Source organism: Embiotoca jacksoni, unplaced genomic scaffold (assembly GCF_022577435.1).
Source record: "Embiotoca jacksoni isolate LCO1_2020_lvr unplaced genomic scaffold, fEmbJac1.0.p SCAF_16, whole genome shotgun sequence".
NCBI lineage: Eukaryota > Metazoa > Chordata > Actinopteri > Embiotocidae > Embiotoca > Embiotoca jacksoni.
The window spans coordinates 9529498-9775000 of record NW_027185296.1 but is presented as its reverse complement, the minus strand read 5'-3'; the positions used below and the strand labels follow the sequence as shown (position 1 = coordinate 9775000).

Sequence of the window (245503 nt, the reverse complement as noted above, 5' to 3'; positions counted from 1 at the left end):
TTTGCCAACATCTTCCACGTGAGTGACTAAGTGATAAAGTCACAGCATTGATCGGCTGAATGCTTAAACTTTTTGTAGCAATTTCAAATTTAAAGCCCTCCTTTCAAATGAAAAGTCATGTAGCGTTTCATACGCAGTCCAGTCAATACTAGGTTTTGACCTAATCTTGTGTCCTGAGCGTTAAATAAGAAGACCAATAACATTCAGTCTGCACAGGAAATATGGAGCTAGAGTCGGCAACCAGTTAGCTTAGCTTAGCATAAAGACTGGAGACGAGGGGAGACAGCTCGCCAGGCTTACAAAATCCACTCACCATCACCTCTAAAGTTCACTAAGTAACCAATTACATCTGGTTGTCGTCTACTTGTCAGCATGAGGTTACCAGGCAACAAGCAGAGACCGCAAATAAGTTCATTTCCAGAGAACATTAAATACGGATAATAACAATTAGATGTATCAACAAAAATCTGGATTATTGCTCAACACTCTCTCTCTAGTTGACGACATTGAGAGTGTACGAATGAGTGTCTTCCCTATTACTCTGCCTATTTCAGATGTCTCCTAAGATCTACATTCCACATGCTGAACAAATAATCCAAAACATTACATGGCAAGAACAACAACCAAGAAAAAGGCTGAAATCATTACAACTACTCAAATCAGACGTTTTGTCTGGACTCCAAATTTCAGGTCTTACACAACTGAGATCCCTGGCTTTAATGATAAAAGATCACACTTGATTAATTAATATCAACCCTCAAGGTAGCACCCTTCTTGCGCTCAAAAAGGAGAGTGGACCAAAGGTATGTGTAGACGGAGGCTTCAAAAAGTCATCTGAAATTGGATTTATATATTTTATATTTATATAAAATATTATATAATATAATATAATATAATATATATATTTATATATATATTATATTATATTTCCAGCAAATATTCCACAATGACAAACTCAAATCTTTCGAACATGAGTTTGCAATTCCAAGGACTGTATTTTTTTTTTACATAACTACAACTGAGACACGTTGGTTATGTTCAAACTGCTAGCAAAAATCACATTTTTGTCAGATCCACGTCTTATCCAGATTCATTTTTGAAAGTCTGAACAGAATAAAAACACATCAAATGCGATTTTTGCAATCCAGATCCTCAGTTCGGATTTCTTGCGAACTATGTTACCGCTAGCAGACCGCTGTCAGAAAGTGTCGTTTTTCACGCCGTAGAAGACAACAACTACAACAGTTCACAGACAGAAGCCAAAATAAAAGAAAATATCCGACTTGCTGCAGTCTGAACATAGACTTTCTTACAACACTTAAGTAACTGGAAAATGTTAAAAAATTCCCAACGCAGCAAAACAGTTTTCTGTCTAATTTTCTGGTTCATGAACTTAAATGACATTTCACAACTAAGAGAGCTGAAATGAAGAGAAACATATATTTCGATATCCGGGGAGAGGTATCTAGGGAGGCACATTTGGGGACCAATTCTAGGGACTTTAAATGAAAGTCAGCAACAAGATACTTCCAGACGCCACAGGATGTAATGTCACCTTAGGTAAGTGTTAGAGAACATGCCGACCACAAACTGGCATCCATACCCATTGTTTTTTGTCATATCCACAGATAGTAAATTATAACTGTGGATATAACAATGATGTCTACGATGTTCCCCACTATCTAAAAAAAAAAAGTAGCCTCTCTAGTTGGACTTCCAGGAGACTTTTCAGGGAAATCGATTTGAAACAAATCCTATTAGGAGCTGCCATAAAGTGTTTTCCAATGAAGTGGTTGAAACCTGAGACCCCCCCCCCCACACAACACTGCATGCAAAAACTACGGCAGCTGTCCAAGATCAAATACAACATGCATTATGGCTCTAAATGGCTGCTGCACTGTATGAATTATTTCATTAAATGTAATGCAATTAACAGCAAAGTGACAGTTTTACATAACGTCCAACAATTATAACAAAACAAACACGCTGCTCTAAACAAATATCAGAATTTCCACTGAATAACTGGAGGTGTGTTTGTGGTGACTCATGCTAAGGGACGTTTAAGTGGACGCCCCGGAAAATGTGTCAAGATCAAAGCAGCAAAAGCTGACATGTCCTGATTTCTTATGTGTCGTGTGGGTAAAACACTGAAGACCATTAAATCTCCACTACATTTCCCATAAATGCAACTCAACAGCATATTTCATTAGACCCTCCCTGGCAAGTAAAAGCCCCACCAGCATAGCACTACGTGTCATTAGTATCACACACAGTCTACTTTGTCCAACAAGCTCCAATGTTATTAATGAAGGAGTCATTGTTTGAAATCCTGTCACACTGCTTACTTCCTTGCTTTCTCATGTCTTTCAATACATCCATTTAACCCAATAATTATCTATGTACATCTTGGGTGAACACCCTTAAACATTTCCTTCGCAGACAGAACGAGTGAGAGAGTACACACAAGCAAACAAGCACTCAGGTCCAGGAACTACAGCTTCAGTAGTTGAGTAGCAACGAGCGGCGGTTCGGCTCATTCTGGTCCTGAGGAAAGAACACACATCTTGAAATGCGCACGGTCAAAACCCTGCAACCACATCCCAAGAAGGCAAATCTTAATCTGGACTTGGAGAAACTGTTCAAGTCATAATTATAAGTTAGAAACTCCTGGCTTGTCAACAAACCGCAGTTTCACATTATTTCCAGGCTGCAGCTCATCATTACTCAAACTGCCGCTGCATTAATTTACAGTGAAAATGAAAATGAAACCTAAAACCTTTGATGTTAGTTAATAAGTTAGAAACGTGAGCATCCTCGGTTCAACGCAGTTGTTTCCGAGGTTACGACCACATGGTGGGCAGCTGTCACGTGTGGTAAACAGTACTCACATGTAGCCTCTGAATCTGTTCAGGTCGTTGTTGGGCTTTTCACATTCAATGATGCTGTTGTACTTTAAGGGGTCAAAGTCGCAGTCCTGCAAACAGAAAACAGAAAACAGAAACGACGATTAAACATTGACTTCACACGTAGAGGCTTTAGTGCGTTATACTGGCAGGTGTGTGAAATATTTAGCCGACCATCAATTATATAGATGAGAAGGACAAAATATTAGAAACATTGAACGATACAGTGTCGTGCAATTATACACCATTATAGAAAACAGTCTCAATCTCAAGTTAATCTCTACACAGTTCAACAGAAACACAGGATTTATTGCGGGACAGTTCGACCGTTGTGTAGTTTATATGAAGTTACGTCTACACAAGTTTCTTCATTTTCCCCTTAATCGACCTCAGGTGCAGTTAGTGGAAAGCATTTGTTTTTAATGAGACTTTCAGTATATGAACAGTCCTGTAGAGTCTTCAAAAATGGTACTTTGTTTGACCAACTAGATTTATGCTAATCTCAAACGCAACTCAAAGAAATAAATTTATATATTCCAGTAATTGCCGTGACTCGTTCAGGCTTCAGTGCACTTGATGTTGATTGGTCAAACACATGCAGCAATGCGAAACCCGCAAGTGCAATTAAAAAAAAAAAATGGTGTAAAATCTTAGCTGCGCATACACAACAGCTTTTTATGTTAGCCTAAAAAAAGTGGAACAAAACACAGACAAATGAGGTTGTTGTTGCAACATTGCTGCACATCACTGACTGGTCAAGTTCACACTGTTGTCACTGCATGTTTTCAGGTTTTTTTTAAAACCTGCAACTCCATGCAAGTATATTTCCCTTTTGTTCCTTGTGCTTTGACACAAAAACATGGAGCTCCAGAAGAAATCCTCTGGTAGATGGATAAATGACAAAATCCAGGCCCACAATGAGAAGGAAGGTCTACCTTAAAGTTTCACAAAAACTAGTATTATGTTGAGATGTGTGCAAAAAAAAGTATGTAGTATACCAGACGTTGCTTTTGAAACCTCGGCAGATTACATTGCCCAATTTTCATTTGGCTTTTTGCCACAGCGGAAACGCAGATAACAAAGGACTGAAAGAACCGTTAGTTCCTTGGAAAGTTCCTGACATTCGCTAAAACTAAAAAGTTCTGGAGACTTTTGGTGTAAAAGCGACTACGTTTCTGCCCGACCTGTGAAACCACCGTGACACAATGAAACAGTCGTTTGAACGGTAAACAATCAAAGTTTCACCCAAAACAGTGTGCCGTAGACAAGGAGTGAGGAGCGTCCGTCTCACCAGGTCAAAGAAGCTGCGTATGACCTGCCTCTGCTTGAGGTTGGTCTCTCCGTCCAGCGTGGCGGTCTCGATGTGGCACAGGCGGTCGGGGTCGCTGGAGCTCAGCAGCAGGACGTCGGCGGGGAGGATCTCGTTGCATCGCAGCCTGATGAAGTCTCCGACCCCCACCTCTTTCCAGTACTTCTCCACATAGCGTCTCTCCGCTCTGCCAGAACAATGAGAGGACAAACGGCTGCTGTAAAGCTGTGGCATGAAATATGTGGAGCTATTGTTTTCAACAATTGGTGCTTCTAAAAACAGAAAGTGCAACCCAACTTCTATAAATCTGTACGGGATTGCGAATATATTATGCACAGAAGAGGACGGCCTGTTTGTTGATGCTAAAGCTGGTGGAACCAACTCCCAAATTCCTCTCAGCGGAACACATTCAACTCCACTTCTTCCTCAATATGTCCATCAAAGCACAAAAATGTGGTACAAGATGTCAATATTCTGCAGAATTGCTGAGTTCCCAACCATTAACGTACAAAAACACTTAGGTATGGATAATAGCGCTGTACTAATGGTAACCATGTGTCATTTCTGACCAGTGCTACAATCCTGGTAGCAAATATGCTAAATAATGCATATCTCCACGCTTTAAAAACCAGACCGGAAGTGAAAGGAGAAACACTCAATTATTTATCAATAACAAGGCCACAAACGTCAATGAAAAACATTTGCTTCTGTGAATTTTGACAGAGAAATGTGTGTGGTGTCAGCAAGACATTGAAAGCCATTTTACCCAACACTTTGTAGTTGAGAGTTGACAAACAAATGGTAGATGGAACAATGGATCAATATCCTGAGAACACTGAATCAACTCTCCAAAGTTAGAGACCAAAGATGTTAAACAAGATCTGTTAAGTACAAGATGTGACATTTTTACACCCAAGCAATCTGCAACGGGCATCTTTATGATCAATCATGAAAATAATGATTAGATTAATCGATAACAAAAAGTAATTGTTTGCTGCAGCCTAAAAGCAGTTTAGTAGCAGCTTAAATTGAAAAAAAAAAAGGCACATTTTCCTGGATAATCTTCACAGTTTAGAGCTGAACTGATCCGCTAATCAGGTTTGACAATGTAATGATCAAAAAAGTAATTTTTCAGGCAAAAATGACAAACATTTGATGGTTTCAGATTCTCAAATAAGTGAATATGAAGATTTTCTTTCAATACTACCAGATTTCAGACTGTCGGGACAAAAAAAAAACAAGCAAACAATTGAGGACATCTATTTTGGCTGTGGGACATTTTGAAGATTATTTTTCAGTATTTTCTGATGAAACAAAATGAAGGATCAATTGATGGAGAAATCAAAAAGCAGATTACTTACAGCTATATTTAGGACAGGGCGTACAGGGTGTGGCTTTTATTTTGAAGAGCGGAAAATCAGCAGGCAGATTAGCTGTCCATTCACAAAACAAATGCAAAAAAAATAAGGTCTCTTAAAGATTTCTTCAGGATCAAAGTATTTCGGTGACAGTTATCAGAAGGCCTGTGATAATTGTTATATAAAACCACTGATGACAATTATTTTTCGTAATCGAACCATTTAGTTATGGTTAGAACCATTTGCTGTCGTCTCATTGCACCCCCTTCTTCTGCTATTATTTAATGGAATTAAATAAGCGTCACCATCGCACATTGCTTTGTTTGGATTATTGGCACCTGTCAGAGACAGTCGTTTTACAGTATATTTCATTAATAGTGGCCCTCGGTGGTATTACACTTCATGGCATTTCAGCATCCGCCTCACTTTGGAGACCTGGGAGCGATATCCATTTTTATATCCAGTCTATGTTTCCAGTGTTCAATGACAAGAATGTCTCTTCTTCTTCATAAAGTATTTGTGTATCAATAACCTGTAAATAGGCTTACACAATAATAGTGGCAAGAAAGAACAGAAAAGGGCAAATTGTTCATCGTAATCATATGGATGATAATTAAGTCAATTAAATAATTGTGACGGCCCCATGTGTCAGTTATTCCAACGGTACCGACTGGACTAAAGACGGGGCTCGTGTCCCAGCCCACGCTGTGACGCACTGTATCCATCACAACTTTATACTTCCGCTTTCCTGTAAAGGTTTACAACAACTTAACACTTTTCACATTCCAAGACAACAAATTTCCATGAAATTAAGTGTCTCCATCCCTGCTGTCCTCTCAAGTAAAGAGATGATTGATAAACCACTTCAGCCTAGCCTTCTCTCACAATTACGAGATCTTTCCCTGAGATATAATGTCATCATGTCAAGAGAAAGTCTCCAACTTTCTTTTATGTGTGAATGCAATGTGGTTCCTTAACCAGGACAAAATCCTCATGATCAGCGGAATCTTCATTTTATATGTGAAAATCTAATAAGCACACGTCGCACCTTATTAATTGATGTTATCTTACTATAACTAGAACATAAAAAGATAGCGTTTCCTATGAATACTATGTCTGTTAAACATACTCATGAGCTCCCTTATGCTGGTGATGTTTGCTAAACACTGTTAAAACAGCAGGACTGTTCCCTTTGAGTTAGGTATTTCTACATATGTGATTATTGTAATGTTGTTTCATTTGAAAGGTTTCCTTCAAAATCTACTTTAAGATGTTCCATGAAACAAAAAGAAAAATAGTTTAACAAGATCAGTGTGATGTAAATTAATTATTTCTGCATTGGCAGAAATCCTGCCAGTCACAAGTCTATCCTTTGATTCTGCTTGATTGCGAAATTTATCTCCCATTCTTTGAGCATGACAGCAAAATAACAAGGTCTGCACACACTTCAGCCATCACGGATTAATTATCCAGTTATGGAAGAACAGAGCCAGTGTTGGAAAGGTTATGAAATGCAGTAGGTTACACATTAATAGTCAACCTTTTAATGATGTAATAAGTAGTGTAAGTATTTTAATTACTTCATCAATGTAATGTAATTACTTTTCTAACTGTTTTGAACTGGACAATAAAGCTGAAAAGTATTGAAAAATAAATACTGATTAATGTCAAACTTTTGATGTTTTCATTTTTAAAAAAACAACCACCAAAACAAATCACAAGTATGTAGATAACAACTGACTGCAGTAAACATGTTCCCATGACCTCAAACCCAGTCCACATTCAGGTCGACTCCAACTTGAGTGATAACACAACTATCAACAGGGCTGATGTTAACACTGCACCCTGAATGACTCCTTTTAATGACCTCTTCATCTCATCTGATGACATGGCTGAGAAGTGGCTGTGAAACTCCTGTCTGCTGACATCTCTGTTATTGCCAGAACAAAAGGAGACTCCACACGTTTGCCTGTAATCACATTAATTCTCATTGAATCTAGGCATTGATCTACAGTGTTACATTAAACTAGACTTTTTTTTTCCCCAAACATGTGAGCAACATACGTTGATTTGATTGGTAAACAAGAAGCAGGTGCGAGTTCAAACAAAAGAACCAATCAATAACAAGGCTCAAAATTTTATACTGCCAAATATACAGAGCATGTCCAGATGTACTTTAGTAATTACCAACATTTGGAGCAGTAACTGTAATCTAATTACATTTTTTTTTCAGTAACTTTGGCTGCTTACATAATAACATGTTAGTAATTTAATTACGTAACTCCATTACATGTAACTATTACTTGCCAACACTGAATGTAACAGCCAACACAGTCAACACAGCCAACAACAAGATAAATTAACGTGGTTAAAGTGGATGTTCAGTGACCTGGACTGCAGATTATTTCCAGCGGATGTTGTTAGCAGCCTGTAAAACAGATACAATGCAAACTATTTAAATTGCAGAAAACTACATTTATCAGCAGGAATGAGTTCAATGGGTATGTTTACGTAAGTCTGAGGAGACGATCCAAAATCTGCACTTAGGAGAAATCCACAAAAGTAAATAGTAGCTGTTTCAGAATTTGGGAAATATCACAATGTTTGATTTGGAGTTTCTTGTAGTTCCTTCTGCACTGTGCGAAGATGAAATGCCTTCAGACAGACGTTCTCCACAAACAGAAAGCAACAGGTAGTTTGAGTGCTTAACCCAGAGAAGAATGAAATGTAGATTTAGTCGAGTCAGATACTTGCCAGGTTGAGAAAAGGCAAAGTTTGCACAATATTGCCACAGAAAAAGAAAATTCAATTATGTCCAACCTTGACAGAAGAACTTGGGTCAAGACTTGGCGAAAACTGTGGAGCCACTAAAACACTGAGCCTTTTGATAGCTGTGAATTATGCTCTGTACATGAACGACAGTGCTGCTTTTCATTAGCAAAATACAGTCTGCTCACACAGATGCAGGAAAACAGTCGGAAACAGGTCATCAGGTTGGGAGCTGACTCATAATTGATAGTGACAGTGCTGAAGCAGAAGCTCTATCAGAGGAAAAAAAACAAAACTGTTTCACATTTCTGTGACAGACAGGTGGGCAAGAATCTGGACTCCTGGAGGCCACATATTCCTCATGTGTTGGCTAAGTTGAACTGTGAGGCCTGAAATGTCGTGTTTCCTGCTCGTGGATCAAATCAGGACTGAGAGGGGGACAGCTGGGTTCTTGCATGAAGGCCGGTCTGCAGTCTGGCAGGAATAAAGAAATGTGTCCTGATTGTTTTTTTTGTTTTTTTTTAGTCTGCCTTCATCAGCTGATGTGAGAGTGTGTGAGAGGCATTTAGAGAAGGACAAGCTTGTACGATCACCACTGAGGGAGAAACGAAGCAGCACAGCGAGCAACAGCTGGGCACCGCTGGCCGAGAGCTGCCCCGAGGCCCTGCTTACCTGCTGTAGACCAGACAGTCCATGTGATTGATTTCTTTATCCGACCTGTGTCTTCTGTAGTCCTCCCACAGGTCTTTGATGGCAGTGACAGACAGGATGAACACTACAGGAGCCAGAGCAAGTTCTGGCTGAAAAGCGTTGACAACCGGCACAAAGTTCAGCAGAGCGATGAAAACGAAGTAAACATTTGCAAACCTATGAAACTGCTCGAAAAGGTTCTTTGGCAGGAATGACAGCACAGTGTATTTGGTCGTCTTAATTTTGTTGTTTGCATAGTGTCGGTTGGGGTTTTCCTCCCCCTTGGCGCCGTCGTATAGTATGTTTGCGTGGACAGTTCTGGTTTTGTTCTCCTTGGTTTTCTTTTTTCTTTGCCTTTTGGTTTTTGAAGCTTTGGCCACCCCGGCGTCTTCGCTCTCTCGCGCCATAGCCAGCCCAGCCTCAAACTTTCCCAGTTTAGGTTTTCTCATACAAAAAAAAAAAAACGCCACCCAAAGTGCTCAGCTAAGTTATCATTCTTTTACCGTGTGAGCAAAGTTTTTGTCCGTGTTTTAGGTTTCGTCACACGCGCAGCTCCTTTTCATCCATGTCGACTCCTCTTTTTCGCGAGTCTGAGGAAAACTTTTGCTTGTTTAGCTTCTCCTTTTTTTTCCCCCCGCTGCTGGGAAGGATGCTGAGATAGTAGGGAGGAATAACTTGGACTTCCCGCAGCCCGACAGTAGATCTGTAAATCATGAGGATGGGCCTGTGCCGGTGGTCGGCTGCTCCGGTGACGCGTGTAAAGCAGCGGATGCGCGCAGGCTGCGCACCAACAGGACGTTCGTCAGCGGCTCAAGGGTCGCACTCCTCTGGAAATCTGACCCGCAGGCCCCTCCTCGATCCAACCTGGGGTTTTTTTTGTCTCTAAGTGCCACGCGGTATTATTGAGTTGACACTGGCCCACAGGAAGCAGCCAAATATCCAACGTTTATTCAGTTTTTATGAATAAAACTGTTTGGTGGCAGAAAATAATGAGACAGCCAACTAAAAAAAAAGTTCATTCACACTTTCTTAAAATTTTCTGTGATGTAGAATCTCATGTAGAATTTTGAGTATTGCTATACTGTATACAAATGCATAATATATATAATTTTTTTTTATAATAATACATTTATTATGTGGACTAATTAACAACACAAATAGGTAGGAAATAAACAATTACAAAAGCACTGTACATTGAACTCAAACTAAATATTAGTAAAATGTATTAGCTGCCATCAGGTTAAAATTGTATAACTTTTTTTGATGACTTTATGGACACTAAATTTACATTAAAATGAATGACACAAATGTTTGCCAGCCATGGTGGTTAAAAAGTATGTTCTATATCTTAACCCTTTAACCCTTTGTGTTGTTTTCTTCAAATGCATTCTGCCCTGCATCTGAAACACTGCAGTTTAAAACTGTGATGTACTTTTGAAAATTTCATACAGCTTTTAACACTCTTTTCAAATTTATGGTGCCATACTTAAGCGTATTCATTCAATGGTATGCAAATTCATTGCAATAAAGTAAAATAATTTTACAACAGTAAAAACATTTTTTAATTAACTATTATAACCAAAAGTTTCAGGACTTTATAATCTGCTCTTTGTCTAAAGTGCTCATATTTTGACCATATGATAATCAAGTAAAGTAAATACTTTAAAATGAAAAAACTTTTTAGATTATAGTGGAGTCACCAAAGTTCCAACCCAAAAATGAAACACATACTGTAGGGGCTTTAAGTTTGATGCCAGGAGTTAAAAAAAAAACTCAGTAAAACTCAGTTTACACTGCTATACTTTAGGAAGACATTTCAAAAGGAAACATCGGCTCATGGCCCCAGTAATACTCTGAATGGACATGAGACTCAAAGCTCTGAAATATTAGTACCTGCAGAGGCTGACTGGCCTCTTGGCCAGCAGATTCCCCAGAGGTGATAAATCAAAGGCCTATTCCAGGGCAGTCCACTGCAATTTCCAACAGGAGCATCCAGCTGTTGGGCTAAAAACTAATGGCTGATTGTACGCTGCGGCATCTTGGCATGGAGAACAATTCAATTTCCACATGATGAATGAGCGGAGTGAGGCGGATCCAAGACAACAGGCAGGCTGCGGCCTCAAAAAGCCACCGGGAAACAATAAGGAAAAAACTAAAGCGGGTTTGGCTTCTAAATGACAATAAAATTGTCCCGTATTTTTGTTCCTCTGTGGAAAATAAGGTTTTGTGGGCCTCGTGTTTTTCACATTCAGGATGATCATGAGAATATTGACCCTGACCTTATCTGCTCTTATAATTGGGGCAGTGGTCGGAAAAGTACAAAAATGTTCAACTTTGGAGCATTTTATTGACGTTTTTTATACTCTTCACATTGTAGTGGAGCACCGTTCAATTATTTAATGTATTAAATCTACTTTTGGAGTGTTGATCCTTTTCATTTTGCTGAGTGTTTCTCCTCCCTCTGACAGGGTTAAAAGGTCAAAAATTTGCCAAAAACCCTAAGATACAAGATAATTTCCTCAACATTCAACAAATGTATGCAGTTTAATATTTTTCCCTGAAGAAATATTTTCTGTGCAGCATTGGCACACATAAGGTACACACAGCTTTATCACATTAAGTATCCAATCCACTTTTGATGTGTCCTGCTTAATACAAGTTCAACAGTTCACTCTCCATCTGTGATCACTTGGATGTCATCATGGTGTCCTTCAGTGTAACATAAAAAAATGATACAGCCTCTCAGAGTGGATTAACAAGCTGCTGCCCTTGAACATAAACTCAAAGGACAATCATATGGATCAGTGTATATTCTAGATTGAGACTATAGGATCTGTTTAGATCATAATTAGGACATAAAATAATTTTTATATCCTGGGTATCTTGTAAGCAGATTCTTATAAGATGATCTTTTTGACTCAAACATACATGAACATCTATTAAAGGATTTATGACACACTGTGACGCACTATGGCATATTTGTATAAAGATTTATAACTGATGTATAAACACTTAATGAAAGTTTGATATCAAGGCATATTATATTTGTAATCATACATCTTACAAAAATACATTCAAAATCATACATGTAAATAAATATATTGTAATCACAGCAATCAGGATACCGATTTTTATATAGTATACATATTAATATAAAGAAAAATAAACAGCTTGTATTGTGTCAATTATCCAATCACACTCCTCAAGGCCACCTTCAAAAGGTTACAAGAGAAATCTGGAGGGTTGTGAGACGATTAATGGGGCAAGAAAAGAGTGAAAAAAATAAAGTTATGATACATGAAGTACAGAGCTCTGATGTTTTCAAAATGATTCATTTTAAATGTTCACAAGATTTTAATCAGGGAAGTAAAAAGAAAGTACAGCTGTCAGATTAAGAGGTACTGAGTAGCATAAAATGGTTAATATAAAAGTAAGGAAACTTTGGTATGGAATGATAAAGTAGAAGGTTAAATCCAGGAAAGGAAAACATGAAAGAAAAATCTCACAATAAGAGGGAAAAGCAAAGTGATGACTGTGAGAGAGAAGTGCATGAAACATAGAGAGCAGGCTGGAGGTGAACACATCCAGCTGCAGTTCATCTTCAGTCACTGACAGAAAACAACCTGCCAGAAGAGGGCATGATACTCCAATCAGTCCAGTGCTGCCCTCTGCTCTCAGTGCAGTGTCTCAACGACAGTGTGTGATGTAGCTCTGTCATATTTCTTTTTTTTTTAAACTGTTTTCCCTCCCAGATTGCATCAAACCCCAAAAAACTCAGTAAGAAGTCTCTCTTATAACCACACTGAATATGAACACATCACATTAAGTCACGGAAACAGGCCCAGTTCACATTTCTGCACTCACTGGAATATTTGACCTTGACAAAGAAAAAAGGCTCCGGACGTAATGAGTGAACGCTCTGTGTAATCTGTACTGAGTATACTCCTGTTGCCTAGAGACAGCGAGATGTTTAGCACCCCTGAAGTGATCTGTAGGTGTGTAGACAGCACGAGGCAGCCATCAGTGTAAACGCAGACACATGAAGGATTAGCTCCAACTTAAAAGAATATGCTACTTTTCTGGGCAGTAAACTTGATTTTACCATATTTATAGCTGCTTCCCTTTTTGAATCTGTGTGCGACACAGTGGAGAGCTTACAACACATACCGGAGTTTAAATCAACTCACTTTTTTTCTGTAAATCAAAGCAAATGTGCAAACAAAACCTCCGCAGATCCTTCATATTGAGTGGTTACATGTCTTTTACATGTCAGCGTCTAAAAATATGAAGTCCAATGATCCCAGAGGAACAAAGTGGGTTTCTTTAGACTGATGGGGACCCACAGGTGAAAGTGTGAAAGAAAGTGTGAATAAACATCCATAATTCACATTATTCACCCTCTTCTCATTATGAATCCAGGAGATGGATATTACGTGTGTCACACAGATAAGCAATAGCTGCAGAGCGCAGTGATTTCCAGGTGAACCGGGAGTAAACCTGCTGATTCTGTTGAAGCTGCAGATCAATCTGTTGGGATGATGTACAGCGGCTCCGGGTCCACTGTAACAAAGGTAATCAGTTACTGTAGATGGTATCAATATAGCCCAGGAAGAAAAAAAACAACAGCACAGCAGTAAAATCAGCAAATAAATGATTAAACTCCCTCATGTGTTCAACAGTAAGTTCATAACATTTGCCACCACACGTGCAAATAAATACTGGCTGATACATGATATTGATTTTGTTCAAATATTCTTATCCCATATTTGCACTACGTGTCTCCAAAGAGGTTTCAGTCAAAAGTGAGTTTAATATGAAATGTTTCCTCTTCCGTTATTCAGGAATTTTTGATTTCATCCAACACCAAGATAATATATATCAAAGCTCGGGGTTTACACAGTACCCCTGAGGGCTCAACACACTGCAACTTAAGAAAACACAGACTCTGGACAATATGGTTTTCTGTATTTGCAACATGTTTCAATAGTTGGTTGTGTTTTCTGCACCTGCACAACAAAGTGGAGTTCGAGCTAAACATGTTGTACTATAACCTCAGTCTGCCGCTTCACACCTGTCCAGCTGGTGTCGGAAATGCCCTGCTACTTCGTATTACGGCAAAGCTTGTAATATACCCGCAGTCCACCACAGGATACCCGTGTCAGGGTCACGCTTTGGCGCACCTATGCGTGAAAAGTCAGGTGACTTAGTTTCAGCCACCCAAAACCACGTGGTTAGGTTTAAAAAAAGATAGTGGTATGGGTTAGAATAATTAAATTAGGTTCAAAACTGTACGTATGTCACAGAAGTTACTTAACCCTCCCGTTGTCCTTGGGTCAAAATGACCCGCAGCTGTGTTCAACCAAGTTCTATTTAATTTAATTTAATTTAATTTTTATATTTTTTTATTTTTATTTTTATAGGAGGCTGTGAAGGTTTCTTTAAAGAAACCCTCACAGCCTCCTTGTCACCAGTGATAAAAAAAATAAAATAAATAAAAATAAAACAGAACTTGGTTGAACACAGCTGCAGGTCATTTTGACCCAAGGACAACGGGAGGGTTAACTTACATTACAACACAAGACTCAGTGTTGTCTTGTGATTTTTCACTCTTCATACTTCATCACATTACATCATATGACCTTTGTCACATGACTTTCTTCGACCCTGGTCATACATGCGTGTACTTTTCATTTCAGGTGAGGAAAAACTAGACACCGACACAGTATCCTCTGGTACTCACTGGTGTGATACCAGGCTGTGGACCTGTAAACTGGACTGACAATAATCAACAGACTATTTTCTCCCATGTTAGATTCAGAATGATTATTAATATTTATGTTTAGATATGACTCAACCACAGCAGAACCTCAACTGATATTTCATACCAACAATCTGTTCTTGTTCATGAGAATGATCCAAGACTGTTAACAGAAACCTTCAACATGCAGACGTTTAATCAGGTTCACTAGTAGTTTGGCATGTAAAAATACTGACAATAAAGAATAATTCAACACAAAGGAGGGCAGATGGTCTGATGGGAATTCATTAGTTTTGCAGGTGAACTATTGGAGAAATAATGTAACCTGACGATGGCGCTAGATGAGAAGTCCGAGTAAATTCATGCAGCGGGGAACATGAATGTCTGCACTAAATATCACGGCAGTCCATCCAACAGCTGTTGAGGTAATTCACACTGAACCAAACCACAAAAGTCAACATCCTGCCAGCACTGGAGGTAAATTTAACTAGAAGGACTTTCATCAAAGTCTATCTATAACTTATCAGGACATTGTACTGACAGGGAACATCTCTACGAAGTTGCATGACAATCAATCTAATTGTTGTTGAAATATTTCAGTCTGGGTCATCCTCAAATTGCTCTTTCTGTGTTACACAGTGTGAATAAAAGTTTGTAGTATATGTGTCTAAAAGATATGACTGGTCCACTTATAATCAGTTTGGAATCTGTTTGCAGTGTGTTTTCCAAAGATTTGTGTACTTTGACGTGTTTGCGACATCTGGAGAAAATCTCATTTGGAAATCTGGGACAAGAGGACGATGTCACCTTTTTGTCAGGGCTTAATTTAGACACGTGATTCTAATTTTAGTCATAAAGATAACTGGTCCGGGACTGTTCAGTGTGGGCAACAGACAAACAGTCTGTCAGACAGAAGGATGTTACATCAACCAGCAGGACTCTGTTCCCAACCTACCTTACCATACAGGAGGCTGTTGGTAGATATTTAGAATTAACAACGAGCATGTGATAGGTAAATGAGAAGCTGTAAGGACTTGACAACTTTGGTCTGATTGGTTGAGCATCCCACCTTTATCATTCAGTCAGTTATTGGAGAAAGGTCAGGGTGGGAGTGTCAGGAAAATACCCCGACTGCTCCAAGATTTATCAGACAGACAATAATCAAAGGTTTCATTTGGTGTTTTTATTGAAGCCGCTGCACTAAAATATACTGCCAACAAAAGCCAAAACGTGTGGAACGCCCCTGTGTATTATTGCTTCTCAACCAATCAGAAGACTGTCTGCCATAAAATATGTGTTTGGTTGTCACATTGAAGTTTTAAGCTCTGATTTTTGGCACAAGCACAGACAAACCTTCAGCACATTTTTGCAAAAATCATCCTTCCAGCAACAAACTCTGCCTATAATATCATGCACATTGAAGGTCAAACATCTATAGAGGTCCAAAAAAAAAAGTTCTGAGAGGGGGGGAGGCTGTAACCGAACACCAACTATGTGAGAACAGCTCTTATTGGGGGTATCTAAGGACAAGAAGGGCTCGTAGAAGCAGCACTGGCACCTCATGCTCCCAGACCTCCTACAGGAAACCTTAATACTGGCCTTTTCCACATCCTCAAAACAGGAACAAAGGACAATCAAGCTTCTGTGGCCTATAAAGTATCTGTGGTAACACAAAGGTCAAATTCATGCCATGCTCATATTAACTCTGTCTCAAATTACTCTGGGAAACAGGAGAAGCTTGTTTGGAGATTAGTGTTGAAATCATCACAACAGAGGTGTCCAGCAGGCAGTACCAGGACACCCTCGGGCCCTGGTGGGGAACGTCTGATTAACAGCTATAGACATTAAGTTTAATAAAGTCAGAGATGTCTTTTGGGTTCTTCTGGGTGTTGTATCTGCAGTAGCACACTTTTATTAGCAGATTGTAAGCACAACAGCAGCGAGAGTAGGCCTGTGTACCGAGCCTGCGGAGCCTGATTGGTGTTTAATGAGAAAGCTCATTGAATGAACATTCCTCCCGAGAGTTCATGAAGTGGATACTGGCCTGCTTAATTAAAAAACATGTTGCCATTTTGATGAAGATGAGTTTAAAATTAGTATCTCCCTTAGCGGCGCCTCAGCATGCAAGTTATGAATTCTGCACCTCGGAGACCGAGGACTGATGTGACACAAACAGCCGAGTGGAGGAGGGAGCAGCAGCAACAATATGTTTGATAGAATACAGTAAGATGACTTTGACACATGATGGAGGAGAGACAGGCTGAGTTTTGGATGAACATGTTGGAGAAAGTTTAATGACTGATGCTAACAGTTAAACATTTAATGTTTAGTTTCTTCTTAGCCACGCTAACGGAAATGCTAAGTCAGTTGGCCCCATAGATCGTATATAACAGTGGACTTAGCGTTCAGGTCGGAAAAATGAGCTCAGTGCAGAAGTGCCATGTACAATACTACCAACGGCTGCTAGGGGTTGGCTCCAAAAAGGCTCTGGCTCTATAGACTCCCATTCAACTTTTCTCATTAAATACAAAGTCAATAAATTCTTTCCGCAAGTCATAATGGTGTTATTAGCTAAAGTCATTCCATCTCAACAGTGACGCCACCAGTTTGTGAACTGTCATTATGAGGCCTAGAGTTGAGATTTTGGCTGTCACCATTTTGATAGTTCGAAGTAGGTTGGTGCCAGAGGTGAACATATTTGGGCAAACTGAGGAGGAGCGAGCGCTGGATCTGACTCAATATGATTGGAAACCCGAGGAAGCTACGCCCCGTCCACCGACAGCAGAGATCTGACTGCACCACAAGCCTGTCATTCAAACAGACATGTCCTCAAAAACACAGCTTTTGAAGCCAAATTTCTAATTCTATAACAGGATTATTTTCAGATGGACCACCAGAAAACTAATAAAAAGGAGAAACTTTAGCTAGTAACTCCCAAATAACTTGCGGAAAACATTTATTGACTGTATTAGAGAAGTTGAATTGGAGTCTGTGGATCCAAAACCTTTTTGGAGCCATCTCCTTGCGGGACTCAATGATATTGCATCTTAAGGCACTTCCACATTGGCCTCATTTTACAGACCCGGAAGCTCTGTCCACTTTTATATACAGTCTGTGCCTGTAGTGCAGTCAGGTTTACATTATAGGTGGCTTAGTATCCTCAGGTTCCCAATCCGATCGAGTCAAATCCACCGCTCACTCCCCGCTTGTCCAAATGTGGTCACCTTTTGGCTCTAAAATAGAAAAAAGGGTGATGGCCAAAATACCGACCTCGAGGCCTCAGAACGGAGGTTCACAAACGAACGGGTGACGTCGCTGTTGGTTGCCGCTCGGTTGGCCCACCACTTTGATTCTTTCTTTCCTCCAACATAACTAACAGTTTGGTTGATGACCAAATACCAGCAAAACTAATTGCCATCAGCCCCAGCTGCACCTGCTGTTTACCGTTAATGAGCAAATGTTAGCAAGCTAACACAGTACATTGTAAACGTGGGCATATTAGCATTTGAATTAATTCACAACATCGCTGTTCTTAACCAGAGTTAATCCCAATGATGTGATCATCTCCTAACCGTTCCTTCTATCACCGCCATGAGCAGCGCCGCCGTGTGTCTTGTTCATGACCAGGACAATATGATCTCTACCCAGAGACAGAAAATGTGCAGTAGGACGCACAGGCCTCCATAAATGCTCCGTAGTTCCATACTGTATGTGGCATTTAGTAGCCCGAGGTCAGAGGCCATTTCCAAAATTTGCTCTGTTGCCTATATTTTATTTAGGTGGGGAAATTGTTCTTCCAGGTGATTTACACTTTTCCCACATAATCCCACACAAATCTCAAATTTGGGATTTGTGTTCTTCTCAGGAAGAATTGTAATCACTTTGGCGTTCCCTTGTTTCATCTGGCTCTGTCATCGGGGAAAGAATTTACATTTGTCTTGGGTTTCATGACCAAATATCTGCAATATTTCAGCTGTACCTGGTGCTGCAGAATCTTTTCACAAAGACCTGTACTGGTTAATTATTCACAATGCTTCTGTTTTGTTATCACTGTTGATCTATCGCACTGGAAAAACACAACTGCCTCTCTGCATGATCCAGTTATCAAAGGATTTAGCTGACTGCCTCTTGAATGTGTAATGGGTTTCGAAGTTCACTGTGCAGAGGCCCAAATAAATCAAAGTAATTAAATCAATAATTGATTTGATGAATTTCCTTGCAAAATGAAGACAGTTTTGCTAAATGTGCAGAAATGTGCAGCTGCTGGGGCTTTGGGGAAATCACACAGAGAGAGATCTCGCATAAACAATGGGCACATTGTGCCAGAGGGTAAGGCACTTTTAATTACAAGACAATAGAAACTGCAGCCGCGTTATGACCCTTTAATCAGCCACTGAGTGGTGGATACACACCAGTCAGATGGAAGAATTAAGGCAGAAAACGGACGACAACCTCCTGTCAGGCGGATGATGATCATTCTCATGTAGGATTCTCCAGAAATGAGCGTGATCTTCTCAGTGCTGCTCTAAGATATACACAGCTAAGAGAGAAAGTCAGAATTTGTTTTTTACTGCTGATTACTTGTTGTGTTAAATTAATAACTCTATGATGCCCTTCGTGTTAAAAAATTAGGATATTTTACATTAAGTTAACAACTTAATAACTTCTTGTGTGTCTCAGAGATTGACACATTTCACCCCAAAGTCTCCAGATCGTATACTTCCAGGGAATAATGACCATGAAATTATCAAAAAACTAAACCTTCCTTCAGCTCTTTGTTAAGTGAATTTCCACTGCAGTCTGGTTTCCTCTAAAGTCTAATTATGTAATGAATCAGGTGGAAGACTCACAAGCACGACTCAGAGACACTGAAATGAGTTACTTAAAGCATTTTGTAAAGTTTGAATACTTTGTCGCACTGAAATGTGGAGTTAGACCGTTGAACAGTTTCTCATCCGTCTTCAGTTCAGGTTTGTTTATGCGGGGCTAAAAGGTATCCTATCTACGTCACAAGGCTACCGCACAGCCGGTTTATAAAACCTTCTGCGTGGCTCCTCCTCTCACACGGTGAAACGCTATAAAAGCCTGCAGCTCATTTGCATAAGAGGTCGTCCCGCTGGACTTGAGTTCTACTCCTGCCGTAGTCAGATTGTTATCGTACATCAGCTAGCTGCTACAGGACGTCTCCCTCCACCCGCAAGTGCATCTTTCCTGGAAGCAAGAACCTCCAAAGCAGCGCTGCATCACTATTTAAATTTCCTACTTTCCTACTGATGAAGAAAGGAAAAAGAGGTGGATTGATTTCGTGAAGAGCCTCGCTAAAAGAGACTTTAGGATTAACACCGACAGCCGAGTCTGCAGTGACAATTTCACGACGGATAGTTTCAACTTGGACCGGAGACGGACGGAGTTTACGGACGCACCGCTTCTCCTGCAGCGTGGAGCCGATCTGAGCTTCACCTTCCCGGCCGTTCATCTTCCGGTCGCACCGGCACCGTCCACCGCCCACCGCCGCCAGCAGTCCACCACTCAGCGGAAGTTCTGTGTGCTTGTTATAATTATACTAGATAACTTTTCCACAGTAACTCTGCTACATTTAGTCCTCGGTGCAAACCGCTAACGTGATTTTACTCGGTGTAGAATAACTTTATTTTGGTCAAATGGGAGCTAATGTGCTAATTAGCCTCTATTGAGCTGCTCCGATAACCGCGGATTTTTTTTTATGCGTGTCCATCTGGCTCCGATAAGGAACTATAATATATGTAACTCTGTATTTTACATGTCGGGGTGATGGTGAACATGGACCAGAGGATATCTAGTCCTCCCGATTAATGAAGGTTGTTGTTTTTGTACTCCGGTGTAACGTTACAGCCACCGACCCTCTCGGTTACATGTACCGGTACCGGTCCGGATAAACGAGCCCGACTACATGTGCAGGAGGCTGCAGAGAGCAGGTGGAGGTGGAGGACATCAGTGAAAGAGAAAGACTTTCGGCTCGACCTCAGCAGGTTAAAAGTTTGAATTGACGTGATATAATGAATTAACATGTGATGTAATGCAGCGTTGTTCATGTTGCAGTCGTTACAGAACTAAATCAACTCCTCCGCTCTTATTATCTCCACTATTGTAATGAAGGTGGTTAGAAGTAGTTGGAGACTCACTGTCTGCTGTCTCTGGTGTCCAGTTTTACTCCTGCGTTACAGATCAGGGGGACAAGCTGGATTTGATTGCATCTGTATGTTTCACTCATTGGACAAATAAATTCTGATTCTATTCTGTTTTCACAAAGCAGGCTGCTCCGTCCACCGGAGAGACAGAGAGACAGAGTACCAGTGGGACATCATGTATAAAGTCACCGAGAGGTTGGATGTCAGACGTACTGCTTAGTGGGGAAAAGAACTGCAGCCACAGGACTGTCATGCAGAACACTGAACACCTTCCAGCGAGTGGGCGGAGCTTCAGCTCCTTCGGGACACGCCCCCCCAGTCTCAGAGCAGAGAAGACTGCTAATTATCTCACGATTTCAAAGCCTAATTTAACAAACTTGTCTGTGTTTTTTTTCATTCAAATTTGGATGGGTAGTTAACAACCCATACTTCTGTGGTGTGTTGAACTTAAAACTCATTTTCATTTCTACTTTACAGCATCTTTAAAAGTGACAACTCAGCTTTCACTTTGGTTATATTTTACATTATCAATGCCGGCGGCATGCCGATCCCATCTTTGAAAGCCAAGGTTTTAATTCTGTGACCAAAAATAACAAAACTGTAAGAGCAAATTTGCTTGCAATGCAATATATTTTTACTTACAAACTTGATTTTAGACGGCAGTGTGAGAAATTTGCTTTCAAAACTCTTGTTTTCGCTTGCATAATAAAGACACAAAAATACCTTCATATAAAACAAGGCAAGACCACAAGATGATCCAGAGGAAAAAAAACAGCAAAATAGTCCAATGTCCAGAAAACCAGGTGCCAGTACAGGACGGCGGGGCAAAGAACTCGTACAAGAACAGTCCACGAGAGAACACACAGATCTCAATGAAGGACCGCTGGTACGAAGAGCCCACAGACTACAACAAGCTGGCACAATAAGGTAGGGAGAACGCAGACCTTTGCTCTGTTCGAATGGGGTCGTGTTTACCTTGTACGAGAAGAGTCCTTAGTAACGCTCGCGCTTGTGGCAGTCACAACGTTGGAATTTTTGGTACACCCCGAGTTCACGAGTTGTGACATTTTTGCTGATATTTACAGAAATGGTGGAGGCTATAAAAGTAAAATTTTTTGTTGAATGTATTCATATTTTGCAATTTTAGTGATGTGGAGTTTTGCCTCCTAACTTAAATAATGCATCTGTGGAAAATGTTCCAACAGCCTCACCCTTTCCTTCTGTTATGGTGTCTTTGCATTTACTGCATTACGTTACCTGTCTGCCAGTTTGCTGAATTGCTAGCCTCTGTGGCTTCTAGACGCCAACCACGTTACCGTTGCTAAGCAGCGGTGTTCTCCCGACTTGACCACTTGAATGACAAGCATACAATGAGCCTGACTTCCTATGTTGTAACAACGAGCTCACAAGTTCCATTTGAACGCAACATTTATACATGAGGGCGGAACGATAATCGAACACAGGGGCAGACAGTCAGGGCGGGGAAGGCAATCACAACAAGGACAGGAAGTGATGACACCTGAAACGAGACACAAAACGTGAGTTACAAAGTAAAACAGGAAATGAACATGAAACGATGAAAAGAACAAAACCTGTAACCTAAAGACAAGGATGAGTTGTGACAAATTAGTGAGGTGACATTTGGCATGAAGATACAAAACAAAGACGGTATAAGGTGACAATATAAATGTGCCTGGCCATTGGTTCTCCAATTACTCTATATGGTTTTATGGAGGCAACGATGAACAAAAAAAAACATTTGTAAGGGTTGTTGGTTTTTAAAATTGGCTGAGAACTGCTGAGAAAAACACCACTGAACAGACCAACAGACCGATCGACAACTCTCAGTGCCGCAAACCCCACCCTGAAATTGATACGTTACTCTGATGAGAATTGCTGCTTTTAAATGAAAAATAACAGGAGCGCAGCTGATTCCCAAGACTTTGTTGAATGACTGGAATCAATATTTAATTCCAAATTAACAGCAATTTGTTCTTGGGCAGGTATTGATCCCATAGACCTGAGGAAGAGTTACTGCACACAAATCACTGGAAATTATTTCACCATTTCTGCTCTGCTGACCCACTGGGTCAGTGCAATAGAGACGTATTTGACAGTGTAGTGACTTTCTGTTTCCAGGCTGCAGTTGATTTCACATACAGTCAAAACAACTCCGTTTGACCCTGAGGGTTAAAAAGTTACAATTCACCACCAACATCAAAGTGACGAATCAGTCAACTGTTGATCTCATAATGAGGTGTTTCACCTGCTGGCTGCATGTTGGGATTAATCATTTAGAAATCATTGAAGTCCTGTTGAGTTACAAAACTGTAAAATATTCAGTAATGAGCGTTTAATAATAAAATAAAGTGCGGACTACATAAAGGCTGGGTGATTACGTTCTCTTTCTCGTTATCACTCTTATTGCCTTTAATACCAGTCTTACATGGTGACAATCCTTATGTCATTATGGTTAATCTAACATAAAATTGCCAAATCTCCATATACCTGGAAGAGATGATGGAAGCTTTTCATTTTGAATGTCACCGTAATGAGTGGGAAATCCATGGCTGTGGTCGGGGCTACCAATGACGAGAGGCCATAAATCACTGCTGTCACACACAGCATTGTAATGTAGCACCTCTGTACTCTCCCAAAACCACAGTAAACCCTCTGGTTCCAGGGGATACTTAGACAGAACCAGTTCTTCCAGCAACTCATTGGTGTATTAACTAATAACCTGAGATATAAAAGATAAACTATGAAAGATACGAGATAGAGGGGCGCCATATAGCTTTAATATGGGCATAATATTGCTCATTTTGGGACAGTTTCTTCTGGAAAACAGTAAAAATAGTGACAAGAAGTGTTGTTCACTTCCATCTGGGTGTCCACAGTCAGCACAGCTTCAACACCAGAGCCTCCCATCTGCTGTTCTTGTACTGTAACAGCTAACATACAGCTGAAGGCTTCAGAAAACAGGATCTCTCTACCTCATTGTGAATATAGAGTACAAAGCAGCCTGAAACTCAGTGATCCACCCTTTATTACAAATACAAATGTAGGCTAGGATATAGCATTAGTAGGAACAGGCAAAGATGATTACCCTACTGTTGAAACTAGTGTGGTAGAGGCTCAAGGCTACAGGCAACAGTCAAGAAAACCAGTATGAAATATTTTGTAAGGAGTGAAAATCATCACCAGCTATTGCTGACTGTTGACCGCTACAGATAACCTGTGGCTCAGCAACTTTCATCAATATTGAACTATTCTGCATAAAGAAGAGAAAAATATGCAGATTTAAAAAATTTACAAACATACACGGACAAAAGTTTCACCCACCTGTGAACATATGAAGAGGATAGATGTCTGCAGGTACAAGTGGAGTGCGAGGCTACATGCCCCCAGTAGAAGGCACCGTTTAACAAAGTCAAAGGCTGTCTTAGAGAAGGAGACTGTCACACTGCGAACCTTAAAAAGGAAATTCATATATTTTATCAATTCATTTGAGGATGTCTGATGACCATCAATTACCGCTTGCAAACTGATAAAAAAAAAAAAAAAGATTTACTTCACTCCACTCCACTCTACTCTACTCTACTCTACTCTACTCTACTCTACTCTACTCTACTCTACTCTACTCTACTCTACTCTACTCCACTCCACTCTACTCTACTCTACTCTACTCTACGCTACGCTACCCTACTTTACATGTGAGCACTGCTTTTCTACTTTGGAACAGTCTCTGAATAGCAAGCAGTGAAAGTAGAAAATACTACTGAAGCCTAAATAAAGCCAAAAAATTGTAATACAACTCATCTTACAGGACATTTATTGGCATAAAATCATTAATTAATGTCTCATTTATGAGCCAAAGGGCATATCCTGCATTAATTCTCCTCCTCTGTCCTTCCTCCTTGTGCCCTCTCTCCTTTACTCCTCACCTCACTTCTATCAAAATGATTAGGAGTGGTGGTGAGGGAGTAAATGAAAAGGCGATATGTTACGTTTTTGACATGCTAATCAGAAAACTGAACTCTGGGTTACTTCGTGGTATAAATTCTGTGCTGTGTTGTGTCTCGTAATGCAGAAATGCTGCACTTTGTTGAGTGAGCCCTTCATGTGCCACGGAGCAGGTGATGCAGCACAGAAAAAAAGGTGGACAAACAGAAACCGGTCTGTTTCCCCCCCGGAGAGCTATGTGAGAGCTCCCTCACTCCTCTTCCTCCAAGCATCCTGCCCTGCTGTTTGGGCTGCGTCAGAGGGAGCAATGTGCTACTGATGCAGTAACCTCTGTAAAAGGCTGGCTTTGACTTGGGCACATCTCAGAGGAGAGGGCAGGAGGAGTGAAGCTCTGCTGCTTGCAGACCTCTCGCCTTCACAGTAAGTTAAGTACAACAAGATTATGGTGCTGGCATTTTGCCTTTATTAGATAAGAGTGGCAGAGACAGACAGAAAATGTGGGTAAGGAGAGCAGACAAACAACATGCAGTAAAGGAGCTGGAGACTCACTGCTGATGACTTTTGTGCCCAAGTGGTATGCACTCTATCAACACTGGCTTTGCAAGTTGTACTTTAATGAAAGGGTTTTGTGTTTTTGAAATTCAGTCTGGCTCGCTTTGAGTGCGGTAGCATTCACGTCTTTGCCAAATATTCCCAGGTCCTATGTAGGTACAGTTTAGGGGTGACTTTAAAGCAGTAAATCTCAAACCTGTTGGCATGTGACCTTTTAATATGAAGCTGCGTGCGGTAAAACCGAAAAGAGATTCTTCATTGATTACTTTAAAGAAATATTTTAGAGGGATACTGCTCTCCTGTCCTGTTGATCATCATTGACTTTTTAAAGAGATCTTTTGTGGTATAAATCTGAAAAGATCCTGTGTCAGCAGTGTTCTGCAGGGATTTGACCAACTTCTGAGATATTGAAGTAAAACAATATAATTTCCTCTCTATATAAATAGCAGTGCAAGAATACAACATGGACATACTACGCTGACCCAAATATCAGACAACACTAGTTGTAAGACGCCGCCTTTTTCCAACATCTGTTTTGAAAAGAATACTTTTTGATGAGAAACACTTTGGCAATCACTCTTTCCTCTTCATTAAAGGCTTAGTAAAATGAGACATAGAGTATGGAAAATGTAGAGTAGTGTATTTTGTTTATCAATCACAGACTCTCTCTCCTTTCAGAGTCTTTCAGTGCTCTGATTTCTTTCTGAGGGTTTTGAACTCCTCATGTGTAACAGCTCTAATTGTTGACTGTTTAATAGATTTAGTCTCTGGCTCTTCTTTTAGGTAAAAGTGCCAGGAGATGATTTGAGCTCACGCATTTTCACAAGCCTTCATAAAATTCTGCAGGTTAAACTGGGCCAACAAAACACATTCAGGGCCAGCCAGCTCTGAAATACATATTTTAAACATTGGCTTCAAAACATTGTCTAGCCTGTTGTGAACATGTAATGTAAGCAAACCTATGTTTAATAAAGCTTAATCGAACTCTCAGATACGTCAGAGCAGTTGTTTGTCACTTTGCCGGGAATCTTGCTTTTAAAAGACCTCAGAAAAGAACCTCATCCCAAAAGATACACTGAATATCAATAAATTGAATACTAAATTGAATAAACACAATATTATCCAAAGCCTTACTTTCCGTACATGCAAGTCTCAGCCTGATGTCTGTTGTGTAAACCGAATCTGATTGAAACCGGCGGTGCAGGAGGAGAGGTGTGTGTTTGCAGGGTGGGTGCAGACCCGGGGAAATAGGTTGAACACAGCATATGTACAGTTATCTCATTAATTTAAAGGCTTTCTGGGCATCCTGCCAGAGCTATTGGAGTATGCCAAGGTAGTGGAGCATCATAGAGCTAATATTATTTAGAGATATTACAATGATCTACTGTATGCTTCATTACGTGCAGGGGTAAGGGTGAGTGTTATACAGGGACGACTTTGCTTGGTTGGCTGACTTCTGCGCTGCTGATACGTGCAGGGGTGTAAAACCATCCTGTTGTCTAGATACACTTGACTTACACATTAAATACACCTGTACCAGGTCTTTCTTTTAGTGTGTTTGTAACAAGTCCTGTGCTACGTATGGTGGGTTCCACGGACAGAATGTACTCCAGCCACGGGTCTCGCTGCTGTTTGCTGTTCATTTTGGAGGTCACTTGACGTCATCCTACGGTTGTTGAGTGACATTTGAATGAGTTGTCGGTCATCCCGGTGAGTGGAGAGTCGTTTTCATCCTCTGCCGGTCTGTAGCTTTGTTGTCCCTAATGTCTGCTGCTTGACCTTGTTCTTATGAACCGCCGTCTTTGAAATTTTAAGGGTGGAAGCAACCTGACGCTCACTGTACCCCTCTGCCAGTAAAACCAGAATTGAACCCTTCTTTTCCTCACTCAAAACTTTTCTTTTTAACTCTTTTGGCATGGTCAATAGTCACTTTTTTAATTTTTTTTTTTATTCCAATTACGTTTGAGGTACTACTAGCACTGTTTCTGCCATTCAGCTGGTCCTATTGCAAGAGGATAGAGATGAGAGATTAAATGTGATTTGGTTCAGGTGATCACCTAATCAGTACCTCATTAAGTAGAATCAGGTGTGCCTGTATTGGAATTCAACAGACACTGGAATGGAAAGGCTGCCATGCATGTAGAGATGCTGATTAAGACAAATTTGGAGTGGTCTCTTAATTTGTTTTAAGAGCTGTATATATATATATATATGGTTATATCCATTAGTGACAGTGTACAAAATACAACCCAATAATAACATAATTGAACAGAATCTGAACAGTAAAGTCAAGATTGACAAACAATCATTTGTTTTTACAAAACTTGAACAGGTGATGAAACTTTTTGAGCTGGTTGAGTTGACAGGGAACCTTGATTCTTAGTGATCTTTCAAAATCTTGGTTTACATTTTAAAAATAGAGATAATTTGTTTTATCTGTGTAGGGTAACATAGTTTAAAATTCAGGGAAACATCATAAATCTGGAATTGAGAGATTATTATTTATTTAAGTGGATGTTGAAGTACTTGAATATATTTTTGATAATTTTTATTTAATTTAGTTAGCTATAATTTATATTTTACACTTTATATTTCTCATTTTTCATATTTTGTTTAAATTACAGCCTCAAAAATCTACATGGTGATAGGCAGTAATTGCAGCTGCGTTTTTAGACTTCTCCTCCCAGAGATCCAAACAGTGTCGCCTGTGACGTCAGTCAGTTAACAGTTAAGTTGCTTCACAAACAAGTGAGTTGAGTGTCACTAGAAACACATCATGACATCACTTGAATTGTGGCCTGCCGTTTTGAATTCTTATCTTCAGAAGAATCACCAGAACTATGATCACAAAGAGTCAATTTAGCGAATGACACCATCATGACTTGTTGAAAACATTTTTATGACTTTGTATTTCATGAGAGAAGTTGACACTTTTTTGCAGCCAGCTCCTAGTGGCCCTCAGTGGTACTTCACGCTATGGCTCTTCCACGTAGACTTCGCCTTTCAGACCTGAAGACTATGTCCATTTTTACATACAGTCTATGTCATGGTTGGACAGGAGGAAGGACCCAAACCATAGTCTGGATATAAAAGTGGACGTAGCTTCCGGGAGTGAAAATTGAGGCAAATGCAGAAGTGCCTTAAGTTGCAGTACACAACCTCCAGGCAAAAGGGAAACACAGAAGGGAAATACAAATTCTGAAACAAGAGGAACCACGAACAGATTGGCATGGAGGTTCTTGACTTAGTTCTGATTTCATAATCTGGCAAGAGCCTGAAGGGGGGGTATGTATATCTGCAAAGTGATTGTTAAGTGACAACCAGTTGGGTCTGATTGGAGAAGTGGAAGCAGGTGAGGTGGGTGTGGCTGACCTGGAGAGAGAGAGACAGGAGGGGACACACAAGTGACCTATGGTGGGTGGAGTGAGAGACACAGGGGACAAACTAAACTTAAAACAGACCCACAGACCAAAACCATGACAGTCTATGGTTGAACAAGCCCAACTTTCTCTGGTGGAACACACGTCACTGAACTGTGCACCACTTTGTGATTTGTGAATAATACTGCAGGATCTTTCATCCGTGGACTGCAGGCTCAATCACCTCATTCAACTATAGTGACTTAACAGACATTTATTTAAATGAAAATCATTGCAATCATTACTTTAATGTGTTCCATCATGCATTTACTTCATTTTCTTTTTTTATTGATGTAATTAAAACCTTTCTTGTCTTCGATATTAATGTGGATAATTCATGCACAAGGAGTCGCCCTTAGGTGCTCTTCCTGGAAGCACTATGAACGAGACACTGACTTAGCAGTTCACAGTCTATTAGTCTCTTTTAGTTTAAGTTTGAACATACGTCACTCCAGAACACACACCACAGGACAAACAGGTAAAGTTATAATACTGTATTTTTATTCCGATTTTCATGATGTTATCAGGTTTTGAAATGTCTTGTGTCAACACCCAAAGCTGATCACTGTACTGGGATGAAGAGAGGCAGCCACTGCTGACGATTGAGAAGCTGAAGCCTGAGAATATGCAGCTCGTGCAGGGTGAAAGGAGTCAGGACCACCTGGAGATGCCTCATCTGTCCATCTACGTTCAATCACAAAACATCGGAGAGATGCATATTTTGTGCAATAAAGGGAAGTTACAGTGTACTGTGTGCAAGATAAGTCACAAAATAACAGAGTCATTTTCAGATAAAAGAAAACCAAACACTTTTCTCATTTACAAGAAAACATTTTTGTGTGTTTGTTAATAATACACTTCCACAGTTGTTACAAGCAATATGATTTTAACATATGGCTTAATCTGCCTTAAATAAGTGGAATGTAATCTGTGCATTTAAATGTGTTAAGCATCATTAAAAGTGCAATCTCTGACAGTAAAACAATCGCTTATGCACTTTAATCAATGTCCTCCAATACACATAACTATACCTTTATATTAACATTACATTGTCCAATGGAGCAGACGTGACAGTGTCTGCTAAGATTACAAATAACAACATTGAAAGGCTAGAGCCATGCACCTTGTTCATCTGGGCAAGAGGTGGTCTTAGCCTCATGTACACAGAGCTGTGTATACAATAATGTATTGGATGTTTGAATCCAGCTATACCTGGCTGCATGTTTAGCTTTGTTATCCACTATTATTTATTAACATTGCAAGAGATGGTTGAAACCCTGAACACATCAAAGACAAATGTGTTACAACAGATGCATATTCTATTCAGTCAAGGGACTGTACATTTACATTTATACATTTGTACATTTAATACAACCAAGTGGCATTCAACCATGATGTCACCCCTTAATGTGTGAACTGCTGTTCTGAAGACTCGTGTTCAGATTTTGGCCGTCGCCATCTTATTGTTTTAGAGCCAGAAGTGACCATATTTGGACGAGCTGGGGAGCGAGCGGTGAATCAGAATTGATTTGATTGGAGACCCGAGGACACTAAGCCCCACCCATCTGTAGCAGAAACCTGACTGCACCACAGGTGATCAATCAAACAGACACAACCCCAAACACACACTTTTTTAAAAGGCCTAATATCTATTAATGATAGGATTATTTCCAGATGGACCATCAGAAAATAAATATGAAGCAGTGACTTTAGTAAGTAACACCATATTGACTTGTGAAACAAATGTATTGACTTTGTGAAGTTTGTGGAGCTGGAGACTTTTTAAAGCCAACCCCTAGTGGCCCCCAGTGGTATTGCAGTTTGAGGCACTTTCGCATTGGCGTGTTAACGGTGTGTAACCACAGGCCTGATGTTTTTGAGACAATACCTTAATATTCATGAAGCAGCTCTTACTGTACACATTACAGAGAATAACTGAACTCATTGTGCATTCTGGCTGCATGACTGGTTCTGTTTTTTAACACTTGACTAATCACATTTATTTTACCTCTATCCAGCATCAGGTCAAACGCACACACCTAAATGTTGAAGATAAACAGTTCCTGGTTGTTACTGCTGATTGTAACAATGGCAGTATCATTACAAGTGGGAGAGACAAAGATGGAGAGGAGGCAGTGAGAAGTGCTGACGGAGCACAGTCAAGTCCAAAAAGGTTCCACTCACAGATGTCTAATCAATTGGAAAGACGAAAGGGAAAAGACACAACTGGAGATGTGTTGGATTTTCCACAAAGTTTATCTCCACAGAGTTCCACATGAAACACAACAATGGCATCACTTTGTAAAAAAAAATAAGATGATAAATACACAAGAAAACACCCACTTTCCTCCAACTTATTAAAATCACATTTAAATTCTACAATAAACGAGTGTGCTTCATGTTTCCTCATCTCTGGACTTTGGATGAATTCCATTAAAAAGCATTTTGTCTCGTTCCTGTTGGTTACTGACCTTGAACTAATACTGGTGGATTTTCTGGAGCGCACCAACTGCTTACAAAGCCTTATTTTCATCTGCATTCTTATAATTGATGGCATCTTGAAAGCCACTGATATTTTGTTTCATGCTCTGACTGCTCATAAACGCGAACCCTGGAAATAAAATCTGCTGCATCGCACACTTTCATTTTAATTCCACACCGTTTCACATTAACTTAAGTTTTTCAGCTGATATCAGGATAACAAAAAATTGCGGTAATGGTGTAAGTTCACCTTTGCTACACTGTGTGATGGTTTGAATCTTAATTCAGTTCAACACTGCAGTGGGAAAATACTGTAATGAATATGGTAATAGATAAAATCAGGAGAATATATTCTGGTAATAAATGATTCTTTTCTGCCTTAATATGGATGGTGTGTGAAATAAAGAATTTTATCATGACCCACTTAATACAATCATTCAGTTTAAAGGCTGTTATCTGTCAAAAATGTAAAGGAACACTTCAGATTGGTTGAAGTGTGGTTGTATGAATTACTTCCCCATATTCAGTGTATTTCCTGCAGTAGTTGGGGGTCAGTTGGTCCCTAGTTTGGAGAATCAGGCATCTGTGCTGGCACTGAAGCTAAGCAACGTACTGCTTTGCTCAGCAACCAAATATATTACAAAAAATATAGCTGCAAGTGGCAATGATCGAGGTCCAAGCAAATTGCAAGCAGTAGAAGAAAACCATAACAGTAAATCACATGTATACACTGCATCATTGTTGAACTTGTCCAGATGGAGGAATTGAACCATAGAGCTTTGAATCTCCAGAGAAGGTGAAATTCACACTGCACCACAGGGGAGGCTGACTTTTAAAGAAATGTCTGGTAACTTAGACAAAGACATTACATGTGTGAAAAAAAAAATCACATCATTCTTATAATGTCAGGTATGATTTCCTGAAGTTGACAGTATGGTGGTGTAGTGGTTAGCACTGCTGCTGTATAGGAAGAAGGTTGGGGGATCAACTCCTATCTCTGGTGAAATTTAATCAATTGTTTGGGGAAATAGAAATACATTTTCACATTGCAGAGGATGTCCTTAAAATACAATTGATAATAATTATTTTAATAATAAATAATAAATCAGCTCCAAGGGCCATAGTGGTGATTTATTGTGAGTTTACATAGATAATGGGTGTATAGATTTTGGGGTAATAGGAAAATGTTTTGCTTACAGTACAAATTACAGGAAGATATTAAATATCACTACGGACTCACTCTTTTACCAAACATAACCCCTTTGAAAACATGTGATATCAAGTATCCAAAGAACGTCTGCATCGATGTTTGAAGCATTTGAATGAATATTTGAAGTGTATATAGGTTGCAGTTTGCCAAATGTAGAGGATGTCTTGAAAAATATTGTAATTTTATGAAGTGTGGAAAGTGAAAGTGACAATATACTGTCGCCTCACTGCAGGAAGGTTCAGAGTTCGCCCCCCCCCCCCCCCCCCCGCCTGGGACTTGGTTGCAACTTGGAGGATGTCATTGATTCTAACTTGCCCATAAATAGATAACGGGTGGATGAAGTTTGGGGAAATTTCAACGATGGAGTAGTTTTCGTTGTCAACACTTAAAACGCTTCTAAAAGTCAAAATGTTGACTTGGCTGATGTCCGGTGTTTCTAAAAATGTTTGTGAATTATGAGCAAACGTTTGGCAGAATAGAAAATGTTGTGCATACAGCACACATTACAAGAAGATAGTTAATATCTCTGTGGACTCACTGTTTTACCAAACCTAATCCCTTTAAAACCATGTGACACCTAGTACCAAAGAATATCTGTCATTCTTTTTAGCATTTGAATGAATATTTGTGGACATTTAGATGTCAATTGATTTAGCATGTTTAGCGTGATGGACTTCTGAATTGACCAAAGGTTGCAGTGAGACACAATTTCATCACAATGGAGAGGATGTCCTGAAAAAATGTCAGTCAATGGAATGTTAAATGGCTGAAAATTTTGATTTGTTATTATAGGCGACTGTTAATTTCTCTCTTGATATGTTTTGCAGCGTAAAAATAACACCACATGGACACAAAATGAAAACACGATTTTCACTTTGAATAGATTCTATCAGTGCAGTACATGTCTAATTAGCTGAAAGGTTAATTTTACAGCGTAAGTGACCACAGTGGATTTGTAACCACGAGATTCAACCTTCATTCAACTCTGTCTACATTCATATTTTAACATCCCTATAGCTCAAAGTGACAAGTGAGAAATTCACACCTATTAGCATATTATTTATCAGAAACAATGACTATTAAAAACTATGTTTGGTTTATCCAGCTGCTAAAAAGCAGCTGATTGATAGAAAATAAAATATTTTCCAATGTATGAATTCGCTGATAATAATGACAATGATATATTCATTAGAATAACATTTAACTGAAACCGCTCCAGCGCTCTGTGCTGCTGTAATGATCCTATACGATATATCTTTTAGCAGAACCATCTGGACACGCTGCAGCCCAGCTGGTGAGCAGCGCTGCACTCAAACAGCCAGCTGAGGTGTGCTCATAAAAGTGATGAGTTCAGGTGGTTAGTTGTAACCAGCATGACTTGATTTGCTACTGCAAATCTGTTCCGTATGCGCAATTTACTTTCTTCTCAGCTGGGTGGTACATTATGGTACTCGGGCAGGACTACACACCTGTATCGGTAATTTGTATAATTCATTATAGATTATAAAGCTATATAAAATGTCCTTATAGCATTAATGTATAGCCACTTTGTTGTAAAATGATACTGACTTTTAAATATAAATATTTTTAAAATGTATGATAACTGTTGATCTTAGGCAACACAACACGTCATATACAAAGGCTACTGTCTTAAATGACGATGTAATAAAATATAATCATATCAAATAATGAAGTAACACTTCAGAACTATACTTTAAATTTCAGTCTGAACTGAGCTTACCTGTGTAGCTGAAACTGTCCATGATAAATAAATAGTTAAGTGAAGTTAGGCAGTGACAGAATCAGATAGATTGCAGTTTGCAGTACAGCAGTTTGGGCGTTTTTGCAAAAGATAATATTTAATGTTGTGAGTAATAACGCTGCACTGTTTTGTTTTTTTCTTTTGGTGGTACTACTAAATACTTGTGATCTTGTTCACCCCGGCTGGTGTTGGCCATTAGATAAAGACTCTGCAGTCTGTAAGTGTGGGAATGTCAATGAATTTAACACCTATTCTTTTCATTTTTGGTCAGGTCTGACATTTCAGTTTTACTCTAAGCCCTCTAAACTCATAGAACGTGTAAAGTTGAACTTAAAGAAAATCAGTGACGAGGCTTTTTCTGCTCTCAACCTTGTTTCTGCTAGCAGCTTATTTCAACCCATAGTTATGAAGTTACATCCTTTCAGCTCCAAGCTTCTGCTTAGTGTCATCTTTCTGTTTCGAGAGATCTTCCAAATCAGGAGTGCTTTCACTTCCTTGAAGCAGCCTCCTGCATCGTAATGAAGAAAGCACTAGCTAAGAGGTAGATGGATGGGTCAACAAAATACTGGACATTTAACACAAGAGTCCACTGTCTCTTTTTACCATAATGGTTCCACAACTGTAACTGTGTTGGGTTAACTTATGTAACCATGACGATTGTTCCCTCGCTCTTAAAAGGGATTCGTCATTATTTTTCAACAATAGCCTTTCACAGTTCATATGTTGCATGTTTCTTGATAAGATAAGCGAAGCTCGGCTAACCAGGCCCTATTCTACTTTAAAATAGAATACGAGCATGAAAATAAATTCAATAATTAATTGGAAAAGAGTTTATTTTTGTCTTTACAATTTCATAAGTTTAAAAAAATGTGTGTGGTGACATGGTGTGTCACAAGTCTCCTAGCAACAACAGCAGCTGGTGTGATGGACATCTCTTTGGAAAGTTGGCTTTGTGCAAAAAGTGCCTAAAAATATACAGACAAGCACAAGAGCTGTCAGAGCTGTATAAAGTCTTCTTTTCAATCATTCTGAGTTAACGGGTGGGGGACTTTAGGCTGGAAAATTCTTGTTTCAAATTCAAGTTTTTTTCACAAGCTTTTTATCTGAAGATGCTCGACTGAACATGCAGAGAGAGGCTGCTGGTAATATCAATCTCATACATGGTCTTTGTTGAGAGCTCACACTCGGCTGGTTGATGAAGAGCCTCTTTGACGAACCCGGAGAACCAATTTGTGTCTGCAACCTTGGCTCCTGGTTTTCAGTCCACTTGCTCTTTTTGGGGGTGGGAGGGTTACTCACACGGCAGCTGCTGGTTTCGCTCCCACCCCCAGTTGTAATATCACTCATTTAGATTCATTAGCCTGTGTGAATGCAAAGATATTCTGAGTGCCTGTCTCATTACACCCAGAAATGTATTATTGCCTCGATGTAATTATCCTCCTCACAACTTCCCAAAGAAGCCCAAATTTGGGCTCGTCTCTGATTTGTTTCCTTTATTGTTTTTATTGCACAAACATGCCTTGAGGTTCATTGTCTGAAAATCTAAAGACATGTAGGTGAGAAAAAAAATAAAAATAAAAATATATATATGTATAATTTTCAATCCAACAATAATTTCCATATTCCTTCATCTTAAGTCTTGTGTTCTGATGTCATGGTTAAAAATACCTCACTGTATACGTTCGTTTCAGTCATTACACTCCAGCGTACTCCTTTTAAGATTCCCCGTGGAGCACTCACACTTCTGCTGGCCTTGTACCATCTGATCCCTCATTTACATGCCAATTACTGAACAAATCTGTAATTCGTTTTTTTTATGAGTGACACTCTTTCACCCACCCATCTGACAGCATCCCTGTAAAACCCTAATTATACAGTCAAATCCTCAAAGCAGCATTTTTCGAGGAGGCTTTACGGTTCGACATCCTCTGGGATTTTCTTTTTCATAGGAAGCTTTTTGTTCCTCTAAAGGTTGTCATCACTGAATATACTGCCCGCACGCTTTGATGGGGAAACTTTATTGCAGTTTCATTGTCATTGTGCAGTGATGGACTTTTTCATGGCCTGTGTTTTGTGATTTAAATTGTTTTCTGAACTAAAAGCTTGAGAGGTTTATTTAAAAATAAATAAATAAAAAAAAAAAAAAAAAAAAAAAAAAAGAGCGTGCTACTCTCTCTTTTTATAAACACTACAGATGTCTCCTAAAGGGAAACAGGGCACTTGTGCATTCAAGTTTGTTTGTATATTACAGTGTCTAATTATATCACCTTCTCAAACTGATATTTGTGTCAGCTTTGATCTGATGTCTGAGATATTTACATATGATGCATCAAAAGTCAAGTAAATATACTTTAAACAGGATCTGGAAATAAAACACATCACATGGTCTCTACAAATATGTGCACACCAAAATATCAAAGCCCGAGATGAAATGTAAGTCTCAGCATGTCACGTTTGCCTGCAAAGCTACGTGAAAAATAAAAAACTAATTAAATAAGCAGCATCTTCATGCTCCCTTTCATGTCATAAACAACCGTATTTGAGACTTATTTGATGTATTTGATGTACTGATTGTACTAATTCATTGTAGAGTACTTGAAGTTTTGATGTATCGTTTTTATGCCCCATACCAGCTGGCATGAATTATTAGTGCAGCTTCCTGTCATTCCTTTCCTTGAACCAGTGTCTGCGAAAGTTAGCCGTTTGCTCCAGGTTCATTTTTCGTCGAGATTTTTGGGGAAAAAAATATAAGTGGAAACACAATTCGTCTCATTTGATATGAAGCCAAGGCCGAGCTGAGAAGCGGCAGTAGTGGCAGCACGAACGAACATCGTAAAGTCAGCTAAAAGTTCAGGAGTTCAGGGACATGTTTCGTTGTTCACAGATGAAGACGACAAACGAGGTGGTAGTCCTGCTTATAACTAACCTCATTACAGTGGTGGGAAGTAACTAAGTACTGTACTTAAGTACAATTTTGAGGTACTGTACTTGAGTATTTCCATTTGATGCGACATTATACTTCCACTCAACTACATTTCAGAGGGAAATATTGTAAACTTTACACGACTGCATGTATTTGACGGCTTTAGTTACTAAGATGAAAATGTACATCACATAATAAAAAGCTTCTGAAATACAACACATATCTCACCAAAAATCAAAGTTCAGAGAAAAAGTCAAAAAACTTAAAAAAAAAATGTGTGGATCAAAGCTCATTTTTTTCTCCTTTTGTCTCCCAGTAATTATCTGATGACCCCCTCAGATTTATGGCTGTCCATGAATATAAAACTGTATAAAGTAGTTCAAATTAGCTGCACCTGCAATGGAGTACTTGTACTTTGCTTTTTTGGTACTTTTACTGAAGTAAAGAATCAGAGTTTGTCCTCCACTGCAGCCATACTACTGCTGAGCCGCAGAGTTTTTCAGACTGCTCATTGTTTCATTGTTGAAAGCAACATTATCAATAATGTACCAAATGTGCTATTGTACATTAGTTGAGGCTACTTTTCATGTCATCCTCTCGTCCTTCAGGAATAGAGATTATTAATCACATCAATCCCACATGATTTATTCCCTGAACTCTAATCATTGAGAGAAGACACCCGGAGGACACCACTAACTCTCGTGGACACCGGTTTAGTGAAACGAAATCCAACAAGTCACAGCAGTAGTTCACACAAAGTATCATGGATCTATAGGAGCTCAGACATCCCGAGGAAGTTTGGAAGTCGTTTTAGAGAGAGGAAACGTCCGGATGCTGCTGCTTCACATCAAAATGAGCCAGTTGAGGTGGTTCAACCATCTGATCAAGCTTCACCTTTCTCCTGGTCGTTTTCCAGGCACATCCGGGTGGTAGGAGACCGGGAACCGGTCGAAGTGATGTGACATTTGGTCTCGTAATGTTTTGGGGATCCTCCCGGAGATGCTGGAAAATGAGACGCCTGGACTGCCCTGCTCAAGGTGCTGCCACTGCGACCCGACTCTGGGTAGTTACAGTGATTTGTTCCCATTCGGCCGAAATAGCATCAGCGAGGAGCAGCACCGATATTGGATGATAAGACCTGGGGCCAGTTTCACAAAGGCGATTTACGAGCGCTACTTCCACAGAGATCACAAATAATTCCAGCATCTTGTTTGTTACTTGGCAAGATTTACAGTCCAGTTCTACACTTAAGAGTGGAGATAAACCACTGAACAATATGTTTGTTGGGATGCTACTGCCGAAAAATGACTTTCTGTACTTAAAAGCACTGCTTTACTACTACTACTACTACGACTACTCTACTCAAATCATCTGTTACACCGACCATAAACACCACAATGTCACAGAACCAAACTGTCATTAAAGGACAGGGCACCTTTACAGTACTTCAACCAGGCTTAATGCACCAAATCAATGAGCTACAATAGACAGCAATAGCATATGTCAACACAAACAGCGAAAAAACAACATTCCTGTGACGTCATCGCTTAGCTTGATCTAAGATGGCTGCACCTTACTGGCAATAACGCTGAAATACTGCCTGCGCTCTGAATCGCATACTATTTATTTTTACTTTTCGTACGGACTGCAGCTACCTTTGAAACGTATGCACTGTTGCATGTAGTGTGCAAACAATTGGGACATACTACTTCATCATTAAAATGCGCCTTGACCTTTGACCCTCTTGGTCATATTGGTCATATCTGTTGCGGTCCGTAGCACAAAATTTGAAGTTAAAAGAAAAAGTAAGTGATTTGAAACGAGTACGCTTCCTTATAATTCTTCTCCTCGTTCTCTTTTTGCGGGTGGAGCATTAAGCACCACCAACTGTCTCTGCGGCTCAGTAGATGTGACTTATCTTCCACCATGCAAAGGATTGTGGGTCAGAACAGCCAGAGTAGAATGCTGGTCTGCAGACTGCAAAATACGACCAGATGTAGAAGCACATCCTGGTACTTTCAGCATCCTACGTTTAACACACAAAGTATCGGGACATACGAAATCTGTTTCTGGCATTCTAAGTAATATGGTAGTATGGATATTGAAAAGCAAGGACTATCTGGCTTTCTAGCAGATTTAGGTGACTGTAAAGTTTGATTGCATACCTTTCCCTCAGTATATTGTTCAGTGGTGCATCCTCACTTTAAGCTTGGGTCTTATGCTGCAAGTTGCAGTTTGCATGTCGTAAATTTCATTAATCTGATTGCAGGTGATGTTCTAATTCATCCCAAAGGTGTTGAATGGAGTCGAGTTCAGAGATACGTGCAGACCAGTCAAAGTCTTTCACACCAAACAGGGAGTTTAACCTGGAAAGGTCAAACACAAGCTGCTGCCACATTATTGTCTAAAATCCCGTTGAATGCAACAGGGTTAGGAGAGACAGGGGACTGCTAAATGTACAATATCCCTCTTTCATTCAATCATTATTAGTCATTAGAGCTGAGAACAGTTCCAGTGGTTTGATTAATCTCATCTGTCACCAGAACAGAGTCGTTTAATCAGAGTGCAGGGGAGCACAGGCTGCACAATCCTCACTTCCTGGGAATGTAAGGGAGAAAATGTTGAGCCCAAAAATCTTCTGTTGGCGTGTCACATCATCATAATGTACAGCGCACAGCCAAACACACGCCTGCTCTTCATTGATCTCAAGCGCTCCACGATCAGTCAGCTGTAATTTGTGGATTGAGTTATCGCCGTGTCCCACAGCAGAATTCATCCTGCAGTACACCAATCACAACACCGATACGAGCGAGGGAAAAAGGGAACAAACAGGCGCAGTGACAGAAAAGAGATTAGTATGACTAATGTTGGTGGAAATATAATAAAGCAGAGAAAGGACGGGGAGGGTACGTGAAGAATGCAGATGACTAATGAATGATTAGGGGCATGCTTACAGTACTGCGGGTTATGAAAATGATACCGGCGATGCTCATTCGAGAGGTGCAGTGCTATGACCTCACTGGTGTTGATACTCATGCAGTACAATAGAAATCATATCTGTGTTGTGGTTATTTTTATGTCTGTTTCAGTCCTGTTTCGAGCTGACGAGGTCCTGCGAGAAAATTTGCCTCGCAAAGCTTATAACATCGGGAGCTGCAGAACATCATTTACGCTTTGGCCTTAATTCACTGGAACAGGAACTAAAACATACACGCAGTGTTGGGAAGGTTATGTTTAAAATATATTCGGTTGCAGACGGCTAGTTACCCTGTCGAAAATGTTATAAGTATTGAAACGATTTCAATTACTTCGTTAAAGTAATACAGCTTATCATTACTATGAATGCTTATTTGCCAACCTGCAAAACTTCCAAGAACACCGTCCACCGATAAAGACCGTGAGAATCAGCTGAAATCCTGCAGGAGAAATCCAGTAAGTTGGCTTTGAGTTAGGACTTTTGCTTATGCAGGCTAAATAGATTGGGTTGAATGACGGACTCACCCTTTAAGCGTCGGTCATCCGTGGTCAAGACATACGCTCGCGTATCGAAACCACGACAGTGAAGTCACATTAAAGTCATTTTGAAGAAAAAAATGTAAAGTACAGAGCTGAGACCTTCGTTATGTGTCGTTTTGGCGTGGTCGTTGACACCGTCGGGCTCCGTCGGGCGGCTGCACGGGTGTTGCTGAGCTGCGTGGACTTCTGACAGGTGGTGTCACTCCTACGCGCTGCAAGTCGCTCAACCAAGCAGTGCAGATGGTGCGTTGCGAGCTGTGTCTGTCAGCAGTTGTTGTTTTGGAGACATATTACACTGCTCTGCCCCCCCCCCCTCCCCCCCCCACCCCACCCCACCCGTCACACACTCACACACACACACACACACACACACACACACACACACACACACACACACACACACACGCCAGTTTCTTCTTCTCTCGGGCAACTTTCACATGTTCTGCCTTTAGGGAAAAGAATTGAAATCATCCCGGGTTGTGATATCGTTGTTTTATATTTACAATCACAAATAGGAAATTAGAATGTGTAAAGACTAACAAAAAGAAAACAGCGAGGCCAGAAATCACTGAGCAAAACACTGTTGACAACGTAGCCGTGTAATTAACGTGAGCTGAGAGAGAGTGTGCAGCGGCTGTATGTACATCACATCCCGGGGAGGGCCGAGAAATCTGAGCACGAAGAGCTGCGACAACTCGGTCCCCCGTACAACATGCAGTCTGACGGAAAACAGGAAGTCGCCGTATGGATTTTGTCGTAATGAATAGGTGTTTAACAAAATGAATGAAATATCGGGACGGCTGCACTTAAGTCGTAATGACTAAAACAGTGTCAGATATTGTTTAAGTTTACTATCCACCTCTTTCAAGGCAAACTTTTTGATTTGTCATTGCAGTGAAAGCACAGGTGCATTACTGACGGTTCACTTCATTTCCAGCTAACATAAAAAAAAAAAAAAATACCTGTTTTCCTACGGTGACAAAGTCAAAATGTCTGCTGTGAAAAATGTGTGTAAACACCGGTGAATCTGTGTCCTACTGTCATGTCAAACATAAGCTGCTGATTTGTTGTTGGGTAAATGATACTGACAAGCAATTAGCAAATGGGTAAATGTAAATGTTACAGAGATAGTCTCATAGTTTGGAAAATACTTGCTTCCTTCTACCTTGTTGTCTCGAGTGAAATGACAAGATTGATACCACTTTCATATTTAGTTCGAGCTGGCGGATGGTTAGTCTAGCTCAGCATAAAGACAGGGAATAGCGAGCCCGGCTCTGTCCAAATCATACACCGTATAGAAAAATGGATGGAGTCTCCCCGTTAGTCCCTTACAGTGCAGTACCACTGAGGGCCACTAGTGACGAGTCCATCATGAAATACTAAATCAATACATTTTTCCCACAAGTCATTATGGTGTCAGTCGTTAAATTCCCTCCTTCTGATCCGTTTTCTGGTGGTTCTTCTGAAAATACTTCTGTACCTAATTATATAACAGGACTCAAAGAGAGATGTGTTCGGGGGCGTGTCTGATTTGATTGACAGGCCTCGGGTGCTGTTGAATTGCCGGTATATGTGGACGGGCGGAGTGTTCGCAGACTGATCCACCCCTCACTCCTCACCAGCGCCGCCCTTTTGTCCAAATATGGTCATTTCTGCCTCCCAAAAATTCCAAGGTGCCGATGGCCAAAATGCCAGACTTAAGGTTTCAAAATGTCAGTTCATAAACTCGGGGATTAATAAAGTAACTACCTAACCTAACCTAACCTAACCTAAACCGACGGGTGACGTCACGGTGGGTCGCTACTTGGTCCAATTGAAAAGATAATCCACCTACAAGCTCCTCTGAAGCTCACCTACACGTAGCATCGTGTTTGTTTAATTTGATCAAATGTATGATCAAATGGGGGGGGGGGGGGGCTTTCCATATCATCGAGCTGCTGCGGAAACTATTTGCATATTCATAGATCTGCACTTATTGAATGAAGGCAAAGTTGCAGAGTTACATCTAAGCCATGTTAAGGCATCGGGGGAAAAAACTGCTCGATAAATTTTGATGAACAGAGATGAGATTTTAGGGGTTTAATGAATGAGGAAGTTTAAACTAAGATAAAATATGCGAAACGGCTGCCGGCTTCAGACGGATATTTAGCATACAGAATGAAAAGTGGTATCAATCTTTGCGCAAAGAAAAGGAATGAGAAACTTTTCCTTCAGTAACAGCAATGAATGAGAGAATGGTGATTTTAAAGAATGCTGGTATGGACTCCATCATCGGTTAAAAAAGAAAACTGGGCTTTGAAATCAGAGTAACTTTTTGACATCTTTCCACAGTGTTTTAGCCCGGCTTCATCACAGGAACAAGGTCACAGCACTTCAGGAGGTGAACAGCCGGTGGCATCAACTTCAAGGCAAATTAAAGGTGCAGTTTGAGATTTGGGGAAATGTGCTCAACTGTTTCTCCGTGTTCCTAGTTACGTTACGTTACGTTACGTTACGTTACGTTACGTTACGTTACGTTACGTTACGCTACGCTAACCAGCTGCTGGCTGTAGCAGACATGAGCCGCATTGGTCCTTTTACTCCTGGCAAGAAAGAGAAGAAGCACATCTATCCAAAGTATCAGAACTACTCCTTTCATTTCCAGATCATAAAGTCGGACTATGTGTATGCGAGCGTATTTGTTCATGTGCAGAAATAGCTATGAATGTTTGTCATTTGCAGTAAGCTGTGATAGTGTGACAACATTAGAAACTGAATTAACGGGGACAGTTTTAATAACGGATATAAAGCAGTGCAAATAATCTTTTGGCGATACGACACTGCAACACGTGTGTGCTTCAGCCCATGAGATCCAGTGTTCAGAGGGGTCGGAGAAGTGAGGAAGTGACTGCACATGCCAGTCTCTGTGAAATATACCTCCTGTAGATAAATCCTGTGCACCGTCTGAGCGACAGTTCTCTCCAAGTCTGCACTTGCAATGATAAAAAAAAATGTTCAGGATTTCACCGTGTCAGGTCTGTCACATAAAAAAAAGAGACAGAGAAGGGTTTAAAAAAACGAAACACAGTGCATTAATTGACGTAATAAAGCCAGTAGATGAGGTTGAAGAGGGAGAAGACGAAGGGGAATATAATCCGTGACCATCTGTCGATGGTGTTCACGTCAGTGAGGTCGGGGATTTTGATTTTGAGCTGCGACGACCGTCTCTGCAGACGGGTTTTCTTCACATGCGCGGCCCTGTCCAGACTCTGGCGGCTCAACTCGCGCGTCCCGCTGAGCTTCCTGCACTGGACCCCCGAGTTGTCGAACACCATGGAGGAGGAGTTGTGGGTCTCGCTCACGGTGGTTGCGATCTCGTTCCCTCCCACCTCGTTGTGGATCTCCAAGGTTGTCAGCAAAATGTTCCCCTGGGAGTCGACCTGGGAACAACAGACAGCAGCGGTGTTAAAAATGGGCTGCGAGCTGAGGCTCCGGTGACTAATGACACATGTGCAGCACGCGTCAGGGCCCCGGGAGCCGGGCCCTTCCAGCAGGCTGACAGATTACAGCCCGGGAAACAGAGAGCGGCTTTCAGAAGCAGGTTTTTCTGTCCCAAAGTTAAATCACTCCTCACAAATCAGATCAAGGTTGGACGGGATGGCTCTAATACGAATGTCATAACAACTATTGCTTCCCACACAAAAACATATAAATCTTTCCAACCTGTGCGGCAAAAATAGAGGCACAAGATGAACACGGGGATACAGGAGGGTGGTTACACGGCATGAGAGGAAGTGACAAGGTGAGTATTTATTTTCTTACTCTGTCAGTTTTGGTGCAAACTCATGACACACACCGGTGTCACTCTACGGTGGAACAATGAAATATGGACACCGTGCGATCCACCTCAGACCTGACATAAATACAAAAACGTCCTGAAGCTTGTGTCCTTCGACCGATAATTTGTAGGGTCGACACAACATTGGAAACAAAACCGATAAAGTATATTTCATCCCGAAAAATTCCTGGAGGAAGTTATACACGTATATTTAAAAAAAATAATCAACATTAAGCTGTAAAGAGACGTAAATTAAAATTTTGGAAACTTATGAATTGTTATTTTTGTATCACTGACAGCTACTAAGTTGCTCAATTGTACATTTTGTACATACATATGGAACGGAGAACAAAGTAGTGGGGGTGGATCAATAAATGAAATTCATGCTTCAGTATGTACTGTACCGTTTGATATGTTTTCAATAGAGCAGAGAAAACAAAGAAAATACATAATTCTAAAAGTACATATTCAACAGTATATTATTGGCCAAAAGTTTCACTCTCACAGGTCCTAATAATTCTGGCATATTGTAAAAAAATACAAATAAATCATGTTTAATTATCAATTAGAAAAGTCTAACATATTCATAATTCAATTAAACCAACCAATTTCCCAAACTATTCTTGTGTGCGCTCCACCTGGTGGTCGGTCAGTTCATCCGGACGGAGCGAGTCAACGCAGAGCACAAGAGAATTAAAGCTGCACAGCGTGAGCCCGGCTTTCAAGGCTAACCCTGCTAGCACGCTACAGCTCGTAGACAACAACTGGTGCTCTGCTGAGTTGTTCTGGGTGGAACTCGTGATTGAGAGTTTTTAGTACGTTGACGTAAACAGACCTGTGACACTGATTGTTTGGATTACAGGGAGTACTGAGATTATTCTTTCACCGAAACGAACCAGAAGAATCCACCTACACTGTTACCCTAGAAACTCGTGGACATGCAACATTTTGTTGCCCAGTTAAACAGCCTCGTATCTTGTGACGGCGATCTGAAACAGTTTGAAAGCGTAAGAAAGCACAAGCCTGGCTTTGCCCGACCGTCGCTCACAACTTAAGGTTTTACTGTGATTATAGTCTGGAGACTATTAAGGTTTGCTCAGCCGCTCTGAAGGGTGGACCAATCAGCTGCCAGAGCTGGTGGCGAAGTGCAATGACGTTGAAGTAGTTTGAACAACGGCGGGGGAGGTGGAGTGTCGTCACACAACATATATATGAATTTCAAAATATATGCTGATTGGTTAAAGGCTGCTCGAATAGTTTTAAAATGAACCTGATGTCTACAATCATTGAGATGCTTTGACTTAAAACAATCCTCAATAGTCACACCCATATATTCCCTGCATGAATATATGGGTGTGGTAATACCACCCCCCAACCAAAACTAAAAATCTCCTTAATCCTACATGAATCACACTTCCCACTGACCATACAAATTATGTATAATTTCCAAGGGAAGATTCATCAGAAAACGCAGACAATGTAACTGCCAAATACTTCTGTATCAAAATTAATATATATTCATGTAATTATGATTTAAATTTGTATTCCTTTGTTTAAAAACATTTTTGTGGATCGCCTAATAAGTTCCATGTTGGGTAGAGGTTTTTTTTGCATTAGCTGTATAAGACAAACACATACGGATAATAAAAAGGCAAAACACAACAGAGGGAAAGGCTTTGAGTGTTAAGAGGAAGATACTCATACACAATGAGAGAAATGGCTGATGGAGATGCTGAGACAAAGCAGAGGTTCCTTTGTTAAATGAGGAGGTAAAACTTTGCACTGCAGCGGCAAAGTTTCAGCGGTGGTTTCAGACGTGACAGACACTCACCCGTCGTGAGGGACGACGCCCTTGTACCTGATTGGACTGTTTAAGAGACGAAGAGTTGCAATTGCCTCCTTCCAGAAAGGACTAGCCAGGAGAAAGACAAACACAAAGCCTTTTGATGGTAGAGTCAGAAACTCCTTCTCTGTGGACCAATTAACTTCGTGAACCAGTCTGCCTTTTGTTTGCATGTTTGAAAATACACCATTATTGTGTGATATACTGAACAAGTCACAATGTACTCCAACCATGATCCTACTTGTTGCAGTTTCCACTGTCACTCAGCAGTAAGATAACATAGTGAAGTGACACTGGAGCTCCAAACTTTCAGATAGTGACCCTAGTTGTTGATTTTCTTAATATGGAAACGATTGACACATTTTAGGACTGAGGTAGTTCTGCTGCTCAGTGGTTAATCGAGAACCTGGTTTACAACACCGATGAGCCAAAACATCACGACCTCTCACAGATGAAAGAAAATGAGCTTGTAACAGATTCAAATCCATTATTATTTGTTGTAAATTTCATATGACTTTGCTTTAAATTTAGGAATGCTATTATCACTGCAATGATATTTTAAACAGGGAAATTAAAATTGACTCCATTGACTAATTTACGACACGAACCAAGAGTGAAAAACGGAAATAAATCATTTCAGGTTCATATTTGTCTTCCAAGAACACATTTGCTACAAGTACTGATATCATTGCATATATATGTACTATGGTCATGGAGACTTTCTTCTCAATGATGAAACGCCCACTGGGGTCACCAAAGTTGAACATTTTCAGATAATATCCCAAATATTTAGTCCTAGAAAACAGATTTGCTGAACGGCAGTTAGTTCAAAACTTATGGCACCTCTTGGGTGTTTGGAAGTGATTCTCACCTTGGGCCTCTCAATTTTGTTGCGATCATTATTTGCCTTCTGTGCCTTCTCAGCCAGTTTCTTCTGCATCTGAGGACCTCGTCCAAAGAAGATGTAGTTGACAAAGGCGTATTCCAGCAGAGCCAGGAAGACAAACACAAAGCAGCCCATCAGGTACATGTCTATAGCTTTGACGTAGGGGATCTTGGGTAGAGTCTCTCTCAGATGGGTGTTGATGGTTGTCATGGTCAGCACAGTGGTGATCCCTGGAAGAAAAAGCACAATTTCCTCAGCATAATGGGACAATGTCTAAGTAGGAGCATTTTCATCAGCTGCGGGTCAATTTTCATCTTACTTGAATGATGAATCCTGGTGAGCTTTAGGTTTCATTGCTTGGATAAGCAGAAAATACCCCACCACATGGTTTACAGCTAATGTTGCACACAGGTGAACAGACACAGCAAATACACAATAAACAGCTGTGTACTCATTCTCTCAATATTATGCCCCATTGACAATAATGTGCCCGTGTTGTTTTCGTGTCTCCTGGATGTCTCACCAACCTGGACGCTGTGTCTATTTCTGTCGATTCAGACTTACATAATTAAAACAAAAATCTTGCACTGTACAGCGTTTGTGGGGGAGTTGAGCGCGCCGTGGGTACATGGCATTGATTTCTGCATAACAAAGGGACAAGCAAGAATCTAAACTCTCTTCGAAGCTCAGAGGAGATGGTTACTTAACAAACTCCTCAACATCCTGTGCAGTAGTGTTTACAGAGTTTACAGTCCCTGTGATGACAATACTGACAAGTAGACGGTCAGATTAAGTTGTTAAAACATTAAGTGCTAAAAACACTAATGGCGACTTTCCTGTACATGAACGAACTACACAACGTTGGTTTAAAAATCCTGTCCTTGTTCAACACGGCACTAACTTTGGTGTTTAATTAAAATGCACTCTGGTTGACATGAGACATCCATGTTTGTTTGCTTTTGCCACCACGTACTGTTGAGCACCAAAACGGAGATCATAATTCCAATTTGCAAGTCGACGTTTGTGCAATTCATGAAGGTTAAAAAGGCGGAACAACTCTGGTATTACATGAATGTAGCATAAACCCTTCCTCTGAACAGTGAGTGTGCAGTTATGTCTTTGAAAGCAAAGACGTGTGCGCCTGTCGAGCTTTGGATTTTTCCAAATGTTGTAAAAGATGTGCATCGGGCTGCAGCAAGAGCGATACTCCACCTGAAAAGAGTTTGATTGGCGGTATCTTTTTTGATCTAGTCCAAATCAATCACATAAGAACAAAAGTATACAAAATTGTGTATTCATCTGCCATTGTTAGTTTGTGCGGCCAACTAACTTACTACTTAAAGTTAGTACTGACCATTATTTCAAATCTCAAGGAACAAATCATAACTCAGTTTGTGGTGTTATGTAAAAAAAAGTTGCAAACATAGGATGCTAATAAAAGCTGACGTTAACTGCTTTGCCTTGCTCTTAATTTTAATTACCCATGACAATGTTACATTTAACACAGTGGTTGGTCCTCATCTTAAAAGCTGGCTGTGGTTATGTTATAAACTGTCTGTGGTTGTTTTTTTTCTTGTCATGTTTTGTGTTATTATAGTAATACTTGGACTAAGTGGCCAGACCACAATACGATAATATAACTGGTCCTTTATTACCATGTCTTTTATATTGACTACTATTTGCTGACCTACGACACACAGCTTTTATTTCAGTCGTTTAGTACAATACCCTGTTCTGCATGTAGCCATCAAGTGCATAGAGGTAGGCTGGAAACATAAAAAGGTAAACAAACTCAGTAAGAAATAATTAGCTTCATTAGCTCGCTAGCTGCAGCTGATCAAATTTACCAGTGACAGGTTGTCATCCAAAGTCATCAATTGAAAATGAGTAGCTTGCTTTTGTTCACTTCTTCGATAGCTTTAAAAAAATGATTAGCAATTTTAATGGTAAATTTGACTCCATGGCTTATTGAACAGTTACCATAGCGACTCAATCTGTAGGCCATGCACCTGAAGAGAGATTATATGGAATAACAGGAGGATTTCTTAACGCCCATCTTCAGACGTCATTTTCACTGCTCACTCAAGAAGCCTGATAGTTAAATTTAGTTTTGCTCAGGATGTTCACACCACCGTAATGGCAGAGAGAATGGAAAGCTGTAGTGAATCATCACACAGACAGTGATTGAATTTGGACAGCGCAGTAAGTGTAAATGCTTTCTAACTTGCATTGATCTCACGGTGTCTCAGACAGCAGTCTTCTCAACAAGGAGGCGTCCGAGCAGATGAACCAGAGGAGTGTGTTTCCTGAAGAGGTATGACCCTGCAAAGAAGCTTCCAAATCTGGCTGCCCACGAGGCTACACCCAGCTTCTCACACAACGGAGATTTAATGATTGCTGGAATAATGTGCTCTTTCTAAGCACAGGGAGTACTTTAGAGTGCACCGAGGCTGAATGAATACTTCCATTAAGGCAAATATTCTTGCAGAGATCGATGCAGTTAGGGGAGGTCTGATGTTTTCCGGTGGTGAACAGAGTCTTGTTTTAGTTTTAGTCCCAGAGACCAGTGGAGAGTCTCGGATCCAGTTGAGCCTCAAACAGGCTGAAGGAAACATACAACTTAGATTATATGTTGGTTTTGAATCTGAATGTTACTAAAATATGGGAGAAACCCACCAGAACTTTGCATGCTCAATGTCTCACCAGGGCTAATTCACTATGCTAGTGTAAGATGAGATTTATTTTTCACAACTTTTGAAATGAGGACATTTCATTTGAAGAGAGGGAAGAATGTAAAGTGAGATTTATTTTTGTTGGGATTTATTTTGTGATTGTTCTGTGTTTTTGATTTGGAAACTATTTAATGCACCTTGACAATCATATTTTGATTTGCATTGGGCGGAGTGATATGTGGTAAGGTGATGAGGCCATGGTTTGGGAAGTAGTTCAGTTTTTTGTGGTTGTTAAAGAGGAAGTTATATAAAGGTCATGGTCTGATTTAATACTGAAAAGTCCGTAATGACTAACATTTAGCGAATGAGCTTTCCCTAACCAAAGTGTTTTTGTTGCCTAAATCTAACCACAGACAGGAGTCTGGATGCAAACCCGAGTCCAGACGGTTCTTTGTAACTGCAATACAGTTTGTAAATTGGGTGCGTCTTTAAAAAACAACAACCTTTGCCTGTGAACATAATCTAGTCAGTGATGATGTTGCCACCGAAACAAAAAGGGGAAAACAATTTAGTTGTCCAGAAATCCATGTTTCAAGGAGACAGGGTTTTCTAAATTACAAATCCAGTAGAAAGTGAGAAACATTAGGGCCCTCTGATGAATGCAAGTCCAATATTTACTATCCTTTCATCTTTGTTTTGGTCTCCAACTTCTGAGGGAAGTATGCAGCTCTTTTAATGCGAAATGTTTATTAAATGCTTTCTAAACGCTGGACTATATTTATCAGGTAGCCGCTCAGTTTGTCTTCCCTTTAATACTGAACAGGTAAAATACAGTTGTTAATGAGAAAAAACAACTTCCTGCTGCAACTAGAAAAGATGCTTATGAGGGCCACGAGAGTGCATCAGACCAGTTAGGTTAAAGATGTGGTTTAAAGATGCTCAAATTTATGTTAGAGCCGAGGGCAACTGAAGAGTTGAACGAAAACGACATGGTTTCATCACTATGAGTGACCCCTTTAACATTAGCCCTACTTATCTGAATCATTGTTAATACAAGAGCATTGACTGGTGCAGCTTTAACCATGTACAGTTCTAAAGCTTAAAGTAAATCTGTGCTGAACTTGAGTCAAATAATTTAAAGATGAAAAGATAAACTTCATCTTTATACTGTTATTAATTCATTGATGTTCAGATGTCCATGAATGACTTTGAGCTTATGTCCTTTTCTGTCCAGCAACATACAACCTGTCACCCTCTCAGGTCAGCACGGTAAATTTCATGAGCTAGAAACGATTTCACAGCAAACGTTCCATCAACTGTACAGCAGCTCGGGGTGGGGTGTGTGTGTGTGTGTGTGTGTGTGTGTGTGGGGGGGGGGGGGGGGGGGGGGGGGGGGGGACAAAACAGTCACAGTTTCACAGTCATCCACTCAGAACATCCTCATTACATCCTACATGCATGCCACCACTTCTTCCCTGTTTTTTAATCTGTCCACTGCGTCAGTAAGATGGCGTACAACCTCCTTCAAATTGCTCGTTTAAGTGTTTACAAAGGAGACCAAATTTGCAAATTGCATTCTGAGGAGAAAAAGTGTGAAGGAAAACAAATGAGCCTCCTCTGGAGAAACAAAACAACTCACATAAAACATATTTGTCGATGCTGATATGAAGGTAATCTTTTAGTAGGTGGTGTATGTTTCCTTGTAATAACTTTCTCTTGACACGTCGTGTATTACTTTTCCTGTGAAATCTGCACTGTGTCCTAAAACGTCCTCCAGCAGCATTTGACTTGTTTTAATTCCATGTACCTGATCTGATGACAAGAAAAACACAATGCTAATGAGAGCAGATTTAGGCCATCCCGACTTACACGTGTTTGAATGACACATTAGTCAACATGTAGTTCCAACCAAGAAATCTGATTGGTCAACTGTAAATTTGGAAATCATCATGACATCACACCCTGCTCATCACTCGAAATATCACTCCGCCTTCTCAGTAGGAATATACGGTATAATTGGAATTGAATTTCATATAATATGCAATATAATGTAATTAGTACTTGTTATAGGTCCATTAAATGTGATCCATTTGGAAAAATCGGGTCTTTTTTGGTTAATTTTTGTCGCTCCGAGGACCCGTACCGTAACACCACGGACAGTCGCGCGCTTCAAATCGTAGCGGTGGCTAGCTTGACCGGGTTTTAACACCTGACACGGTGCTAATATCTTAACGATAAAGGAGTCCATTCATCTTTATTAGCAAACATCTGAGCTACAACAAGACTGAGCTAGCTAAGCAGTTTTGTGTTTCTGTGTGTGGTATTAATTCAGTTTGAGAAACCATCTCTAGAAAGCAGTAAAACAGACGTGAAACCGTCTCTGTTGCTAGGTCGTTACTAAGGGTCGGCCTACTTCCTGGAGTAGTAAACAAGTATCGCCATGGAAACGAAGATTGCAAAAAGTTTTATATTTTGAGTGAATTTCCCCACAATGTGAACATATTTAGATTGCATATTTCATGTAGTTGGTTACTTGTTATAGAATCGCAATATTACGCAGGAGGATGTGCTTTAACTCATTAACTGGTACGGACCGCATCACTGTCGTGCCAATTAACGACATTAAAGCACACCCTCTTGTATAATTTTGCTTAATTATGATCAAATGTGAGGCATTATTGTAGAGAATGATGTAAAGAACAGTATAAGAGTATCCGTGATGACATTACATACTGTACACAGCTTGAAATGAACCCCATCTGACCTTATAAAAGCATGTAAAAATGAACTGTAGCAGGGTCAAGCCACATTTACCACCAATCCAAAATTCATTCTCCATTTAAGTGCAGAGTCTGCACTTGGATGACACTATGGTTTAAAGGCTTCCTGTCAGGCTTCGGGACAGAGATGGCCGCTGTTCACAAGCATGCAGGCCCAATCTATAAAACCCAAAAGACATCTGCCTGCAGATTAAACTACAGACCTGAGGTCAACTCACTCCACGGGACACACCATACCTAATGCAACTCTGGCAGCTGAGGCATCATAATTTATCCAGAATGACACCCAGGATAGGATGGTGATGAGGATGGAGGGCATGTACGTCTGCAGGATGAAGTAGCCGATGTTTCGCTTCAGCTTGAAGCTCAGCGACAGCCGAGGGTAGGCACCTGAAGGACGAGACAGTGAACACGAATCAGACCTCTTTTATTCAGAGGTACCGTGGCGATGTCGACCACTTTGTTTTGGTTCCTATGGTGATGGCCTCATGAACTGATTTCATCACCATGGAAACAAGCAAGCAACGTTGAAGTTGCAAACCATCTGATGGAACTTTGTTTTTAGAATATGAACACCGTTCAGAGCAAAATATAAAGCGGCCATTTAAAATTAGGGGATAAGGAATAATTTGACATTTGGCTTTCTTGCCAAAAGCTCGACGAGGAAATTGATGTCTGTACAGTGAATATGAGGCTGCAGCTAGAAGCTAGTTATCTTAGCACAAAGACTGAAAGCAGGGGGAAACAGCTAGCATTGCACTGCCAGTTCTACACTTTGGTTTTGAACCTATTTAAAAAATGAAAAATAATGACTTAATTAGTGAGTATTAGAAATACTGGTATAGCCAGGCTAACTGCTCACAGTCTCATCGAATAATGAACCTAAAGTTAAACTATCCATGCTGCAAGCTGTAGCTTCATATTTATCATACGAATATGAACGTGGTCGCAGTCCTCTCAGCTAACTCCCAGCAAGGCAACATTAAACAAAAAGCATTTTTAGCATTTGCTAAATGAATGATGACAGAAAATGTCACTTATCCTTCCTTGCTATTGCCAAAGTGACGCTCAGATGCCGGCCTTGAGATTTATGGGAGTTTTATTGTATTGAGATTATTAGGTGTGCATTGAGAGGAGTGGCTCCATCCATTTCTATGTGTGTAATCTATCACTAAGTGTCTCTATATGTCTATCTCTAAGTGTCTCTATATGTCTATCTCTAAGTGTCTCTATATGTCTATCTCTAAGTGTCTCTATATGTCTATCTCTAAGTGTGCACTGACAATTGCGAATGTGTAAAAGTGTCAGAAAATGTGTTCACAAATATGTAAATCTGCACTGAGATTAAAGTCAAAAGTATCTTTAAATGTGCAAAAGTTCTTGTACAAGTGCACACAGATATTCATATGTATACTGATATTTGCATATGTGTATGTGCATTTCAAATGTGTACACCACGATGTAAATGTACACATTCACTATGTAAATGTGTACTGAGGAATATAAGTGTGGGCACAAATCATTAAATGTATGCTAAGAATAGTAAATATGTACGTAGATCTGTAAATGTATACTGAGATTTGTAAATGCATTAAGTGCCTGTAAATGAGTACACAACATTCTGATTGTGTACTGACATTTGTAAATGTGTACAAGAATCCATAAATGTGTACTACGAATCATGAATGTGTGAAAATAAAAACTACTGAGAAGATGTTAAATGCATTTATAGATTCTCTGCAGAGTTTCTTGTATTAGGATTTCATACTGACCATAATGAGCACTAATAGTGTGTGTTAATCCCTCAGAGATGTCTGGACAGTATCCATCCTTTCAATCAATAAATTTAACTGTGGGAATAATCACTGTTTTGGTGCCTCTGAATTATTGTATTATAAGTGAACAACTCATGCTGCCTGCCACTCTGTGGCATCGCAGCTGAAGGCCCTTCTGCATCATCCTCATTTTTCAGACCCGGAAGCCACGTCCACTTTGATATACAGTCCATGTGTACCAAACATTTGAATAAAAATCTCCTGACCTTCTGCATGTTATTTCTGGTCACTGTTGACTCATTCTGACCCAACCATGTAAACACAGTCCTGTATTGACACAGTACATTGAACAGCTCTTATTTCATTTACGCTACAGTAAAAAAAAAAAAAAAAAAAAAAAAAAAAAAAAAAAAAAAAAAGTTTTTTCAAGTCTATTTTTTTGTTTCTTCAATCTATAATGATTGTCTGTGGGGCTCTGGGTGCTTGGAGATAAGTGGAAGAACTAAACAGTGCGGTTCCTGAACACATCCTTCAAATCAATGATAAATAATAAGATGTTTTTAACTCTGATATATGCTTATTTAGCCATGACTATATAGATGGATAAATGGAGTTATGTGCTCCATAAATTGTTATTCCATAGATTTAACGAGAAACATAACACCATCACTGTAACGTCCTATACACACCTGTGGAAAAGACCACATTCCTGGAGACCAGTTTGTAGTCCACTATGGAGAACTGAGGGAGCTCAATGCGTGTCACCCCAGTCACAGCAGTGTCGCCTCCTTTCCAGTAAAACTCTATGTCATCTGTTGTGTAACCATCTGCAAGAAAACAAGCCACAAAATGCAATTCTTATGAGCGGAAAAGCCCTGAGAGGTGCTGCTGGCTCATTTTGTTGGGTGGCTAAAATTAATCTTGTATTTTTATTTGCTTAAGTGAAATCTGGAGGCTTATAGCTACAACTGATTTACAGTAAGTCCTATGAATCACACAGAGCCGGCTGTCTTTAAGTGCTGATTGCGTGAGATGTAAATCTTCACCGGGTTATGTGTCACTGCAGGCAGACATACTTACATGCATGGGATCCATAGCTGTTAATAGTTTTATGGCAGCGCAGATAGCCAAACACGTCATCAAGACTGATGAAGCTGGACTAATCATTACCGTGCTCTACCATGGAAATCACTGTCTGCTTAAAGCCCTTCTGTGCGGACCGAGTCATTTGAACTGGAGAGGGTGCAGCGAGCAATCTTGCTGAGATACGACAGGTTAATAAATCCTGAGCAATTCAGCAGTCTGTGCAGTTTCTGTCTCCACCAGAGGAGAGAACTTTTTTTTTTTATTTTTTATGAGAATCATGGTGCTGTTCATATTTCTAAGTGATGAAAAACTAGAGCTGTCTGCTGTATTTCTTTACTAAGCACAAGATGTGCGGCTTAAACTTACAACTCTCAATTTCCAGAGTGCAGTTCTGTTCGTCCAGCGGGTATCGCCTCAGATCCATCATGCAGGCTGCTGTCGTCGTGATTCTGAGTCACAAGAGAGCCAAAACAGAGGTGACCTCATTTTAAATTCAGCCCAGGTGTTCCAGTAAGAAGTGGTTAGGACAGATGTGGTTCATTTATGAAAGATGCAAATGTAAATGACATCCATTATTATTTGTTTGAAAGTAAAACTCCATTCCAATTATCCTCAGACATCCTCCACACTCCTCAGAGCTGCAAATTTATATCCAGAATCCAATTTCGAGGTGCAGTCCAAACAAACATATAATGCAAGTTTTGAGATATGAGTTGCTGTAGTAGCATTAAAATATGTTGAACTGCTGCTTAAATGGCTTCAACAAAGCAAATAAAGCTTTTTGCCACTTCATGTATCTTGGAGAGCTACGTGACAGCATAAAAGCCAAGACTTTAATGAAACCAATAAGCAACGGAGATGGATTGCTTGCTAATTACTGAAAGCATTACTGGAGCTGCTGAGATTGGAGCTGGTGAGAGATGCTGAAAATCTCTAAATACATTTGTTTCCCCAGAATGCATACGTCATCCCAAATGGATCAGGCAGAGGAAAAGCAAAACTGATTTCCTATCTGGCTAATGGATGTGAATTATACAGAACTGAATGTGTAGAAAGTTTAATAAAAGTGTATCATATCTGAATTTTTGTGGGATAAATGACTGAAAAGGCAAGTCAAAACAGGCCTTTATCTTCGGCCATTATTTTTTGTGCACAACGTCCTAATGGAATGTGAATTAATAGTGATTATGTCAGTCACATACAATCAATTTGTATATATATAAAAAAAAAAAATTCAGAATGGTAGAATCCAGCACATACAAAACAAGTCCAGTTGCTAATAAAGACTGGGTAAAACACACAATGAGAGGGGTGAAGTTACTTTTTTTTTCCTGCACTCTTGATTGATGTTAATCAACAAAACTCAACACTTCCTGGTGTTTTTTCACATTAAAAGTCCTTTCCGTTCCTTCAGAGAAGCCTACATGATCTTGAATGCGGAAACTGTCGGGGCAGTATTAGCTTAACAAGTTTCACAGGCTTATTTCAAGACGGGAGTTAAACATTATAAAGTTTATATTACCTGTGGGAGAAAGACTGTAAGCCTTCCACTAAAGAGAAGTCTTGTTAAATGTTCAGTTGATGGTCACAGACTTTCTAACCTGAGGCCGTAGAGGACGGTTCCATCCGGGTGGAGTCGAATCATCCGGTTCTTCACGGTGACCCCATGCACAAAGGACTTCTTGTCATTGAGGAAGTAGGTGTCTGGGACCCAGAGCTGGTCGGCTACTCTGTTGTCCAGTGTCAGGTTGAGAGGGATTCCTGCATAGGCCAACCTCTTATCTCTCCAGTACTGCTGGAAGTACATCGTCAAAGTGTAGTCCTGTGGGAAGTAAAAGAACACAGTCGTGTTATACTTCAGAGAGGTGCAGGGTTATGGTGTAAATATTGTCATTCTTTTATCAGATATTTGCAATTTCTACAGGCCAGTGTATCCAACGCCATCCAGACTGAAGCCAGACTTTATTACATCAAGTTCAGCACTTAATGTCTGCAGCCCCCGAGATCCAGATGGATCTTTTTTGTTACAAAGGTGATATTTATAGAAATGTCAGTCTGCACTGGGTCACCATTTTTCAAGCCTAAACAAGAAACCCTCCACAAGACTGGTATTACTGCAGGCACAGCATCAACGCTGTTTCAGCTTAGTTTTGACCTTCTTTTTTTTTTTTTTTTTAAATAGAAAGATATCACTACATATTACCAGCCATACATCCGATGGCATCAATAATTTATCATGCGTTCACTCGCAGCTACCTCCACAAGTTGATCCATCAAACACAAAAGCTTTCCCAGGCCTTTAATGGAGCTCTTTACCAGCTCACTTGGCTTTATTCTGCTGACTAATGTTCTCTTAAATAAATAAGCAGGAAATAAACAAAAACCTGGCCGTGCTGAAAATGCCAATCCTCTGGTGCGATGGCATATGCATAATAAAGTGTTCAGAAATGCCTAGATTTGAAAATCAATACTGGTATTTCCTTTGTCAACACTAAACTAATTATTGCCTGGAGTTGGTCTGTGTGGTTTCCACATTAGAAACTGCTGACTTGATTTTGACAAAGTAAAGAATTGCATTATTTTTTTGTTGATTCTCTGATTTGCTGTGTACACATCACACTGGAGCGAAGGTGCTTCTGCACCACACCCGATTGACAAACTGTAAGCTTGTTTTCTGTTTGGAATGAATTACACTATGAGATTTGACAGTATAATATGATATTGATCCCTATGAATAATTCAGTGTGTGTATATAATCAGAATACATATATATATATTTTCTTACCCTTTCTGAAAAGGTTGCGTCTGGTTACTGAGACTGTGTGGGCTTTTATTTGTTCGTTTGGACGTACAGGAGACATTTTTAACTTGTTGGACGAGAAAGAGGCTCTATAGTGAATTTACTGTGTTTTCTAGAAAATCGAGAGCTTGAGACTTGGCTGTTAAATATTTGTGCCTCTTTAGAGATGCCCTCACACTCCCAATTCTCTTTCACCCCCTGCAAACTGAAGATACCCTCATTACTTTCCCTCCCACCAGCAGCAGAGGTGTGCGGTGGGTGAATCAGCTTTACACAACAACTCTCATACTACAGTGATGGAGCCCATCTATCAACACACTCCCTCCATGTCTGGACAGCTATTTTAGTCTGTTTGAGATCTTCAGATCCCACTTCAGCTGCTGTCCTTGACAACCAAACTACACCACATCACCCTCACTGTACACACCGTACTGCACACCCTCCTGCTCCCAGTACCATGTGTAACCTGCAGCGTCCCTCAGGGATCTAAATTGGGGACTCTGTTTATTCTCCAGAGGCCTTTCAGTGTGTGTACAGGGCAATGGTCACACTGGAGGGCAGAATTGCACATTCTTGTCCAATAAAAGCTATTGGCTGTTCAGAAAGTATCTCAAGTCTCGGTTTAATTTCACCATTATTGTACAAGCTTGTAGGCATTCTGTGGTGCAGAAATTTGAAAGATTATTACAATTTCACGTGTTTATGCATTAAAAAAAAAAAAAATCAAAATCAAAGTCTACAGATGTACCACCGGCTCTGTAAGGCACAGCACTGCTTTGCACTGAATACAACTTTACACCTTAGTTTAGGATAATAGTGTGTTAATTAGCACAAAACACAAAGTGCAGAGGAGGCTGATGGGAATTACTGTTGCAAAGTGAGTGTGTACTTGATGGTGTAGCTTGATAAAATGTCAGAGCAATTAATCCCACTGTGAACCTGAATGCTTGAATAAAATTCCATGGCAGTCTATCCAACAGTTGCTGAGACATTTCATTTCTAACCGTGAAAAACGTCAGGAGATCCAAAAAGTCACTCGGATTGTCGTCTGGGGAACATGAGTGTCAAAATTTCCAGGTATTCCCTCTAATACTTGTTGAGATATTTTAGCCTGGACCCAAGTGGTGGGTCGACCAATCAACTGACAGTCGAAAGCCTTGTTTCCAACACAGAAACTTTTGTTTGGGGACCAAGAACCTTTTGGGGAAGTCAGTCCCTCGTCCTGTATTTCTGCCACAGGATCGAGGATACTTTGTTTTTCTTCGTTGTATTTTGACGCAACAACATGAGCTACGGAAGAAATCTTGTAACAGATGGACAGATGAAACATATTTTCTCCAGGTTGAAATTCATAAGCGGGGCGCAAATCGGACTTGCCGTTCTACCTGCCCCCTGAATTTGGGGCAGAGATCCATAATGTAAGTCCTAACAGAAACAGGCAGCATTTTAGTGAAGTGTCGGGGCACCATGGAGCTACAGAGCAGCCTTGCTGCTCCTTGGTGTATATCCGGGGAACAGCAGCCTTAAGAAGATTTTTTCCTCATTTGAAACTTTGATTTTCACTTTACAAATTCCAAAGAAATTTTACACAAACCTTCCACGGTATTTAAAGATCATGTTTGTCAGAGAACCACTTGAGCTTACTTTGGAAATCATGTGATATGGAAATATCTTTTGCCATCTTTTCCTGCTAACATCTTAGTGAGTGTAAAATTAGATTTGAACTTTCAGACTATCCCTAATGCACTGATATCATTATAATTCATATTTGAATCTCAAAACTCGTTTGAATATGATAGCTGAGTGAAATGGTTGAAATCAATATAGTAAAATGGAAAAATCCCATTAAATAATCAAATTGCTGTAAAAAGAAATGGACTGTGTTGCACCATTAAGCATGGCATCAGACAAAAATGATGAGATAAAGAACTTCAATATTTCATTTTTTTAAGTTCAATTTATGTCAAGAAATTGACCACTCATGGAAAATGGTTATACAACTATATTTAGGGGTTAAAAAGTTCCGCAACATGGCTTCTGTTGAGAGAATAGCCCACAATAATAAATGAACATGAATATTAATCTAAGGTAAATCAGCAATACTAAATTATAGCATTTGAGGAGGATGGAGTTACAGCAGTAAATGGTTTGTAAATGTATCATGGATTAAATGTCTGGTCAGGATGGCCAAGCTGTACAGCAGCATGAATATGATTGGTTGTGACTCGCCAGCCGATAAGAGCTCAGCTGGTGAATGAGCGAGCGATTGTGCAGCATGAATGAAAAAGCTAATGCTATTCAGCTAATGCAAGTGCATAATATATATATATATATATATATATGTATATAAAACAAAAAAAACTAACATGCATCTGCTAACAAAAGTTTTCAATGATTCTTCTATGGAGGATTTCTAAATGTTGGTAAGCATCACACTGGGAAGCAGCTGAGGATAAAACCCACGTATTAAATGCCTGTAGATGCTTCTTACTCTGCTTTGGGTTTAGGCACACTAAAGGACGCTGTTGTTTGTTGTCAGATGTGTAGACCACAAGAGACAGAAAGAGTTTTGTCTCCAGCACCAGTGAGTAAATGAGGCCTGGTGGGAGGACGAGACTGTCGTGTCATCTTCGGCTCGAAGAGTTCACCGTCTCATACTCAGACATGCTTACTGTGTGCCAGTCAAACATCGTCTACGTCAACTTAACACCGAGATATCTGCTGGGGATACAGGAATAGCTCTGCGAGATGCCTGCCCCATGTGAGAGGGGGGCTTTTCATCACTCTGTAAGACAGTTAAGTATTCCCAGTAGGATTCAAAAGTGCACTAGATGTGTTTTACAAACCATGCGTTTAAGAAATTTCGGTCTCTGCATCCTCCCACACAGCATTTAAAGCATTTCAATCCTTACACTGTCCTAAAAACTGGCTCCTCACAAGTACTATTACTACTGTTATGAGAGTGAAGTTGCTGAATAGCTACTTTTGTGGACTTGAGATATAATCATATAAATACAACACATTAAGTACTTTGAAGTATTTATAGTGAATAAACACAAAAAAGTGCTTTGTAGAGCTGAGGGTCTAGATGATAGTTCTCTGTGAGCTCATCACTGAGTGTCACCTTTCACATTACACATGGCAATTGGATCCATTGGTAATATAAAAATATTTCTAAGTGAAGTTTTAAAGGTGAAATATACAAGTTCAAATCATTCAAAAATTAACTGAAATTATTCAGACGACTAACCGCAGCTTTCTACCAAACTGAAGCAACTTTTATAGAGCAAACAAACCAGAAGTACCGAGCATGTTTGAACAATCAAAACAGATCTTTAGTGCAGCTAAAAACAATACAAACTCTATTGAAAAACATTTCAAATGGAGTTGATGAATAGTTTTGCTGTGGCTGTTTTCTTGCTACAATGGTCATTTAGGATTAGCAAGTTGTAATGTAAACTATATGCTTTAACCTATCATAATTTTTCAATAAGCTACTGGGTCCGTAAAAACTGTTTCATCAGTTATATATATAAAAAAAAAGAAGCAAACTTCTTACTAATATCAGGGCAAGAATAGGCAAAATTAGACCAAAGTGAGCCAGACTGAGGGCGGACTGCCTGGAAACCGTCATTGCAGTCAGTTTAACCTGGAGTCACGTGGTTCCACCTAATAAAAGCACTTGAAGTTCCATTTTAGTTTTAAGCACCTTGTTAGAGTGACGAGCAGAATGATTCTGCCGCACATAGGGATTATATTGCTGTAGGGTCACCTACTGTGTACCACTAAATGCAGCATTGTTCAGCACAGTGTGAAACTCAGCATGTTGTATATAGAGGACGAGACTAGTATTTCTAGCTGAGTTCTCTTTACCTAGCTGGAGCCTGAGGCTTTTGGTGCATTGCGTGGCTGACTTATTAACTGAGCCCTTCAATATACAGTAAATCTGGGAGAACATCTATTGTAGGAGTTTTTTAACGGTAACACTTCCTTCAGGCAGAAGGTGGATAATGTTAAAGTGTCAAAATGGATGGGAGTTTTGGCACATGATGGATTTGTCTTCTCGCTGACTCATACTGAGGCTACAGAATAAATGTGTTACAACACCGCTGGGAGGATCTGCTTTGCAGCTCTAGGTGCTTTATGTGCATGGACAGGTGCTTCTCTGTAAAGTGTAGCAACTCTGGTGGGTAACATCTGAAGGAGTGATTTCTCTAAAGATGTACAAACACTGCTTTCTTTGTTCCTAGAGTGCACTTGGGTAACATGACCATCTAGGGACAAAAGAATATTAAAAATAACAACAGAATAGAAATGGGCACAAAGCAATCTTAATTTCTAAGCTAAAAATAAATGAATGAAGCGAGTAAAGTCAGAAATATATTAATAATCTCATCTCCTAGACAACAAGCTCTGCAGCTCACCCACACAGGCTATAATGGGCCGATACCTTGTGTGTAGCTCTGGCTGTTTGAAAGCACGCCGCCAACACCTTTATGCCCTCCATTTCTCTGAGGGAGAGACAGCAAGTTCTCCTTTTGTCTGTAAGTTATCAAAGTCCTTCATATTCATTTACCACTGAACACAGATGAATTCAGAATTTTACATATTTAAAATGAATAATAAACAACCATCTAGGTGATGGCAAAACAGTGGATTAATTTGCCATTAGGTTTGGAATTAACTACTCTATAATTAATATGACTTTTCTGTTTGCTGTTGCCTTTCGCTGAACCAGATTTGAGGATGTCTTAAACTGCACTGTAATTTGTATCCTATTTTTTAGCTTGCTTGATGTTTTAATGACTGTTTTTAATATTTCAATCACTGTTCTTAATTGTTTTTAAATGTCCTTTTCTTTTGCCTTATGTTTTGATGCTTTTAATGGTTTTATGTGAAGCACTCTGAATTGCCTTGTTATTGAAATGTGCTATACAAATAAACTTGCCTTGCCTTGCCTTAATCTAAACTTCCTGACCCGTGAATTAACCAGGCGGATATACAGGCTGATATAAGCTTACTGCAGATATATCCACATGTTGAACAATGAGTAATAATCAAATTGTAATAAATAAATAAAGGTTTAAAATGCTTCTAAAAATTACTGATGGCCAACATACTGTCACCATAATTTTAGTGTCAACAATCCAGGATCAGTTGGGCTTTTTTTTTGACAACTATTAGTTTTTTTTGTCTTGTTTTTTTTGACCAGGTATACAGATTAGAAAAATTATACCACTATCACATGGGTCTGCTAAATATAAAGCTTTAGCCAGAAGCAGTTTATCTTATTTTAGCTTAGTTTAACTAAACGTAGCACACACTAAAGTCTGGAAAAGGGGGAACATGTTTTATCTTGTTTTATCTGTTGATCTTCCAATCTAAATTGGAAAGCTTACATGCGTATTTCTTAAAATGTCAATATATTTTGCCCACATAGATATGAAATATTGATCGTGGCATTTCGATATTTAAAAGTAGTCCATTATGTGTACACTTCAAAATAAAAGCTGCAGTAACAAACCTCATCCTCAACATGCTGGTTTGCTCTAAAATTACTTTTGGTAAAGTTAAACAATGACCAGTGAGGATAAACTTCTACAAAGTAAAGGCTGCAGAGCAACTAAAACAGAGTAGGGATGAGTCAGGATTTCTGAAAAGTCTAAATGAAAAGCAATCAAATAGGCTATATGACACCAACTGCTACTGTCAACCTCAACAAAAGCAGAAAAAAAGCAGGTTACTACCAAGCACCTGAGGATATCTGCCGCTGCGAGATTAGATGCTACTATACAAACAAAAGAAACATGCAAAGACTGTTACAGCCGTCCAAAAGTTCTCTGTGGAACTCCTTTGGAAAATAAATAAGTGTTCAAATAATAGTTGAATACCTCCCAGTGAAACTGTATTTAGCCTAAACTGTCGGTCCCTAGAACAGAGTTGTGTATGCAGTCCAGCATTCCAGCAATTTCTAAAAGTCAAGAGAAATGACTTGAGCTTGAACCAAGACTTCTCACAAACAGACCGCATAAGACACTGCAGCATGAGAACACAATCGCTGGTCATCCTTTCGAGGCCCCTGAGCATTGGTTATACTTGTTGGTCTATCTTTAAATTGTCACAATCTATTTTTTTTAATTCTTGTAGAGATTTTTGCTCGTCTTGTAAAGTAGTTCCTAATGATTACCCATACTGTATATGAAGATGGACAACATGAGAGCTCCCAGGAGGTGAAGCCAAAATATAATGGAAAAGGATGCTGCTAACAGAGTCTTCAGTAGTGACGATGTGCGATGTGGTACTGAGGTCCCTTCTCCTGTCTGGCCCTCAATATTAAGCTAAGAGCACAACAAATTCACGAGGTAACAGTTGCTGATATGTAGCTGGTTACTGATGATTTTCCTCAAGAAAATAATAAAAGTACAGCAAGCGCCTACAACAGTCCAAGACTGAGGCAGCTGAACTACGTCATCTTTCATTAAATACCGTCTATATCATCACCTCTTCCATGATTAATCGTTGGTACATTAGTCCTCTAATGCAAAAAAAAAAAAAGGCCTGAGATAATGTTGCATTTCAAAATAAAAGCAGGTCCACTGTATTGGCTATGATCCAGAATCAATGGTCACACTGATTATCACAGCAGGACGTGAAGAGTGCAACTAGATTGCAGATAATTCAGAGAGACATGATTTTTCTGCTCCTCTCAATGACAAAGGAAGAAAGAGAGCCCCGCCACTAACAGCCGCTTGTTGAAGCACATGAAAAAGACAGACATGCACTGCAATGCAGATCTAATCTGTTTTCCCTGTCTTCTTCTCTTACAGCACAACTCAGTCTCTGATCCAAGTAACAGATTAAAAGTTACTGCAAAGAGAGCAGATGCACATACAAACACACCTTTATAGCAACCAATTAGCAACTCCATCAATTCAAAGGACCACAAGCCCAATACAGCTGACATCTAAAGCTTCTTTGGGCTCCAGTAAGGCTCAATAGGGGTTTCCACAGGACAGATGTCTCTCAAGCTAAGATGTACAATAGATGACTGACAGTTCTCATCCTCACTCAGACATCAACATGAAGCCTTCCATGATCTGACTGGACACTGGGCATGCCACTCACCTGGCTGCCATTAGCGTTTTGCTTCTCATTTCAAGCTGGAATGACACAGCAGCTGTGATCAAAATGTCAAATTTCCACGACCAATCATTTACGACAGGTTTTTGAATGCATTTCAGTCAGAAAAGAGGCAAGAGAGACATTCAGCTGCAGCATTTGCTTAAAGCCTTCAATAATTTGAAATGGTTTTGAGTCGTTTCATTATCTTAACAGTTTCCCCAACGTTACTGATTGGTAGGAAATTATTGTCTAGACTGATTCAGAGAAGATATTGTCCAAACTTGAATCACTTGTAAAACAAAGTCTGGCTTGGTGTGGCTATATTTAACACTTAGAGAACATCTCAAAGGGCTTTAGAAACAATGTTGGAGCTGTTTAGAGCCATGACAAAGGAGGCAAAAGAGACACAGGAAGACCAGAAGTAATGTTTGAAAAGTGCCAGGTATTGAGGTCATCATCTCCAGAGATTTAAAAATAATTTCTGCTCATCTTTACTTACCAAACTTAGTTCTTCATACAATTACTTTAAAACTGCTGGTAGTTTGTCAAAAGGATAACAAGCCTATTTCCAGTGTTAAACATCAAATCTTTGCGTTTTATAAGCTCTAATAAGCCTTTCTTTTAATGTGCCACCCAAAGTCTCTCATAAACTATAAATATGATCTTCTTCTTCAGGGACCAGGACTATATAAAAATGAAGAAAGATATATTTTAGTAATTGCATTCAATATTTATGATAGATTATATATATTGGCTGCAGACTTAAGGTTTGCCAAGAAAGGTTGGGGGATGGTTTTAACAGCCTGAGAACCAAAAAGAGTGCACGGAGCAGGATGGAGCTCTAACATGGGTGAGTAAGTATCATCTCTTTATGTATGACCATTGGTACGTGCCCATCTGTGATTTCTCCATGTACCTGAAACTGCAGCAAAAAGCGCACATCAAAGTTTGTGTTGAACTTTTGGGGAACAGAAAGAAGTTGCAGAGAGCCAAATCCAGTGAATAGGGGTGGTGGGGAGCAACGGTTGTGTTGTTGTGGCTGAGAAACTTTCCCTCAAGCTCCTCAGAACATTACAGTGGAACTCAATGTTGACAGTCTGACCCTGGAGGATGAATTCATCATGCAAAACCCTGCGTATATCAAAGGAAACCCACTTGGGTGCACTCCTGACTTGATGCGCCTTTTTCGGTCTTCAACTGAGTTACACACATTGAAAATGTGAAGGTCAGTCAAAACTTGTCTCCAGGCTCACTGCTTCATTGCTGTAGATTTTCTAAAGCTTTTCAAGGGTCTCTTTTGTCAATTTTCCCAGTTTGTCAGAAAATTTAACGTGTGCATTCTGCTCATGTCTATGGTGAAATCGCTGATGTATCCAGACCAGACCAAAAACCAGTGTAATACAGGTGCTGATGTTTGTTATGAAACTTAGAATACTTACTCATGAAGGTTACAGTTTCCCCCTTCTGCACATCACGGTGCTGCACACCGAACGATAGGAGCAGAGTCTGAACTTTTGGATTCACCATTGTATATTAGGAAAATTAGTGAGCTGACGTTTAAAAGTTTTTCAAAAAGTTATTTCATTACATAATTTTTGAGCATAACAATACAAAATGATGACAGCCTTAAAGATCTTGATGCCTTCCTCTCCATAAATGCCTAACCAGGTCAATCCTTTGATCTTAGAATTTCTTCTGAGCACCGTGTTGTCCTGTCAAGGCAAAATGAACAAAACTGAAATGTTTGCAGTAGCGTTTTTTCAGGAAAAGCAGCTATGAGCAAGGTTTACAAAGTTCCCGAACCCTCTGAAAGGAACAATTCCAGTGAGGGTGTGATAGGATCGTGGTTTGGGTGCATCCCACATGGGCACAAATGGCATTAGCAGTGAGTTCCAAGTTTGACTTCCAGCTGGATGGACCTTTATTGCATTACCATTGCCATTATCATGCTCTATGTTGCACCCTGCACTATTTCAATTAATGCAAAAATGCAGAATTAAAAAAAATTATGATAATAATTATAGATAATTTTCTATATTTACAGCAATTGTCAGGCTGTATATTTGCATCGAACACTTAGGCAGGGTTCCAGGTAAATGTGAGGTATTGCAGAATTTTGTATATACAGTGTTTCACTCTGCAATCTCAGTGCGTAAGGAGGATTTTCCTCGAACACACAGCTTCATCTGCAGCCTTGAGATGCTCTACCGAACAAAATGTGAGAAGAAGCTACAAATGTCAGACCACTCTGCAGGGGAATTAGACAAAGAAAGGGACAAAATCATGTTTTTCAGGACCACAGAAGAACTCCAACTGTGGCTTGGTGGCACTGGCTGCTCACAATCTCACAATTAAAAACAATTTATACCTCCAGCCGTTTAAAAGCTATGATGTGAGGTCACTTTGCTCCCGAAGTCAGAGTGGAGTTCTTGTCACTGATCCCACTCCATCAGGATGGTGCTGATATTTTCAGTTCACTAAAAAAAAAAAAATCCCAAAAGTGACAGCTCCTATAATGCCTCGTGGAGACAGACTCCCATCATTTATATCATGAGCAGATCATTTTGAACACACGCTCAAGTGCCACTGGGAGAGTCTATTTTCTGGATGTGTCTGATTTGGTGTGGCCCAAGGAGGAGACATATATCCTCTGTCCCCACCTGCATGCCTACAAGCATTTACACAGACAGTCAGATGTGATAGCCAGTGAGGATGCTTTTTCAAACAGCATGGCCGACAGCAACTCTCAAGTTAAAAGCGGGCGTGGTCTCTAATGCGGACATTATGTTTAGCCCATTAGGTGCTGAAATTTAGTTAACAGATTATTGATTTTTTTTTTAGAGCTAATGAGCAAGAAAATCATGTGTATGTCTCTATTTATGTGCAACCCAAGGCTTACATTTAAAGTAGTCCAATTTTGTACTTGTGTCCACAATAACTATTGCACATATTATTAGGCTGGTGCATTATTCATGTGCGGCATGAATAACAGTGAACAATCCTCCCGTGCATAAAGCTGATTGCTATATTTCAGGGGTTTTCAAAGCTGAGACAAAATTGAGACAACCCCTTTTTCTAGCCTATATTTGTTTGCATTTTGGCCAACTGACATCATTAAAAACATGCAGAATTACTTATGAGCAGTTCCTGCTTGTAATGTATCCATTGATGTAAAGACAAGTATCAATGGATTGCTTTGATACTCAAAATAATTAAAAACCTAATGATTCTCAAGCAAATTCTGCAGTTAGATAAAGAATCATTTTTCAATACCTTCTAAGCACATTTATCAAATTATGTTTGCAGTGGACTTTGGAGACAGTGATGACCTCAGGAAGTGTAGGTAACACTGGATTTAAAACTGTGTATCATGTCTCTGTGTGAAAACCCATATACAATATTAATAGAAAATTATAACGTTTTATCCACTCTAACAACACACAAAAATGGATACCATTATAGACAACTTTGTCGTCACTGGAAACTAGTGTGCAGCTTCTCTGTGGTTCTTGTTGAACCACTCTATGCTGCTGTGTAGAGATGCATTAAAATGCACCACGGGTATATTTCATCACACATACTTGTCAGGACAGTATGTCAGGGGCTATTTCCTCTTTGGAGCATGTGATTGATCATCAAGCTCTGTCAGCAGTTCAGACCACTGATTGATGGCATAAAGGCATTAAACTGTTCAGAGCACATGGTGTGCCAACCTCAACACACATACACACTCGCACACACTTCTGATGGTCCAGCTAGTTGGGTTTTTATATTTAAATGGAGAAGACATGGCAACAGAACTAAATGACGTTATCTTGTAACATGACCATTAGGTCATCATTGCTAGAGTCACACAGCCAGTGAACCAGGATGCAACCAAACAACTCACTATAATCTGTTACAGAAGATAAACAAACCCTTCTAGACAACACAGAAGAGCCACTATAAACTGCTTCTTCTTTTTGTCTGCTTACATACAAACCGGAACAAATCAGGAGTTTATAAGGCTTGTTGTATTCTGCAGTATAAAGTGCTCTAGATTTGGTAATATCACTTGCTAATAAGTCTTACTTTATAATGGGCTTGCAACTAGGTGTTTTAATAATCCACCATTTACTGATGCTTTATTGATCAGCCTGTTCACAAGGTTTTGAGTTGTAAAAAAAGAAATTTGCCAATTCAATAAGACTTTTTAACAACACACCATTTATAACTGATTAGGCTACAAGAAGCAGCTAATGACTTTCTTAATGGTTAATTACTTGTCTACCAAAGCTTTATGCAACAGATATAACTAATTTTAAGAACAAGTTTAGGGTTGCCAAGTTATAGCTTGCTCTAAAGGACCTTGCAGGAAGGGTCTGCAGAGCACTGGAGTCAATAAGGTATAATGTTAACTTTACGGTTACATACAGGATGGATGATTGTAAAAATGTCTTGGTACCAGATATAAGTGCTGACATGAAAGCTTGTGAGGAAGTCAGAAATCCATTAGTTGTTCATGAGTAACAAACAGTTACAAATGCATTTTTACCAAATAGGATAACGCCAGGCAAAGGGACTTTTCACAACCTGGCAACCTCCTTATCAATAATGACTTATAACTGATCAATAAAGCATCGGTAAATGATTTACAAAGGCTGCCTTATAAGAAAGTGATACCCGAAAATTCCCAGAACCTAACCCCTCTGTATAAGATATAAATACATTTTCCATCATTAAAAAACAGTCAACAAAAGAACATCAAAACTAGAAATGACTCAAATCAGATGCAGGATTTGTACGCTACTTACCATATTGACTTCTGACACCATGTCTATACTTGCCACGTCTATACTCATGCCAACAGCAACCGGTGCACCTTGAAATAAAAACAAAATAAAGTCAAATACGGGCCACTAATTCTGTCAAATAAAACACGAAACAGTAAATAAACATTCGGGGAGCCATTAGGGTGAAACACACTGAAACAAATGACCTGCGTCGTACCTCCAAAGTCTGGTCGAAGACGAATATCATATCCTTTCAACAGTTTATCCACAGTCTCTTTGACGAAAGACATGTTCCCCGGCTCGTTGACGCTGAAAGGAAGAAGACAACAAGGGTGGTAAGTCTTCTCGAAAGCGGATCCCCAGACTTGCGTCCGGTTCCCACTCACCTCTGGGCACAGCACATCACTGCCACGACCAGCGGGAATGAAACAATGTCAAAGAGCCCCGTTTTCTGGCTTCTCCACATCCCTTGTGTGCTGTCTGGATGTGCGGGTGCTGTCCAGCGTTCAACAAATGACTGTGTGAAGAAGGAGCCACGGTGCTCACACACCCGCTAAATCAGGTGAGACTTCTTCCACATTGTTTCTACCTCCGACTCGGCCTGTGTTGACATGCTTCATGAGGCAGAGGCGCGGTGTCTTGGATGTTAGGTGTGTTCGTCGCCGGCTGTCATACGGCAGCGGAGCCGTAAAGCCTCGCGCGGGCTGCCCCGTGTCCCCATCCTCCGGTGAACGGCTGCTTCGAGCTTCTTCTTCTTCTTCTTCTTTCTTTTTTTTTAGCTCACACTACTAAGTGTTTGTCAAAAACTCATTGTAACAATACAAACCCACAGGTCCGCTGTCCAAGGTAGTCGCATTGGTAAAATACAGTATAGTAAAAAAGAAAAAAAAAGAAAAGAAGCCTAATTCCAAGTTTGAAAAATGTCTCTTTAAGTCAATGTGCGCGAGGATGTCCTCCTAATGTTTACAGGGCACGTGGCAGCCTGCATTTACAGCTGATTTAAGCAGATGTCCTGATATAAAAGCCCAAGACAGAGCACCAGTTCAATTATGTTGAGATGCAGGGGCGTGCTGAGGGATGGGTACAGGGAGGGGGGCTCCTGCCCGCATCTGACACCTTTACAAGAACAGTGTCCATGTTCAGACATTTCTGTTTCGTTTTTGCTCTAAAGCCACACCAGAGGGACAAGTGTGCAGTATCAGCCCAGCGTGTCCCAAACTGGCCCAAATGTACTCCTAAATTGCCGCTAGGGTTTCCTTATGCAAGGTGCCTTGTTTAGCTTGCTAAGGAGAATTTTTCCCATTTAAATTTGCTGACAAATTTCAACACCAATTATACCGCTGAAAACCAATACCCAAACACTTGGGAGTATTTATTTTCCAAATCGGAGACATACAGCTTGTCATAACATTTTGCATGCTAGGGCGGCACTTGCTAACCTACAGTAGAGAGCCTTGACCAATGCACCACTTGGTGTTTACCATGTTGGTTTGCATATCAGAAAGTGTTTACATGCACCTGTTCAATTTTCAATTTGTGAATAAAAGCCCTGCGTAGAAATGCTGAAAGTTCTAAAAGTTCTATATGTATGGATAAAAGTAAAATGCGATAAAGTTCAACTGAAACTGGATTAGCGAACCCTCATCTTTGCAGTAGTTTACTTGAAGATGGTTAAGAGGCCAGTTAGCCTATTTTCTGAATTTATTTGTGAAGATGAAATACCATAATCTTCCTCCAAATGAAAAATTCATTTCAATAAAACGGGTCTTTAGTTTCTGCAGTTATTGGGTCTCTTTTGACCAGAAGCTCCAGGTAGCTGATGTTAGCTGACTCTGGCCTGCGTTAGGTTATGCATACTCTGAGATAACCAAGGCATTTCATTGACTTTATAGACCTGTTTCACAGCTGATATTTTGACTTGATTTGCAGGAAAAGCAGGGGAGGCAGATGTTGTTGATAATGGCTTTATTAATTTATGGAACATGACATGTATGTTATTTTTAATGTAATCAATTAAACTTGTAGTTTTCCAAATAATACCTTGAAAAGGACTGTTATCTACTTGTTACAGCTACATTCAAATGTTACAATATATATTAGCATAATTTTTGAACAATTTGCATAGGCATCCCTTAAAGTGTTGAAGAAATATTACTACATTTTATAAAATATAAGGGTTTTCTCTGTTCTAGAGGGGCCTACGTTGGATGTGCATGGTCAAGTCTGCCTATAAATACATTATTAATGTTTTAGGTTTAGGAAACACAGTGAAAGGGGTTTGAAAGGGGATACATTTTAAGAATTCAGGATTATTTGTGTATAAAGACATGATTTTCCTTCTCAGAGTGCCATCAACTTGACTTGTTTCTGTCGAGATTTCATGAGGATGCTCTTGGAGCTGTTTTTTTTTTCTGTTTGCTACAGTGTTTGCTGTAGAGGCAGAAGTTCAACACTGCTGCAGCAAATAACAGTGTGCTGGAGTTGGACTATTCCCAACAAATTTCTTCTTCTATTTATTCAAGAGATCCATACTGGTTTTCTGCCACGTCTCAGAATTATTACTCTGCAGCTTTCTACATGAGGACGGCAGTGTTTAAGGAGTGATTCTTACCTTGTATCATAGATGGCGTAAAGCTTTTTGTTCCCATCAACAGCATTCCTGCAAACAAAAAAGCAAGGCATTAATTTGTGTCTGTACAGTTCTGACTTCAACGGACTTGTTCCATGTCCCTGTTGGAGATTTGTTTCCGAGCCCAGTTTTATTGCACACTGTCAGAACAGATGCACCAGAAGGTTTTCACCTTGAGCCGAAACTCATAAAGGTCCTGCAGTTTCACAAGCAATTATTTCCACTTGCACTTTTGTTGTGAAATTTGAAACAAATACAGCTGCTAAAGAGACCCTAGTTCTTGTCAGTAAATGCAGAGTGATGAAGGAGAGAGTTGTGTTTGTGCTGCTACAGGACGTGTGTGACATATCATCTCCTCCTGTAATCTGGACCACTCACCACAAAATCAGGACTCTGTTTTTCAGGTTTGTCCCACTTAAGTCAAGACCACAATAGGAAGAAAACGGAGGAAGTGTATATAAAAGTATAGCTTGTCACAAATCGAAATCCAACTGTGGTGAGAAGGGATGCAGCGATCACTGTTTTTTAGTCCATATAACCTCAGTGCATGGAGCATGGCATCATTGCTATATATGTTAACATAAAGCTAAAAGAAACACAATCCTTTTCAGGTTTCCATATGACTTAATTGTGTTGATTTCAATCTGATCTTTATTGTTATCCCTGTCCAGGGCGCGTTTACTTATATAGAAAAATATATCAGTGGGAATTGATGTTATAATGGCTGCAGTTTATGATTATTTTCATTAGCGACTGATCATTCAACATTGCAAAACATTAGAAAAATACTCATCACAACTTGTGAAAAAAGTGAAGTAGCTTAATTTTATGCACCACCAAACCACATAGTTACATTTAGGAAAATATCATTGTTTGAGTTTAATGTGGGTTAGACACCAAAACTACTTAATTAGGGTTACTAGAAGATCATTGTTTGGGTTAAAAAAAAACAACAACGTAATTTTACGTAAGAAATATTAGTCACGCTACTTAACGTACATTTTACAAGTTAAACACGTTGCATAAGTAACTTACATTACTTAAATGAAAACCGCGTTGACTTCTGCTCTCTCCCAGACACAAACACTGGTCTCCCAGGGGACACCGCTGTGTTTGTACTGTCCGACCACCCTTACCGCCTCCCTATGCTGCTTTATCACGTTTTCTACTTCACTTTGTGTCACATGACCTCCTTGTTGGACCTTGGTCATGCGTGTACTTTTCACGCCTAGGCAAGGCAAAATGTGACCCTGACACGGTATCCTCTAGTGGAGTGACAGGTGTATTACACACTTACATACACACGTTATCCTGGGAAAAATGTAATGTCAGTGAACAGATGTCAATAAGTTCATGCAGCCTGTAAATATCCCTGGTTGCTGGTTTTCATATCGTTCCTACTTTAGATGGTTTGATCACAAAACATTCACATCCTGCGGAACCTTTTAGGAAATTTCATCGATATAATGCAGTTACATTTGTAATGGGGATCGGTCACTGCACCGCTATAGGCCGAGCAGGTTCACCTTACTTGACTTTTTTCAATGTCATTGCATACCATTCATAACACTAGAAGATTTTTGGATTGAGCAGAAACCAATTTAAACATTCTTGCGGTGATTGTTGACTTCAGTTTTGTGTTATAATTTACTGATAAAGAATTATTGAATTATGGGAGCTTTTAAGAGGCTTAATGCTGTTAAGATCCCTCTCATGGCCCTCAGTGTTACTACTGATTCTTCATCCCTTATCCCCCCCGCCCACCTTCTCTACAGCATCTCTCTCCTCCACTCTCTGTGGCCACACATCCTCCTCCTGCTTTTTCCCTCCACGCTCGCCTGCTCGAGTCCACATTCTGCTGTTGTACTTTGCCTTTGGATACAGTATTGGATTTTGTGCTAAGCTCGCTTGTGTGCTGCTTGTGTGCTGCTCGCGGCTCCTCGGAGACCAAAACCAAAGGATGGTCAGTCAGCAGAAGTGTTGGGAAGCCTTTCTTTTTTCGCTGCCAACCTTTTAATCGCTCTGGGGAGGAAACAAAGCTCGCTGACAGTCCACATCTTCTTTACCTCTTCTTCTTCTGCCCAGCTCTCTCTCTCTCTCTCTTTCCAATATGCAATCGTTGCGCGCAGATCGAGGTGGCGTTTGTAGGAATTGATGCCAAATAGTGAACAGCGCGATCTGCGTGTGATATATCTACGGAGAAGTTTTGACTGCGCATCGTCTTGTGTGGTAAGCTTTGGCAACTGCGGCTCGGCGCCTGTACAGCAGAGCGTTGTTAGAGGCCAGTACAGTATGAGATGTAGTGGGGACGGGTGGGCATTGGAGGCTACAGTAGAGTATAGCCGAGGTCTGCTGCTGCTGCTGCCGCTGATAGGAAGGACCTGCAGCGGGTAGACTCGGTGATGAGAGCCGGAGCAGGAGAGGAGGTATTCTCACAGCGCATCCTCTTCGCGGGGGTTTTAGTTGGCTTGTGGGGGATCTGTGCACGACTGAGTCGTGAATGATGGGGATGCGGTGCAGGGTGCGCACAGCCACAGCACCACAGAGGGGGCTTTAAAAGAGTCCAGCTGCGGTGCTGAAAGCAGTGTGGGATTACAGATGTGCTGGTGGGGAACCTTGGACGGAGGGTTGTAGACATATACTGTATGTACATGTGGAGGCGTTTCACATGTTCATCATCAGAGCAGATCTCAGCCTCTGTCCTGTACAGAACTTCATTAGTGAAATTGAGGAGAGGCTCAGTTGCAGTGAGATGAATGGGCTGTGGGAGGGGGTCCAACAAAGAAGAGACACAATGGGTCCCCTGAGAAAAAGGAAGGAAGCACTTTGTATTATCATCTTTTTTTTTTTTTTACATCTGCAGGTTTTATTGTTGCCTTGTAGGAAGGCAGATGACAACTGTATATGGGCACATGGAGATGGATGATAACATGATACTGTCAGCACATTCCTGTGCGTTTGCTTTCTTGAATTAGTCCTGATAAAGATTTATTGAGCACACTCCCACATGCATGCTGAGTTTCTGCAGGGCTACATTGCGGCTGAAGATGCCAAATCCTGAAGCCTCTGATTTATTTGTTATTGTTCAGTATCCACAGTAAAGCTGGTTGGACACGGGCACCTGTACATTTAAATAATTGTGAAACCTAATTTCTTTTCATGTTTCTGCTTTAATCTGAGCTAAAAGTGCTGATGAAAAGAAAAAGACAGATACTGTAGTTTTAAATAAGTGAGTGTGTGTGCTTTCAGGAATGGGCGATGGAATGTGCAACGGCTTTGCAATGAGACGTCTGTGGTTCTGTGTCCTGCTTGTGAGCATCACCTGCCGTCTGAGGTAAGGAACTGACTCCTGTAAGTGTAAAGGCACACTTTGAACAATTAACCGTTTAATACATTTAAACTGTTTCTGTAATATTTGCTTAATTGATTTCAGTCAGATTGTTTTTTAGAGCCAGTTAGTGTTCTTTTAAGTTTGCTTTACGTTGTCTTTTTCTGATCCATTTGACTCTAAAGTCTGTGTTTAAAAATCCTCTTTCATGCAGCCTCTCCCAGGATGTGACTGGAACTCCAAAAGAGGCCGAATTAAATGACAACATTACCATTTTCACACGCATTCTGGACGGACTGCTGGACGGTTATGACAACAGACTCCGCCCCGGACTGGGAGGTAAGCCCGCTAAATAAAAAACCTCCACACCTCTGACATCTTACTAATTAATACAGTCCCACCTATACGAGGTGAGAACTGATTACGCCGTTATGGAAATGTCTTGGAGGGTTTCTCGTCTAATGCACAACTAATACAGAGAGCTGTGATGACAGAAAAAGCCCTTTAGTCCTCAGAGAACAACATCTGCCCGCTGCTCATCCCAGACCAGGCAAATGTTTGGGTAATCAGGAGACAAAGACACATGATCACCTGTTCAGGCCTCCTCTAAGTATGATTTACTGGCTCTGTGAACACACTGACGCTCGCGGCATGCTGCTGTGACCTTGAGGAAGCCGGTGGTTACAGTAGGTTCTTTGTTCTTTGTCCTTTTGTTTTACACCATTAAATGATTATATTCCAAACTCTATGTAAAGAATTATACTCCACTGAGCTGCTCTAACAACATACATCTGATGATCAAGTTGAGTTTAAGACCCTTAAAGTCCCTGTAAGCACTTCACATATCAATTGTTATGAAACAGAATCTCTCTTTTTTTTTTTTATTCTGGACACTCAAAACCTTTATTTTAAGAACATTTTCTTTAACTGTTGTTTTTCGTGCGACCACTAGGAGTCACTAAAGTCTGCTTAAAGTTTTAATTTGAGGATTGAGACTATGCTGATGTTTTGGTTTTTGAAGTGCAAGCTCACCTCAGTCTGGACATTTGTAGCTCATACTGACTTTTTTATAAAAGTTTTACTAGAAGAGATAGTTTATTTTAAAGTGAAGGATGTTTTTTTTCTCCGGCAGGCTGTAATCTTTACATTCATGTGTGTGTCTTCCTCTGGGTGTTTTTCACTCTTTCAGCGAGAGCTTGTTTTCTTCCTGACACAGATTCAAGTGTTTGTCATACAACAGTTCCTGAACAACATTAAAGTGTTCAAATCTGATCATGCACTGTGTTCAAAATAGCAGGGCTTCATCTGAACTTAGTTTTTGAAGGATGGATTGTCAAACAACTTATAGTTTGTCATTTTCTTTCAACAACTTAACTTTAGCAAATCACACCCATATCTAGAGAAAGTGTAATTATATATCTATCTAGATAGAATAAATTCCAGGTTTGGGAATTTGATTTACATTTGATTTGTATTATCCGCATTCCATTTTTGATAAAAAATTACAAAATAAAGCTTTTTTTTTTTTTTTTTTTTTTTACAATGAACATGTGAAATGACAAAGGCATCTGTAAATGACAAGGTAATAGAAAAAAAAATGTAAACCACACTTGGGTATTTCATGAAGATTTTCAGAACAATCTAATATCCTTCAGAGCACAGAAAGTCCAGCACAAAATATATGAACTGTAATATACAGAAAGGTTTGATGTTACAGTTTGTTAAAGGGTATTTGTAAAAAAAACTAATTTAAAAAAATCCATCAGGTCTTTATATTTAGAACAGATGTTCTTGATAATAATTTATGCACCTAACCAAAAATAACATTGCTGTAAAGGCTCATCATGTTCTATCTGTTCTCACAGAGAAGGTGACGGAGATCAAAACCAACATCTTTGTCACAAGCTTTGGACCAGTCTCTGACACGGAGATGGTGAGAAAATCCTTTGATTAACTTATTGATTCAAAATCTTTTTTTTTTTTTTTTTTTTTTTTTTTTTTTACACATAATGTAACCCACTGTATCAATTGACTTTTAAAGGCTCCAAAAATTGCATTGCAATACACAAAATACATTTAAATTTTCTTTTATGGGTCATTACATAAGATCAAAAATCGGACTTTTGCATTAATCACAGTACAAACGTGTAAAAAAAAAAATTGTATAATATGGCTGTATGATTAAAATTTACATTACATAATTACAGCTAAATGTATTCCACCTCACCAGCACCCTGATCTTAAAAAAAGCACTTTGTGTTTGGATTAACTTCTTTTTAGGCAACATAATGTGTTATCCTACCTCCTTTATCCTCTAAACAAACAGCTGAACTCTTTTATCATGCGTCACATCATCTCTCTCATATTTATGGGACTGAACAACGTGCCGTTTCTCTGCAGGAATACACCATCGACGTATTCTTTCGTCAGAGCTGGAAAGACGAGCGTCTTTGCTTTAAAGGCCCGATGGAGATGCTTCCCTTGAACAATCTCCTTGCCAGCAACATCTGGACCCCCGACACCTTCTTCCTCAACGGGAAGAAGTCCATCGCACACAACATGACTACACCCAACAAGCTGCTGCGGCTCAAAGACGACGGGACTCTCCTCTACACCATGAGGTATCGAGAAAAACATTTATTTTCCAATCGGTCTTATATTTAATACACCGACTCATAAGAGCTGAGTAGTGCCGTTTGGAGATATTGTGTAACCCAGTTTGAACTGGAGAGATGACTAAAGCCTCCATCAGCCTGCAATACTTCATTGGTAATGGTTTTGAAGACCCCTGCTGCACTAATACAGCCCACACACTCATACTACATGTCTCAGTGGTGCAATGATGCGTCATCATGTTGTCCTCACGACGTATACTGGAGGTCAGGGGAACTTGAAATGTTTGCTTTGACCCGTTGCTTTGTCGTCCTCACTCTGTGATCCTCTACTATTAACTGTCACCAGAGAACCAGCAAAGCAGCATTGCCTGATCTGTTTATTAATGCTTTTAACACTCAGTCCCAGTCCATCAAAGGATGGATAAGCATATGAGCTGCAACAGACAGGTGCTGAGTACATCCTGTTTGCAGTTTCTGTTGTCTTAAGAGTTGAAAGCTTAATTTTTCTCTCATTATTCGTGCCCAGAATGGCTTATGGATGCATAATAGATTAGAGTCTGAGATATATCCCAGATAGAACCATCTCATTTACTTCCACTTTCATTTCAGTGCTGTGTCATCATCTTATCAGGACAATAAATCCTCCAAATCAAATATTAACAAAGGAAGTTTGAGGAAATGGACATGGCTGCATGTCAAAAATTATTATTGATCCACTCACTTTTGAAATTGCCACAAATCTGCAGTACATTTGCCAACGCTGGGAGCCATTAGAAACGGCTCCTTCACGACGGCCCGTTAATGCGTTTGTGTTCTGGGAACGGGGTTATTAGAGAAACATTTCATGCATGCATTACTCTCCTCTCCTGCGTCAGTCGAGTGCTGTGGTGTGCGGCGCCCTGGCTACTCTTCCACGAGAATGTCTCTCAGAGGAAACATAGCGTTTCCATCCGGGCAGTGCAGAACAATATATTTCAGAATAGATCACAATAATTTACTGTTGATCTGGAAACCTGTGTGAAATAACACGAATGGCAGCAGTTGTCCTTTTTTGTACGAGCTGGTAATGTACCTTCTAGACTGCACTGTCGTTATTGGTCATTATGATTTATTAAGGGCCAGCACTGAATATATTTGACTAATTAAAGCCAGTCAGAGCTGCCCATTTACTCCAAAGTCCCACTGTGGATATTAGTCATGGTCAGAAAAATGTCAGAGTGATGAAAAGCAAGACTAACGCCCTGATGGCCTGGATATCACAGTCTAGTCTTACACAGTTATAATAATACGCCTCTTGTGAGTAATTCATCTCAATTAAAGACAACATTAAACAACAGCTACTGAAACTACTGACACTGAATCAGCAGGAACTATGACACAATCATTTCAGTGGTGTTGTTGCTATTTTAAGAAACAGTCCAGGGCTGCAGCTAATACTTATTTTTAGTGATTTTATTGATCAATCAGTTCACTGTTTTGTCTATAGAATGTCATGATGTCGTGAGATATGGTTGTTATAATTTCACACAGCCAAAGGTGCCATATTCATATTATGTGACTGACAGATAGTGATCCTCACTTTTGAAAACTGGAATCAATCAATGTTTGATATTTTACTTCAAAATATAAATCAATGCCAAGTGCCAAGTACTTGTCACAGAGAGAGACACAAAAACAGTGCAAACTAAATCCCTCAGTTAAGCTTTAGGTAGTCGTCCACTAGGGGGAGATGTACTGTCGGACATAACTCAGACCTCCAGAACAGCACAGCAAGCAGTGATGGATTATTATACAGCATAATATTGCACCTTCAGTAGAATACAGAGAATTCCATTAGTATTTATCTTCTCTTTCTCACATATCGATGCTCGTGTGTGTTTATGTGCAGAATTATTTCACTAAAACAGCTGAGACAGCAGATGTCCTCCAATATAATGAAATCCCTTGTTTTTTATTGTGTCGGTGTTATACAGTATGAGGTGTTTGTGGTGGACGACGTACTCAGACTCTTTACTTAAATACAAGTAGCAAGAACAAAGTATCTCATTACAAGTTAAAGTCCTGCAAAGTATCATTGGTGAAAGAAAAATAGCCCTTATTTAATTTTATATTACTATTTAATATGATATTATATTCTAGTTATAGATACTTTTACATGTAAGCAGGACTTTAAAGTCTTATTCTAAAAAGTCAAGCAGTTGCAAATAAAGGTTTGTTTCAAGTCTTTATTGAAGCTATATGTTGTTTACACAGATTAGATCAAATCCCAGGATTCAATGCTTTTACTGCACATATTTTATTAAACAGACCTATTATGGATGTCTTGTGCAACACTTCATACAAAGTTTCACAACATTTTGTCTGACATGTTTGGTATGTTTGGAAAGTTTTGTGGGTTTGGTTTCACAGTTTAAGTTTCATGCATGAGCGGGTTGTTGCATATTAAGGACTTATTAATCTACTGCGATCCATCATATTTTACATGTTGATCATATGATTTGTATGTTTAATTAGATATGTGATAGACGAACAAAAAGGACTAAAAAGTCAAATGTTTCCCTTTGAATTAAAGTGGAGTAAAAACAGAGTAGAAGAAAAATTTAAATACTGAAGTGCATCCTAGTTTCAAAATGAAAGACCAGGCTGGCATTTACTTTTCCTGTTTTTAAATCCCATCTTAAAACACATCATTATTTTTTAGTTTTGGAATGAGAAGGTTTTTGTTGTTTTGTATTATTAGTTTTTGCTTTTATTAGTTGCAGAGCACTTGTTTGTTTTTAAATGTGTTTTACAAAAATGTTGACTTGACAGGACTTGGCCAGTTTAACCTTTGTATTATACTGTGATATCATAGCGTGACTGTTTGAATTATAGTCAGCTCTGACTGTTCCCAATGTGTCCAGCAGAGGGCAGCATTACCTAAGGCTGTGAGGTACACTAACCGTCTGGGTGTCTGGGTGGAGTTCTCACATTAAATCCACTACAGGAGCTCATATGTTGTCCTCTTTCTGTTTAAGCTTCATCTTTTTTATTTTTATTTATCTGTGCTTAATTGATATTCCCGATTCTCAAGCTGACTTTCACACACATGGTTGCATCATTGTTCTCAGACAGGCGTCCCCACGAGTCCCTCTTGTGGTCCACTTGCTTACTGCTCTGTGCTTTTTACTCTTGTTAATTATCTCGCACACACTAATAAAAGACAAACTATAAATTTTGACTGTTACTTACTGTTTACAAAATGAAACACAACCACAATGAAATAACCACTGATGATAAGGCAATATGTTTATGACTGAATATAATCATGACGAGGATGTTTTATTTTACATTGTCAGCTCATTTTCTGACTTTGGATGTTTGACTTCTTCTTTCAGGCTGACTATCTCAGCAGAATGTCCCATGCAGCTGGAGGATTTCCCAATGGACGCCCACGCTTGTCCCCTAAAATTTGGAAGCTGTGAGTAAACACACCGCTCAGCAAATGCATCCACTGCGTAACAACATTTAATAATGCAGGAAAAGGTAAAGTGTGAATGATGCATGTCAGCAGTCGAGACACCAGCGTCACTGCAAGTGTTATCAAACCTTTCCCAAAAGACATGTGAGAGAAGCAGCATGTAGTTTGAGTTTCAGTGCCTTTATCTGTGCAGAGGACAAAGGGGTGGATGTACCTCGGTGTGTTTGACAGCCCGTGTCCCTCAGGTGCAGAGCTACTGTTGTGGTGGTGCAGGAGATAGCTATGTAGACATTGACACACTACTCCTGATTAAGCCATTAATCAACATGTCAGGGCTGCTCTCCTGCATCCTTCAGCGCCTCAACGACATTTAATGGGAAATATTTGAAACAGATACACACACACAATGGAAACGAGTAGAGGCACACACACACACACACACACACACACACACACACACACACACACACACACACACACACCAAACCTACATTTACCACCAAGGTAACCTTTAAAAATACCCTGAACATAAACAGCTGAACAGTTTGTGCCCAGCCTTCCTCATGGCTCCTAAGCCGGTCAGGTTGGCTCACACAGATGCACTGGCACAAAAATGGGGATCTCTTGTCACGTAAGCTTAAAATTAGCATTTGAGGTCTTCCCTGCCGCTGACGTATGGAGGGTTATCTCGGGCCGCAATACTCTTTTGGCTCAGGATGCCGAGCTGCACTTGCCGCCCGCTGACACTTAGCCACTCCCACGCCTACTTTGCTCACCTCAACCCCCAGCTGAGACCGTGGACAGCGATAATCAGAGCAGGTGTCTCAGACTACATTGGTTCCCGTTTTTGATGCCAAGCTACGTGTTGTCCATTAACTCATCAGGGAGCCCAGAAAGTAAAAACCGCCTTGAATTAATTACGTGAAGTGTAAATACAGAAACGTATTCCTGGTACCCTGAACTTTCATTGGAACTGGAGTGATAGATGACTTTAATTTACTTTAATTGAATTCTACTTTATTTAACCCTATAAGGGCAAACGTATGAAGCCATTCACCGCTAACAAGTAAAAGAGGCCAAAATGGATATGTTTTTATGTTAATTTTCAGGTTGGACATTAAAAAAAGCTCAGTAAAAGAAAGAAAATGTAAAAATATATATTGCAAAAAAGTATTTCAAACCAATACACATAAAAAAATAAATTAATATGTTATTATAAATACCCAAAAGTATCTGAAGAATGCAGAAATAACAAGGCTGTACAAACGCATCAATATGGTTGAATGGGTATATGTTGTCATGTAATTCTAGAGGCATGCACTTTATTTATATTTAAACAGCGTTAACGAACTGTGCGGTTACAGTGGAGGTGAAAAAGTTGCATACGTGGCTAACTTCAGAATAAGAGGCACCAAATAATGACTTTTTAAATGTGATAGGAAAAATGTAGAACATGTGAGGTTCTCCGTTGGAAAAGTTCCTGTGCTTGTATATCCTGTTTTCTCCGACTCCATTAACCCCAGCTAATCCTTTGACCTGATGGACAGCAGCTCTCGCCCATGAGCTCAACACTCCCACAGCAACAGCAGACCTCTTCTTTGTGTTAATCACCTCTCATGGACTGAACTTTAGTATCACCAGTCTCTGCCTACTGTACCTACATAGTTGTAGCTCAGGCACAATTGGAATTAAGTGCGTGATTGATAGAAAGTGTTTGAATTAGGTTTACACATGGCTATATACTCCAAAGTTGTGTCTATTGCATTTTCAGTTATCTGTTTCCTCCTCTTTTTTTTTTACTATGCTAATCTTATCACTTCCCCCATTTAAATCTCATAACCTTTCCACATTTTATTACGGATTGCAATATCCACCGTCACATTTATCTTATTTTATTCTCCAGAGTCAGACAAAAGAGAAAAAGTACTGAATACTACTGTCTGTGTGAAGCTACAACCAGGAGACATCAGCTAAGCCCAGCAACAAACTAGAGTCAGGGGGAAACAAGAAAGCTTCCCACCAGCAACTCCAAAGCTCACCAACACGTCCTACATTTCTTTAATCCGCACAAAAATAGTTCAAAAAGGATATGTTGTGGTTTTATGTTGTACATTTTTTTTGTTTCGATAACTATGTCCCTCTGCTTCTAACCTTCATGCTAACGCAAGCAAACAGTCTCAGGTTAGTGTAAAGTTCAGCAGACAGACACAGAGAGGTTTCTTACCTCTTAGTGAACACACATTCTGATATTTAGGTGGATTTACAGAAATGATTCATTAATTACAATGCATTAACCTTCAAATATGGTTTGTTACATTGAAAAACATACAGGTACTAATTTAAAAACCTCGTGCAAACATCTCGATACAATATTCCTCCCGTGTAGCCAAGTATCTATACCGGCGACTCTGTGTCTGTCCTGGCCTTATTATATTTAGATGATATCATGGTACAATGCTAATTTTGATATTGTGTTCTCACAGGTTTCTTCATAGCTGAAATAATGGCTTTCATCTCACAAATGAATAGAGGAAGCCCACCTCACGCACCTGTAAATGACGTGAAATGCAAATAGAAAACAAAATGAGACATAATTGTCTCATTTCCAGACAGATTGCATAACGGGTGCAAAAAAAAAATTGGAAACTTTTGGAAGGAGCACGCATTTTAGCACCCGTTATTTGAGATCTTAGTCAATCAGGCCTTAAGTGTGTGTAAATGGGTGAACAGTAGGGAAACGCTTGGTAAGTTCAGACCATTTAGCAAACGTTTTTGTCTGGTATCGCAAACAACTTTTAATGTAATGGAAAAGGCTTATAGAGTGATAACGACACTCGGAACCATTGCATTTGCTTGTACTTGCTTATACTTTTATCTACGTTTTGTCCATGGAGCTACTGTATTAATAGAAAAGTTGAATAGTGCGGGAAGTAGAGTTAGATGAGAAAATCAATACTACACTCATGCCACAATATAATGCAGTCAGCATGAAGACAGGAAACAGCAGGGCTGGCTCTCCTGATGGCAACAAAATCCACCTACCAGCACCTCTAAAGTTCAATAATTAAAATGTTACATGATTTAATTAAGTGTTTAAAAAAAAAAAGCACATTTATTGCATTACAGGGGAATTTTATGCTTGACTATTTATTAGCTAGAAGCAATGACTTCCTGGATTTTTGTCATCACTGAGGTTGCCTCTCAACCAGCTGCAACCTATAAAATATATGCTGGGTATCTTCTTCAACTTGATTATAAATCTGAGGTTATTTTGGTTTACAAGATTATACTTGAATCTGCAGTGTTACAGATGATGATTACATTCAATATAGAAGAAATTCATTGTCATTGTGCACAATGAAATCAATATCAACTGGTTGATTTTATAGTTTTATCGCTATGATTTAGATTTAGATTTGATTTTATAGTTAAAACTTTATACATGTTTACAAATAATACATAAGACAGGAATAAGATAAGAAATATAAAATATCAGTAATATAAAAGTAAACAATCTTAGCCGTATAAATCCAAATAAAGAGAATGCATTTTGTACTAACTCTATTATACATTCTGTAATTTATTGCTTTGCCCTGTACTTTCTGTTGTACATTTCTATCTATCTATCTATCTATCTATCTATCTATCTATCTATCTATCTATCTATCTATCTATCTATCTATCTATAGGCAATAAATACAAATATAAAATACAACTGATATCAGAGTGTAAAATGCATCAGCAGTAAAGGTGTGGTCTGACAGATGTGAAGTGATGGTGTATTGGGGTGTTGAATGATGTATGTGTGTGTGTGGTGCAGCAATACTGCACGTAATCAGTGGCTTGAATCGACATGTGAGTAAATATTGCACATACTTCAGTGATAGCAGCACATCACGTCTGCCAGACGGATGTGATGTCTGAGTTCAGTAGAGCCACAGCTTTTGGGAAGAAGCTGCCTTTCAATCTGTTTGTGCATGTGCAGATTGACCTGGAGCACCTGTCGGAGGGGAGGAGCTTAAAACAGATGGTGTCCACGGTGTGTCATGTCTTTTGTAAAGTTATTAGCTCTCGTCACACAGGTGTGATGGCAGTTCTGTTTTCACAAAATGCTGAAGTTTAGTTTTTTTTGATAGCTTTGGTGCAGCTGCTGTCATATAGTTTGTTGGGATGCTGTCTGTAAAAGTTGACGAGCAGCTTTTCAGGGGTATTCTCAAGAAAATAAAGGCATTGTTGTGCCCTAACCACCACTGCTGAGGTGTTATATGCCCAGGAGAGGTCCTCTGTGATGCTGACTCTAAGAAACTTTAAGATAGAGACTCTCTTCACAGCCTATGCGTTGATGGAGACGGGACTGTTTGGTCTTCTTGGCAGTCCCAAAATAGTTTTTTTTATTGTTTAAAACCAGGTTTTTGCTGTGCATCAATTTCGAAATGTCCTCCCTCCACTATCATTGTAGTCTGAAACAAGCCTAATGACTGTTGAATTATCTGCAAACCTATCAATATGGTTTGAGTTGTGAAGGGATTGGCAGTAAAGCTTGAGGAGGGCATAAAGCAGGGGGCTCAGCACAGAGCCCTGGAGGACGCCAGCGTTTAGGATGAAGGTGGAGAAAGTGTGTTTGCACAGTCTGCGGGCAATTAATGAGGGAGTCCAGTGTCCAGGTGCATGTTGAGGGAGTTAGTCCTTGGTTGTGTAGTCTGTGGACCAGTTCCCTCAGTATGATGGTGTTAAACACTGAGTTGTAGTCCACAAAGAGCATGCTGATGCAGGTGTTGTATCTCTCCAGGTGGAGTAACCAACTGTTGCTGGTATAGATCAGGTTGGACAGTATCTTTGATGAGGGTGAGTACCAGTCATTCAAAATATTTTGAGATGATACGGGTGAGAGCAACTGATGGAAAGTCACTGGCACAGAAATAAAAAGAGGAGCACAAAGCTGCTCCTTCATTTCGGTCACTATATCAAACTGACTGCCAGAAGTTTGGCTGCTGTTTTTGATGCTGAATTAAATTTAAAGAAAAACTTTAATCTCTAATATATACTGCTATGATGAATAAAGTACTTGACCGTTTAAGTGACAAGCATAAAACTCTCTTTTCCATCTTGTCCAGAACGCAGTAGCAACACATTCAACCGAACGATGTGACCCTCAGTCTTTGATTACACTGGATTAAAGTTAATTTTGTATGTTACTTTTAAAGCAGTGAATGGCTTAGTCATTGCATAATGCGTCGTTTATCGTTCAGTGTTGCAAGTGTTGCCTTGACCTCCAGACGAAGCTCTCTGGACAGTTTAAGTGTGGACCGAATCACGAGGAGTGCGAGGAAATGAATTGTCAGTGATGTTTTCCAGGCTCCGCTCATACAGACAGTAAATGCGTGACATGGTCTGTTTCTACAAAGACTTGTTTGAGACAATGTGGGGAGTCTTTCAGACCATAATCCACCGACTGGCTGACTGAGGTCAATCTAAATCAATCTAAATTCTGACACCACAGTTGCTGGATTAGTGCAATTCTGTCAGATTGGATGCTGCACTGTGCTACGATTGAGACACACACACACACACACACACACACACACACACACACACACACACACACACACACACAGATTTAGTGCATCTACTGTACAGTATGTGTGGAGTTTGAACTACAGTACTTTTGCATTTTGCAGAGGTTTCTTGTTTCCAGAATGAACCAATGAATGAAAGGCTGAGTTTTTAAAAACATCCGCTTGAAGCAGCGGCAGCAAACAGAATCTCTGCTGTGCTTCAACACTGAGTCCGACCGCGTCAATCTGTCACTCTGTGCCAACATTCACACATAACATCATACTATTAGTAACATCTGTGTATTGTGATACACTCAAACTGATTACATCAGATCCAAACACGAGCTCTTAACAATGATACCAAGTTAATCTCTGTGTAATGAAGCAAAGTGGGTGAAATGTCAAATGTTGTATCGCAGCCACGCCATGTAAATGTCTTCAAAGCCGAGGAGTAGAGACTCCTGGAGAAATCTGGCTTTTACTGAACAATATTTAAAAACAACATTACACTGAAGATGTGTACGACTCAAGTTTTTGTAACAGTTCTCTCATGATACCGCTCTCCTTATTTTACTTCACAAACACGCAGCTAATATGATCCTACTAACAAGTATTTCCTGTGTTGCCAAATCCTGGTGCACACTGTAGCTTATTCCCTCATGCCATAAAACCCCAAAGAAGTCCTTCACTGTGATCATAGTAGTTTATTTAGGCTGCTGTTTAGGCTTGTGGATGCTCAGGAAGTCGATTTAAGGGACTATCTAGGGAATAAAGTAGCTTGTTAGTGTATTTTTCTGCTCTAAAATATGACTTTATCTGCTTAACGGTGAGGCCTGCGAGAGCACCTGTACCTGAAAACAAACATGACTAAAAACTTGTACACAATTGCATTCACGTAACATGTCATTCATTAAACTAATCTGTGCTTGAGAGGAGGTAACAATAAAAGCCCACAGGGAACATGAAAATAATACACGGGACAGACATGCAGTGCGTGTGGAGGGCTGATGGGGCATTAGCTTTTTTTGTTGTAGGTTCAGACAGTGTGTCTGTGTATGTACATGCTGCTCAGTGTTTAGTTTGAGCCATGACATTACATTCATTTAGAAGACCCCTATTCTCTGAAATGAGTCAGTGGGGGGTGACCTTCATAGCTGAGTGTATCGGGCCCGTACTCAGTAGGTGCATATATTCTCAGATGTTCACTTCCTGTAGCTGGACACACTGTTACTGCCTTCCTATCTCACGCTCACTGTCAAATAAAAGTAAATATATCTAAAAATATATCTTTTAATAAACTGCTTTTTTCTCTCCAAAACAGAGGCAGTTAGCGAGTTCAGTGTTTTCCTCAATGACACTTTGACAGGCAGGAAAGAAGGGAGTCAGACTCTACAGTTAATAAGTGAACCACTCCAAAACACTCCCACATTTATACTCCTTAAATCTTGAGCATTTTCCCTTGAGGAGGAACTCTTTTTGCTAAAGGAGAAAGCTTTTTTTTTTTTTTTTTTTTTTTCAGTATTAATGGCATTTTTCAAAAGGTGACAAGTTTTAGTGATCTGATATTCAGCATTTGCAGGACTTTTACACATAAATAAATGTCCATTACATTCGAGTCCTTGTCAAATGAGTTCACACAACGCTGAGTAAACCGACCAGTGTCAAAGAAATCTCTATTCCACAGCAGTTTTTAAACCTGTTGTCTGGTGAGACATTTCCACAATGAATACATACTCAGTATGCTCAATAGGCAGAGAATGCGCACCGGAGACATCTGATAGTGAAAGGAGTGATGAAGGAAGTTTTGAACAATGTATTTGTGGGTTTACAGCCATAATAGTAGAGGTTGAGTATGTTACACGGAGCCTGTTAAACATAAATCGACAGTGTTTTTGTAATTACTGTCACTGCAGGGGGGAGACAGAAGTTCCACACTGAAACAGATCAGGTACGAGCAAGACATGCAATGTTTAAAAACATTTAGAATTATGTAATTCATAATATTATTTGGTATAAATACTCAACCTGCTGAGCTATTCCCACAGCTTTCTACCACATCCTGCAGTAGTGGACGTTTCATTTAGAATACTCATCACAGATAAACAGAATGTCTCATTCAAACATATTGCACTAGTATTATTAATCTGCTCAAGACAGAGAATGTTAAGGTATGAACATCTCTACTTGTTATTAATGTATGATGTGTATGTATTGCTTCATTCTACCTTAAATACACGATGATCATTTACACGTTATAAACATAGATAAATTAAAAATACAGCTGTCAAATTAATGCCACTGATAGTCATTATTCTTAAAAGTTGATTTATCTTAATAACTACTTTATTCCTCCAGTGATTAAATGTTTTCTCTGTTGCATCCTCAAAATATTCCGTTTATTATCAGAGAAACCATCAAATCCTCACATTCAACATGCTGGAACCAGTGAACATTTGGCATTTTTGCTGATTCATTTTTAATTGACTGAGAGTTTCTGCATGATTAGAGTCCAAGTTTAAGAGTCTGAATCAGTTTAAGGAGAGGAAAAAAATTGAAGTGGGACATCCCTCATCTAATTTTTCATCTTTGTTTTACTGAAAGAAAACAAAAATGGAGACCTCTCCTTATAATAATGACACTATTTGAAGCAGAGAAAACTGATCTGGTGAGAGAGATGAGATCGTTTTCTCAAAATTATGAGACTGTTTCTCATAAATGCAAGTTCTCATAATTATGAAGCTACTAATCTAGTGATTTTAGGGGAAAAATGACGGGGAAAAAGATCTTTTCTCTAAATTGTGAGATCCCTGCACGGTCATTCATATTTATGAGATAAAGGCCTCTACATTTTTCTTTTATGAATGTAATTTTTCTCCCTACTTTTTAACAATTGACTACTTCAACATGACTGAAACATCTTTCTTATATTTTCTGTCTTCTTGTCGATTTCTACACTTCCTGCTTGTCCCTTTTTCAGCTGTGTCCATTAAGGTTAATGAAGCTTGATTAATCTACTTCCTCGTACCACAAACCAAACTAAACTATCAAATAAAGATTGCACAACAGTTGCATTTTGTATGCTTATTGAGTGCTTATTAGAAATATTCACTATTCAATGGGTGCAAAACTGTAAAACATCTGTACATATTTGTGTCTTGTTTGTTTAGATGCGTATCCGGTCTCAGAAGTGGTCTACACGTGGACTCAGGGAGCAGCCAAGTCAGTGGTAGTGGCGGAGGAGGGCTCCCGGCTCAACCAGTACCACCTGATTGGTCAGACGGCGGGTACGGAGGACATCTACACCAGCCGAGGTACGGATCACAGATCACAGATGACACACCCTCCAGCATCATGACCCTTTACGTACATCTCAGCCAGCTTTCCCTCATTTTCTTATGTCCCGCCATTACGTCCCCTCCTACAGCAGCTCTGGTACAGTAGCTTCAGGCCAGAACAGGGATGATGAGCCCCCCACCTCCACCCTATTATTCCACTCTGTGTTAGTACAGTGTGTGCCATCCAAAGAGGTTGTGCGAAGAAAACGTTTTCAAATCAAGCTGGATAGAGACAATGAATGAATCAGAAGGATTTGAGGATGCCTCCCACACACAGCCAGCTGTCTCTGGGGCTGCCAAGAGAAGAGAGATGGACGGAGTGTGTGTGTGTGTGTGTGTGTGTGTGTGGGGAGGGGGAGGGGGGGGGGCACACATACAAAAAAAACACTTATCCGTGGTCTGAGCCACTGAGTCTGTAGGGTTAATCCGTATGCAGGCCCATCAGTTGTGCTTTTACCGAGTGACGTCACAGTCACAGCTCTGGGATTGGCTGCTGCCGCGGAGACGTGTGGGGCGGGGGGTAAGCGGCATCTGCTTAATTCTGTTATGTAAAGAAGCACGATAATAGATTTCTGCTGCCAGTTGATAGTGAGTTTGTTCCAGCGGAGGCGTTCCTATAGCTGTAATGTATACAGGGATCGTGAGATCACTTTATCCTGGATCTGCTGGGGGGGAAGGAGGTGTTTGCACTGGATATGCATGAGAGCTAAACATTTGCCGATAAGTGTGCCACGGTGCTTTTCTCGCAGCAGGAGGAAATCCAAACCATGCTCACGCTGCTGGGAGACCCGGACTCAGATGAACACACGGGAATGTAACTCTTTCATCACCCCACACACTGCTTAGACAAGTTAACGGGGGATGGCACACAAAACCAGCATGACCTTAATTAGCATTGCTAATCTGAGGTGCAAACCCTCTTTAACGAGCCAAGAATAGCTCAGAAAAAGTAATTACACTGGGGTGGGGGACGACCTTTGACCTCACAGTTTAAGCCAAAGAGGATGAAAATATAGACACAGGAGTTGAAGTGGCGATCGGTAAACCTGTAATTTCATTATATTACACACATGAGTGCCTCCAGATCCAGAATAGAAAGTGGCAAGCTCAACAGATGGTTTCAATCTGTACTCACCAGTTGACCAACATAGCCGCATTGTTGTCCGCTATGAATGGCAGTTCCCCGCAGACGCTCCAAAAGCCAAACAGTAAAATCCACCACAACCGCATTTTTTCACACCTTGGAGATTTCCATCCACTTCCGAGCCCAGCAGGCAGTCAGATAAGAGCGGGGATCACCAGGCCTTGCCACCACAGAGCGGGGCTGTTGGCTGGTAGTCGTCTTGGCAAAGGCAGCACAGGTGCCCTTTTCATTAAGGACATGATGCTCGTCGTTGCATCGCACAGACAATCCAAACTTTCCTCTGGTCCCTCTCAGCCCGCCTCTGCTCCAGTCACCTGTGCACCTGCTTGTAATCACCGCTGATCCAGGTCTGTTTTAGTGTTATCGCTCAGGCAAGGCAAGGATGTACGTCCCCAATCAAGGCTGGCCTGGCCTGACAGAATGGGATGGACTGTCTGTTACACCCCCCCCTCCACACACACACACACACACACACACACACACACACACACACACACACACACACACACACATTCATGCACATAGAACAAGAGAGAGAGAGAGAGAGAGACAGAGGGAGAGTGAGGGAGAGCAAGAGAGATATACAGGATGCAGATTGTGACAAGGGATTAGTGAGACAGAAAAATCTGATTTTGCCAGGAGAAAGCAGCAGTCATCTGTGGATTTTCTATAGTTTATCAGACTCCATGGCTCAACAGGATTTTTGAGAAAAAAAATAAAAAAAATCCTTCAAATGCAATCTTCAGTTGGCTAACAGGATATGATGATTTCCCCACCAACCTGTTTTTCAATAATGTAGCTCACATATTTGGAGAAGTCAGGCCGTGTTCAAGTAAAGTTTATTTGTAGAGCACTTAATCACAGTTCCCGCATGAGGGGAAGACACAACACCTGCTCACTGAAGTAAATTAAAATGACAAATATACAAGTAAACAACTTCAGCATGCACAGAAAACATTCATTTGTAAAAAAAAAAAAAAGAAAAAAAAAAGGATAGATTTTAAAAGAGGGTCCCTGAGATGAATTTTTCTGTCAAACAGTAATACAAAAAAGGCTGAGAAACGTTGTTTCCAGGAAGATGTGTTACTCTTAGTGTAGCTAAAAGACATTTATTTTGATAAACCCCAGAAATAGAACCACAGAAGGTTATTTTTGTCTTGTGATTACATATTAAACTGATTTACATCTGCAATAGTTGATGTAAAATAAAATATTTGTATCAATCAATATTTTCATGTTAAATTTCCCAAATCAGCAAATGACTGTGCATTCGTAAAGCGTTTTAGCATCTTTTAGCTAATTGTTTTGGTTGTATGACAAATAAGTAGTTAAGAATTGGTGGAGACCAAATGAAATCAATACTAATATCCCTCTCTGTGCTTGCTGAATGTGCAAATAAGCAGCTGTTTAGTTAGATGTTTGCCTTAACAAATGTATCATTTGATCCTACAGTATGTCAGTGTTGTGTTTACGACCTGTTGAACCACCTACAAGTGGCCAAACAATGTATTACTGCAGGTTTCATTGGGGGCATGTAATTCAAGGTATTAACACTGTGAGGTTTATATGATGGTTGTATAGTAACATTTTTCCAAACAAAACTGCATTTCAAATATTGAGCTTTCCTATACATTTCAATTTTATGTACAAGGCAAACTGATATACTGTTAAAGCAGTTGAGCTGCTTTAACTTTTTTGGGGGGAAATCTTGCATCAAATCATACAGTATTCTACATCACATCCAGTTTTACTTCACATTTATTTCTTTAAACGCAGAATGAGCTTTGGAATTGATGATTTCAACCCTTTAAGTAACACCATGTCTTCTGTTCTGCTGTTTCCTTCAGGTCAATACACCGTGATGATGGCTCACTTTTACCTGAAGAGAAAGATCGGCTACTTTGTCATCCAGACCTACATGCCTTGCTTCATGACTGTAATCCTGTCGCAGGTTTCCTTTTGGCTCAACCGGGAGTCTGTGCCGGCTCGGACTGTCTTTGGTGAGTTTGGAAAATGCAGACTCACTATGCAGTGAAACAACTTCAGTATTTTACACAGTAAAGCAACATCACACGTACCTTTACCTGTTAAAAGACTGCAGTGTTCAAGCTGAGGTGTTAATTCTCTGTTAAGACTTGAATACTTCTAATTCTTATCTCTATGAAGCCGCGCTGCTGCCTGACCCGTCTATAATGCTCTGATATGTGCCCTGCTTTTTCTTTGACTTAATCTGCTGGAATAAAAACAGAATAGCAAGTCTAGTGAGTGAAACTGACCCAGTTTTCTCCATCGCCAGGTGTGACCACAGTGCTCACCATGACCACTCTCAGCATCAGTGCTCGAAACTCGCTGCCTAAAGTGGCCTACGCGACGGCCATGGACTGGTTCATCGCAGTGTGCTATGCCTTTGTCTTCTCCGCCCTCATTGAATTCGCCACCGTTAATTATTTCACCAAAAGGAGCTGGGCCTGGGATGGAAAAAAGGCAATGGAGGCCCAGCAGCCCAAGGTATGTACACTAGGTTTGTGTTTCCTTGTTGATATCACGTAGAGAGGACCCAACCTGGCACCTTAGACTTGCTTTACCGATGAAGGTCAGTATTGAAGGCTAGAAAGTAGAGATTTCACATGACAAGCTCGTCTTTTTGTGTAAATGTTGGGCTTTATTTTCATGTTGTTTCTAAGTAATGTCTTAGTAATGCCTGTGGGTTGGCAGAGGCGGGTTTAGACAGATTTATCCACGAATGTCTAAGGAAAAGTACAGACCCATAGTATGTCTATTTATGTTGGGAGTCATGTTTGAAAGAGATAACTTGTAGTTTCAATGTGGTTAAATGATGGTAACATGATTTATAACAAATGCGAAAAAGCAATTAAAGCAGCAATTATTTGTTTTCGGTTTATTTTGTTTTTTCCTCCCTTTGGTGAGAACTCAATATGTCTGACATGATACAAACATTTGACATATTATGTTCTTATGTGGCTAACATGCCAACCAAACAAGTACTTTATTTATATATCTAGCATATATGGAGTAACATTAGCATTTATTTGGAGTAGCATTTCAAGCCTTATTACACATGTATAGTACGACGAGTATTAAATATGCTTTACTATGTGTAACTGTAGCTAGTGAGATTTATGTTTGAAACAAAAGTCTGCTGTGCCCGGAAACATTTTGATTAGAGTAATGTCACAGAACCAAAACAGTGAAGTTAAAGCTGCAGACTGTAAAACCAAAACAAATAGCTGAAAGAAGATAAAAGCCTAAAGGGAAAAAAAATCCTTTGAATCTATCACAGAATAGTTAATGCCACAGCCACTTTAAATCCTAGCGTGGGCACAGGGTATGCCAGTAATCCCAAACTGACTCTGCTTACCTTTCCTTTTCTTCTTTCCGCTGTTCTTTCTCTCTTCTTATTGTGGCGAGAGATGGAAGACAGATAGGGCGGTGCAAAAGTCTATGCCACACATGATAATAAAGTAAGAGATAAATTAAGCAAGATGTAAAAGTTAAAGAAGGTAAATTCACTGTCCAGTCTGCCAGTGTTGGGGCACAGTGCCAGTTCATTGCTGTCCAAGGACATTGATCCCTACCTTTAACAGCCATCTTTTATTTTTCTCCTTATTATGTTGAATGATAGAGCTTTTTTGTTGTACACAGTGAACCAGTGCCTTTTTCTCCCCCCTATCCACAGAAAAAAGACCCTTTAGCCCTGTCGAAGAAGCCAAACAACACCTGTTCAACTGGTGTAAATTACACAGCCAACCTTACAAAGGACGCATCCATCTCGACCATTTCAAACAGCACGGCTGTTCAACTCAAACCATCTGAAACCAAGGCCCCGGATCCCAAAAAGACTTACAACAGCGTGAGCAAGATTGACAAGATGTCCAGGATAGTGTTCCCTGTGCTGTTTGGGACCTTCAACCTGGTGTACTGGGCTACGTATCTCAATAGGGAACCAGTGATCAAAGGAGCTGTGTAAGCTCCTGACAACCACTTCAGGATTTGATAACTGGATTGCAATCAAAAACATTGCCAAGCACTTAGTCCTTGTATCATAAATGTGTTTTCTTTTTTTGGGGTAATCTGAAAACAATGCATGTGTGTGGCTTCAGAAACATTTTGCCATGTTTGCCTTGAGTTTGTATGGTTAGCAAGCAAAACGTTTCATTTATCACATTTTAGATCTCAGTTACTGATTAGCTTCTGAAATATTTTTTTTTTTTTTTTTTTTTTTTTTTTTTTTTAAGATTTAGCATTTGGCACTTATATTTTCTCCTCCAGTCTACAGTAGAAGATGGTACAGCAAGGCCAAATGCTATGCAAAACAAAATTTTTACTGTGTTATTACTCTAAACTGGCTTTTACCTTTGGAACTCTTACATTGTACAAATGAGCTGGAGGTCCAGGGATGTGAAGCTGGGCCCCGGCACGTGGAACTTTGCTTCCTTGTTATAAGCAGATGAATAGCCATGCTAAATGTGTTGCCTTCAGAGTGTGAGAACTCATTATGAATGCACTGAAATATCCTGCAATTACTTTTTTAGAAGCCAGTTTTACACCTTTAATAGCTGACGCCGTGTTCATTTTTGCTTCTTTTCTCGATTTAGGATGGCCAGTTTTCATGAAGGATCGTGTTTCTTTTTGTGTTTCTGTTGATGTAGATCAAAAAGGGACAGATTTCAAGCGAAAGTGATAGTGGCAGCTTCTGTTTCCAAGTCACCATGTTGAGAATCCTGTATGTATGTAAGTATGGTAGTAGTTTAAGAAACATGTATATACGCCCTGCTTTTAGAAAAGCACCACCAAGCCAGTAAGGTTAGCTTCTATGTAACGCATATACAGCAACAGTGTTCATCTAGTCTAGTGCTTCATTGACTGGATATTGAGAAATGAGCCGAGTAGCTTGAGCTTGAGCAGTTTTGACAGAATATACAATGCTTTTTCAAAACATGTTGTTGTTTTTTTTAGATACGTTTCTTGTTTCTATTCGCTTTGATGATAACTCGCAAATATTATTGATAAATATTTTAATGCTTTGAGCAGATTCACTTTTTTGTCACGTAGTTAGAGACTAACATGAGCTTATCAAAGAGACAACAAGTCACAATGACAAGATTAATATCATTTTAAATTGACATGTTTGTTTATCATTTTTAGGGATTCAGGCAAAACATTTGAAAGGATTTGTCATTAGATTGGAAAGTGATAGATTAAAGGAATAGTTTAACTTTAAGGGAAATACGTGTTTATCTGCTTTCTTGCTGAGTTAAATGAGAAGATGAATGCGTCTCTCTCTGTACAGTAAATGTGCAGCCAGATAACTTTAGCTGAGCTTGGCATAAATACTAGAAACAGGGGGAAACAGTGAGCCTGGCTCTGTTGTCTTGGCAGTTACTGTAACTGTAAATGTGATTTTGCACTAAATTAACCTTTGATGGAAACTCTAGTTGGTTGCTCAAAAGTCTAATTTTTACGGTCTTGATGATGTGAGATGAGAAAAAAAAACAAAAAAAAACAGTATAAGACAGATCAATTAACATAAAATCAGACTTTCCTGTCTCTTTTTTAAGGGAAGCAACTAACTCGTTACAACGTAGCAGTTGGTATTGACTTTAAATGTAATAAATCCGTACACTGTGAGGCAAACAAAGGTTAGGGTTTGTAATAGTTGTTAGTTTATGAGCTTTAGAGGTGTGCAAACATATATTCTTAAATGTTTGGACGGAGCTTTGTTCGCTGTTTTCCTCTGCATTCTTATGCTAAGCTAAAATAAGCTAAGCTAAGCTAATCAGCTTCTGGCTCCAGATTTCTCGGACAGACAAGAGAAAGATGGTTTCAATCGTCTCATCAAATCGTGCCAACAAAGCAACTAAATGTATTTCCCCCCCAAACAGTGCTATTCATTGAATGAAATAATCTCAAATGAAAACGCTTTTCTGCTCATTTTTTAGCTTCAGTCTTTTTACATGATGCCCACACCAACAGCTGCATGCACTACACTCACTTCAGCAGAGTTAGTTTGCAGTCTGATTGTGATCATGTAACTTTATGCCTGCGTGGCCTGCCACTATTTAATAAGTTGTATTGTGTTATTACAAATTAAGTGAATTTTAGATACAGGCTGTTCTTTAAATGCAAATATCTGAAGCAATAAATAATGCTCATATAAATAATGACTTCTCTTCATGGTATTATGTTACCATTTGACCCTCATTTTGTTGATATATTTTTATCCCCATTTCATCCTTTTGGCAATTGTGTTTTTTTTTTATATATGGCTACACTCTCATTCATTTAAGCTCCACGCTTCCCTCTTTGGAAACACAGCATCTCAGACCATATTTAATGTATCTATTTCATTTCATTTTTCATTAAAAGGCCTTTGGAAATCACAGCTGTTAAAGCCTGTGTCACTATAACCTTACTTTTTTACTTATTTGTTATGTACCTGACTCCAATAAAGCTTCACTGACTCCACCCGCCTGCTTTTGATGGTCAAAAAGCTCAGTGACAATGAAACTTGAAAAGCCTTTATTGTGTCAGTTGTACCATGACATGTATGTCACGGAGTATTGTATGAATGTAAGATCATAGCTGACACAGATTGCCACGTTTCATCAGTTTTCTCTCCAGATAGATTCACATAGAGAGCTATGATCCAGTAGATACTCTATGAGCCTACAGTACATATTTAGATGCATTTATATTGTCAACGTGACAAAACGCCAACTTAATCTCGCTTGATGGAACAACGGTCTGCACGTGCTGTTTCTCCTTTGATTATACCCCTGCACATCCAGATCAGGCGGCCTACAGTTGGCGGACTGATAAATCCATCTTGGGGTCTCTGTGGCACTAACATCTGGCCCACATCTGTTTGTCAAGGATTTAGCTGCATTTAAGTTGCTTTTTCAATTCAGCGGGCCCATTCTCTCCGCCAAATTAAGCTGTCACTGATGGCACCAAATGACATCAATCATAGTATATAGCTTGACAAGCAGAGATGGGTTACAGTATAGGCTGGTGGAGAGGACCATCCTCTCTCTTATCCAGGTCCACAGCTCTATCAAAACACACTGCTATCAGAATGTGCAATTGCTCGCTGACCTTTATACACACATTTTACACATGACGCACATGAGTAGCAGTTTTGAGTAACGTTAGCAGCAGATTGATGCTGGAAAATGCCTAATCGAAACATACGCACACATACGTATACTATAGTAGGGTTATATTGGTTTTATTAAAAAAATATTTTGTGTTTCTCTTGAGAGCCAGGATGTGTCTATATTTTTCATCTTGCTCAGTATCCTTTTAACGAGCAGGTGTGTCATTGCAACAAGAAAAATATCATGTTTTAGCAAACAATAATAAAATGATCTGGTTCAGTGTTGCATGTCATTATTATAGCAACATTTTCTCTTGTTTTTTTTAAAACGGAAGAGTATCACGCTTTAACAAGAAAGTGTACAATGAGAAAAGTATCTCATTTTAATTAAAAATATTTCTTTTTTTAATGAGGGAGTATGTAATTACAGAAGATATAATTTATCTCATTTTAATGTAAAAGTACTTTGTTTAAATGAGAAACAAGAAAAGTAAGTTGTTTTGATGAGAAATTTGAAAAATATCTTGTTCAGTAGCGGATGTCGTTATGAGAAAAAGAAGTATCTCCTTATAGCAACAATTTCTCATTTTAACAATAGAGTACATTATGAATAGAAAAAAAAAATCTTGTTTTAATGAGAAATCAGAAATGTGTATTGTTTTAATGAAAGAGTATGTTGTTTCAAAATCATAAAATTTTCAAGTAAAATTACAGTGTTTGAACAAGGAGCAGTATCCTGTTTAGTGTCTTTTTTTTAAGGAGAGAGAGTATCATTATAACAAGAAAAGTCCGTCAGTCTAGTTTAGCTATGATCTCTTAACTTGTTATTTTGAAAAAGATAGTTTTCTTGTTACATCTATGCAGCACATTGCTGCTCTTTAGCAGAAAAAACATGTAAATATTACAAATGCTGAGAGGTAGTCTAAAACGTTGATATATCTATTCAACTATAAAACATAAACATGCACAATATGTTATGCAGGTCTGAGGTTAGACCTTTGGTGAAGGACTAAACATTTATTTACCACAGTCTACTGACCTGCATGATCTGGAGAGCTGGTGTGGTAAACACAAGTTATTTAGGCAACCTTTTTCTTATCTGTCAATCAGCTTTGGGTTTCAGTGGGAATACATCCGCAGATTGCCACATCTCTTTTTGAGCCAAACATTACTTGTGAGACTCATAAGTACGGTGTTGCCTCACAAAGTTTTCTTCCCCCGTGGGTATTTGAGACATAACTGTCAAAAAAGACAAAAGAAAACTCTGAGACTTGCCTTTCACCAGCTTCACCAAGTTATAAGTAGTTTCCAGTCTTTGCTGTTGCTGCATTTCCTTTTCATTGTCATAGTTTTCCATTATATTCTGCAGAAATCTGCATAGCTTGTGACTTTGTGGTGACTTGCAATTTTTCCCATTGGTTGTGGTGCTGACAGCGAAGATGATGACAGACTAACCTGCACTTAACCTACACAGCCCCTTCATAACCTCCTGCCCTGCTTTCCTTAAAGCCTTTGGATCAAAGCCACATTTTAGAAGTTCATCTGTCCTGCAGGGTCAAAATCTAGGACGTCGTCTCACTATGCCCAACGCAGGACAAGGGATTTAAATGGTGTGCCGTCCCACATATCAGGGACACCTGGTTAGGCCATGTGAGAGGAGAAGTAAAGATGGGAGGGTTTCCTTTGTTTAAGACATTGGACAACTCAAGATGGCCGACTCAATCGATAAACACTGATAACACAAAACAGAAAGACACAAAAATTTGCTGCGTTTCCCTGAAGAACATTATACTAACAAGCAAGTACTGTATATTGTTACTAAAAACGTGATACGCTTGCATTTCCATACTTTTTAGCGCCGAGTCAGTTATATCAGTACTTTCAGAAAAATGTTACTTTCCCTGTCATAATTACCACTTTGATATCAGTGTTAAAGCTATTTCCAAGTGGGAAACTGCTATCCAGCTATTGTCTGTAGCGTCATATCAATTATTCTTCAGAAATGTATTAAGGCTGAGATCATGCAGGACCAATGGATGAACTGAGAAAAAAAAAAAACTTACTGTAGTGAGTATAAAAAAGAAAATCTAATAATGTTTTTCATTAAAGGTACTATTGAAGATATGTCTCCCAAACTGCTTAGTCAGTCAGGATATAAGGGCCCTCACTGTACCTTATGTTCAGACACGCACCGCAGCTACCTTATCAGCATACAAAATATGTATAGCGAAGCCATGTAGCTCTCTGATGTCATTTGATGTCTGGATAGCTGAATCAGCACTTTGAGCCTCTCCGCTGCAGTAACACTGCTACACTACACCATGTCAAATTTAAAAGTTTAGCTGACCTTATCCTTCCATTAACTTTATGCAAAATACTGTCTGGGTCACTGCACAGCTTCAAAATACATCATACCACTGTATTGATTTAAGGATCACCCTCTGTGGAGCAGTTATTTTTATGGACCATTTCAAATCACAGAGAGTGCACAATATATTGTACCATGTCAGTGGTGTGTTGTAATTAAAAATGGAATATTTGTTTTTGTTTTCTAAATTAATATGGCACTTATAGTGCATATATAGTTGCAAAATGCCAAACAAAAGGATAAAAATGGACTTTTGGCGGCAGAGAAATAAAATAGGGGCAAAACATAAAAATACAAAATCAAAGCACATCATTGAAGGGAGCTCCAGATGGACAGACATTATATAAAAACTAAACTGAAAAAGTTCATTGAAGTGATTTGAATATTAAAGCAAATTATTCAGCCTCATTTTCTCCAGTATGCTGTTTCAAAGTCAAAGTCATCTTCATAAAAAGTCAAATCACTGAACAGATGAAAGATTTGGTTGAAAAGCAAGTAATGTAGTAGCTGAATATCAGCGCCATTAAATGGATACTTACTCAACATGGCTTTATGTTTTTCATTCTACACAGATCTGATAATTAGGTGATATGCTGCTGATGTCTTTCTCAAGGTTTAGTTGACTGGCAATAATTTTGAACTCCTTCTTCCTCTGCAACAAAAGCACCAGGAACTGTTGGTGCAGTCACTGCCAGCACTTGAACGGGTGGCTAACTAACTTCAGAATGAGATCACAGTGTGTTGCAGATTAGCATGCATGCATGAGGAATACCGTACCAATAATCCCTGTCAAAGAAGGCTTACTGAACTTGTTTCCCAAGTGGTTTTATCCTCCTTCCAGTTCGTCAATAATGGCTTCAGTCAAGATGTGTTTTTTTTTTCCTGTAGCTGCTGAAACAAAGGTAAACCTGTAGGAAAATAAAAATTTCAAGAGAATTGGCAACAAAACCATGACTTCAATGACTGGTTGAGTAGATGACCAAAAAGCTCCAAGTAATGTTTGTAAAACCGTTATTGATCTATTAAAATATGGGGGAGGGAGTCCTTTACAGTCTCACCAGCAGTGAAAAGCATGCTGCCACCATCACTGCTTTGGAAATTACTTCATTTTGTTCCTGTTTCTCCATCCGTCATATGTCATGGAAATTCAATGTTTTACTCAGTAAAAGTCAGGAAATTTGACCTTTGACTCAGAGTGAGGCCTTGGAGGAAAAAACAAGCCCTCAAGGCCTTTACATTCAGAGCAACTTTGCAAATTCTGACATCATCTGTGTGACCTTTAATCTCTCTCTTGCTAATCAATGCACACGGTGCAGGAACACTGCAATAATGCATACTTTAATTTGATGGTTGGATGAATGTTCATATGTTGTTGCCATGTATGCAGAGACGGAAACAACTTTTTTTTTTTTCTTTTTTTTTTTTAAATGTCACTGTAAATCATTGATGAAACATGCAGCATGCTGACCTGGAATCTCCATGCAGTGATGCATCGCTCATAAAGAAGCTCTTTGAAAGGTCTTTACTTTCTGTTTTGTACTTTTACTGCTTTACATTTGAGAGTGAGTGAAATGTTGTACTTTTTACTACATTGAACCATTAGCTATAGTTACTACTCCCTTTACATACAAACATATTATGATAAACTAAAGAGCATCAGCTGAAACAATATGTTTATTGATCAAATCGTCAGCAAATTTATGAAGAGAGGAGCAGAGCTGTCAACTGATCACCACCTGGTGGTGAGTTGGATCAAATGGCAGGGGAGTCCGCTGGAAAGACCTGGCAAGCCCAAACGTGTAGTGAGGGTGAACTGGGAACGTCTGGTGGAGGCCCCGGTCCAGTCGTCGCAACGGGCCATCCGAGCTCTATACAACTGCAGTAGGAGCTATGTTCGCATTCTCTGCAATAAGTCAGACATGTTTCCGGTAGGTGTTGGCCTCCGTCTTTTGTCACGATCCTGTTTGTGACCTTCATGGACAGGATATCTAGGCGCAGCCGGGGGGAGGAGAACGTCAGGTTTGGGGGTCTCGGGATCGCCTCTCTGCTGTTTGCAGACAATGTGGTCCTGTTGGCCTCTTCAGATCACGACCTCCAGCGTTCACTGGGGCGGTTTGCAGCCGAGTGTGAAGCAGCGGGAATGAGGGTTAGCACCTCCAAATCTGAGGCCATGGTGCTCTACTGGAAACCGGTGGTCCCTCCACGTGGGGACGGAGTGCCTGCCCCAAGCGAAGGAGTTCAAGCAACTTGGCGTCTTCTTCACGAGTGAGGGGAGGATGGAGCGGGAGTTCGACAGGCGGATCGGTGTGGCGGCAGCAGTAAAATAGGCGCTGCACCAGACCGTTTTGGGGAAACCAGTCGATCTCCATTCCGACCCTCACCTATGGTCACGAGCTCTGGGTCGTGACCGAAAGAACGAAATCGTGGCTACAAGCGGTGTTATGCCCCATCTAGGGGTGGCCGAGACATAACATGAACATAAGGTGCCCCCGTCTTCACCAGGTCCCAAGCAGCCAAAGGAACAAGTGAAGTTGTTTTGAACAGTTAGCAATGTATTTACACTATATACAAAATGGGGAGTTGAATTTAAAATGACTTCGGGGTGAGCCAAGGCCACAACAACAAACAAAACAATACTATCTTCGGAAGTTGATATTTGCTAACCTAACCAAAACCAATGAAACAGAAAATCTTACCTTTCTAATCTAACAAAACACAGGACAAAAAGGTTAACAGAAATGGCAGCTTTAATTAACTATAGACATAAGCGAAATGAACTGAGCACCGTGTGGCCAGTTGGTTTCTGGGTAATTCCTCCTGCCCCGAGGAACGTCATCTTCGGGTTTGAAATACCCTGCGTCATCCGCCTGGAGCCCAATCACCTTCGTGCCAGGACCCTTCCACCAATCAGGATCTGCACCTGCACATCAAATTTGCATACACACTCACACCTGCCGCAACTCTCATTCACACAGAAACAAAGAAAATACACATGCACAAAATAATAATACGACCACACTCGTAACAGCGGACGAAATGAGTTTCCTCCGTAGGGTGGCCGGGCTCTGCCTTAGAGATGGAGTAAGGAGCTCGGAAATCAGGAGGGAACTCGGAGTAGAGCCGCTACTCCTTCGCGTCGAAAGGAGTCAGCTGATGTGTTTCGGGCATCTGATCAGGATGCCTCCTGGGCACCTCCTTCTGGAGGTTTTCCGGGCACGCCCAACTGGCGGGAGACCCTGGGGAAGACCCAGAAAACGCTGGAGAAATTATATCTCCCATCTGGCCTGGGAACACCTCGGGATCCCCCAGGATGAGCTGGAAAATGTAGCGGGGGAGAAGGAAGCCTGGGTGAGCTTGCTTGGTCTGCTACAACCGCGACCCGACCCCGGATAAGCGGAAGATGATGGATGGATGGATGGATGGATGGATGGATTGATCAAATCGTTGCATAATTTATGAAATGTTGATCTTCAAAAGGTTTTAGGCAACAGTGCCAAACATCTCATCGTTTCAACTTTACTGTTATGGTTTCAGTTTTATTTTTTAAACTTGATTTAAAAAGGACAAATTGATTTTCTCATTGTTATTTTCAGTATTAATTTGACAGGTTTGTAACATTGCAGAATATCATTCCTCTATTGATCAATCAAAATAAAAGACACAGAGTCTGTAAAGTTATGCTTCATCATATGGTGTTTCGCACTTCACTTGAAGCTTATAGGCAACTTTTGAGGCTGCTATAAAGGTTTAGGTCATGTTTCTGTTGTTTAGTTTGCTCCCTGACTCCCTCCCTCCACCCAGTAGAGGTCCTCAGTGTCAGATCTGTCACACCCACCTCACCTGTTCCCAGTTTCCCATCTGCCCAACAGTCAATCTGCAATCAGACAGAGTATTTATACTCCCCATCAGTCACTCATAGTTGTTGGATTATAAATCAACACTCATGGAAACTGTTGTGTGCTTCAGATTGTTTGGACTTGGGACTCTGCTGTCCTTTTTTTTTTTTTTTTTTTTTGTCCTTCACTCTCCGGTTTGTACTTTAAGTTTTCTCGGACTTTGTTCTTCCATGTGGTTTCTACCACACTTTTTCTTTTGTAAGTAAAACACCTTCCTCTGATCTGAGTCAAGTGTTTAGGTCCTCCTTCCCCCAGTGAATTGTGGTTGCTAGTCCTTGTAAAAATACATATTGGATAAATTATGTAAACAGTTTGTGCAAATTTTGTGTTTTGAAATGACCATTTAATGATTTCTTTGGAGGGGTACAGATTAGATCAAGATTAAGCAGACTATTGATTATTAAAAAAGAAAATAAATATATAAAATACACATACATTAAATACACCAATTTTAATTTATAGCTAATTCAATTTATTTTGGCAAACTTTTTAAAATCAAATGTTACACATGTATTTCTGTAGAATGAAGCTGTCTGACCATGTTTTTTTGATAAATCAGTTCAAATCTTTGAAGCTCAGATTCACAATGTTTGTAGTTATTAAATCCTAATTTCAGTATGAGCCTATTGTTTTCAATATCCAGCTGGAGTCACTGATGTCTCATGAAAACCATAAAAATTAACAACATGGCACTAAAGCTGTCGTTGCATTTAACACTTAGAAATGTATCAGCAGGATGTTGGCCTGAACAGCTGTGAACTGTGTTGATGAAATGTTTCTGTAATATTAACATTGTACAGGTTAAATGTGGTTCAGTGCAGCTATAATTAAACATAATTAGATCTGTGTCATATATTCAACCTTTTTATTTAGCTCTGGTGAGAATTAATATGCACAATGTATCAAATATGCAGAACTGGTAATTCTACAAATTAATGATGCAAAAAAAAACAACCATTTTATCTAATATAAAACTAAAAACTCTGAACCCATTAAATCGATATTTGTTTTGAATTTTAACAATTGATGTCTGTTTACCAAAATAAGGCTATAAAAAAATAATTTCCTTCCGGTCCATTGAGCCTTTATTTTTTCCAGCGGGCAGCACATGGAAGCACAAAGCAGCAGAACTATGATGTCTGTGTGGTTCGGAGCTCTGATCACAAGCAGCACCTACAGCTCTGTCTCTCGTGTGTGCATTTCTCTTTTTAACCACCAGAGGATGACAGCAGTCAGCCACAACAGCCGCCCTGCAGACAGGCTCCATATCAGAACGTTACACTGTCTGTCAAACCACATATTGAACCCCACCGGCTTGTTGCTGAGTACAGACATGTGCTGTGGCTGCTGTGGCTGCTGTGGCTGCTGTGGCTGCTGTGGCTGCGTTCTCCAGGGTGAACAGGGAAGCGGCTCGTACACAAACTGTTCACAAATCCAGATGAAAGTAGACATGTGAGACCCGCTGGTATCTGAGGATTATTTATATCTACAGGGAGCCAACTGTTGTTGTCCTTTGTGTTGCTGCTGTACAAGTGCTCCACTGCTGCTCAGCGAGAACTGTCCATTCATATAAAATCAGTGTTACCGAGAAAAGAAAACTTCAGACTGTCCTTTAGGTGCTGTTGAAAAGGACACCTCATACTAACAGGAGGCACTTCTGTGGACATTGTGTCATTTCTTGCCATCATCACTAGACTTGTTTAAACTGTTATTTAAAGGGGCACTCCACCAATCTTTCATGTTTGATTGAGTGCACTTTTCCAAAATAACCCTAATGTTGTCATGAGTGATGTTATCTCGGCAGAGACAGAAGGCTGTGGAGTCTGGAAGAGGAGGACATATAAGGCAGGGAGTGTGTAATGATAGGTGAAGTTGTTTGTTTTAACATCTTGTGAGTCCTCCACCTTTTAGGACTGTGCAGCACTCACTGGAGTAGCTCCCCAAGTGTTCACCCTTAAATAAATCACCTCATCAAAGGAGGAAGACTATAAACACAGCATGAGGAGGGCCTCGCTTACAAAGGCGGCTTCATACTGTACGAGGCTGCATGCCAATTATGGCATTTAGTAGGTTTAACAGGGCTCCAGGAGCACTTTGATGTACAAGCTTTTCAATGAATATTTGGCAACTAACAAAGATGCTTCGTCACATGTTCAGAAAAATATAAGACCAAAAAAAGTTGCAACAATTAGTTGATTAATCAGTTAGTCGATGGACAGAACAACTATTTTGATAATTTCTTGAATTATTAAATGGACTTGTAAACTAAAAATCACAGCTTTCCCTTTGTGCTAATTTTTCTTTTCCTTTATGTGACCCAATTTAATAGGTTGATATTTAGGACAGTTATGTGACACAAAACAGGAACTGTGGTGACATCCATAATATTTTCTACAGTTTTCTGGCATTTTTTAGACAAATCAATTCATCAAGAATAATGATCAATAATGAAAATCAGCAGCTACAAAAAAGAAGGATGTATACTGATAATCAGCATGTAAATAATTTATATAAAATTATTTCTAAGTATTCATGATGTAGCCTAGTATATATATTCTTAACAGGTGCGCTTGGTTTTTATTTGGCACTAACCAGCCTACAAATAATAAATTGGGAGGAACTAGAGAAAAAAAAGTGTCTTGTGCAGGTATAGCAGCTTTAATGAGAACTGCAAACTAGTCTGACGCAGACTTGGCCACAGACTTGGCCACAGAGGAGTTTTTGATGAATTAGGCGCCTTCAGAGGACGCATACAGAGTGTGCGCACCTGCGTAAAAGAACAGCCGTGTCCGCAACCGAGGAACTGCAAACTGCCCTTTACGTGTGACAAGCGGCTACTTCGTATTTAAAACCAAGCAGGGAAGCATCTTTTAAAAAAAAAAAAAAAAAAAACCCCGCCTGGTTTTAACAATGAGAGAGATTCCTACTGGATTACAAACTAAGAAGCGCCGTAGCGTTGCTCTCTTCTCTGCGCAGCTGTGACCGTCGCGTCCAGACACCGATAAGCACCGTCCGCTGACACATCTCTACTTGTTGTCCTCCCGCGTGAAACATGTCATCCAAATTACTGGCTCATGTCTTACTTCTGTCAGTCCTTCACACCTGGTAAGTGGCGCACTTTAGTTGAAACCTTCATAAAGTAAAAGAAAATGCTGCGTTTTGGCGACGCTCTAAATGCTCACTGTGGTGATTAAGAAAACTTTATGCCTGCGTGGGTCGAAGTTGATGTGAGGGACCCTCTGGGACACTGACACGGTGCTTACATGTATGCACTCTGCAGACCGCACCGCGTGTTTTAATGCACCGTCGGGGCTCCTGCTGTTTCCAATCACCTTCTTTCGTTTTTACCTTCAGCTCTCTAACAATGGAGTACGAAGAGGACTACGAGGATGTCACTGTGAACCAGATGCTGGCTCCCAAATCCCAGGAAACCGACGCCACGGAAATACTCAATAATTTACTGAAAGAATATGATAAGAAACTGCGACCGGATATTGGAGGTGAGGGTCACTTCTGAACTGTTTTCGCAGACTGTAAATGTAAATCAGCTTTCTCATGTATGTACACGGAGTTCAACTAATCTTTTCTAACGGAGCTCTGAGATAGCTGCAGATTCAGATGGTAGCCTATTATAATCTGAATAATGTGCAGATTAGTGGTGTCCTTCAATCTAATATCGAATAATTAAATGGGTCACACTTCCTGAAAAGGCTCATTTTATGATACAATGTAAGCCACGACTTGCACAACATTAGAATAGTTTATTCCAGTGTTCATAAAGCATTCAGGTTCCTTTATAGATTGAAGAAGTACTTTACAAAGAAACACATTATAACAACATTCCAAAATAAAAGCAAGTGAAGCCAAAATGAAATCAAACTGGGATTTAAAAAAATGTGGTAAATGAAATAAGATGCATGGAAATTAAATCCAATTGGACACCATCAGATTTTGACCTGAAAGGTTAAGGAACCCCAAATGAATCAAAAGACATGGGAGTGCAGTAAATGCACCAATCAACCAAAGGCAAAGGAGAAAAGCAGAGTTTTTAGTTTGGACTTGCAAGTGTAGGCACATCTGAGATCATCAGGAAGGTGATTCCATCTGTGAGCAGCATATTTTTGCAATTACAGCAAATTGAAAACACTGTACAAGAAAGCTCTGAAGTAAAACTGATACTGTAAGAAAACACCAAAAACACAAGAATGTTTTGCATGGCACATTTACAGTGGGCCAAGTGTCTGAAACCACTTTTATTTTTGCAATTGTTTTAAATTTAATGCAAAGTGTTTAATTGCAAATGAAAATATCTGCTTAACAATTTAAGTGAAAATGTGAATGTGTAACAATGTCAGTGAATTTCAGCATCTGAGTATTTGCTTTAATGAGAGTTCCAAAAGCTGATGTTATCCCTGCATGATTGGACAATACTCCGAAGTCGTCTTTGTTATGTCAGGACTGTTTGACCTTCTCAGTCTTCAGGTCTCCCAGAAATATTGAGTGTTGTTGAGGTCATGTGACCGTGGAGGAAAGTCAACAGTCAGCTCTCTTTGGTCTTCAGTTGTTCTTCAAAGCTGTGAGGTGTGTTTGGGCTTATTATCCTGCTGCAGTGTGAATCCTCCACAAAGATACAAACCAGAGGGTGGAGCATGTCTCTGAAGGAGCGCTGCTTCTCCTTGGTCAGGGTGGAGTCAGTGCAGACTGAATATTCCCACCATTCTGTAGGTTTGATACACTTGGGTATGATTCCCTCGTCTTTATGTCTCACACATCAACCCATCTGTTACTGACAAAAAAACTCTAATTTAGATTGCCCAGTAAATAGGACTATTTTCCATCATGCACTGTGAAACACTGGCATTCACCCACCCCAAGCGTTTGGCCTCGTTTCCCCACCTGAAAAGTGGTTTAGATTCTCGTCCTCTGAGACCACTAAAGGACAGTCTTCTTCTGACAGGACTTTTGCTGATTGGAGTCTTGCATTCTCTATTTAGCAAATTCTGGATATGTGATGTTTGTTTTTCATCTCTCCATGTACAAAGCTTGACGTGTGGCTCTTCTGATGTTGTGGTCACCTTTTTTCTGCCTTGTTGCGTTACGATTTTTCAAAACAATAAAAGGAACCAAATTCACGACAACCAGAAGGCTCCAGGTAAATACAAAAAAAAAGCTTTATTAAACTAAAGTTGAAATATAACACAAGTAAAGCAAGTCTAAACTGGGGTGAATCCCAAAAACAAAATTTAGAAAACAAAAGTTGGCACGCAAGACACAAATATTGAAACACAACGATGGGGCTGAACATGGACAGCAAGCTCGACTCGAGGATCCACAAACATGGCAACAGAAAAGAACAACCTGACACTGAGACAGGGGAACACACAGACTAAATACAGTGGAGAGAGGAGGACAATGAAGGACAGATGAAATTAATCGGGCCAGGGCAGACAAGTGAGAAAACACAAGGACAGGAAATAAAGCAAACCAAGACACGGGTTGAGTGACTACAAAATACAACAGGAATAACCAAAAGGCAGAATCATGATAGATTTTACTCAAACTATCTACCAACCAATGAGTAGGTTTATAAAAGATAAACCTATGTTCAATTTATCAAGCAAGCTAATTATACTCTAATCCTCTAAAATAAGGTACTTCTTAACTACTACGATAAGATATCTGTTTAAGGAGGGAAATTTAAATATGAAAATACTCACACAACCCACATCATTGGGATCATAGTATAATTGTTCAATAAAAAAATATACTGAATAAATAATCATACTTTTATGTGTCAAATGATTAATTGTTTTGAGTCCGTTTTTACCAACATATGCATCTAAGATTTAATACGTAGGCGTTATATTTTTAGTGTGTTTAAGATTTTCTTCAAGTAAAGTGAAAATTTGTACACTTTTCATCTGGCTGTCTCTCACCTGCTGATCTACAGTGTAACAAAGGGTCAAGATGTAACTCATGAATATAAATTACGTTTGAAGGTCGAAACTTGGAGTGGATGAAAGAGACATTAGGAGTTCTTTAATTCACTGACTCATTTAATCCTTGTATACAGTCAATGTGTTTGTCGGGTCTGATGAGCTGATGCTCCCAATCACTTCTTTCAACAAGGCTGTGCTTCTGGAGTTTTAGGATTTGAAAAGAGGCCTCTGGTGGCAGGATGGTGTTACAATCTATGCATAACAAACAGGGGTTTCAGACCAAATACTTCTGCGACTTTTTGTTTGTGAGGTATTACTTTCAAGCAAAATGCAGCTTTTATCTTGGTAGAAATTACAAGCATGAATTGTTCACAGGCCACAGTCACCCCAGTAGAGCTGGAGGTCAGTTTTCATCCATCTGAGAAACGGAATTGTAACAGCACACGCTTTAGCAGGAGGCATCCAGCTGACACTTAGCACTTCAACAGCCTGTTGTTTTACACAGTGCGCACTGCCTCAGTCATGGCTGTTACCTCAGCTTCGGCTCGTGATCACGATTCCTTCTTTGCTGTTGGAGCTTCTTTGTATTTGTAGTCATGGTTTTCATTTTGTCTGGCTAACGGACTCTAACCAACAGCGATCTGACTGAGGCTGGTGTGTTTGTTTTTCTCAAGAGACCAGTAGACTTGATCGCGTCGTACCTTTAAAGCTGCTGTAGTGAATATTTACACAACAGAAGATCAAACAACCATGAAAACTACAGATGATTTCACCAAACTATGCTGTTAAGAGTTTTAGCTTCTTTCAGCTCATTGCCTTGGTTTCGCAAATTGGGTCGCAGACAGTCGCTGTAAATACTGTATACAAGCATCAGAGCAAATAGGCAAGATGTATAAAATATCTGTTTGAAATAGTTTTCAAAAGATGCTTTTCCACTGCTGGTACCGGATCTACTTTACTCGACTGTACTTGCTCCTGGTATCAGGTTCTTCTCTGGATGTTTTTATTTCTGCTGCAGCTAATACCCTTCAATATTGCATTGTTACTATAGCGACACACACTTACTGGATCCTTTCACTGGAAAACAAACAGAGGAGCATCTGCACCCACACAATTAACAACGGCATGGTTTGGCCAGTTGCTGTTCGAGTAGTCCAGTGAAAGAGAAAAATTGTGGCCAGTATAGTTTGGCGAGTTAACAACTGTTAACAGGATGCTCCGTGTCTCGCACACAGTGATGCAGTGATTGTAGTGATTCTTCCTGACCAATAGGTGGTCTGCATTGCTTTCACGTCACCTTTCAGGATCGGCTCAGTTCGCTTTAGACCTCAATGAAGATGATACCAAAAATAGCACCAGGTACCAGCCACAACTTTTGTCCAGTGGAAAACCAGAAAAAGTGAGTAGAGTCTAGCGGAGTCAGTACCAGCAGTGGAAAAGGGGCTAAATAAAGTGACTGATTGTCAGTCACCAACAAAGTTGGCTAGGAAACAGCTGCAACACTATCGCTATATCCTGATTATTCTATCCATCTTGATTTAGCAAACTTAAGCATCTATATAACTTGAATCTTGAGTGGGTATATCTGTTACTATGGATACCAAGTCATGTAAGCCGTTGTGTTTTGACCCGGCAGAGTGGGGACAGAAAAGAACAGCTTTGACTGGTACACAGGATGTCACTGAGGGGCAGGTGTGGATGACCTCACACATTGCTGAGGCCCTGTGAGAGCTGATCCCACTCTCACGACACAAGTGTCACTTTGAGTCTCATAAATAACCCTCACTTCTCACTCTCCTCATCTGGCGTCACACATCTGGTGTTTCTTGAGCGTCCACTCAGCCTTTTTGTCCAATTTCAGGCGCCGCCTCACTCACGACTGTAAATCCTCTCTGGTAGGACATACAATCATAAGTCAGAGTGAGCAGTCAGATTTTCCAGCAACATCTGGTTCACTGAAGACCTTTACATTACCTGAAATATCAGTTATGCTTTAGAGTCGAATGACACCAACTTGCGATGTTTCTTTTTAAAGGATCATTCATGAAATGGAAATTAGTGGTTCCATCTTGTGGACTTTATTCTTTATTGTATTGGCCAGTATATATGGAATAATGCATTGGAGAAAATAAATTTGGTACATGTTTAAGGGTCTTTCAATCATGTCACATGGACTTCACCAGTACACCGAGGGCCTGTTGTCATTGGATTGTAGATGTTTCAATTTTTTTCAAGGACGTTAAACCTGCAATAACGGATTTCGGCCAACACAACACTGGGAAGTGCCTTAAACACTGATTCGTTATCATTTTTTTTTATTCACATGGCCAACTGGCTACCAAACAGCAGCTACGAACACATCTAGCAGAGACAGGAAAATATTTGCGTTTGCTTACAAAATGTTGCCTCCTTTTTGGTCTCCACCACCTCGAGTGTAATATGTGGCTCTTTGTCTCCCTCTTTTAGTGCAAGGCAAGTATCAGGCCATGTGTTTTCAGTGTTTCACTGACATAACTGCTTGCTTCTACTAAAAATGACACTATGAGGTGAAACCTAAAACGGTAAAGTCAGGACTACGTGTTCATGTTCAATATTCAGTTCTTCAGTTCAATTATAATAACCATATTGGCTTCAATATACAGTACAACACTGCTTTCGCCAAATTAGGCTTGCGTTTGAGGACTGGACAAAAACATTTTCATAACATTACACATTTCTTTTTAACAGTGTAACAAAGTCTTCTACAGTGAGTGTTGAATTCTGGGTTGATTGTAGTCTAAATGTTTTATTTCATGTTTTGCTTGCCTTTACGATGGAATGGCTTCAATGTTCTAAGATTATTTGTAGTTCAGCAAAACTTTCCCAATAAGACAAGAATAAAGATTTTTCCTCTCCCCAAAAATTATTTTTATTTAATAGAGCTCTTGGAAAATCTCTTGAAAGGTTTGTCATAGACCAATATGGTCCTTGACAAAATATTGTCATTTTATGATTTAAGTTCTCTAGCCAGGAGAAGTGGTAGAAGTAGTGTCCATCCAGTTTGTGATACCAACCATTTTCAAAATGACAAACGTTGAAGCTGCAATGCATTTGCAGTGTCCACTTACAACTTTACAATGAGTTATTTTTAAATTTAAACATACTAGAAAATATATATTAGCAGCTGCTTAATGTGCTTATATTTGCACAGTGTTTCATCATTCCTACTGTATGCGATGGAAATGAATTTGTTTGGCAGAAATAGGAAGGAGTGATGAATGTCGTGATCCAGTAAACAAGTAAAAGTCATGAACAGAGTGGGACTTTCACATTTTATGGATGATGTCTGCTCCAGTGTTTAGCTGTCAGCCACAGGATGTAGCAACTGTGTGTCAGCTTAATAAAAACACAGTGACCTTTTCACTAAGCTACTTTAGGGACTGCTAGGTCTTCTGTTTTTCTGGTATTTTTCTTGATGTGCCTCCACCACCCACACACACACGCACACAAACACATACAAAGTCATTGACATGGAAAATTATTATTCTATAGTGTATCAGAAATCAGTATTCCTCGCTGGTTGCCTGGCCAAAGCAGACTAAATTAACTTGTATGGATGATTTTAAAAACGCAATGTTAAATGGGATATGGGCAATTAGCCCCTGACCACAGACCACAGATAAGTAAATTAGAAAGCCATTTGTTGTGATACGGGCCCTTTGATGGCAGATGGTGCGCTAAAGTCAATTGACCTTGTCCTCTTGGCATTAATGAATGTGACTTTTTAAACCCATGGTTAAACAACAAGGGGCATTTCCAAGCATTGCATGGCTTGAATTTAAAGTGATGCTTGTGGTGGGGATGTTGAGAGAGGGTCCACACTGAACTGAAAAGGTCTAAATGGTGTCCTAGTTTTCTCATGTCTGTCTGTGGTGGTATTTGAGGTGTCTTTCAGTTTAGCTTGAGGTTTTTTTTTTCCACTTAGTGTTGCATCTTGAAGTGTGACTTATAAAGAAAAGTTAAATTCTTAAGCAATAAACACACTCTTAATCAATTAAACTCAGGGGTTTTGTATCTACAGCTGTACTTGGTCTGGTCTGACCAGGAGCATCTGGTGGCTAATGCTATCTAACGTCAGCAAACGTTAGATATACAGTCCATTGCTGTGTAACTGATACTATTGAGTCACTTTACCGTCTTTATTGGTCTTTTTCACTTGTTCTGCTATTCTACTGTTACTGTGTAGCATTAATCTGCATCTGCTCTGTGTGGCCACAGAAGATATTATTCAGCAGAAATTAGATCATTTTATTCTAAACCCAATGTAGTTTTTAATAGCTAAAAATCGCACTACTTTAGTAAGTAGCTACAGCACACAATTTGTCATGCTCATGTTTAAACCACAGACTGTAAAAGTGGGCGTAGCTTCTGAAAAGTGAAGCCAGTGTGCAAGTGCCTTAAAGTGCAATACCACCGAGGGCCATGAAGGGTTGGCTCCAAAAAGCTTCTGGCTCCGCAGACTCCCATCCAACTTTTCCAAAGAAATACAATATTTTTTTTCCAAGTCCATGGTGTCACATACTTTGGTTGGCTGTAGCTGAGATGGTCGAGCAGGTTGCTTACTGATCATATGGTGGGCAGTTCGATCTCTGGTTCCTCTTGCTCATGTCGAAGTGTCCTTGGGTAAAACACTGAACCCCAAGTTGCTCCTTATGGCAGGCAAGCCCCATACATGTGTGTGTGAAATGGGTGATAAAGTGCTGTATAAATACAGACCATTTACCATGTGCATGAGCTCTGAACAAACATGTTTGCAACTCCACCAACACGGTATCAGTCCAAAGTGTCTAACACACCTGTCTGTCCACCAGAGGACGCTGTGTCAGTGTCCTGTTTTGCCCCACTGGTGGGAAAATTACGGTACTTCTGATTTTTAGGCACTAAAAACTATGTGATCAGGAAAAGCTAATGCTTTGCGTTTAAATAAGTAAATCTTACGTACGTAACGTTATGTACATCACGTAAGTTACTTAAACTACATTATGTAAATTAAGACGTTGCGCAATGTAAATAATTAAAAGAAATCCACATTGATCTTTGCTTTCACACAAACTCGAACACCAATTTCCTGACTAAAAGTCCTCCATCCAACCATCCCCAAGTGGTTTTAAACAGTTGGAGTAGTGCAACCTGTAAAAAAAAAAAAGAGTTATACTGTATGAAAAAGCTCAAATTGACAAAAAATGTTGAAACAATCTCCATCATTTATATCTTAGCATCTGTCACATAAATGATGTTTTCTGTGACGTCCCCTCAATAAAATCCACACTGTTATGTTTTCCCTTTAAATGTGAAACAGTAGAGATGAATGTTGCGTTAGTGTTAACCACAAACTTAATACATGTCTGACATAATTATGAGAAGAACAGCGAACAGACTCTAACACCAGGAAAGGGGAGCTACACATGGGCACATATGCAGCACTCTGAGGGACTTAGAGAAAATCCCTTTATAATTACCACCTTTTTTTGTATTCTTTTTTTTACTCCTTTGTGAATGATGTCAAGACACAATTTAAAGCTGACACCACCACAGTAACACAACAGGCTTTCAAATGACATAAAAGAAAAGAAAGAAAACAACAAAAGGAATGGGCTGGTTCAAATACGACCTTTTTCACGCAGAAAAATGACTGAGATGTTTGTTTTGACTGTTACTTTGGTAACTAAGTTGGCTACTGTCAGGATCTGTTGGACTCTGCTCAGCAAATGACAGTGATTGATTGATCTGGTTTGGACATTGAACGTTCACTTCTCTATAATTATTTAGAGCTGTGTGTCACAATAGTAAAAGAAGAAAACCATCTTAGTTTTGTTCTTGAAATGTCAGAAACGAGCAGCTCAGTCTGTCACAATCTAGTTTGGTATTTACTGGTTAGTGTTAATATTGTTTTTGGCATTCGATTGAAGTAAGTTTCATGTTCCATCAGTTGGTTGGTGACAGAATTGGGCTGGTTTGGGTTAAGATACTTTTTTCAAACTACTCTTTGCAAGATCAAGAATAAACTTTGACACTCAATACATTATTTATAGGGTGGAACATTTGGCCACATATAAAGAGCTTTACAGTATTTACAGTATTTTCCAATAACTTTAAACTTAATTGATCATTAATGTGATGTCTTGGTTATCAAGGAAATGATTAAGATGTAATATATCACATTTTATTTGGCATTTGCATTTTATCAAAATTTATTTAATTATGACAGTCAGGGACAAACTATTTTATTTATAGAATATAACAGATTTCTGTCTTCAGACTTGCTAGAATAAACAGCTGAAAGGTGATGAATACACTCCAATGTGAATCCTAGATTTAACTCAGACTTCGCTGCAGCCCTATTGCAGTCATTTTCCCACACCATCATTAAAGAGCCCTCCTTAAACTAGCTTTGGTGTCTACTCACGAGGTGACAGATGATCGGCCGTGTTACAGTTAGCCTGAGGGGGGTGATCTGTTCTGCTTTTTGAATATTTCAGAGCCCTTGGCAATTCCTCAAGTAATGAGCCCGGATAGTGAGAGAAGTATTTCTGCCATCAGTCATTATGCTGTGACTCAGAGGATGTAGACACCAACCAGGACCAGGCTGCGACTCTCCCGCATGTAGTTATGTCATCGGGAGTTCCTGCTAGCTTATGTGATTAATGAGTAGACAAAAATGTGCAGCAGCAGTTACTCCAGCTGTGAGGATAGACAAGAAACAAGAAGGCAATGATACAACTCTACTTTTCTTTAGGTTAAGGGCAGTCGATGGAAATAAAGTAACTATTTGTTATGATGCAATTAATTTGTATTTAATTCATGTGTAAGCCAATTTCTGTCAGGAAAAAAAAATGAAATGGGAAAATGGTATAAGTAAATAGATTGCAAGGCAAAATTTTGAGATAGTAAATGTTGACATACTTAGGTAAACATATATAATTAGACTTTGAAGGTATATTGTCAAATCTGAGCAGTCAGTCAAAATTCTATATTATCATGTTAAACCTAAAATAAAATACAACATTTTTTTTACATTCTGTTTATTTTAAAATGCATTTTTGTATTTATATATAAATCTATCAGAAATGCAGCCAATTCTCATTAATATTGTGACATTTATTAAACCATGTCTTGTAACCCTCGGTAATCACGTTAATCCTCTTTATTCCATTATTCCAGCACTGGCCAGCCAGCACTGATATGCAGTGTGGGCGACACCCACTCACTGCTCTACACCTTTTTGCGAGTGGTAATAAGGAATTATTGAAAATCAAAGATGGATTATCTTCTTACTTAGGACCCATCCAGGAAAGGATGGGGTGGGAAGAGCCAAATGTACGCAGAATAACAGCATACATGAGCAGCAGAGGTCAAAAGAATTGATCAGTTTGACTCCTCACATCGGAGGACGTTTCATCAACTCATTCAATATTTCAGTCCTTTGTAACCTGGGAAAGTTGGTGAGGGAGCAGACAATCAAACTTTATCTGCAATGCTGCTTTTTCAGTTTATACAGATCACAGACAAAAGTAGAAAAATCTAGAGAGAGGTGGGAAGTAACATGGATTTATAGGATAGATTCAAACTCCATGACTTGTCCCTTTCAATGCATTCCTTTCCTGTATTTTTCTTCAAACCCAGGATGACAGTCTAATGTGGTCTGACAAAGACATTTCTAATTCTATTTTACCATGAAAAGGCAAATATCCAGCCATGGCCACATGATGCTGTCTGCCATAAATATCCCAGTCAGTGTGTCAAACAGAGAGACGAGGCTGCAGCTTGTCTCCGCTCTTCACGAGCAGCTCATTTACATCCATTCATCAGACAGGGCCAGGCTCCGGTGCAAACCTGGAGAGAGATTAGCTAATGTCTCCGTGGACCTGTTCATCATCCTCTGCCCACCTTAATGACAAATAAATCTTGCACCAGGTTACAGCTTCCCCTCTCCCACCTCACTGGATGATTTTAGAAATAGTCTCCAAGTGCTCATTCACCATTGCAGAGCACATTATACTCTCCTCTGAGAGACTTCATCCTCCGTTATATTTGTGTTATTTAAAACCGCCTGCCCATCATCACACTGTTATTGTATTGGTATCTGAGGAGAAAGCACCTCTGAAGAATACAGTATATTTAGTATGACCATTCTTAATGTTTCACCGGTGGCTGCACACACAGCTGCTAATTCATTTCTAATTCATGTTTTCTATTTCCCTTAAAGGTAATGAGCTGTCGCCATTTACTGAGTGACTGGTCAGAGTCTAACTGTTGTTAAGTGGCACTGTAGGCAGGTGCAGAATTACAATCTGCAACACAATTAGTACCGTATGAATGAGGTAATGTTACTGCATCTTGATTGCCAAAGGTTCAAATTTTCAAAGGGAGATAATTATCAAGTGAAATACCTATTCTTTTATTCTTTTATTGCCCACACCTTACGGTCTATTTCTGTCGGAGCATGGTTTACAGTGTTCATAACTCCAGCAGTGGCAGACCACATGAATTTTCATTTGGTTCCACAGTGGTTCTATGATTACAAAAGACAAGGTTTCTAGTTTTTTTTCATTTGTGGAGGCTGAAATGGCACCTGTCTGTCTGTCGCAAGCAGACATTAGTAGCTCTCACCGGCTACCTCATTGTGATTAATGATGACTGTCAATGCCTGATCTGGAACAGATAACTGATTCTAGATTTTGACGAGAGGAGTGAGAATTGGTTACGGTTCGGGTAGTCAATCAGAGGTCTTTAAAACCAAGTTCTTCAGCATGCACTTGTGGCTATCATGAATGCAAAATATTAAGACATCCTTCAGTAAAAGTCAAGTTTTTCTCCGTGTTAACGTATTAACATCTTGTGTGTGTGTTGTGTGTTTTTATAGATGGTAGAAGAAATATCGAGAGTGAAATAATCAGTCAATGCGATGGCTGAGCATTTGTGTTTTGTAACTCCAACAACAATCTGACAGTCTGGAAAACACTAATTCAGACATTCAGGGTTTCACACATGACTGACTGAAGGAACCAATCCGGTCGCCTTGACGGTCGCTAAGCAACAAATCAAAAAGAGGCAACAGCTGTGCAACTTCAAGGCTTCACCTGGCAATATACATTAGATCAAATAAAATTTTAGTAGCTGAAACCCAGTTTATCATAATAAAGTTTTCATGGTTTTAACTGTGACATGAAAAATACATATTTACATTATGGGATTGACTCATGCTAGTGCTAAATTAGTTTTAGCTACCAGACGATCTCTGACAACAACAACAGGTGCACTGCAACACCATGACTGTTCTTCACAAATGTAAATACCTTAAACAGCTCTCTAAAAATTCCTTACATTATGTTTACACCTGAAGAAGTTTAAAAAAATCAGTATGTAAAATATTCAATTTATTCAGGTTGTGATTTGTGTGTTTATAGTTTTGTTCACTTGTGTTCAAATTGCTTTTGATCCAACCGTATTTGTGTGTTGAATGCAACACACATTTTTGAGTACCCAAAATAGCTATGGTACTCCATGAAAAATGTATCTGAGAAGGGACCACACCTTCCCTCTTTTGTGTACAACACACTGTACCTCTGTGGATGAAAACGGCAGGTGCATTTACATAAGGGACCTGATTTACTAAACATTTGCGTGTGTAAAATCACGTGCAAACGCCACACCACCAAAAAATGTCCAAGCAGACCTACTAACGACGTGCAGTGAGGATTGCATCTTTCAAATGTGCAATTTAACACACGTTGTCCATTTTGTGTGTTTGCCTGCATGCATATGTCATATTGAGCGTTTCTGCTTGAAGGTGCAAAATCCTGGGAGGGAACCTGCAAATACGTACATTTAACACCCGCAACGATATTTACTAAACCTGAACGTAGAAACAGGAGAAGTGATTGCGTGTTTATTTTAGTAGGACTGAAAGGAACGTATTAATCAGATGCACAAATCTGGAGAGACTGCTGCTCTTATTGTGGTGAGAAGGAGACGCAGAGAAACTAAAGAATACGAGAACGAGGTTTTACAGCTGTGGAAACATTTTTGAGATGTCAAAGGGAAAAAAATATTTAGACATATCGTTTGTCCAGCGATGACATTTCTGAGTTATTGAATGAACTGAATGATGATTGACAGCCATCAACAAGGAGGAGCCACGAAATACCAGCAATGTCAAAACTTCTCAGCATTTCCCTGCCTCTGGGTCGTTCCAGCGTATCTCTGCTTGGATATCCCCCCCAGTCCCGTTATTCAGGTGTGCTGTCACAGGTCCTGAATGTGTCCTGCAGAATTCACAGGTAGCTTCATCAGGTTCACGAACACTATCGAGGCACTGAATGAAAAGTCACCTGCTCATCACAGAAAGATCTGGACCTGCTGATCGCTGTTTGTTGGAGGATCTCATCCACCGTCCCTCCTCTTTTATTTGCTGACGTTTAATTATTAAGCCTTTTTTTTGGCCTTTTTGTTTTTCCCACAGTTTTGACTTTCTTGCTAATAATCTCCTATAAAGCGTTTTGTTCTCGTTATATTTATATTTCTTAATTTCAATGGGATCAGATTTCCTTTTCCTTTTGCGGTCGCTCTGTTTTCCATTGCTGGAATCACTTTAACACGCAAACCCCTCATTTAAAAACAGCGATTTGAACCTGATTTTAATGACGCATTACTCAGTAAATCAGCCGCAAAACGAGTGCAAAAAAAAAAAAGTGCAAACTTTTGGAAGGAACACGCAATTTAGTACCCTTTATTTGAGATCTCAGTAAATCAGGCCCAAAGTGCAGAATTAAATGTGGAAATCCTGCTGATCTTTTCTCTGTTGGTTTTATGTGCATCTTGTGAGTGCAAATGTTCCCGCTGGTCATCTCTGTATACAGCTGCACATGACGTCATCGAGATAATGTCTTCAAAGGAGCCATTTATGATTTTAAAATAGGATTCTAATCCTAGAAGAAAAACAATGTGAAGAAAAGTGAAGCATCAATTCACCTTCAAGTGAAACACGTTCCCGCTGGTCATCTCTGTATAGCTATACAGCTGCACATGACGTCATCGAGAGAATGTCTTCAAAGGAGCCATTTATGATTTTAGAAATAGGTTTCTAATCCTAGAAGAAAACCAATGTGAAGAAAAGTGGAGCATCAATTCACCTTCAAGTGAAACACGTTATCAAAATCTTTGTGTGCTCATACAAACATACACCGAGCTCCTCATGCTAAAAATTCATTGTGTGAATGTTACACTACTGCCTGCTCAACATGAACTACTCATACAAATTAACTCCATTTGAGCATAATGGCATTTTACACAACATCCCAACTTTTTGGAAACTGGGTTGTACTTGTAGAAGTGTGTTTAAAGTGTTTGCAGCCCATGTGGTGGTTACATGACATGAAACGGGTATAAAAGGGTTTTAATAAAGTTGTTTGGAATGATTCTGTCAAATACTACATTCAGATTGTTAAAGTTATGTGTCTGATCTCATAGTAGATCCACTCAGTTTGTTCCCCAGGTGTTATAGAGTTATGAATATAGAGTTTTTGAAATGCGGCCTCAGCAGGGAAGCTGCAGAAGTGTGCCATCTGTTAGCACATGTTAGTCGAACGCTGCAGCGGAGACTGGCAGGTGGAATAAATCTGGCTGTGGATTTAATTGGCTCAGACACAAAGACTCCAAAGACAGGTAATGTGAAATGATGGAGGAGTCCTTTGCTAAGCAAACGTAAATGCTGGTGGCAACAGCGTGTCATCGCTGTCACTTAGCTGTTTTAAAAGCTGTAGATTTAAATGACACTTTTACACCTGAGCATGAAATCATTGCGAGCAGCGGAGGTTGGGAAAGCCAGGGAGATTCCTCCATGATTGAAGCTGGAAGTCAGACCTTCCTTCTTGAAATCACAGCACCTTCCTGGTGAAGTAATTATTGGCCAAATTTGGCATATCTGTAATTACATGACTTAACCCCACCTGCTGCTCCCTGCAATCGTCCGGATTTCAGATGTTGCTTTTTTAACTTTACTGACTTATTTTTATTGTCTGAACTTTTAACATCCATATGACATTTTCAGTAGTATCACTAGAATAGTGTCATTCATAGAAAAAGAGAGGGTGACTGCACAAGAAGCCAGGCTCCAGTAAATCTTTTAGTCGTTGTGTAGGGCTTTGCAAAATAAGAGTGTTAGACAAACACCATGCACCTTCTTACTGTTGGACATTATAGATATAGTAATATTAGCTTGCTTGCTATGTCTTGTGTTGTGGCACATGCTTAATGTTTGGCTGTGTTAATAGAGTTGTCCACTCGCTAGTTTTATATCATAAGCCAAGTTAGCCAATATTGACAGAGGTTTAGTCGCTACCAAGACATCCTCGTGCCCATGTTCGGATTGTCCACTTGTCCGTTATATAGATCAGCAAGCACGTCTGAGAATTTTGGCTTGCAGGACATCACTGCACCCTTTTGGGGAAAAACAAGCAACCTTTGCCGTAGACTTTAATGTAAAATAGCTGTAAAAAAACCCAAGTATTAGAAATCTATCAGAGTTAAATTAGTTCATAAATTACCTGACTGACCAAGTTACATTAAAACCCACCGCATCTCATTGTCTTCCTTTCGTATAGCCGGGCACCAGAAAGTCCTTCTATCAGGATATTTTTAGGACATGTCAGCAGAAAAAAAGTTGGAGATTGGAGTTTTTTTTCATCATCGTTGGTGCATCTAACTACACAGCAACCCTTTAGCATAGCATTATTATTTAAACTGGTTAATTTAAAGCAGAAGTTTGGAGAGAAGTCTCAACTTCCTCTGGTTCACTGCTGCTGTCCACATAGTGTGAGGGATGCTTTTCCCCCAGAAAGGGGTGTGGTGAAGAGAGCCTATTCTGGATGTTGCACTGCCGGTCTGATCTACAGCACACTATGTAGTGACAAGCAGAAAGACTAAACGGAGTGTAAATCTAGAAAAAGGGAGCTGGTCTTCCACACAAACCGCCATGTTGCACCGCCACATTTCTACAGTAGCCCAGAACGGACAAATGAAGGACTGGCTCCCGAGAAGTTTCACACCCACCGTAGGTTCTGTTATACGCTTTAAAGGGGAGCGGAGGTGAGGTATTTATCAGTCACATCTTTTCATCTGACATTAAAGTGCGATTGTATGTCACAGTGCAGTCTGCTGCTGAGTTCATTTGGGAATACATGGATGTATAAATGCTGCATTCAAAAGAACACAAGAGGTGTTTTATCACAGCAGTTGAAGACTAATGTGAGATCATTATTAACTCCCAGAGGGAAGCTTCACTCTTCAAAGGAGTCTGAACAATAACGTTTCATTAATCCAGCTTCACTCTGCTTTGATTTGCAAAAGAAGCAGGTACGTCTGTGCCTTAATCAAAGTATTTATCAGTAATTATTTTGTCTCTTCTTTTTTCCTCAGTTAAACCAACTGTCATTGACGTCAACATTTTTGTGAACAGCATTGGACCTGTGTCGTCTATAAATATGGTAAGTCAAACCTTTTTACCTCATTTATTTGTATGAAATGACTTGTTCCTATGAGTTTCTTGGTTTTAACTGAAATGTGGATTTCTCAGTAACCCTTCCTTATGTAAAGGAAGGTTTACTTATGTAAAATGTATTATTATCTACAGACATCAGCTTTTTTCACTTGAACACGATCCAGCTCTCGAGCTCACAGACGTGCCTGCTGGTGGTGCAAGCTGAGAGCCACTTTTGGTCAGAGGATCTGGAAATAGCAGGAGCTGTGTTTGCACAGATCTGTCTGGCCCAAATGATAAACAGCCAACAAGATGGGAGCATCATTTGTTGCATTTTTATTTTATAGTCACATAATATTTGTATTTAAATCTCTCATGACAAAGAATAATAAGTTCATGCTCACTTGTGTTATAGATAAATCAGTGCAGTCCCTGTATTTGTACACCTTGTAATATACTGTGCTTATAAAGGTTTAATTATATCTGGAGCATTATATCTATGCCAGCCTAGCGAAGTCCTGGGGTTTATATTGTGGAATATTCAGCATGCGTACATGGGAGCCTGTAATGTGGTTTAATTAGAATCAGCACAACTGCATATTTAGTGCATATTCATTGATACTACAGCGAGCAGTCGAGCACTTTCTCTTTTCTCTGTGTGATGAGCTTATTTTAAGCCCCATTGTCACAGAAGAACTCATATCAGTTGTCACTACTTGTATTGTTTGTAATTACAAAGCAGTGTATAATTCAGGGTGTCACGACTTCTCCAGCAGACACATGGTGATTAATTCCTTTCTGAATCCACTCAGCGGACCATTTTCATACACAAAGTACAATCAAAGAGAAAACTGTTCTGCACACCTGTGGAGTAAATTCAGTATCGAAATTTAAGACAGATTGATTTATTAATGTTCATTAGGCCACTAAAAGAATACAGGCACCTGTGTGCCTCTGCCTACGTTCAGTGCCTGAATGGGTTGAGTGAACCGGCTGCAGGAGAGCACGATAATAACTGAGCTTTTCATTCACACTGAATCACTGGCATTTGTACTGTTCTTTCACTAAAGGTGACATCAATATCATGTCTGAAAGTCATCCATTCAGCCAGTCATCCAGTTGACCATCTTCAGCTGCTACAATATTTGCATACAGAGGTGTTCAATGCATTTATCAGCCCGAACAACAAAAATGACCTCATTAAATTCAAATGAGCAGCTGATGTCTGAGCTCTTCAAACATAAAACATTTGGTGTATTTGAATCGTCTTTCAACCAATTGACCCATTTACTGTTAAAAGGAAGTTGTGCATTTTTCTGGCAAAAGTTGAAAGAACCAGTAAAAATAGTGTTGGCCAATAGTTTTCATCAGATCTACTTTTAAGGTTAAAAATTCATCTGAGACTAAAAAAGATTAATCAGCCAAAATAACTTTAATCTTTAAGGTATCACAATTAATGCTAACAATTTGGAAACATTTAAATGCTCTTGTCGAGGTAACACTGATTAATAACACAGAAAAGCAAAGCTTGTTCATGTTTTTTATATAAAAAGCTCTTATGCTGGACCTGATGAATTGCTTGTCTCTAAAGCCTGTCAGAAGGAAGTATATTTCTATATATATATATATTTTTTTTATCGAGGACAAGACAAGGACTTCTACATGTAAGAATAATTCAAGTTCGTCATGTCCCACCAACACAACAGCAAGTTCCATTTTCAACAACTATATTAGAAAACAAAAAGACTCCTCTGACATGTTTGGCTGTGCAAGAAGATTAAGAGAAAAACATTCTTGTCCTCTTTAAAAAAAAAATTGCATTTAGACACACACACTGCACATATTAGCCAAAAATAAACATACTTTACAATATTAAAGTTTCCAACTAAACTGCTAAAAATGCATGAATCCATTTATGTTTTAAATTTGAGTTTTGATATTTAGCAAATGCATTATGAACAACTGTGAAAAGTTGAACCACTTTAATATATCGGTAAATATATTCATAAAATTCTGACATTTTCACCCATTTTTATTAACTGCATACCACTGCAGGAAATAGATAAAAAAAAAAAAATACTCATTATGCTGAACATTCAGCAAACCAAAACTATAAATATGAGAGATTCAATTAAATATGACCTGACCAAAAGATGATAACATTTTTCTCAAATAAAACAAATATCACCCAGCAGCACTGGAGAGAACTAGCCTGGCTGTGCCGACTGTCATTCACAGCTTCAGTTTTCTTCGCTGTGATAACCGTTTGGTAACTCGGCTTGTATTAGCGTTAGCACAACCACTCTGAAGGGCGGACCAATCAGCGACCAGTGTCGGTGGGTAACTGCTGTCCAATCACAGTGAAGGAGGGGCGGGACGCTGTGATTGGACAGCAGTGATTGGAAAGTGATTGGACAGCAGTGAAGTGCACAGCGATAATATTTTTCAACTCTATATTTTTCAAGCGTTTAATCTGTCTTGATTTACTGGTAACCCGAGAACACGACTACCACCCACCAATAGCAGAAACCTTCCTCCATCCCAGGCCTGTCAATCAAACCAGACATACTCCAAAATATAGCCTACTGCTTTTTGAGCTCCATTATCTAATTCATTATGGGTGTAGGAGCTAATTCTGTTATTGTTGGCATGTTGCATTATTTTGTTAGATGTTTTGCAACGTTATTTTTTTTTTTACACCTGGTGGCAGTAATTGGACACACAGGGGTGTTTGAGTTTTGTATATAAAGGGCACAGGAAACAGGACAGGGTGGGCACAGGTACAGGAAGAGCACACAGTTCTCACCAAACCACATATCGGATTCATCAGAACAGAACCACACAACCCGACAGTTTCTTGGTATGTTTGTCTTCATCCTGTTCAACTACAAAACTTCAATAAACTTCAATAAAATGACAAAATCTGGTATTCGTTTTATGGTCTGCCTAAGAATTAATAAACCAACCTGTGAAGTAATGGTAAATGCAAAACGGGAACATGGATAACCATTACAATGGGATTATTTTCAGATGGACCAACAGGAAACATATCAGAAGAGACAAATTTAGTGAATGACACGTGTCATAACCCGGCTCTTAAGCTTTGACAAAAATGGGAGGGATAGGATGATGGCGATGAGAAAAAGTATTTGATAAGTAAATAAAGAGAACAAAAGATAAATGAAAACAAAGGCGTGCAAACGCCGGCGGGGATGCGTCCTGATGAGGAGAGAGAGCCAGGGGAGCGCTGGGGAAATCTGGCCAACCTGCACAGCCACGCCTCTTGGCCACCTTCAATGACAATGGAAATAGTTAAACAACATGCATGCGCACACACACACACACACACACACACACACACACACACACACACACACACACACACACACACACACACACACACACACACACACACACACACACACACACACACACACCAGCAGGTAAGGTAGTGGCCGTCACACACCATAATGACTTTTGGCAAAAATATATTAACTTTGTATTTCATGAGCAAAGTTTAACTGCAGATTTATCAAGTCACAGGTTTCTTTGGAGCCACCCCCAGTGGCCCTCAGTGCTATTGCACTTTAATCCACTTCTGAATTGACTGCACTTTTTTTTATACAGTTTATGGTCCCAAGTGGTGTGGTGATATAATTTTTGCATCGGGCACCTTCATTTCCAGGACACTGCATCAGTTATGCAGTTTTAAAGATTAGAGGACAACCATCACAAAGAAAAAGTGATTTCTATGAAACTGTTTAATTTGAAAATAGTGACAATGAAACCCACTATGGAGGACCTATTGGGAAGATACAATATCTCTCAGCTATGTTTTAATAATCAATAAACAATATGTTAAGTTGGAGAAGACAGCATCTGTGTAATTATAAAGAAGTTATTTTTATACTTTTGGGTCATGCAGTGTCCAAAGCAACCCCGTGTAATCACGGAAACTTTGCCAAAACAAAAGCTGGTGCCAGTGGGGTTGCTGATGCTATTCTCACCCTGTGGGGAGAGCTGCCCACTCATACACTGGATGCCCAGACAAATACAACATTCATGCCAGTTCATTTCCTACTGCATAAGTGAGCTGCTGGCAAGAACCCTGCAACATCGTTGTTTCTGTGTCTTTCTTTAGCTCCAAGCACAATATCAATTTGTAACGTTCCTGAAATTTGTAGCCTACTCTAATTGTTTGGCTCTTGCCTGCTGTAATACACCATGACCTTGATAATTTTTCATCCACAACATACAAATTATTTTACAATAAGTGGTTCAACTGGTTGACAGGATGACTCATGCAAAAATAAAATGTGTGCTTTTGCATCTGATTTTTTTTTATTTTTCTGGCTGGAAGATTTGGGTAATGAAGTCATCAGCACAAGGATCATATAATGAGGCTCTTGGTAACGCCACAAACAGAACAGGTCTCAGTGGAATATTATAATGGGGTTAGCGTGATTCAACCAGCATGCAATGAACTCGCGAAAATATCTTTCCTGTTTTACCATCGTTCATAACTTTCACGATACCTGTGTGACCACAAAGCGTCCTCTGTGTGTTGTTAGAGACAGACAGTACCTCATCCGCAGAACTGGTTTTGTACTGTGTTGATTTGAAGACATGAGCATTACAATGCCAGCCACTGTAAAAGCTGCTGGAGACATTCAGTAGTAGTAAGGTGTAATACATAACTGCTTCAGAAGCTATATTTACTTCAAAAAACAAAGTTAAGTCAGTTAAGTTGTGGCTTTGTTCCTAAGGTTTCATTATAACTGTTCCTATTGTGGCAAGTTAACAGTCAATAATGTATATTTAAATCACTTCATTTCATAAAGTCAAAAATAGAATTATTTATTTCATACGGTTGTTCTGGATCACTCATCTATAGTGTTATTGTGCAATTTTAGTCACAGCACGTTCCTGCAAATGTTTCAGAATAAAACTCTTGTTAAAGTTTCTGTCTACTGGAACGCGAGAGGGCTTTTATTTTGAAACAGAAACGGGAAGTGTTGAGTCAGAGTAATGCAGTAACTTTAAAAGGGCAAACGGAAGCAGATCAATCAAACTGTCAAACTAAAAGCATTTTATTTCCGAGAAAAAAGTGTCAGAGCATTGTTTCAGTGCACTCCAGCAGCACTGTGGCTGTACCCACCGTGAGATGTGGAAGTAGGTTTATCTCTCTTTGTGAGTGCGTCAGTTACTCAACTAGAAAATCTTTAGTTTATGCAAAAAAAAAAGAAAACGAAAAATGAGACTAGGGAGAGCCTCTGTAGCTACCATGGTTTGTGTGATAGCCTATGCAGAGTAAAATAAAAGAGTAACTACAATGTTTAAGAGAACAGATTAAGCTGGACAATTCAGTCAGGGTTGATTCAGTTAATTGAACTGTGAAACATAAATAATACACGACAATAACAAGCATTCTTTGTGTAGCATTAAGGTACCTTGAGGGTGGTGAAGCTTTTTCTTAACAAACTCCAGCCTTCATCCATCCATTTATTTTTCATACCCACTCAGCCTTTCCCAGCATGCACCAGGTGAGAGGTGGGGTATACCCAATGGGCAGTTCAGAGTTTCCTGTTCATTTGACCTGCATGTCTTTAGTGCAGTTCCTTCCTTGTTTACACGTCAATTCAAAGGGAAGGTTCGGACACAATGTGTGTGAGTCATAAAGTTTTATCACAGAGGAAGTGCTCCTTGGGTTGTCTTCCATCAAAGTGCCCTGAATCAAAATGCAGTCTAATTGTGAATTATAGAGATTTCCAGCCGCAACATACTGTATCTGTGCCCCCAAGCAGGAGGTCCCACCAGGTGGGTGATAAAGTTTGCTTCCACCTTCCGTATGACCTTTTGCTGCCTCTAATGAGGACACAATGTGAGACTTTAAGGCAGTAAAGGAACATGACAAGATGTCTCAAAGCACAGGACAGATACAGTATGTGCCTTTTTGTGTGTGCATAGTCATTAAGTGCCAGCTTCACACTGCGGAGCCGGGGCTGTTTGTTTGGCCTAATTTAAAACTGGTGCAGTGACCGGAGCTGGACTTCTGAATGAACTATACAAAATATAAAGTTCAGAAAATTTTAATTTGGCTCACATATGGATGTCCACAGGCTTTTTCATATCGTGAATCAGAGATAATACTTCCCTTGAACTGCAGTGAAAACAAAGGAGTTGAAAAGAGGGAGGAAAGGACTGTTTTGTGTTTTAAAATGAGGTACTTGTTCTAAAAGTACTTCTGTTCAGTTTGTGGGAGAGCTGAAACATGGAGGTCACAGTCCTTGAAGTTCTTCAGTTCACAGTAATGTCAGGCAAAAATGGTGCAGTCACAAATCCTTGTGAAAAAACAAATACATCAGTGCAACAAAAGAAGGCTAAAATGTAGTTTATTCTGCCGAGCACACAGGCACTCCACCAGAAGGTTCATATTGGTACAACCAAAAGACAAGGAATTTGTTCCATATTCAGTGTTATGTGGTCACTGTTTACAGGCATGTTGAACTTCAATGAAAAGTCTGAGTCCGGATTGGTTCAAACAACGTGTCTTAAAGTTCTCAAAGCGGGAACACATGTCCCCATCTATGAGGTCATGTGACCCAGACCTCCACAGCCAGACACAGTTTATAGATCAGAGTTTAGAGTTGATCTGTGGTGCACAGTTAGGTTTGGCGTTAACTACAACTTTACAGCTCACTGCAACTAGCTAACTGTGTGTTGTAAACATGTTTTAATTCCCAGGATGTCACATAATGATGTTTTATCAAAGATGCATGAGCCCCTCAGTTCAAGGTGCTTTACATTTAGACACCAACAGACACCAGTGGTCATGGTTAAAAAAGATCAAGGTTTGGCTTACTTAAAAAAAAAAGCAGCGGTAAAAATCCTGGGTTTGTTCCATCCAAACATCCCTGACCTTCTCCCTCTGCAGGTTTTACTCCATTTGTACTTCATCATTTGACCGTTTTGACCCACCTCATCATGGGGCTTTACACATACCTTGTGCATATCTCTCTGACGACAACAGCAGTGACACAACGGCAGTATTTGACGTCCTTGGAATGATAACGTATTGTAGCAGTGCATTAGCTTGATGTTAATAAAGTGAAAAGTATGAAGAGCTCTAATGTTAACTGACTGTGCAATGTTGCATGTTATTGTTAAAAACCTAAGATACGAACATCATTTGCAGTTTTTCTACACAAAATCTGAACCTACTGATTGTATAACTATATAATATACAGTATATTATGTATTCTTCATAGCATGTTTGCACCAGTTACAATACATGAGTTACAGTACCATTTTATAGACCCATAATTCCATGCAGGGCGATAGAAGGGAATCTGAGTGTGTTATGTTACAAGGACACCTGCACTCTGCATACATTATGCCATGATGATTATGGCTCTACTACACAACCCAGGCATCATACAGTGTAACAAGGTTCATCTATAATTTTTTTTTTTTTGCATCTCAAAAAAGTCATTAATAAAGCTTTATTTGCATAAGAGGGCAGGAAGGTCAGTGGAATATGTCTACACTTGTTTCTCACAGAAATGAAAGCTGCACCACTGCAGGCAGCTCAGGGTAGCAGTGTTATCCTGGTAGGTGGCTTCTGCCAGGCTGCCTCACATTTCACCTGTATATTCCATCCCGAGCCATTAGTCAGCCCGCTAGCTGCCTCATTTGTATTCTGGTTGTATTAAACAATGGGTAAACTGTGGCAGGATAATTCCACGTACATCAGAGTCGACATTAAGCCACGTGCACATTTTCAATAATGATTAGTATTCCCATTTGTCCACATGATTTAAAAATTGATGGGGAAATATTCCATTATAAGAGTAAATCTATTCAGTGTGACCCGGCCTGATTTGACAGGAGAGAATGATGAATTATGGAACTAAACATTTCCCTTTGCCCCACTGTATCTTTAAAGAGTAAATCCTCACTGAATCACAGTGGGCAGAGAAAAGCAGCAGTTTTGCCTTGGTAGTTGAAGAGAAACACAATTGTGAAAACATTGATAAGGTGTGGCCATACGTTTAAAGTCCCCCGCATCCATTAAACCGTTAAAAACCCATCCCTAGTTATCAAAATTCCACATTTTAAAGATTTTTCCCAGAAGGCCTTTGAAGTGACTTACTGTATATGTAGCCTGCAACTTTGTGCAAATAGTCCCCGCCTCTATCTCCTTATTTCAGCCGTTCACCCATATCCACTAACACTCCTGTTTTTCCTGTTCCTCCTGTATTTTTAGGCAACCTCCAGTTTTGCTGTTTAACTTCAAATTTATGCATGCAAATCATGCCAAAGGTATGAGGACACCTGAACATGACCTCCAGCCTATTGGCTTCAGGCTTTCCACAACGATATAGATGTTTGTTCCTACCCTCTGAATCATTTGAGTGTCTCTTGAAATGGTACCTGTGTAATATCACTCAAAGAGGTATAGCAAAAGTATTTTTTACCTCCATTTGGTCAGATTTTGGCACAAAAACAGCTTGATTAGGTTTACAGAAAGATCGTGGTGCAATACCACCGAGAGCCACTAAGGGTTGGTTTCAAAAAGCCTCCGGCTCCACAGACTCCCATTCAATGTCTCTCAAGAGTCAATACATTTTTTCCGCAAGTCATGATGTGCCATTCGCTGAAGTCATTCCTTCTTGTTAGTTTTCAGGTGGTCGATATGTAAATAATTCCATCATTATTTAGATTTTAGGCTTCAAAAATGGAAGGGCGTGTCTGTCAGTTAGGTTCCCAATTACATTGAGTCACATCTAACGATCGCTCCTCCCAAGCTCGGCCAAATAATATGGTCACTTCTGGTTTTAAAACAGATAGATGGAAACGGCCGAAATGCAGATTTCGAGGTATTAGAACGGTAATTCACAAACCAATGGGTGACGTTACGGTTGGTTTTCACTTGGTTAAAACAGAGGACATTTGTCATTATGGTGACAGTTAAAATAATTATCTCTTGACATTTTTATTCAAATAATTGTCTGACAAGTTACAGCAAGTGTTCGAATTGTAAACTTCTTTGGGGGATGTTTACCTTTACGGTTTTCTACCTGAAAGGGCTCAGGAAAGAGGAAATGGTTGAATTTTTGTTCGAAAAGCATTGTAGCAAGGAGCCCTGAAGACAAACTTCTCTTGTGTGTTGTGCCAATTGACTGTCATGACAAAGGTGACACTTTGTATCTCGGGGAAATGAAGCCAGAAAACACAGCTGCAATTAGTGCTTATCGCCAAGGGTGCCGCCTAAAAGAACGAAAACAGATCTTTGAAAATATTCCTTTAAGGTTATGATTAAAGTTCACAATGACTATCAGAAACAGAAAACAAACAGCAGTCTACCATGTTAAAGACCACTGTTCTGTTGACCCATCGATCCACCCCGACCTCTTACCTATGCAGAGGTTGTGGCGCTATAATTACGCAGCCTTAATTCCTCCTCATTGGCACGAGAGCCCTGTCACAATAAACATGTGGGCCTTAAAATGCTACTTTCACAAATTACTTCTGGGGTCATTTTTTTTAATGGGAGGACATCACTTTCCACCAGATGCTGAAACCTTGCTGCACAGATTTGCTCCTGTTCAGCCACAAGAGTGTCAGTGAGGTCCAACAGCGATGTTGATAACACCTGGCTCGCAGGTGACATTGCTGCTCATTCCAAAGGTGGTGGATGTGATGAAGGTCACACCAAACTGGAAAAATCATTTCTTTATGGACCTGGCTTTGTGCAGAGGGGCATTGTGATATTAGAATGGGACAGAGCATTTCACAAACTGTGAACAAAATGTTGGAAACACTGTCATTGTATATTGTAACATGAAGCTTTTCCTTATATAGAACTTTAGCTCCCATTTATGCTTGTTACAGTGACAGAAGGTGTTTCTGTGTCCCAGGAGAAACTTTGCTCTGTGCTTTAGTCTGAATAAAATTATCATGGGAGCTCCATTTGTACTTTACAGCAGTACCTCTGAATTGAACATGACTATGTGCAGTACCTTTACATCAGCAGCCTTAATCAGTCCTTCCAGGAAATGGCGATCTTGTGTATCCAAGAAATCCAAGAAATCTGCAATATTTGCCAGACTTTGCAATTTTGTAAATTTCCCACAGTTTTACCATAAATAGGTAGAGAAAAGAAGCTCTGCTGAAGGTATTACCGAGCAAAGTAAGTCTCTCCAACCAAAACAAACATAACTCCTTGTTTACAGTCATTAAGGATCCGCAACCTCTCCACCATCAGAACAAACCACATGCTGGCTGACCAGAAAAACTGGAATGACCAGAAAAACAGAAAGTTTATGCAAAATGTGGTCCTATCATGGGAATGAGAAAAAAAATGTCCACACACTTCCAGACAAAAGAGATTGCACATGTTTTTGTTGAAACATGATTTATTCATGTGTTGATTTAAATAAAAAAAATAAAAAAAATAAAATTTGTTTTTTTAACTTTGAGCCCATCTCTATGTTAAAAAAAAATAATAATATCTGAGATGTGTGTTTCTTATCATAGGCAATGATTACACAAGACTAGGCAGTAGTTGAAAAAAAAAAAATCACAACTTTTTTCCTCATCAAAAAAAAGAGCTATTTTTTAAGAAAAGCATTCGTAAAATCAAGCCATTTTTATCGCAACAATCTAAAAATAGCATATTTCAGCAAAATCCCAGAGGGACCTCTTCATGTAGCAGCTCCTCCAAAGCAGTTTAGGTGAAAGACCCATTTTCTTCACAGCAACGCCGCTTGTAGTGACTGGAAGCTGGGAGGGAAAGTGGGATCAATACTCTTTCAGCATTGTTTAAATTACCTATAAAGGTCTAAATAGCTGAAAATCTTGATGTGTTGTGTTTGATTTGTCCCTCACCCTCCATCTGCAGCTCAGTATTCAGATGTGTTTGCCACATCTAATGTTAGTTCTATGTATTTGATCTGCAGCACTTTTCTTTCCCTGGTCTTTAAACACTAATGTTTTGGGCTTTTTTCAAATCCTCTGAGCTCCACACAATTAAAGGTCATGAGCGCCCAGTGGTTCCCTTAATTATAGACCTCATTCTAATTGGTGAGCTATACAAACTGGTGCAGAGACCGGGTAAAAGGTCAAATGCATTTGAGGTGGTGGTGACAGTATGAAGAGCTGGAGGAGGGCAGACTATCATTAATGTCATTATGCTGTACATCTTTTCTGCATTGTAGCCAAAGAAGACCCTGAGAGGTCAACTGTTGCTAAGCAGATTTCTGACTCTGTATGTGCCCCACTCAAGACAGCAGCAGCTTTATGAAGCAGGTTAGATTATTTATTAGTCATACTCATTTGCATTACACATACAAAATTCTCAATTTGTATCTTTTGTTGTGCAAATATGAACCTTATGGGGCTGCTGTGTCTCCGATGGTAGAGTGAGTTGCCCACTAATCACAAGGCTGCTGCTTCCATCACTGGGTCCTCCTGTTCACATGCCAACATGTCCTTTCTGCAAGACACTGAACAGCAATTTGCTCCCTAAGAAGGCAAGCACCTTCCCTAGCAGCCACTGGTGTGTGAATGTGTGTGTTTGTCGGTGAATTGGAGGCAAACTGTGAAGTGTTTTAAGACTGCTAAGATGGTAAAGCACTAGATGAGTGCAGACCATCTTTTTACCATAAGAGCTTTTAATGTTTTTAAGACTTACTGTTCTGTTAATACACCAACCAGTTGATCAAATGTAGTTTCAAAGTCCACAATATTAGAGTTTTAGATTTCATTTCACATAAGCAGACACAGCAGAACCTTGTGCAATGCCAAAGGCTAACAGACAAACTCACATCGTGCTTCAGATATGATTTAAGAGTCAGGAATCAAATCATGCGCCTGTATAAACATGTATAACAGTATCTGGATGTATGTTGAGGATGTATATTTTCTCTTTGGAAATGTGTGAGTCACATGAATCAACTCTTCCCTTTTTTTTACTTCAAACCTACAGATGCTAAAATCATCACAAATACCACAAACTGTCACATCAGTATACTGCACCAGGGTTATATAGTGACCCTGTTTTTATGGAGACAATTTATCACGATGAAAAATAGAAAAATAATAAGCTTTTATTTGGTTTTAGATCTTAAGAAAAGACTGCAGAGTACACCAAAAGCATAATCAGTTTTACGACATCAGTCTAATAGACATCTGAATTGTCACGTTTCTACCAGATTTAATGTGACTTCCAATGATGTATGATAGGAATAATTAAGACCTTTGAAACAGTTTCTGGTATCTTGTCGGAGATAGCAGTTTTGCACATAATGTCTGACAAGAATTTAAGACATTGGTGGTGAAGAGATGGCTGATTAATAATGGGAACTTTGGCTGAGACTCTGTGGACATCCAAGAGGACAAGGTTTAATGGGGGACTGATTGGCTCAAAGAATACAGGCAGAAAGGTGGTTGGACAACTGTGGTGATTAAAAATGTAGGAACTTAGATTGAACTTGAACTGTCCCCATTGAAGTTACATCTAACTTCATCTAGTTAATGACAACTGATGAACGTTGTGAGCGAAGCTGCTTTGGGTTGCTACAATGGTTGCATTGTGTTAGTTTCAGCAACATTTTTGTAGGTAAACCAAACCTACGGGTGCTGTTTGAAAACTTTAATATTTTGCTGAAGCCAAGGTTCACATTGATATCCTCTCAAAATACTATAGGGTACTGAATATTACAGAAAAAACATTAATGGAAAGCTGAGAGGCACGTTTTAATGGAGATCTTTTCAGCTGGAAAATAATCAAATTCTTTAACACATTTTAATACAGACCTAATGTACACATCGTGTGCAAGATATGTTATTTTAATGTTGGAAAAAATAATCAAAACTGTCATAAAAATCAGGACCTCCATATCCACATCCATAAGTGAGATTCCCTAGATGATATCCAACTCGCACAGGGATATGAATATCCAAATGTATTTAATATGCTCCTTATCATATTCCAATTATGATTAAATCCAGCTGAGATTCATAACAGGGACCAGTGTGCATGTGAAGCTGGGTGAATAATGAACAGGCTATATATAATAATTACCAGACATGACATATTAGAAGTTAAATTAAGCTGAATTGATCTAAAATAACCATAAATGAGGGGTGAATGGTGGCTCAGTGTCATAACAGCATCATCTGTAGTTTGATTCTAGGAGGAGAACTTAAAAAAAAGAAAATCCTCTCAAGGTCTTATAAAAATGATTAGGATCAGTTCCCTCAGGAGCACCGGTGTCTGTCTGGCCTGCAGTCAGTGATTGAACCGATTTGATCAATTTACTGTGAAATTTCACAGGTGCACTGGTTAACATGTGTGCCATCAGTCAGTCCATCAGCTGTCTGAGTCTCTCTTTACTTTGAATTCAAGGTCTCCGGGACTGAAGGGAGACTTAGCATTTAATATTTAGTGTGAGATAGGTTTTCATAATTTACTGAAAATGTAATAATTTTCACACTCTTTAATCGTTGCTGTCCACAAATATGAAGAACTTGAAGCACTAAAAGGAGCTGCAGCCTTTAGGAGGTTCCACTGAGCACAGTGGTGAGTAAAGCAGATTACTGAGAGGTGCCAGGTGAAGTCTGCTCTCGACATACAGGCCAGCAAACAAGTAAAATGATAAAGGCATCACTTTCAGGAGCATGAGAGTGATCAATGATAGATGGAAACAGAGATGTGTTTCTGAAACACATACTCCATACTTCACTGCGATTTAAAAAGAAAATCAACACTCTTGAGCAGCAGGTGAAGTTGCTCCCTTTTTCTCTCTGCAGCCACAGACCAGTGTTTGTAAGGTTGTTTTAAAAAAAAAAAAATAAAAAAAATAAAAAAAAAAAAATGATTTGGCATCAAATGAAACTTGTATGTTTTTTTGTTATTGTTATTTTTTTCAGGAGTATGAAATTGACATCATCTTTGCCCAGACATGGACAGACAGCCGCCTCAGATACAACAGCACCATGAAAATACTGACTCTGAACAGCAATATGGTCGGACTAATTTGGCTACCAGACACCATCTTCAGAAACTCCAAGAATGCAGATTCCCACTGGATTACAATGCCCAACCAGCTGCTCAGGATATGGAACGATGGGAAGATCCTTTACACGTTGAGGTAAAGAAAGAAATACATCTCTCTAAAATGTGTCACTGAAATCCAACAGAGTCAAAAGGTCTGCAGAATATTCTATTTACATACCCGAGCAAACTAAAAAGTATCCAGACCCATTCACTTTTTATACACTTTATACTGATGTAGCTTCATTTTTGAAAACATATAATTAACATTTTCCCCATCAACTCGATAAGCAATAATGACAGTGAAACATTTTTAGAAGTTTTTGCAAATGTTATAGAATAAAAAAAAAACCTGAAATGTCTCATTTACAAAATATTTCCACCCTCACTCGAGTACTTTGGAGAATCTCCTTTGGCAGCAGATTCATCTGTACGTCCTCTCGGGTAAACGTCAACTGTTTTTTTTTCACATTTGTTGGAATCAGAAAAGGGTTGAGAAGGCCAGAGCCATAAAATGTTAGGTTCAGAAAAAGTTCATGGTTTGGGTTAAATGTGACACAGTTGTACTTTGGTTGTGTTAGGCACCAAAACAAGAGTAAGACACAACAATTCCAGTTATGTAAAGATGATGGTTTGGTTTGAAATAAGTAATTTTACATTAAAAAAAAAAAACCACATAAGATAATTAACTTTCGCTATGTAAGTTAAATACGTTATGTAGGTTATTTACTTACATTATGTAAAAAGAAATCTACTCTGACTTCTCTTTTCTCCTGGACTCAAACATCAGTCTTCTGGGTTTGAGTCCTGTGTTTGTTCCGTCTAGTCACCCCCGACCTCCTCCTTACATCGACTCTATCAATCTTTTTATTTCGTCATGACCTCCCTTTTTGACCGTGGTCATAGATGGGTGTACTTTCCACGCCTATGTGAGGCAAAATGTGACACAGACACGGTATCCTGTAGTGGACTGACGGATATATTGCACACTTTGATGTGACAGCTGGCTGTTTGTTTGCATGCCAACATTTCTCCCTACTGCACCAGACAGTCAATCACCATCTTGAAGCATCAGAAATTATAAAATACTCAGATTGTACTCTATAGTATCAGTATTCAGTTGTTGTTTTTTTACTTGAAAATGGCTCTATTAACATAAATTTTGTAAATATACAGTCAGATTTATGGGATATTATGTAGCTTATTAATTGGCTACATTTTTCAACATGATTCTTGCAAAGAATTCCTAGGATCTTGAGGTTCTTTGTGCAGAGTGGCCATTATTATATTCTATGTAAGTTTTCATTTATTTATTGTTGGTGATTTCTTTTATTAGACAGACAGGAAATATGGGGAAATACAGCCAGGGAATGACATGCGGTAAAAGACGAGCTGACCAGGAATCGAACCAATAGACTTCCTCTTGGAAACCAATACGATTTATAAAAAAACAAAAAAATCAGTTCATATTGAAGTTACCTTCACCGCTCTTGTTCTCAGAAATTTATGCAAACATTCCCCAAACAGAGGAGTGCAAAAGCAATTATCCCCGTCATCAGCAGTTGTAAGTGCAAATTGGCTGCTTGAGCTTTAAGACCAATTTACTACAGCACCCCCCCTCATACCCTAAAGCACTCTTTGTAATTGAAGCACTCCACATTAATATAAAAGACTCCTTCAGTCAGAAGCATCTCTTGACTGTCCTCAGTCTTTTTGATGCCGTCCTTATGTTTTAACTTAAGGCATCCTGTAAAAGATAGTGTTGGACCTGGGGAAATGTTACGGTTCACAGAGTCACAAGAAAAAAGAAGTGGCAGCATTTGAATGCCCAAGTCAAGTCTCAAACAAAGCCCTGCTCGATTCTCCCTCATGCAGCTCTATTGACTATTCAGATGCGTGCAAACTTTGAGGAGTAATATCCGCTGATGGCATGAGAGAAAGACAATGAAATGTCATTTGGTATTAATTGTGCATTGGCTTGGCTGCAGTAAACAGAGATGACATTTTGTGATATCCAAGCCTCTCCCACATGCATGCTATTGTCCCACTTCCATGCCTTAATGAGGCTGAAAGATCACACCAGAATTACAGTATAATTTTTTCTTTTTTCTTTTTTTGTTATTTTTTGTGTCCACTCCCAAACATTACATATATATTTCCCACACTTCTTCTCAACATTTTTTTTTAATTATTGCCTTTTTATTGACCTCTGTCCATCTGACAAGAAAAAAGGCAGCTCATCCTTTAAGAACAAACTGTCTTTCATGTGTCTCAGCTGATTTCTCCGCCACACGGTTTGATGTGTGAATAGAGTCCATCAGTTTCATTGTGTGTACAGAGGTCAGGGCATCTTCGCCCGCTTCCTGTAGCCTCTTTTCCCGGTGAGATAAGAAATGTTACTAGCTTTCTTTAACTGCTTCATAATTGAAGGTCAACAACATCCAGGCTTCATTATTGCATCACATCACAGACAGCTTTCCTCTAGCATCTATGCCTGATAATTGTAGTAGACTGTTTTCTAAGAGGAGTGAGTGTAGGTTTTGTGGACATTAAACTTCACACGGAACTGCAGCAGAGTGAAACATCAAGATCTACAATGTCCCATAGTCTCCCCACACAGACATTTGTCAATCAGTCTTTTATGAGTTTTGTGAATCAAAGGCTGTCAAAGACCAGTCAACACTGCAGGTCCTTGGTTACCAATGGAAGGTTATTGCTCACATATATACTGCTTGTCATGTAATGCAATGGTACAGAGAGAAAACAGTGTGTTAACATGATACAATAATTTAGCTGGGAAAGTAAATGTTTCCTACTTCTACATATTTTATTTATAGGTTCCAGATAACTTAACCCTCCTGTTGTCCTTGGGTCAAAATGACCCGCAGCTGTGTTCAACCAAGTTCTATTTTATTTTCATATTTTTTTTGCATCATTGGTGACAAGGAGGCTGTGAGGGTTTCTTTAAAGAATGATGATCAATGATCCCAAAAAATATACAAATATAGAAATAAAATAGAACTTGGTTGAACACAGCTGGGGGTCATTTTGACCCGAGGACAACACGATGGTTGAACCAATCCAACAAAGCAGTTTTTCAGTCTTGACGTCCTTATGAAGATATTTTTGTGGTTTTCAGTGTCAAAAACCTTCTCAATACCACTTTACACCTGCTCTCTTCAGCTTCTCACTGGAGCTCCGCTAACAACAGGCTGTTTTTTGTGGTTGTTCCTGAGGCTCATTATTAATGCCGTCCGATTTGCTGACAATTTTCTGAGTGACGCCTGACCTGGCCAATCACAGGTGAAAGACTTTAGGCCACTGTAGTTAGGTGAAACTCACCAGCAAACATGACATTATCAGCAGAGGAGCAATGGCCGCCACTATTAAATCATACTCATTTAAACCAGATTCAGACCCCGATTCAGAGACAGTAGAAGACAACCAACTATTTTATTTAGTATTTTATTGTAGGGCTGCATCTAAGGACTGTTTTCTCTATCAGTTCATTTGTGTCAGGAAAAAAATGTGTTTTAAAGGTTCAAAAGGTTGACTCTAGTTGCAGAGGAAAAAGGTACCCAAATAAGTATTCTTCTAAACTTAGTTATGTTTGCAGTTTGCATTTCTCACCTAAAACAGGCATTTGATTGCATTCTTGACATCGAACAAATGTGTTAAATACCTTTCATTCCTTATAAAACTTTTGTAGCATCTTTAGAGGACCTTAAACATTAGGCAGGAATGTGTGTGAGCATAGAAATACAAAGAAAACACAGACCCACTGAAACATTTGCTAATAGCTCTACTTATGGTCAAAACTCAATAGGGTCCATCAACTTATCACTTAATGGGTGAGTTCTTTCATATTTTCTGTGTATCACACTGAGCTAGAAATGTATTTGCTTTCAGGAATCAGATGCAAAATGGCTCAAAAGTCAGATTTTTCAATTTGAGATCGAGGCTTGGAAAAATAGATTTTTAAAATTGGGTTATAAAAACATGCACTGATGTTTTCTTTTGATGGGTTTATGTTTATTTGTAATATTTGTTGACTAGAAATGGCCTTGAGACACATTTGATATCAAAACAGAAAAGATGCTGAGAGAGCTGATTGTTCTCCAACTCCTGCCCGTGACAGGTGTGCAACTTTGTGATTTAGTGATGACTCTCACTAACTGATTATGGTCCTTGAATCCCGACTAGTTTCTCAGATGCCCAAATGGTTGTCCCTCCATTTTTATTTATAATATGACAATACTGCAAATAACTGTTACAGATATCATACTTTGAAAGTTTAAACAATATCACTTTATACCTTTTGGTTACACATTAAATATCTTATTATAATAGTAAAACTGAAGAGGTTCAATACACAAATCTCTTGTTTTCTTTGCAGGTTGACGATAAACGCAGAGTGCCAGCTGCAGCTTCACAACTTTCCGATGGACGAACACTCGTGTCCGCTCATCTTCTCCAGCTGTGAGTACACCTTCCTCAGTGCAGCGTTGGTCTATTTCTGTTATGTTTTTCTCTTGGTGAGTGTGGTGTCCTCAAGTTTTCAGTCACATCAACTCAGTTCTTCCCCTCGCTCAACCAACGGGTGACGTCACAATGGGTTGCCCTTTCTTTCATGTGATTTTAATACTTGCAGGGACAATCTAAACACATAGGGCCTAATTTATTAAAGGTTTGCATGGGTAAAATCATGTGCAAACTCCACACCACCTGCAAAAAAAGTCCCGTTATTCAGGTGAGCTGTCACAGGTCCTGAATGTGTCCCGCAGAATTTACAGGTAGCTTCATCAGGTTCACGAACACTATCGAGGCACTGAATGAAAAGTCACCTGCTCATCACAGAAAGATCTGGACCTGCTGATCGCTGTTTGTTGGAGGATCTCATTCACCGTCCCTCCAGTTTTATTTACGTTTTATTATTAAGCCTTTTTTTTTCGCCTTTTTGTTTTCCCCACAGTTTTGACTTTCTCGCTAATAATCTCCTTTTAGCGTTTTGTTCTCGTTATATTTATATTTCTTAATTTCAATGGGATCAGATTTCCTTTTCCTTTTGTGGTCGCTGTTTTCCATTGCTGGAATCACTTTAACACACAAACCCCTCATTTAAAAACAGCGATTTGCACCTGATTTCAATGATGCAATTACTCAGTAAATCACCCGCAAAGCGGGTGCACTAAAAATGTGGAAACTTTTGGAAGGAACATGCAATTTATTACCCTTTATTTAAGATCTTAGTAAATCAGCCGCTAAGAGTTATAATTGATACAATGTCCTTACTTGAGCAGGGCCACAGGGATGGCCAGACGTGGCACAGGCACAATCTAAAAGCTACTTCCCTGGATCGGAATATTTTAAACTGTCTGTCAATTAAATTACACAAACAACCAAAGACACAAACAACAACCACAAACAAAGAGGGACCACAGTTGCATAACAACTGCAAAGAAATACCCACAGTTGCAAATTGAGCTAAAAAAAACTAACACAAGGAGTCAAAAAGGTCCGCTGGCATTCATTTATCACTCTGAAAGTACCTTTTAAATCGTACAGTATATTCTTGTCATGATCCTTGGCTGTAAATGTTTTTCTAACTTTACATTTGTGCCCCACTTCTTTAAAACTTCAGCAGACCAGATGCATCCGCCCACCTGCTAGAAAATGTGTTAATGTTAACACTGATCGTTGTGCTGCCTGTCATTATGGAGATTTACATGTCATGTACCATGATTGCTGCTCATTTGTCAAAACCTGCACCAAAACGCATTAATTTGCAAGCCATTATTAAGAAGCAGCATGTTATATCCTGAGTTTCTCATTTTATTCAGAATCGTGCACCCCTAGTAAGTACTGTCTTACTATCCTTAAGTTCAAGTTCACAATGGCTTTTGACTTTGAAATGTATCTACATAGTCAACAGAAGCTTCACTGTACAAACAGCACTGTGGAATTTAGTCTTGTTAGTTCATGTTTGGAGGTGACTTCCACAGGATGGCCATCCTGTGAACCTAGTTATGCTCTGCAGTGTTTGAAAATGCAGCTTGATGTACAGGTGATGTGTATCTGCAGCGACCTCTCAGATTACACAGTGATTCAGTGTGATGATACTTTGTGCCTTGTGCAGCCTATCAGGGCCTAAAACCTGCCTGTTTTGTGTGAAATGTACTTTTTAGAGAGGAATGGTATAACGCTCAGTATCATGAGACTGCTGGCTGAGGGTATTACATGTTTTGGGATGATCAGACCTTTTCATTTCCAAGTTATTACTAAGAGCTATCCAATTTTCTCCTGTTGTAAATTAAGAGTTTTATTGTATAAACCCAATAATCCCTTTTTTACAGGATTTCCTGCTGATGTGGTCACAGAGACACTGACCCACTTTTCTTGTTTAACTGGTAAAACAGCCAGATGATTTAGGTGCAGCTACTTCAGCTTCACTACAACAGAATTTAATAGAAAAACAATACAGATGATGAATTCTTTTGACTGTGTCAACTAATCAGCTTTACAGATCTGCAGATCTGCAATTTTACACCAGAGTGCTGGGAAAATCCATTTTTAGGAGAGACTGGAGATCCAGTTCTGCTTCTCCTAAAAGCCTCTGTTATATATAATGCAACAAAGTTAAAAAGCAGAATGTTTTTTTTTTTAGTAAGGCGCATGACACTTATAGGAAATCTCCCTCCAAATTAGGTCGTACATTAGTTTGTCCTTTCAGTATTAAACTAGTCTCTGTGTTGGAAACACTGATACTTGTTCTGACCAATTCAGACCGCTGTTACCTCGTATTCAAGGATAAGTCTGATGAGTCTCTGTTTCTTATTGCCACCAAAATCCCATGAAACTACAAAAACCCACAGTGACTTTAACATACAGTGGAGTCCAGAAGTCTGAGAGCACATTAATATTCATATCATATTTTCATATAAAGTTTAAAGATTCAGAAACATACAAACAAACAACATAACAACACAAAAGAAGTTTTTACATGTAAAGTGAAGGAGAATTATTTAGGATTCAAGGTCAGCAAGCAAACGAAAAAAAATTGCTTCTTAAACTCCATGTTAACTCTGTTGTACAAAAGCTCAGATTTCCTTGAGTTGTCTTTCTATTAAAAGCTGCATTCAGAACACATTAAGGTGGATTTCATTGACTCATTAGAGGCTTGTTCAAGTAAATAGAGCTGCAGCCATTGCCCACCAGTTGGGAATATTCTTGTGCCTTAAGTTTCTAGCAGACCATTGTTTATTTAGCATTGTGATAGACATGGCATTAGAACTAAGGGAAAGTTTCAGAAGTCAGATTGTTTTTCTGAGAAAAGTGGAGCTTTTTCAGCGTCAAATCATGACTGAAGGGAAGTGAGTTGTATCCAAAGCACAATCAGGGAGACCAAAAGTGACCACACCAGAAGATCAATATATCCAGCTTTGTTCACTTAGAGACTCCAATCAGCAAAAGTCCTGTCACAAGAGGGTTTTTCTAGTCGTTTTCTCAGAGGATGAGTGGTGGTCTCTGAACCATTCTTCAGGAAGACAAACAAGCCCTTGAGGTTAGTCATGACAGTGTAGCCGTGGCCGCCCACTCTGAGTCTGGTTCTGTTAAAAGGGAGTTTTTCCTCCTGACTGCTGTTAAATGTTTTCTCATGGGAGAATTGTTGGGTTTCTTTCCATAACATTGTAAAGTCTTGACCTTGCTATGTAAAGAAAACTGTCCTGGCCAACTACCTTTTTCATCTCTGGTTATATATTGTTGTATTGGCCAAAACTAGAAGTGACTGGTGGGTATTAAATCCAGCCATGTGTTTGGATAAGTCAAAAAGGTGTTTAAAAAGAGTCATTCAGGGACCAGTATTAAAAAACTGACCAGTACTCAGCCTTGTTGATCGTTCATCATCACTCAGCATGGAGTCGACCTGAATGTAGACTTGGTTTGAGGTTATGGGAACATTTTTCCTTTACTGCCATCAGCTGTGATCGACATAATAATACTTTTGATTTGTTTTGATGGTTGTGCTTTAACCCTCCTGTTGTCCTCGGGTCAAAATGACCCGCAGCTGTGTTCAACCAAGTTCTATTTTATTTCTATATTTTTATATTTTTTTGGGATCATTGGTGATCATTCTTTAAAGAAACCCTCACAGCCTCCTTGTCACCAATGATCCCAAAAAATATGAAAATAAAATAAAACTTGGTTGAACACAGCTGCAGGTCATTTTGACCCAAGGACAACAGGAGGGTTAAAATCTAAACATTTCAATCTTAATTCCATTTATATTGAAGAACTTTTAACACAAGTTCAACATGAATCAGTGCTGTGTTCTGTTGGGAGGTTTACGCTGACGAGTTTACTTTTATTTTGTAGGAATTATTCGCTTTATTGCGCAGTTTAAAACATTTGTTAGAGAAGTAATCAAATATAATCAGTGACATTACTTTGAAGTATGAAATAGTTGCATTATTTATGACAGTTTTAAAAGGGTAGTTAGTAATCTGTAACTTATTACATTTCGTCAGTAACATTCCCAACACTGGAGCTCAACACTGTTTTATGCAAATGTCACAGAAATTTGCCAATCCGATGCAGCCGTGCCATTCATGGAAGTTTACTGAGTTAAAGAGCTCCTCTCAACAGTAAGCTGTTATTTTCGGAGCATTTTGAATTCCAGCAGGGACTGCTGAATATTGAATGACATCATTAATAGCGAATGGGAGCGCTGTGGTAAATGTTAATGAAATTCATTCATCAGGCATGTTTGAAAACCTTTAGCAGTTTGGGTAACATCCTCCCTGCCTGTTAATGTTTATGTTCATTGAAAGCTGCTTGCATTAAATTGCTGTCAAGCAGGATCGTGATTTTGTTAACTTTTGTACTTGAAATGATTATATGTTTAAAACGGGAAGAGATTCAAATTCGCATGACACCAGAGCAGAACTGGAATCATTAACCCATCATTAATCTCACATCGATTGTAAAAGCACTACCCGGCTCTGCGCGCATCATGTGAAGGTCAGGCCCAGCATCAAGATGGATTCAGTACACTATTGAACCAAAGCCTTCATTTAATCTACTTTCCTTCTGCCTTTGTCTTCATTCCAGACTGTCTTTTCATTAGCCTGCCTCCAGCACAAGACAAATGTTGCTCTGGGTGGCCCTAGGTCTGTCTGCACAGGGTATCCATCATTAGGATGTGCCATGTAGCGCCAAGGGTCACACACACACACACGCTCTGTGTAATTGCAGATGGATACCCACGAGATGAGATGATTTACAAGTGGAGGAAGAACTCTGTGGAGGCGGCCGACCAAAAGTCCTGGCGTCTGTACCAGTTTGATTTTATGGGCCTGAGAAACACTTCAGACATACTAAAGACTACAGCAGGTAAGGAAGCACAAACAGCCTTTTTAACATCTGCAAACATGACGCTAACACGCTGGAAATATGTTGATATTCAGTGTCGGCACGCATGAGACACTTCATTATCACTCCTTTAAATTATTTATTGTGTAAAAAGTTGTGATTGAAAGTCACATCTACTGCTGATTGTTACTAATGTTGAAATTCATATAATGGAAGTCGAGAAAAACTGTTTAGACTTTAAGATGAATATAACAAGAGAAAAAAATGTAAAAAGTATAAAAAAAATCTGAAGTGTGATACATTTTCCAAACAGAGTAGATACAGTATCCGTGGTGTTCCCACTCCTACTACATGATTTAATTCAGTCTGTCATTGACAAATAACTCTGCCTTTTTGTAAAGCTCCTGTAGAGACTCCTAAGTCAATACCATGTTTTTCCTGGAAAGTCACTGCTAAGATAAATGGACAGATCCATTAGTCAGACCACTTACTGTCATCTCATCACTTATGTCACCCCCTTGTTTTTACACTGAGCATGCCAAAAATAGACATTATAAGTCCCCAAAATACAACTGTGTTTCTCCTCTTCTCCAGCTGTTGTTGCCATCCACTGTGTTGAGTCTGTTTTTAAACCATTTGAATTTGTTGCACACGCCTGTTTTTCTAGTTCTCCACTGAGTAAGCTGTCCTTATTACTGTCAATGCTTCAGAAAGTTCCTAAGAAATGTCCTTTCTCTTATTAATGAATAATTGTGCATTTTCAGATTGCTCACATAATTTCAGTTTAAAGTTTAGGCTTTGTTGATTTGGCTACACCCATGGTCCCCATGGAAACATTAAATACCATTTGCCACTACAGCAAAGACTCCTTGCGCAGTTAAGTCGTCAGTCCATTTGATAATACCGCATCAGTGCAACGTTTTGACTTCGCTATGCGGGAAATGTCGGCACCAAGAACCACGTGGTTAGGTTTAGGACAGCATCGTGGTTTGGTTTAATTTGACACAGTCGCTATTTGGTTCATGTTAGGCATCAAAACTACTTGGTTATGGTAGAAAAAAGATCATGGCTTTGGTTAAAATAAATACGTTTACGTAGGGAACATGATGTATTTTGCGTTACGTTACGTTACGTTGCGTTGCGTTACGTTGCGTTGCGTTGCGTTGCGTTGCGTTGCGTTGCGTTGCGTTGCGTTGCGTTGCGTTGCGTTGCGTTGCGTTGCGTTGCGTTGTGTTGCATTGCGTTGCCTTACTTTACAACACTGACAAGAAATCCATGTTGACTTTCTCACAGACTCTTTTTACTGCAAGACGAGGCAAAACATGACAGTGACTCTAGATCACTCACACATGTAGCCTATTAGAAACCATGCTGGCTTACCGGGATGGCAGAAGCTAACCCCTGTTTTGCTTGCAAATGCTTCTAAATTGAATTACATGCGTAATATTTAATACAGATGTTAATCCGACTGTAGAAGAGTGAATTCTGAACAGTGAGGGTGATATTAGGGACTTTAATACTGCTTTTTTCTGTGAATCCCTCATGGAAAAGTAGGCCATTTGAATCCAGCGTGGAATTACTGACTCTGTTCCCTTACAATGAAAACTACAGTATAGAGAAGTCATTATTGAATGGAAATACACTAAGGGGCTATTGCTGAAAAAATAGGGTGTAATAACGTAAAAAAAAAAAAAAAAAAAAAACATTAAATTGTGAGAAAAAATAAAGTTTTTGGTCAAGAAACTGAACACATGGATTTTCCTTGACAGGAAGCACAACTGTCAGTGTGTAAGAAGACTTCTCTGCAGATATTTAAATCAGACATGTTTATAATGCAATTCAGTTTTCCTATCAGTAGTAATAACTATCACCTGACAGGAGAAATAATTTATTAGAGACCATCTTATACAGGAAGCTGTATGTGATCTGCATAGAGCTGACTCCGCTTTTGTATTTTTTAAAAGTGCTATAGAGTGCTGTTTCAAAGTTTTAGGCTCTAAAAATGGAAGAATTTTTTTAAATAGTCATGCATGGTTTTTATGTATTAGTTAACTTCATACAGCGTGCAGTGAGGAGAAAAACAATCTAAATCAGATCATTATGAAGTGTTTATGTGGTGCATATAAATGCTGATACTGTGGTGGTGTTACAGTAAAGGTGTGGACTTGCTGTAGTTTTACTCATGTGATTTGCAGCACTTCGTTTTCACCTATCAGTACAAATGATCGAACGAAACAGAGTTCATTGACAGCAGGTGTGTCTCTCTGTAACACTGCTGGGTTATTTTACCACACAGGGGACTACGTGGTGATGACGGTGTACTTTGACCTGAGCAGAAGAATGGGCTACTTCACCATCCAGACCTACATCCCCTGCATCCTCACCGTGGTTCTCTCATGGGTCTCCTTCTGGATCAAAAAGGACGCCACTCCAGCCAGAACAGCTTTAGGTACTGGGGACTAACTGCAGTTCAGAAGTAGTAATATTATAAACTATACTGTATATAGTTTTTTTTTTTCTGGAAATATCCTTTCAGCTAAAGCTTTCAAGATAATTGGATGCAGGTATCAACTCAAGATCCTACTTTTGAGGTTTCCATTTGTACATTTTTCTCATGTTTTTCTTTGAATATGCTTTGTCCTTATGTGCTGTTATTGACACTGCATGGATATTTGTTTGTCACTTGAGTCATTCCATCTGCCTCTTCTGTTTGTTATGCTTTCTCCCACTTCTGTGCACGCTCTCTGTAGTTGTGCAGTCCTGTGGAGAGTTTTTGTGAAGGTAATTGATTTCATTCAGTTTTTATTTTCCTCTTCTCTGTTTACATTTTATCCATTATTGACATAAATTAGAATTTCTGTTTGCCCAGGCTTAAATTTGCAGTGGCCCTGAGGGACAAAGCAAAAAGACAATTAAAAAAAAAAAAGAAATCACAAAATAATTTCACAAAAACATTTCACAAAATACATTTTTGAATTCTGTGAAATGTTTTTTGTGTTTTGACTCCCAGGGTCACTGTACCCAAATGGACAAAAATATGAAGTTTAGCCACAGCATTTTTCACTTTTAAACTCACAAAAATACAAGTGTGCTACCTATGTTTATCAGTGTTGTATGAAATCATAATGTATGATTTTTGCTCAGATCTTATCAAACATAAACACAGAAAATGCTACATCAGCCACGTGTCACACGCTGCCCTGTTAATGTATCGTCCACCACTTCAATACTATACGCTCACACAAAGGTAGAGAATGAATGAGTGCCTTTAATCTGTCATCTTTGCTCCAAAGCATGTGGATCAATTGCATTCAAATCAGGAGGACGAATCAAGATAATGAATGGATCTTAGATGTAGGCTGATTGTAAACGCATCGGGCAAGCAGAGGCAGTGTGGGATGTAGAAAATGATTGGTGAGTCAGCCGAGGGCAGCAAACCTTTCAGCTCAGGGTTGAGCCTTAATATCAGATAGTTACACTACTAACACACTCTATACAGCACCTCTCACTTTAAGCTGTCAGTAAAAATAAATGCTCCTGAGAGTTTTCTTCTCTTCAAACATATTCAGTTTATTGTTTAGAGCAAAATCTCACAAATCTGTGCCATAGCATCAGGAGGAGGCCGGTAAGGGTAATCACTGTGGCAAGCAGAGGCTAAAGGAAAGGTGTGAGATGTCCACCTGAAATAGATGGGGCCAGCCTGTTACCATGGGAACCTCTGTGAAACAGTAACAGATGTTTCCTTTTTTTTTTTAGGCATCTCTTTAAACCTTATGGAGGAGAGAGAAAGCATGAAATCATAAAGAGATGCTGGTTGGACAGAGTCTTTCTAATGTCTGTCAACCTGAGTACTTCACAGTTTGTCACATCAATGACATGATGGCGGTCAAAATGAAAATGTTAACCTAGCAGCTAAGTGACAGTGTCAAAATGAAATAATAAAAGAAAGGCGTGTTGTAATTCTGGGAATGATTCCAGGAAAACTGCACTCGTCAATATTTTTTATATTAACAATGCGTTAATGTGTGAATGGAGTCACCCATAAAGTGATAAATCCACAAAAATCGATCACTCAATTCTTCGGTTCCAGTCAACTCTATAGAGTCTTTTAGCATTTTTCAGCTCATTGTTTTGGTTCCTGCCATTTTTATTGTTTAGGTTCAGTCTCACAGCTTCCATCACTGCTAACACTTCTATGTGTATGCTTCCTACCAAGCACCACCATCTTTTCATTTTTCATTTTTTATCCTTTATGTATTTTGGGGCTACAGTTGTCTCCAAGTTAGGTTGCCATGGTTACAGATATTATTCTCATCTACCACAGGGTTGATGGAAACAGGCATAGGTTACTTGTTTACACATGCACAGTGTCCACGTGCCTCTGCTCTGCAGAGTAGCAACTCATTCAGAAGATATTCATTCTTAAAATGCTGTTTACTGGCTGGGTTTAGCTTGAGAGGCAATGCTAAATCGTCAGATGACATTAACATGATGATATTTTGTTTGCAAAAAGGCAGATGGAGTGCCGTCATTCATCCAGGAATTCACTCATTCCCTCGATAGCATTATGAGAAAGTAACATTAATATTACATTTGCATCACTTATGTTACATTAGCAATGTTATATTAGTGTACCTCTTTATAAATGCTGGCATGCTGCTTCCATGTTTACAATTTGTCTCAGCTGTTCTGTTGCCACCTCTGATTGTATTTTGTAGATAGGTTCAGTCCATGAATCTATTTCTACTGACTGTTAACTCCAGACAACGTCACTGAATACAACTGGTAAACAGCTAAATATATTGAACAAGGGCGATTTTCTTTAAACTCGTTTGTTCGTTTGAGTTTGAGTTTAATTTTTATTGTGAAAAATAGGTTAGTAATCAATGTTAAACCAATTTTATGAACAGTACCCCGCACCAATGAACAGAGACAAAGTAGGTTGGCTGATATTGGAGCTTTTAGCTGCCTAAGATGGAAGGACTACACACAGCAGATTATTTCAGTCCAACCCGCTCATTGCAAGTTTCTTTCAGTCAGAACGGAAATGAGTCACCTCAAGTAGGTATCCTCTAAAGGTGGTCAGTTAATATAAAATCCTATCGCTTAGAAATATTTTTGCAAAGAGCATGCCTGCAGATTTGGTCCTCGAATCCTTTCACTGGGAAAATTAGGTAGATTTGAAATTGTATGCATCATAAGATGGTTAAATTAGGTACGCCAGCTTGAGCTATGAGGGAACGTGCTCCATACCTGTAACTGGCGTTTTTACTCATTCTTCAATATGAGTAAAGACTAAGTGACTACCACTGTGGGGGAATGTCCCCTACAACAGAACCAGTTTGGTTCTTTGAATCACTCCATGTGAAAAAAAAAAGTGCTTCAGAACCCAAATAGTTGGTTCCCATCCCCACAAACCAGAAGGACATGAACAGGAACCATTAACATACTCCATTGCTATGCCCAGTATTCATGGCTCATCTATCTCCACTGGACTGGAGTAAATATTTACACTAAGCTGCTTTAAGGTTGCAGGTAAACAATATAAGGTCTACCATCTTGTTTGGTTCCCATTGCAACTGACAGAAAAAATTGTGTTGTAACTTTTCTGTTGGAAAAGCAGTATGTGTGACCTGGACATCCAACACATGTTCAATCCAAAGAGCATATTATGATGGGACAGAACATTTAAAATATTACGCTGACTGGACCTTAACAAATGGATTACATGACAGTATTATATGCAGTAAAGGAGCTGTTTAAGTCTCTTATAGTGATCGTGTTTCGGGTGACGGTGTTACTAATCTCTTCTCCTAAAATTCAACTGCTGCTTCTTCCTGTAGTCAGCAGGGTTTTCAGTAGTTGTCTTTCTCTGTTTGAAAACCATGAGCTCCTCTCATGTTCCTGAGTTTAAAGTGATCACGAAGGATCTCCGGGACAAACACTACACAGATCTGTTTCAGGCTTAGTTTGTCCAATCCCCATCCTGTTGAACCGGCTCAAACAATGGCGAGATTATATTTGTTGTGTTGTTTGCTCACAGTTTTTGTCATAATCCCATGTTGTTGGCTCAGGTCTTTTGTGAGAATTTAAAGTCAATGAGACAGATGGTACATTAAACAGAAAGTGAAATAATGTTATTTTAAGGTGTTACAATTTAAGCTGTTTGTATTAACAAGAGGAAACTATACAACTACAACCCACAGTGCAGTTTAATGTCCCCATTAAACTGCAAACAGATCCAGAAAAACCTCCTTATTGAGTTTGTCCTTTGTTCTGTCCTACAGGTATAACTACAGTTCTGACGATGACCACTCTCAGCACGGTAGCCAGGACATCTCTACCCAGAGTGTCTTACATCACCGCCATGGACCTTTTCGTCACCGTCTGCTTCCTGTTTGTCTTCGCTGCTCTGATGGAGTATGCAACATTAAATTATTACTCAAACAGCGTTCGAAGGCCCAGCTGCCTGCATCCTAAAAGACCGGTAAGTAAGCCTTTTATTTTTTTAAACAGATATAGCTAGATATAGAAATATAGATTGAGGTGTTGCCCTTGTGTGCAACATTACTATCACATGATACATAAGTATTTTTCTCTCTGATAGTGCTTGTTTTGGTACCACTGGACTGAAGGGAGAAAAGCGTTCAGGGCTGACGTGATGTGACACTGCCCTTTAGAAGCTCTTTTGATTTGACTGTTACTATTTCAAGGGACACTTCATCAGTCTGAACGAGACAGACGGGAAACAACTGACAGAACAGAGTGCAGACTGTTACCTCATGTCCTGTTCAGAAAAAGAATCTTATGGTTTTATTTCAAATGAAAATACTCTGAGACATTTACAGTCTGAAGTGTTTCACAGAGTTGGGCTCCTGTTCACTGTAAGTGGACCCACTGCAGGATTTATCAGTTGGAGACATCAACATGTCACTTTTGAAACGCTCCATTTAAATGTGACTGCTGCATCTGTACTTGTAGTTATTTCCTGTATGTATATCAGTTACAAAACAGATAATACAAGATAGTGTGGCCTGTTTGAATAACACAGAGTCTACAGACTGGTTAGCAGCTTTGGGTGCTTTGAGCTTAAGTCTAAAGGACTATTCAGACCAAAGATTTGCAACAAGATGATTTGAAACTTACCAATGAAATTTGCCAATCTGCAACATTTTGTTCCAAACTGTTAGTTTTCACCAAAGCAACAACAGTTGTAGTACAACAGTTGTAGTAGTGATGAAATGGTGAAGAAAAAAAAAAAAAACAAGAATGTAGAGAATTTGGATGCACCAATGGGTGCTGCAATGTAATCACCAGAGAGTTTTTGCAATTTTATGCCGTGATCTTAAGACAGGAGATCTCCCCCGTTCTATCAATTTCTCTTGCTAAGACGGGCCACTTCACGCTGCGGCAACTGTTCACTGCAACGCTCTAAAACAGTTTTGTCTTGCTGTGAACCTTTAGTCTGAACAGGACTTTTTAATCATCACTCTCACATTAACAAGGTTATCATGCTGACCATGTTACCACCTGAGTTTAGCGTGTTAACATTTTCTCACTAGCTTTAAACCAAAAGTGATACAAACACAACGCAGTCAACACAAGCAATTCGTGCTGATAATGTAAAGATTAAAAAAAACGATAGAACAGTGTTTTAATTTAAGGCTTTCTGAGCCCTTGCCATGTTGGGGACCAAGTAATCTAATTGTAAAACCTCCCTCACTATGTCCACTGTCCACATGTCTTATAGGATGCTTAGAGTGTGTCTAGACTGACCTTCCCTAAGGACACAAAAGAACAGATGATTACTAAAGTAATGAACTGGATGTAAAGATGTAATTTTCTAAATCGGTGTACTATGAACATAAATAGTTGCAAATGGGACGATAGATACATTACTTTCAAACTTCCTGGATGACGAAAAGCTGCTCCAAAGGTTCTGTGTGTCAGTGTGGGACTGCCTGTTTGTATTTTCAGAACTTCTCGGTCCTGGACGTGAGGCCTCCTCCGCACACCGTCATCGCTCTAAACAACTCCATGTACTGGCAGGACTTCGAAGACGCATGTGTCTATGAGTGTCTGGATGGAAAAGACTGCCAGAGCTTCTTCTGTTGCTTTGAGGAGTGTAAAGAAGGTGAATGGAGAAAAGGACGCGTCCACTTAGATCTACTTGAACTGGACACATACTCGCGCGTCTTTTTTCCCACCTCCTTCCTGCTGTTCAACGTCGTCTACTGGGTAGGCTATCTCTACCTTTAGCACAATGCGGGTGCCTGTTGGGTTTCAAAAGGAAGACAGCACAGGTGAAAAGAGCAAATTCACTATTGATAAAAGGAACACCAAATAAACTCTTTCCTGTGGTACCTGAAGCAGTTACCTGGAGATGAAAACACGGTCTGGAGGACGATGTGTTTCGCAAGCCTGTGCCTGGCAGAGATTACTGCCTCGGTGACTTCAGGTATGAGAATACAACACAATACCGATTCCCTTCATATGCTGTACACTGCTGTGCAAGTCAGGATGGACTATGCACTCATGGTGATTTGAAGACAAAGAAAGGAAATGTGCTTGCACTGCTACCCCAGACTTCTCAGTCAGGAGGAAGGCGTGTGGCGTAAGGAATGTTATTATCCAGCCATCAGTCAAATCCAGTTGATGAAAATCGAAGGACATTCAAAACATTCATAGTGCCTTCCTCTGGAGGGGTAGTTACTATCTGCTATAATAATCAGGGAATAAAGATTTATTAAGGAATAAAAAAAAAAAACACCTAGTAGAGCCTGGCTTTGACTGATAATGGCTGCTCCCGTTCAAAATTTTTAAGTTACTAAAGTTTTTAAAACAGCCATTTGTAGAAACAACTACATGAAGAATCATTATTGTGCTTTATCATGACTTTCAGCCATGAGGCAGGAATCATCCCTCTGTCTTGCAACACCTGGTACCCATGTGGGGTAATGAATGAACTGGTTCCCTGGGAAGAGGATGGTTCAAATTAACCACAGCTGAGATGATAGTTTGTGTTATTTGCATATTTTTTTGTCAGTAATTTTTACGTTTTTTTGTTTTGTTTTATTTATGTGTGTGTTCATACAGGGACAAATCTTTCTTTGGGTTATTTCTTCTAAGTGGACACCTATGAAGTTATTATGGTGAAGTTCCTTGATGAGCTGACTTTTAAAGGAATAGTTGACTGATATTTGGGGAAATACACTTATTAGCTTTCTTGCTGAGAGTTAAATGAGAAGACTGATACCTCATACGTCTGTTCGCTCAATATGAAGTCAGAACCACTTGCTCGTTAGCTTAGCTTACCATAAACACCAGAAGCAGTGGCTAACAGCTCGCCAAGCTGGCTCGAACATGAACTACTCGGACTTGTTACAAATCACATGTATCACCTGAACTTTCACTAGCCGTTTGCCCCTGTTTCCACGCTTCATGCTAATCTAAGATAACTGGCAGCTGGCTTTAGCTTAATATTTAGCACACAAACCAGAGTAGTATCGGTGTTTTTCATTTAACTCTGGGAAAGAAAGCAACTAAGTGTATTTCACAAAATGTCCAACTGTTCATTTAAAAGAAACCTTCGCAGTGAGTGGTTTGTTGATTGATATGAGTCATATGAACGTGCATTTTTCTTAAAATCGGCATTAAGCTGTGGAGGCTTAAAGGGTTATAAATCCTGGTTTAAATATAATTGCAGCCAGCAGACACAGCAGAGCAGTTTGTTATGTCTACCAGCTGCATTGACACAGATTGGAACCTTGGAGATGAAACACCCAGGGAGCAAAAGCAGCCACATTTTATAATTCAAGTGTTAGTTTTCTAGAAGTTGCACATATCACACTGTGTACTGGCGTTGAGCAGTGTCTATTTCTTGCCAGAGCTCTACTCACTAAAAACCTAGTTGTCAGATCTTAAAAATCCCAAATTAAATGTAAAGGGTGTCATTTGTACATTACCGTAGCCACAAATATAATAATCCCACTTTTTAGGATCACTCATCTTTGTTTGGCCGTTGACTTTTGTTTGCATGCAATAGACAACTGACCATTCACCTGACAAGGTGTTGATACGTCCAGAGATAGAATTATAGTTTTAATATGGACTGTTTGTATCATAATTTGATTTCCCTTTTGTTTAGAGATGGCATTAGCAACCGTTGAATTGCCTTAGTGTAGCCCACCCAGAGCGGAGATGAACACCAGAAATACATATTTACCTCTGAAAATAACTTCAGCAAAGGCTACTTCTTTGCCTCGGGCAGTAAGTTGAACTTTTTGTATCCTTCTTCTCAGTTGTTTTCTTTTTGCTATGTATGTGCCAAATAATTTCACATATGTGCCCTGTCATTTGTTTTCAGGCAAGTCTGACAACTACCATACGTTTGTTGCAGTATGTTAATAGATTTTGATGCTGCACATACGGTATAGTATGGTGAGTGTGTGTAGACACCAGATGTTGGAAAAATAAAGATGTACAGTATATATGACAATGACATTTGAATTGTGGCGTATTTAATGAGTAAACGAGGGTTGAGGCTGAGTCCACATTTGGCAATATGCAGCTGATGTGAAAGCAAACAATTATTGTTTCCAACAGGAAAACAGTCAACTTTGCCAGCACTGGTGTGAAGGGGCCGCCTGCTGCTGCCTATAGACAAATATGAGGCTGAATGAAAACGAGTGAAGCCACATGTTCATGTGCCCGCTCATTTCCTCATCTCCTCAACAAACACCAAGTACTGACAGCAGCTCTTCTGACTGTTTTGTTTCTTTTTTTTGCATTTATATTCATAAATACACTTTATAATAACCACACAAGTTAAACTGCCACGTGGCTTTTTCTTGGCCACAATGTGAATTCAAGACTATACTTTTATTGCACACTTATGTTTGTATTTCAGTGCTTGTTGACTCATTAGTCTGTACTACCCAGATGTTACAGTGTTCTGACTCCCTTCTGCTGACAAATGAAGGGTGATGCAATAAAGTTTTCTGAGTGGTGCTATACTTTACAATAACTTCTGCATTACAGATATATACAGACTATATACAATATTTATTAATGCTGTATATGTCTCATTGCTAATTGTTTGGGGGCCTTTTTGCTTGTATGTAACAACTGACTGAAAGAAGGCGGGCAGATGACGGGGAGCTCAGGCTGGTTCACCTTCACTAGCTGAGTCATCAGGATGCATCCAAGTCTGTATTCTGCCAAATGAGCCCTGACTGTTCATATATCAAACTGACTGTCACTAAACTTACCTCACTCTGTATTATCAGGCAATAATGTCTAAAACACACAGCAGTGACAGGCAAAAGGAAGTTACATCATTAAACTCAATGAGACTAAGTAAAGGTCAACAGTTATTGTGAGCATGGCTCTGGATGGTCTTTGGAAGTTAGAAGTTTATTATCAAATTTTCTATAAGATCCTATTCATACTACTTTACATAGGTTCATGTCACATGGCATAAGGACAGAGATCATATCCGAACTGTATATAAAGATGGACGACGTGTCACCAAGTGAAGCCAAAATATTGATAGGTCATCTTGTTTTGTTGTGTGGGTGTGTTGTGCCCGCACCTCATGATGCTTGCTAGTTAATTGGGCCACTATAATTTAAGAAAGTTAACGATAAAATCCTGCTATTTTTAACATTTATTCTGCACTACTTATCCAAAGCGTCATTGTCCAATTTCAGTCACAACATGTTCCTGAAATTGTTTCACAGTAAAAGCCCCGTTCAGAATTGCAGGGTTTCTGCCTACTAAAAACCTTCAGGACTTTTATTTGGAAATGGATAAAGGAAGTTTTGTTTGTATTTAAGCACAATACAGTTACGCAAAGAGGGCAAACGGTAGCGGATCAAAACAAAGCTTTGAGTTGAATAAATCAATATGCCTTAAATGTCCATATGACAACTTTGAATAATCCGTTTGTTTTTATTGGCCCCCTTGCATAACATGCTTTAGAGATAATTGTATCTTCAAGCACTTAAAAAAGTTTAAATAAACCAAGTGAACTGATTTTATTTCTTCACTAGTGTGTCACAGTGGCGTTCCAGTGTGCTCACGCAGCACTAAACTTATGTTCATATGACATAAACCATATTTGAGAAAAACGTAATTTTGTTGTACTTTGATTTTTTTTGGTTTGGCTCATGTTCCAACTTGGAGGGGGAGGGGTGTATTAACTATACTGCAACCAGCCACCAGGGGGCGATCAAAATATTTTGGCTTCACTTCCACAGAGCTGTCATGTCGTCCATAGCTGAAATGTTGTCTAACTTTTCACACACAGGATTTACTTAGAATATTCAAGGTTTCCATTATGTACAAAGTTAAAATTTTATTGAACATAACAAAAAAATAGAAAAAATTTAGTCAATGTGCCTCTTTAATTGAAACAACTTATTTTCCATCAGCTATCCCCACTGCTCCTGTGTGTCATTTAAAGTTTAAAAAGCCTAATTTCCACCTTCCCTGTCATATTTTCAGCCAATTTTTCTTCACATTTCTCCAAGTGGACCGCCCACATTTTTCAATGTTATCTTTCCAGACACTGGGAAAGCAAAGGGGGTAAACACAGGGAGGGATTCAGGCTGGGATTTGATTTCAGGCCAGTGTGTGGCTCCACACTGGACCAGCGAACCAGCTCTGGGCACCGTGTCATCTATGCTGAGGATGAGCAGTACTTATGCAGATGGGGGACATCTAAGGGTAACATGAAACTTCTGTCGCTAATGTGTCACGTAAAACTATTTCAAAGAAAGCTGTGTATTTATGATTTGGTACCTTTTTGTTGCCTAAACAGACAGAATTTTCACAGTATTATTTCAGTTTTGGTGACTTGAAGAACAATAAATTCAGTGCAAACACTGCACTGACTCTGAGACACATTCAGTGAGTATTGTTGTGATGAATAAGCCAAAGACATTTCAGTTTGAGTTTATTCTCTGATAGCTGAACTTATGCTCGAAGGGTTTTTAAAAGAGTTCATGTATGTATTCAGTGCAGTACTGTGAAGTGTCATTTGAATGGAAACAATGAGCTTAATGGAAATAATTTGCCTAAAAGGTGGTTTGTGTCATTTGCCAGTTCATCCACTGTTGTATTATTTGTGGCAGAGGAGATGCTGCATGTGCTGAGAAGGTTTTTAACAGGCATCTCTAACACTGTACATAAAGTGTCTTTGTGCCATAAACTTTCATTCTTTTGCTATCTGGGGTGACTTTCAACAGTGGTGAGTCATATTTTTGTTGACATGTATTCTCTCCGATCAAACTTACTGTATGCACAATACGCAACCTGTGCACCTTTTCATGCTTTATGTTTTCATATTTGTGGCTCCAGTGTGACAAACAGTAGAAATATCATTAGTCAATGATACAGTCAAATGCAAATGTTGAGATTGTACTCCTCAACAGTGTGGCGTCCTGTGAGTGGGGTTGTTTTGTTGATATTGCTCCTTTGGCTACAGCATCTACAATTCATTTCCAATGCTCATGCTACTTTCATACTTCTGGTTCTTTTTACATCTGAAAAGTGCATTACTGCTGAGGACCAGAAAATATAAAATAAAGTCTTTTTCATAAATGTACATCAGTGTAGTCAATTCAAATCTGCACTTTAAACATCTTGAAATGCTTTTCATTTGAAACTATGAATCTTTTTCCACAGTTGCACCTCAGCAAACCAATTACAGTATTTGACATTTCAGTCCCCCTGTAAGACAAACCATTTGTCCAAGTCTCCACATTTAATTGTACATGTCTGAAATCCAATAAGACCAAAAACACCTATAAATAAATGATGGAATCGTGTTTGCCCTTTCACCGAAGGGGCAAAATATGAGTCTCCGCATTGTACTTGATAATTGCACAAAACATCACCGAAATGATTACACACAATTTAATATTAAAAGGTCAGTTCAACAGATACAATGCAACACATTGAAGTTTTAATGACAGTCTGTTGAGTATATTAGAGGTGGTAACGGGTTACTTGTGCTTTTTCTAATGTGGATAAGATAAAACTTTAAATCTGCATTAGTTGATCCACTAAGTTTTTTTTTTGTTTTTTTTTTGGCTGTTTTTGCTTGTTTGATTTGATTTTTCATTTGATTTAGATTTTAGATTTTTAATGATTATTCATTAACTATTTAATCCATCAGCTTCAGTACTTCTGTCGTTAGTGCTCATTAGCAAATGTTAGCATGCTGATGTTCAAAACTGAGATGGTGAACATTGCAAACATTGTGTGTTTTACCTTTAATTGCATTACTTTCAATGGTCACTATGAACATTGTTAGCATACTTGTTAGCATTTAGCTCAAAGGAAACAATTGTGCCAAAGCCCAGCCTCTTGTTTTCTTAGGAAGTTTATAAGGGAAAACTTTTCAGGAAACTTTTGCCCATTAAGAAGACACTGAATAACATTAGCACCAAGTCATATTTCTGGCCATACAGTGAAACAAAAAGTATACAGTGGAGGAAATAATTATTTGATCCCTTGCCAAATTTGTAAGTTTGCCCACTGACAAAGAAATGAACGATCTGTAATTGTAATGGTAATTTTAACAGTGAGAGACAGAACATCAAAAAATAAATCCAGAAAATCACATCATATGGTTACAAATTGATTTGCATTTGATTATGGAAAATAAGTATTTGATCCTCCAGCAAAACATGACTCAGTACTTGGTGGAGAAACCTTTGGCAAGCACAGAGGTCAGACGTTTCTTGTAGTTGGTCACCAGGTTTGCAAACATGTCAGGAAGGATTTTAGTCGACTCCTCTCTGCAGATCCTCTCCAAATCCTTAAGGTTTCAAGGCTGTTGCTTGGCAACTCGAAGCTTTAGCTCCCTCCACAAATTTCTATGGGATTAAGGTCCGGAGACTGGCTAGGCCATGACCTTAATGTGCTTCTTCTAGAGCTGCTCCTTTGTTGCCTCGGCCGTATGTTTTGGGTCAATGTCGTGCTGGAAGACCATCCATGACCCATTTTCAGTGTCCTGTCTGAGGGAAGGAGGTTGTCGCCCAAGATTTCACGTCATCCTCCACTCGTTGCGGTGAAGTCGTCCTGTCCCCTTAGCAGAGAAACACCCCCAAAGCATAATGTTTCCACCTCCATGCTTGACGGTGGGGATGGTGTTCTTGGGGTTATAGTCAGCATTTCTCTTCCTCCAAACACGGAGAGTCGAGTTGATGCCAAAGAGCTTGATTTTGGTCTCATCTGACCACATCATCTTCTCCCAAGCCTTCTCTGAATCATTCAGGTGTTCATTAGCAAACTTCAGACGGGCCTGTACATGTGCCTTCTTGAGCAAGGGGACCTTGTGGGCGCTGCAGGACTTTAATCCATTACGGCGTAGTGTGTTACCAATGGTTTTCTTGGTGACTGTGGTCCAAGCTGTCTTGAAATCATTAACAAGTTCTTCCCATGTAGTTCTGGGCTGATCCCTCACCTTTCTCATGACCATCAATACCCCATGAGGCGAGATCTTGCGTGGAGCCCCAGACTTAGGGCGATTGATGGTCATTTTGTGTTTCTCCCATTTCTGAATAATCGCACCAACAGTTGTCTCCTTCTCACCAAGCTGCTTGCCGATGGTCTTGTAGCTCATTCCAACCTTGTGCAGGTCTACAATCTTGTCCTCGACGTCCTTAGACAGCTCTTTGGTCTCCATGGTGGAGAGGTTGGAATCTGATTGATTGATTCTGTGGACAGGTATCTTTTATACAGATGATGAGCTGAGACAGGTGTCTTATATACAGTAACGAGTTGAGATTCGGAGTACTTTCTTAAAGCAAAAGGACTAATCTAACCGATCTGTGGGAGCCAGAATTCTTTCTGGTTGGTAGAGGATCAAATATTTATTCCCCACAATCAAATGCAAATCAATTTATAACTTTTATATAATGTGATTTTCTGGATTTTTTTTTTCTTTGATATTCTGTCTCTCACTGTGAAAATAAACCTACCATTACAATTATAGACCGTTCATTTCTTCGTCAGTGGGCAAACTTACAAAATCGGCAGGGGATCAAATAATGATTTCCTCCACTGTAGGCGATCTACAGTTGACTCAGATCGTGCAGCAACTTATGACAGCGACACTTCCTCCTGTTCATAATTGAAGACTGCAGATGTAATGCTATGTAATCCCGTTAAATCATAACCTCAAACCTACGCTCATGTTACTGGCTGAAAAGGAAGGAGACAACCAATTGGCTACAGATAAATTACCTAAAATTTAACAACATCCTAACATGTTTTTGATAGGAAATTCATATACTTTTAAATACATATAGTATATTTGTGGATTTCTATTACAAATATTGTAAACAATAAATATTTGTAGTGCAACAGAAAAACATTTGGGAACCTATTTTTTGATGTTTTTTTTCTTTTTTTAGTTAAACACATTTTTGTGTGCATTCAAAAACTTTTCTGTGGCGGTAGTCATTTATAAATCACGAAATACATTTGTGAATGAATGAATGAATCCTGAGACTAATCTGACTCCATCTAGAGTTTGTAACACAATCAATCATTAGAACTGATAATTAAACAGGTAGAGTGTCGTGCAGATTCAAGCCGTAGAGCTCCAGTGAGTCACCTAACATTTTCTTTTGAAAAAACAAATGGGACTTTTATATCTGGAGCCAATGGTGCCAAAATAGGCTCCTCCCACCTCACAACTTTCAAAGTTGAATCAGCTGAGATGTCAAAACACTCCATAGACCTGAGGGGAACCGCATATCATCTTAGTTATTGCAGGCAATGCCTTTAACATTAAATCTAATTATTCGAGCCATTATTTGCATGAAATTATGAATAACAAAAATATAGTCTGTGATTTTCACTTTTTCAATTGTATGAATTAAGTGCCATTCAAATACTGTCTGGTTCCGACCAGTACCTAAATGTAGTTACAGTGGAAGAAAACAAAACTATGTGGAACACGGGAGGAACAACAGGGTATTTTTGAGAACAGCAGAAATAATTTACACCTTTGTAAAAACAGGGTACCAACATGACAAAACAGGTTTGAGAAAAAATGCTGCTAACCACCTTGCTCTAATTACAAATTTAACCAAATTACAGGTTAGGGCAGCTGTAAGTGTACATCACAGACAACAGTAAATCGGGCAAAAAGGATGAAAACAGAGATCAGGTGCGCTGCAAAGACGATCCCCTCCGAGGCATCATCATCTTGGTTGGATTTGACATGTTGTTAGCCTGCTGTTAGTCAGCAGTTGGCTTTTTTTTTCTGTAACTGATGATTGAAAAATTCAATTGGATGGACCTCGTAGTAATTTTAAGAACAGGGAAACAGCTTTGATACAGTGCCTTAACAAGACTCCAGGACCAAAAGACAAAGACCTCGTCACTGATTTTGTTTTTTAGTGGTTCAAATTTCCAGCAAATCGGTAAACAATGAAATTATGTCAACCCAAATTATGTGGAGTTGAGAAGCTAACTTTTGGGACCTCCGGGGATTGACAGCATCTCGGTTGTTTTTGTCCTGTTAATCCCGACTTGTCAATGAGTTTGTTGGTGTATTCACTGTCTGAACAACATCCTTGTGCTTCATCCAATATTATGCTTTTGAAAGGGAGTTTATTTTGGAGTCACTCTAGTGGCCCTCAGCGGTATTACACTTCACGGCACTTCTGCAACGGCTTTACTTTTCAGGCCCAGACACGACCCCCATTTTGATATAATGTCTATGCTTTATACAGATTTTGCTTTCTATAGTGTCATGTATCTTCCACATCTGATCAAAAACTGTCATGTCCAATACATGAATGCCAAACACAATAAATGTTTCTATCCAAGTTTTGGAGGGTTTCACACAACTGACTCAGTCTGCTGTAATAGAAGACTCAATGTTGTTGAGTACTGTTAAGTTGAACAAGCAGAAAAACGGGCAGAGCAGGGTGGAAGGTCACAGAGGGCTGAGCTCTTCGCAGAGTTCAATGCTGCACAGGAAGTTTATGCAGAAGAGGTCAGAGACGTCACAAAGTAGCCACAACGATGACACCGAGCCCACTGCAGAAGTGAAGGTTGCAGCTGAGGTTTTAGTAGAGGAAAAACTATTTTTAAAAGTCACCTTCTTGGTTGTAGATGAATGTTGGGTTGGAAATGAACAGACAAAGTCATAGAACAGACATAGACAGTGTGATTTTCACTTTTCACGATATATCATCTAAATTTGATAACTTTTTTTGAAAACTGGTCTGTTTGCCAGAAACTGCTCCATGTTTGCGATATATAAACACTGTGCACTGAGCTGTGAACAATAAAACAACTAGCTGGAAAGACAAAAAAATGTATGAGATCTATTGAGAGCAGAGTGAAAATAATATCAAAAGGAAATAAGTAAGAAAGAACAATCGTAATAACCTGTATATAGGACAACACTGATTACAAGACACAAAAAAATGAAAGGATTAGAAATACTTTGACACTCATCCTGTCAAGCCTGTCCACACTCAAGTTTGCATGTATTAACCCAGCAGCACCTGGAGGGCCAAAGGTCGCTGTGACCTCAGAGAACACATTTGTGGCCATAACTCAGAGCTCCCCGGTGTGTTTCTGTGGTCAAGACTGTGGAAGACGCTATGAACTTGTTTTCAGACGTGATAATATATTTCCTCTGTGGCAACAAAATGTAAGCCGTTGAGAAATATCTGACACTTACTAGCCAAGCAACATTAATGCTACTAACCCATAATGCAACAAATGTCATCTAGTCCTGGAATATAACATGACCACAACTGATTCAAACCAAATGTCCTGAAAGAAATATTATCTTATAATCGGAGCAGTACGGTAGTTTGTTTGACGTGTTGAAAATGTCGGCATGCAGTTCTGATGGAGTTAATTCATACGTTAATTCATATATGCTATATATTTATAGTATCACAAACAAATGCTCATACATTTGCGAGTAATTTATATTTACATTTCAATGTGTATTTTGATCCTCTATCAGATTAATACGAGTATTTAACAAATAGTGATCTGTCTTTAGCCTGTCTCTCAGACTCAGTAGGCATCTTAGAACAGGACAAAGATGCAGCAGACAAAAAATTATGACAACTATCTCATCAAAATGGGATTATTTTCAGATGGACCGCCAGAAAACTAATAAGAAAGAGGGACTTGAGCAAATGACACCAAAATGACTCGTGGAAAAAATTTATTGACTTCGTATTTCATGAGAGAAGTTGAATGAGTCTATGGCCTTTTTGGAGCCAACCCTTAGTGGTCCTCAATGGTATTGCAATTTAAAGCACATCCGCATCGGCCTAATTTTTCAGACCCTAATGCAACATCCACTTTTATATACAGTCTATGATGCCAACCCATCTCAAAATCATTGTACTGTATGTGCAACTTCCCGACACCACAGCCTGAGAGCAAGCAAGGGAATACAATAATAATTTACTTCAGCTGTGGAAGGGTGATTTAAAAAAAAGTCTGACTTGAGGTAAACACATCTAACATTTGACATCTGTCGGAACCAAAAGACAAGCTTGAATTTTTTTTTTAGCATTTTGATATTTTTTGTGTATCCAATCATGTTAATTTGGAAAGTTTCAGTTCAGATATTTCAGACATTTTATCACAGATTTTTTTTTTTAGGATTATAGATATTATATAAGCTTCTTTTTTTTCAGTTCGTCTTCTTTTGATATTTGATTTACATTTATTTAATCACTCTAACTTCACTGCTGCTCGTATCTGCATTGATTAAATGAAGTGCGTAATCCTGCTCGGTAAACTCTAGTGATATTCATGTTTGACAGTCAAAGGTTTGATTTAAAGGTTACTATGACACAGCTGATGTGATTTGGTCTCTCAGCAGTAGGAAAGCATTTTTAATAAATTTCCAGCGACCCTCACAGTTTAAACATCCTTACAGCGAGCATTCGGGACGGAGGCAGCTGTGTCATTAACTAGAGTGACTGCACAGAGTATCCTCAGATGCAGCCAGCAGGAAGCAGGTGTAGAGGAGGAGAGGCTGTATGATGGAGACAGTTAGCTGCTGGAATAAACCTTATTTCGCCTTGCATTGTTTCTCACAGTCTAATCACACCACGTTAGACTGAGAGATGCAAGTAGATCTGTAAATCCCTTTTTTTTGCCAAGCTGTACAACATAGAGCTCAGATCCCTGTGTAGAGGCCAGACAGCCCCACTGAGATGTCAGGTCCACAGGACACATATCTGCTCACAGAGTCCTCTAAAATTAGCTTCACTGCTGACTAACGTCCCAGGAAATGCCCTTATTCTGTTTTTTGTTGTTGAGAGTTGAAAAGGATCATGTGTCATGTCAAAATGTGTTCAAAAAGGGTTTAAAACAGCAAGAACTCATTTTGTGCTAAAATAGGTTAAAATACTGAGAAACTGTTATTTATTCATTGTTTATTTCATACATTTTTGTTAAAAGTTAATTAACTATTACATTACCAATCATCTGCTAAGTAGCCTGATCAGCTATCCTGAGGTCGATTGCTTTTGTCTTTGCCTGCACAGCCGGGGAATTCGCGGTGTAAATGCGTTCATTGAGTGTCTAAAACCAGGCGGCTGAACCCTGAGGCAGCTAAAGAGCGGGACTGAAGGTAAATCACGCATGTCGTTAGTGACGCACATAATGAAATATCTTGTTAGAGAAGAAGTGTCAGAACTGGAAGATGACGGTATGTCAGAATTGTTACTCCTGAAAGATAAAATCACAGACCGGACCAGATTCTGGAACAGCACAGGCTGAGGAAATTGTGTTAACTGCAGAGACAAAGAAAAATAGACGAACGAAGGACTACAGAACAGCATAACAATCTGCGAGTGGATCAGCTCACCACTAATTGTCCTGGTCCTGAGACGCAGCACCAGCTCCAACCTACCATCAGTCCTCATGTCAGTGTGCAGCCGAGTCCATGTTGGCGCAAAGATTTCAAAATCTCAGGCCAAATTGGCGAACCAGGTCAGAAGGCAAAACTGACATTTTCCAGCCTTGCTCATCAGATTAAAAATGGACTGAACAGAGGTTATCCTGAAATGGAGATAGTAGATGCTGTAATTAGGGCTATCTCCCGAGGCTCACAGTTACGCAGCTATTTAGAAGGAAAACCCCACTTGACGCTCCCCACACTTGGGCACATCCTGGGCTTCGGAGTTTAGGACAGGGGTAGCCTCAATGAAAGGCCTCAGTGCAGAGATAGCTCATATCAAGTTTACAGTAGTTGCAATATTTAAACACATTTATATCTTTAGTTTGGCAATAGATTTAACCTGCTGTTCTGCCACATTACTAATTAAATATTCTAGCAATCAGTCACTCACTGCACATGTCTATTTCTTTGTTCCTAGGGAGAACAAAAAGGAAAAACCCAGTGTCCCAGCCGTGCAAATGGTTCCCAGGACCTACACTGAAACAATAACTATTTAATAAATACTTGTTTGTTCTCTATTTGGCAATTCTAAGCAAACAATGTTAAACTACATCATCTCAAAATGCTGTCTGCATAATTGGTAACAGCTGCGTCGTTACATAGGCTAAGTCTGCAAGGGGACCTCATGTGATGCACTGAGCCCCTTTTCTCTCTCTTTCAATCTCTATGCACTCATCTGCCTCTCTTAGCTGCATGCCTTTTCTCTCACATAGTTTTTGCTTATTGTTTGTTGCTTCTCCATTCAGCTCCCCTCGCTCACATAGTTTTTGTGGTCTTTGATTATTGCCCTCACCAACAGTTCATGTATGTATGTCTTTGTCTATGTCATGTCTATGCTGTCCTTTTCTCTCTCTGCTTTCCTCTCACCCCAACCGGTCGAGGCAGATGGCCGCCCACCTCTGAGCCTGGTTCTGTTGGAGGTTTCTTCTTGTTAAAAGGGAGTTTTTCCTTCCCTCTGTCGGAGGTTTTTCTCCCTTAGGTTAGGTGGGAATTGTTGAATTGTTGGGTTTCTCTGTATAATGTTGTAAAGCTCTTTTCTAAGGACTGTACTGTGTTTAGTGCCATGAAATAACTTGTGTTGTAATTTGGCGCGATTTTGATTTTGGCAGACACAAACATTTTCTAGATTTTCTCATTTAACTGCGAGCGTGAAAGCTAATGAGCATTTCGCAACAATTGCTTTAAACCCTTTAAATATGACTAACAGAAGTCACAACAAAACAGTTATTTTAAGCCAACATATCAGTTTAAGAGACATTACATTTTCTTAATGAAAATGATCTTAGCATGGGCTTATCAGAAGTCAACCTCACTGCAGCGTTCTCTATTGGTGGCATGTCTGTACATGTATCTCCATCAAAGTATCTAAATGACCAGTTACAACAAAGTTTGGCCAAAACAGTGGATGAACCCTACACGGCTCGTGACTTCAACACTGACACCCAGTTCATAATGCACACAATGCCCAGATAAGAAATCCAATTAAGTCGATGCTGCGCCATCTTATTTCCCATTTCTGCAATCATCTCGTACATGTCTATAAACAATAAGCCATTGAGAGTGTAATACATTTTTCTCATAGATATGCAAATGCTCCATTATTAGGGGATGGAACGGTAACAGGGCGAGTGACTTTTGATCAGCTGTGATCACAACTGGGGTTCAACCAGGAAGAGACACTGCAGCTTTACTCCATGAAACCTCTTGTCTGTTGGTTTGAAAAGAAAACAATAAGCCTTTGATGATTCTTGTTTGAACGGTGTGTGCTGTGGCAGATAATTATCATAAGTAACTTCAGCAAAGTGGAGAGTGGAGCCCTGTTCAGTCTGAATCAAGGTAGTGAAGCCTCTTACCTTTGAGGCCTTATGGCCTTTACACACCAGCGGCATGACGGATCAGCAGCACAAAAATAAAAACTATTCATATCAGCAGCAATGTGAATGTGACCCAGTTGTTCAAAAACTGGTTTGAAAAGACAAAAAATATATATTTTGGTTCAATAGCCAAATCTGCTGTGATACTGTTACCTGCTTACAACGAACTCTACTACATTTTAAAGTAAACTACATTAATCACTATTCTGTTTGCCAAATGTTTTGCCGATTCCACTCCATATGTTGTCCTTAAAATAATTAGGGCCCGAGCACCAAATGCGACCAAAATTGTCGCAGACATTCTTTGGATAGTAGATATACGTGTTTTCAAGGGGATCTACAGTGATATTAAATATCTTCCTGTAATGTGTAGTGTATGCAAAACTTTGCAATTTCTCCAAACGTTTCAACTTCACTAAAAGTTGAATCACCATCAACAGGCCAAGGTGGAATTTGAACCATTAATAGCAACCTTGGTGAAGTAGAATCTTTTACCTGTTGAGTTAACCAGAATGTTGGTTGGGTCACTGGAAGCTCTGAGTGAACTCCATGAAACACTTTCTCCTGCCGTGACTCGTTCTCTGGCAACGAAGATAGTCCAGTGTTCTACGACGCTGCTTCAGAGCTGGAAACGACCTCATGAAGACATGGGTTTGAGCCCCACTCCAGGTATTACACCTGGTTCACAGAGGGGAGTCCCCTTAATAAGCCACACGGTTCACGGAGAGCAACTCCCTCTAAGGGTAAGCTGCATGGTTCACGGAGGGTGAGTAATTCTACGTGTAAGCCACACAGGTTCGGGTTTGTACATAAAGTCGTACTAATACCAAACCAAAGGAATTCCTTGGATAATAAAGGGCTTTTGCACCTTTGGTGCTTGGGCCCTAATAAAAATCCACCAGCAGAGACTTTTTTTTGACATATTTCGGTCAACATGCTATAGTATGACACAGTGGTGCACTGGTTAGAGCAGTTGCCTCACAGTGAGAAATAACTTGAGGCATGCATGTCAGTTCAGAAAAAGGTCATACTCCAAAAAACGATAAAAAAAAAAAAGTCATCCAAAATATCCAAAGTATGTTGTCCAAAAGTTTTTTTTTTTTTCATATTTCGGACAACATGCTATAGTATGACTTTGTATTGTCGTCCAAAATATGAAATAATAATCACATTTCATATAATATATATATCATATAATAGTCTTCAAAAGGACAAAAGAAAGTCATGCTATATTATGACTATAGTATGACTTTTTTTCACGTTTTGGATGACAAGCTATAGTATCACTATAAAGAAAGTCACAGTATCCCAGGCACAGTGGTGCAGTGGTTAATGCTGGTGCCTCTCAGTCAGAAGAACCAAAAAAGTTTATGTTGTCTAAAGTATTAAAAAAAAAAACTCATACAATAACATATAATTGAAAACTGGAAAAAAAAAAAAAAAGAATTTACAGTTTCCAACTTCCAAAATTTCCAAATTTCCAACAATTTCAGATTTATGACTTTTTTTTTCATATTTTGGACAACATGCTATAGCATGACTTTTTTGTCACATTTCGGACGACATGCTATAGTGTGACTTTTTTGTCGTCTCCCAGTCTAAAGGTCCGGGGTTCGATTCCTGCCTGGGACTTTCTATATGGAATTTGCATGTTCCTGTATAAGTAATGACCTAAAAGTAAAATATATTGTCCAAAATATGGACGACTAACTTATGCATAATGTAAAACAATTGTCATGCATGTAGTGGTAAATGTGACAAAGTCACACTACAAGCGAGAACATGCAATCCTCCACAGACAAAGTTCCAGGCCCCCTATTGAACCGAGTACTTCCTGATTGTGAGATGACAATGCTGGTTTTGGAACTGCAAAATTGTGCTACCTTTATTGCATGTTTGTCTGACTTATATAACTTATATGACTTTTCAACATATTATGGAAGACAGGTTGGTGGTGCAGTGGTTAGCATTGTTGCCTCCCAGTCAGAAGGTTCCAGGTTCAATTCTTGCCTTTAATGTGTCTTTTCATTTGAGATGTTAATGTTGTCCTTTCCTGCGCGAGTCTCGAACCTAGAACCTTCGGACTGGGAGGCAACAATACCAACCAGTGCATCGTCGATCACTCTTCCATAACATGTTTAAAAGTCATATAAGTCAGACAAACATGCAATAAAGGCAGCAAAATGCTGCAGTTCCAAGCCAGCGTTGTCATCTCACAATCAGGAGGTTCTGGGTTCGATAGGGTACCTGGAATTTTGTGTGTGGAGGATTGCATGTTCTTGCTTAAATGTAATGTTTTACATTATGGACTACATGCAAAAGGCAGTCATCCATATTATGGACGACAAACTTTACTTTTAGGTTATTAGCTTTGCAGGAACATGCAAATTCCACATAGAATTTCCGAGGTGGGAATCGAACCACGGACCTTTACACTGCAAGACGACAACGCTGACAACTGACTTAAAAAAAAAAAAAGTATTATTCCCCAACCCGCTGGCTCCCCGACGTGCAGCATGCGAGGGCCCGCACATCAGTGCTTGCAGTTTTAATTGCGTTTGTAATTTATCAGGCAAAACCGAGTGGGTGGAAATACAAATAATCAACATTTTCATTAAGAGTTATGATGTGACATTTGTTCCTCTTCCACACAATGTGATTGGTTGATGCCTATACTCATGGTGTGAAAGTTCAGGAAAATCATTGTCCTTCCGAAAAAAATATGTAACTTTTTCGCCAAGTGATTGTTAGCACAAAGAAAAATGTCCCTAGTGTGTAAAGCCCTTCAGAGTGTGCAGGTTTGTATGATTCAGCCGGTGATGTGTCTGATCACCTTCTCTAGTCTGGATGAACCCACTAATTAGTGAAAGCAGCTGCTTTAGCATTGGCATGGAAATAAATCTTGACCCTCTTAGCAATTGGCTTCACTCTGTGTTCAATCAGTGCACACAACGGTCCTCCAGAAACCTTTTACATGTAACTGTTTCTACAAGCAAAGATTTAACACATCTGTGTTTAACCTCATCACATTTACAGTCCATTTAGACTGCCATTGTATGTCATTAACTCTTGAAAGGCCTTAAAGGCTGTGGCAGTGACTGCATCAGGGGTCTCCAACCTTTTTTTCCTCTGGGAGCTACTTTGATAAAATTAAAGTGTCATATTTAGTAACCTTTATTCACATAGCTGAGCTCCACCCAAACCAGCTTAATGAACTTCTTTTTGTATCACAATAGTAGAAAATAAACAGTGTGTGCAGGTTTTCAATTTGGGGGGTGGGAGGATTTTCTTTTATGTACAATTACACAGATGTGTGTGAAACTGGAGGGCTTTTAATTTGAAAAATAGCAGTGTTCAGCTGAACTGCGGTGTAACTTTGATTTCATACTCACTCAGTGATAGACAGTGGCTTTATAGATCCTCCCCGCTGTTGCGGTCCAGTTGAAAACATTCTATTTTTGTTATTTACCTAATTTATGAGCACCCATTTCTGGGTGCTCAGGGAGCCTGGTCTCATCTGTGGGGCATCCCATGCTTAATCCAAAATAATCCTTTGTGTGTATTCCTCGGAAAGCAATGGCTTTTCACTCCGATTCAACGTTGCAACCTGATTTATTGCTGTATGAAGTCATTAAAGGAGAAGGCACGCTTGCATTCCTGGCTCTTGAAAAGGAGTTTGGCTGCCTGCTTATCTATGTTAACACTTTGGAAGTAAAACACATAGAGAGAACAGTGTAGTACATTTAGGATTTTTTTTTTTTTAAACAGTTGAGTTTAATTGTCACTTTATCCATTAAAATGAAGTGTAAGTCTGTTCCATTAAAACCCATTTTTTTAATTACGGTGTTTTACTTCAGCAGTTTGTTGTTTTTAAAGCATTTTGGAATCCAATTCTCAATCTCCACCAGGTTTTTGATGATGTTGAGTGCCTTTTTCAAAGCAAACTGCAGAATGATACCCTCCCACCACAAAAGCTCAACTGCAACGAACATGGGATTGTTATCGACATACTAATTATCTTGTTCTCTCTTACAAGAGTCTGTCTGAAATATAAAAACCATCCATCAATATCACAGAAATTAGTTTCAACACTTCTAAGTAACACTGGATAAATGATTCAGTTTTGGATCTGCACTAAAAACAGTTGAGGTGCCAATTAATGTGCACTTTAAAGCTACTATAATCAATATTTTTACACAAACGGTTAATTACGTAATGCAATTTGTTGCTCTTGGTGACGAACTACAAAATGACCACTTATAACTATAACTGCTTCAGCTTTTTAGCATGTTCTGGTTTTACAGCCCGCAGTGTTCACTCTTCACTCTATCTTGCTAAAAGGATGGACTTTCAACAAGTGGACAGAAATAACTGTTTTTAAGACCTGTTGATTTGGCTTCAGAATTAGGAGCACTTTCACAAGTAATTTAACAATAAACCCCCAAAAATCCAGTGCAACACGCCATAAAGACACACTTAGCTTCATGAAACCTTCTTCACATACAATGAACTCAAGACCAGCAAAGAGTGTAAAAATACATGCTGCACCAACTATTTACAAGCAACCTCACAGTAGCAAATGGGGTCATATACAGTGTACACAAGAAAAGTCACCCTGTTGTGGTATTCACGATGTCGGGACATTTTCTCACATTTTGTCTCGAGTTCATGAGTTGTGACATGTTTGCTGACGTTTACAGAAATGTCAGAGACCATGACAGCTAATTTTTGTTGGATGTTAACAAATATATTGTAATTTTAGTCATGTAGTTTATCTTCATAACTTAAATAATAGCCTCTGTTTGAAGAAAATGTTGATCTTCCCAACAGCCTCATCTTTTCTCTCTGTACCTTTGTATTTCCTGCATTATGTAATCTCTCCGTTAACCTGTTAAATTGTCAGCCTCTGTGGTTTCTAGAGGCCATCCATGTTGCCGTTGCCTGGCAACAGTGTTTTGCAGCTTCACCACTTTAACGCCGAGCATACAGTGCACACGACTGCCCATATTATACCCACGAGCTCACAAGTGTCATTTGAACCAAGAATATGTTACAGCTGTGAAAGACTTCACAAGTATTAAAGTATCAAATTGAGGCTCAAGGATGTCTCAGTCTCTTAAATGCCTTTAGCTTGAACTCTTCATGTTTCTGTTCGTGTTGACTTATTTTTACTGTTTATGTGATATGATATGTTATGTTTATGTCTATTCAAATATAAAGTGGGGAGTTCTTATCACAAGTGGTGGCCGAGTCGCATTGTTGACTCATGTTCGCGCCAGGTGCGAACAGACCTATGAGATCACTTGTCGATGGCAGGGTGATTAAAGAAGGAAATGTTTATTTTGGTCCATATCAAATTACTTTGTCTTGTAACAGGAGGATCAGGCTTTTTTTTTAAATAGCCTTTAAAGTGAATCCTCTTAAGCTCCCTCACTCTACTTCTTAATTACAGAGGGCAGAATACATGTAATCCCTTCTTGATGAATAGGAGCATTAGCTGTGGATAGAGGAGACTTCTTAGAGGAAATCAAATCAATTTCCCCATTGAACCAGTGTAATTAATTAGTTCATATGGTCGAGGAGACAATAGTGTCACAAAAAAACAAAACACAGATTCAGCAATAAACAGACACCTCAGTGTGGCCTGGTTGCCTTTAAGGCAGGTAAATTCCTACATCATCAATTATATATGATGTTAATTAATATTATTATCTTTCACCACATCTGGTGCCTTACATTTGACAAATGAGATATATGAGAAATGTTCATAAACAGCTTCCCACTGAAATAATAGTCCAAGTTACCAATCGTGTATTTTTAGTATTTATGTCATATTTTCTTATAAAAATCGGTGAATCTTTTTGTCATGAAGAAGTACTGTTCATATTGTCTGTCACGATAGAATAAGACATTGAAAATGGATGGATGTAGTCATACAGTATACCGTATGCCTTGCAAGTATACAGCTTTGGTCTCAATAAAAAGACAACATTGACTTCCCATAGGTCTACAGAACACAGAGACAATTTTCTTAAGCTAATAATGTGGAGACCGATGTTATGAAATTGTCATAATGTAAAAAGCAAATTTAAAGCTGCTACAATAAATGTTTTGTTTTGTTTTGTTTTGTTTTTTATGAAGAGGTCGCTCCTAATGACAAACAGAAATCTTTTCACCAACTCTGCAGTTCTCCTTACCTCTACAGCGCATTTTAGTTTCTTTCAGCTCATTATTTTGACCTTCCTTACTGCTTTCATGGTGTCTTTTTTGGACACAGCAGGCAGATGTTTTTAGTAAAACACTGTTAAACCCGCTGGAAACTACAAACTCAAAGTTAGTGTAGCTAGTGAAGTGCTATACAGAGATGGAAAAAAAGAATGGAAAATATACTGTATGTAGGCTACATTCTTAAGGTGGCCAGAGACATACCTCAAAGGATGCTGTTTTTGCTCGATATCTGCTGGATGTGTAGTATAAACAGCTGCTTTCTCGCTAACAAGTTTGTTACATCATCCTAAACAATTCTAATATGACAGTCTTGCGCACATTATTTCTGTTTCCCCCATTATTTAACACTTGATTTGAGCCGTTCCTACTCTGTTCAAGTTGTTGGCTTCGAAATATGTGGTGAAAATGTGAAAACATGGACAGTATGTAACTTGTCTGTCTTCTGTCCATCACATGAAAATGTAACCTAACCTGCGTTTTGAAATATTTCTCCTTGCGGGATCAATAAAGTATATCTGTCCATCTATCCCATCTATTACTTTGGTATTTATTATTATGTTGTTTAGTTTGATTATTCATAGGGCCAACACATCCAGACAGACAGAAACAACAACCATTCAGGCTCTCATTCACACTTAAGGGCAATTTTTTCAGAATCACCCAATAACCTGACATGCATATCTTTGGATGGTGGGAGGAAGCCGAAGTACCCAGAGAGAACCCACGCCAGCACAGGGAGAACATGCGAACTCCACACAGAAAGGCCCTGGCCAAGGTTCGACTCCAGAACCTTCTTGCTGTGAGGCGACAGTGCTCAGCACTGCACCACTGCGCCGTCCCACAAAAATACATAACTGCAGTAATATTTTTCTCGTCATATGTCACTTTATTGTATTCGAAACATTAAAGTTGTAAACAGTCTAGCAGCATCAAGAAATTGCATCTGTTGACCAATTTATGAATAAAGTTCCACCTGCAAGTACAGTAGGCGACAGGCGATAATTAGCTGTTTAGCTTACCGTAGCACATGTAGATTACTGTAGCCTATTCAGAGTGTCAGTGTTGGTTAATGTGCATAATTTCCTTCTTTATTATGCACTGTATTTGCCTGTTAGTGGAAAAAGTTTTGCTGCCCGTTTCATTAAAGATCCCCTCCAGTGAAGTTTTTAACCTTGTTAACATGTCCATGTGGCTTTTTTTTAGATGTTAGAAGAAATGAGCAAAATAAGCAGTCAACGCCATAGCAGAGAATTTATGTTTTGTAACTGCAGCCAAGGTTTCATAATTCACCTACCAATCCCATCAATTATAGGGCGCGGCAATATCGTCAAGGATACAAATACATATTCTGTTTGAGCATTGATTGGTTCTATTTGAATCATGTTGTCTTCTTCTGCAGTGACTTAATGGAACCTTACCAGAGAGATGGTGCCACCAGCGCTCAGTTCCTAATATTCACATAACAGTTGTGGATGCAAACATGAACTCTTTCCATTTTCTTTTGCCAACTACATGAACATTTGTTTAAAGTTTGTGCTTTACTTTGATGGAAACTAGAGTCCCAGTATACATCCCAGTGAGCACAATGAGGCTTTGGATGCGGTAAATCTACTGTACATGTAATGCAGCAGTTTTATTTGTTACTCCACTGTGTTTGATAAGTTAAAAAGCATGTTGCAGAACAGGCTGTCGGGCTTCAATGAGCTTTTCTGCGTGACATGTTAAACTTCACATGGATTGAACTGCGACGGAATGAAGGAGCAGACATCAGCAGGTGGTGTGCGTGAAGCTGTGGGAGCACTAAAGTGTATTTGAAACAAAGATTATTTCATATATGTGCAACATATTTAACGTTTCTAATACTGGGCCTCATTCATTATTCAGACCAACGATAAAAATCACCTTTAGATGACCTTTAAATGTTAGTAGAGTCAGAAAGTCATCGTTTCTATTTGGACCATTTAATAGAAACTGTGTATCATTCTCCATTGTTTACCATGACACTGCTTTGTTTTCTTAATGCACAAGCTATTTATTCTAGCCAGCATGGTACGAGCAGCCCATGTCATGGTGAGGAAAACTGCCCAACCAGCAAGCTGGTACTGCTCTGTTGTGGATTTGTGGTGCATTTGTGCATGTCTGAAGTTTGGCATGTTGAAGTTGAAGTTCGTGCACAACTGAGGGGTTTCAGTTACCGGGGCGGATTAGTCCTCTGCCCGGGTTGATGTTGGGTGGAGCAAATATTGGAATAAAGTCACGTCGCAAAAATAAATGCTAAAGATGACAGTTATTCTGATTAACAGGTGCTTCAAAACTGTCTGATATTGGAGGAAATGTCGAACTAGCACAGTATGTAGACAGACTCCAGTGAGAAGGTGAGGTAGTGTGGACTGTTGGGGGTTTGGAGCAATAATCGGCCCCGCCCAGTTTCAACCTGGGAAGATGTCTCATCAGTCAGAATACAAGCAAGAAACACCTGTACGGCTTTGCACAAAGTAAAAATGGGTTTGTACGGTCTACAGCAGCGGTTACATCACCATCTCAGCCATGAAGTGGGACTGGCAGCTTGGTGACAGAGTGACTCCTCACAGGGCTAAGTAGTATCAGCATTAGTTCTTGGGCAATAGCTCCCTGAGCTTCTTTTTAATTTTTCCCTACAGTTTTGTTAACACTTCTATTAGCTTGTTAGCATACCTTAGTTGGTTTTTTTTTTTTAAACTGACTTGTAACATTTACTCTAGTCTCAGAACTGTTCTTTTATCCTCTGACCGAGGAGGTGGGATAAAAGTGATTGGTTAGCGGCTAAAAGGCTACAATAACTCCCTCCATTCAGGCCTCTGTGCTGGTCTTTTCCAGGCCCACAGGAGTGGCGCTGGGCTGTATGGTGGCAATTTTAGTGTAGCGGCTACAACTTCCATAACATGACACACACTGGCTCAAAAAGCACTTCCATACACAATCATTGGAAAAGCAGTGGCTACAAAACATGAATGCATATTTCTGAGCCTCACGAAACCTGCTGAAAGCCTTTTTACTACCAGAATTTAATCCATTCAATCCAATAACATTTGGAAAGTCTAGAAGAGCCATTCAACATTATATTTTATTTGGTATGTGTTCGCAGTGGCCAACCGGAAATGAGCCTGAAGTCTCGGACACGCTCTTAACCTATTTGATATTAATGCACAGAATGGACCCAAAATCTGCAGAATTGTGGGAAAGCTCACTGAAACATGGCTGAGATTATTTTGGTGACAGGAACTCTGACATAAATAAATTCACCTTTGAACGCGTTGTCCAGCTCTCCATAATACATCGATGCTCTGACCCTTTAAACATCATCATTGTCACAATTCACAGCGCAACTCTGTGCAGAACATTTAACTGATTTCACCATTTTAAACACAAGCGTGTCCAACATTTAACATCTGACAAAACGATAATGACCACGTGAGTATTTTGTGTGTGTAAATTGTATCATAGTGACATTACAGTTTGGCATGATCAATTCTGTAATGACCTCCATTTCTGAGTAGGTCACATCCTTTTATGGCCAAAACCGAAAAGAGCACTGTCAAGCCTCACAGCAGTTCACCAGTTTTAAAATATACCTGATCATTGTTATTGTCTTTGCGGATGCCTGAAAACAAAGGTTAAATATTCAGTGAACTGTCTTTTGGGAGACATCTGGGTCACTGACCACAATAAATATGCTCCTATCTGTCACTGAGCATGACCAAAGCAAACACCAGATAAGTGGCTCGCAGAACGGTTGGATTAGCTCCAGCTCCAACAAAATGTCAGCAGTTATGCAAAACAGCAAAGCAAACAAGACAAAAGCATCTCCATTCATCAGACAGTCTGCATAAAAAGTCTCTGCCGCTGTGTGATGGGTGAGCTTCATAGGAGAAATATTGTCAATGAACTAAACCATCAACAGCAATAATCAGATGTTTATAGCAGTCTATCAGTGCAACTGGAACATTTCTGCTTAGATCTATGTTGTACAAAAAGTTACACTGTAATACAAAGAGGAATCCATCATGGAAGAGACAGTTTTAAACTGTAGCTCAGGAAGTCTCTGCTGAGTGATCTGCTCTCCTTTTTACTTTAAACGATGAGGCTGGTTTTATTCTGTACTTTTGTTTTTTGTCAACACTCCTCCAAAAAGTCCAAAACTATCTTGTTAGTTTTTCTCAAAACTTCCCGACTTCCCTTGTCTGTGACGTATTGTATTGTCACTATCTCTATCACAACTGCTCTCCCACCTGTTATTGAGTTGAATTCAGGAACTGTAGGAAGCAGATGTAGTTCTAGTGGACTGAGAAAAAGTGGATGCCACCAATAGATTAAAAGAATGTCAAGAAATTCAAGTTACTATTCCATTTGCAGTCAAACTAGTATGATTTTATAGTAGTAGTAGTAGTATTATACAATTCATTTATATTCAATAGTTGCAGATGTTACGTTTCATTCTTATTATTGTGTAGTCTGTTACATTTGCAAAAACAATTTGTCAGGACTAGGTCATGCTTTAAGCTTCTTTTATGGCCATTGTAACTTTTGGCAAAATGGAGGGAATTTGGGCAACAGACAAATCTAAAAAGTCCATATACATATGTAGTGTCCAGACTTGGATTAGGAGCATTCATCAGTAATGATTTCAGGTTGGATGGTGAGAAGAATTTGGTGGGCCTTCAGACTTAAAACAGCCTTAATTTGAAACATTGCTGGTGTCTGCATCGTCACATCAGGGACAGATGAAACAATGAAATACAATCCAGGAGCTCCATTTTAAGTAACAAGTCTTTACTGCTTTGAAAAGTTATTTTGGTTATTACTTTTGTCATGAAAATCATGAAACAAACAGTAGAAACAGCCTTTTGTGCTGCATCACAGCAAAGTTAAACCTGGTTCACAGGGAACTTTACCTGTGAATCAGTTCATCATTAAGTCAAAGGGAACATTTGAGCCAAATTTGATGGACTTGTCATACATACATACAGCATTCACAAGAATAGGTCGGACGGACCAGCAACTGGAGAACATACTTCCTCCAGTTAAAGACCGTCTCCAGCTCAGAGGTAGCTTACAGTAGCCTGAGCCTTCAGACATAAATTACTCTATATCCTGAAACACATTAATTACAATAATCGTATGTATAATGATATCGAGTTGATTAATCAGCTGTGATCCAGAACACAGTTCTGTTAGAGTGACAACGTGAACATTAACAGACTGAGTGCAACACCTCCAGCCGTCACGTTCGCCTCGGAGGGACACTTGTTGTGAAACAACAGTCCCACAAGCTACATACTGTACATCGATCTGTGGAGCTGGGCTTTAGTTGGCCTGAAGCCTGACTCATTAAAGAGAACAGAAAAGTGAGTTTTATTCTCAGCTGTGAATGTTACAGGAGAGCAACAGTGCAACCTGAAAGGAAACACTGAAACGACTGTAGATACTAAATGACTTATTATTATTATTATTATGGTTATTTTGTAATGTATTTTGTCGATTATCCAATGTGTTCATTGGAACACATAGAACACATAGTAGCTCATTGGAACTACTATACCTATAACAGCTTCCCTGAAACTCCCTGAAATAATTATGTAAAATATTTGTATCACTTTGATATGGCAGTATTTCTAAAGGTTTTATTTTACCTACAGTACCTTTATCCATGGTTATTAATTCACTTGACATTTCAACTTTTGTCCTGCCTAGTTGGGACAAATACCATGTTGTTTTAGCTATCAGAAAGACTGTCCAACAGGACTGTTGGACATCAATGTTCTCTCACCGTTACGATGAGTAAATACATGCAAAATAATGAATAAGCCTGTTAACATGTTAACATTCAGCTGCTGAGACGACAGCTGAAGAAAAAAAAAAAAACGGATGCCATAAATTCCAAAAGCTGATTAGTGCTTTAAAAATCCTTAGTTTGTTAAGAATCAGAAGCATTTCAGCTGGAGAACTCCCAAATAGTTTCTGGAGATGCCTCATGCACTTTGTGACAGTGATTACAGAGTTAACTGATTGGGGTTTGGTAGGTGTCAGCCTATGAGACGTTACAGCAGGCTGTGTGTAAGATAACAGTACAAACATGGAATTGTGTCTAATTGTAAAAAATGATTGCTGTTTTTACTGTTGATTCTACACTGCAAAGGTTACTAGCAATATGATTTTAATTAAACATGCAGAGGTATGTAATAGTTTATGATAATTAATGATTAATAGTATTGATCGGGTTTTTAGGATTACTTTTTAGAAAGTAATACCAAATATTCATAAATAATATGAAACAAATTGAGCCAAATAAAATCCAGAAACATGATGAATTTTATTGTTCATGTTGATCTATGAAATCTTTCATCCCTAGAACACAGATGATGTTGAGGTTTGCCGGGCTGTACAATAAATACAGGTAACACTGTTCACTGGGCAAGGTAAGAAAACGCTGTCCGTTCCATGGAAGAGCATTTACATGATTCCTACAACTACATTAAATATGATTACCTGAACTAAATCAGTGAATTTACATCAGATCACGGTGTACACAACACAATACATACAATTCATAGATCACAGTCTACACGTGTTATCATCTGTTCTCTTCCAGTTTAATTGATGCTGCGTTTTGTTTTTCTGCTTTGGAGATTTGAGAATCCAACGAAGAAATATTAAACCGTTAAAAAAAAAATCCCTTTCACTGGGTCTTGTGGTTCCTTTAAAATATCAACATAAGTTTGGTAAATGGGTGAAATGTTTGTCTAAAATAAATAATGATCAATCCTCTAAATGTGCCCAAAATAAATCAGTGTTTATACCGTATATGCCTACACTAATTATTTTTCTGCTTTTTGTAAACAGGCCACATCGATTTCCAAAAGTATGACGTCTGACGTCAGAGGGCAGAACTGAAATCACTTACATCACTTCATTTGATGTACCCTCTGAGGTCGTAGCACCACGTACACCAAAATGGAGGGGAGCCTTTTTTTTTTTTCAGTAAAGACACATTTTGTACGTTCAAAGTTTTGGTCACAACTCCCATAAATGTGGTCCCTGACACCAAAAGACACTTGGCCACACGATTTGAAAAAAATATGGCTACGATGCTTCATACAGTGAATGTAATCTGATCGATCAGTCAGGTTACACGTCACGTTACAGTGAGCGAGTGGTCACGTGCACTCACACAAACTAGTCTCTTTGGCTCTGGAGAGCACCGGTGGTTTACATGTTCCATCCCAGTCCAATGTGGGTGGCCAGCAGGTAGCACATGGCGATCATACATGTCATTATCATCATGGGGAACCCTAACCTGTGAGAAGAGAGAAAAATCACACAATAGATGAGAAAATGTGTATTTTATTCTTCCTGAGAAAGGTTTTTTTTGTAAAATAATTTTGTTGACCTTAATGTACGTTCAAATTATATAGTCGAAGCACAGAGAACAATCACAGACAGAACAAATAATGGTAAAAAAAAAAAATGTAATGAGAGGCACAAATGGTGAGACGTGTGTCTGGTTCAGAGTCATTAACAGATTTCCCCTGGCGATCATCATACTGATTGTCAATTATTTTCTCAATTCATTGTTTAACGCCTAAAGTTCTAAGTTATGTGTTGAAATTTCCACAAGTAAGGCCAAAATACATGTAGTTGACATTGAGCTTTGTGGATTAGAAACACTTGGGAGAGTTTTGAAAATGCAATTACTATGTTTATTCATTACCAGGCCAGTGAGATTAGAGAAACTCAAAATTTCCAAATCTTGACAATTATCTTCTGCCTTATCAAAACTGTAAATTTGTAAATGACAGCATTATAACAATGAGTCAGTAAACAGTGATATTATTGGACCTGGTCTAAAAATTCTTAATTCTGCCAAATTTGAATGGAAATGTAATGGAAATTAATCAGTGTTGGTAAGCAGCGTCATTAGTGAATGTGCCTCACTCAGCAAACTTCTTAAAAAGGCATCAGGTTTCATTTTAATAACAGATAGATTTCAGTCCTGGTACACGGACCTCCACGGTGGAGAAGGTTAATTGTTTGGTCCTTAAAGTTGGGCATTTTTGATTAAAGGAGCAGTGTGTAGGATTTAGTGGCATTTAGTGGTGAGGCTCGGTCAAAGTCAGCTGGGATAGGCTCCAGCACCCCCATGACATTGGTCAGGATAAAGCAGGGTTGGGTGGGGTGGGATGGGGCGGGGCTGGCTGGCTGGCTGCATAGTGATAATTGGTGATCATTTTTAAAATGACCCATGACTCAGTGGAGTAGTTTTACCATGTTGTGGCACATGTCCCCTGGTTCAAATATTATAGGCAGAAATATGAGACCTGTGCACTCCTACTAGTAAACAGTTTTCTCAACAAGTCTCAATGTGCAACAGGGAGGTCAAAATGTATCTGTGACTGTGCAACAACGATCAGGAATAAGATACCAATGTTATTACTGTCCAAACCAAGGTTTTACTATGATCAATCTTCCTGTTTATAAAGAAAGTGTAGCATCTTTCTTTAAAGAATGCAGCTCTGAAGAGGAAACAACCTCTGGAAAAACAATATTGATACACTAAATACTAACTGGAAGCAGCTGCAAAGATGATTGACAGTGTTTTTGTAGTTGCCACCTGGTAATTATGCATCATCTCACTAATATGAAAATTACTTGCAGACATGCAGAGAAAAACATGCCTGCTTTTATTGTTGGAAAGTTTAGCAGTTGTCGCATGATAACACAATAAAGGTTGTTGGAGTAGCAGTAACATAACATCTAGTACAAACAGTATAACCAGTCCAAAGAATATTATTTTTTTCTATCTACCTTATAATTTAGTGTAACTCAGGCATGTTTCGTGTGTCGTGCCATGACAAACGACAGGATTGAGATTCAAACATCAGCAGAGTAAAAGCGGGTAATTACAGGCACGTTTAGTTACATTTCTCCACATCAGATAAATGAAGCAAATTGCCTGACGCAACTTATTCATGAATAAATGTTATATAAAGTGGTGGGTTCTTCGCAATGTCACATGACATCACAATTGCCATCTCACCATCCTATTTTACTGTCAAATTACTTTTCTTTATTGAAACAGTTTCATTATTTGTCTCTTTTTGACCCGTTTTGACCTTTGACCGCGACAGACAGACAAATTCTTCATATTAGGGAAGACCAAATTATTGGAAAATTCCGATGTGACACTTCCCTGAGCCCCACAAGCTCTTTTCACCCAGCCCCTTCAGAGTGGTACTAATTCAGCGTCTTGTTCAAGAACACATCAGCCTGCAGGTGAAGGCTTGTCTTCCTGCTCACTAACAACCCTGCTGCTCCAACACATGCCTAATGATGTGCTACATATTGTTTGCAGAGTGAAGTCAGACTGCACTTGTCAAAACAATCTGAAAAGTATTCAACTGCATGCAAACATCTCACCAGTCTAAAGTTATCACTGTGGCAGACTATAGTGTCCTGTGAAATACTGCCTGGCATTTTTAAAGGCCAAACCACTTCTCAGTGTGATGACTGAAATTGAGTTTATTCATTACGCAACGGCGATGATCGCTGCCATAAAAGTAGCATTTCAGTCCTGAATTAGTGCCCTTAATTTCAAATGCGTCCTCAGACGACTCCAGCACTGCAGATGGTTTGTCGTTTGGACGCCTACCATGTCCTATATGGACACATGGCTGCTCTGAGGGCCAGAGATCTGCTCACCCCCAGTCCGTGCCACAGATCACTTTATTTTTTTTATTTTTTGGGGGGGGGAATAAACTTTATATATATTTATAGTGCCAGCAATCAATCAAAAGAGTAATTAAAACTCCAGTCCTGCTACTGAAAAATTAAGAGAACCATATCGTTAAAACATCATTTGGAGCAGATGTTGCTTACCAGTGTAATGGTGCAGTGTGACATGTGAGGCCGAGTCAAAAACTCAACATAATAAAATAAACCATAAAACTACCGCTGCCATATTAGCTGTGCTAATCTCCCTATAGAGATTAATGACAAAATGATGACAACCTGTTATTTGCAAATGCACGGCCAACTATTGCATTGATGACCTTTATATTCCATTTTGTCTGCATCTTTTACCAGCAGACGTACTCTAGTGGGAAACGAGCGTTATGCTGATGTGGATTTCATTAAAATAAGTACTGTAGCCACGCGCAGGTCAGAGAGGGCCTTACAGACAGTTTACCTGCACAATTTCTTCTAAGAGCATTTCAACATCAAAGATGACCTTTTACTTAATAAGCAGTGATTCACAGCTGCCAACGACTGTCTTGTTTTATTTTTAACTTTCTTATATTGAGTTGTCTTAAAACTAAAATCAGGTATGTAAATATCCTGAAAATATATTTTTCAGTTGATCAACTCTGCACAAGCAGAAACATTTCTTAATAAACTATTGAATTGATTTCATTTGTTCTCTTGGATAATTTAGTCTATATCAACTTATGGAAATTCACTGGACAAACAAGACAGATATTGTAATGAATGAAAAGTAATTTTAAAATGGCAGATTTTCCTCATTTGTTCGAATACTGTAAGCTTACTGTAAGTCAAGTCAATATTTATGTTTTCTAATCATGGTCAGCATGTGTGTGATCAGGATTGATAACCAGTGCAATCAGAACAGCACCCTCTTTGTTTTCTGGGACCTCCTGATTTACAAATTAAGCTTCGGTGTGGAAAGCTTTCATGATGGCAAACAGTGGCAACTTTGTGCCAGAAACACTTAAATAGAGTCACTAACTATTGAAGTGTTTGGTGCACTGTGTTTCATGTTGAAATTCAAAATGAGCACATATTTTTCATAAAACAATAAAAGTTGTTCTCCGTTTCAACATTTGATACGTTGTCTTTGAACTATTGGATGGAAACAGCGTTGTATATTGTGTATAAAGGCATTTATCAACATCATGAAGTGGGTTGCAGCTTAGTTTATTATTGGCTCTGCTTCTTTATAACCAGAAATGATGATGTCAAATGTGACTGTGGTCCCAATATGGAAGTTTACCGCTAATAAAGGCAACAGGAGCATTTGTACTACTGATAAATCTAACTATCTGGAAGGCCACTGATTGTCAGATAGTCACTGAGTTATGTCACTAATAAAAAATGACATCTAGCACAAAACAAGAATAAATAAAAACACAGAAAAGGCAGGAGAAACCTTCTTTGATTAAACAAATGCTCAAGAACACAGAACAATGACTCACTTGAAAAGTCTTTTGTGTCAATTTTGTCTCTTTCTAAGGGGTTGGACGGAGTTAGCAACTACTGGCCAACTATATCTGTTTTATGAAAGCTCCATTTTAAGATGCCATTTCTGACTGCCTCATGCATTGAGTCCTCTACACTAAAGAAGGTCAGAAAGACATACAAGATGTCCAGAGAGCCTTAACTTAAAGTAAATGGTGCACTGTATGTGTGTGAGTGCATATCTGATAATTGTGTGTCAATGTATTACTCTTTATTGCTGCAACTATTTCTTCATTCAGATGGATAAAATTATTCTGTTTTCATTTAATATTCATGTGGAAATGTCAAATTAGTACTTGAACTGAAGACTAATGAGGCTAGTCAAGCACTTACGCTCATTAATAATGATTTCAATACAATGTGGTGGTGCATTTAAATTGCAACAAAGCTAAACTTTCTGAGATGCCAGATGAACTACAAAGGTGAGTGTGATTATTATTTTTATTTACACATTAAAAGTTTAATCAAGGATGAATCCTGAGGAAAACCTCACACAAGGATGTTAGAAAAAAGCTAAAAAGTTTAAGTACAAATCATCTAGCTAAACAAAGACATCATGATTTTTCTTCTGATATTTAGCATTAAAAACCTGAACTTTCCCTTTCCTAACTTACTGATAACTAAACTTTTAAGGACATACTAAAATGTTTCACAGAAAATGGCTTTGCAATTTATCCTATACTTTCATATTTATAGTAATTCTACTAACAACACAAGGTTGTGTTTGAACTCGCTGAAATGTATTAGTTTACTTAATATTTAATTGTTGTTGTGCATGTATTTTTAACATATTTATCAGTCAAATTTATTTTTCTCTACCGGTTTTAAAACTGAGATATTTAAACTCCTGCTCAGCTTTGTGAACCCCTTTCTTTGTAGCGAGAGGGTGCTGAGAAATGGTAATGTCTGAGGCTCAGGAACTATATTTCAAGATGTTTTAAACATAAATTACATGAAGGAATTAGGTACATGTGCACATTAAAAAACATGTATTACTAAGCTTCTATGTTCCACAATTGTAATGGATGCAAAGCAAAGGCAAATCCACTACAATCATGGAATGGACTACTTGTTGGGTATCATGAATCATTTAACCGATGCCCCTCAGCTACTGGTCCACTACAGTGAGGTGTCCCCCAGGGATCAATACTTGGTCCTCTCCTATTCATCCTCCACATAGTATCTGCTGTCAGGCATGATCTCCCTCTATGCAGATGATGTCCAGCTCTACATAACCACTAAATCCATCATCACCGCAACTCAATCCACTCCAACCAACTTCTTCAACCAAGCAAATTTTCTCAAACTCAACTGTGATATATGTGACATCCTCTAGGTAATAGTTAATGGAAGTCTTTCATTTCCAGCTCCTAAAAAAGTTCCTCACATCACAATGGACTGAGGTCAAATCTCCTCCGGATTTCCTCAACTGACACAGCCCTTCCCTAAGCTTGCAACCTCTTACTTAGTTCTTACTGTTTACCTGCAAAGGTCTGAAGAAAAACATTTGTCTCATTTGTTCAGTATAAATTAATTGTTCCATACCCCCTGTCTGCCTTAGTAATTGTTGCATGCCTGTCAAGCTCTCTGTTCTTGCACAGTATTATGCAATTAAACCATAGCACATTATCAACTTGAAGTTCTCAGTCATATTCTTCCAATGTCCTTGATTTCAGATACAGGTGAACAAAAGCAGCAGCAGCTAATACTGACTGGTTGAGCAGAAACAAGCTAACTAAGGAAACTAACGTTAGGTTCATGTGTTGGGTTAAAGTAACGTCGCCAAGTGGCATTTTTTTTCCAGGTAACTTTTTAAAAGGGGGAATCCTGTAAAGAATCTTAAATATGCACATGTTGGCTACGTGATATTGTGCAGCATGATTATGGTGACAGCTGCTTGTTCCAGCCAAAAGCCCTCACATGCTGATGAATCATATAGAATACATGCAAATACAGAAACAGCCTTCATGTCGTATCTCAATATAGAGCTACTGCTATAAAATGTGTTATAAATCATTCCAGAGTTGGATAGAAATGCTGCATTCAGCAGTGTAGCTGGAGAGTCACACCAGCTAAGTGTGTATATTGATGTGTAGTGGGAGAATATAGTTCTGTCCATACTACTGAGCCAATGTTAGCTGTTTCTGTCAGTACTATATATATTTTTATTAAAATCATACTTGCACACACAAACGGGAAATAGGAAAATGAAATGGGAAATAGGATTTACCCAGGTCAATGCCCTTAAATAGTTCATGAACATGAGGCCACTGTGACTATCTTTGTGGAGTGAATGTCCAGTTAGGATGGATGGAGTGAGGAATCTAAACTGTCACAAGCAGAGGTCACCTCTGCACGAGTGAATCACTTTCTGCTGAGCAATACCAGTTTCCCCATCACAGACACAGCATGGAGGGACAGAGGGCAGATGAAAAAGTTGCCACAATACAGCACAGAAAGGAACAGGGTTCACCTTGTCTAAAAATTCCCATCGTACCTCGCCATCTCACACACTGACTTGATTGCATATGATGGGAGGTCTTTGAAAGTCCTGATGCAATCTCAAAGACTCTCTTTAGATAAACCCAATGGATGTGCTTCTCTGACTGTATGACAAAACAGCACTGCTGCCCATGACAATGGTTGGCCTGCTCTAGTCAATAAGCACTGTGACGCACAAAATGTACAAAATGTGCAACGTTCAGGCTGTCGAGTGGCACAGAAATACTCACAATACCTCCAATAATATGTATAATGTTGTCACTGATTATGGTGAATGTTAAAATTTCTTTCAAATGAAGGTAGCACACCTGCGGTCTCTAGTGCAGGGGGGCCTTTGTTTCCAGCATGGTACTCATTTGCAGATGCAGAGAGCTGTGTGAAGGGAAATATTAATTCTGTCGTGTGGTGCAACAAAGAGAGGGCGCACGAGGTGTGGAAACTGAACAATGCTCCCCTCTCTTTGATGCAGCTCACATTGTTTGATGTCATTTGTTTTGGAGCCTGTTTGTACTTGATGGTCAATGCACAGTCAATGACACAAGCGCTGCCCTGCTAGTGGCTCTGACGGACCATTTTAGTGAAGCCTGTAAGCGTGTTAATATTTGCTAATTATCAGCTACAGTTGCTGATATCTTTTCAGGGAAGATTATAACTTAAAATACAGTGAACTGATTAAACCAGTTTTTCTGAAACATTTTGGCCAAAGCCTTAGAGACCATTTCCAATGGACCCCATGTCACGTTTCAGATGTCTATTAGTTTCAAACAATCCCACCATTTTTATTCCTCTAATCTTCTCTGATTGTTTCACTTAGATAAGTTTAGAAAGACCAAAGAGTTACGTCTATTCAATATCATACAATAATTAAAAGAGTCCAATAAATAGTCTATCTCGAGACCCCTTGAAAGGGACACAGCACTTTTAGAAACCACTGGACAATACTAAATAAAAACAGCTTAGTTCATTGATAAGCTGCCGCTACTAAACTGTAACAGGTTATTTTTGCGATGCTGCCTGAGTTAATGGTTTGAGGAGAGGAGGATGATAAGGGGCTGGAGGCATGAAGCAAGCAATAGGGACCATAGCTACTAACTGCTGAGCTATTCGGGGCCGCTTATTTTCCTTTGTGATGGCCTATCAAAAAGGCATTCGTGTCCCTGTGGGCTCATCTGGCCCCTGAATTCGACCACATGATACGGCACCAGTCAGCCCCAGCTGCCTGGAGTCACCGACAGACTTTCTCTCCCCCTTACCTGACTCTCTGAACAGCTGTGACCCTTGCCACAGACAGCCAATTAAATGTAGTGCTTCAGCCGAGAGCAATGCTTCCATCCAGTTACTGTACACACAGCTACAGTGAGAGAGCGGAGCTGACAGGCTGCAACTGTCTCCACTCATTTCAATGATATTCTAAGCAGATGGTCATTCCTGTGTCTTTTGGGTGCAGCAACTAACTTGTCAACACACTATAACCTACTGGGAGACCTTCTCCACCTTTTAGTTGATTGATTTTAGTCTCTCTTTTCTCTCACATCCACTACTTCACTGCCTCCTGCTCTGAGAAAATAAGGAAGAACTCTATGGAGCAACCTACCACAGAAACTTGAAGTCATACCTAAGATGGTCACATTACCGTGCTCTATTGTTTGCAACAGTCGGCCTCTTATTTTGGGGTGCTAGAATGCTAGCATTTGTCAATTAACACCAACGACAGCATATAGCTGAGGCTGATGGGAATGCCAATGCAATACGTGGTTTTCACTGGACAGGAAAGGTATGAAAAAACTTTAATATTAAAGGTAATTTAGTTCCCTTGAGTTCAAGGGTAGCGAAAAGGTTTTCCAAGTATCATCAAATTAAATGATGAATTATTTGGATAGCTTATCTGTTCTGAAAAAAACAAGATATAGCATGAATGGTTAGCCCCTATGATGACCAAGATATTAGCTTAGATGTGGAGGCAGTGAAATTAGGTGAAATTAGGTAGGTGAAGTCAGGCACTGCCAGGATGTCGACAGCTGGAGCCACCACACTGAACTACAACTACATTCTTCAAAAAACCTATTGGTTCCATCACCGAGGCTCTTTTTACAGGAGTAGGATGAGGATCACCAAAGCTACTGCAATTCATTGCAATGGTCCAATGAAAGTCAATCTCATGGCAAGAAAAAGTCCAGGGTTCATCAGAGTCATTACTATTTATTGTCTGGGTACCATAAATATCTGTACAAAATGCCATACCAATTCATCCAAGAGTGGTTGAGCTCACAAAAAAACATAATTACACACAAATGAGAAATCATCCAAGTGAAAAGGACGCTCACATAAACTGGCAGCAGTGATCAAACTCTGTCACTCCATCCAGAGAAAAGGTTTTCTGATCTGTGAGGTACCTTTAATGACAATAGTTCACGCCCAGACACAGACCCTGCATTCAATCACAAGTGCCAATAAAACAGATATAAATCAGATTGTGGTGGCTCTGCTCTGATGGAATGTCTGAGTTTCATGTAGATATTAGAGCCTCTGACTCCCAAAAGGAATGGTCTCTCTCTGTCTCTTTTCATCATTACATACAGTGCATTTAGTAGCCCCATAAATCTAATGACATCCTATTTCCAAGTGATTGCATATTAAACCTAATCAGACTCATATTCATCCTTGTTTCAACATCACTGACCACTTCCGCTTCTCCAGCAAGCAAATTGAAAAGTATGTCTGTCTGTTACGTCACCGGAGTGAGAATTATAAGGGAGCAGGTGGCAACTTGGGAGGCAGCCTAGTTACCATCCAGCTCCAGATATAACCAGTTTTCACCATTCAATTCAAGTTTGTTTATCCTTTTTTTGTAACCACCATTTAGTCCTCAAATTAAGCTCTTCACAGGGGTTTCACTCAGTATCAATTCAATCAGTCACACGTATGAAATGTTTTTTTTATGACTCAGTGTAACAAACTTGTTTTTCTGTAGATATGAGTGAATACTGCTGCAGTTTGAATCCTGCAGACTCGCTGTCGTAAACATTTGTCAGTGCTCTCAGGTCACTGAAGAGGACACAAACTAGGATCACTGCTCGGACCAGATAACATAAACTCGTGTGCCGCGATGCTTCCTGGAGTTATTGTACTGACAGAACAATGCGCCGGCTGGAGAAAGATACACTCAGTTTCTCACTTCCAGCAACACCTTCTTAAAGAGGTGAGCGGCTCCGGCCACGTGACACACATTTAAATGACGAGGACTCTGTGGAATCTCAGGCTTTTTGCAATTCCGGTTCTGACAGGGTTTTTTTCTCTAAATGCTCTGAGGCCACTCATACACACTGTTGGCATTTTCTACCGCAACATATGACAGACATTAATGTGTAAGTACGCCTTCTGGCAGAACAGCCTATGGTACAGCATTCCCAGTAATGTACAAGTCTGACAATCCCCCCAAAGACATAAACAAAAAAATAAAGCCACTACACAAACACGGTGTTCATGACCTTTTTCTCACACTGACCTGCTTGAAATGTGAGAGCTCATGTTGTTTAGGGAGAGACGGCTTACCTGAAGAACTCCACGAAGGAGAAGCCGTATCCGTGTTGCTCAGCGATTCCTGCACACACAACGTTGGCTGATGCTCCGATCAATGTGCCGTTTCCTAAACAGAGCGGAAAACAGTCAAGGACAACTGTGAAGTAAACCAACTGTGAAGTAAACCACTATCCTTTTAAAGAAAATACTCATCAGAGGTGGAATGTAACTAAGTACACTTGCTCAGGTGCTTTACTTAAATACAAATACGAGTTCCTTGTGCTTTACTTGAGTATTTTGATTTTATGCAACTTTATATTTCCACTCCACTAAAGAAAAGGGACATATTGTACCTTATACTTCATTACATTTGTCTGACAGTTTTAGTTCCTTTTAAGATTACAGTTTTTCATACCTGTCCTGTCCGGTGAAAACCATATAGTTCCTAATTTGGTGATTTTAAATTAGAGTTTTTCTGATAACCTAAATAATCAAATGTTCCTTTATGGGCTGAGGGAATTTTTTGACTTCTTAAGCGAAACAAACTATTTCAAAACCTTCTTAAATCAGCTTGAAAATGCATCGTTACTAAGCTGAAAACATGACAGATTTTTTTATGAGGTTGTTGATTTTTTCAGAAATGTATGTACTCACAGGATAATACATACAGGACATATACAATAGTAAAATAATGACAGGGAGCATTTACTGCACAGTGTGTACCATTACTTTTAATATTTTCAGTGCATTTTGCTGATGACACTTACATACGTTTACTTGAGTAAGGTTTTGAATGCAGGACTTTTACTATAGCAGTAGTATTTTTACTACAAGTGTGGTATTAGCACTTTGCCTTAAGTACAGGACCTGAATACTTCTTCCACCACTGATATTTACGTCTTATTTCACTTTACATCATATAAGGTGGAAGAGCACAATCACAAAGGACTTTAAAATATTCAACATCTGCACTGGTATAATAACAATAATAATAAAGTAATCATCAACTTTCTGTGTACTCAACATTTTCAGTGTTCATCTAATATAAAGTTTCACTTTTTTTTTCTGTTGGCAACATTTTGACAGTCGGTGTGCGTATCCATCGATACTGCTCACAACTCAAAAAGTGTCAGTGTGAGGATGGAGCTGGGCGGTGGCGGCATCATACTGCCGATCGATGAAGGCCTGTCACAGTGCAGTTGATTAAACTGAAACACTGTGACAGCTCTCTCTCTCTCTCTCTCTCTCTCTCTTTGTGTCCTTCCCACCCAAACAGAGCCGCACTCCGCCGAGGGGCCGGCTGCTGGGGGGCAGCAGAGCAGGAGCGAGGCATGCATTGAGGGCCTTGAGACTGTTTTCGCAAAAAGCACAGCCTGACCTCCCCGAGGAGAGGCACAGTTGCACAAAGTGTGGCTGTCACTCAGAGCATACGAGGTCTCCTTCTGGCTGGGGCCATCGATAAAGGGCCACACCTTTCAAACAGGGATAAGCCCTCAAATCCCCGCTGTCTGTGAGGGAGTCTGCGAGGGTGTTGTGTGTTTTGCCCAAAACCAAACATACACTTTATCTATAACAGAGAGTAGAAGGCTAAAAATGAAGACTTACCACCGAGACAGGCTCCCATAGCCAGAGCGAAAATGAGAGGTTTTACTGGCAGGTTCACGTCAGCATCCTGACTCAGGTTGATGATAACTGGAATCTGTGAGCACCAGAGATTTAAAGTCATCGATAACATACACTGTTTTTAATGTGGTGACCGTCCTGACAGTTTTTATATGCGGTTTAGTTTGGTGTCTTTAACAGGGCAGGTTGTCTTGTGAATTGCACATAACAGCAACCCCCATGTACACAGCTCCATCTACGATGGTTTACTGATGAGCCACATCGTTTCCCACCATGATGGCCAGACAGTGTGCATTCAGTCATGTCATGGAGTTTTCTGAAGGTAACACATAAAACATTAAAGCTGTCGTGTGCAGCACAACGGAGAATATTTGCACTCAGTCCTGGCGGAACCCGGTGTTGTATGACTGAATGCTGCTGTGTGAATCACATGACTCCAAACCATACCAGGAAAGCAATCATATACAGTACATCGCCTTATATCCACCTAAATGTTTGCTGCCTGGTTGGGAAAGCAAAACCCCTCCCTGAGTGTTTACAGGAATGACTAAAATAGTAAACTGATTTGTATTTGGAATTGTTTGTGTAACAGACTTATTTCCCATTTTGAAGACAGTTACAGTACATGTTGAGTTAGTGCACCAAGACTTTAGGTTTTTTTCCACAAATTCAAATAAGTTGCGACTCTGTTTCCAGTGTTGATGCTAACCAAAGCTAACCCCTGCTGGCGTGATATTTATAACACAGACATCAGAGAATTATCAATATTCTCATGTAAGTCTGGCCAAGAGAGCATATAAGCATAAATGGTGAGCTACACCTTTGAAAATGAAAGTGCTTCTAAATTCAATCATCCATCCATCCATTTTCTGAACACAAACATTGAGGTCTGAATGGGGAAAACAAATCTTTTCTCAGCTTCAGTCTACTGTGACAATCAGGACATAGTTTCTTATCAGCCATGCACTGAATTGAAAACTGACGCGCTTTGAAGTCCCCCTTTTTTCAGGTGGAGCGACGCTCGTGAAAATATGGAAAAAAGACTGTCAGAGAAAAGGACATTTTCAGAACCCCGTGGACCCATCGGTGGGGGGCTGACTAGTCGAAAATCTGATGGTTTAATTCCAGCGAGCAGCATCTCGCTCTATCAGTGGGATAACATCTTGTCCTTTTGTTACTGTCATTTTAATTGAGCACACTGGCACCCCTCTGAAACATTGATCTCTGTACAATCTATTAATTTTTTGCAAAACAGACAGCTGACAACAAAAGTGGTGAGGCGGCAATTGGTCAGACATTTGTAACAGAATTAATTGATAGCTGCGTCAGTCCCCGCAGTTCACGTCGACGAATGATTCATGGCCCTCAGAGAATTCGGTGTATCGTCCTATAATTTGTATGAGAGCATTTTGTAGGCACTAATACAGATTTCAAACACAATCTAACATTAACTGCATGTTCTTATGAACATAATGACACTGCTGGGACTGCTTCTCTCCCATGACGATAATACTGTATATAATAAATTATGCTGGAAGTAATAGATATTATCCAGTATGTTAAAGCATCTTAGTCTCTGCATGTCCTCTTAAAGTCCTCTCAAAAGGAATATCCAATGAGAAAAGAAGAGACTTTTATCACTTGCCATTTTTGTCGATTTCTTATTTCTATTATCCTCAAAATGTATAATTATCTCCAGACTTAAATAGGTTAAAATGTCAATAACAGAACTGTACAGTGTGTGTGTGTGTGTGTGTGTGTGTGTGTGTGTGTGTGTGTGTGTGTGTGTGTGTGTGTGTGTGTGTGTGTGTGTGTGTGTGTGTGTGTGTGTGTGTGTGAAGAGAGACTGCAATAAAAACACAGGAACCACTGCATGTTAGAGTTTTCCTAGAGCTATAACAATGAACAAGTCAGAGTTGACTGCCCTTCGATTCCTGCACTATGAGTAAACCTCACCATGTCTTTAAATACACAGCCTTTTTCTGTCCCAGCAGGATTTTGTGTTATTTCTGTGTTAAACAGTAAGACAACAGTAAGACTGTGTTTGTGTGACGTACTGGAGTGTGAAATGCTGCTGACACCTCTTACCATGGTGGCGGTGAAAGGGATGTTGTCGATGAGAGAAGAAGCCAGAGCCGAGACCCACATCACCAAGATGATGGCTATAGCCAAGCGGTGGTCTTCTGGCACCGCCTGAGAATAGAAGAACGAGAGTAAACTGCTGCTTTCATCGACACTCGCATGCACACGCCCTCCCTCCGCCCGTCACTAATTTCATTCAAAATACACCAATTATGTTCAGTTTTTGACACTGAACCTCTTGCTGGCGGATGAAGCTATTTTCATGTGCGACACGACCACAGGCGGCGTTTTATCACTAAGAGTTCTCTGCCCTACGAACACAGTGAGACCAGTTCTCCACATGTGGCGACAAGCGTGACAATGCTTGAACCCTCTTGATATTCTTCTATTAGGCATGTGTGGCCAGGTTAACGGAAACAGTGTCTCCTCCTTTCACTTGTTTTCATCCTTTTACTTGTCCTCCAGCTGGATCAAGAGAGAAAGGCCGTGCAATTGAACCCAGCATGTTGTCTATTGTTTGGGGACACTGAGTGGGTCAGAAAGCACGAAGAGCGCTCCACCTGTCATGATTGATTATCAGACCTACAGAGCCCCACAGTCTAAACACGAGCCGACGTACCTATTACTGGTGCAATTCTCTGCTAAGAGACACCTCGCTTGCATGATGCACAGAGGCAAGAATATGGGATCAGATCCCCTTCGACTGCTGGCAGGAATCAGATATAAACAAAATAATTGAATTCAGAGCTGTGCACAACAAACGGATCAATATGCATGAAATGCAATATCATGTCACCACTGACCAATTATCAATTATGCCAGCTGCGTGGAGACCTGAGAGATGACTGTTTAGGTTGAGAAACAAAAGGAAAAACTCACTTTTATAAGCTCCGCTGTCTGTTGTCCAATGTAGTCGATAAGCTGCAGCTGGGTTAAAGCCTGAAAAATGAAGGGGAGAAGATTAATATGGGAAAAAAAATCTGAGAGAATTACTTATAGTTGGGATTAAGCGAAGAGAAGAAAAGCAATTTGGTTTTCATTTAGTGGCCATTAAACAGACAGATCTATCCTTGTTATCGTTCCTGACACTGAGGATAAAACAATATTCACATGCCGGTGGCCGGTCCTTGCAGGGACTGATTTTCTGACACTATGTGGTGTTTAATGATGTCAACAAATAGTTTTGAGCACATCCATACCAAAGACTCAGAGAGACACAAAAAAGCTTCTCCTTTCATCCTTTCACCGGGTGGCTCATGGGTAAAGATATAGGTAATTACTTTTCATATTGTGAGCTCACTGACAGGCTGAATTTCTGTCACTGCCCGGTGTACTGTCACTAGATCTGAGCACTGATCCTGTTTTCATTTAGTATCCTGTGAAGATGCTTGTCAGAGGAGAGCCCAGCTAAAGCTACATTTATCCCAGATCTGGTGCTTCAAATACAGACTGTGTTTTCAGTCCAAAATCTCTTAAAAAATAGAATCAGGCTTCTCTGTCAAAGGCCAGAAACACAGACACAATGTTTAAATACCTCCATCAAAACAAAGAGGCAGGCGAAGAAGAGCAGCGTGGCCCATTCCACTCGGTGCAGGATGATCTCGAAATCCTGGATGTCAGCCAGAACCAAAAGCCACAGTGCACCCAGGATAGCGATCCAACCTAAGAGAGAGAACAAGAAACACCATCTGACGTCTCCCTTTATAGCTACAAAACACTCTCACACATATAAAAAAATTCTATCACGGTCACATCCAACAGACACCGACACCAGAGTAGCAAATTTACACCGATTTATCAGAAGCAGAGATGTCGCTCACAGCACAGGGGTCCACTTCAAGACTTTTTAAATGATTAAAAGTCATCTCATGGAATGAAGTTCCATCTGCTCTCTGGTCAGTCAAATATATCTTCAATCACTTTTTGTTAAAACACTAGAGGCCTTTATAAAATGTTGCAGATGCTACCACTGCGTCTTTACATGTAGATATAAAGTCAAAGATCCAAAAAACATTGAAATCAAATATGTATAAGACAATATAGGAAAATAGCCCGTGATAGTTTAATGTGGTTTGGATGCAGGTGATAGGCATGACAGAAAAAGACTTTGACAGCCAGAACATTCAATCTTATCAGTGCTGAACCCAGACCATCACTATACTGTAATAAAGCAGTCATAGCATGAAGTGGTTCTTGATGGAAACAAGTATTTGCTCTTCTTTGTGGGTTTGATGAAGCAAAACGTCATTCCAGTACATTCTAGTCTGGAGGATAAAAGTTGGCCCCAGCCTGTTGATATTTACAACCACAGAGTGTGTTTGAAAGAGGAAAGAGTGCGCATCCATTTGGAGAAAATTTGATTAAACAGGTGAGCACCAGTAATTACCTTGGCCGAGGCCTACGGGGAAATCATTTCACCACTGAGGGGAATTAGAGAAGAAGGAAGTGCATTGGAAGGACACAAAAAAAGAGAGAGCGGCGCAGGAAAGATTCAGCACAGAGAAACTGATAAGAACATCAGGACTGAAAAACAAACTCATCAAATCATTATATTTGCAGCTGCACAGCGTGTTTACATGCTCAGAACCTGCTGAGCTGTTCCTGCTGATCTCAGGCCACAGTTCAGCAGTTCAGCATGATCTGGGCTCGTAATTCATGTTTTTCGCAGCCAGTATGGTTCTCTAATATTGACTTTACTCCTGAGGCAATGATAAACAGGCAAAAACTTATTGGAAAATTTAAAGGAAGTTAGAATGGAAATGGCCATTGATTCTGTAAGAGACAGTAACAAAGAATGTAACTAAGAGATTTACATGAAAATAAACAGTAAAAATCATTTAATAAAGGTTGTTTTACGACTTGTTTATGGGTGTTTTCTTCTGGTCATACTATAGCTGGCTTGCGTTTTTAACCAAAAGTTGACTGATTATACTTGTCTGAATGTCAAACAGGACTTTTTGGTTCTAACTGTTTCATATAGTTTTCATTGAGAAAACATTTTCAGCAAACTTTGCCAGGGAGGAAGCACAATACGCTTCATGCTGGCAAACAGTTGGCTGTCACACATCCACCATACATGGAGCAATATTCATTGCCACGATATACCTGAAAACGCTTGTGCTGACTCTTCATGGCCCATAAATGCTCCCCTACGTTCTACAGCTAGTTGCTAACTTTGTCTGTCTGCTGTTTGGAGGCAGCTGCTTGTTGTGTCTGGAAACTGAGCTGATGAGCAGTAAGACTGAAGTTAAAGTTGACTTAAATATACTTAAAAGAAGAGCGATCATGTCATCGTTACTGTCTCTCAACATTCACTCAACATTACAAGTCATTTTTTCAGTCGGTAATATAAAATATTGATTTGTGAAGCTTTAAACTCATTTGAAAAAAATGCTTACACATATATTAAAAACCAATTGTGTGTTTGTGTAGTTAATTTGAACAGTAGCAGCCATCATTAGTGTAGAAACACGTAGGTCCTTCAATACCTTCCATCATATACAATTCATTGATGATCTGTGGAAGATAAAAACGTGACACCAGTGGCTTTGAAAACAGCTCAGTAAAGAGTGCAATTCATGTTAAAATACCAACAGAAAACACCACATGCTGTATTATATTGTAGATCTGCTTACATGGCAGTGAGTCAGAATTACTATTAACATAAGGTTCTTCTGTGGGGTGAGACATGAGGCTGTACTGAAGAGTCTGATAACATTTCTCATCAGAGTTTAGAGGAAAGATCAAACGAGCTGATGTGCTGCAACAACAAGGAGGTCAGCATGGGTTAGAAAACACAACTTATCTCTAAACACTACAACTAGAATACACTACAAAATTGTGATTTACTGGGGGAAATGTGTAATGTTTCTATCTCATACAGATAAAGTCTGGTGGTATTTGTGGGCTAAATGCACGTCTTATTTCTAATCTAAAGCTGACTCTTACTTAACTTTCATTATAAAGTTCCGTAAAGTCTTTTGTTCATTGTTTTTATTTCTTTGCATTCCATGAGTTTGTGGATTGAAATCAAATGATTAAAGATTAGAAACATGACTCATCGTGATCTTCCTCACATGCTTTCACATTTGGGAAGTTGTCGTAGTACACTAAGTTATACGTCCAGAATAATTAGCCCATTAAACACTGTGAAGTTCTGTGCTTCTTTCAAGGACCCCAGAAACAAAAAACAGGAAGACAATTTGATTTCCTCACTAGCTTCATATTCCCCAAGGCTGCCTCATGTACAGGACCACAATCAAACTGCAGCAAACCAAAATAAGGAGTTCTCAATTAAAATGAACATTTAAACAAGTCTGCATTTTGTGATAGAGTCATCTAACATATACAGGAGATGACAGTGTTTGAGACAAGAAATGTGTTGGGAGACATATCTCACCACTGTTGGATAAGGAACATAGGTGATGAAGAGATTTGTGCTCGTAAATATAAGGTTAGATAAGGAACTGTTTTGTTTCAGGTATCTTTTAGCCAGAAAAGATACAAAGATTTGACTAAACAATCTCAGTAATTTAAATGTGGAGATTTAACTAAATTAGTGTCTTGTGAAAAAACAAATGTCACAGGTTGTTCTAAGCCCCTTCCAGTGACTTTCACCACGACACTCTCCTGATTCCTGCCCAGAGATCAATGGGGTTTCATCCCGACCACAGTTGTAACTCACAGCACCGCAGACACATTAGAGGGATTGGATGACCAGGCAATAATCAGACTGAAATTAAATCCCACCGTGTGAATTTAATACAATTTTAATGAGGTTAAATTTGTAAAACACGTGTGAATGAATAGACTGAGCTTGCAGCGGTAGTCAACCCGGATTCTGACCTGCATGCATTAATGAGAGCTGTGTTTGGACAGGCGCCCATCCCTCTGCGGGGATAGAAAACTCGCCGCTGTGGGGTCATTCCCATTTAATAAATGTCACAGAGAGGTAACCTGAGCAGCGCCTGTAATTAACTGAGCATGCTTGGTGACTGAGTGGCCTCAGCAGTGAAGGGTGTGTGGGGGGGGGGGGGGGGGGGGGGTCTCCACCAAATTCTTCTCTTAAGATGCTAAACGCTCCACTATGTTCCCCAGCTAGGAGGGGATAGTTCCCAAAAAGAAGGGGATATTGAGTATCTACCCCCTGCCCTGTACTCTACTGTACTGTAAGATTCCCTAAATTGGAAACTCAGGAAAGCTGCCATCACGCAAAGAAACTATGGTTTATAAAAGGCCGACAAACACAAGATGACATCAGAAGAAGCATGCATGTTGTAGAGCAAGCTCATAATCAACCATCAACAACAGTGCAACTCTGGTCAGCCTCAATGTAGACGAAACACTCAGTAGACTTAGGTGGCCTTTTCTCCATAGAATTAGGTTTTTATAATCAATTCTTTAGGTGAATACAAGCTCTATATAGAGGTTCAACAGTTAGAATAAAGATCAATGGCCAGGCAGCTTTAAGCAGCTACCTACTGCTACCTTAGCCATAGATAGGCAAATTTACATTATATAGAGAGCCTTCTGACAAAGCCAAAAGGTGAAGCACTTAATGTGCCTTTTTGCAGATGACGTCATTGTCTATCTTCAAAACACTAATAACACTTCTCAAGCTTTGGATGGGCCAGGATGACTTTGGATGATAACTAAAACACAAATTTAATGAGGGGTTTGTGTGTGTTAAAGTGATTCCAGTCGTTCTAACAGAACGACCGCAAAAGGAAAACAAAACACTATATAGGAGATTATCAGTAAGAAAGTCAATACTGTGGGAAAAACAAAAAGGAGAAAAAAAGGCTTAATAATAAAATGTCAGCAATAAAACAGGAGGGACGGTGGATGAGATCCTCCAACAAACACCGATCAGCAGGTCCAGATCTTTCTGTGATGAGCAGGTGACTTTTCATTCAGTGCCTCGATAGTGTTCGTGAACCTGATGAAGCTACCTGTGAATTCTGCGGGACACATTCAGGACCTGTGACAGCACACCTGAATAACGGGACTGGGGGGGATATCCAAGCAGAGATACACTGGAACGACCCAAAGGCAGGGAAATGCTGAGTCGTAAGAAATTTTTTAATTGCTAGTATGACGTGGCTCCTCCTTGTTGTTGACTGTCAATCACCATTGAGTTCATAAATATCATCGCTGGACAAACGATATGTCTAAATATTTTTTTCCCTTTGACATCTCAAAAATGTTTCCACAGCTGTAAAACCTCGTTCTCGTATTCTTTAGTTTCTCTGCGTCTCCTTCTCACCACAATAAGAGCAGCAGTCTCTCCAGATTTGTGCATCTGATTAATACGTTCCTTTCAGTCGTACTAAAATAAACACGCAATCACTTCTCCTGTTTCTACGTTCAGGTTTAGTAAATATCGTTGCGGGTGTTAAATGTACGTATTTGCAGGTTCCCTCCCAGGATTTTGCACCTTCAAGCAGAAACGCCCAATATTACATATGCATGCAGGCAAACACACAAAATGGACAAAGTGTGTTAAATTGCACATTTGAAAGACGCAATCCTCACTGCACGTCGTTAGTAGGTCTGCTTGGACATTTCTTTGCAGGTGGTGTGGAGTTTGCACGTGATTTTACACACACAAATGTTTAGTAAATCAGGCCCCAAGTGTTATAACCAGGAGGAAATACAAAATAAAATGGGAAGTAAAAATCAGTAAATATCTTGAAGTGCTAATCACTTGTGACTTAAACAAAACGTACAATAATTACAACACGATAAACGATGTGATTCAGAAATATATTACAACATTAGCAGTGAACTTTAGTTTAAGACTTGAGCTGGTTAAAATGAATGAATAACTCCATCACTACCTGTTTGAAGCCCAGTTTAGAGACTGGGATGAACAGATTTCCAGGTTTATCTGGGCAGGAGATTGGCCAATGGTAAAATTATAAATACTCCAAACTGACAAAGATAGAAGAGGTGTAGTACTGCCTAATTTCAGAGCATACTAAAACTCTGCATAGCTGAGATACGTAGTTGTAGTTTATTGGTGCTCCCCTGAGTATCAACCCAGATGGAAACACACTGAGGTGAGTCTGGATTAATATAAGCTTCAGGCAAGGCTAAGCAGAGATGAATATACAGACCGAATGGAGGAAAAAAAAAAAAAAAAAATCACACTGTAGAAGAACCAGTGAAAATATGGTAAGAGATTGTCTAAAAATACAAAAGCGTAGGAGACAGTAAACTCCTGATATGGCCTTCTCAGACCAGCAGCTTTAAACCTGCAGACGCAGATAATACATTTGTAGGGTGGAGAGAAAAAGGAATGACAGCTGCGTGTGTACTCACTGGAGGCAGAACTTTCCAAAGATTTGAAAAAGTCAAAAGAGAATTCAACTTTGAAAAAGGAGATTTGCAGTTCAGACAACTTTTCGACTAAGCTTTTAAAAAAGGCTCATCAGCTAAGGGTTACAGGAATTCCTTCCTAAAATGTATGATAGTTTACAAAAATGTAGTGGAGGAAATATATCTTATGTAAAATCAATATAGGAATCGGAATTGAATATTGAGCTTTTAGAGGGTGAACACCTCGCGTAGCTCTAAAATATGGAGGGATTTACATCACCATTCTCTGGGGATTAGCATATCTGCAAACACAGCTGCAACTCTCAAGACAATGCTGCTTATTTTTCCCAAGAAACTTGTATCAATGTTGTAGCTTCACTGGGACACTGTTCATCAATACAGATTTGAAACTCATGAATAGTTGTCACGTGATGGGTCTAGATGCAGCTCCCAAATGGTTGCATTTGCTAGTCAGGCCATTATTTTCACTCATTTATACTGCAAGACCGCAGGAAGCTGTGTTTCATAATTACATGACAGAACTCACAACTAACCAGTACAAACATTGCAATAATGAGACAGTGCTGCGCTCACCGAGATCGAGATGAATGCTGGGAAGGAAGGAGTTGAGAAAGAACATGAAGATCACGACGGCGAGGACGGACACGCACTTCACCAGGAGAACCTTGTCAGTTATTCTGTGCTGTGGAGGAGAAAAACGGATTATTTCTGCATGTGGAAAGGAGGCAAGTCTATCACACAGCTGACAGTTTCTGTCTTAAGTGAACTCGGCCGACTTCATTATTGAGATAACATCATCGCCCCAGTCACAGTGGGAGAGAAATATGTCTGAGGTGAAGTATCCGAGCCTACCTTCTTTTGCAGTTCTTGAATGTTTTGCTCCCAGTTTTTATCCTCCTGAGAAATTTGTCTGTCAGAGAACAGCAAAATATAAATATCACATTAATTTCATTTCTCTGAGGGAGAATAAACCGAAGTGAATCGTGGTGAAACGGTGCCTCTATTAGCGGTTTGTGACTACACACTGAATGTTGAGTGTTGTGTTAGGTATTTCTGTATTTCCCCACTGTTAGATGTTTGTGTTTATGGACTTGCTATTATTGCTGCTCGGGTCTGGAAAGCGTAGCAAAAAGGGATTAAAAAATAACGTATTTCTGGACCTGCACATGTTTTCATCTTCAAATGAAACCAAATTTGTCACGCTTAAAGCCATGACGTTTTACACAGTTAGATAATCTTAAATTAAACTAATCTTCCATTAATTAGCATAAATTATGTCTAATTGCAAAAGTAGCAAAAATAGATACTTAATTCTTTGTGTCATTAAACAGCCTGCACTATATGGGTTGTTATTCAACCAGGAAAAAAACAATAACATCACTTCAAGTGTGTTTCTGTGAGAGCTGATGGAAGCAGTCTCAAGAATGATTGATAATTTTGTTTTGTTTTCAGTGCTTCTCTTTTAACCTTTGGAAGGTCTTCATCATCTTGCGGAGCAGACTTTCCAGGTTGAGGACTTTTTGCATCAAAAGGCACTTCACGGCCGTCTCCTCTCGGCTGGCCGGGTTAATGCGCTGAGCCGTTTGCCTCCAGACCAGGATCTCATGCTTGAGTTCTGGAGGAGCCGGACAAAGAGAAGAAAAAGGGAGAAAGCCACTTGTTAAACACACGGACGACGGACTCATTACAGCGATGAAGCTTATAGTGAGGGTTGCTTGGTAATGGCTCCTACAGCTGAGGCTGAGTGAGAGGATATCATGATGTTTTCGGTCAATATGCATCGTAAGCCCCCACAGAGGGACGAATGCAACCAGACGACGCGTGCATTGACTGCTTAGGAACAGCCAAAGCTGAGACAGAAACACCTCCTGAGGGAGCTGGACCCTTGTGTGAATGTCAGTAGGTGCCATCCTTTTTCTGGGGGGTTGCTAGGTGACCTTAATAGACTGTAACTAGCCCCGGGAAAAAAAAACTTTCCTGTAAGCAAATCTGCACAATTAGCAGCCGTGGCAGGGGTTGGGGCTGATTTAGCCACATGGTAGGCAAGGCTGGCAGGAGAAGCGGAAACTCCACAGGGTAGGATTTACTGATGGGCTATCGGGCCTGCATTGAACGGTCGCCGCGGTGAACAGCGATGGCTTCCTTCAGTCTGCCTGTAGCTGGATGTGACAGTGCAGCTGAAAACAGTCAGTAGTCCTCAAGTCTTAAATGGGAGCGGTGTGGTGACCGCTGGGGAGCTCGGTGGTCTCGGTTTTAATGATCCCCTGCTGACGTTGTCTCAGAGGGGGGACGCTGTGGTGTTGTGGGTAAACACTGATAAGAGGTGACTGCGTTTCCCAGAAGAATTGTTAACAATTTCACACAAATATCCCTGTTTTTTGGGGTGTATTTTTGTTCGCCTATCATCTCCATCCTCGGGGTCTCGTATGCAAAGATCTACAGCAGGACAGAAGACACGGAGGACACAGTCGTTCTCCAAACCAAACACACCCTGTGGTTTATATTCTTATTAAATGAACTCACTCTCCCTCCGGACAGTGTACCAAGCCTCCAAGGAAGGTCGATTCATTTTTTATTCTGTTGCTGGATAATTAAGGAGATACATAAAAGAATGGTGGTGCACCAGATTAGCTGAGTCGTTAACACAATAGCACAATTAGAAAGGAGGGAGGTCCTGCGCTGCTCGTACGCTGATCTCTGGATGAGTGAATCTGTATTTTCACTGCCAGCTCGTCACAGCTAACAGCTGAGCATCGGAGTGAAGAGGTTTTCTGAGATGAGCATGTGGTGTCTGGGACACTGGGTGAATCACCAGACTCTCGAGGAAGGCGCGCCGGTGAAAGAGGCAAAAGGCATTCCACCTCAATTAATGATGTTGGAGTTAGCTGTTAACAGAGCTGTCCGATCTGGGGTACACGGGCCAAAGTTTGGCCCGCACCTTGTTTGTTTTGGCCCACTACAACATTTGACAAGCACGTGCTTCTTTTCCTCATTCTTAAGTGCTGTAAAATCCAAACCAGAATGACTACAAACTGTAAATTTTGTACAGCTAAAAGTACATGATAGGAGTTTTACAGCAATGTGCAGCACAGTGCTGTTCAGCTTCCTAATTAAACTACATTGGTCTCCATCTTATCTATGAGGAATGATGCTATTCTCTCCTTCTTTCCTGCTAATGCTCATGTGCTGTTAGTGTGTCCTACGTCACTGACTTTATGCTGCCAGTAAAGATGAGATTCGAGGCAGTTACACCAATTAAAGGACTATTTTGCTGATTATAGACTATTTATACTACTATTATAAGAGTAGTGTATGCATTATTCTGATATTCTATTTTACATTTAGAATGTTAATTCTCTGTGAAATATATAATTTTTTCATCAAATGTAATTTCACATAACAAAAACATTTCCTTTTGGCCCATGTCTGTCATCCAGATACATTATTGGCCCTTATTTGAGCACTTCTGGTTTATCATCATGAGTCCTTCAATTAAACTAATTTCTGGCCATTAACATTAGATAGCTGTAAACTTAGTCATAAACATGCTCACAAGGAGACCCTCCCTTTTATCAACTAGCAATTCATAATCCAGACATGTTCTGTCTGAGATGACGGAGACTTCTCACTATGTGAATGGAGTACTATGGAAATGATCCTAACACAGAGAGCATGCATCACATATCAGATGTTGAAGTTCGGGGGGTCATAATACAGTTAATTAACTTTTTTATAGGTCAGTGCGTCACCTGAGAAGGTGAGTAGCTTTATTGCAAACGTAGTGTGAGCAAAGATGTTTTTAGGGGTTTAATACACTTCATAATAATAATAAAAAAAAAACATCATAATTGATTTCAGATTGTGCCGCATCCAGGGAACAACTATGATTTACATTTTGGCCCCATGACAACATGATAATCCCTCCCCAATGGCACCATCTAAAAAAGAAAACAGCTTTCATGAGGAAAGGATTTTCTAAAAGACAAATTATGTTTATCAAGATTTTAAAAATATACACAGTAAATCTCAAACATTGTATTTGTGACAAAGCGCTGCTGCTCACCGACTATTTCAATGGACTCTTTGTTGTAAAGTTTTTTGTTCCAGTAGAGCATCCGCAGGAAAGGAAATGAAGTGAGAAGGACGAGGCATATTCCGAGGAACATGTAGCCTGTGAAGGTGGCGAAATCAATCCCCTGTAAGACACATAATTAAAACGTGTTAGCCACACACAGCTTGCACCGGACTTCACTCAGATGTGACAAATTGAGGCTGGATGACAGTTTTGGCAAGAAAAAAAAAAAAGGCACAACTACATGCAGTGATGATCTGAAAACCCACCGTCACAGAGAAAATAAAGTAGTGTGGTCCTCAGAGAAAGCATCCAGTGAGAATAAAGCTCACGTAATACAGATAACTTTTCATTATGTGAGACATAGTTTAGGATAAAAGCTGAACCGTGTGCAATACAGTAATCTAAGTAATTAGAGTTCAGTATGATTAACAAAGAATAGAAGTCTTGAGTACGGTACAGATAAATGGCATTATAGGTAATAAAGGTTTTAAGATTTAAGGGCCACCTGGCAAAATGACAGAGTTAGATAGGGTTTGTTCAGTATGAGGAATAAAGCGCCGCACACTCGGTGTTAGAACTGGTTAATAGTGACCTCTGCAGGATTTCAAGTTACATAAATACAGACACAAAAAGAGCGAGAGAGAGGAGGTGATACAATGAAAGATGTTGCAGGATAAACCAGCAGATTATATTTTCACTCACGACTTCAAATGTCATTAATGAAAGCATGGGATATTAAGTGATGGATTTAATGCACAGGTTCGCTTCGTGTCGCGGAGTTAATTTCGTCTCGATGTCACCTCATTGCCTCACTCGCGCAGCGCACTCTGACTGCTTCTTTATTCATGCGCCCATAGAGACCTGCTCTGTCAGTCTGCAGTGACCTGCAGGGCAGCCGCGTGGGCTGAGGACAGCTGCTTGGGCAAACCTGCAGAAAAACTCTCATAATTTGTGTATAAGTCTGGTGTTTAGCTTCAACCAATGAAACAAGAGTAAAAACTGAAGATTATAATATACTATATCTGTGTTCAGAGTCCACTAAATATCTGTAACATATTTAGAATAGTTCCACAAGATACAAGAGAGTAAAACTGGAAGCTAAGTGTGTGTGTGTGTGTGTGTGTGTGTGTGTGTGTGTGTGTGTGTGTGTGTGTGTGTGTGTGTGTGTGTGTGTGCGTGTGTGTCTGCTGAAAATGTATCTCTGGTTGCGGTCGTAAACTATGATCCTGGTGTGTCCACATTTCAGCCCCAATGTCAACAACTGGTTGGAGGGGATCCATTTGGCAAGGAAAGCCCTTCAATAAAATGATACCAAAAGAGGTGGAGATTTTGTATGCGCCGTGCTACCTAACAAATCAAAGCCAAGGACACTGTGATGAGGGGCAGATTCCCCTGAACACACTTCACAGCTGTGCCATTCTTTCTATCTCTGGATTTCCCCTTGACACAAACAAGCACACGTGCAAACAAACAAGCAGGCGAGCAAAGCGGGCGTGCGCGCGGGCGCAAGCTGTGCTTATCAGAGGCCAGACATGACTGAATGAGTGCGCCGCCGCTGTGTCCCAGCGGTTCTGTCACCTGGGAAATGCAGCCAAGACAAACTGGCCGTGGGAGCCTGGTGTGGCAGGAGCTACTGTACACCGGAGGAGACCACATACCATGTGGGGAGGAGACCACATTTGCTATACCCGCAAAGGCTAAAATGTCACCCGCACCAAGCAGATGCCACACCAAGCAGTTGGGAAAATGTCATGTCTTCTAGAGATGTAGCAGTGTGCCCCTTTGAGTATACAAAGAGTGAAGGTTATGAGAAGAGCCTACAAGTCATTGCCCTTTTCAGACAGCGACAGGCTGCTCTGATAAACTGAGGAAAATCTTCTCACTGCTGTTTTACCGACATCTCTTTTAGTCACAGTCTATACGATAGAAGACAAAATATCATAAGGTGATAAATAAGGAGTGTTTTATCATTTAAATCTGAACACAAACTCAATTAAACCAATAAATATATCATAAAACGCATGTTCTTGTGATGTCCCACAGCAACAATGCGACATTGGGCTATTGCATTTCAATGTAAATAAATTCTATGAATGTCAAACAGTGTTCTGTCACCTCCTGAGCCTGGTTGTCATAAAGGTGTGCACCACAGGTGATGTGCATCATTCACCACTGGAAGAGAGCTGGGCGTACAGTTACATGGTTTCACACATTATTGCATCAGGAGTGACAGTGTCTCCTCCACGAGTTTAATCAGAGACTAATCCCAAAGACAGGGTTCCCAGCGTGCCCGAACATGCCACTTAGAAGACGAGCGCATCACCATGGTGAGTGTGTCGCAGGGAGGTGAAGCTTTAGAAAGGTGTTACTCCAGGGAGGTGTTGGAAATGATTACATGTTGGGAAGGAGGGAAACAGGCTGCTTCTAATGACTGCATGTATACAATCCATGGCACAGTAATTTTATATTTATCGGTAATGACAGCTGTATTTTTGGACAGTGCATGTCCACAGTATGGTGACCAGATGTCCCACTTTATGTGAACTGCACAGCATTTTCATCCCTCGTCTTGCGTCCCACATTTTGATTGGCTGTACTTTTTAAAGACAACACTGCAGGACAGTCTATTCAAATCTTTTCCAAAAGTTGTGAAGACAACAGGGTAGGTTGTTATAATGGGGCTTTGTCAAACTGTGCGCACACGGGTCAAGTGCAGATTAGTCTGTCATCATCTTTGCTGCCAACGGCGAAAATCACAAGAAAGTCACAAGCTATGCAGATTTCTGCAGAATATGATGGAAAACTACCACAAAGAAAAGGAAATGCAGCAACAACAATGACAGGAAAATACTTATAACTGGGTGTAGCTGGTGGAAGAGTTTTTTGCCTTTTTGTCATGTCTCAAATCCACATGGGGAAGAGTATGTTGTGAAGCAACCCAGTACAGAAATGTATGGTTTATAAAGAACAGTTTAAGACACCTCCACATTGGCCATATTTTTTGGATCCGGAAACTATGTCCACTTTTATTTACAGTCTAGGCTTCGGCTACACAAAAGAGTTGAAGAGCGAACCTTTTGCATTAGTTGCCCCTGCCCTCTCTGGTGGAATAACCCCTGCTGGCTGATAAAAAAAAAAAAAAAAACACATTGTTGAACAATGGGCTACTTGGGATTTTTACTGGGATTTTTATTGCATACAGACATGCAACTCATTCCAATTCTGCAAGTTTAAGGGTTTTCATCAGTGGGCCAAGAGGCTCAATCCCCTTCATTTGACAATAGATAATGACTTTGCAAACATTTAAATAAAAATGTTTGAGATTGTTACTGTAAAAAAGGTCTACATTTGAAGTCAAACCAAACAAACATTTGATTGAGGAGACTGCCGAAGCAACAGTCCGTCACGCTGAGCAGCTGCCTTGAAATAAGACAGAGTAACAGTTTCTTCTCCCACTGTTTTGACATTTTTAATTCCTGTGATTTATGACGGTTGCAGCAAAAATAAGAATTGGTTCCACTGGCTCTACATCTCCATTCATCACCTGCACATCAGCGTAAATAAGGGTCAGTGCTCATGACTGTATAAATACACACAGAGATTGTGCTGAACAAAGATCGCAAATGTACAAGCCAACAAACACAGATGATTACATTTTCTCACAGAGCCCATTTTTAACATGCAGGCAAATGTCTCCACGTACTCTGTAAATGTGTATGTACTATAAATGCTGTATTGGGCCGTGAATGCCCCGGGTTGTCTGAGGAATTTGAAGGCCTTACAAAAAAGCTTTTCAACAGGACATCACACTGCCAGTAAACTGTTAATGGGCACACAAAGTGCACACATTTATATTTCTGTAGGATCTTTGATTCACCTTATTGTTATTGTCTAAGTATTTTGAAGTTCTTTACGAATATGATGTGCTGGGTTGCCAATGTTACTGCACTTTGCACCGATACTTATCTTTTAATAACAGGGAAATAATCTCAAGAAAGGAGAGAGAATTATTACATGGTCAAGTACCAATTTTAAAACGTCATGAGTGCATATGAAACGTTTCGAAAACCAACTGTAAAAACATCAAAATACAATCTGTTCATGCTATAAAAACCGGGCTGTTTTTCTTGGTCATTAAGATCTCACCTGCCGACTGTGGTATTGGAAATGTTTGAGGTCCATTTATAAAAAAAAACAATTGATATAAACAAAGCAACTAAATGAAATTTGTTAACTGACGCGCCAGCTAAGTGTTGTACAATGTTATGTCATATGAAGATATTAATTGCATATGTTTGCTGGTATGTTAAAGGGGCAGTAATTCAATTTCGACCACTTGGGGGCAGAAAGATATATCCGTCCGTCTGTCCGTACATCCTGTTCTCATGAACATGATATCTCAAGAACGCCGTCAGGGAATTTGGTAAAACTTGGCAAAAAACATTCTCTTCATACTAAGGATGAACTAATGAAATTTTGAGTGGAAAAGGTCAAAGGTCAAGATCACATTCACATGAACATGATATCTCATGAACGCCTAGATGGAATTTCCTCAAATGTGGCACAATCATTCATTTGGCCTCGAGGATGGTTTGGTAGACAACGTTTTAAGTCACTGTGACCTCATGTTCCACCTCATCTGTCCGTCCAGTTCTTGTGAACACAATATATCTAGAACGCCTTGAGGGAATTTGCTTGAATTTAGCCAAACCAACGATGACCTGGTAAGATTCTGGTGTTCAAAGGTCAAAGGTCACTGTAACGTCACATTAACCCACACCTGTGAACGAAAGTTTTTCAGAATGCCTTGAAGGAATTTCTTCAAATTTGTCACGAATGTTCACTTTGGCTCAGCAATGAACTGTTTGGATTTTGGGGTTCAAAGGTCAAGGTCACTGTGAGTTTAATATCTACGTGTGTTTGGACAGATATACATGCACACAACAACTTGAGTGGTTATCGGAAGCAGACAAACACTAAGCAGTAATTCTAGTCTTTATCTTGCTCTTCTGACTCACATGCAAATCAAATGCTACAACCAGAATTTACATTTAGCACCATGGTGTCCTCTTTATTGCCACCTGACAAATGTAACTCCAAACAAACCTCGATGAGCAAAGAGAAGGTGAAAGCTCCCTAAATTTCTGGCAGCAACACAGTCCCTTTCAGGTAAATATCAAAATATTTCTTATTGGAGCTGTGAAGTGGTGCTGCTGTCCCTATATGTCACATCAGAGTTGCTTGGAATAATAACTGTCAGGCCTGTTTATCCCTGTGTTTATTAATGCCTAAAAGCCTCATCATACCATGAGGAGCATTTCAAAACAGTTAGTTGAACATATTATGGATTAAGGAGTGAAGTGCCAACCATGCTCACAAAGCTCTTCATCTGTACATGTTGATTATGTACTGTACTGATGTACAAACTTAGACAAACACTGACACTGAGTGCTTTGGGGCGGGGGCAATTCCTTTCTCATATACAGTATAATTTTTCTTGAACACAATCCTTCCCTTCACAGAGACCAAGGGTAAAGCTCATCAATACAAACACAATAACTCAGGAAGAAAAGTCTTGAGAATTCATCTTTTGATCAGAGCGCTGACCTTACTGACTATTTCAAAGTCTCCTCACAACAATTAAGCTACAGAGTCCATGAATCTAACAAATACTGCTGCCATTGTCGACAAAAAAGATACATAAAGTGCAAGAGGCAGCAGCCATGACAAGCACCTGAGGGATGTTTAGACTGAATCCACGAATGCTCCTTAGTGTGTCATTCACATGTCAGTACTGAACCATCTGTAACAGCTGAAACAGAAATGTCCTCTTTACTTTGTTACATTCAAAGTTGTGAGGCACATTGTGTTTGTTTCACTCAGCGTTTGGTTCATGTGTCAGGTTACATCGAGCTGCATGTTAGAGCATGTTTAAGCAGAGAGCTGTAAAAGTGCTTACTTCTCTGCGCAGGTGCTGATTTGATACTATAATCACGTTGGGTGGATCTCCGACAGCTGTGGCGGCCCCTCCAATGTTGGTGAAGATTACTTCTGCAATCAGGACATGTCTGGGGTCTAGATTAAGCACCTCACACAACCTGCGAAATCAGATAGAGACAGAAAAGCCCTTTAGCGCCGATTAGATTGCAACAGGAGGCAGAAATAAATACAGCATTACAGTAAACTGAAGCTTTCCTGTACTGGTTCTGTTTTAAGGATGTAATGTGTGTTTGCCTGGACAGGAATTCATTCATCTCTGCAGCATGATCAGCAGCCTCGTTTATAATCATCGCATACTCACAAAACGAGGCTTGAAAGAGGCGTACGCTGCTCTCCACGCAAAAGTTGGAGTTCATAAAAACTTGACGGGAAAATCTGCCCACCTGTAAGCGAAGTCTGACCCATGCGTTAGCAGGTTTGGCAGACAGATGGTGAGGTAGTAAATTGAAGGCAGATTGTACAAATTAAATGTGAGATGCATGATATGAGGCTGATCTACGTGTGCATATTTTCACGTGATTTATAAAGGTAACATTGTGTTCAGGTGCGCGTGCACACGGTTTTATAAATCTGAATATTTATGTGCATACACCATTTTCTGTGTTTGTGAGCACATAATCTTTTAGTATAAATCCTAGCCAATGTTTTATAAATGAGGCCCCGGGTATGTCAGGCGCAGTGGAAGATTTTTTTCTATCTGTTCCTATACTGTACCTTATGGTGACAGGCGTGAAAAGCATCATCGTGGTCACGTTGTCCAGAAAAGCAGATAAAATGGCAGCGATGAGACACAGGATGATGATCATGGGCCACACTCTTCCTCTGGATAATTGGTAAGCCTTCAGAGGGAAGAAATACAATGATGAGACAAGGTCGAAGGCAATTACTAAACCATTTAGATGATGTCAGAAAGGATTTTAAAACCCAAAGCAAATGAGTCAAAGTCATCGTTAAGCGGCGTTGCTGAGGAACAGTTCGGACGCTGTAAAGATGTGTTTGAGGCTTTTAGAGCATCGTGATGTCATGTTTAAACTGAAAAATGTACACTTGAATGGAGAATTTGCCATTATGAGTGGTACTTTAAAAATACATTAGGTCCTGTACTCAGATAAAAAAAAAAAAAAAAGAAGCAAGAACTGCACCCAGAATCCCACACAAACCCTATCTTTCTCAAGCTGCAAGTCTTTAATGGTAATACAGCCATCCTCACCCCTGGGAAGGGCTCAGGATGGACACCTTTTGTATGTAATAGTACAATGAGCGCGAGCTTCAGGCTCCTCTCTGAGAAGGTGTTTTGATTTGAAGTGCCTGCCCTCATCCAACTCACACTTAAAATTCATGAGCCTGCATGATCCCTCTGCTTCCAGGTCTGAATATCTTCCTAACAATGACATTTGCCCTCCTTCAGCGTATACAGCGAAGATTCAGGATTGAGCAGCACAAGGTGTTTTCTGATGGTGGGAAGCCTTGACCTTCTTTTGAAAAGAGAAAATTAAGGTCTTATCCTCCATAGTAGAGCAACAGACTCATTTGAAAATGCGTATTCCTGTATTGTAGGATAGATGTGCGACTGTAGCACCAGAAAATTGTACTTCAAAGTGCTGAAATGTACCAACATACAGTGCAACTGTATGTTCTTTTTGTGCTGTGCAGTAAAAACATATTTTTCTTCTTAAAACATGGACTTAAAAAAAATTCACCTGATTTCAAAGACCTCAGTTTCTTAACTCCATGACAAAATAAAACTGTCATTCTTGAAAGCATGTTACTGCTATATGTTTGGGTCAGGATGTAGAGGTAGACATCAAAACCTGTTAGGCCATCTGACCTTACAAAGGTCTTCCTAAGTCTTCATCATGTCAGATAAGTCAAAATCAAAACTGCAGGCAGTTGTCATGTATCACCGCTAATTTCAGAAATAGCTCAATTTCTGGAGACAACTCACAAGTAGGCAGCTACTTTCATAGACTTGTCATTCAGTACTCAACATTGACAAAGGTAAACATGCCAATAGTTGTTAATGTCAATAGTGGAATTATTATAAATTATTACTCACCTTCACAGCACAATAATCAAAGAAGCCAGTTTCTGAAAAAATGGCCACCATCACCATCTGTAACAAAAAAATAGGTTCTGAAACTGGTTGTGAAACTAAGAAAAATTTAATTCCCATTATAGTAACAAGATTATGTGTCACCCTGATATTTCAAAAATTGCCACCACAGATGACAAGATGGGGCTCAGATAAGAGAAGGGGGTCATTATCAATTTCTAAATGTGCACTTTATTTTCATATCCAACAAGGTATGACCGCAAAAGAAAATGGTTTTGCTTGGGGACAACTTAAAACTGAATATTAAACTTGTACAAAAACCTAACATTAGGTCTTTGAATGAAGTGTACTGCTGAATATAGAAATACACCGTTTGGGCAGCTGTTGTCAGTGGACGTTTACCATCTGCAGTCATTGAGCAGCATCACTGATCTAGCAGAATTATCTTTAATGCCCATGATGTAATCTGCTATAACGCTATAATTTGTAAGAAATGACTGATTTGAAATAAGTTCTCTCTGTTTCTAACATTCATAGAAACCTCTCAAACACGCTCTTCAACTTGGTACCAAATACGACATGTTTGTTTCCATGGAGACAGGATTTTTATAGCGTCTCCATGACTCCACAGAAACAGATTTACCTCTATCAGTCACTCAGAGGACTGACAGAAAGGGCACGGAGTGAAGTTAAGTTGTAAAAACATTCAGGAATATTACATCAAGATTTTTTTGTGTTGTGAGATTTGTAAATAAACATGTGAAGAATGTCTCTGACTTTCTCACCATGCCAAACAGAAGAGCCAGCGTCTCGTAGTCGATCCACTCCACCACGTTGGCCAGACTGGGACGCTGTGGGAGACACAAACACAATCATTAGATTTGGCAGAGATTTATGAACAGTTATCAGATCTGTGAAGGGAAATATATATATAATATATTAGCATCAGATACACTAATAGCTGACATCATGCAGAGTTATAACTCCTTGTTCCAGACCCTGGCATTGGGTGATTTACATCTTTTTGCACAGATGACTTTACTTGCTGCAGCAGGAAAAGCAGGTGCAACCTGCAAAACTAAAACTGCTCTGTTCCTAAAGTGACCCAGCGAGTCACAAAGGCCTAGTACTCTCCAACTGGAGTCCATAATTAATGGTAGTCATTACACCTGTGCTTGCTCCACCTGCAGAAGCTGCAACTTCGAAAAACCCTTTTTTTTAAGTTTAAGTAACTGATCAAATAATTTCCTCTGTTATCAAAAATAAAGTCAACTGGCCTAATCGACATGTCAGCTGTGTTGCATCTCACATTAAAACACTTTGTAACTGTTTCTACACAAGTTACTTGTGGTGGAAACACCTGCTTGGTACAGACTGGAATAGTTTATGGTATAAAAAAAAAAAACCTATAACATATTTGCTTACAGTTAGGATGTGTAGCTATTGAGCTCGGAAACCAACTTCCTGTTGTTGCCTAAAACTTATATTTGGACAAAAAAGCAGTTTGGATAAGTGAAGCAGTTGCAGGCATCACACCTCGCTAGAATAGAAGAGTAAAAGAGACTTACATCACCAATGATAGCCAGAGCAGCTAAGGCTGCTAAAGATCCCAGCATGGCAGCCAGAGTGCGGTGCACAATCTGAAAATTCAAACGATACACAATAAACATTTTATTGAATGTTTCTGAAACAAAGTAAACAACAGTATTTATGTTGTTTACCTAAATATAGAGACAAGACATCCAACACTCATCACCCTGGCAATCCAACCTTTTAAACATGCACACTCATAATCAACTACTCTTAGGTCAAAATGACCTTTGGTTAATTCACATCAGGGAATTAACATTATAGTTAAGCTAATGTCATATACTCCATAATCACTGTAATTTGAGAGAAATCCTTATCTAATATTTCCCAAAAACTGTCTGATTTGCAGCAGCAGGAACATGAAATGAAAATGAAATGAAGAAAGTCAAGGAGATATTACACATGAATCCACAATGCTGTTGAGAGTCGCCCTCCTCCAGCGGGCCCCATCACCACACTCATGTATGACACATCTCATTATTAACATTTGAGGCCTGTGATAAGCATGGATGTGTTATCAGCCACAGAGCTGCTCTTCTAACATTACTGCCAACGCAATAAACTGCAGGGAAGTAGGTCACTTTAACCCTCCTGTTGTCCTTGGGTCAAAATGACCCGCAGCTGTGTTCAACCAAGTTCTATTTTATTTTCATATTTTTTTTGCATCATTGGTGACAAGGAGGCTGTGAGGGTTTCTTTAAAGAATGATCACCAATGATCCCAAAAAATATAAAAAATATAGAAATAAAATAGAACTTGGTTGAACACAGCTGCGGGTCATTTTGACCCGAGGACAACACGAGGGATAAGTACATCTGTAAATACTGCTCCCGATGAAGGAAGAATCTGCAAATGTTACGTTGTAAAATTACAAACATTGTGAGGAAAATTACCATTGTTATAGAATGTATCTGTAAAATTTGATAGAAAGAGTATTTTTACCAAATATATATATATATACTGCAGCTTTGTCAGGATTAACATTATTTTTAATAAAGCACTTTTACTATCACAGCCATGAAAAAATACATATATCCAAAAAAAAAAATTCATTATGAGACTTATGTGTAAAACCTTGTAAAAAGTTACGTTATTTTTTTGCCTGTTAATTCTGTTGTTGATTGTAAAAGAACAACATCACTGTCACAACAGTAATTGTCTTTAATGCATACTGAACTGAACTTGCTGAACTATTCAACATTAACCTGGGTCTCATTATTCCAGATGAAGAATAGCTCAGACACTCAACTCCTATTTGTCTGTATGAATCTGTTCAATAATGAATAAATGAGAACAAAAGCATCCCATTTTTCTGTCTCAACCTTTGTCAAGAATGACGAAAGGAAAATCTTCACTTTAGACGTCTTTGGTAACATTTCACTGAAGTGCCCATTAAAAATAAGAAAAACTGATGTCCAATTACCAAAACATTGACAGATCCCTCTGTTTGAACTTGGCATTCAGAATATCACAATACCCTAAATGTGAGCATGTGCTCACTCATTAAGAAGCTTGTGTCGGGTTCTCATCAAAGTTTAATGCAGAAAGAAAACATGACTCTCCAGTGAGACAAACAGAAACCTGACAGGGCTGATGACATCTAACTGATGGCTGAGTAGCGAGCACTGTACGTGTTCGACTTTAGAGACAATCGCTCACACTGGGAATTACAGCCTCTGCAAACAGGCCTGTCGGTAACTCAGATGACACGAGAGAGTGTGTTCAGAGCAGAACTGCTCTGTCATCGCTCACAGCCTGCTGTTCACTTTCATATCATAGTGTTGCCCCTGCCGGCACAGTTTAGTGACTTCACACCTTGTCACGCTCAGGGAGATTAGCCTGTCTAATTAACACCAAATGCTGAGTGGAAGTAAATGGAAATCTCAGATGTACACCTGGGCAACTCTAATTCATAAAGGGAAAAAAATGTGTGAAATAAGAATTTGTGAGCAACAAGTGACAAAGATAAATGTAAATGAAAAATCACTTGATATTTGTTTCATATCAGGTAGGAAATAACGTTATTGATGGCAGATAATAAATGTGGTAAGAATTTGAAATTCATCCATTGCTTAATAATGCAAAAAGAACAGACAATTGAAGGCTATAATGTGAATTTGTCAGAGAGACGGAGGAATAAAGCAATTCATATGGTTGTACGGCTACAAGGTTATAATCATTACAGTATTTTTTTTTTATCATTCCAAGGTCAATTTATTAGTAATATAACATTTGACCCATTTATCTGCTATTGTAATTGCAGCCTATGTATGTAATGGTAGAGCAAACAAAGCTCTAGAAGTGTTGCAACATCTGCGGCCTTCAAATGGGTCCTGTTTACCGTGTTCACAATAAGAGTCCGTATGAAGACCCCCTCTGGTGGTACTCACAAGCTCAGATCTTTAAGGTTTTCATTGGATGGTATATTAATGTATTATGATTTTAGCTGCATACAGTTTTCCTTCTTAGTTTCTTAGAAAATGTCCCATCTGTCATTCTGTCATTCTGCCTTTTCATTTGCATTATCTGCATTACGTTACCTGCCTGCTAGCTTGCTAAACTGAATGCGAAACATACCGTGCACACGACTTCACATGTCCACTTGAAGGTCAATCATAACTAATCACAATTGTCCTGCTCTAACAGCTGCAGCACATCCATGATTCAATAAAAATAACAGAAGCGTGAGAGAGCCGTCAGATGAGCACGCCCTGCACGCCAGACAAAGGTGTCCAAGCAGGCACAATTAAAACACCTGTCCTGCAGTGTGTAGGGCCTTTATGGTGTGCTTTTCACAGCAGCCATTTTGATTTGGCAGAGCTGGGGAAGCACAGCTGTTGCCAATAATGTTACCGATGGCTCTGTTCATATTCAAGTGTCCCAGCAGGCCATAACGGTGTGAACGTGAGCCAGAATCAACAATATCAGCGAAGCAGCTAAATGAAATTCAGCCATAATTCATTTTATAATTCACACCTGTGTTTTCTTACTGTGACATGTCAAAATGTTTTCTGAGAAGAGGCTGTTTGAATTCAGCACCAAAGTGGATATATTATTTTCTTGGTGGTCTTTTTGACCAGGATGCTGACGTGAAAACTATTGACGAGTCAGGAACTGATAACTCTGATACAACATGAATCCGGTACCTCTTTATTTTGGGTGTAAATTTGAGATCATTCTTAAAGAAATGTCTGCACACACACAAGTTGTGTTCTTCCTTTCAAGCTGCACGGAGCTACACATGTTACACATTTCAAACTAGGCGGCAGATATTGAGCACCCACTCGTTCATCATCCGTAGAAGAGCACGAGCATCGCAGGTTATTTACCTCAAAGATGATAAGAACATAGACCCCGGCCAAGATGACTCCAGAGATGGCCACCTGCGTCTCCACACTGACATAGAGCGCCTGGTGGGTCATAGACAGCGGCACAACCTCATTATCCTGCAGGAAGGCCTGAATCGAGATGCTGATGGGGTCACTGTGCGGGAAACAAAACAGCACGACGACGAGAACAGTGTGTGGGTTGTTCGTTTACTGCAGGTTTGAAATCAAAGAAGGAATTACTGTCAGAAATCTTAGCAGTGGATAAACCCTAAAATATTCTGTGTGATTTCCCAGTGTTTCACAATGGTGTAACATTATATGGCATTTTATTGAAAAGAAAACGGTTTTCTTGTGGGAAAAGTAACTTCCCGTCACAAGTTTTCTTTAAAAAATGCCAAGTGTCAGTTCTGTGTCACCAGTGGGTTTCACTGATGAGTTAGACATTACTCCTGTACACCTGAAGTGAGGCTAATTTTAAAGCATTTGATGCATCTTGTCAGAGTGGAAACTGATATAATTTATTAATATACTGCATAGATTCATTATTATTTAATATATGACTCTTTGATTCTATATCATGCTACGCCCTTCATTTAAACCTGTTTCATGTTTTCCAGTTTATGACTGCTGATTTATAAATGTTAGTACTTGACTTCACACAGGATGAAAGCTGATGAGCTCATATGATCACTGAAATTGCATATTGCTATGGACATTAGCTGAAATATTGGTACATTTTACTCTAATACATAAATAAAATAAACAGTAAATGAAAACTGAGAGGTATTAAACCTATACTTATCTTTGAGTATTTTTTATTAGTTGTAGTTATAGTTACATGACGCCAGGTGGACGGCATCTGGAAATCCTGTTTTAGCGACCTTCAGTGGTTTAAATGTTCCTGCTGGGGCTTCTGACCACTATTAGTGCTGGAGCAATGCTTTCCTCATTTTGTTTGTTTTTGCATGTCCTTGTGTACATTCCTGCCAGTCCTTTCACATATTGCACTGACGTACAGGTGGCACTAAAAACAGTAGTAGTACAGCAGCAAGGGTGGGAAAGAAAAAGACTGCCAGCTACCGAACAAGGCAGTGATATAGAGGGAGAAAGTGGACGTAGTTCCAGGTCTGAAAAGTGAAGCCAATGTGGAACTGCCTTAAACTACAAGACCACCGATGGCCACTAGGGGCTGGCTCCAAAAAGCCTATCGCTCCAGAGACTCAAACTTTTAAGAAACATTAGCTGTGAAAATATGAGGAAAGCAATGCATTCAACACATTTGTTAGACCTTAAAGACATACTGAACTAACATTTCACAAAAGCAGAAACTTAATTTACGAGAAAACTCCACCTTGTTGCAGGGATGTAGAGGACTACTCCAGGATGTGACATCGCTGAGTGTAGGTGTGTAAGTGTGTAGGTGTTCAGGTTTTTGTGTACAACCCCCTAGTCATGAGGTGACAACTCAAATAGAGCGATTGTATTACTTTTAGGTCCACATACATTAAAATCAACCGGTTTAAATCAACACAGTGTCATCCAGTGTTGTGACTACCTGCTGACCATCTCAAAGGTTTTTGTTAACACCATCTGGTCACTTCGTTCCAGATTTAGAGGAATGCTCCAATTATGAGTCACCTGTTCACAAACAACAGAAGATGAACAAGTTGGCTTTTCATCAGTCGACGCTTCCCAAATGAAACGGCAAAGAAAATGCGTCTGGTAGAGGATCTCACCTGCTGCGTTCGCCTCCTGCGCTGTCCTGGCTGCTCAGTCTGCTCCACCTGGATCAGGATGAACTCCTCGCGGTTGAGGTCTATCATCTGTCCTGCGAAAGGCCCCGCCACCTGTAGCTTCAGCAAGGTGTTGTCCCGAAAATCGGTTAGATTCATTGCTGTGAGTCGAGGACGGTCAAGAGAAAAATGTGAACATGTTGAATGTATGTTTCTACATTTGAAACGAGACTGGCAGACGAGCACGTGATAAAGAAAATACGATCCTCCCTCCTAGAATAAAACTCACGGACTGAAGAAACACAGCAGCTACATGAATACCTCACCTGTTAGGATTTCTACCACTCCCATTTATCTATCTTTTCCTGCAGCATTGAAAGTCCTAACGACACAGCATAACACAAAATCGCCACGTGTCTTCTGTAAAGCGGTGAGAAAGGATACAGAAACTATCTGTCTGAGAGACTGCCAACATCCTCCAGGGGTTGTCTCGATCCGGATACATGCTGAAGAACAGCTGAAACCAGACAAAAGTCACCTGTAACGCTGAGAAAATAGATGATATGGGAAATATCTTGTACTTACTCCGCTGTATAAATTCAGTCAATGCATTATGTAGGAAAGTTGCCTTGCTAAACCTCAGATGGTAAAAATAAAAAGTATGCTGTTTCATTTAACTTAATCCAGTGAGTGAGCTAAAGCCAGGAGGTGATTATCTTAGTTTAGCATAAAGACTGAAGACAGGGCAAAGCAGCTAGCCTTACCAATGCTAAGCTTCAGTAATAAGCCAGTGATGACAGTAATGACTGACCTTCACCACACATCACAGTAAAGGTCAGTCATCAACATGATTTATCCTGTCTGCACGTACAGAAATGTAAAAAAAAAAAAAATTGTGGTTTAAGAATCGTGTGTTCACAGTGATGTCACGGGAAAAAGAGTTGATTGGATGAACTGCTTTTTGGCAATAAAATCGTTTTTGCTTATAAAACCGTAAAACCATTGTTTTGCTTTTTTTGTTAAATTTCTCATTAATGAGCCTCAGATGTATTTTTTAAACTTTCGACAGAGCCAAGCTAACTGTTTTCCCCTTTTCATAAGAATAAAGATGTTGTGTAAATAAGGGGAAAAAAAACTAAACTTTTAGCACAAACTTGTTTTTTATGTGATTTATGTGATAAAGGTGTGTTATTTTGGGAGACGTATCCACTTACACTGCAGAGAACGACAATAGCAAAGATAGTGGCGATTTTGGCGATTCTGAAGCAGCATCTGACAAGACAAAAAAGTGGATATTCATTAGAAAAGAATAGAGATTAGTATGATGGTACTGTATACCAGCATTTTCACACTCAGAGGTTGGGCCCCTAAAGGGGGACACACAAGGAATCTGTGGAGTCCCAACATTAAATAACAAAATCTTTATTTTTTTGGGGACTTTTCTCAAATCTTTCCTACTTTTTTTCTGATAGTTTCCCCTCTTCAAGTCTCGACATTATATTTAGAGATTAAAAGGAAGAGATATAAAACACAGCATATAAAATACTCCAGTCAGTCATAGTTTTCTCCTGGTAACATGACAGGTCTCACTTCACATTGCTGGCGAGTCTGAAGTTGACGTTGTCCACAGCGTCGTACTTCTCCGAGGAGCCGCAGCGGGACAAGGAGAGGCTGGTGACCTCGCTGCCCAGCCGATACCGTCTCTCCACGTCCAAGGAGCCGCTGTCCCAGTGCTCTTCACCTCCAACAAAGCTGGGGTTATGTAGGGTCATGTAGGTTACACTGGCAAGGAATAAACACTGTCAGTCATGGTGCAGAAATAAACACTGGAATAAATACTGGCATTAAGACAGCAGCTATAGATCTTGTCAAGCTCTTAAACTGAAAAATGTTTTCACTACTGAACAGCAAAAACATCTCTAAAAGACACGCACCCCGTTATCATAAATTTCTTACACAAGTCGTACCACTGCTGATTGAATCAATGTAGGAAGGGTTTTACAACGGTGTTATTTGTTGAGCTATTTCATTAAATTAAACTGCTGGCATGCCATTGTGATTCTGCCGAACACGAAACATTAAAAGCAAAGTACATAATCTCCTTTTTTTTTTTTTTTTTTTTTTTTTTTTTTTTACAAGGTTTATAAAACTGCTTCTAAAAAGAGAGTTTAACAAACAGTCCACTTTATGGAGCCCTAAAGTCTTCATTATAAAATATATTGTGAAACAAATTGCCTTCATAAATTGAGTAAATTATATAAATTAGCCATTGTCATTATTATAACTCATTATTATGCAAAGTTATGCCATCACTCTTCAACAGTACTTTATCTAATTGGAGTTAATGGCCTTCTTCCAGTGAGGTTTGTGTTCCACATTTTATTTCATAATGTCACTTTTAATTCATTTCATGTTTCATGTGAGTTGTCCCCAGTTGAAGCCCCCTCACCTTTCAGCTAATCACACTGCTGCCAAGCTTTAGCGAGCAGATGATGTAGGCCAGAATAAGCTGTGTCCAAAATCACTTCTGTACAGCGCTCTACATTTACTGTCCACCTTTTGGTTGAAGTGTTCGGATTCTGTATGTGAATTTATTTGCAATAGTGTCCCCTAAATATTAAAACAAGTGTCCATAGCAGGTACGCTACTTTCTGCGAACAATGACACATTTTATAGCTCTTAAATGACTGTTGTTCGACTCAACAGGTGACAGTGATGATACAAAAACAAGTTGATAAGTGAGCGTGCAAAATCGTAGTTTCTTGCCTACTATTGAGTAAACTATTGACTTTCCATTGTCGTGAATGAGTAAACAAGGGAGGGATTTTGGACACAGCTTCCAAACTTGACATTTGTAAAAGTCCTATTCGGTTGTATGGTTTTGTCTTTCATGATTTTTCACAACTTTTTTACACAATTTATCAGTTTAATTATTTTGCTGTTTTGTTTTGAGCCATTTGGGGCTCCATGCAGGAGCTGCCATGTATCGCCTGAAGAATTACTCACCTGTCATCTTGAGAGAATTTCAGCAGAGACGACCTCTCTGTAATGTTGGCTGAATTTGTTTTTCCTCTGAGGATGTTAACAGCACTGAATTTTTGCCTGAAACTAGAAATGCAATGGAATACAATGAGTTAAAAAAAAATAAAAAAAATAAAATAAAAATAGCAGAAAAACAGGGAGAAACAAAGAGCTTTTGTGAACTTTGACCCCAATAGAGAAACCCTCAGCTGTCAGTCACCAGTTTAAGAAGCATGCCAGACCTTTTGTCACCCCCCCGCTGGCACAAAGGTGGGTGAGCAGCTGGTGACTCAAGACCCGAGGAGATCATTAAGGGGTCTGTGTTACCCTGCTGCTGCACTGTAGCCCCCAAGTGGCTGCCTGCAGCAGCACCTGCCTCTCTGCTGGGTCTGAACCAACAATCACATCCACACATGTACACGCACACACAAAATATCTGTCTCCATCTATTCCATCATCATATGCCTAAAAAGCAGGCCAGTGAGTGGTTAATTAATCATTTTTAAAAAACACTTTCATCAAGCCCACTGTTATCTCAACAATTACTTTGAAACAGTAGAGATGTCATGAGAATTGTGTAATGGAGCCCACTGAGGAAAAACTGTTAGACAGAAATCTTTGTAAAAATGAAGGGTCCTCCTCTGCTAATCTTATAATCTTGAGGGGTTATATTGCCTGTCATGCAAGGGGGAGAAATGTCTAATTCATAATACCTTACTTGTGTTGTTGTCTTACAAGTCTGGTAGGCATAACCAAACACGTTGCAGACAGGGTGCTTTGAAGCAGTGAATGTGACAAGGGTGTTGGATAATGGAGTAGATTACACAATTGGAAAGTCTGCTCTGTTAATCCTCCTCGATAATGTTATACAACTATAAGGAGATTTAGTGCATGTCTACAAATATTTTCTCCCCTCTTTTGTTCCTTGTCTTGACTTTGATTCTGTCCCCCAGATGTGACTTGGCAGAGATTGCACTTCACTAAGTGTTTAAAGTATATTAAGCTCAGACAGAAAGGAAAGAAAAATTGAAATTAGAAGGAGTTTTTAGTTTTTAATGCACTTACAGTGTCCAGTCACTGTGATTAGTGTTGACCAGCAGAGAAAAAGGTCAAATGTTACCACATTATTTTTTTAAACTGATGTTTTTGGATGGATTTAACTTCCTGCAAAAAATGCCTGGTCATAATATCATATTAAGTTCTGTTTTTAGGTACTTTCCTCAATTGGGGTGATTTTTTTTTTTGGAAGAGACTGAACACTGTTTTTGTCCATACAGTGTGTTGAATGAATGTTATTATAAAATGTACTCTTTGCTGGCGTCACACTTATATCACTCACAATTGTTTTTGTAACCTAAAGAACCCATGTTTTATTATTATTATTATTATTAAAACAGTTTTAAAAACAGTTTTAAACCAAATCTAATACATTCATTTAAGTTATAATTCAAAAAAGTTGAGAATTCAAATATTTCCAGCTAGTTCTGTGATTTGCAGTATAATATTTTTTTCATCAAAAATTAAATCCCAATTTTCTCAGAATGTTTTCCAGTTCACATAAATTGACAGCCAAAAACCCACATTAACTCAACAAATTATATTAACATTTTTGGGACAATCTGCTCCAGATTAGCGCATTTTTCATCGCAACAATATCTGAAATGGAGAGTAAACATTGGACATGGGGCAGAATGAACACGTGCAATCCAGCGACTGTTTACTAATAAGTGAGCCATATCCAATATCTTAGGTTGGTTTTGCTCTGCATCAACTCTTGAGGGAAATATCTGTCTCTTTGCTGAATATAACTGCAGCTACAAATGATACGAATATGTAAAGTGAGTGAACAAAAACAGCAAGTTGTGGGCTTCAAAGCTAAAACACTGAGATGAAACCCAGAAGTCAAAAGTCTTTATTCAATGTTTGCATAAAAACAAATGATAGCTGCTTTAAACTTTAAAGCGGCAGCATTAATTTTAATGAGCATGACAGGAACCACAAAGTGCTAAATTACCATACAATGTGGTCTTGCTACTTCAAAGAACTGTTTTACAAAGAAGTTGCAATATTACGCAACAGTTTGCTGTTCCTTAAGCCTATTAAGTTCAGCCTAAACCTGTCTTCAAGCATGTTTTACAGTCTTGTGTTCAAACACAGTTTAAAGTGCCAGACAGACAACCTGACAGCTACCGCCGCTGCAGCATTCTTTCTGCCGAGGAATGAGCCTCTGGGCCGGAAAAATATTGTCAACTTGTCAGATGCAATCATGTTCAAATGTTTAACAGCAGCAATCCCTCACAGCTTTTATTACCGTAAACAGGAAACTACAGGCAGCAGGTGAACAGGGTAGGTTCTCAAAGGAAACTATCAGCTCAGTCTTATGATCTCATTTACGTCTGCTAATTTAACCATCACCGGACAACTTGATCATTTCTGGGTATTTTTTTTTTCCTCATTCTTCAGCTTTTTCATTCATCATTTTGAAATGAAAAGAGTAAACTGCAGGAACGGTTACAGTACCTGATGACTGTAAAATATCAAATACAAAACAGCAAATCTGTTCCACCACAGGAGACACACAAGTATCAGCTGCAGTCCACTCTTTATCATGTATAACTTTGACTTAGTTCATGAAGCACAAAATCCCCCAGTTTAATCCTGATAACATCACAGCCACGGGCTTGAGATTAGCCCCCCTCAGCGTCTCAGATCACACACCTTTAGGTCTGTGTGTGAGAATGTTCAAGCTTACATAGGAAGCTCAGGTCTTTTCCACGTATGTTTATACATTCTCCAGAGGATTTATCCAGTAGGCCATGTGTAATATGTTTCTGGATGTGTTGTTCAAATATCTGTCGTGTCTTCACTCCAGAAAAACCCAGTAAGGAGAGAGAATTAGCGCTAATCTTCAAAACTAGTATACAAAAAGAATAATGTCAATGTGGAATCTAGACCAATTAGTAACCGAGAGCTTTAAACACAAGCTTTTTGCTTAAGATGGCTTTTTTTTGTTGTTGTTTGTTTGTTTTTTTTTACAATTTGTGGCAGTGAAAACCAGCTGTGAGCAAAACTTTGGGATATTATCACCCTTTACTTGATATAGCTAGCTTGTTAGCACACACTTATTTACACATCAGCTGTTGCAAAATTACATCAGCATTCATTTGGATTCATGTTTATGTCCCCCTGGCTAATATTAGTCCAGTATTCATTCTCCTGAGGGAAACACAGGCTTTTTAGCAGCTAAATACTCTGTTGTTTAAACCAGCTAGTTGCTGACTGTTTGCTGAGCTGGTGGTGTGCAGTGAAAGCTTTATAGTGAACCAAAACAGTAAAGATGTGGGTTTCAAAACCAAAACAACAAGCTGAAAAACACTAAAATAACACCATCGAGCTGAGGGGAGCCAAACACCAAGTCTTAGTGCTGTGAACGGTGTGGCGTCATCTTTTTGATGACAATCTGACAAACAATAACCAATACAATAAGCCACCCTTTTTAGAGATGAATTTTTGTGTAGAATTAATGGAGATACATTATACAAGCAGTCTTTGGTCAGGCTGCTTTCAGTTTAGTTGAACATTCACTAGGAAAAAAACATTACCGGCTAACAAGGACTATATAACAATATCAGCTGAACACCATTATTCTCCAACTACATAAACTCGATCAGTCCGCCATCTGCATGAGGCAGGAGGTGATTTTCTATATTTTTCTTTTTATTATTAAATCTCATGAAAAGGCCAAAACCAACAATGAATGGATTAATGAAAACAACTATTGCCTGCAGTGGTAGCCAGGTAGGCGTATAATTTCATCTTCTCTGCCAAAGGGCTTCATTGTCATCCTCCTGACACTATTAAGAACACATCAGTGAGCCACCAGATGACACGCTGCTTCATTACCATGAACGTGGGCTCTATAGTTTATTCTGAGTCAATCCCACCAAGAAAGAATTTGGAATAAAACCTCACAGCTGAGAGGAGATCCCAACATTGACAGTGTTTACTCCAGTTTAAGTATAATTTTCCGGTGCCCAGATGTTTCAGGTAATGAGCAAGCCTTTCTTATTCGCCACGGTGGACATTTATGAGCTGTTTTTAGCCTTTTATATCACTATTATGGAACAAACAATCTTAGGGCCTCGTACCACAAACAGGGTGGTGAGTTCCACAAATATTGCACTGTTGGTTTGGGTCTTTTCACACTTTATTAGATTGACTTTCATGATTACCAAACTAGTCTTTGAAATCAGCCCATTGACTTATAATGAAACCAATTAGAGTTGCTAGAGTAGCTCTCCCTCCAATAATGCTTGTTAATAATAAATGAAGTTATTGCCAATCAACCACAGTGAGAGAACAGAAGCACTTCATACCCGTCCTCTGGTCGAACGGGGAGGAAACCGTCAGTGTGGAGGACGCACTGTGGGGAGGGTAGAACCGCAGACTGGCGGATCTTCGGGGTCTCTCTCCTCTCTGATAAACCCTGCAGCAGGAGCAGCTCCCCAAAGTTCCCTGCGACTTCCTCTGGCGACTTCAGGCTGCTTCTGCCCTGATGGTTTTGGGCCGACGCCTGAGACATTTCAATCTCCAGGTTGCTTTTGTTTTCCAAATACATGATGGCACCACTGCGGGGAAGAGGGAGGCAAAGTTTGTTTTTTTAACAGCAGATATCAATTTAACAGTGAGGTGTAGCAAAAATAAGTCATCAACCTTCTAAGTTGACATGGCTAACATACGGAAAACCATTTGAAGCCCGGTTTCTGGTTCTTTTAGCTGTTTCTACTCTTCACAAACCCCTGATGGAAGTATGCACCTTTTAGCTGCTCAATGTTACATGCTGACAAGCTGTCAGCTACCTGTAGCTGTCAGATATTTGGGTTTAAGCAGGTGCTGCAAAGCACAGCAGGTTCACAAGAGGTTTGACATCTAAAGCCCCTTTCATACAGCTTGTTCAAGGCGGGCATATTGAGTCATTATTGTGCCGCTCTACTGTTTTACATGTCACGCCTCTGATTCCAGAGCGCTGGTATGCTGTGCTAAAAACTAGGGCAGCATTATGTCAAAAAGTAAAGCTGGTCTAACTACGTCTTTTCTTTACTGAAGTATTACAGGGGGAAAACCGCCACCGGCTGCTGCTAACACAATGAGAGCTGTGAGAGTCAACCCAAACCGTAAAGCCGGAACACAGACTACCAAAACAATGAGCTGAAAGACTCTTAAAGGCTCCACAGGGTTAAGAGAAACGCAGTCAGGTGATTCATTTCTGTGGTTTTATCACGACGTGGGAATTTTTCATGTGATCCGTTGTAACTATGAAATCTGTTATTTCTGTACAGCATCTTTGTGACTTTTCCGTTCAATTAAATTTCAAAAATTGTGGATTCTTTGATATTTTATCTTCTTTCTTTGATTGCAAATGCTGTTGCCTGCTTTCCCTCCACCAAATAAATGCATTTATTTTTCTTGAGCTTTACAATTTTTCCCAACAAGTGATTGCAATTATGCGATTAAGTATTGCATATAGCCTTAGTACAGACTGTTGGATGAGTTAAGGCCAAAATTTGTTTGGCTTTACATCTCTAAAATTCTTCTCCCGGGGGAACAATAAGCTCTGTTGTACAGCAGAGATCCACCATCCTTTAGTGGTGATAGCTACAGGATACACAAAGTAACTGTTTATGCCTGCTCCTGTCTGAAATGAGCAATAAACTACCGATAGCCATCAAACCTGGTGTGATTTGCAATGTAAATGGTTGTGCTGAAATTACAGAGGAATGTCAACATGCATTATAACAGCTGAGTGATGCTCAGCACCCATAAAGCACAGCGTGAGCTCAGTGGATGAAGTCAGCTACAGCAGACATGTGGTCCTCATCAACACAAAGGCTGCATGAATTCGATGGGATTATTGCTCACATGAAAGGGAACAGGAACTCACATGTGACTTTTGAGCCCTTTGCCATAATACTTCTTTGAGTAGAAAGACTATTCCTGCAAAGAGGCAGCACACACGGATGAAGAACTGATCCTACAAACAATTTGCAGCAGTTTTTCCAGGAAAAAGCCCATCACTGCCAGTAACCCCTTCACACGTGTAAATATATTGATCAGAGTTGCTTTAAAGTGAAAAGTTGCACCACTTTTTGTCCATACATCCCATTTACATTCATCTCTTATTCACAAACACAAAAAGCTAAAGTCTTAAAAGTATTAAGTTACACGCAACTATACTCAAATTCACTATTATAACATTACAAAGCATATCACTTCATTGCCTGCTGTCACTCATTTTGTTACGGCTTATATAATATGCTTGTCCAATGCTTGTGATGAGCCTCATCAAGGAGCAGAATGAGCCTTTTTGTTCGGCATCCTGACTGCGGGCTGAGTGTGTGATGGCAAACACAAACTGCTTTCTTAAATTTTCCACCCTTGTTCACCAAAATTAAAAAATCCAGTTCAAAAACTAAATCACATTTAAGATGAAGGACTGTGAAACACAAAGCTGAAACAGAAGGATTATACCTACTGTATGTGTCGGGCGTTTACCTCTTGTTCGTTTGACTTTTTCATTTCTTTGCTTGTCATTTTCAGTATCAGATATTGTCTAAGCAATGTAATAAATGATCCATTCAGTGGGCATCTGTTTAGGTAGGTAGGTAGGTAGGTAGGTATTTACTTTATTAATCCCCGAGGGGAAATTTTTTTTTTTTAATTTACATATAAGTTTACAAATTAGTGGAATAAATGAAGGCATTTTCTGTGGCAATGTGCAGCTGGATTATGACATGATATTTAAACAAAGCCCAAGGTGTAACAGAGAGGGGTAACTGAAGCAAATTTTGATGAGGCACAGATGAAGATGTCAAACCTACCTTGACAAATGAAGACAGAAGTCCTTTTAGATGATGATGATGATGATGATGATGATGATGATGATGATGAAGACAAGGGCAATAATGATGATGTTGAATGATGAACTCCCAAAAGCAAAATCACAATCCACACCAATAATCCTAATTTAAAAAGTGAAATTTGATGTTCTTAGAGATGCCGGGACCGTTTCGGTTTTAATGTTGTTGTTGTTGTTGTTTTTTACTGGTAAATCTGTGAGCACAGTGACGTAGTCGAAGGCGAGAGTGGCCAAGGTGTTTCTTCTCCTCTCCTCCCCAGCAAAGGAGGGAGATGTTCAAAAGCCGTCTGGGTACCGAGGAGCTGAGGGGGAGTGGAGAGGTGGAGGAGTGGAGGAGTGGCACAGTTTGCTCTCCACTAATTGTTGCTCACCAGAAAACGTTCCCATTCAGTCGTTCTTACTCCCCTTCTCCACCTCCTCCCACCATCTCCAACCCATGTGCTCCAAAGGAACAACCTAAGATATTTTCTTTACACAACATTAGCCCTAACTGGAAGTGACACGAGTTATTTTCAGCCAGATTATGTTATGTTATGCCTATATTTAAGATTTGTAAGATGGGTTTAAAATAAAGATATTATGTGGATATGTAATAATAGTTGTTGCGTAACACATCCTGATTAACCATAATGCTGTTATTTCACACTTTGTTAATAAATTACCGGGATTTTTATGAACTGAGATGGAAGTGGGTCTTCCTGGGAAGGGGAGCTGCCATACATAAACCTCTGAGCCTAACCCACTTTAACAGGGTGAGTCAACGCCACAGATTTAAGGTGTAGAAAGGTCAGACAGGTCAGAGACAGAGAGGTTTCAAGGAAAACTTAAACCACCCCTCAGACTCCAGTTTGAGAAAAGAACGTCTGCATGTTTTGCCACTCTGAACGATTGTTTTCACCATATTAGATCATCATCATATAATTGCAGTGGCTGGCTCATTCGTTCCTTAAAAAAAAATGTCGAAAGAATTTTTTTTTTTTTTTTTTTTTAAATGAGGATATGATTTTCAATGTTTGTGCAAATGCAGGTTCAAAGCGAGACTGGGTAGTGGGTGGACGAGTTTGCTTGCAGGGAAGGGGAGTGGGAGAGTCGAGTTAATCCAGACTTAGTAAGAAAAAGGTCAAAGAAAAAGGTCAGAGTGTCAGAAGTTTAGAAAAAAAAACTGCTTAATGAAATGCACTGTCCAAAAAAGATCTCTGGTGCTGGAAGTTGCTTATGTCTTCGGGTTAAATGTAATAAAGGGTCTCACATTTGGAAAAAGTAGGATTGCTGCACACCAAATGACCCTGAGGTTTGTAAGTTCATATTCAAGCACAAAGACTAACAATAAACCTCAATTGTATAGGTATTTGTACTTTGGTTTAGGATTTCCATTTCAAGCTGCTCTGTACTTCATTTCAGAGGGAAAACTAAGGTAAACTACGAACTAATTCAATTTAAAGTGGCAACCTCTCAAATGCATCTATACATGTTCGAGCCCAGTGGACAACCAGAACATCTGCGTCTACAAAGATCACAGAAGGACATTTTTACTTCCTTTTTGCGTGACATAACGGTGCATTTAGTCTTTTAATCCCAAACCATATATTTACAACTTTTTTTATATATATAAATGGTAAATGGTCTGCACTTATATAGCGCTTTATCATTTTTGCAGCCTCAAAGTGCTTTACACTGTTTCCCATTCACACACATTCAAACACTACAGGAACTGAGCTGTCATCAGGAATACATTCCAGCACCAATAGTACGCCATCAGGTGAAACTTGGGGTTCGGTGTCTTGCGCAAGGACACTTAGGCATATGGACAGGAGTAGCCAGGGATTGAACCACCAACCTTCCGATTCATCTACCATCTGAGCAACAGCCGCCCCCATATATGCCCCTTTTAATACATGTACATATGAAAAGTGCAAATATAGTTAGTAAAATGTTGTTCTCCTGTTCCAACTGTAATCTATAGAGAAATGTGGGACAAGCTGATGTGTTCAGAGCTGTCTGAAGCTGTCCAAGCTTTTTTCTTTGATATATTGTGTTTACATACATTTAGTTCCCTATTTGTTTAATGTACACAACCGGCATTGTAATAATATACTTTATATATGACAGAGAATACGTAAAAGCATAACAGGCCGTCTTTAAAGTACAACATATTGTAAGATTAACCAGTGATTTCCAACTTGTTTGGCTTCTGACATGTACAAAAACCTGTGTAGTCAGGGTCACATTTCACATGTCTCTGAGATGTTAACGGCTCCAGCAAATAGAAATGTTTCCCTCAATTTCCTTTGTTGCACCTAGTTAGTGCTCATTAATCACCCTAGCTAAGATTCAGCCAAGTGGAGTGGTGGTCTTCCCGCAAAAATCAAAGATGAGAGAAAAAGTCCATAACCTGAAAACAGATTTGCAGATCAGAGTTGGATTATTTCTTCTTTCCTCTCCCCGTAACCATCTGACGGCCCCTCAGATGTATCTGCCACCCCTGGGTATAAAACAGTTAAAAAAAAGTAGTTTAAACTAGCTCCACCTGCAGCTGCTACAACAGCAACATGCTGCTGACACACTTATGCTTGAGTATTAATAATTTAATGATGTCTTATATAATAATAAATGAGGCAGCGATACCAAATCATTGCTTTTACTTTAATACTCGAACTACATTTTGCTACTAATACTCATGTACTTTTCCTTAAATAGGATTTTTCATGCAGGACTTTCACTTGTAATCGAATATTTTTGCATCGTTTAATTGGAACTTTTACTTATGTAAAGTATATGAATACTTACTACCACTGATCAACACCATTTTTTTATTTTACAACATAAAAGCCAATACCATAAGTCTGCAAAGGAATTAAATAAAAACTATATTTTCCTTTTTACTTTATTTTGTTTATATTTTGGTTTTTGGTGAAAAGTAAGCTATTTTTCTAAACATAGACAAATGAAATTGTCCCTTTTTTAAAAAAAAAAAAAAAACAGCAGTGACTGTTTAAAATTTGGGGATTTGAAAGGCGTCATGACAAAATCAGGGCGTGTGTCTTTAATTTAATCTCTTAATACTTTTGCCTTTGACCCACCACAACTGAGCAGATTGGGATTTTACCATCCTGCCATCCATGAGTAAAAGCCAGTGAACCAGACGAACAGGACCAAAGTAATTAGAAATCCCCACTACTAAAACCTGCCCCCTATGAAAATCATCTATCCAGGGAAGTGAATAAAATCAGAGACAACATTATCTTTCTGTTAAGTCTCCACCCCAAAATCATTTTTGTGGCCTCAATTTACACTTCCGGCATCTGCTGCCTTCATTCTCAGAAATCAATGAAGACAATGTTTCCCATTGAGCAACCGGAGTCACCTGGTCTGGACTCACCAGAGGAAGGAACGCTACGCAGAGAAGATGTCCAGGGGGCAGACTGCACACTGGTCTTGTGGGCTGATGCGAGATATAGTAGCAAGAACAGAGCAATCACATGTACAACAAGGACAGAGGAGAGTAAGCCGGGGGCTTTGAATGACGGTAACTCGTGTCATACGGACTCTCAGAGTCCTGGATGAATGAGTTATTCACTCCAGGGTGTTGGTAATCTCATACATGCACAAGCTGACTCTTCATACCAGCAGTGTCATGTGACGCAGAGCAGACATCATCATCGTCATCCAGAGGTGCTTTTGCATTGTTAACAGCTTGTAGAAAAAAAATGCTGCTAAGATATTAACCCAGATGAAAATATTTAATCATATCACCCCTGTTCTTATTTTATTACAGTGGCTAGATTACACTTTAAGATTTTACTTCTACAATAAAAAATACAACATGGACTTGCACCTTCCTATTTATCCCCTCAGGTCACTCCTCATATACTCGCTAGGACTCTTTGCTCTTAAAATACCGGTCTCCCCACCTTTCCAAAAATCTATAAACCGTCAGTAGGTGGTTGGACTTTGTCTTTCCGAGCTTCTCTTCTCTGGAATCATCTTCCCAGCTGTATTTGCAGGAGCCCTAAATGGTAATCTCAGGTCAATCATTGTGCACAAGGTTAGGAATATGGGTTTATGTGTGCCGTCTCACTTCTGCATGTTATTATCACAACTTCTATATTCTGCTGCCTCTTGACTGTTTTATTGAATGTAGTGCACAAGTCAAATATTTAGTTTTGCTCACATGTATACACTTCTGTGTGATATACTGATACTGTTCATTGTTGGCTTTATTATATGTACAACCCTTTGAGGACTGCTTTGTGATATTGTTCTATAATAAACTTTGAACTGACTTGACTAAATAGGGAAAAAGTAACAAATGTGAATGAACTCTGGTCAGCTATCGTCGATCATTTAGAGATGTAGTTACACACCGATGTCCATGTAAACGAGCAATGAGCACTAATGTTTTAGGATTCTCAGTCTTCCATTCACAAATATCTTACTTTTTTCATATTATTCATACATGTAATATCTGATGACATAAATGAAATGAGGGATATTTGTTGATAATGTTGCATTTTGTAGTGGGAAAAATAATTCTCCTGTTTTACGGTGGCTGAGAACTATTGAAAACCTCAATCAATATATTGAGGCTAATAATAAAGATCTTAAAATTTAAGGTTTCTACTCTTCAGTAAATCCTTTCCCAGATCATGTCCTGTGACATTAGGCGGGCATCACTGATTGGAATCATGACCTGGACTAACAAGTTCCAGGATGTGGAAGTTGCCTTTAAAATAGAACAACGTGAAAATTGGAGGAACTGGCAATGTTCAGATTCCTACTCATCACCCAGTACCATCAGGGAGGCATCGGATCTCTCCCACAGTCACACTGCAGCATGACAGGAAGTCCAAACATCCAGCCAGAGACACAAAGAACTATCTTCTGCCACAAGAAGAACAAAGAGTCCTGCAACAGTTAGTATGACCCACACAGAGCTGGGATCTTTACATCATGGTCTCAGTCTGATTACAAGAAGAGACAGGAGACACATACATCCAGTCACTTCTATTTATCTAATTAGTTCCTGTGCATCTGTTTCATTTCAACTCAGTGTTCACAGTGCCAGGCTAATTTGTCCGTTTCTCTGCTCTGCTGCGTCTGTATTTCCCGAAGGCTCGACCTCAACCGGCTGAAAGACAGACCAGAGCATCAGCATTTTTAAGTGGCAAATAGTAAGGACGCTAATGTTAGCATCAAGCTAAAAAGCTAAAAAAAAAAAATAGACCCTGCTGTCAGACTTATATTCTTTGTCAGAGTAAATGTTGAGCCTCAGGTATTTATTTTTGTGCTGCCATTGCGCTCCGAAGCAGGCAGATGAGAATCAGATACTGCATCCGCATGCAGCTTGGAGGTGTGTGCTGGATTTCCTCTCCTCCTTCTCGGTGTACCGTAGACTCGAGAGGATCATGTTCTGCCAACTCCGTGACCTCTCTGGCTCAGCAGATTGCTAACCAACCCTTTCTGAGAGTAACAGTGGGCGAGGGCCAGAGCCGCCATCGCCAATTCATCAGGGCACTAATGGCTCACAGCCACGCTCAAGCTACAGCGAGGAGGAAGCATCTTCAACTGAGAGCCTAACAGTCCTGGCGGCCACAAAGGACGGCTGATGAAGTCTTGGCGCTCTTGTGGGCTGATGCTGCTGACCTTTCAGAAACCTGATTGTGACTGAACTCCTCAGAAGATTTTCTCAGGGCTGTTCTTCTGCTTTGGGGAGACACAGTGGAATTTGGATCATATAGTTGGATCCCTCTGAATATTTCTCGCCTCAGCTGCTTATCCTTTGGACAGTACAGCGGCAGGCCACAGGTCAGCAGGTTAAGCCTCCCAGTAGCTGCTGGTTACTGATGTGACCCGTGTAGCGTTATCTGTTACACCTAAATATTCAGTGCACAGCAATACTGAGGCTGAGACAGGCTTCCTGCAAGGTGCACCAAATTATGTTTCAGACTTTAAATGAAATTCAGTAAATATTTCACAGTTTAAGACCCACTTTTATTAAATACATGTTTGTTAACATGTGAGCACATTTTTGTTCGGACTTCCCAGCCGTACATAACAAAAGTCCCCAGGTGTATGATGCATGAGTTAGCATAACGTGGATATGTGTATTGATTACTGTACAGGGGCCAAGGGGATCCGGAGGCCCCCGTAGGCCTGTGTATGAGGTGAATGTAAATAGTTTTTTTCGTTAATAGTAACAGAGCTCAGTAAAAAGACTACAATAAGAGGCATAACTATTCCATAAGCCGAGTGGCTAAACTGCCAGACTTGAAGCCTCAGGTCTCCCTATTTAGCCGTTGGCATCGTGGTTTCTTTGGCCCCAGAAGTGACCATATTTGGAAGCGCTAGGGAGGAGAGAGCGGTAGATCTGACTGAGAACCTGATGACGCTATGCTCATAGAAAACTGACTGCTCCCCTGGCATGTTAATCGAACCAGGGACGCCCCCAAACATCAGCGGTGCAGTACTCTGTGACACATGCACACGGTCACATCCAGTTAAATTGTGTCTCTCTAAGGTTGTGGAACCATTGCAATTTAAAATGCCATCAATTTAATTTAATGAAGTCAACTATAATCCTGCTGCATTCAATGGTTGGTCTGGATACTAATGTGTTATTCTCGATTTTGGTCTCAAAATGTTGCTTAAAAAATGTTGACAATAAAAGCCTTGTTAATGTAATGTAGTTGAAGGTATAGCGAAATATCAAGGTTTTAAAAGTAGACTGGCGTACAACAAAGTAATGAAGTACACAATGATTCTTCCTTCATATCTCACACCAACAGCCGAATGCCTTTATGTTAACTGTAGTGCATCACAGTTTCCTGTTTTCCGTCTTACTTCCTTTTAGTTAGAACAGCAACCTTGAAAATGTGATTAAACCGCATTTAAATCATCATTTTGTTACAGGGAATCGCTGAACATGTACACCTGCCGGGCATGGACAAAACTGCACCCACGGCCAGGATCAATTGTAACCCCAAAATCATACAAAATTCGTATTATTGACTAATTTTGTAGTTGATTTTCCACAGAAGATTGAACTTGACAGACTACATTATTCACTGTGGTCACCAAATTTAACTGCGGCAATTGGGTTCAAACCCAGTGAACCTCAACCACAGATTTTAAATGTTTAATCCGAATATAAACAACAACAAAATAAAATAAAATTAATGAATTTTGTGGAAACAATCAAGTAAATGCCAAATGAATCCTCGGGGTTGTTCAAGTTTGAGTTTTTGTTGAGTGCATTGGAGTTCCTACTCCATCCTGAGTGAGGAAGGCCGTCCGGCCCGGCTCTCAGGAGGACGAAAGATACGAAGGCTGAATCTGATGAATAGTGGAAATGAAAATCCAGGGAACGGCCAGAAGGAGGCAACGACGGCGGCGAAGATCTAGTGAGCGGTAAAAAGATGCCAATGGAGAGCAGGAGGCAGATGACAGCGACTCGGACAGCACAAGTCTTCTGTCTGTAGTGAAGCAAAAACAAAAAATAGACGTCGCAGAAGGTGCAGAGTAATCACTCAGTCGTCCATGTAACACTTCACTTGTGGTTCATTTCTCTCTCTACGACACTACAGATATCAGAATAACCTTCATTTCAGTAATATTTCACTAATGCATTTCAGCTCAGAACTAAATATTATTTGTACTGCTGTCTGACCTTGTTTCCATAACAACTTCTCAGACTACCTGGCGGCATTAAGAAATGAAGGGTTTGTGTACATGCTGAAATGCCGGAGGGCTTTTAATTTGAAACAGATACAGGAAGTGTTGAGTTTGTATTAATGCAATAACTATAAAAGGGCAAGCGGCCGCAGATCAAAAGGAGGCTTTAGGTGGACTTCACAAATCAGTCGATACACAAAATTTCTATATGACAACTTCCCACTCATTTTGTTTTCGTTGTCTCTCTTGCATGGCTTTAACATTGGAGATGATTGTATCTTAGAGACTAAGAGAACATTTTACTTCCTCATTTGGAGAAAAAAGTGTTGGAGCGTTGTTCCAGTACGCTCCTGAATTTGAGAGAAGTGGACGCTTTTTGGATGGGAGCCAGAGTTTGTTTTTTTTAAAGCCAGCCCCTGGTGGTCATCAGTGATATTGCACTTTCAGGCCCTTCTGCATTGGGTTTAATTTTCAGACCTGAAAACTTTTGTATAGTCTATGCTCAGCACCATCATTGCCTGGATCCAGAAAAGCAGCAGACAATTTATGGATAGATTAACCTTTATTAGAAAATAAGTGCTCGATTTATGACTTTAGGTTTTTGTTCAAATTGATACTCCCAGCTGATGTTACTTACCACAGCACTTGTTGAATGTAACTTTAAAAAAAAAATTAAATTCAAGGCTTTCTAATACTTTCTAAAGCCTTTTTTTTTTAAGGGAATATAATGTTACACAGGTATGCTTAAGATTTGAATCCAACTGTCTTTACACGTTTTAAACATCATCAGTTAGTTTAAACTTACCTGTAATAGACCTTAAATATACAGATGACTGGGCTTTAGTCTTATTCCCATCTCCCCACTCCGTCTCGCTCATACGCTGCCTTTCCAGGAATTATTGCTGGTTATACAGGGTTCAGTGGTCCTCATGACTTTGGCCACTTTGAACACTTAAGTTATTCTGATCCATTCAGTCACAAACCAACTTTTAGAGGAATCTGACCTTCATTTTATGAGACTAATGGACGCTTTTACATTCAGTGGCTTCGACTATTGAAATGTTCTCCGAACTCAGGATCACATTTATCGAGTTTTATTTTATTCATTTAATTTAAAAAAAAAAAAATTCATTTTTATTTTTTCAGCACTTTCTATTTCTCTTGTCCATTAGTCTCAAATTTTACTGTTTGCATTTGAGACAATATACTGTTTGCAGCCAATCAGTCACCTGTAAATCACTTTTACATTGCAATAACATGTAAGAAACGTCTACAACTTCAGCTGAACTTGGCCATCAGTAACATTTGTGATTTTTTTTTTTTTGTTGTGGTTTTGAATACAGCCCATGTTCATGACAGCAGATCTGCAGCACAGAAATGCTTTGCACTGTTTTACAGTGCAAATAAAAGAGGGCCGGCACAGATAGAAAGACAAGGAAATGCTTTTTGAGAGTTGCAGTTGCTGCTCCTTTGTCTACCTCCCACATGCAGTCACATGCTGCTGCCGACTCACGGGGCCGCCTGTTCTCTCTCGGTCTGTCTGTCTGAACCATCCCGAGCCGAGCAGCATCCCTCATCCCGCGTGATCCGAATACACTGGCCTGAAACTCTTCTATTGACATGTTGAACAGCTTTACACCATGTTTGGTATAATGCTGCTCACACTCTCAAATGATCAATGTCAGTATTGGGGCCTTGGTTGCTTGATACTTGCACTGATACTTATTCAGAGAAGCTGTAATACCTCATTAAAGGGCAACCAAAAACCAAAGGTGTGTTTTAATATTTCAGTGCAGTTTAAATGCATGTGTCCACATTCTCTGTATGTGGGGCATCTATCCCAGTGTAATGGACTGATGAATTAAACATGTGGAAATCCAATGTGTTTAACATGAATCTTGCCCATATTTAATATTTTCTTCACAGTATACTGAGTTTCCTTATTAAAAAATATCTTCATCCAGCCTTAAACTATTTGAATCAAGCAGGGAACCTTTTTTGCATGTTGACTCTGCCTCTCAATCTACTCCTTAATTTTTTTTTTTCAAATGTAATGAAAAAGCCAATACATTTTTTCAAGCCTTTTTTTTTTTTTTTTTTTTTTTTTAAAGATCAGCTGCCCCACAAATTCCTCCCTCGTTTCATTGCTGATCATAAAATGTGCCCTGAAACTCACTTTTTGGAAATCAATCTTTAAAGGATATGCTCAAGTTTTTTCTTAAAACACTATTTACATGTTCGTACTGTATTCTGTGAGATGTTGTGATTCAGTATTTTTTTTACTTGAAATGTAATATGAAATAAACCAAACTAACTGTTTAAACTAACTTTAAGGGAGTAAAATATCTGAATAAACATGTTTTATGGCTAAAATGCCACAATACAATTTTGACATGGCAAAAAAAAATACATTTCTGTGTGGTTGCCGACTAATTTACATAACAAACGCTGCAACTTGAGATGAAGGAGATCGTTCATTCCTGAGCTCGGCTCTCCTCCCTCTTCCCGCCTTCAGCCAGGACTGTGCTGGAAAGCACCTGACTCCCTGCAGCATAATGTACTAAAGTACTCTGTGATTATTACTGGGAAAAAAAAAAGCACTAAGTCTTCAAAGAATGCTAATGATTTTTAAGCCAAATGAAGCCTTCATAAAACCTTCATAAAACAGACGGCTTTTTCTTTTTTTTCCCCTCTCGTGACTCCACAGGACTGTGCATAATTTTACGAGACACATACTTAAGGGAGGTCACTACAGCTAAAGACGGTATGAGGAATGTGTTAGTCAGTGAGTGGAGGTCTTAAGACCCCCGGACATCACATCACTTTCTTTCCCAGCACGAGAGGGAGGCGCTGCCCCTCACGATGCTCTGAGCTCTGCTAACAACAGCACGTCACAGAGGTAATTAGGGGAGATGTCTTTAATCCCACAGAGCTGCAGGCTAACAATGTTGACCGCCATCACGGTAACACTGCTGCTGGAACCTTTGTGCTGTATATTAAAAGGGATTCTTAAAGATATC

At 39.6% G+C, this 245503-nt stretch overlaps 5 protein-coding genes and 1 long non-coding RNA gene across 10 annotated transcripts in view; 2 read left to right on the top strand and 4 right to left on the bottom strand.

Annotated features, from left to right (window-relative positions):
- The window catches only part of atp10a (ATPase phospholipid transporting 10A), a 42516-nt gene extending 32866 nt beyond the window's left edge, over positions 1-9650 (bottom strand). The window contains exons 1-3 of the mRNA XM_069150831.1: positions 9012-9650; positions 4195-4399; positions 2889-2974 (exon numbers count right to left, since the gene is read on the bottom strand). Of these exons, the coding sequence (XP_069006932.1) occupies positions 2889-2974; positions 4195-4399; positions 9012-9478 (758 nt within the window). The 5' untranslated portion in view covers positions 9479-9650. The remainder of the gene's footprint in view (positions 1-2888; positions 2975-4194; positions 4400-9011) is intronic.
- Positions 9651-39978: 30328 nt separating this feature from the next.
- Positions 39979-40975, bottom strand: LOC138198522 (uncharacterized). The gene is made up of 3 exons (XR_011178279.1): positions 40766-40975; positions 40623-40680; positions 39979-40041 (listed from the first exon to the last, which is right to left on the bottom strand). It is a non-coding gene; the product is annotated as an uncharacterized lncRNA (long non-coding RNA).
- Positions 40976-41263: 288 nt separating this feature from the next.
- On the bottom strand, positions 41264-70806 carry gabrb3 (gamma-aminobutyric acid type A receptor subunit beta3). Of its 2 annotated transcripts, XM_069150825.1 has the most exons (10): positions 70720-70806; positions 70551-70642; positions 70355-70422; positions 57241-57461; positions 56006-56088; positions 55243-55380; positions 53016-53168; positions 47312-47556; positions 46429-46509; positions 41264-44199 (listed from the first exon to the last, which is right to left on the bottom strand). In XM_069150825.1, exons 1-10 carry the CDS (start codon positions 70797-70799, stop codon positions 43852-43854), a joined length of 1509 nt encoding a protein of 502 aa, XP_069006926.1. In that variant the 5' UTR covers positions 70800-70806; the 3' UTR covers positions 41264-43851. The 2 variants fall into 2 exon arrangements, with proteins under 2 accessions (XP_069006926.1, XP_069006927.1); XM_069150826.1 differs by lacking the exon at positions 46429-46509.
- gabra5 (gamma-aminobutyric acid type A receptor subunit alpha5) lies at positions 70807-98935 on the top strand. Of its 4 annotated transcripts, XM_069150828.1 has the most exons (11): positions 74790-74925; positions 75048-75191; positions 76212-76296; positions 76505-76629; positions 78156-78223; positions 78691-78911; positions 82283-82365; positions 91088-91231; positions 94247-94399; positions 94696-94907; positions 96097-98935. In XM_069150828.1, the coding sequence occupies exons 3-11, from the start codon at positions 76214-76216 to the stop codon at positions 96385-96387; spliced, it is 1380 nt and encodes a 459-aa protein (XP_069006929.1). In that variant the 5' UTR covers positions 74790-74925; positions 75048-75191; positions 76212-76213; the 3' UTR covers positions 96388-98935. The 4 variants fall into 4 exon arrangements, with proteins under 4 accessions (XP_069006931.1, XP_069006929.1, XP_069006928.1 ...); XM_069150830.1 differs by lacking the exons at positions 74790-74925; positions 75048-75191 and adding an exon at positions 70807-70895; XM_069150827.1 differs by having other exon boundaries at positions 74790-75191.
- A 9671-nt stretch (positions 98936-108606) lies between these two features.
- Positions 108607-162249, top strand: LOC138198985 (gamma-aminobutyric acid receptor subunit gamma-3). The gene is made up of 9 exons (XM_069150823.1): positions 108607-108885; positions 109135-109280; positions 125175-125242; positions 139171-139391; positions 143691-143773; positions 148547-148684; positions 150960-151112; positions 154951-155150; positions 156641-162249. Exons 1-9 carry the CDS (start codon positions 108833-108835, stop codon positions 156920-156922), a joined length of 1344 nt encoding a protein of 447 aa, XP_069006924.1. The 5' UTR covers positions 108607-108832; the 3' UTR covers positions 156923-162249.
- Positions 162250-184984: 22735 nt separating this feature from the next.
- On the bottom strand, positions 184985-232514 carry oca2 (oculocutaneous albinism II). Its single transcript, XM_069149963.1, has 23 exons — positions 232273-232514; positions 227882-227983; positions 226466-226657; positions 226090-226147; positions 225320-225392; positions 224879-225036; positions 224698-224780; positions 223143-223296; positions 219792-219863; positions 219009-219074; positions 218227-218283; positions 216885-217009; positions 216130-216268; positions 210159-210291; positions 207563-207710; positions 206948-207005; positions 206669-206777; positions 200289-200416; positions 199634-199693; positions 198761-198865; positions 196655-196748; positions 195083-195176; positions 184985-185072 (listed from the first exon to the last, which is right to left on the bottom strand). Exons 1-23 carry the CDS (start codon positions 232512-232514, stop codon positions 184985-184987), a joined length of 2538 nt encoding a protein of 845 aa, XP_069006064.1.
- Positions 232515-245503: the final 12989 nt, after the last annotated feature.

Coding starts and splice junctions, on each gene's coding strand:
- gabra5 (XM_069150830.1), top strand. CDS start 76,214: ATGGGCGATGGAATGTGCAACGGCTTTGCAATGAGACGTCTGTGGTTC. Junction 76,297..76,504: donor AGCATCACCTGCCGTCTGAG/GTAAGGAACTGA, acceptor TCTTTCATGCAG/CCTCTCCCAGGATGTGACTG. Junction 94,908..96,096: donor TGGAGGCCCAGCAGCCCAAG/GTATGTACACTA, acceptor CCCTATCCACAG/AAAAAAGACCCTTTAGCCCT.
- LOC138198985 (XM_069150823.1), top strand. CDS start 108,833: ATGTCATCCAAATTACTGGCTCATGTCTTACTTCTGTCAGTCCTTCAC. Junction 108,886..109,134: donor CTGTCAGTCCTTCACACCTG/GTAAGTGGCGCA, acceptor TTTTACCTTCAG/CTCTCTAACAATGGAGTACG. Junction 143,774..148,546: donor TCCGCTCATCTTCTCCAGCT/GTGAGTACACCT, acceptor GTGTAATTGCAG/ATGGATACCCACGAGATGAG.
- gabrb3 (XM_069150825.1), bottom strand. CDS start 70,799: ATGTGGAGAAGCCAGAAAACGGGGCTCTTTGACATTGTTTCATTCCCG. Junction 70,643..70,719: donor GTGATGTGCTGTGCCCAGAG/GTGAGTGGGAAC, acceptor TCTTCCTTTCAG/CGTCAACGAGCCGGGGAACA. Junction 57,462..70,354: donor TGGTGTCAGAAGTCAATATG/GTAAGTAGCGTA, acceptor TACTTCCCACAG/GACTACACTTTGACGATGTA.
- oca2 (XM_069149963.1), bottom strand. CDS start 232,514: ATGTATTTGGAAAACAAAAGCAACCTGGAGATTGAAATGTCTCAGGCG. Junction 207,006..207,562: donor ATGATGAAGACCTTCCAAAG/GTTAAAAGAGAA, acceptor GTTCTCTGACAG/ACAAATTTCTCAGGAGGATA. Junction 199,694..200,288: donor GCCTCTTTGTTTTGATGGAG/GTATTTAAACAT, acceptor TTCATTTTTCAG/GCTTTAACCCAGCTGCAGCT.